Raw genomic sequence first — 262,113 nt, 5'->3', positions numbered from 1 at the left:
GGTGGTGCTAGTGGTAAAGAACCTGCCTGCCAACGCAGGAGATGTAGGAGATGTGGATTTGATCCCTCGGTTGGGAGGATCCCTTGGAGAAATAAATGGTAACCCACTCCAGTATTCTTGCCCGGAAAATTCCATGGACAGAGCACACATGTGTCACAAAGAGTCGGACACAACTGAGGCACATTATAATAAATTATAGGCATGTACAAGTTCTCTATATACTATTCTTTTCTTTCACATTCTCCTTTGAAAATCCCACTGATATAAGTTCAATTGTTATTTTTGCATTAGTTAATGTTAGTATATGATTTGCTCTACAAAGTAGGTGCTTCCATAGTTGATAGTTTAAATTATTGTAATACTATGAACAATTGGTGGTGATGGTGGTTTAGTCACTAAATCACATCCTACTCTTGCGACCTCATGGACTGTAGCCCGCCAGGCTCCTCTGTCCATGGGATTCTTCAGGCTAGAATATTGGAGTGGGTTGCCATTTCCTTCTCCAGGAAATCTTCCCAACCCAGGAATAAAACCCAGATCTCCTGCATTGCAAGCAGATTCTTTACTGACTGAGGTACGGAGGAAGCCCCATGAATTAGAAATTATTATGGTAATCACTAATGTTCATTAAATGTCCTTTCTCTTCTCATGATCCACTCTGCACTTTAGTTTGCATGTGGTCTGGAAACCTATTTGGGGCCCCAGCAACTAAAACAAGGGAGAATCTAGGAGAAAGGAACTAGGAAGGCCCACTGCAACTGATCTGGGTCCAAACAGGCTCTTGAAAGAAGCTGTCAGCCACTTAAACAACAGTGTCCTTAGAGGTATGGCAAAGCAAACTGCATCATTCACTTTAAGTTTCCAAGAACGTCCAATCCAATGGCTGGACTTTCACTCATGTTTGTATCTTTCTGGTTGTTCACGGCTCCTTGATATATGACCTGTTGCTTCCTTCGGTCTATTGTTAATATTGTTACTTTCCCTCCCCCCACATATGCTATTTCCCTGGTCCTGGCTGTTGTCATTTCTTCTTGGATTATTGCAATCTCCCAAGTGATTTCCGTGCCTTGAGCTTTGCCCCTTTGTCTACCATCCCTAATCCCTTCTCCACAATGTATCCAAAGTGAACTTAAGAAAATACCAAGTTAATCATGTCATTTTTCTGCTTAAAACTTTTCAGTTTTTTCCATTGCTCTTAAACTCCAAACTCTTTCAAGTAGTTTCAGACCCTGCATTATAGGACCTCTATTTACCTCTTGGGGCTTCCCTGATGGCTCAGCGAAAAAGAATCTGCCTTCAAATACAGGAGACATGGGTTTGATCCCAGGATCAGGAAGATCCCCTGGAGAAGGAAAAGGCAACCCACTCCAGTATTCTTGCCTGGGAAATCCCATGGACAGAGGAGCCTGGCGGGCTACAGTCCATGGGGTCACAGAGTCAGACAGGACTGAGTGTGCACACACACACATACACACACGCACTCACCTCTCGAGTCTCAGCGGTAATCCTCCTCTGACCCTTACTCTCCAAGCTTTCACCCTTCTGAACTTCATTCAGGTGAACAATCAAGTGTCAGGAAGAGGAGGGAGACACTTGAGTCTTATGAATAACCAGGGATTTCAGTCCTTCTGGGTCTCTCTCCGCTATCTTTTCTTCATGTCAATATCATTTTAGCTCATTACTGATTAATTTTCTCTGTATGATGGGAAACATACAGAGAACATACAGAAACACCAATAGCTTTAGCCTTGCATCTTGCTGTTTCCACCATTTAAAAAAAAAAAAAAAATGAACCTCATGTCCCCGGTGGTTCCAAGTCCAAAATTCAGCTTACTTCAGCTGTTTACCCCTGGACCAATTCACTGCCATGAGATACAGTGTCCCATTGTTTTAACGTGGTTACTCAAAGGTTTACCCTGTGTGGAGAGAAACAAGGAATGCTGAGCAGATTATCCCAAGTTGCCTCAATCATAACCTGTTAGAAGAGAGAAGAGTTAGACTGACTACAGTATTTCTGGCTTGGACAACTCAGTGGATGCTAATGACTCTGAAAAAGATAGGAAGAACATGGGGAAGAACAAATTTTGTGGTGAGTGGAAAGTATAGGTTTTGAGTATGGCGTGCCAGCCTGTTGAGAAACCAGCAAGAGATATGCAGAGGCGAGAGGTCGGTTGGAGGCTAGAATGACAGCCATATCTGTTTAGGTGATGGTGGAAGTGGAGATCTTTCAGGGAGAAGATCACCAAAGACATACCTCTAGAGGCTACCCCACACTGAAGATCGAGAAAGGGTAGTGTAGGAGGTAGAAGAGGCCATAAGAGTTAATATTGATCAAGTGTTCCCAATGTGCCAAGTCTGTGTATGTGTATGCTCAGTCGCTCAGTTGTGTCTCTTTGTGGTTCCTTGGACTGTCACTGCCAGGCTCCTCTGTCCATGGGATTTTCCAGCAAGAATATTGGAGTGGGTTGCCATTCCCTCTTCCAGGGAATCTTCCTGAGCCAGGGGTTAAACCTGAGTCTCTTGTGTCACTTCCACTGACAGGTAGATTCTTTACCACTAGCACCACCTGAGAAGCCCCATGCATAGCATGATCTGCTTCTATTAAAATTTGTACAACCATCCTATGGTATACCTATGCTGCTGCTGCTGCTGCTAAGTCGCTTCAGTCGTGTCCGACTCTGTGCGACCCCAGAGACGGCAGCCCACCAGGCTCCCCCATCCCTGGGATTCTCCAGGCAAGAACACTGGAGTGGGTTGCCATTTCCTTCTCCAAGGAATGAAAGTGAAAAGTGAAAGTGAAGTCGCTCAGTCATGTCCAACTCTTCACAACCCCATGGACTGTAGCCTACCAGGCTCCTCCACCCATGGGATTTTCCAGACAAGAGTACTGGAGTGGGTTGCCATTGCCCTCTCCCATACCTATGCAGTAGATATTATTATTATCTTCATTTCATAAGAAATGAAGGCTTATCAGTATTCAGTAATTGGTCTAAGGTCTCAGTAAGTATTTTAGCCACCTGATGTGAAGAGCTGACTCATTTGAAAAGACCCTGATGCTGGGAAAGATTGAGGGCAGGAGGAGAAGGGGAGGATGGAGGATGAGATGGTTGGATGGCATCACTGATTCAATGGACATGGGTTTGGGTGGACTCCGGGAGCTGGTAATGGACTGGGAGGCCTGGAATGCTGTGGTTCATGGGGTCGCAAGGAGTTGGACACGACTGAGTGACTGAACTGAACTGAACTGAGATACAGAATCATAATCTGTGACTAGTTTTAGAACCCTTAACATGACATTGCATGGTTTCTTACCTACGATAGTAGAAAAATCCAAGGAGTTAAACAGAGAAGTTGAGAGTCAGGAAAATTAAGAAAGAATTTTAAGAAAGAGGGAATGGTCGATAATATAAAAAGTCTAACAAGTTTTTTTTTTTAAATATAATGAAAATTGACCAGTGACTTGACAATCAGGAATATCAACCTGATGCTTGGAGAGTCTAGCAGACCTTCTTGATTTTATTGGATCCATCAGTAGAAAACCAAGAAGACAGATGAACTTTGGTCATGTCCTACAAGAGATTAAAAGCTCCAGGAGAATTATAGGAAAGGCTTATTAGGTTTTCATCAGAACAGAACTAGTTTTGGATACATAGCAATTAAAACAAGGTTGTTGTTGCTGTTTTGTTCAGTCGCTAAGTTGTGTCCAACTATGTGCGACCCCATAGACTGCAGCACACCAGGCTTCCCTGTCCACTATCTCCCAGAGTTTGCTCAAACTTATGTGCATTGAGTCAGTAATGCTATCCAACCCTCTCATACTCTGTCATCCCCTTCTCCTCTTGCCCTCAGTCTTTCCCAGGGTCAGGGTCTTTTCCAATGAATCTGCTTTTCACATTAGGTGGCCCAAGTATTGGAGCTTCAGATTGAGGTCAAAGTATTGGAGATTCAGTTTCAGCATCAGCCCTTCCAAGAATTTTCAGGGTTGATTTCCTTTAGGATTGAGTGGTTTGATTTCCTTGCAGTCCAAGGGACTCTCAAGAGTCTTCTCCAACACCACAGTTTTCAAAAGCGTCAATTCTTTGACATTCAGCCTTCTTTTGGTCCAACTCTCACACATGTACACGACTACAGGAAAGACTATAGCTTTGACTATACAGACCATTGTCGCCAAAGTGATGTCTCTGCTTTTTGATACTCTGTTTAAGTTTGTTGTAAATTTCCTCCCAAGCAGCAAGTGTCTTCTAATTTCATGGCTGCTGCACCATCCGCAGTGATTTTGGAGCCCAAGAAAAGAAAATCTGCCATTGTTTCTATAAATCATATCATCTATCATCTGAGTTTACAGCCCTGTCTCACACTCCTGGAGGCAGCAGCTCAAGTTTTACTAAGCTTAATACCAGAAAGGATTTGTGGTCTCAGATTACTTAGATTGTCACCTGGAGTATTAATAGCCAGTATTCAAAAGGTATTTGGCATCTTTCAAATTGTTTCCACATACTTTGTCTCCAAACCATCCAATGAGGTCCTACATCCACTTTATGGATGAGGAAATTAGGCTGGGAATGGACAGTGTTTGTTTTTGAAGAAGAAAGCACATACATAATATCAGCATACTGCTTTATTTTTTTTCTAATCAAAATTTTTGCATTTCTTTTTTTAAATTGAGGTATAGTTGATATATAATATTATATAAGTTTCATGTGTAAAACATAATAATTCACAAGTTTTAAAGATTATGTTACATTTCTAGTCATAAGATATTGGCTATATTTCCTGTGCTGTACAAAATATCCTCATAGCTTATTTATTTTATACATAGTAGTTTGTACCTCCTAATCCCCTGCCCCTATCTTGCCTTTCCTCCTTTCTCTCTCCCCACTGGTAACCACTAGTTTTTTTTTCTCTATGTCTGTGAGTATCTCTATATCTCTATATATGTGAGCTTTTGTTATATTTACTCATTTACTGTACTTTTTATATTCCACATTAGTGATATCATAGAGTATTTGTCTTTCTCTTTCTGACTTAGTATATACCTCCAAGTTCATCCATGTTGTTGCAAATGGCAAAATTGCATTGCTTTTTTAGACTGAGTTGTGTTCCATTGTGTGTTTGTGTGTGTGTGTGTGTGTGTGTGTCACATCTTATTTATCCATTCATCTGTTAATAGACCAGATCTGTTAATAGATCTGTTAAAGTGTCACTTTATATGCTGCTCTAGTGTGAGCCATCATCAGACACAGCATTGCATTTTCAGGACCTATGTAGGAAGAATTTCGGATCTGACAACATGTCTTTCCCAGCTGCTGCCCAACCCTCAAACATTACAGGAAAGTGGCATAATCAGAAACTTCTTCCAAGGACGTTACATGTTTTATGGGCAAAAACAATCATCATCAGGCAGATCTACACAAGCTATGTAGTGAAGAAAGAGCTAGGTTGTGTGCCACTGATTAGGCAGGGAGGAGAACCGAACACAATTGGTTTTTCCTCACAATAGAAGTAATCCTACTAATTACAGGTCTGTAAAATACAGAAGGTACAATGATGAAAGTGAGCACGCCACCCCAAGATAACCACTGTCGACACTTAGGTGTATACCATTCCAGTTGTTTTACTTTTGTTCACAGTCACATACATACATGTCTTTGAAAAACCATTTTAAGTATGTTGTTTAGAAACTTGTTTTCATGTACTACGTTGTGGACTTTTTAAAAGGAGCCATTTTATGATTAATTAATTTGTTTGGCTGCCTCGGTTCTTAGTTGCAGCATGTGGAATCTTCATTGTGTCATGTAGAATCTTTTGTTGCAGTGCAGGCCCTCCATTTGTGGTACGTGGGCCTCAGTAGTTGCGGCGCACAGGCGTAGTTGCTCCAAGGTAGGCCGGATCTTAGTTCCCCGACCAGGGATTGAACTCGTGTCCCCCACATTGCAAGGCAGGTTCTTAACCACTGGGCCACCAAGGAAGTCCCTGTTGTAGACTTTTTCATGTTGAAAAATGCAGCATCATTTCTAATGTGTGCATGGTATTCTATTATATGGAGGTATCAGAATTTATTTCATCAAGTCCCATGTTGTTGGACATTTGTCTCCAAATTCCCTGTATTATAAAGAGAAGAATATTCCCTTCATTAGTTCCTTAGAATAATCCTGGGTGTGGAATTTCAGGATGAAAGAGTATACATCTAAAAGTTTGATTCATATTGTCAAGCTACTATTTATATTCCCGACAGCTGTGCCTAAGAGTGGCAGCTTCCTAAATCTTTGCCAGCAGGAGGCAGATCATTTATTTCTTTAATCTTTGCTAGTCTCCCTGGAGAAAATATCTCTGCTTTCACTGTGCTTTTAATCTGCATTGCTTCTCCCCTCCTCACTTTTTGTTTTGTGTTTCTATTGATTGAATTGGTTGTTAACATTCTTTGACCATTTTTTTCCTATTGAAGTATCTATTTAAAAAAAGAAAAGATAATACTCTCTATATAATATATAACAATATGTATTATAATATTAATGATATAAATATATAATATTCCTATCATTAAAGGAAACCATCAAACATTTATCTAAGGTCTGCTCTGTGCTAGTCACTGTTTAAGGCTCTTGGCATATATTATTGAACAAAATACAAAAGTCTCTGCTCTATAAAATTTATGTTTTATTAGGGAAAGACATTTATATCTAATAACCATAATAAACAGTATAGTCAGGGATAAGTCTCTCTTAGACTTGTTGGAGCTGAGAGAGCTGGCTCTGCAGGAGTCTGGGGTCAAGAACACTCTAACAGAGGAAACTGCTGATTCAAAATTTCTAAGGTGAACCAGTGTCTGGTATGTTGAAATACCTACATGGAGACTATGGTTCTTGGATAGAAAAGTTCCTAAATTAACCCATAAAGTACATTTGAATCCTAGTAAAACATCAGAAGAATGTTTTTCAGAACTTGATAGAATTTAAAGCTCATGGAGAAAAAGTAACATGAGAGAATAGTCAAGAAATTTTTGAAAAAGAAAGCACCGAACACTCCTTCAAATACTGAAATGTATTATGAAGCTATAATAATTAAAGCAGTTTTGTACTAGCAATGGAATAGATAGTTCAGCAACAGACCCAAATAGATATGGAAATTTAATATGTGCTAGAGAAGGTATTTCAAATCTCTGAGGAAAAAGAAGTTTATTCAATAAATTTTGCTGAGCTAACTGGATAGCTGTTTAGGAAAAAAAAAAAAAGCTGGTTCATTCAGTATCTTAAAGCCAAAGCAAATTTTGTAATGATCTGAGATTTAAATGGAAAAGGAAAAAAATCCATTCAAGTCTTCTGAAAATAATATGTGATTTTTAAAAGAAATAACTTGGGATGGTAAAAGTTCTATTAAAACAGAACATAAAATCCAGAATCTTTAAAGGAAAAGAATCATAAATTAGACTCTTTAAATAAAATTCTTTTAAAAATGCTGTTTATGAAAAAAAAAACTTAAAATCAAATTTGAAGTTTTCCTATTGTGTTTCTACTCAGCTATAGGCCACCAAGCATTTGTTTCCCTCGCCTCCCAAAAGGAGGCCACAATTCATCTCTTGTTTCTCATTTCATTTTAATTTCCTTAAAATACATCCATAAAGGTATACCAGAAAAAGCAGAACATTACTAATATTTTTCAAACCGTTGGGTATCCCAATGCTGTAGGCTTTGTCCTTTCCATCCCACAGGCCTGTGTCAATTCTAGCTATTCATGGAGAAGGTTGACTAGAAGAACTGACTAGTCTCAGATTTTCTGTTTATCATCGGTTTTCTTTTAGTCTTACCATCTATTGACATGTCATTATTCAGTTGCTAAATCACATCCAACTCTTTGAGACCCCATGAACTGTAGCTCATCAGGCTTCCCTGTCCATGGGGCTTTCCAGGCAAGAATACTGGAAGTAGGTTGCCATTTCCTTTTCCAGAGCATCTTCCCAGACCAGGGATCAAACCCGTGTCTCCTCCATTGGCAGGAGCATTCTTTACCACTGCCACCAGGGAAGCCCCATCTATTGATGTATGCCTAAATAATATACTCTTTAGGTTACCCTGTTTGTCATTTTTATATAAATGGCACCATGCTGTATATTTATTTCCATGGTTTATTTATTTTTTTGTCCAAGTTTATACATGCAGCTGTAATTCATTTTCACAGCTGTATGGTGCTTTGTTGTATGAATTTATAATTATTTACCTGTTCTAATATCGAAAGATATTGTGATATTTCCAGTTTTTAACTATAATGAACAATATAAGTGAACATTCTTATTTGGTAGTCCAGTGCACATGAGTAAGAGTTTCTTTGGGGAATACTCCTGAGTTCCTAACTGCTGGGTAGTAGGGCAGGCATATGCCCCGCCTTGCTAGGTAGGTAAGGTCAAGTTTTCCAAAGTGGCTGTATCAGTTTATACTCCCATATTCTTACCAACATCTGGTTTAGTCAGACTTTCACATTTTTGCCAATCTGGTGGGTATAAAAATGTATTTTATTTTAATCTTGTTTGTTGATGCTGTGTAGTTGCTAAGTCATGTCCAACTTTTTTGTGACTCCATGGACTATAGCCTGCAAGGTTCCTCTGCCCAAGGGATTTGCCAGGCAAGAATACTGGAATGGTTGCCATTTCCTTCTCCAGGGAATCTTTCTGACTCAGGGATTGAACCCACGTCTCTTTTGTATCCTGCATTGTGGGCAGATTCTTTACCGCTGAGCCACCAGGGAAGCCCTAATTTGCGTCTTCCTAATTCCCATTGTATGGAGAACTTTTCATGTTTATTGGCCAGCCCATCTTTCAGTCCTAGGAAATACTGCCATCTCATTTTTGCTTTCAGGCTGGATTTAAAATTAGACAAGAGAAACACCTGTGATGTACTATCTCAAGATTTTCCAAATATCTTTCTTATCTGTCAGCTAATGCCATTTTTTGAGAGAAGGCAATGGCACCCCACTCCAGTACTCTTGCCTGGAAAATCCCATGGAAGGAGGAGCCTGGTGGGCTGCAGTCCATGGGGTTTCGAAGAGTTGGACATGACTGAGTGACTTCACTTTCACTTTTCACTTTCATGCACTGAAGAAGGAAATGGCAACCCACTCCAGTGTCCTTGCCTGGAGAATCCCAGGGATGGGGAAGCCTGGTGGGCTGCCATCTATGGGGTCACAGAGAGTCGGACACGACTGAAGCGACTTAGCAGCAGCAGCAACAGCAGCAATGCCATTTTTGATGTGTACTTGTAGCCTAGCTTTCCCTTTTCCACTAAATTATCCTAACATTTTTGTTGCTGAACAGGGTTCTTGGCCTTCCCCAATCAATAGAAATGGACTAGAGGCCAGACAAGAAATTCAGACAAGGCTTTACTGGGGCCCCTGCTGCAGCAGGGAGGAGTGAGAACAAAAAAAATGTTCCCTTGCTTACTTACTCCTTGAATGCAGAGGGGAGGAAGGCGGAAGGAGAGAGCTTGTTCCATACATGGGGTGAGGGTAGGAATGTGTCCACAGGTTGGACAGAGGGGTAGCTTTGGTGTTTTGCCCACCTGTTAGGTGGTACTGTGTGCAGGGGTGTGTGCACAGTACCCTTACTTTGCTCCCAGCACCCCATTTTTGCTCCAGGCTCTTTGAAAGTGGCAATTGGGTTTTCTTTTTTCTTTTTTTTGGTCTCTTTGTATCTTTTGTTCAGAATCTGTCCCACTGCGCATGCACACAGCTATTTTTAGTTCCATACAATTCCTTTGTATTTTGTTGCATGAGGAGAGGTGTGTCCCAGGACAAACATTGAAGCACAGCAACAAAAGGAGCCAGGCCTGTCTTAATTCTAGCTAGTCGTGGAGAAGGTTGTTGTTCAGTCACTCAGTCGTGTCTGACTCTTTGCAACCCTATGAACTGTAGCACGGCCAGGCTTCCCTGTCCATCACCATCTCCCTGAGTTTGCTCAAACTCATGTCCATTAAGTCGGTGATGCCATCCAACCATCTCATCCTTTGAAGCCCCCTTCTCCTCTTGACCTCAACCTTTCCCAGGAGAAGTTACAGGTTATCTATGCCTGCACAAGGACAAAAAGCAGGATGGATGAGATATGGCATGTAGAAGCTGGGAACAGAACGCCTCTGAGAATAGTCTGAAACTGAGGATAATAATAATGACAATGGCCAAATTCCAAGACTCAGGACACAAGAATTATGCTACTCGTTTATGAGTATTATTTCTAATCCTTACAATAATAGATGGGGAAAAAATGGAAACAGTGATAGACTTTATTTTCTTGGGCTCAAAATCACTGCAGATGGTGACAGCAGCCATGAAATTAAAAGACACTTGCTCCTTGCTGTGGGCTTGCACAGAGTCGGATGCAACTGAAGCGATTTAGAAGCAGCAGTAGCAGCTCCTTGGAAGAAAATCTAGACAGTGTATTAAAAATCAGAGATGTCACTTTGCCAACAAAGGTCTGTATAGTTAAAGCTAGTTTTTCTAGTTATCATGTATGGATGTGAGTTGGACCGTAAAGAAAGCTGAGCACCAAAGAATTGATGCTTTTGAACTATGGTGTGGGAGGAGACTCTTGAGAGTCCCTTGGACTGCAAGGAGATCAAACCAGTCAATTGTAAAGGAAATTAGTCTTGAATGATTATTGGAAAGACTGATGCTGAAGCTGAAGCTCCAATACTTTGGCCACCTGATGTGAAGAGCCAACTCATTGGAAAAGACCCTGATGTCAGGAAAGATTGAGGGCAGGAGGAGAAGGTGGGGGACAGAGGCTGAGATCATCGGATGACATCACCAATTCAATGGACATGAGTTTGAGTAAGCTCCAGGAGATGGTGAAGGACAGGGAAGCCTAGCGTGCTGCAGTCCATGGGGTTGAAAAGAGTCAGACATGACTGAGCAACTGAACAACAACAACTTTATAGATAAGGAAAATAAGGTTAAAGGCCACAGAATAATTTGGAATGTCCAGAGACAAGTTGTTCAGCATGCAATAATTCAGGAAGTTCTTTATTCACTGATTCATTTTTTACCGAGTATCAATTTGGGGGGCAGAGAATTTTATTTGGCTTTGGGCGAATTTTATTTGCCATTGAGGGGCCTCTGCCAATCTATCATGTCTGGCACTGAGAAAGCACTGCCTGCAGCCAAACAGGAAAGCTTATGTAAAAAATAAACAAAGAAAAAAAACCCAGACTAATTGGCAATTGTATGTGGGTGTGTGCTAAATTGTTTTGGCCGTGTCTGACTCTTTGCAACTCTATGGACTGTAGCCTGCCAGGTTCCTCTGTCCAAGATTCTCCAAGCAAGAATACTGGAGTGGGTTGCTATGCCTGCCTCCAGGGGATCTTCCCTACCCAGGGATGGAACCTGCATCTCCTGCATTGGCAGGCTCTTTACCACTAGCACCACTTGGGAAGCCCTACCTGGCAATCAGGGAGGCCTAAATCCCACATAGCCACAGTCCCTTCAGCTGAATGGTCTTGGCAGCCCTCACTCACTGTCCAGTAGAAAGGATAAGGGTAGGCTCCCTTGTGGAAGTGTCTCAGCTCTACCTTCTGAGTTGGGTGAATCAGAGTGGGCCTCAGTTTTATAATTTGCAAAATGAGGATAATGGCAGCAGCTACCTGGTGTATTATTTCCCCATGGCTGCTGTAACAAATTACCACAAATGCAGTGACTTTAAACTAATAGATGCATTTGCTTATAGATCTGAGGGAAGTGCCGAAGAATTGATGCTTTTGAACTGTGATGCTGGGGAAGACTCTTGAGAGTCCCTTGGACTTCAAGGAGATCCAACCAGTCCATCCTAAAGATCAGTCCTGGATGTTCATTGGAAGGACTGATGTTGAAGCTGGAACTCCAATACTTTGGCCACCTGACGTGAAGAGCTGACTCATTTGAAAAGACTCCAATGCTGGGAAAGATTGAAGGCAGGAGGAGAATGGGACGACAGAGGATGAGATGGTTGGATGGCATCACTGACTCAATGGACAGGAGTCTGGGTAAACTCTGGGAGTTGGTAATGGACAGGGAGGCCTGGCGTGCTGCGGTCCATGGGGTTGCAAAGAGTTGGACACAACTGAGAGATTGAACTGAACTGATAGATCTGAGGGGCAGAAGTCCAAAAGTCCAAAATTCTGAGGGGCAGAATTCCAGGTTCACTGGGCCCAAATTACAGTGTCTAGAGACATTCCAGGGCTGCTCCTGAAGGCTAGGGGAGAAGCCTTACTCTTCTCTTCCATTTCTGGTGGTTCCTGGCATTCCCTGGATTGTGGCTGTATCCCTCTGATCTTGTCCCCCATGGTTACGCTGCTTCCTCTCTTCTGTTTTTCTTAAATCTTCCTCTAACTTCTTCATGGAGCCCTGCCCCAAGGCCACAGGTGCCAGGCCTTTCACCAAGGCCATTGAAGTGGAGCCCAGAACCAAGGTCACCTCTGGAACTGACTAAGCCCCTTTGTGGGGCTTCCCAGGTGGTGCTAGTGGTAAAGAACCCCCCTGCCAACTCAGGAGACATAGCAGACTTGGGTTCACTCTCTGAGTTGGAAAGATCCCCTGGAGGAGGGCATAGCAACCCACTCCAGTATTCATCCCTGGAGAATCCCATGGATAGAGCAACCTGGCGGGCTACAGTCTATATGGTTCCACACGTTTGGACATGACTTAAGTGACTTAGCATGCAAGTCCCTTTATAACCCTTACCAAAAGCCTTCTCCCTGGCCACCAATCACCACCAACAAGCTTCCTGATCCCATTTTAGGCAAAAATGCCCACCCTAGTGCTCACCCTATAGCACTCTGACCAATCACCTAATGGTACCCTTCCAGCAGGAATTCTGTCCTGAGGCTATAAAAATTGGCTACTAACCCAGGGAAAGCTTCCGCTCTCCCTTGAGCAGGGATGCTGTAGCTGTTCTAACAGCCCCCAGTCCACTGTGCTAGCAGCGCCCTCATTATTTCCGCTCCTATTCTCAAGAAACTCCCTTCTGAAATACTGTGTCTGGAAATTTTTTTCCAACCGGCACTCAGACTGCCTAGACATTCCTCTTATAATAATACATGTGATTGTATTTAGGGCCTATTCTTATAATCCGGGATAGGCTCTCCATCTCGAAAATCTTAGCTATCTAAAAGGACTGTTTCCATTTAAGGTAACATTCACAGGTTCCAGGCATTAGGGCCTGGTACATTCGATGGCTGTTATGCTGCCGATTACACTGAATGTTGTTAGAAGGAGATCTGCCAAGGCCAGCAAAGGACTGAGCACAGCATCTGCCAATAGAAACCGAGTACATGTCAGTCTGTTTCCGCTTTTAAAAAATGGTTTCTAAGGAAGCCTCCGTAATACGGCTGCGATAAGGTCCAAAGCACAGCTAGAACACGTAGTAGGGTGTAAGAGATTAGTTTTTTAGTTTTAGTTCAGTCGCTCAGTCGTGTCCGACTCTTTGCGACCCCATGGACTGCAGCACGCCAGGCCTCCCTGTCTATCACCAACTCCCAGAATTTACTCAAACTCATGCCCATTGAGTCGGTGATGCCATCCAACCATCTCATCCTCTGTCGTCCCCTTCTCCTCCCGCCTTCAATCTTTCCCAGCATCAGGGTCTAAAGAATGAGATAAAAGCAGAAGCGCTAACAGTTTGGCTCCCGCTACTTGGGTTTGCACATCACGCAGTCCTGGCTGCCTGCTAATAAGCGTCAGTCGTGTCTGACTCTGCGACCCCACGGACTGTAGTCCGCCAGGCTCCTCTGTCCATGGGATTCTCCAAACAAGAATACTGGAGAGGGTTTCCGCGCCCTCGTCCAGAGGATCTTCCCCACCCAGGGATGAAACCCAAGTCTCTTAGCTGTCCTGCACTGGCAGGAGGGCTCTTTATCCCTAGCGCCACCTGGAGCTGCCTGAGACCTTGCCTTCTCACAGTCTCACTCCCTCCCAAGAGACGTCTCCATCTCTAGGTCCCGCCTCCTCCACGCACTCGCCCCGCCTTCGCCCCGCCCACCTAGCTGGCCGTCCTCTTTCCGTAGTGTTGAAGGCGTGAGGACCTTCGCGGGCTGTTCATCTTACTGACTATCAAACCCTCGCCCATTCTATCCAAGTATGTCACCTTTTTCGGCCTCCAGTTTATTTTCCCAACGAATTAGATTTAATGAGCTTCATGGTGGCGACACACCTGCTTTCAAATGAAAATCGAGAAGAGGAACTGTGAGAATTGGACTGGCAATATTTAAGACAGCCCACACGGAAGGATCGGGTCCTACACACAGTCCTGTCGCCGAGCCTGGGCCCGCGCTCCGCGCAGGCGCAGTGGGCAGGACTCGCCATGCCGACTGTCAGCGTGAAGCGGGATCTGCTCTTCCGAGCCCTGGGCCGGACCTACAGTGAGTGCGCGCCCCGTAGCCTGTGCTCTGCGCCTCTCCTCGGAGGCTGGGACCCTCTTGCAAAAAGGCATTGTGGCCATGTTTATGCTGCGCGCAGGTTTTGGCCTAGCGTTCGGGGTCCAGCTAGGGTAGGCCAGCCGCGGATGTAGCCTCTGGAAACAGTTTGCAGCGGGTGTCAGGGCAGCACCCGCACGTGCTGGGCTCGCAGTGTCATTCATTCACGGATGTCTTACGGAGCGCCTCCGGCGTACCTGATGCCAGGGGGTAGAACAGGAATGAAGCTCCGGATGGCAATCCAAGTGTAGCCAGTGGAGTGCAAGAAGAGCGCTCTGGGAACTCCCATTTGTTAGCAGGAGCAGGAGGCACAGCCTGCTTTCCTTTCTGGTTTTATTTTATTCACGTTTACCTAACGCCGGTTATGTGCCATGTATTGTTCTTGGCGTTTTGGGAATACAGCGGTGCACAGGGCGCCTGAAGTCCACCACGTTCACATTTCTGATGAAAGGGGCAGATAATAAAACCAGCTTAGTAACTGATGCTGGTTTGGATAATGTTAAATGCTAGCAGGGAAACAAAAAAGATACTGTGTTTGGAAAAACGTTAATTAGGTGGTAGCATGTGGTCTCGGAGAAGGCGATGGCACCCCACTCCAGTACTCTTGTCTGGAAATTCCCATGGACGGAGGAGCCTGGTAGGCTGCAGTCCATGGGGTCGCTAAGGGTCGGACACAACTGAGCGACTTCACTTTCACTTTTCACTTTCATGCATTGGAAAAGGAAATGGCAACCCACTCCAGTGTTCTTGCCTGGAGAATCCCAGGGACGGCGGAGCCTGGTGGGCTGCTGTCTATAGGGTCGCACAGAGTCGGACGCGACTGAAGTGACTTAGCAGCAGCAGCAGCATGTGGGCTGAGCCCTGAGTGATGAGGAGTCGACTCGGTGGACCTAGTCTTCAGGCTGCCCCTTCATCTCTTCAGTTTTAAAAAACACTGCCACTGAAAAAAAGGGGAAATATAAAGTGCACTTACCAATTATCCTATGCATGTAGCAGTTGAAGGGATATCTGCCGTGTCCAATGTTATCAGCTTGTGTAAGGAGTGTGATAATTGGTTTCTGAGAGCTGTTTTTAGTTTAAGGGCTCAATATAGCAAGCCCCTCAGGTACTGCTGTCTACAATAAGATACTACTGTGGAAATAAAATTAGCTTTTAAAAACTAAAAGTACACCCGAAGAGGTGTACTTTTAGATACTGTGGTGCGGCTAAGCCTTGAACAGTCCAAGTTTGAACTGAGCGGGTCCACTTACAGAAGGTTTTATTTTCAGCAGTAAATACTGAGGTTCTACATCATTTGTGGTTGTTGAATCCTCCCATGCAGACCGCAGGAGGGCCAACTGTAAGTTATACAGAGATTTCGGACCTGGTAGAGGGATCCGAACCCGGATCCCTGCCTCCTTCAAGGGTTACCTGTATTCTTAAAGTGTTATTCTCCCTAGTCTTTTGTCCTTGTTGTTTAGTCGCTAAGTCATGTCTGACTCTTTTGCTTCCCCATGGACTGTAGCCCTCCAGACTCCTGTCCATGGAATTTCCCGAGCAAGAATCCTGGGAGGTGGGTTGCCATTTCCTTCTCCAGGGGATCTTCCGCACCCAGGGATGGATCCTGAGTCTCCCGCATTGGCAGGATTCTTTACCACTGAGCCCCCTGGGAAGCCCAGTGTTTTGCCCTAAGTCCCTGAAAATAGATGTAATGCTCTTGTCCTCTAAACGGGGCTCTTATTCTCTACGCTGTTTATTTCATGCTATGCTTTTTTATATTTCTAACCCATCCTTCTAAACCATATTCTCACTAATTGTTTATGATATATCTAAGTTACACAAGGTGGTGTGTAGCAAAATTTGTTCAGGACTACTGTGGTAAATTCCCACTTGGATATCCATATCTGGGAAAGTAAGAAATAATCTAGGTTTTAAAAAATGGTTAAGATTTATAGCCTGTTTACCATCGTCTGATGTTTTATTCTCTAGCTACCCTCTCCCTTTTCTTCATATTGAGAGATATCAGGTAAACTTGATTATTCATAAATATCTGTCGACTGCTGGCTCATTAAAGTTTCACTCAGGAAGATTGATGTTGGTGTACTTCAGACAATTCAGGAATAATACTCATTATTATTTTATATTTCACGTGTTCTTAATCTTTTAAATGTTAATTAAATTAAGGTCAGATTCTGTACCACTGAGCCATCAGGGAAGCCCTCAAGCTGCTTTTATTCTATTAATTTTGCTCTTCTGGGGCAGTTTTGTCTCCTTAGTCCATCTTTTTTTATCGCCTTTCTGTTAAGATGTTTTCCTCTTGCCACTCGTTTTCTTGTTAACTGATTTGTTTTCACTGTTCTTCAATTCTGGGCCTGTCCTGCCTTGGTGTAATTGCTTGCAATGCTGCCAGAGCCACTTCTGTATATCATATAAACCCCAAAGATGTAGTTACTTAGGGGGGTCATTTTGTTAGAGGGAATCATTAAACATGATTTATTGTTGGTTCTTCCTTGCATTTAAGTGGTGAAATACAGCTGAAAGGAATAAAACAAATTGTATGATAATTAGGACTCAATAAAGGATTCAGTATATTTTAATGAGTCCAAACAATTTTGTCAGTAACCATTTATTTATCTATAGATAATCCTCAAACTTAGCACCTTAAAACAATGGTCATTTGGTATATGTTTCTGAGGCTCAAGGATTGGGGAATGACTTAGCTGAGTGGTTCTGACTTTCACCTGGTTGTAGTAAAGGTGTCAGGTCTATACTCATCTCAAGGTCTAATGGGCTGGAGAGTCTTAATTCCAAGTTCACTCAAGTGCTTGTTGGCAGACCGCAGTTCCTTGCTGAGTTTTGGTCAGAGAGTTCAGTGCTTCCCACCTTGACCTCTCCATAGGACTGCTTGCAACATGGTGACTCGTTTGTCCCAGAGTGAGAGGTCCAGGAGAGCAGATAGTCAAGAGAGAGCTCACAATAGAAGCCACAGTTTTTCCTAACGTATCAGAGGTAATATACCATCCCTGGCCATATTCTCTGGGTCACAGAGACCAATTCTGGCACCGTGCAGGTGGAGACTGCAAAGGATGTTGGTACCAGAAGACCAGAGGCAAGTGTTCTTGGAGGCCAGCTTGGGAGCTGACTAGTACCATCTGTTCTGCGGCCCCCAATGATTCATGTTCCTCCCACATGCAACATACACTCCCTCCCAAAGCCCCAAGAAGTGTCATCACATTACAGCAGCAGCTCAGAACCCAGTCTCTTCATCTAAATCAGGTCCAGTTGCGGACGAGGCTCTTCAGTGTAGTTCCCTAAGTACAGCTCCTCGGATATAATTACTCTTGACCCAAGAGACTAAAGAGACAGGTTATCTGCTCCACCTGTACCTAACACACAGTGGTAAGACAGGCCTAGGACATTGTTCTTCAAAAGAGAAAGATTGGAGACACAAAGGACTTACTGGTCCATGGTAGTTCTGAAATTGAGCTGGTAAATGTTGGAGATTCTTGATTAGAACTTCAGGCCTGGGATCTTTGTCCTTGGTTCTGCTCCACCCTCTAGTCTCTTGGTTTTACCCTCTGAGTGATGCTTGTTAGTTTATTTTTTTTGGTGAAAAGAAAGCACCCTTTACAGCTGATTGGTTTTCTCAGTCTTCTTCCCACTAACAGATTTTGGGTATTCATTTCTTCCCATCTCTGTCCCTTTTAGCTCCAGCTTGCAATGTTTGTGCATATGTATTTCTTTAAAAAGAAAAAAAAAAAAACTCTGGATCTTCAGTCAGTTTTGTTGGTTTCCACTTCCTTGGTCAAAAGCCACAGCACCTACGGATCTCTGAAATAAGCTGTTCTGTACCTTGGGCCTCTGCTGACACAGTGCTCTTATTTAAACTCAGTTGGGAGACTGAATAAATTTGTGAGGCACATCCTTCATTTCTTGATCCATAGTGCCTTTTGTCTGAGTGAACAGTGTTTTTGATTTTGCTGAGTCTCAAGAGTTTACAGTCACACCCTTGATTTCATCTTTAGACCATGTCTCCCTGGCAATGCTCTGGATTTGCTCTTTGCTCAGAAGTCATTTTTTAATCTTAGCATTTTTTACATCTGGGGAGACTGAGAATTTTTAAAACCAAGCCCTGGCTCCTTTTTGTTTCCTAGTCTTCATCTCTTCTCTCACATTATAAACCACTGTGTCAGCACTGGATGGAAAGCTTGATTAACATCACCCTGTTGAGTGGGTACATTTTCTTCAGTCCTGGTAACCGTCAGCAACAGTGTTGCTAAGCTTTGCCTCTACATGAAAAGGATGCCAAGTCTGTCAGTTTCCAGTAACACTTCCACACTTTCCTCCATGTCCTTACCTGCCTCCTTGTCGGAGACCGAGGCTTCAAATAACAGCTTTGTCAGGCACTGGAGGTTTTGTTTACGCTGTCAAAGCCCACCTCCTGACTCCAGAGCCTTTCTTGCGTTTTGTTTTGTTACGGCAGCACTCCACTTCCAGGGACCGAAGTCTGTGTTAGTTATTTACTGCTACATCACTGATTACACCAGTACTTAGGAGGCTAAAATGACAAGGCTTTATTATTTTGCAGTTTCTGAGAGTGGAATCGAGGGAGGAGCTGCTTAGCTGGGAGAGCTGGCCGTGGGTCTCCTACCAGGTTTCAGGCAAGCTGTCAGCTCGGTGTGCAGTCATCTCAGAGCTGGGCTGGGCTGGACAGTGTGCTTCCAGGTTCATCCATGTGGTCGTCTGAGACCTCAGTTAACAGGGTGGGAGCACCAGGAGGAGGGATCGTTGGGGGCCTCTGTCACCTCCTGCCCTAGTTAATGACACCCGCCACCTACACATTCACCCCCACCAAGGACCTGGGAGCCATCCTAGGCGCCTCCTGCTCACTCACTCTTCCCGCCTCCCAGTCAGCCTTTGCGCCTTACAGATTTTGCCTTCCACATTTCTCACACTCTTCCTTCTCCCTCACACTCACTGCTGCTGCTTTAATGAATTCCTCACTGTCGCACTTGTTTGCAGTAGATTCTCTGCTCCAGTTCGTCTGCCACCCTGCCACCATTCTTTTTTGTTGTTGTTGTTTTGGCTGCACCATGCAGCACGTGGGATCTTAGTTCCCTGACCAGGGATTGAACCTGGTCCCCTGCATTGGGATCGCATTCTTAACCACTGGGGACGCCAGGGAAGTCCCCTGCCACCATTCTTTAAAGCAGGGGTCCCCAACCTCTGGGATCTAATGCCTGATTTTCTGAGGTGGCGCTGATGTAATAAAAAGAGAAATAAAGTACATGATAAACGTAATGTGCTTGAATCATCCCCCAGGTCTGTGGAAAAATTGTCTTCCACTAAACCGGTCCCTGGTGCCAAAAAGGTTGGATACTGCTGCTCTAAAGTGCAGATCTGATCATGCTGTTGCCCAGCTGGAAGTCCTGCAGTGTAACTCCCCATCGCCTCAGGCAGGACGGAGGGCAAATCCCTTGGCATCAGGAGCTGACTTCTCTCTACTTCTTCCATCGTATCTCTTCCTGACATGAGCCTCATGCAGCATTCATATGGAACGTGCCAGATTTCTCATGCTGTTTTCTCACTCCCCAGGGTCCCTGCCTAATGGACTCCTTTCTGTGAAGTTTTTACTGACCCTCAGTTGATGACTTCCTTTGTGCCAGCTCTGTACCTTGCACTTAAGATATCTGCATTTACATATCTGGTTTGTTTACTGGAGTAGGGAGTAGTTATTGTAGGAATTGTGTTTTATTTATCTTTGTAGCCCTGGCACCTAGTATAGTGCCAACTCATAGAAGATGCACAATAAATGTTAACTTGAATTGAACTTCAATGTCAGGATCAGAAATCTTAAGACCAGCTTAACACTAGAATATACTGGTAATGATGGTTTGTGTTCCATTCTTCGTAACATGAAAACCCTGACAATGCTGTGTATCAGGTAGCAAAGCAAAGTAAGATATGATTTAAAAGTAAGGAAGAGAACTATTAATGATTGCAGACCTACTGTGTTTCAGGATACTAGGTGAAGCCCATTATCTGCATGAATGCATTTAAATCTTTCCAGCAGTTGCATGCATGGCTGTAAAATACTACTTTATGAGGCATAGGAATCAGAAAGTTTCCATAAGGTGCCAAGCTCTCAGGACTAGTGGAACAGTCAGAAATTGAACTCAGATTGAGCTGGCTCCAAAGCCAGCTGTCAGGCCACCTAAGAGAATTTGAAATGATAGCATTTATATGACATGATTCTATTGTGTTGGATCTGTGATTTGGACCCACTTAACATTAGATCCCTGCTTGCAAGTTGTTTTTCTTCCAAGTAAGTGTAAGAAGGATGGCATGGATGTCTTCAAAATAATTTCAGAGTAAAAGCTTCTAGCATTTTACTGTTAAATATGACGTTCTGGTCACCCTACTCCAGTACTCTTGCCTGGAAAATCCCATGGATGGAGGAGCCTGGTGGGCTGCAGTCCATGGGGTCGATAGAAGTCGGACATGACTGAGTGACTTCACTTTCACTTTTCACTTTCATGCACTGGAGAAGGAAATGGCAACCCACTCCAGTGTTCTCGCCTGGAGAATCCCAGGGACAGGGGAGCCTGGTAGGCTGCCGTCTATGGGGTCGCACAGAGTCAGACACGACTGAAGCGACTTAGCAGCAAGTGTAAGCTCCCCATGCTTACAATCAGGTAATCTGATTCTATAGCTGATATTAGTTAGATGAATCAGCCCTTTATTTAATAGTTTTGTTTTTCTTTCTTTAAAAATTGTTTTTGATCAAGCTTTTTTTGTTTTTAAATGGTGATATCTGATGCCTGATATCTAGTATGTTTGGTTTAAGACAGTTAAAAAGATGCAGTTTTTATGTGCTTTTTGCATTTGTACTGAACAGATTAAAATTTGTAATCTCTTTTTTTTCCCCTAGCTGATGAAGAATTTGATGAACTGTGTTTTGAATTTGGACTGGAACTTGATGAAATTGTATGTATTAGATATTTCTTTAATATTCTGTATCTAAGTTCATTACATTTTATCTTTGTTACCTTATGGTTAGACTAAGAGGAAACATTTGTGGACCCTGGTGGTTTCTGTGTTCTCTGTGTTATGAGACTAAGCTCTGGTTCTAAGTTGTCGCTTTATGTAAGATCTCCAAAGGGGTTCATGCCTTTATTCGGATGCAGTCCCCTCGAGGCATCAGGAAGGGGTCTGGGAGCAATGGAAACTGAGCTTCAGCCAGACTTGTTGTCTCCTTGGCCTGTGGCCCCTCCTCCTCCATTTCCTCTGAGCCCCATCCCACCTTCCTCCCATGCCTGTTTCGGTGTTAATTCATTCTTCATTTATTACTCTATACATTGATCTTGTAAAATGATCTCCTGCCTTTTGAAGAATTGCTTGTAAAAATGATTTTGAAACATTTTCCTGGTCTTTGAATTGTACACTGATTAAAATGTTTAAAAAATAGCTTTATTTACCAAATAGATAACTAATATTGATTATGTATTAGAAACACTGTGCTTGTAACTAAAAAGACAATATTTCTTGGTAATTAGTGTTATTTTTTCCCCCAAGCCTTCTTAATCTGTTCAGTGTATAATAACACTATAAGGTTAAAAAAGCCTTCAGACTGACAAAAACCTGTGTTGTCTTGTCTTAGTTTTCCTGCTGCTTCTTTACTAATGTTACAAAAAAGAATTTTTTTAATGTTACTGAGCGTCTATATGCTCTAGAAGTCAGTTGAGATTTCTATAGTGTATGTTAATTTTATTAGAATTCAAAATTATGTTTGAGGTTGTGTAATATCTAAGTATTGGACTGAAGGTCAGAAAAATGAAGTAATAGTTTGAGCTACCACATTTACTAGCTGTGGAACCATGGACATTACATTGCCTCTCTGGGCCTATTTTTCATCTGTACATAAGGAGTTTACATGTATAATCCTTTCAGGGATCCCTGTAGATCCCGCTGGGCTTCCCTGGTGGCTGTCTGCCTGCAATGCAGGAGACCCAGGTTCGATCCCTGGGTCAGGACGATCCTCTGACCTGGAGAAGAAATGGCAGCCCATTCCAGTATTCTTGCCTGGAGAATCCCATGGACAGAGGAGCCTGGCAGGCTACATTCCATGGGGTCGCAAAGAGGTAGACATGTCTGAGGGACTAACACTTTAGCTTTTGCTTATCATAGATCCCTCTGGCTCTGAAGTTTCTGTGGTTATTGATTTCCATAACATTTTTGTTAGCACTGATAAACTGCATTGATCACAGTCATCACCTGTGATCTTTGTATGAACTGAGATACTGAAAATGGGAGAAGGCTTAGGCAGCCGTGTCTTTTTTGTAAAGGATCTCTAGTTACATTTTCTCCCCTTCTTTATATGGGGTCCTGAAATCCAGCACCCCTATGAAGTGACTCATCTTTCTTCACTAAAACATTAGCAATTTTGTTGACCCCTTTGATGGAACTCAGTTTAAATTCTAATTTTTCCTGCCTCTTCTCATATCCTCCCCTGTCCCTCCCCCATTTCTTTTCTCCTCTTCCTCTCCTGCCCCCTTCTCTTCCCCTTGCTCTTTATCCTCTTCTTTTTTTTTTTTTTTTTTTGTTTCTTTAAAAAAAAACAACTTGTTTTTTCAGTTTAGTTCAGTTGCTCAGTCGTATCTGACTCTTTGCAACCCCATCAACTGCAGCATGCCAGGCCTCCCTGTCCATCACCAACTCCCGGAGTTTACCCAAACTCATGTCCATTGAATCGGTGATGCCATCCAACCATCTCATCCTCTGTCATCCCCTTCTCCTCCTGCCCTCAATCTTTCCCAGCATCAGGGTCTTTTCAGATGAGTCAGCCCTTCACATCAGGTGGCCAAAGTATTGGAGTTTCAGCTTCAACATCAGTCTTTCCAATGAACACCCAGGACTGGTCTCCCTTAGGATGGACTGATTGGATCTCCTTGCAGTCCAAGGGACTCTCAAGAGTCTTCTCCAACACCACAGTTCAAAAGCATCAATTCTTCTGTGCTCAGCTTTCTTTGTAGTCCAACTCTCACATCCATTCATGGCTACTGGAAAAACCATAGCCTTGACTAGACGGACCTTTGTTGGCAAAGTAATATCTCTGCTTTTCAATATGCTATCTAGGTTGGTCATAACTTTCCTTCCAAGGAGTAAGCGTCTTTTAATTTCATGGCTGCAGTCACCATCTGTAGTGATTTTGGAGCCCAGAAAAATAAAGTCAGCCACAGTTTCTCCATCTATTTGCCATGAAGTGATGGGACTGGATGCCATGATCTTTGTTTTCTGAATGTTGAGCTGTAAGCCAACCTTTTCACTCTCTTCTTTCACTTTCATCAAGAGGCTCTTTATTTCTTCTTCACTTTCTGCCATAAGGGTGGTGTCATCTGCATATCTGAGGTTATTGATATTTCTCATGGCAATCTTGATTCCAGCTTGTGCTTCTTCCAGCCCAGCGTTTCTCATGATGTACTCTGCATGTAAGTTAAATAAGCAAGGATAATTGTTTTATAATATTATGTTGATTTCTGCCATACATCAACATTCTTTTTTTATTTTTAAATTTTCCCTAATTTTCACAGTATGCCTCCTGAATTTGAGATGGCCAGTGAAGGTGTTCCTTGGAGCCCACAGTCAAAAAGCACTATGAGCCCTGGGCGGTTCCAGCCTCCTGTGGACTCTGTGATTCCTCAGGTGTAACTCAGGTGCATAGTGCTCATTGAGGAAAATGAATTCTTCAGCATGCTATACAAGTGTAGATTATACTTCTTTGGGAAGTAATCTGAACTGCTCATCTTGTGGCAGTAGGAGAGCCCCATGTAAAACAAAATACATCATATATTTTGATAGGAGTGCATCAGTTATTTTAGCAGATGATTTGTGATAGAAATAGCAGGAGTTCCAGTTAAGTTGGGGTAACTAGTGGGTAACATTAACAGTTGGAGTATGACTTCTAAGGAATTTGATTGGAAATAAGTATATAGGTATTTTCCTGCCATGGTAAATGTAGAGAACAGAATTTAACTTCTTGGCAATGATTGTTTTTAAGAAAATCTCTACAGTGTGGTGATTGAGATAGTCTAAGCTTTTTACTTCTGCACTGAATTTATTCTAGTGGTATTTCTTCCCCTTTCTCCCTCGTTTGTTTTTGCTCTTGCTGCTTTGTACCCTTTACTGTCCTTAGACCTCTTCCCATTGCACCTGTGAGTGAGTGAGTGAGTGAAAGTCACTCAATCGTGTCCAGCTCTTTGCAACCCCATGGACTATACACTTATAATCCCTTCTGATTTACACCACAGCTTCTGATGATCCCTTCAAATGTTTTTGTTTGCTTTTATAGTATTATTCTCATTTTCATGTTGCTTCTAGTCTTGGGTGCCCATAGGATTTAGCTTTTAGAGTCATTATCTTATAAAAGGTTGCATATCTTTTCTTTTTTTTTTTCCTTTTTCTTTCTCTCTCTCTCTTTTTTTGTTTCTTGGCTCGTGGGGTCTTAGTTCCCTGACCAGGGATTGAACCCAGGCCCTCAGCAGTGAAAGTGTGGTGACCTAACCTCTGGACCACCAGGGAATTCCCAAAATAGCTTTTATTTGGTGAATTTCCTTTACTTTGTCTCATTGACACTTTTGTTATTGCTGCTTCTTGGTTCTTATTGTGTTTTCCTTGGTATTTTCATTTTCTTTTAGATCAAGGATGAGCAAACTTTTTCTGCCAAATAGCAAGCTTTTGAAAGCTATATAGAGTCTCTGTCACAACTCAGCTGTTGCAGTATGGAAATAACAACAGATGAAATGTAAATGAATAGGCCTGACAATGTTTCAGTAGAACTTTATTTACAAAAACAAGTAGTAGGCAAAGTTTAGCCCACGCCTTGCTTTAGACAGCTTTCTGCTGCTCTGAAAAGAACATAAACAGTGTAATTACTTCTTTATAGGACTGATAATGACTTTTTCAAAAAAAATTTAGATTTATTTAGTTTTGTTTTAATTTTTGGGTTTGTTTTAGACATCTGAAAAGGAAATTATAAGTAAGGAACAAGGTAATGAAAAGGCCCATGGGGCCTCTGATGTTGTTCTCTACAAAATCGATGTCCCTGCCAATAGATATGACCTGCTGTGTCTGGAAGGATTGGTTCGAGGACTTCAAGTCTTCAAAGAAAGGTAAGGGAGTATATTCATTAAACCCGTGGCTAAGTGGGATTTCTTTTTTCTTTGTCTGTCACTGTCAACAACCCTGTTTAAGTTTCTGGAAAAAAGCTTGTTGGACAGATCCACAGCTTTGGGTCTGCATGGAGAGCTGACTGGAGCCTGTAGATGTAGCCATTTGAAAGTTGAAAAAAAGAGTCATAGTCTTTCATTTGGGGAGCATGTTTTAAAACTGGAGTGGTTAATGATTTTATGGCTTCTTTAATAACTCTTTAGTGGGTTCATGTGAGTTCCTTCAGTAATCCAGTTGGAATAGATAGTTTATGGGGTTGGTTAAAGGTTGGGAGAAAAGCAGAAGGGTGCAACTTTATATGCTGTTTTCTTAAGAATTCTGAGGAAGCTCAGAAATGGAGCTTCCTGACTGGAAAACTGAAGATCTCGTGACGGCTGTGGGCAAGGTAATTGACTTCTCTAGTTTCAGACTTGTAATTTATAATAAAGAATGTTTTCAAGTCCCCTTCCGACTCTTCATGTAATACATATAGAAAATGATGAATATGTAAAGTGAAAAAAAGGTGAAACAGTAAAGCTATCAAAAATAATTATAAAGAACAGACTGTTGGACTCTGTGGGAAAAGGTGAGGGTGGGATGATTTGAGAGAATAGCATTGAAACGTATACTATCATATGTGAAATAAATCGCCAGTTGAGATTTGATGCATGAGGCAGGGTGCTCAGGACTGGTGCAGTGGGATGACCCTGACGGATGGGATGGGGAGGGAGGGTCAGGATGGGGAACACATGTACACCCATGGCTGATTTATGTGCCGCTAAGTCACTTCAGTCGTGTCCGACTCTGTGGGACCCCATAGATGGCAGGCCACCAGGCTCCCCCGTCCCTGGGATTCTCCAGGCAAGATCACTGGAATGGGTTTCCATTTCCTTCTCCAATGCATGAAAGTGAAAAGTGAAAGTGAAGTCACTCAGTCGTGTCCGCCCCTCAGCAACCCCATGGACTACAGCCTTCCAGGCTCCTCCATCCATGGGATTTTCCAGGCAAGAGTACTGGAGTGGGGTGCCATTGCCTTCTCCGTGAATGTATGTCAAAAACCTCCACAATATTGTAAAGTAATTAGCCTCCAATTAAAATAAATAAATAATGGACATGGAAAAAAATTATTATTTTTTGATTACTTACCCATTATCTTGTCAGATGCAAAAGAATATGAGCCTCAGGCTGATAGGCTGCTGCTGCTGCTAAGTCACTTCAGTCGTGTCCGACTCTGTGTGACCCCATAGACGGCAGCCCACCAGCCTCCCCCATCCCTGGGATTCTCCAGGCAAGAACACTGGAGTGGGTTGCCATTTCCTTCTCCAATCAGGCTGATAGGCTAGACTTTGAAACTATGAGGCCGTCAGATGAGAGACAGGTGTTGGTGAAAGGGTGATAATAAGGCATTTGGTTAATAAGATGGTTAAAATTTGAGGGTTGACCCAGTTGCTTCTCTGCATGACAATCAGATGTTTATTTTATTTTTTATTCTTTGGTTGCTTTGGGTCTTCGTTGCTGTTCACAGGCTTTCCTCTAGTACTCTCTAGTTGTGGTATGTGGGCTTCTCATTGTGGTGGCTTTTCATGAGATGTGGGTTTGATCTTTGGGTTGGGAAGATATCCTGGAGAAGGAAATGGCAACCCATTCCAATATTCTTATCTGGGAAATCCCATGGACAGAGGAGCCTGGTGGGCTACAGTTCTTGGGTCGTGAGAGTCAGACAGGACTTACCAACTAAACCACCACCGCCATCTCTTGTTGTAGACCACAGGCATACGGGCTTCAGAAGTTGCAGCATGTGCGCTCAGGAGTTGTGGCCCATGGGCTGAATTGCACCAAGGCATGTGGAATCTTCCCAGATCAGGGATTGAACCCATGTCCCCCTTGCATTGGCAGGCAGATTCTTATCCACTATACCACCAGGGAAGTCCAGATGTTTATATTTTAGGGTCAGGGATAGTCTCCTTACATTGTGTTTCCCAAACCTGCCTGATAAGAATTTAGCAGGCACCTCATATGATTTTTATGATGAGAGAAAATTAGGAAAATAACTTAAAACCTTTGCTACCCGAAGTGTGGACCAGGGACCAGCATCTGTAACACCTGGGAGCCTGTAAGAACTGCAGAATCTGCTTCTACCCAAGACCTCTTGAATCAGAATATATGCTTTAACAAATTCACCAGTTGATTGTAGGCACCTTGAGGTTTGAAAAGCACTGTTAGAACAATGGTTCCCACCCTCACCTGATATAACAATCACCTGAACTATGCCTTCAGAGTGTACCATTTACCAGGCCTTTCTCTTGAATAGCCTGATTTATTAAGTCCAGGTGGAGCCAGACCATCTGTGTTTGTAAGAAGCTCTGTTTTTCTGAGAAGTTCAAACTCTCATGGTTGGAATAAAACTTAAAGGTTATTTAATCCAGCCCCTCAGCTGATGTTTAAATGCCTGCATACAGTTTGCTTAATTAAAGGTTTTCTAGTCCCCTGAGACTCCAGTGATGGTAATATGCATTACCATGAGACATCATGGCCCATTTTTAAACAACTAGAAATGTTAGAATATTTGTTAGGATTTTATTTTTAAATACTCAGCCCAAATTTGATTTGCTGTAACTTTAACCCATTGTCCTACTTCTGTGCATTTTGTATACTTTCTATACACAGAATAAATTAGTTTCAAATGTTTTGATTAGTAATGAACACATTTATTTTAATATTTTAGGATAAAGACTCCGATGTATAAACGGATAATGCCTAAAGGAGAAATCCAGAAGTTGATCATCACAGAAGAGGTAATAAGGATCAATTCTTATTTTTCGTTTAAAAACATCCCTTGTGTGTATATATCTCTAAGGTGGGACAGAGCTGACCCTTCTGCCAAATGTAGTTTTCTTTGATCATTGTATATTTAGCCTCTAGCTCTGAAAAACTGTCATTTTGTTTTTACCAAAAAGTGAAAGGGGACAGCATCTGTTTTCTGTGAATAATTTTGGAAAATAACATCCAAATGTTTGCTTAAAATACTTTTGAGATAATTATTTAAATTGTGGTGGGTTAATAACATTTAGAAAGAAAATCTCTTTGGGGAAGGCTGTTTTGGTAGAAATACTAAAAGCAAACTACTTGAAAGGTTAATTTTTTTAATCAACAATTCAGTAAATTTTCAGAGATCTTGCTGAAATGTAAATTCCATGAGGACAATGACTTCCTCTCCTACCACCACTGTATTTTATTGTTGATTGAATGAAAATTTGTGACAGCTGACTTTCTATTACAAGATGTTATTACAAAGAAAAGCCTTCATATTTACCATCTCTACTGATAAAATGAATTTCAGACAGCTAAAATACGCCCGTACGCTGTTGCAGCGGTTCTCCGAAACATAAAATTTACAAAAGATAGATATGACAGCTTCATTGAACTTCAGGAGAAATTACATCAGAACATTTGCAGGTTTGTGAATGTATCTCTTTCTTACTTGCTTCTCCCTCTTTCTCTCCTTCCCTCCCCTTCTCTCTTCCTCTTTTCCTCCCTCTTTCCTTTCTTCTCCCAACCCCCGCAGACTTTTAAAAAATTTTTTTCTAGAATAAGAATATGTGAGAATAACAAGAAAGGTTAATGAAAATTAAATTTAAGTAAGTTTAAATTTGGGGGCTTCCATGTGGCTCAGATGGTAAAGAATCTACCTGCAATGTGAGAGACCTCAGTTTGATCTCTGAGTTGGGAGGATTCCATGGAGAAGGGAATGGCAATCCACACCATCTCCCAGAGCTTGCTCAAACTCATGTTCATTGAGTTGGTGATGCCATCCAACCATCTCATCCTCTGTCCTCCCCTTTTCCTCCTGCCTTCTATCTTTCCCAGGATCTGGGTCTTTTCTAATGAGTCAGCTCTTCTCATCAGGTGGCCAAAGTTTTGGATCTTCAGCCTCCGCATCAGTCCTTCCAATGAATATTCAGGGTTGATTTCTTTTAGGAATGATTGGTTGGATCTCTTTGCAGTCCAAGGGACTCTCAAGAGTCTTCTCCAACACCACAGTTCAAAAGCATTAATTCTTCGGCATTCAGCTTCTTTATAGTCCAACTCTCATATTCATGGACTTCCCATGTGGCTCAGCTGGTATAAAATCCACCTGCAATGTAGGATATGTGTTCGATCCCTCGGTTGGGAAGAACCTCTGGAGAAGGGAAAGGCTACCCACTCCAGTATTCAGGCCTGGAGAATTCCATGGACTGTTTAGTCCATGGGGTCTCAAAGAGTTGGACCCAACTGAATGACTTTGACTTTGACTTTCACTTTTTCATATCCATACATGACTACTGGAAAAACCATAGCTTTGACTATACGGACCTTTGGTGGCAAAGCTTTTTAATATGCTGTCTAGGTTTGTCATAACTTTCCTTCCAAAGAGCAAGTACCTTTTAGATTTTTTAACTGTATTTTCTTTTTTGAGATTTTTAAATAACTGAATTTTCTTATTCTATCTTTGACATTGCTATACATCATTTCCCATAGAGCTCCCTTTAGTGTGATGATCTTCAGATCAGTTTAATTCCTCAACTCCTAAAGGTCAAGGAAGGTAACAGTGGGAGTCCTTGAACTAATGTCAGTTTTTCAAAAATCTTAATAAAAGTTACTGATAGGAAACATTAGTCTTTAGCTAACATACCAAGTTTTTTTGTGTGGTCCTAAAATATAGCAACATAAGTTACCTCATGCTAATCAAAGGTATGATTAATAGTTACATATGTCTTGAGTATAAAAGGAAAAACATAATTCTTATTTTTTAGTAATTGCAGTGATTGCAATGTGGTAAACTGTGGAAACTAAAAGAGGCTTGTGTGTAAGGGATGGGCAGGACACAGGGCTGGGAAGGAGACCTTGGGTGTTTTCTGCTGGTGTGAAAAATATTTAAAAAATAAAACACCTGTGGTTAAGTTCACACAGTTTCTTTTCTTGAAACATTTTTGAGTACATGGTAGAAGAAGCTTTTTCTAGGATTCTGAAATACATTTATTCCAAGTTGTTTTATAAAAACAATCTATTTGTCGTCTTGCAAATATGTCACTCTTACGCAAAACAATAAGAATTTAAATATAGTTTCACCATATAGGTCAAGATAGAGGATTTCTGATAGGCATTGATATAGCTAGTAAGTACTTGAGCCCTGTTATCTGTTCTGGTCATTTGAAGAATCTAATTGTTATCTAAATTGTAAGGCATTTCCTTACAACTTAATTCAGCTTTAAGTTGTATTTTATGCAGTATTTTTGGAAATCGTGAGCTTTTTCTAAGGGGAGGTATAAATTATATCCTAATACTCTGATATGCCAGAGTCAGTAAATCCTAATTTGTGTTTTTCAAGAGATATAACCATTTCACTTAAATAATAAGTGATTTATAGTAAACTTTTATTGGCATAAAAGTTGTTGATCTTCCCTTATTATCCTTTAATAGCTACAGTATCTGTATCAGTATCACCTCTTTTATGCCTGTGTCTTCTCTTTCCCCTTTGATCAGTGTAGCTAGAAGTTTTATCAGTTACTTTAGTGGATGTCTTTGTGTGTCAGTTTTCACAGAACTAGCTTTTGGTTTCATTGATTTTTCTCTGTTTTTGTGTGTGTATGTGTGTTTCTGTTTTTGTTGGTCACACAGTGTTCTGTCTAAGGCTAGTTAGTCCTTACTACTGAGGCGAGACCTTGTTCCTACTTTATCCATGGCCCCTGTGAAAGATGGGGTTTTCAGTCTGTGTGAGCACTGGTGCGTTGGATGGTTCTTTGCCTGGCCTTAGGTGGTTTCCTCACATGCTCACACTGATTGATACTCAGCAAGGTCTTGAGGGGGCCCCTCTGCACATCGCAGAGCTCTCTGCCTTTGTAGCTCTGTTCATCTCCAGTGCTCTGTGTGGTGACCTCTGGCCGCCATCTTGGTCTCCCGAGGCTCTCAGCTGTGTCTCTTCAACTTAGGGAGTTCACTGGGCTCCTGCCTGACCCCCTTTCCTGCCCTGTGACTTGAAGTCCCTCCAGGCAGCCAGCTGGGCAGTCATAGGGCTTACCTTACCTGTTTCCTGTCTCTCATCTCCCTTATCTCTTTCCTGTCCTTCATCGCCTGAGGTCCAGTGCCGGCCTTAGAAACCATTGTGGTATATGTGTCTTCCCTCTTTTGTGATTGTGTCAGGCAAGAGAGTCAGCCTAGTCTCTGATACTCCTGGAAGTATCCAGCAAACTTTTTACTTCAGATATTTTATTGTTTATCTCTATAGAATCTCTTTGGTTCCCTTTTAACGAAGTTTCTCTTTTTTTCGCTCGGTTCTTTCAGTCGCTGCTTTTTCACAGCAAGACTTTACCAAAATTCTTGCCAGTATAATAAGTAGAATCTTGATTTTTATTTTTAGTTTTCATATCTTTTTATTTGGGGGATATTACTCCTTTTTCTTTACCTGTGTCGTAGACCTTTTCTCTCTGTGTCTTTTGACTTGTGGGGTCTTTTGATTGTATAAAGTTTACAATTTGGGTATAGTCAATATTTATCAGTCTTCCTATATGACTTTTGTGCTTTGTGTCTTAAGGGATGTCCTGCTCCACAGTTTTAATTAAGCATTGTTCATCTATGTTTTCTTTGAATAATGTTTATGGTACCTTGTTTGTATATATGTATGTGTGTATGTACCTATGTTTGCTGTTTGTTTTTCAAAATGCATAGCTCTCTGATCCATCCAGAATTTTTTTGTGATTGGCTTGAAGTTGAAATTTAGCGACATTTTTGAGGTACTGTTTTTGGATTAAAAAACCAACATTAATGTCCAAGAAAACATGGATTTTCTTACTCATGGGTTTATCAGTTGTTGATTTATCTAAACTGACTGGACCATTGTAGTAGCTTTTTTTGTAGTGGTAGTAGTATTTTAAAAATCTGCATAGTGATTTGAAAATCCAGGTATCTTAGCACTGATTTTTATGGGTTGGTTTGTTGGGAGTATGTTGTGTTTCCCTGTTTTCATATGCACTGCTTTCTGATTGTGTACAGAATATCTTGTTATGGCAGAGGCTTTTGATTTTGTTCTTTTTCTCTGAGGAGTGGTTTCTGTTGCAGGCCATGGGTATATTTCTACCTGTGCTGGTATATGACTTCTCAGGTGGTGCAGTGGTAAAAAATCCACCTGCCGATGCAGGAGACGCAGGTTCAATCCTTGGGTTGGAAAGATCCCCTGGAGAAGGGAATGGCTACCCATTCCAGTAATCTTGACTGGGATATCCCACGGACAGAGGAGCCTGGCAGGCTACAGTCCATGGGGTTGCAAAGAGTTGGACTCAACTGAGCATGCATACATCTGATGCTAGTATATAAACATGCAACTCATTGAGTACAGTTACACTCCCTCTAGGGTTGTCAACAGCTCTGTTCAAGTCACCCATTAAAATTCTAGTCGCCTGTCTTAGAGATTGAACAAAAAAATTTATTCAGTTAGTTGCTGTATAATGCTGTGTTAATTTGAGGTTGACCAAAGTTTGTTTCAACAAATTCTCAAAGCTATTTCATAGTTCATGTAATGTGGACTCAACACATTTCTTGATAACTAATGATTTTATCCATTTGATATTTAGTTTAGACCTACATAGTCTAAAACACATTTGAAGCCTTAAGAATATCATAAATTCTGATTTGAGTTTCTCTTTTTGGATTGTCTATTGGAAAGCTTAGAGTCAAATTTGTAATCTTCTGTGATAAGACTGTAGGCCTTGAGATTCTAATTTAGTATTGGCATTGTTCCTGGCTTCATTTTATATCCCTGCTTCTGTTTCTTTCTTGCCTACTTTATATCTTTAAGTTCCTAAAATTACCTTAAATTCTTTGCAGATAAGCTGTAGAACAAATGAAATTAATAGCTCTTGAAATTTCCTTATTCAGTTTTAAATGTAATCTCAGTTCTTAAAATTAATTTCCATTAATAAAGCAATATAGCTATGTTACAGGAAATTTAGGAAAATATAGAAAAGCCAAAAAACAGAGGAGTTTTGGGGTGGTTTATTCTAACTTAATAAAACATTTATGTTTACTTGACATTAGAGGAAATAGGATAAAGGGAAATATGATAAAAAAAGAAGATAAAGGGTATGTTAATGTCCTATTAATAATAACGTGGTACTTGGGAAAACTAGTAGAAGGAATTTCAGCTACTAAAATAATGTGTTTTCAGTAGCTTTATAATTTCTTATATTTTTAATGTTTGTAAAGATGTCACATAATAACAGACTATTTTAAGGAATTGTCTACAAATAATTTTTAAAAACCTGTAGTCTTACGTTTTGAGATCTTCAAATCTCTTTTGTTTTTCTCTCTCTCCTTCCCCGTCTCCACGTTTAGGAAAAGAGCCTTGGTTGCTATTGGTACCCATGATTTGGACACTTTGTCAGGTCCATTTACTTACACTGCAAAGAAACCTTCTGATATCAAATTCAAGCCTCTAAATAAGAGTAAAGAGTATACAGCCTGTGAACTGATGAACATATACAAGGTAAAGGTCATTTTATATTGATGTAGTAGCTCTGCATAAATCATAAAATTCCTCCAAAATCAAGTTATAATTAGGGTGATGTCATGAGTGCTTTTGAAAAAATAACAGTGTCTGGGCTCCAACCCAGAGATACTGGTTCATTTGATCTAGAGTGAGTTCTGGCTCTAGTTTTATTATTACTTTTTTTTATCCTCTCAGATGTTTGTAATGTATACCTAGGATCGAGAACCACTTACATAGGCCTTACTGCACTGTAATATTCATATTTAGGAATAATTAAAACTCATGCAAATGTAAGGCACAATAAGATTTAGCTAGACTGTGTGTGTGTGTGTGTGTGTGGCATGCACTATTGCAAAGTGCCTGCCTCCCATGATTAGCACTTTATAGAGTCCAGCAGTGAAAATCAATTCAGTTGTCTCTTTAAACTGCATTTAACAAATAGTAGAAGAGGTAGGTATCATTTGGGAAAAGCAGCTGTTATTGTTGGCCTGATTTGCAAGTGATTTTTTTCCTGTTTATCTAAATAGTTTTGTATGGTTTCTGTTTTGCTTAAGGTGATTCAGGCTTACTCTGCAAATCTGTTTTGAGTCTTGAAAAATAATTGTGGTCTCATCTTTCCTCAGTGGTAAAGAATCTGCCTGCTAGTACAGGAGACATAGGTTTGATCCCTGGGTTGGAAAGATCTCCTGGAAAAGGGAATGGCAACCCATTCCAGTATGCTTGCCTGGAAAATCCCATGGACAGAGGAGCCTGGTGGGCCCAGAGTCCATGAGGTCAACAAAAGAGTCGGATATGACTTAACGACTAAACAACAACTCATCTTTCTTCAATAGGAGATGAGGCTGTATGAAGATTCTGAGACATTACTTTATATTAGAAAATATCATACATTCATACATTTAAAATTTCGGGGGCTGTTTTGTTATTTTTCTGATTCTCCCCCCCACCCCTTTTTATGCTAGGCACGTATGTAAACTAATTACACTGATAGAAATAAGAAGCTAATTTTGTTTGTCTAATTTTTTTTCAGACTGACAACCAGCTTAAACATTATTTACATATAATTGAAAATAAACCTCTGTACCCAGTTATCTATGATAGCAATGGTGTCGTCCTTTCCATGCCTCCAATCATCAATGGTGAGTTATTTCTTAAGTACCATAGATGTTTTGCTATTTCCTTCTTAATGTTTAGCATTTCTGTGGAATTCTCAATTGTCTTGGCTGAATCAGTCAGAAGACTCGGTCTGAGAATCTCAGGTCTTTTGTGGCTTTTATTGCAATAGTTCATTTCATTTTTTCAGTATTTTACTGGTGATTTTTATATAATTCATAAATGTATACCTACTTTTAGGGCTTCCCTGATAGCTCAGTTGGTAAAGAATCCTCCTGCAATGCAGGAGACCCAAGTTCGATCCCTGGGTCGGGAATATCCGCTGGAGAAGAGATAGGCTACCCACTCTAGTATTCTTGGACTTCCTTGGTGACTCAGCTGGTAAAGAATCCTCCTGCAATGCAGGAGACCTCAGTTTGATCCCAAGGTTGGGCAGATCACCTGGAGAAGGGAAAAGCTAAGTTTATAAATATGTTCTGGTGCTAGTTCTCTGGATTCTGTTCTTCCAAAAGGTGTCGATATTTTGGTTTTAGCCCGTAATTCATTTCGTTAAACTTAAAGTGGAATTCTGCTTGACCTGCTGTTTTATAAATTAAAATTTCAGAACTGAAATTTACCCTCTTAATTTCTTTCTGAAGCTTTTGTTGAGAAGCAACTTGAATGTATTTACAAAATTTAGTGATGTCAAAGCCATAGATGTTTGCCTTTCTGGAGGTGAGAAGGGGGTTCAGTTGCTTCACAATGGGAAGGAGAAACTTCCTTCTCCATATCTTGAACTCTAGTACTCATCGTGGACTTTGGAGTGAGCCAGATCCAGGCCCAAATCTTAGCCTTGTTGTTTAATAGCTTGTGATCCTGGGCAGTGAGCTTAATCTTTGAATCTTACTTGTCCTGCCTGCAGCCCTGTCTTAGCATGATGATGAAAATGAGATGAGATGGCTTCTGTTAAGCAGCATACTGTGTAATGCACTCTGTAAAGTCTTTTTTTTTTAACCTTGTTTTTTATTTTATCTTTATTCTCCAGCTTATAATGGGAGATTAGAATAAAAGTTGTGTGTCTCCTTACCTCTGAGGTGCCAGCTTGTATTTGTAGAGTTCTTTAGTGCACCTTTATTTCTGAACCTGATTGCTTTGTTGTTGTTTTGTGTTTGTTGCAGGAAACCATTCCAAAATAACAGTAAATACGAAAAATGTATTTATTGAGTGCACAGGAACTGACTTTACTAAGGTAAATAAAACTTTTATTTTATTTTTGTTCTCTCAAGATAGATTTTTACCTCTGAGCTGAGACCATGTGACTAAATTTTAAAATTTGTTTATTTTTATAAATGGGGCTGTATTTTAGAAATTTAGAAAATGAGAAAGGTGTTTGTATTCTGTACTTTGGTTGTAGTGTGTGCTAAGTCACTTCAGTCATGTCCTACTCTTTGCAACCCTCTGGACTGTAGCCCACCAGGCTCCTCTGTCCATGGGATTCTCCAGGCAACAACACTGGAGTGGGATGCTGTGCCCTCGTCCAGGGGATCTTCCCAACCCAGAAATCAAACCAGCGTCTTTTACATCTCCTGCATTGGCAGGCGAGTTCTTCACCCACTAGCACCACCTGGGAAGCCCCTTGGTTATGGTGCTTTCATTCAATTGACAAATGTTTAGTGAGCACCTACTCTCTTTCTTCAATGCCATGAATTTAACAAAGAGTTACTTGTTCTTGATTTCAAGGAACTCATCATCTTTGTGAGAGAATTAGCCACATACATTAAAACAGTAAAATTGAGAATGGGATCCACATTGTAATGCCATATTTATAAGGAGTTCATCTTAGTTGGCTTAATTTGAATCCTAATTTTGTACTTTTGTGTACTTGTTAAAAAAAAAAATTAGGACCAGCTGGCTATAAAGTCTTATTTAGCAAACTGATAAAGAGTTTACACACACACAAATATATCTAGAAAATACAGAATACTAGTCGTTCAGTCACTTTTCATCACCATGTATTAGATTGGAACGTCATGACAGCTATTTTCTATAGCATAAGATTTCTTTCCATGTGTTAAGTAAGGTGTAGAGTTAGGTGACAGTAAAGCAGATTAAGAAAGATAGACTTGAATGGTTATAACTTTTATATATCAAATATCGCTGGAGGAATACATGGCAACCCACTCCAGTATTCTTGCCCAGAGAGTCCCATGGACAGAGGAGCCTGGAAGACTACAGTCCATAGGGTCACACAGAGACAGACATGACTTAAATGACTTAGCATGGTATGGCATACCAAATGTACATTCAGAAATAGTGTCAGGTAATATATAATACCTGTTCCTGTTAAAAACTTTTTAAAATTTGTACATTAGCAGACCTTGGTTATCTTTCCTGAAGTTTGTATATTAGTGTGAAATATATAAAAAAGCAAAGCATGTACCCCTATAAGATTACTGTGTTTTTTCCTAAGCATTTCTTTTAATTTAAAAATGAACAAATCAATAGGGCCATCACTATGTGCCAAGCATTGTTCTATGTATTTTACACACACACACACACACACACACACACACCCCCTCTCTCTCTCTCTCTTACTCTTACACTCTTAATCTTCATGTTAACCAAATGAGGTAGGAACTTTTATTATGTCTACTTAACAGACAGACTAAGGTACAATGACAGTAAGTAACTTGCCCCAGATCAGCCTGATGGTAAGTGATTGGCCAGGAATCTGGTGTCTGGCTGCAGAGGCTTATGGGACTGATAAGGTTTACTGCCGTCGTTAGCCATCTGTCTTTCTTGAAATTTGGTGAACCTAGGGGAGGGGGAGTGGGGGAAATAAATGATTTGTCTCGGTCATGGATTGTAACTCTCAGAGAACTTCATAAATGCAGAACACCTGACAATAAGGTCAGGCGCATTCAAGCTCAGTTTTTATTCCATTTCTTTCTTTAAAATTTGTGTATGCAGGTCCATTTTTATATATTTGGAGACTAAATTATATTAAATATTAATTCATTTCCATTTGAGGGAAGAGAGGATTTTCATGTGTTACCATAATATTTGATTTTTTTCCTTTGCAGGCAAAAATCGTTCTTGATGTCATTGTTACCACGTTCAGTGAATATTGTGAGAATCAGTTTACGTAAGTTCATTTGGTATTTTTATCAATGATGGTCTGTTGTTCTGAAGTCAAAGCACTAGGGTCTTGTGCTAAATATAAAGATAAAAAATTCAGTTCCTGTAATTGGAATACATAATCTCTTTGGGGAGCTAAGACATGAATTAATAATGTAAAAGGTGATAAGTACTTTAGAAAGTTTCAGTGATGTTCTGGCTGTTTGTAAGGGCACATTACTGCTAGCTGAGTAGACCTTTTAGAGGCAGTGACAGGCTTTTTGTAAGGATCACTGGATTTGAGAATATAAACATGGAGGAACAGGAAAAGGAACAGCTGAACAAAGAGAAATCATTTATAAAAGCAAAGCATTATATCTTATATATACCAATAAGACTACTGTATTTGTTTCAAGGCTAAGTTTTTATATAAAAAATTACTTCCCAAACCTATATGGCCCTTACTGTATGCTCACATCTTTTTTTTTTTTAAGTTGATTTGCATTTTAGTGGTGGTGTCAGTCAGCTTTCCTTCTATAACAACATGACTCTGGTAAAGCCTGGAACGTGTGTATCCGTATCAGCAAGGAGTTCATCGAGGATGTGTGCTTGGCAGGACTGGGAGATAAACTGATCAAGGAGAGACGCAAGAGCCACAGGAAATAGAATAGTAATGTTGTGTATTGGGAGGCTTAACCTAGACAGCAGTGTGGGGACACGAATAGACTGTTGATTCTGCAGCTGTAGACCAATGAACCGTTATGTTAACCTCACACATTTCTAGAATGTATGGCTCTTTTTTCCCCTTAGGTTTTTGTTTTTATTTTTTAATTCTATTTCTGTCTTTATTTTTGTTTTCAGGGTTGAAGCAGCTGAGGTAGTTTTTCCTAATGGAAAATTGCATACCTTTCCAGTAAGTATAGAAGTGACTTGATGATGATGACTTTGACAACAGTAACAGCAATAATAAGCTGTAGAGTGCTTGTGGTCTTTCTTTTTTTTTTTGCTTGTGGTCTTTCTATGCGTCCATCTACCCACCTACATGCCAGGCGTGATGCTATGTGCATCACATGGACTTAATCTTTACATTAACCCTATAAGGTTGGGTGCCACTATTAGGCCCTTGACCTTGAGATGTTAAATAGCTTGCCTGTTACTACTGGTGGAGCTAGTGGCTTGCCTGCCTTATTACTAGTGGTAGAGCTAAGATTTAAGCTTGACAGTCCCAACACCATTTTATAGCACACTTCACTCCTGACACACTCCATTATACCACAGGAGTTATATACTGTGATTCCTGTGGTTTATACCCTTATCAACTAGGTAACTGGGTAATTTATAGTTTCACCCCTTTTAAGGTTATACTGACTTGATAGACATGAGTTTGAACAAGCTCCGGGAGTTGGTGATGGACAGGGAAGCCTAGTGTGTTACAGTCCATGGGTTGCAAAGAGTCGGACACAGCTGAGCGACTGAACTGAACTGAAGGTTACTCGGCCTTCCAAACTAAGTCTTTTCACATTTGATTTACCAATTGTGAAAGGCCATCACTGTAACTAATAAATTACATCTGGATGTGTTAATAAAACTAATTTACTAGTAAGCACAGTTACTTTGAAGATATGGGATCTTGATAAAAATTCAAACTAGCATTCTTAAACAACTGAGCTTTTTACCCCAAGATGGCTTCGCATACACAGGGTGGCCATTCTAACACATTTTTCAGTGTCACTATCAGCCGGGTTCTGATTCAGTGAGGCCATTCTTTGATGAGCTCTTTATCTCTGGATTTTTCACAATTCCTCTGTTACTTATGAAGTGAGTCAGAGCCTAGAATAATTTCTGCTATTCAAATGGTTTTTAGAGTAGATAAAACCTGCCAGGATCAAAACCTTCCCCTTCCTGAAAATATTAGTATTTGGCATCATATATTATTCGAGAGTATTTATTATAATTCAAAACAAATGTATAACTGTAGAAAGAAAATATTAGTCGCTCAGTCATGTCCGACTCTTTGCAACCGTATGGACTGTAGCCCCCAGGCTCCTCTGTCCATTGGCTTCTGCAGGCAATACCAGAGTGGGTTGCCATTCTCCAGGGGATCTTCCTGACCGGGGGATTGAACCTGGGTCTCCTGCATTGGCACGCAGATTCTTTACTGTCTGAGCCGCTAGGGGAGCATAACTGAAATTTTGGGCTGTAGCAGTTTTTTGTTTTTTTTTAATTGATTTTAGTTACTGTTATCAGTTAGCCTTTTTTATGTAACTACCCCAAGATTTACTGACTTCAGACAACAATCATTTGTTTGTGTCACGGTTCCGTGGTCAGCCGGGTAGTTTCCTAGGCTCGTCCCTGCCAAGCTCCTTCAGCTGGTCGGTAGGCTTGGCAGCTGATGACCGGGGTCGGCCTCTCTTTCATGTTGCTTCTTGGCAGTGGGGCGAACAGGTCAAGTGTCTCGTCACCCAGCAGCCTAGCTTGGATTTCTTTACCTAGTGGTGGTTGCACTGGGGTGGTAATGATGCTTCTGCTCTGAGAACTGCATTTTTTAGAAAATTTTGTATTGGGGTATAGCCAATTAGCAAGCAATGTTGTGGTAGTTTCAGGTGAACAGCAGAGGGACTCAGCCATACATATACATGTATCCTTTCTCCCCCAAGCTCCCCTCCCATCCAGGCTGCCCCATAACACTGAGCAGAGTTCTGTGTGCTATACCGTAGGTCCTTGTTGCCTATCCATTTTAAATACAGCAGTGTGTACACATCCATCCCAAACTCCCTAACTGTCCCTTCCCTTCAGCCTTCCCCCTGGCAACCATAATCTGAGAACCGCATTTTGATTAGCAGGACTCTGGCCCATTGTCCTGCTACTGCTAAGTCACTTCAGTCGTGTCCGCACAGAGTCGGCAGCCCACCAGGCTCCCCGGTCCCTGGGATTCTCCAGGCAAGAACACTGAAGTGGGTTGCCATTTCCTTCTCCAATGCATGAAAGGGAAAAGTGAAAGTGAAGTCTCTCAGTCGTGTCCAGCTCTTAGCGACCCCATGTACTGCAGCCTACCGGGCTCCTCCACCCATGGGATTTTCCAGGCAAGAGTACTGGAGTGGGGTGCCATTGCCTTCTCCTCCCATTGTCCTTACCTGAGTCCAAACAGGTGTTTAAATTTATGGCCCTTTTGCTAGTGGCAGTTACACTTCTGAGAATAATTCAGTGATAAGAAATACTCATAGGTAAAGCCTGGATTTTATGTGTGTGTGTTCTTATCTCACAAGGTAGAGTTGTGTACTGTTTGAAGGAGAGTGAGGACTAGTTCATCAGATGCTCCCAGCCCGGCTGGCTCCTGGAGCACGTTGATAGCTCGGGCTCGAGCCTGGTTCCATTTCCCCCCCTTAAAAAAGAAGAGGAATGACTTCATAACACTCTTGGATTTAGTATGCTGGATAGTACAGTGCAGTACATGAATTATTCTTTTTTGGTCATAGACACCTACTTGCATGAGATGAAATTGAAAGTCTTCAGCAGGATTTGTAAGCAGTGTAGAAATGATGTAATGCACCAGTGTTTTGCTGAGGAAAATGGTGATTGACCGTGTAAAAGCAAAACATGTTTGGCATTTTGTAACATTTCCAAGCTTCCGGTTGTCTATTGAGTATCAATAGAATGTTCATTTACAAATACAATGTAGCAAATCATGTTCTGAAATACCTAGTTTACTTTTGATGTCTGGCTCTAATGACAGTTGCTTGGGAGGGTAATAAAACTGCAACAACAACAACAAATTGAATTAGAAAGAAGCTAAGGCTGTATCTGGCAGGAGTGATTTAAGCTTCTCCAACTCTTTCTCTCTCTCAGGAACTGGCTTATCGAAAGGAGATGGTGAGAGCTGACCTAATTAACAAAAAAGTTGGGATCAGGTACACTCCGCATGCTTCATTTATTTATTTACTGTTGAATTCAAGAATGAAGTGCACACATGACTGCTTAATTTTTCCTGAATGAATGCTTAGAGAGGTTTTTCTGTCCCTTCAGAGAAAGTTAAGTGATGACAGAACCTCAGTTAGGATGTCGGGGGTCTTTTGGAATTCACAAAGACAGGTTACTGTTTCAGGTAGTAGCATATTTTAAAACCAAATATAAACACGTTTTAAATAATCCAATGACATTTATGGTTTGTATGTTCCTCTTTCAGAGAAACTCCAGAAAATCTTGCCAAGCTTCTGACCAGGATGTGTTTAAAGTCAGAAGTCATAGGCGATGGGAATCAGATCGAGGTTGAAATCCCCCCGACCAGAGCTGACATTATCCACGCCTGTGATATCATAGAAGACGCAGCTATTGCTTATGGATATAACAACATTCAGATGACTCTCCCGAAAACGTACACCATAGCTAATCAAGTAAGATTGCACCCTTAAATAAACACTCCTTATTGTTAGAAACTGATTATTGAATGCCAGGAAGGCTTGGAGAGAAACAGAGCCTAGGAATTAAGCAGTCTTGGACATGCTTTGCTCTGAGAGGCATTTGCTGTGGAGAGGATACAAAACAGATGCCCCATTGATTAGAGTACGTTAAAAACCTGTGATGACTGGCTCTTTGAAGAAAGACAGGTTTTGAGTTTGGAGGCCTCCTTGCATCTCTAAGTAGGAGGTTCATTTTCTGATCCTGGGCCTGAAGGCAGAATGGTGTGTGGGGGAGAGAGAGCGAGGGTTTTTACCTCAAAGGAGGGGTGTTGGAGTGGTGGGGAGGGGATGGTGAGGTAGTACAGTAACGATGGGACTAGAACACGTTAGGGTGAAAGGGCAGTTTCCTTTAAATGACAAGTTTTCTGTATATTTTTTTTAAGTGGGAAATTTTACTGAAGTGAAATGATTTCTTTCCCCCAGTTTCCCCTAAATAAACTCACAGAACTCCTGAGACAGGACATGGCAGCTGCCGGATTCACTGAAGCACTTACCTTTGCTCTGGTATGTTGTACACGTGTTTTCTGTCCTGCTGATGGTTTTCTTTAAATCTCCAGATTCCTTGTTCTGTGATGCTTTACATGACTTTATTAAGACTTAACAAAATTTCCAAGCTCTAGAAGAATAACTTTTGTTACTTAGAGATTGTATAATTTCTGTTACAGAAATGAAGATTTCTTTATTTAGTCACAGAAAAGCGTGAAGGACTAAAAAAGTATCTGAAATGACAGACGACAGTGTATTTTAGAGTTTCATGTCATTGTTGAGGGCTCACGGTGAATTTCATAACCAGAGTTATTACATTAGAATTTTTAGGCTTGATTCAGTTGTGGTGTGCCTGCTGGATGCCGCCCTGGTTGAGGGCTTGTGGACTGTTCCACATTAAACTTGTTTCTTTGTCTTTGAACATGTTCACAAACATTTGCTTTGAGTTGAAAAGCTGACATAAAAGGCCTGAATCAGGAAATGAATTTTATTACAAAATCAGACGGAAATCTCCTTGCCCCAGCAGATTGACCATTTGAAGGGAGGGAAATGTGTGTGCAATTTGTAGTTTCTTTTTCTCTTTTGCTGAGCTGTTTTGTGGTGCCCACAGTGTAGTTCTTGAGAATTCAAGTCCGTTTCAGCTTAGCGACGTAGGGTAAAAACCAAAACAACCAGGAAAGCTCCCCCCAACTCAATTCCAGCCCTAAATTCTCAGATGATTTGCAGAAGAAAAGTAGTGGGAGTCATGACCAGTACATGGAGGGTTGGTGCAGCAATGCGGCCTGTCCACGTCATTTCATTGATTATTTGTAGTTCGTAGGATGTTCATGTTGGGAGGGACCTTCCAGACCTAGTCAGCTTAGTTGTTTTTCTGCCTTAGCAGGTCGTTCATTGAACAATATTTATGGAACATCTGTTATATGCCAGACACTGTACTGGTGAGGGAGCCTGGAGCTGAGAGAATAAGCACCCAGCAAAGCATACACAGAGAGCAGGAGAACTGTGACCAGAATCTGGCCTTTTCACTTCTAAAGGGGTGCTTTTTCCTTAGGTCAGACCATGAAGGAACGTTAGGTTTGAATACAGTGTTCATGTATGGACCATATATACATATGCCGTCAGGAACAGCAATGATTTCATGTAAAATATACACACAAAAAATCGCATAAGGAAATTTTTTTTTTTTTTGGAAGTGTGTTCTGTTTTTTTTAATTACCGTAAGTGGCACGGGAAGTGACTTTGTAAGTGCGTAGCCTCACGCATCTCAGGGGAGCCCATGCTCTGCTGCTGACCAGTACCTGCACTGCCAAGAGGATGGGTCTGCCGTGAAGGGCTTTCTGTCCGAGATTCTGTCTCTCAGGGCAGCCCTGTGAAGTAGGTGTTTCTGTCTCTCTCAGCAGTTAACTGAGGTAACTTGTTCCACTCCATGCAGCCAGTCGGCTGTGCACCAGGGATTCCAGACCAGGTCTGTCTGCACCCCAGGCCTGTGACTGATGGACTCCCACTAGGAGTCCATTCAGCAGTCCAAGGTCATGTCAACACATTGTCACAGTTCAGGGTGGGAGAAGTTAGGTGCTAGAGAGTTTCAGTTTTGTAGTAACAGTTTTTCTATAGAAATGTCAACATTACAGATATTTATGGTTACAAACTTTATGAGCAGACCTAAACATCACTGAGCCTTATATATCTATTTTTGCATAAGAGTAACAGCCCTTCTTTTCATAAAACTCAGCCCTTGATTTCCCAAGCATAAGTACCTCACAGAGCATCATGGTTTTTGCTATATTTCCATACCAGTAGTAATATTTTCTTTTATGTTAGCTCACTTTTAAAACTAAAAAGCTACTTTAACCTTATTATAAGAATAGTTTTCATAAAAATTATGGGCTTCATTTACTCGATACATTTTTTCCTAGCACTTTAAAACATATAAATATTAACATTGATAAACATTTCATCCTGTATACCCACTACTACCCCTTCAGGATACCTGATTTAAATTTCTTCTTATCTCTGTCCTTTGTCATCCATCATCACAATAAAGTGGAAGTCACTCAGATACCTAGCTGGGTAGCTGTGTGTCTGTGGGCCCTTTTTCATTTATGCAGACAGTACTGGTTCTGTTTGAGAATAGATTGCATCGTGTAAATTGCGTTTCCTAGTTGATTGGTCACATTATATCTAAGTCTTGTTTTAAGAATTCCTCCATGTTATGGAGGAAAAAATGTTTATTCCCAGTGTGCCTGCCACTGTTGCCCACCACTGCAGCCATGGTGGTTCAGGAGCTCTTTTCTGCTGTGCCTGAATGTGTCTTCAGAATCTTTTCCAAAAGAGCGAGGCAGAAGTCTTTAGAACTGACAGTGGCATAAAATCCATCTAAACCCATTCATTTTTTCTAAGTGAAATATAGACCACTAGTCCTTGAGGACAATTTTGTAGAACAGTGCAATGAATATCACCCAATGTTGGAAAGCAGAAAAGAGTAATCTGATGATACATCAGTTTTCATGTTAATTTTTAAACTCAGTTAGCATTAAAATATGTGATAATTGTTTATTCTTAATAGTGAATTATTACCATCATTAGTGGGCTTCCCTGGTAGTTCCAATGGTAAAGAACCTGCCTACGGTGCAAGAGACCTGAGTTTGATTACTGGGTCGGGAAGATCCCCTGGAGAAGGAAATGGCAACCCACTTCAGTATTCTTGCCTAGAGAATCCCCATGGACAGAGGAGTCTGGTGGGCTACAGTCCATGGGGTCGCAAGAGTCAGACACGACTTAGTGACAAAACCACCCCCACCAGTCATCATTAATATTTTTTGTTCACTTACTTTGTGCCAAGCATTCTATTTCTTTATCTCATTACATTTATTTGACTTGCTGTATCTCCTAGTCACTGAATTTTATTTTCATAATTCTGCCTACCATCCTGATTTTTAAGAGTGGGTGGTGGGTGAGTGGGTTTTGGTAGGTGAGTGCTTAGGAGTTTGTTTATGACCCAGAGCTTCATCAAGCACGTATGCACAGAAGTTAAATTACATAACTCAGGCCACTTGAATTCTCTCAGTTCCACCCACTGTTCTGCCACAAGTCAGTGTGGATTTTGCAGAGGTTACAACAGGAGTCAAAACAGAAAGCTGTATAAACACCAAGGAGGAGGAGAGAACTTCTTCCTGGAGTCATTAGGGATATTTTTATGGAAGAGATGTCTTTTAAGTAGAATCTTGGCGGGAGGTGGTAGCCACAAGTTGGGTGGGAAGGCATTTCAGGTAAAGGTATGGAAGAGTATAAACAGTTCAGGGGATGAGAAGGGAATTGTTGGAGATTGGACTGCTAAGGTCAATGTAGGAGGGCCCAAGTACAGGCTGTACCAACAACTCCATGTGAAAAATGTGCTTTAGCTCTGTACCATGGTTAGAACTCTGGTAAGAGAACTATTAATGTTGAATTGCATCTGTTGTGCACCTGAATGTAATTGATGTATGCTTTTTCTTAGTTTACTGATTTATATAATCTGCATCGCCACGAGACCATTACAAGTTGTTACAGCATTAAATACTTTAAGATTTAGTCATTGTGTTTCCATATTGATCTATTTTCATGTATTCCTTAGTGCTCCCAAGAAGATATTGCTGACAAACTGGGTATGGATATCTCTGCAACCAAGGCCGTCCACATAAGTAATCCTAAAACGGCTGAATTCCAGGTGAGGGTTTTAAGTAGATAAGAAAATGGGTAAAAACTGAGAGGCAGTACATGAGTTATGAAGTCTCGTCAGTTGTTTTATCTCAGGGGGCAGAATTTTAGAGCTTCTTTAGAATCTCTTCTTGGATAAGTTTATGTTGGGTTCTTATGTACTTTGCTGACAAAACTTCTTAGGACATATTATAATCTTTTCTTGATTAGCTGTATAGGTGGTTCTTACTTGCTTAGTGCTACCTAGCCTAGCCTTTCTTACCTCAACTTTCTATTTCACAATTGATTTAAAAAAAAAAAAATATTTTCAGGTTTCACCTCACCCATTTATGAGTGAATCAACGCCTGTTCCCAGAGCCTCCATTAAGTCTTTCGCTTTGAAATGAGTCGTTATGCCAGTTCTAGACTCTGCTGACTGTGCCTTTCATTGTGATTGTCTAGTGTTTTGTCAGTTTCATGTCAAGGTTATGATACATATTTAAATGAGAGTGATACTCCCTTAGAAGTAAATGTTAAGTGATATACATTATATACTAGTGCACAAACTATAAAAAGAGAGCATTTCAAAGTTATAATGTCTTATTAATAAGTTTGAGTAGTCTTATCTTTCATACTTTAATAAGCTCACTCTTTTTTCTTATGTATGCATATCTGTGATTTGTTTGGGCTTCCCCCATGGCTCAGCAGTAAAAAATCCACCTGCCAATGCAGGAGACATGAGTTCAACCCCTGGGTTGGGAAGATCCCCTGGAGGAGAGCACAGCAACTCACTTGTTTTCTTGCCTGGAGAATCCCGTGGACAGAGGAGCCTGGCAGACTACAGTCCATGCAGTTGCAAAAAGTCAGATGCAACTGAAGCACCTGAGCACGCATGCATGGTTTGTTTAACTGAGGCTTTAGAGAAGATCGTGTCTATTAGATTCATTCTAGCATCAAAGGGAATCTTAGAATTGGAAGGAAATGTTTTTAAGAAAGTTAATTTCATCTGAATTCTGTGATTTGTTTCTTTGGATCTTGATTTTCACTTTTAAAAGTAGTAGCTGAATTAGTTCTTGACGTTCTAAAAGTTCTAAAAATGTTAAAATTAGGGTTTTTTTTAAGTTAGATTTAATCAATAGAAATACTTACAAGTAGAACAGGGAAGCCTGGTGCGATACAGTCCATGGGGTCACAGAGAGTCTGACATGACTGAGTGACTGAAGAACAACCAAATGTGGCAGATTAGAGCTAAACTTAGTAACTAATTGGTAATAATATGCATCAAGGACTTGAATTCTGTCTCTGTACTCAGTGGCAGAACTTTGAAGAATCCTTATGCTAGTTTAGAAGGATTGTAATAATGAGTTTTTATATTTTGTTTTCTGAGGCCCACTGGCTTTTCTAAGATGTCGTAGGTGTTCTTTTTAATAAGAGGTACTCAAATTCATTTGGATAGAATGGAACAGGTGTTGATTCACTCATTATAAATGGGTGGAAAATTTTCAGTAAATCTTAATGGATTTTTGTGTTTTTTTCCAAGTGTTTCTTTTTTTTTTCCTTCTAGGTTCACTTATCAAGCTTGATAGATATCTTACAGTGTGATAATGTTAGGTTCTTTAGGGTTTACATCCTGCCCATTTTATATAAGTGGAAAGAAAATAAATCAGAAGCACATTAAATGTCACTGTAAATAGCTGTACTTTAGCATGCATAAGAATCAATATTTCTGCATTAAATACATGAGAGATGAGAGTCTGTGTTTTAGATTGGGCAGATTCTGTATTTTACCCTCGCCTTACGAATAGCTATGTCCTATCATTACTAATGTGGCTAACTAGTTTATATTTATTTATGGTTAAAATAAATGTACATTGTTCATGGTCTTCTATCAGTTTATTGTCTACACTTATTCTTTCTTTTGCTCAATTCTTAACTTTGGGCTGTTTTTTGGTAGTAGATATATTAGAAAATGGATGAAATAAGAGAAGTGTTATTTACTGAAGTATGTGAAATTTAACTATAATTGTAGAGACAATTACAGAATATTACCATATCCCCTTAAATTAACAATAGTGTTCCTAATATCCTTAAGTATCTAATTATTGTTCAAATTTTCTCAAGGTTCTTTTACTTTTTAAAATTTTTTATTTTTTAATTAAAAGATAATTGCTTTGCAGAATTTTGTTGTTTTCTGTCAAACCTCCACATGAGTCAGCCATAGGCATACATATGTCCCCTCCCTCTCATTTTAATTGTTTGATTTGGGATTCAAATGAAGTTCATACTTCAATGTGATGTAGATTGATGTGCTTCTTAGTCTCTCCTAATCCACAGGTTGTCCCTCCATCCATTCATCTCTTCCTCTGTCCCCCTTTCACTTTGTGCAAGAAACTGGATCACTTACCCTATGGAGTTCTCACAGTTAGGGTTTTGCTGACTATATTCTGGTGGTCCCCTATAGTGTCAGTAAATTAGAATTAGATATAGGAGCTTGATCTGATTCCAGTTTAATTTTTTGTATTGCTGTGAGTTTTGAAGTAAATAAATCTTATCTATAGAATAAAGTGAATAAAAAAATTCTAAGAGACGTTATCTGCAAAAGTAGCTTGTTTCGATTCCAATAAGTTAAACTTGTTTTTAACATTGTGGTTTTGTTCTCTGAACAGTTTGGGCACTTTTCTCTCTGGTTGGGAAAGTGCCCCATATTTTAGGAAGCACGAAGTTGAAGGTTGTTAGCAGCTTGCTGGTGGAAGGACTGGTAGGAAGGGTGTCCTCTTCTTTGCTCAGCACAGTCTAGCAGGTCCTTTTAAGGGCTTACTGTTACTTGTGCGGGATCTAGGAGGGGCTGCTGTTTTAGCTGGAATGGGCAGGGCAAGCCCATGTAGAACCATGTAGACCTTTGAGCAGAGATCTGAAGGAAATAAGATAGCTACATACAATCTATAGGAAGAACGTGTGAGTCAGAAGAAAGAGCCAGTGTGGAGGTTGGGATGGGGTGTGGAGCAAATGTGCCTGGAACACGTGCAGTAAGCCAGGGGCAGCTGCGGGTATTGGGGCTGGAGAGGGAGCTGGGGCCAGATTAACATAAAGCCCCACATAGGGCATGGGTTTTATTCAAAATCTGATAGAAGCCTGTTGGAGGTTTTTGAGCAGAAGAATTCCATGGTTTGATTCAGGTCTTAAAGGATCACTCTGTGGGGAGAATAATAGATCATAATAAAGTGGTAAGTAGAAGCAGAGAAATCAGCTTCAGAAGCTCAGGCAGAGCTTAGACAGAAGATAATGGTGTTGGAGGCTGACTGCAGATGTAACACCACCACTCATAAAACCCTTCTGGTAACATTATGTGTTGGAAACTAACATCTCATACAGCTTAGAAGGAGAAATTTATTTCACAGACAAAAGCAGGGAAGTTTTTCCTTTAAAAAAAAAAAAAGAATTAGGATGAGTGTTTGTATTTCTTCATTAAGAATGAAATAACTATGCACATTTTCCTGTTTGTTTTGGCTACTAAGCTGAAAACTGTGGTCATATAGCAGCCCATGGCAGCTTCATAGTTTTTTGTAGTGCCTACATATTTGTTTTCCTCATTGTCCAGGTATTTTTTATTGCATTTACATTTTCCCTGGTCCTAGTTTTTAAAAATTTGGTTTAATTCATATTTAATCTATATAAAATATTTGTATTTCTTGTAATCTACTTCAATTACTTTGTGAAATAAAGCAGAACATGAAGTCCTGAAATTAAAACTTAAAAATGACTGGGATATTTAGGCAGTGCATTTTCCAAAAGTCTTCTGTGAGACCACAAAGTCTTGAAATAAGCATTTAATTCCTATTTGGTCAGTGCAATTTCATGTCTTCTCCTGCAGGTGGCACGCACGACTCTTCTTCCTGGCCTCCTCAAGACCCTAGCTGCCAATCGGAAGATGCCACTTCCTCTGAAGCTGTTTGAAATTTCTGACATTGTAATAAAAGATTCTAGCAGAGGTAAGAATGAGTCACCTTTGATTTGTATGTTTAAAGCATTTTTTTATTATGAAAATTTCAACTGTATATAAAAATAGCGAAAATAATGTAATTACTCCTGTGATTCCAGCACCCAGCTTCAACAGTTATCAACACACACGTGGCCAGGCTTCCTTCATGTCTACTCCAACCCATTGCCCCTTATTTGAGTAGTGTAAATCCTGGCCATCATATCATGTCAGCAACAAACACTTCAGCTTCTGTTTCTGAAAGATAAGGAATATCGCTGGTTTGCCTTTTTTTTTTTTTTTAATAACCCAACACCATTGTTATATTATATCATTAATTATCTAGCTAGTGTTTGAATTTTTCCAGTTGTTTCATAAATTTAATTTTCATTACTGATTTGTGTGAATCAATCCAAGCAAGGGCCAGTTACTTGACTGTAGTATCTCTTATTTTTAATAGAAAACAAATTTTAACTGAGGTTAATAATATTTATGAAGAGCCCTATTAAAACCTCAACCTGAAAAGCACTGTGGAGCACTTCTTTTTTCCTTATGTCGTGATTTATATGTGTATCATTTTGACAAACTTTATATCTTACCATTCTGGTTCAGCAGTGATTGTTCCTATCACTGTTGTCCAGTGATTATAAATCTGTTTTACCAGTTTTTGCTTCTTTTGAGTATGGTCTGAACTTGTTAGTACAGCAGGTTGCTTCATCTAGTATTTGGAATATAGTGGTTATTTAATAAATATATTAAGTATGTAGTAAGTACTTAAACCTGATTGCCCAGAAAGCCAGTCTCATTCAGCCTTCTCCATATCTTCAACTTTATATAAGTTTGACTTGACTCTTTGGAGCTGCGTATATGGTATCTCTTGGTGAGCAGTGCCCTCAAAGGACTAAATTACTGGCAGTGTTTCTTTTGAATCCCTGGATTTAACCATTGAAGTCCCAGCAGTATTTATTCAGTCTACTGCAAACTCTGCAAAATTCAGTGTGTTCTTCTGAATCAGTTCACAAAAGAAGAGGCCTTTTCCTCAGTTTCTCCTGAAGAGGACAATATGGCGTCCTTGTGATACCAGAATGTAGTCAAGAACCACTGACTGTAAGCCGGCCTGTGTTAGAGGTACAGCCACCGTGACTGTCTGTGGTGGACTGTCCACCGCAAACCTTCCAGCCAAAGCCTGGATTCTGTCTGCTCCCCAGTATGTAGCCTGTCTTCAGTTAACAGTGTCACCGTGCATTTGTAGGGTGCTTTTTGCTTTTCAAAAAAAAAGTTTTTTTAAAGTACTTTTTATTTTTTGATTGTTAAAACATCTCTGAGGCAAATGGGACAAAATATTGTCCCCATTTAATATGCTGGAAAATTAAGAAAAAAAAACTGGTAATTTGTTCAGAGTCGCTTAAAATGAGGAACTTAGGGCTCGGGCCAGGATTTTGATCTTAGTGCTCATATCCTTAGAGAATAAAAGTTCATTGTCATATCAGTCCCTGTAGAATGTTCCTTGGGTGATAAATCTGCTGTAACAGAAAAGACATCTTCAGTGCCAGCTGCAAATAGTTTTGAGGGTTCTTACTGCCTCTAACCATCCCTTGGTATAGATAACTGAGAATTTGTTATTATCCCAATGTCAGTTTTTTCTGGTAACTTTGACTTGTTATCTCTCATACTAGTTCTCAGAGTTGTATGTTGTTTTCATCCTTGACGATCCATTCATATTTCTAAATATAAGGTAGGTTAATTACTTGAGATTTCCTCAGAAGTTCTGTAATACTATTTCAGCACCAGGCCTCTTCCCTAGTAGCAGAGGCTCCTTGCAGGGCTCCCTGCTCTCAGGCAGGCAACTTGGAGCCTGGACGGTGTGAGTGAGAGGCGAGCTGCGGTCCCTACAGTTGCCATGGGAAGGCTTTGCCATAGGCGTGGAGCATTGCACTCTACTGCAGTGCTGGCTAGGGGTGCCTTTGCTGGGTTTCTTTCTCTCTGTGTTTCTTGGGAAGGCCCCAAGGCCCATGTGTGGAGGTTGAAAGAGAGCTGTTCTTAAATATGAGTGCCAAAGGCCATCATTGAACCATTTGCCCTGGTGATGATTCAAAAACCCCATCCATATATGTACTTTTTAACTTGAAGATTTGTATTTCTGCTGCACTTCTGTTTGCTCAGAAAGAGTAGTTCTTCTCTCTGCCCCAGACCTCTTTTATAACTGTGTTTAGCTGTGATCATTCTGCTCTGTTTTCCACATCAGTCCATTTTTTAACTGCTACTGCTTTGGTCTGCTGTCTTGCACCGTTATGGTTTATTCTTTTTCCTTAAAATTTTCTGTCATCCCAGTGGCATTCGAGGAATAAAGAAGAGGTAAATGTGCTCAGTAAGTCTACCATCTTGAAAACATAGGTTTGCTTTCATTTATGTGGAGTGTGTTTCCTGTTTAGGTAGGCCTGGATTCTGTTTCATAGCAGAAGAAGCGTTTCTGGTGGATTATTCTCACTGTGGACCTGTGGCCTCCCTGCCTGTCGTCTGCTGCGCAGAGAGGACTCTGCAGGAGAGGCAGCCGGGCTCCGCAGGTCCGCCGGGGGCTCCGCAGCCAGAGCGCCCGCATTCGAGCCCTGGTTCTGCCGTTTGTTGTTGTTCTGTCGCTAAGTCGTGTCCGACTCCCTGTAACCCCACGGGCTGCAGCACGCCAGGCTTCCCTGTCCTTCGCTATTTCCCGGAGCTTGCTCAAACTCATGTCCATTGAGTCAGTGATGCCATCCAACCAGTCTCATTCTCTGTCGCCTCTTACCAGCTGCTTAACTTTAGACAATTTAATTCTTCAGTGCCTCAGTTTCCTTATCTGTACAGTGAGAACAACAATAGAACTTTTTTCATGAGATTTGTTGTAAAAGTTAAGCCACATAGAAAGTTGCAGCCACATAATAAGCACTGTTTAGTGTGTGCTCTGTCAGGGTATTAGCAGTCCCTAACTCCAGTACTCTTGCCTGGAAAATCCCATGGATGGAGGAGCCTGGTAGGCTGCAGTCCATGGGGTCGCTAAGAGTCGGACATAACTGAGCGATTTCACTTTCACTTTTCACTTTCATGCATCGGAGGAGGAAACGGCAACCCACTCCAGTGTTCTTGCCTGGAGAATCCCAGGGACGGGGGAGCCTGGTGGGCTGCTGTCTATGGGGTCGCACAGGGTTAGACATGACTGAAGTGACTTAGCAGCAGCAGCAGCAGCAAGGCCAGATACCTAGCATCTTGAGGTCTCTGGAAATTTTGAGAATGAATTAAAAATTGGCCAGTTATTAAAGGGTTAATATCACCTTGCTAAGATAAGTGGGACTCATTTTTATCCTAACTTTTGACTTAATTGGTTTTTCTTCTGTTATGCACAATTTTTTTTTTTTTTTTTTTAAGGAAAAGAAAACCCAAACATACTATGGAAATTTACTTAAGAAGGTTGTTTTTTGAGCAATTTATCACCCACTTCTTTTCAATGAATTAGGGGTGTTTTTACCATCTCTCAAACCAGGAATATTCTCTTTTGGATTTACATTAGCCATTTCCTCCTAAATAATGAAACAATTTTGAAGGAAAAAATCTAGATCATCAAAGGTAAAATGATACAGCAGTCTTCCAGTTAACTGTAAAAACATTCCAGATTTTCACTGGTGAGGGCAGTACTCAAACTATTGGTTGAAAAAGGGTGAAGGTGTGTGGGAAGAGTGGTCAAGACATTCTCGTTCGTTGTACTGCTGCTGCTGCTTCCGCTGCTGCTGCTAAGTCACATCAGTCGTGTCCGACCCTGTGCAACCCCATAGAAAGCAGCCCACCAGGCTTCCCCGTCCCTGGGATTCTCCAGGCAAGAACACTGGAGTGGGTTGCCATTTCCTTCTCCAATGCATGAAAGGGAAAAGTGATAGTGAAGTTGCTCAGTCGTGTCTGACCCTTTGCGACCCCATGGACTGCAGCCCACCAGGCTCCTCCGTCCATGGGAGTCTCCAGGCAAGAGTCCTGGAGTGGGGTGCCACTGCCTTCTCTGCTAGAATGTATTTTTAAAGTTCCTTTTCTTCGCCAGGGACCTGCTTGGAATGAGAGAAAGGTTGCCAGCCTTGAGACAGACCAGTGAACAGTTTTTACAGGTGTAACAACAAGGGAGTGTGTAAGACACCCTGATCACACAGAGAAGGGAGTGACAACTGCCACTAATTGTTTTTTTGACGTTAGGGAAAACCCAACACTCTCAGCGTCCCTTCAGTTTTGTGTAGCCAAGGATATCTTCCAAGATGGAAATGGAAAGGGAATCTGTACTGGATTCAGTATGACTCCCACAAATTCTGTCTGACCTGCATTCCTGTAAGAGTGGATGCAAGTCCCTCAGCCCCATTTGACCTCATCAGACAGTTTCATATGCTATTGTGGACTTTTTCACTGGTCATGACATGGGGCTGGCAGCCTGCCCAGTGAGAGACTTGGGTACCCTCCTCTAGTGTGAGGGTTTCCACTCTGAGTCAGACACACTCCTGTTCTTTGAGGCTGAACTGGTCACTGCGTTTGTTGAATCATAAGATCTGAAATTGCTGCAACATTTAAAAAAAAAATTAATCCTGACTCGAGGGACTAAGCTGATATATCCTTTTTATTGGGCAGAGTGATGTGTGTCTCTGAAACGAGAAGTTAAATGCAGACTCTGCTGTGGGGTAAATTTTCAACTTTATTATAACAACAAAGTCCAGTAGAGGCTGAACTGAAGCCATCAGATCAGACTGCCGTGTGACTAACTGGGCTTTTTCAGTTAAATTTGTCTTTTCAGTGTGGAAGAGAAACTGCAAACAAAATAGTAAAAGATTACTTCAGAGGAGCAGTTGTGGAGCGGGATTGCTAACCTTTGCGGCCACAAATGCAAATATATTTTGCCAAGTCCCACACTCTGGCTTTTTACTTAGCGCAGATTGAATTCTGCCTGTCACGGTTTATTCCACAGTGGTCCTTGAAGCTGCCAGGATGCCTCGAAGCTCACAATAATGGCAGGAGAACAAGCATCATAGGGTTGAGTCTAGGTTTAAAAGGAACGATAGAAGGAAGACTTAGTTTGGCTTTGTATAGCAACTATATAGGGTGATTTACATTTGGCATGGTATGGACTTCCCTGGTGGTCCAGTGGCTAAGACTCCATGCCCCCAGTGCAGGGGGCCTGGGTTTGATCCCTAGTCAGGGAACTAGATCCCATGTGCTGCACCTAAAGCGTTCACATTGCTGCACCTAAGACTTGGCACAGCCAAATCAATAAATACATTAAAATATTTTTTAAAGGAAACATTTATATTTAAATAAATACATTTAGTGTAATGCAATCATCCAGCTGTCCGTTGACATATATTGGTGATAATCATATTGTGTCTTAAAGAATTTTTGCTATGTGCTTAGTCACTCAGTCTTGCCCAAATCTTTGTGACCCCATGGACTGTAGCCCGCCAGGCTACTCTGTCCATGGGGATTTTCCAGGCAGGAATACTGGAGTGGATAGCCTTGCCCTCCTCCAGGGGATCTTCCCAACCCAGGTATCGAAGCCAGGTCTCCCGTACTGTAGACATATTCTTTACTGTCTGAGCCACTAGGGAAGAATTTGGGTTTCTAATATTTATTCTAGTAGGAGAAATGGGTTAAAGGCCCTTGACCTGAGGAAGGGTCCAGTTACCTCACTGGGCTCAGCAAGGACACTTGCTCCAAACCTTCACTTCTTGCTCAGACCATTCCTGCAGAACGTTGCTTCAGTTGTGGTAGGGCTGCATTTCTTCTGCCCTGCCAGATTGCTGCTTCAATAGTTCCTAAACCTTCTCATTCTCCCTGCAGCTTTTCTAAATCAGAAAATGCTCTACTTCTTACCCTGCTTAGTTTGAATGTAGAAATCCAGAAATTTTTTTTTAAACTTTGGAAGGTAATTTTTTTTTATCTTTAACGTATTTAAGATTCTTGTCTGTTCTGCTCCCTGCACCAGCATGGCTCCTGGAACATAGCTGATTCACTGTTCTTCTATGATTTGGTTTGTTCCTTCTGTTTGCTGTTGGTTTGCACCTTTTATGTATCTGTTCTATATTGTAACCTACTAAAATAAAGGGACCCAATCTTTGTAGTTTTTTGTATAATTCTTTGCTTGATAAAAAGCTCAATGAAAGCATTTTCATTATAAGCTTGTAAAATACTTCAGCTCTGAGAAATTTCCATTAATTCTGCTGCCATTGAATATTAGGAGATTATCTAGCGTCCACATGTGGAATGTGGCTCTCTGAAGAGAGCTTATGTCATCAGTCTGGATTAATTTAATTTACTACTTTATATTTTTGGCATGTAGAATTTCCAATTAATAATTCAAAAAGTATGGGTGTAGGGAACATTGACCTTAACAATATTTGAAGTAGCATCATTCACATGTGTGATGGCATCTTAACTGCGTAAATAACATCATTTTTAATATAGAAAGTTATTTTAGTACATTTGGCTCAACATAGTTAAGATCTCCTAACGTGACTATAATGTGCTCTGTCATGCGTTGAATATTGTATTTTTTTAATAGATAAAAATCCATTCCAGGTTCATGTTAACAAAATAAAAGCCAGCCCACAAGGATGTAGCTTTTTCCTTCATGCATTGAGAAGGTCATAGTTTTTTTCCTCACATTTGTTTCTTGGCCTTCAGCATTATTTGAAAAAGATAAGTCTCTACTTCAGTGCTGTAATATAGAAGTGCTTTAAGGAAAATTGTTCTTAAGTTTTATTATGTTTGTTTTTAAAATTGAAAATGTATTTGTAATATCTTTAAGAACTTTCCCAAATACATATTTTTAAGAGTAAGTCTATTTTCACATTAAAAAATAAAACCACATATCCACCTTTTCCCAAATCCTACTCCTTTAATTAGTTGCCAGACATTCTATACATATTTAACTGTGTGTTTTACATTTCTGTATGTAGCCACAGATCCAGGTACTTTTTAGTGTTCATACAAATAGAATTATGCTTTTTCTGTCTTGTTCTGTACTTTTGCCCTTTGAATGCATTCTGTCTACCTCATTGCTTGTTGTGTGTGTGTGTTTTTTCTTTATTTTTTGGCTTTGGCATGTGGGATCTTAATTCTCCGACCAGAGATTGAACTCGTGCCCCCCCTGCATTAGAAGGTGGAGTCTTAACCACTGGACCAACAGGGAAGTCCCCCTCCCCCCTCCCCCCCGCTGCCCCCCCCCCCCCGCCACCTCATTCTTTTTAATGGCTGCATAGCATTCCATTGTGTGGATATACTGTAATTATTTACTCAGACTATTATGATGACTTTAGATTGTTACCAGGGTTTTGCTAAAATACATCTATCGTAATGAGCATCCTAATACCCTTATACAAATGCATGTTTTTTGAAGTTGGTCAGTCCATAGGTTTGCTCATTAAATGTTTGCTACCTTTTCAGATTCTCTACTAAAAAGGATTTTTTTTTAACACAAATTTGCAGTCCTATCAAAAGTGCTTAAAAGTTCCTGTTCTTCCACATTAGATCTAATTTTTAACGGTGTATGTCTTAACGGGATTCTTGTAGCTTTTGTGAATCATTAGGCCTACTCAATTTCTTCTGAAGGTAAGTAAAATTTGCAATATAAGCTATCATCTCATGGGTACCACCAATATTAAAGAAATTTGCTGGATGGAATAAACTAAAGATCAGGATGATTTGTTTTATGTTCTGAACTTGGCCTGACAGTTATTCTCAAGCTCAGTATCAGCCACCAGTTGTCCTGGGAGCTTTGTTGGTTTCCCAGTAGGCTTTCTCCTAGTATCTTCACTTGGGCTTCTCTGTGAATGTGAGAAGAGAGATGGAAAGATTGACCTGGAGACTCTGTCCTTTTCCATTCTGTGCCATTTATGATAACCTAACACCCCTAATTTGTTTTTAATCATTCGTCCTTTGGTGAAAGAGAGTCTACACTAAGCAGAAGCCTGTTCTAAAAATTTGAATTGTATGCAATAGTCATTTACTAAGGGACTTTGTGTATCACTTTTTCCCTTTTTTTCTTCCTTTATAAAATCATTTGGCATGTTCTTGCAACTTCCAGAGTTGTAGCAGCTACCCCTCCTCTTGGTGGTTTAGATCAGCCTCTCCAGGCAGTACTTTGAAGTCTGTGAAAGACACTGGTAATTTAGGCTGACATACTTGGCAGGCCCATTTAAAAAGCAGAATTGTTTGATGGCATGACACAAGAGGTCTGTTAACTGAGTTATAAAGAACTGAGCATTTCCAACAAACCCTAGTTTTGGCATGAAATTTAAATAGTTCTTATTTTGTGGCATGCAATCAGTGAACTTCCTGTGATGTAATATTGTCCCTCAGTGCAAAATCCTAGGAAGTGGAAATTTTACTAAACCTAGCAGTTTCTCCAAGACATTTCTGGGTGGAAGTGAGTATGTGGTTATTTTCCCTTTCAATTCAATCCAACTAATTCAGAGGAAGTATTTTAGCAGGATGTGATGAAGCAGGTCCAGAGGGACTGGTAGCATTTGGAAGAGATGTGAAAAAATAGCCCATCAGTGGTGGGGGCTGTGAGAGGGCACCTTTTCAATGCATTTAATTTAGTTCGTATGGTGGGTTTAGTATAAAGCCCTGAAATCAATGGCCTTTCTTAAAAATACTGTGACCTTGAATTAAAAAATAAACAGCTTATTACTGTATATGTGTATGCTGCAAACATCCTGAAACCTTTCTTGACTGGAGTATAATTTTTTTTTAAGTCCTGTATTTTTATCCTAATTTCATTACTCTCATCATCAAAATCAATGTTTTTTAAAAAATTCTACGTCTTTAAACCAGATGTTGTTCCTCTTTTCAGAAAGGCAAGTTTTGCATAATGTGGAGACCAGGACAGAAGTATTCCAAGGCAAATGTTACCAAAATAGAGCTTCCAGTTTGTGTTACTAAGCTCTCTGAATGGTGGCATTACTGTGGGGCTCTTCTCTCACAGCAAGAATGGGGCTGCAACGTAGTTTCAATACGTATCTGTGTGTTAAAGTGGAAGCATGTGACACCAACAAATGGGTACCACATGGTGGAGATACCCAGGAGCAAGTCCATAATATGAAAGGGATAAATTAGTTCTGTTTCATTGCATTTTTTTCTCTTCAAAGGTAAGTGGGAAGGGAGGGAGTGTGAGGAGAGAAGGAGGGAGAAGAAGAGAGGTGGAGAGGAGAGAGTGTGTGTCTGTGTTCCTACAGAGCAATCAGTTCCCTCATTGTAATTAATGCATGTGGTTGATCAGTGAGGTTTGATGCCTGCCTGGGTGTAATATTAATTTTTATTCTGAAGCCTTCGATTACAGCTTTTAGATAGCAAATATCTTTATCCATGCACGTGGAAGGGATAGAGAAGGATGCTGGCACAGTACTGACTCTCCAACATCAGCTGGCTCTATAGAATGTGGCTACTATCTGGTCCTGGCCTTGTTTAATTCTATATACGCTTTGCTTTCTTTCCAGGCTTTATTCATTTATTCGGAAAATAATCCTTGAGCATTTAGTCTGTGCAGGCCCTATGCTGGCTCTGACCACTACCCTCTAGGGATACCTAGAGTAGAGTGCTTTGAACATAGTGGGTGCTAAGAAATGTTGCATGGCAGGGACAGTTATTTCTCTATGTATGTTCAGTCCAAAGTTTAACTTAGAATATAATTTCCATGAGTTACAACGCTGATGATGGCTAGAAACTTTAGTTAACTCACTTTCAAAAACAATCTGTTTCAGTTGCTTAACTAAAAGTCTTAAACGTGAAAACTTTTGAAAATAAAAGCATCTGTTTAACATATCAAAAACATTTCAAGAATGCACATCTTTGACTATACTAAGTATATTCATGCATAAGTTTGTGCTTATACTTTATCTTCATCTGAATCCTTTAGAGATTTCTTCTAAATCCTTTAGAGATTAAGAGATTTCTGCTGAATAGTGGAGAGGGTATGGGTTTTAAAGTTAGGCAGTCCTGGTCCAGTCCTGGTTTTGTAACTTATTAGCTGTGTAATTAATTACAGTTAGTTCCAGGCAGTTAGCTTGACTTTGGGCAAAACCTTTCTGAGCTTTCGTTTCTCCATCTTAGTTTCCCTGTCCATTTTATGGTACAATAAAAACCTAGCTAACACGATTGTCTTGAGAATTAAGATGACAAATAGGCTGATAGCTGCTAAGTCCTGGTACATAGTAGATAATTCATTCATGTTAGTTTTCCTTTCCTTTTACCAGTTATGGACTCATTTTTACATTACTTTAATAGTAAAACACAATGTATTAAAATACTCATTTGTTTACTTTGATGTCTGGAAGGCAAAAGACATTGTATATTTTGTGCGAATTGTGGCTGTGAGAATAAGTCTGTGGAAGAACTTTTGCTCAATACATGCCAGTATGAAGCAGCTTTTTATTTTCAGTTGGTTCCCCCAGATAAACATTAATTTGTTCTTTTTCTAATTTGAAAGGTAAAATGAAGCCAACGTTCGTTGTTTGTATAGAGCAGCAGTCTTCTCCAGAATTTATTAAAGGGCCACGAGTATGGTTATCTGTTAGAAAGTTAAATGACCTCCCGTGAATTTGAGTCTGTCTTTGTATGCTATGCATTTCTTTATTAATAAATTAGTTTTAAATTTTTCTCATCATCACTACAGATACGAAACACTTCTATCACGGCCCAGACCCACAAGCTGTCCCACTGTAGTCCCATTCCACCCCCGCCCCTGTACCATCTAACCCTGGTGACTGTCTTGTTCTCTGTAGCCTTGAGTGAGTGCATGCTAAGTCACTTCACTCATGTCCAACTCTTTGTGACCCTATGGATTGTAGCCCTCCAGGTTCCTCTGTCCATGGGATTCTCCAGGCGTGAATACTGGAGTGGGTTGCCATGTCCTCCTCTAGGGAATCTTCCTGACCCAGGGATCGAACCCACATCTCTTAAATCTTCTGCATTGGCAGGCAGGTTCTTTACCGCTTGTGCCACCTGGGAAGCCCTCTCTGTTGCCTTGGTTTTCCCTTTTCTAGCAGGTCACATAAATGGACTTACATTGTCCACTTACATTGCCCTATAAAACTGGCTTCTTTTCATTCATCTTAGTACCCTTGAGATACAGCTAAGTTATCAAGACTACCTTATTGCTGAGTAGTATTCCATTGTATGGGTGAACCAGTTTGTTATCTAGTCATTTGCATTTTTGCGCTTCTTTTCAAAAATATTACATTTGTGGGACTTTCCTTGTGATCTAGTGGCTAAGGCTCCACACCCCAGTGCGGGGGCCCAGGTTCAATCCATCCCTGGTTAGTGGACTAGATCTCACATGCCGTAAATAAGACCTGGCAAAACCAAATGAAAACTTTTAAAAATACCACATTTCATAAGTTTGTTCTGACTTTCAAAGTAGAAAAAATATACTAATCAAGGAAGGTTGGAAAATAGATAAACTTAAAAAAAATTAATCCTACCCAAACACTATATCTGTTAACATTCAGGTACATTTCTTTACATACTTTTTCCTGTGAATGGAATTTTTTGGCTTGTGGTTACATTCACGTAGTTGTATCCTTCATAAATTGCTGTTTTTTTCATACTTTAATTGTGATGTGTAAATATGACATAGATAGTTTAAAAAGATTATAAAGCAGACACTGGTTTAACCATCCAAGTTAAGAAATGGAATGTTGCCAGTGTCCTAAGCTGCTCGTAAGACCCATCTCTATCGTATCACCTTCCTTTACCTGGAACAGTCACTGTCCTGACTTTGATGACAGTCACTTCCCTGGTAGCTCAGTCAGTAAAGAATCTGCCTGCAGCACAAGAGACTCGGTTCCATCCCTGGGTCGCGAAGATCCCCTGGAGAAGGAAATGGCAATCCACTCCAGTATCCTTGCCTGGAAAATCCCATGAACAGAGGAGCCTGGTGGGCTGCAGTCCATGGGGTCACAAATAGTCGGGCAGGACTGAACAACTAACACTTTCACTCCCTTTTTTGTTTCATAGTTTTCCAACCTGCGCATACTCTTTAGACAGTATGATTTGGGTTTGTTTCTTTTTGAACTTCGTGGCCTCCTTTTTTGTTTCATTTACCATTATAAGTATTTGCTCTAGCTCTACTATAATGAATCTTCATGAAGATGCTTTTTGGAGAAGGAAATGGCAACCCACTCCAGTATTCTTGTCTGGAAAATCCCATGACAGAGGAGCTTCGTGGGCTGCAGTCTATGGGGTCACAAAGAGTTGGACACAACTGAGTGACTGACACTTTCACTTTCAAAGATGCCTTTTAGCTGCATAGTATTCTAATGAGTGATTGTGTTGTAGCTCTATGTAGCCATTTCCTAGTTTGGGTTGTTTCTAATTTTCACTGTTGGAACTAATGCTTTATGTAGAAGTAATAGCTTTCTGTATGAATCCTTTTTTTGTATTTAAGATTATTTCTTTCGGATACTTTTCTGCCTTAAAGAGTTTGAAGTTTTAAGGCTCTGAAAAATGTTGCTAAATCCTTTACCGGTTCATACCACAGTGAAGCCTATTGTTCCTGGGCCAGCCTTGAGGGTTTTCCATACCTCCCCCGAGTAAAAACACTTCAGGGCACTTGATGGTTGAAAATTCATCTTGTCTTTCTGAGGTTGATTGTTTCTCCGTATGTTTACTAATCTGTGTCCTTTTTTGTTGATTTTGCCCGAGTTTGTGTTGGGGAAAATCAGCTTCTTAGGTAACGATCAGCGTATCCTTGTGACCATGTCTTTTATTTTTTTATTTTTTCAGATGTGGGCGCAAGAAACTACAGGCATCTCTGTGCTGTTTATTACAACAAGAATCCTGGGTTTGAGATAATCCATGGGCTTCTGGATAGAATCATGCAGCTGCTTGACGTGCCTCCTGGTGAAAAGAAGGGAGGATATGCGATCAAAGCATCAGAAGGTGAGACAGATCCATTGAGTCTGGAGTCGGCGATGGCGTAACAAGGAGCCCAAGCCCTGTTTGTGATAAAACTTTTTGGCTTGATGGCGGAGAGGGGGGACTACAGGGAAGTAGGAGATAGAGCTTTGTGTCAATTCGGTCCAGTTCAGTCGCTCAATTGTGTCCGACTCTTTGCAACCCCATGGTTGCAACATGCCAGGCTTCCCTGCCCATCACCAAGCCCGTGTCCATTGAGTCGGTAATGCCATCCAACCATCTCATCCTCTGTTGTCTGCTTCTCCCCTTGCCTTCAGTCTTTCCCAGCATCAGGGTCTTTGCTAATGAGTCAGCTCTTCTCATCAGGTGGCCAAAGTATTGGAGCTTCAGCATCAGTCCTTCCAATGAATATTCAGGACTGATTTCCTTTAGGATTCAATGGTTGCATTTCCTTGCAGTCCAAGGGACTCTCAAGAGTCTTCTCCAGCTCCACAGTTCAAAAGCATCAGTGCTTTGGTGCTCAGCTTTCTTTATGGTCCAACTCTCACATCCATACATGACTACTGGAAAAACTGTAGCTTTGACTGGACAGACTCTTGTTGGCAAAGTAATGTCTCTGCTTTTTAATATGCATCTAGGTTGATCATAGCTTTTCTTCCAAGAAGCAAGCATCTTTTATTTCCATGGCTGCAACTGCCATCTGCAGTGATTTTGGAGCCCAAGAAAATAAGTCTGTTACTGCTTCCATTGTTTCTCCATCTACTTGCCATGAAGTGATAGGATTGGATGCCATGATCTTCGTGTTTTGAATGTTGAGTTTTAAGCCTACTTTTTCACTCTCCTCTTTCAGTTTCATCAAGAGGCTCTTTAGTTCCTTAAATCAATTAATTGTCCATATTTTCTAGAAAAACCTTTTTTCCCTCCAGCATTTTGAGAAAATGCTTTTCAGAGCTCTTCCAGCACCACACAGTCTACTCGTGTTCCAGCCGAGTGCCGGTGACCTCTCGTTACTGGCACCGTCCAGCCATGGCCAACTGGAAGCTGAGAGAACCTCAACTCATGACTTACGCTTACAGTCGCCTATGTGAAGCCTTTAAGAAAAGGGAGGAAGAGTTGAGGTTAGCTAGTTAAATGGTATATAGACTCCTAACATGCTAGTTTCTTGTCTGAGGAATTCTGAAATTTTTGCTTTTCATATCCCTATATCTTGAATCAGTATATTTTGTTAGACAAGAGATCCAGAAAAGCTTGCAAGAAACGTTTTACCACTTCATTTCCACTGTTTACCTGACAATTTTATAACTCTGTTTTTCATTTTGAGTTTCTGTTGGAAAATTCACTTTTTCTTGAAGTGTTATTTAGCAGTACTTGTAGTGGTCTGAGATTTGGGGGGACATATTTTTGTTTTCCCCTTAAATTTATTTTTCTTAGTCCTCAAAGATAGTTTTTTTTTACTGTTTATTTATTTATGTTTAATTTGGAAGCTTATTTGAAAATGCAGTAGCCCTAAATATATGAGCCTTTTTAAAGTTGAAGATTTCTGGAGTTACATAAATTTTTTTAATAAAATTGAAAGATTACATATTTCAGGGAGTTACAGCTTTCTGCCATACCTCTCATTAACAGTCATCCAGTAAAGATACATATTACGCTTATAGAATTTTAAAGTGTTGGAACTGGGTCTTGGAGTTCATCAGGTCCAGTTCCTTAGTTGCACAAGTGCGGGAGCCAAGGACAGGCAGGTTAAGTGAGTTGTGCTGGGTCACACATGTAGAATCCAGGGCTTCTGCCTCCCAGTGTTCTGTCCACAGGGCCAGGTTGCCTACCTTTATAGTGGCTTTCTGTACTCCGTCACCAATTGACACTTCTAGAATTCTGCTTTAAGGTCTGGTCATCCATGTTAACAGCAACCTGAGAGCTGATGTGACACGCTTTTTCTTTTTTTTAAACCTTTTATATAGTCTCTTCTCAGAAATTTTATATTTCACATAGAGATTAGCTAGATAAAAATCTGTTCACTGAAACATTGTGCCATTACATGAGATTAATTTTTTTTCTTGCTTGAAAGGTTGCAAAGATCTGACATGAAACATAGGCGCTTAATTTGTTGTGGCTATGACACTTTTATATGGAACATTTATACTAATGACGCTTCTATAAGCCATAAACCAGTGTCTTAATAATGAATCTCCTGCCTCAGTCAGTTCCTTAGAGGTATTTCTCAGAAGAATCTGCGCTCCCAGGTGTGAGATAGGCTACATGAAGACCGAGTAAGTAGGGTACAGGTCATTGTCAAGGGACCTACAGGGGGAATGACCATTGCACTCCAACTCTCACACCTTGCTGCTAAGGCCAGTGCCTTGACATTTCCAGAGAGGGATATGGTGTAGCTTCTTCAGGGTATCTGGGAAAACACGAGTGACTTTCTGGGAGGCCACATGAGCCTTTGAGCGAATAGGTGAGAGACTGGAAGCAATGCAGACCACTAGAGCAAAGCCAGAAATGATGGGAGACGAGGCCTAGTGCAGTTCTATTTGACTATAAGGTAAGGAAGAAGCTTGGGACCACAGTGTCCTGAGTGCTAGGATAAGGAATTTCAGTTAATTAACTGGAAAATATTGAAGCTGCTGCTACTTCCCCTCCCCGCCGTTAAGTGAGTGATATGATTAGATCTGTACTTTGAAGGGATTAATCTGACAGCAATATGTAAGTTGGATGGCATAGAGAGTAGAGGGGAAGAGAATGGTGGAAAGGTATTATAGTGTGTTTTAAAGCAGTGAAAGGAAGACTTGAATGTTGGCCAAGGGTATACCAAGGAGAAGACTGATTTAAGAAGCTGTATGAAGGTAGAAGCTAAAGTTACATTTTTAATATTCTAAACCTGTGAAATTATAATTTTAATCCTTATATCTTTTAGCATCAAAACAATACTTAATGTTTTTAATATACAGATGTCTGTTTTGGTTTGGAGAGAGTATGTGTGTGTCAGAAGTTGCATTCATAAACTGTAACCACTTATGATGTGGTTGTAGATCTTCATGTTCAGTTTTTTAGCCGAGTTGTTATTGCTGTTTGATTTTGTATGAGGACAGAGGCCATATGTGTTTTCTTTTGAATTTACTTTGGCTCTCAGAATATTATAATGTTTTATTACATTTTGATTAATGACAAGCGTGACTACCTTTTTCTGTTTTTTTAATCTTTTTTTCTGATTGCCATTTTTTTTTTAATGGTTAAAGAAATCAACCTAAAGAAGTGCCATTGTCAGAGTAAGTCAGCAGTAAAGTTGGTATAAGTTCTTCATCTAAAATTTCATATATATTTATCTCCTGAGTAAATTTCTACACAGGAGTTTGGTTGCTGAGGCATGTTTAGCTATATCGTTTCCTCAGGTTTATTGTTAATTGCATGTAGTTTTTTCTGCTTCAAGAAAAGGTCTTCCGAGTATCAAAATGTCAAGTAGAAACAGATGAAGGGCTACCGTTTCCTGCCATTCTTGATCACTGCGCTGTCTTCTGTTACTCTGGCATATGGTTTACCTTTTAATAATTAAAAGTCCCTGGTGGCCCTGCCATTATAATTGAGCAAAGTCTGGTCACTAGAGAGCCATGCTAATGTCAGTTCGTTGGCAGGTGTACCCAGTCTCTCTCTGTCCATTCTAGCAAACACCACTGCCTGCCTTTTGTGCCGCTTTGTTTGGTGGCAGAGAGGGGGAACAGACTTGATTCCCGTTTAAGAAACTTGGCCCTGTCCATTGTGAGAGAAATCTGGAGACTCGTTTCATTGATCATCACATTGATCCCAGGGAGTTCCGGTGACATTTGCATGTAACCTTGCTTGATGCAGGCAGCAGACCTCTGCCTCCCCAGAGTCTCTGAGAAGCACTCTTGAGGCCTGTGACTGCAGCCACAGTTAGAAGCCATAGGCGCTTAGTCTCACATAGTTTTTATTTGCTGAGCATCATGGCAATTAAGAACACAAAAGGAACTAGGATGTCAAACTGCCAGTAAAATAAAGGCAACCATTGGGTGGAAAAAAAGAAAGCAAACCTTCAACCTTTTGAGTCTGCCTGCCAATGCAGGAGACGTGGGTTCGATCCCTGGGTCGGGAAGGTCCCCTGTAGAAGGAAATGGCAACCCACTCCTGTAATCTTGGCTGGAAAAGTCCCATGGACAGGAGCCTGGTGGGCTACAGTCCATTGGGTCACAAAGAGTCAGACACGACTGAGTGAACAATAAAGCATTGTGAGTGCTTCAGACATCTCATAGTGTTTCACTGGCATCAGATCAGGTCATTACAGCATATGTATATGCTTTTTTCTCAGACTTCTTCCCCTCTGTTTTTGTGGTTTGTTGCAAACTAAATTATGTATGTTAAAATGCATTTGTCCTTTTCAAAAACCACTTCTGGGCAAGGAAAATTCCCAGCATTTTTGTGTTTATAACAGTTATGTGGTTCCTGGGCAAATTATGGTGAAAATCACTTCTTATAGAAGATAGTGGGCTTTGTGTGTGATTGGCTGCATTGACTCGAGTGTGTGTGTGTGTTTTCCCCTTTATTACTATTTCAGTCTTGTTTATTCACATATCTATGGAAAACATCAGTTTAACCTGAGACACGATGGAAAAACAGAAGTTTTAGTACGTTTAGTTTTGACAATTCTAATTTTCATGCTGCTCAGAATCCATTTTGTGAAATGAAAAATAACCTTGCAAGTAATAGGCACATTTAATCCTGCACCATATGTACTTATAGAGGGTATTTAAATACCTTCTGTTAGTGTCACCTAACGATCCTTGACTTGACCTGTAGGTCATGACCTTTTCCCTCTTTCAGGACACCTGGGAAAGATTGCAGATGCTAAAAAATATGGGTGAAATTGTGACATCTCCCCGGTCTTCACACTGGTTTTTAGTATAACATGAGCTTGGAAATACATGAGAATCGTATATATTGAACAGTTTGTTGGAGTAAAAGTGTTCCATTTATAGTCCCATTTATACAAGATGTCTAGACTGGAAGAAGGAGTGATCTTTATGGCATCTCCAAATTTTTAGTTACTGTCAACAAAGACTGTTAAGGCACCAAGTTTAAAAGAAAAAATGTTTGGAAGTTTGTACGCTTCTGACCTTGTTACTCCGTGTAAAAAAATGTCCTTCATCCTCTGATTCTCTGCTTTTTTGCATCCTCTGATTCTCTACTTTTTTGGTGTTGGAGGCAGGCTTTCAGATATTGCCATTTTTGTTATCTTCTTTGTGGGCTTTCTTAAGAGCAGTATTAAATGCATCAGCAGGGATCACCCCACATCCAAGCAGCAGGATGACATGGGGCCAAGGTGCTCATAAAAGCCTCAGCTGTGATCATGGTTCACGTAGTCCTGTGTTTCCTTTGTTTTTACTTTTTATTTATTTATAGAAAGTGTTTTTTGGCTGCTCTGGGTTTTCATTGCTGTGAGAGCTTTTCTCTAGTTGTGGCAAGCAGGGGCTACTCTCTAGTTGCAGTGCATAGGTTTCTCGTTGCAATGGCTTCTCTTATTTTGGTCGGAGGTTCTAGAATGCAGGCTCAGGAGTTGCTGTACTTGGGCTTGGTTGCTCCGAGGCACGTGGGATCCTTCTGGACCAGGGATTGAACTGCATGTCCCTTGCATTGGCAGGCAGATTCTTAACCACTGGACCATGAGGGAGGTTGTGTTCTTGTGCTTGTTTGTTTCCTTGCCTCACTCCCTCTTATACGTATGAGGCAAAGTTCTCTCCACGCGTGCTCAACACCCCGTGCTGTTGGTGAGCCGAGGAAACCACTTGACAACTCAGTGCTCAGGTGGGTGCTGCACACCATGTCCCACTTGAATGTCTTGGTAGGCTCACTTTCCTACCTGATAGATCTTACTTAAACATAGTGTGTCTCAAGTTCTTTTTATTATCACTGCCTTAAGAAACTTTTTAGACTTTTTTCCTAATTGCCCCTCCATAAAATGTTAATTTATAACAGTTTATACAAGAGTATAACAGTAAAAGCTGTGCAGCAGATACAAAGTTAAATGTTCGTAGTTTTTTCATGCAAGCTGCTAGACTTGAAGGATCTCAGTTCCCCAACCAGGGATTGAACCTGGGTTGCAGCAGTGAAAGCCCAGAGTCCTAACTACTAGGTCACCAGAATTTTCTAATTTAACTGTTGACTTAAAAGTACTTACTTATTCTTAACCCTGAGCTGAATTTTAAAAATAAGGTTTATACTTTTTTATGTATGAAGCCCAGATATGCGGACTGGTGTGCTGCAGTCCATGGGGTCGCAAAGAGTTGGACGTGACTCAGCGACTGAACTGAACTGAAAACTTTAATACTACAGGTATACTGCATATTTATTATGTACTCCATGAATATCTGGACTTTAGGTGCTAAGGTTGCTCATTGCTACTGAGTGAGTCTTTGTTTCTAGGACTTTTTAAAATGCAGAGCCGAGGAAAACCTTTTTGTAAAAAAAAGTTCTGTTTTTTAAAGAAAAGCATTGATTTCATGTGGACAGTTCCAATTTATATTTAGGATTAGAGGATTTTTACTTAATATGTTGGGCTTTATAAGGGTTTTTTTTTTTACATTGAAAATCTTGGTTCCTGATGAATTTATATTATTACTCTGTCCATCTTTATTCAGAATAATATCAGTTATTATTACTAATAATTGTTAGAAACAGTTTAAAGCTTTATCTTCAGTTCTTTTTGTACTTAGAACATAGCCTACAATAAAGTACCTTTTGACCATTATTTTCCCAGTATTTTTAACAGGCAAGACTGTAGAATGCCTTAAACAATGCTTGCACTGGTATTTTGTAAATCTCATATTCATTCAGAGTCTGCTTTGTTTAAAAATGAGAAATGCATATTTTACTGTGGACTTTGGGGCAGTATGGAAGCAGAACCTTAATCAGATATCTATCAATATCTGTCTTCTCTGAGTTTCTTTCATCTGTCAGCACATTTCTTCTGTCCCCTGGTTAGGCTGTCTTTAGAGAGATAGCCTTCTATATATTACATCATTGCAGGAATCCCACAGATTGACACTCATTTAAAGCATTCCTGATAATTTTCTATAAATGACAGGCAGACAATCTAACTTCATTCAGGCAGGTCCCTGTTGTGGTTTTGATCTTAGTGTTCATTAGCTGTGGTCTAGTCTCCCCTTCTTGAGAAATAAAGTGTAATAGTCACTTGGGTGACTTGGACAACCTGTCCCCCTCCTAGAAACATCTCCAAGCACCCACCAGCCCTGGTTGGTCGTGGGTCAGGGTCAGGAATGTCATTGTCCTGCTGGGAGTTCTTTGAGGCCAAATAGGCCGCATGTAAGGTGGGCAGTTTGTCTTCAGACCCCAGCCCTCCAGCACTTACAGCCTGGGTGGCCCTTCCTATGTCTTAGTTTTTCCTTCTTCCATTCCTTCCTACCCCTCCAGGACTCTCATTGTAAACATTCTGCCTTTTTTTTAAAAAAAGAAAATTTCATTTCAAGAAAGGATGTGACTTGAGGTTCAGTTGATACATACCAGTGTGAACTTGCTTTAACTTTTAGTCCTTTCGCATTGTGAAAGGAGAAAATTTGGTCCCTTTATGGAAATGTTAGGTTATTAGCTTTAAAAAGGGTGGGGCAAATTTAGGGGAGTGGAAAAACTCTCTCCACCTTCTGAAACTACACCTGTTTGACAGCCGTGCATACACTTGCTTATGTTTAGGAACAGGGGAAAGGAGAAACGTGGGAAACAGCAACACAGCCCATTATATTAGCAAATGTTGTTGTTGTTTAGTTGCTAAGTCCTATCTGACTTTCTGCAACCTATGGACTGTAGCCCGTCAGGCTTCTCTGTCCATGGGATTTTCCAGGCAAGAATAGTGGAGTGGGTTGCCATTTCCTTCTCCAGGGGATCTTCCCGATCCAGGGATCGAACCCAGGTTTCTTGCATTGCAGCCAGACGCTTTACCATCTGAGCCACTAGGGAAGCATCAGCAAATAGATAGACGTTAATTAATTATTTGCCTTTCTTTAAACAGTAAACTGTGGGGAGAATCCCAGGGACCGGGGAGCCTGGTGGGCTGCCGTCTCTGGGGTCGCACAGAGTCGGACACGACTGAAGCGACTTAGCAGCAGCAGTGACGGTAGTTACAGTATTTTTATTTTGAGCGATGTTGAAGCCGGCCATAAAGAGTAAACAGTTGAGCAAAATTAACAGATAAAGTGCTTCGCTCTGAATGTCTCTGGAACTTCCTGTTTCCTGTTTTGATTTGCCCAGTATTCATCAGTAGCTGCTAAATGTTTTATCAGTGTTGTTATGGCAGCCACTGCGGCTGCTGCTGCTGTCGCTTCATTCGTGTCAGACTCTGTGTGACCCCATAGACGGCAGCCCACCAGGCTCCCCCGTCCCTGGGATTCTCCAGGCAAGAACACTGGAGTGGGTTGCCATTTCCTTCTCCAATGCATGAAAGTGAAAAGTGAAAGTGAAGTCGCTCAGTCATGTCCGACTCCTAGCGACCCCATGGACTGCAGCCTACCAGGCTCCTCTGTCCCTGGGATTCTCCAGGCAAGAATACTGGAGTGGGCTGCCATTTCCTTCTCCAGTGCATGAAAGTGAAAAGTCAAAGTGAAGTCGCTCAGTCATGCCTGACTCTTAGCGACCCCATGGACTGCAGCCTACCAGGCTCCTCTGTCCATGGGATTTTCCAGGCAAGAGTACTGGAGTGGGGTGCCATTGCCTTCTCCAATCGCAGCCACTAACTATGCCTTGGTATTCTTTCAGAAGATAAGGGTTTCTGCTCATTCTTTTAATTCCCAAAGGCTCCTAGCTTGTTTATGAATTGTATTCTCTGAACAAAGGTTTTCTCTTGGAATTATCTTCCTGGACTTCTTTGATGGCTTTTTTTTTTTTTTTTTTTTTTTCCGGTTCCACCAGTGGAACTGAAAAAAGGAAGTAGTTGGTACTATATAAGGGACAATTTTTTTTTAAATCAGTGTTGTACAGAACAAGGTCAATTCAGTTCAGTAGCTCAGTTGTATCTGACTCTTTGTGACTGCGTGGACTGCAGCACCCCAGGCCTCCCTGTCCATCACCAACTCCTGGGGCTTCCTCAAACTCATGTCCATTGAGTCAGTGATGCCATCCAGCCATCAGTGTGATCTTATATTTAGTTTGTGGTTTGTTGGTCCCACTATTGCTAAAAGTCCATTGTTTTAACATTTTGATATGTTATGAACTATACAATAATTAGCATTGTTTTACTTGTGTGGTACTACCTTTGGCAAAGCCAAGAAGCGAAGAAAGAGCAAAAGGTATTAATAACATATATGTTACAGGACCCTACTTGTAATAGTGAATAACTGGAAACACCGCCAAGATTAAATACTTGAAAAACAATTTGGCAAATGACATATAAATATAATGGAATGTGATAAACATGTAAATATAAACTAAGCTGAAAAAGCAGATGTTAAGATGATACAGACTCTTACAAAATGCAAGGGAAGAATACACTTTATTGGGCCCTGGGGGGCATGATCGCCAGTGAGGTATCAACCGTGATGAGTTATACTAACAGTAACTCCTGTGTGTTGGGTCAGGTTCTTCTGTAGTGTTAGCCCAGGTGATTTAGGACTTAATCCCTTTGTGCCAGTTTCTTCATCTGTAAAATGGGAATGATAATATCTGTCCTGTCTGTACAGGGCAGACTAAGAATTTGGGAAAGCATTTTAGAATGGCTCATCACTCCCCAGAGTTCCCTGAGGGTAGATGTTAGATCTGCCCTTCAGAAAGTCATCTTTGGCTAAAAGTCACAGACTCTAGAAGGAACTGGGTTCTCAGCTTGACTGTTACCTGGCTGGCTGGTTTTCTTAACCTCTTTGGTATCCATTTTCTTATATCTGAGATAAAGCATGGACAGAATCACCGCCAGGGTCATTTCCAGTTTTAAGATCCTGCAGGAGTTTAAATGTGTCAGAAGTAGCCTCTGCCACAGGGTCTAACGTAACAGTGCGCTTTCTTCCACTTTTTAGATGGTGTTTCAGTGGTGCTTCTTTATCCACTCAGATTATTCCAGCCTTGTTTCAGGAATCTGAAACTTCTTCTTTAAGGAAGCCTGTCTTAGATGGGATTTTTTTTTAACGTAGTGCCGTTTTCCTTGGAAAAGCTCTAGGTTTGTCCATGTTATATTATGTTAATAATATTGCAGAGCATGTTGTTATGTCCTAAGGCTAGCAGTTGTCGGTCTTTTATTTAAGTGTTGTTTTTTTATTTAATTTTAAGCCAGAAGAAGTTTGCACACATGAAATGGACAGCTTGACCAAAAGTTTGAAAACACTATTCATAGGCCTTCTGTGCCTCAGGCCACACACAGAGGCGCTCACTCTTGGGCCTATACTATTGCCTGCCTCGGGCAGGTCCACTAATCTTTTTGTGCTTTGCTTTTTCCATCTGTAACTTGCTTGTCCTTGGGGGCTTGGCCAGGGCTGCACTGGGACCAAGTCACTCCCTTTACTGGGGATGGAAGATGAGTCGAAAGTAGGGTACTTTGTTTTCACAATCTCATTATTCTCTTCTTTCTCTTCTAACATGCCCTACTTGTCAGCTGAAATTTAATTCTGAAACTACAGCACATCTGTCCTAATGGCATGCTTGAAGTTATGTTTATTCCATGTTGGCCAAAAGTCTGAATTGAAAAGTTAACTAATTGTGAAGTTATAGATACAGTCTCAAATACACAACATTTCCAGTCTTTCTTTAATTAGCATAGAATAGTCTCTTTATTGTTGTTTTTATTCTTTCACTATAACTGTGGAGAAAGTAATAAATTCTGCATATTTTGCTGTCCTTTAAAGGTTTTCATCAGATGAAAGAGTTGGAAAGACCCATTTTATTGACCCTGGAAAGCAGGATGATCTATACCTTTTATTTTTGAAGTTGTGATTCTGTATCTGTCCTATGAACATTTAAGAAATGTGAAAATTTGGGGGGAAATGATTTAAGTGCAAGACAGATATAGGATGAGGGCGTTATTTTAGAATTGTTGTTCAGTCGCTCAGGTCATAAGTAAAAGACATGTGGGATTTGCTGCCAAGGATTCAGGGGCAGTTCGGGCTTCCAGGTCAGCTGCCTGCATTACCTAGCTTCTCTGTGCTCTGCTTTCCTCCTCCCTCGTGAGCACTCAGCAGTAAGCCTGTAACAGGGAAGAGTGAAACCTGACTCCATGCTGGATCTGTTTCTTTGACTTTGTTGTTGTTGTTCAGTCGCTCAGTCGTTGTCTGACTCTTTGCGACCCCGTGGACTGCAGTGTGCCAGGCTTCCCTGTCCATCACAGTCTGCTGGAGTTTGCTCAAACTCATGTCCATTGAGTGGGTGATGCCATCCAACCATCTCATCCTCTGTCACCCCCTTCTCCTCCAGCCCCCAGTCTTTCCTTGGTGTGTATGAGAGAAACATAGCTAAGATTAGACTTTAAAATAGATTCTAAGAGTGGTGATCATTTTGTGATGTATAGAAATATTGAGTCACCATTCTGTGCACCTGGAACTAACATGGTGTTGTAGGTCAGTTACACTGTAATAAAAAAAAAAAAGTAAATAAAATGACAAATATCAAAAGGTGATAGCCATGGAAATATATTATAAATTTCCTTATACTAAGTAAAACTGGAAAATTTTGCAGTCATGATTCTAAATGTTTAGTCATAAGGTGATTGTGGTGATCTATTAAAAAAAATGGTTCCTTGTTGAAGACATTTCTCCATTAGTTAGAAGCTAGGTAGTCTGGACTTTGCTGATTTCCTTTTTAAGCACAAGTGTGATTTAGGACTTAATCCCTTTGTGCCAGTTTCTTCATCTGTAAAATGGGAATGATAATATCTGTCCTGTCTGTACAGGGAGAGGCAGACTAAGAACTTGGGAAAGCATTTTAGAATGGCTGATCACTCCCCAGAGTTCCCTGAGGGTAGATGTTAGATCTGCCCTTCAGAAAGTCATCTTTGGCTAAAAGTCACAGACTCAAGAAGGAACTGGGTTCTCAGCTTGACTGTTACCTGGCTGGCTGGTTTTCTTAACCTCTTTGGTATCCATTTTCTTATATCTGAGATATAAGAACCCTGACAGAACCCAGTCCTTATTAGCAGGGCAGGTTTTGCCCTGTCCTGTTGATAGAATTACACTCATCTCACACATTAGCAAAGTAATGCTCAAAATTCTCCAAGACAGGCTTCAGCAACATGTGAACCATGAACTTCCAGATGTTCAAGCTGGTTTTAGAAAAGGCAGAGGACCCAGAGATCAAATTGCCAACATCCGTTGGATCACCAAAAAAGCAAGAGTTCCAGAAAAACATCTACTTCTGTTTTATTGGCTGCGCCAAAGCCTTTGACTGTGTCAAGGCTGTATATTGTCACCCTGCTTACTTAACTTATATGCAGAATACATCATATGAAATGCCGGGCTGGATGAAGTAAAAGCTGGAATCAAGATTGTTAATTCTGGGAATCAACAATCTTGGGAATCAACTGGGAAAAACATCAATCAACTGGGAAAAACATCAATAACCTCAGATATGCAGATGACACCACCGTTTATGGCAGAAAGTGAAGAAGAACTAAAAAGCCTCTTGATGAAAGTGAAAGAGGAGAGTGAAAAATTTGGCTTAAAAGTCAACATTCAGAAAACTAAGATCATGGCATCCAGTCCCTTCACTTCATGGTAAATAGATGGGGCAACAATGGAAACAGTGACAGACTTTATTTTTAAAAGACACTTGCTCCTTAGAAGAAAAGCTATGACCAACCTAGACAGCATATTAAAAAGCAGACACATTACTTTGCCAACAAAGGTCCATCTAGTCAAAGCTATGGTTTTTCCAGTGGTCGTGTATGGATGTGAGAGTTGGACTATGAAGAAAGCTGAGCACTGAAGAATTGATGCTTTTGAACTGTGGTGTTGGAGAAGACTCTTGAGAGTCCCTTGGACTGCAAGGAGACCCAACCAGTCAATCCTAAGGGAAAATCAGTCTTGAATATTCATTGGAAGGACTGATGCTGAAACTCCAATACTTTGGCCACTTGATGCTAAGAACTGACTAATTGGAAAAGACCCTGATGCTGGGAAAGATTGAAGGTGGGAGGAGAAAGGGACGACAGAGGATGAGATGGTTGGATGGCATCACCAACTCAATGGACATGAGTTTGAGTAAGCTCCGGGAGTTGGTGATGGACAGGGAAGCGTGGCGTGCTGCAGTCCTTTGGGGTGCAAAGAGTCAGACTCGACTGATGACTGAACTGAACTGATTGATAGAATGTCACTGTGAGCACAGGCTCCCTCTCTGAGCCCGTGCGGTGGGGGTAAGTGGGCCTGGCACTGCTCTCCTGTCCAGTTGCCTCAGACTTAAGGGTTAATGATGTCTGCAGGTGTGTTGGGATTAGCACTGTAAAGTTGTGTAAGGGGCTTTTCTTTCTTTTGATCTTCAGAAAGGGATGAAAGATAGCCATTACACTCAAGGGATTAGGCCCCCTCTCTTTAAAGACTTTAGGTGCCATAAATATTTCACATCAGATGTAAGGTGAAGACTTCTGTGTGTCTGGGGAAAATGGGTGTTTTATATTACCAGTTGGAAATTATTTAGTCTCCACTTACAAATTAAATGGTCTTTGCAGAGAACTTTTCTTCCAATCTGGAGTATACTAAGATCTGAAAAAAAAGTGTGTGTTTATATCATGGTAGTTACAGCAGTTTTTCCTCCTGATGTTCCTAAACCTTTTTCTTTTTATGAGTTAATGTCTTACCTATATTGTGCCTTTCCCCCTTGGGTGCTCCCTCATTGCATTGAGGCACTCCAGAAAACAATAAAAAAAAAAAAACTACTGCTTCTAAAACTTTGAGAACCACCACCCTTAAGAATGATACCTTGCTCACATAAGTATGTGGTCAGTTTTCTTAAGCCCTATATTTTGTCTTCTTTTTTCCTTTAAATTATTTAGAAAAGGAAGGTGAGGTTGATGTGCTGGCAACATGGTAAGTCGTAGTAACGACCTTATCAAAAAGTGGGGGGAAACCAGGAAAAAGTCCTTGGTGGAAAATTATGATCAGAGCCCCATTCTGCTCTTGGCCTGTCGCCCCATCTGTCAGTTTCCCTCCAGAAATGGAACACTGGATTTTCTTTTTTTTTTTCCTTTCGTGTGATTTCCTAGGCTGGGTTATTGGACCTCGGACTGGATAATTTTATATATATCTAGTTGTATTAGAATTAGGGACTTGGTAGATGGAAAGGATTGGGTTTGGGTGGGTGCTGGCCCGAGAGTCAGCCTGTTAGGTGATTTTTCCTTCCTCCCACCCCATATTATTTACATAGTCAGATTTAAAACACTTTAGAACAGATTTAAAACACTTTCTCTTGGCCCAGTAGCCTTACTCTATCTACATAACTTTGCATTTTGTGTTTGTCCCTGAATTCAGGGGCTTATGGATGGTTATTTTTATTAAAGCTCATGATAATACCTTCTGTTACTTGCTGTGATGTGTATGATATACCAACATTCCTTCTCCAGTGTTCTTCACCCTCCTTTTAATTTTGTTCTTTTTATTATGGAAAATTTGAATGATAAAGTACCAGATTGCTGGCAGTTACAATATGTGGGTGTGAACCTCAAAGCATATACTAGTAATGTGAAGAAAGGGAAAAGTAAAACTGTGCAAGTTGGGGATTTTTAGAGCTGGATTAAATAAAGTATCAAATGAATTAGTTGAAAACAGTCGATGGCGGGCAGGGGGGTGGTGGGTGGGCAGTGGACGGGGGGTGTTAAAGATTAAGGAAGTAAGAGCTTCATGCTTGATAACACCAAGGAGCTTTCAGATTAGGGGTCTGCTCAGTTACCGCCTTAAGCTTCTGCTTCCGATGCTTCACACAATTACAGGAATAAACTCTATGCGTCAAGCTTATCCAAACTTCGGGCCTATAATATTACTCCAAAAGAAAGACGAGGGCAAAAAGAAACTGTGAAAGGTGTTTGGCAACGAGTAAGAGAGGGAGCTCACAAACTCTTTGAAGGTCAATTAGCCAGAAAATGTGCTAAAGACTGGGTGCTGTGCCGGATTACTGGCCCAAGAATTCCCCCAAGGTCCTCACAGTGGTCCTGCCGTTTCAGCACAGGGAGACAATTACAGACCTGGAGGAGATGCTACAAAAGCTTTAATTAAGGGACTTACTTACACCCCACTAAGTTCTGGAAATTAAATTCTTGTTTGTGCTTAACTGACGTTTCTTTTGTCTGGGTTTCCACATGTATTTCAACAGAGAACACTTATTTTCCCCAAATCTGTTTTTCCGTTGGAAGCCATTTTGCTGTGATGGATACCATCAAAGCTGAGGTTTAATCAGCATAAGGAACTGGGTAGAAAACTGGGCTGAGAGGCTTTTTGGCTGGAGAGGTTTTGGGCACAGGTTGAAAATTGTAGTATTTATGTACCTTGGTACAACAGTAAACCAGGAACTCTGGGCTTAAATGAATGATTAAAAGAAGGCAGTTTGTAGAATTCACGTTTCAGAATTCCCATTCACAAGGCAGCATGGTTTCCCTTGAATTTAACAACTTTATGATTCTAGACACAGTAGGCTTCTCTTTCTCCAGAAATAATTTTGTTTGCCGGTGAGATTAAAGGGGCCTCCGGCTATCATCCAGGTCTGATGTTTCATAAGCTTAGACCCATATTTAGGTTCCACTCAGATGTGATTTCTTTTACTTCTGGAAAGACCGATTCAGGTTGCCTGGGTCCTGGCTGGAGTTCACTGATGTGCTGAGCGCCCCTCCTGCTGATGAAGGGGGCGCGCGCATCTTTGAACTCGGCCCTAATTGCCTTAGCGGGGGCGTGTTCACTTTTTTGTTGTTGTTAGTGAAGCACTTCTCTCTCTCATCCGGTCTTCTTTGAAGCCATTCAATTCTGCCTGCAAAGTTTGGTTTGAACCATGAAGACTTTTTTTAAAAGCACTAAGAAATGCTTATGTTCTAGTAACTTGAAATTTTCTTTCAATATGTCTGGTTCACATACAACATCAGTCAGGTGGTACAGTGTCTCTCTGTACCCCTTACAAACTTGAAGGCACTTTTGTGTGCCTCTCAACTTATGTCTGAAGAAGAGAGACCTTCAGCCTTCCACTAACTTAACAGAGGCATCAATCAAAACATCGTAAGACTTTGTGAAACATGAAAAAGGGCAAGAAAAGTGAAAATTGTCATCACGGTTTAAAACGGTTTTCGGCACAGTGAAGTTATACAGAACCCCCCCCCCCCCCATTGGGTTTAGTTTTTACGTGTGGATGGGCAGGGGAGGATCGGCGTTGGATGAGAGGGCGGAGGATCCCCTTGGGAGCCCCCGCACTGAGCCCCGGCTCCTCTGCAGGGAGGCCCCCTGACCCCAGGCAGTTGTGGAGGCTGAGACTTTTGACATTGGTGTCATTGACAATGTTCCTACACTTGGATATATTTGAAATAATGCATGATATGATTTTCCGTTCTTTTTGCCTTTCTTTGGAAAGGAGGAACATTCTGTCTGGTGATGAATGTTTTTGTTTGATCAAGTTTTTAACCAGTTAGTGAGTTCCAGTAGAGCTCGGTGCCAGCTTCTGGAGAGAGGGCCAGCTGGCGATGTCATGCTTGCTAGCTAAAGAAGAACGTCACTGAATTTTGCTTAAAAAAGTGCTGATTTGAAAAGTTGTTTTATGAACTAAAAATTCAAAGTTCTTATCTCTCAGGCTTTATTTTGCTAACATTGTAGAACCAGCACATCTGGCTTAGATTCTAAAATAGTTTGGTTTTATGCTTCAGTTAAAATGAATCCAATCAAATTGGAATTGGAAGACAGATAAAAAGGAAGGATTTTGGTACAGTGAGGATTCTTAAACATAGCAAGGTTATCAGAAAAGTTCTTCAAAACTTCCTCTCTGAACAGCCTTTAAAAATAGGCTTTTTTAGATAAGGCTTTTTTAGATACTGTAGTTTATTCAGATAGAATTCTATGTAAGGGTTGTAACTCTACAATTCTTGGTTATACTGCTCACCACCAACACTTTTAAATACTTGTCATTTGAAGATTTATTTGGTGTGAGAGAGGGTGGTCTTGTCTTTTTGTTTGTTTGGTTGCAGTATATGGCATGTGGAATCTTAGTTCCCCAACCAGGAACTGAACCCATATCCTCTCTATTGGGAGCACTGATTCTTAACCACTGGACTGCCAGCAAAGTCAAACTTAAGTTTGTTTGGCCTGGTTTTGTCTTTTAAGTTAGGTTTTTATTTTGACAGAATTAAAACATGCGATCTTTGTCAGATTTAACAGTGTTTGTATGTCATTAAGACCATACATTATCAATGAGTATGCTTTCTGTATTATTTCGTGTGACCCCTCTCTCCAAGTGTGGATTAATGCACACAGCCAAACCATTATGAACTTCAAATGCAGTTCATTGAAATTCTTGCTTTTAATAGTAAAGCAAAATTACTTAGTTTGGAAAGATTTGAGAAGCAGACCACCTTATATTTCAGCTGGGTTGCTTTGGGGTTCTTTAAGAATGATAGTTAAAAATGTTTTTCAGGAATGGAAACAAACATCCTTCCTTCCTAAGTCTCTAGCAGACTCTGACTTGATGGTAACTCCCCCCCCCCCCCCCACACGCCAGTTCTGTGTTTCTTCATTGTCCTGACCTTGGAGCCATTAGCAGAGACTCTGTTTCTACTCTTTCATCAATAATGCACTCGCTCAGAAACGGCAGGCTGGGGGCTTGTGGCCCGGGGTTTTTATAGTTCATACGAGTAGACGTTTTGGTTGAGTCCGTGGGGATCTGCGGACCTGATCCATTTTCAAGCTGGTGGTGAGAGAAACGAGTCAGCCTTTGCTTTCCCTCAGCAGAGCGTGGAGCGTTGCGGCATGACTGTGCCTGGGTGTCTGTCTGCTCGTCTTTTAGCTGTTTAAACCTTAAGAACTGTTTCTGGGTTAGTCAGCCATATCCATGTCATTGGCACCAGAATGAAGAGGGAACTTTCTACCTGTCTTGAGTAAATCAGGGGTCAGACTAGCCCTGTGTTGGGGCTGGCCTTTGCCGTGGTTTACAGTAGATGTGCCAGAACTGCTCAGAAGGTTCTCTTGCCCACAGGAATGCGGGTCACATTCAGGTCCAAGGCCCGCGCCTGCCAAAGACAGCGCAGCTTGTGTTTCTCTGTGGAATGAGGTAGAAAAGAGTGCTGTTCTGAACAGGACGTGAATTCAGTGTAGACTCTGCATCCAGAAAGTGTTACTATGAAGAACCTGTTTCAGAACAGGTTCTTCGCAGGCACAGTGGCAGTTGGTCTTACATTTCATTTTCCCTTTGTCATCTTTCAGAGCAGTTCCACGTCTGCACACACCCCCCTCCCCAAGTCTCCTCCCAGCTCCACTCCTTCAGTCTCCTCCTCTTCATCCTGTCTGGACCACTGCAATAAAAAACACAGGGTCCCCATTTTCATGTTTGCCCCTAACCTTTTCCTTATAAGGGTGTCTTGAAGAAAATGCTTCTTTTTAAGAAGAAACCAGAGAGTGCAAGATTGCACTCTGGTTTCACGGCCAGGAGTTTAAAGAACAGTTATTTTTTAAAGGCGACTAGCAAGCTTTCAGTGTTAAATGTCTATTGACATTTTTGCCTGGAGAAGCACTGATTCTCCTCTCCCTGTCTTGCAGGCCCTGTGTTCTTCCCTGGGCGATGTGCGGAGATCTTTGCCCGGGGTCAGAGCATCGGGAAGCTGGGGGTCCTTCATCCCGACGTTATCACCAAGTTCGAGCTGACTATGCCCTGCTCCTGCGTGGAAATCAACATTGAGCCGTTTTTGTGAAGATGAGTCTCTGCTGTGGGGTTGTCTCCCCCAGGGTCTTTCTCTTCTCCTGGATGCCCTTTAGTCGTCCCCACAGGAAGTCCACTTGTGCATTGACGTTGAATAAAGGAGAAAGCAGTGTCTGGCTCCCTGGGTGATACTACCATTCCCACGTCCAGCCAGCTTGTACCACACACATGGGGTGTCTGTGTGAAGCTGCCTTGTCCGTGAAGGCCAGCGGGAGAGCCAGTCCAGAGAATCAGAAATGCTCCTCACATGTCAGAACTTCCACCATTGCCCTCACTTCTGCAATCCTGGATCCCACTCTTTGCCCTGAGGAAACGAGAGAGCTGATTAGAGCACACGTTTGAGGTTAACTCAGGATTTTTATTTTTTGACATTTGATGTGTGCTCATCATTGGGAAACAATAATAGCATTTCTAGAAAACCTTTAAGAATCGGTGATGGTCTAGTAGTTACAGCCTTTGAAGTCATTTAAAAGAAAAATGCACACATATTCAAAATATTTGAGAGTGAATACTTGGAGACAGCTAGAAGAGTTTAAAGGGAGACACTGGCACCAGGGCCCTGTGAATGCTAAACAGTATAAAACTTACTTTTGCCCTAGCCCCCACATTTTATTGTGGTCAGCGTTATAAAGTCATGGTTTTAAATACTCAATAGAGCTACTAGTTTCTGTCATATTTTATAGGGAGGTATTAGATCTCTTCTTCTGAAGCTAAGCTTCTGCCAGTCTGCCTTGTCTTACCCCCTAACTTACTTTAATATTTTGATCTAGAATCCTCCAGTAAGTACCATGTATTTCAAAAGCTAGATGAAATGTTTGAGAAAAGTTCTTAATTACCACCAAGACGAGATATGAAACAAAATAAAATGTAAAACTCTTAAAGTCCCCGTAGAAATAGCTAACAAGGATAGACAGAAATTATGCTTATGGAGTTTTTGTGGCACCTAATACTGAGACCATATTTCCTACCTTGAATCAGGGCAGCAGTGTCCAACTTAGCAAGATTTATGAACACACAGACTGTCAGTGGTTCCTTCCCAATCCTGTTGTAAGCAGATCCTCACATTTCAGTAATGAAGTGAGGTACAACCATAAAAAACAATGCTCTTCAAAGGGTTTGTATCTAGCAAGAAATCTATAAAATTTCTTATAACTTGACAACCCAATTTTTAAAAATAGACGAGATTTGAACATACGTTTTCCTAAAGAAGATAAATAAGCACATGAGAAGATGCTTAACATCATTAGTCATCAGGGAAATGCAAATAAAAAAGAAACTAGTAATTAAAATGGCTAAAATTTTAAAAAACTGACTGTAGCAAGTGTTGGTATGACTGGAGCAACTGGAACTGTCACGTGTGGCTGGTGGGAATGTATAGCGATACAGCCACTCTGGAAAATAGTTTGGCAATGTGTTAAATCATGAAACACATCTGCCATCTAGCCGTTCTACTCCTAGGCTTACTCATGGCCATACAGAGAGTTTTATGCGGCTGTTCACAGCAGTGTTAATCAGATGACTGGGTACAAACAGATGAATGGATAAATATAGTATATTTATACTCTGGAATACATCACAGCCCCGAAATACATCACATTCCTTTTTTAAAGGAATGAACTACTGATACTCAAAACATGAATGACTCTCTGAGCACTACATTAAGTGAAAGAAGCCAGACACAAGACTACATGTGATTGCATTTATATGAAGAGCTGGAAAAGTCAAAGGCAGATTGATTGGCTGGAGCTTGTGGAAGGGAAATTGACTGCAAAGAATTAAGAGTTAACTCTTTGGGGTGATCGGAATATCTGTACCTTAAATAAGGTGGTATTAGTAGTTAAGAAGTAGATTATACCTCATTAAAGCTAGGAGACAAAAATTAGTGCAACTTTTGTATTTTGATGTGAACACCAACAGATGTACGCTTAGGGTAGAAGAGCATGAATTTCAGAATCCGCATGTCTGCTTGTGATGGCTTACTGCTCCACCACCATTAGTGAGACGTTCTTCCCCAGTTTCAAGTTCACTGACTGAAGTCAGGGTTTGTGAGTCAGGATAGCCATTGTTGAAGTGGGTGGAACCATTAATTCTGTTGGCAGCCACTGATACCTAACTGTGTATCCCGGCAGGAAAGGGAAACAATCAACTCCAGCCATCATGTGGCATTCCTGCCCTCTGAAGCAGGAGGCAGTAGGAAGAAAAACAGTATTGGGTACGTTAGATGAAGAGCCTTCACTTACGAGTCGAGGCTGCACAGCAAGATGGTCTTATACTTGTGCCTGTGAGTGTTTTGAACTGGAGCCAGAGCAGTCTGTGGGCACTGCCTGCCAGAAAGCTTTCACTGGAGAAGACACACCTGCCTAGTAAAAACTGGGAGCCCTCATATTAAAAGGGAAGTTAGATATAATTGATTCTTGTTTTGGCTTACAGATAATTTCTTCAGCCTGATTTTCCTGCATTACTCTAGTTTATTGAGTATTTTCACATGTGATTTTTATCTCAACGTGTTAATTCTTTGGTTTAACAGTTGTAGGTGGGAGTTAGAATAGGGATTCTCCCTGACTTATAGGAAGACAACAACATTCAGAGAGGTTAATAATGTGCCCAGAATTCACATGGCCGTAAGTGGATTTGTGACACCTGGTAAGAGGGACGTAGCACCCACATCTGAGCGTTGTGTCTGTCATTTACCTCTTTACCCAAATGTTTTTTCTTTAAACAAGTTGTTTTTTATATATAAAATACTAAAAAAGACAAAAAATTAATTAAAAAACGGTACCAAGTAAGGGTAAGCTAATTTACCCTTCCTCCTGCAATCCTCTAACTAATCACTGTTAACAATTTAGTTTATGTTGTTGCTGACATTTTCCTTAGTTTGGACAGTCAGACCCACATACTTGTTCACAGTTCTGGGGTCATGCTCTGCTTATTGGTTTGCAACAAATTTTGGCTTCTACTTTCCATAGTGTAATCTCATGACATCTCACTTAATATGCCCCATTTTTCCAGGCCAGTACCTTCCTTTAGACATACCTCATTCTTTTATATGATGCAAAAGTCTCTTGTGTGGATGTCCACAATCTGATCAGCTATGCTTGTTGATGAATCTTCTGTTGTTTCCAACTCTGCAATAGTAAGCAGTGCTCCAGTTGACTTCCATATGTCCGCCCCCCACCCCCACCCCGCTGCTCCTAAAACAACAGTCTTAGGGACCACGAGAAGCCAGCCCTAAAGCACACCAGACGATAAACATCCACATTTGGTATTATCTTAGGTTCCTGAATACCACATTGGCAAGGCACAGAGCTAGCAAACTTCGGAAACCATAATGGGGAGTGTACCCAGAAGGGCCTTGCCTCAAGGGTTCGGAGAACAACTCGAGACTAAATGTCACTCTGGTTCCACCTAAAAAATCTTAAAAACAAGACCCAGAAGAATCAAAACTATTTTCAAGGAATGAACTGTATCCTGGAAAAAAGTTTAAGAATATGTATAGTCAGACAAGATACCCAGCACCCAAGAACCTCAACTTCACAGTATCTGGCATCCAATAAAAAATTATGAGGCAGGTGAAGTCACCAACACAACCAATAAGGAGGAAAGTGAATTTTAAGAGTTAAAAATGACATAGCTGATTAAATTAATAGACAAAGATAACTCTCTTCCATATGTTTAAGAAGCCAGAGGAAAGACTGAACAGGTAGAGACATGGAAGATGGGTATTTTAAATTAATATCAGTGAAAAAACTATGAGATAGAATAGAAATACCCTGATGAAAATACTAATACTGATTGAATGGCAGTAGAATTGATTGACTGGCTTTGTAATAAATTTATGTTAAGCTGTGGTTTTATTCCCCCCACAACAAAAAGTCTTCTAGCCAAATATTTTTATTGGTACCTAGTTTAGATGATAAAATGATCTGGGTTTAGTGTGCTCTGTGCAGTTTCCCTTCTCACGGCATCATCCATCTAGTTCCCAGGAGACACACTGGACTGGAAGCCCAGGAGGCTCTGCTCCTATTTAGGCTCACAGATGCAGGTTGATGGCATGACAGCAGTACTGTCACTGACCCCACCCCCAACTCATTAAGGCTGGCTTTGTGTGTGTTAAGGAGGCACTGACATTCTTTGAAACTCTTCAATGGGAAAGAATCTGGCTTGTGCTCCATCCAAGGGGACCCTGATGTCATAGCAAGAGAGCAAGACCAGCACGTGTGTTGAGCGGGTACAGGGAAGAAACGTCCCACCTGAAACTCCAGCTACATCCTCGCTTGTCTTGCTGGCTTCTGCAAGCCATGTACAGGTGTGGAAAAGGAAAAAGGGGTTTGGCTTTATATGGCTTTCCCTTGTCTTGCAAGGCTCCAGTTTTAAGAACTTAACCTTCTATTCATGGTCCACATTGAGCTCTCCTTCTTCTTAACATGCATCCTGTAAATAGTCAAATCTGCACTGCAGGGGTGCCCCACTTGCAGAAAACAATGCATGTGTGCTGTATCCTAAAGAATACATTAAGGAGCCTGATGTTCAAGCTAGCTTTAGAAAAGGCAGAGGAACCAGAGATCAAATTGCCAACATCCGCTGGATCATGGAAAAAGCAAGAGAGTTCCAGAAAAACATCTATTTCTGCTTTATTGACTATGCCAAAGCCTTTGACTGTGTGGATCACAATAAACTGTGGAAAATTCTGAAAGAGATGGGAATACCAGATCACCTGATCTGCCTCTTGAGAAATTTGTATGCAGGTCAGGAAGCAACAGTTAGAACAGGACATGGAACAACAGACTGGTTCCAAATAGGAAAAGGAGTACGTCAAGGCCGTATGTTGTCACCCTGTTTATTTAACTTATATGCGGAGTACGTCATGAGAAACGCTGGACTGGAAGAAACACAAGCTGGAATCAAGATTGCCGGGAGAAATATCAATAACCTCAGATATGCAGATGACACCACCCTTATGGCAGAAAGTGAAGAGGAACTAAAAAGCCTCTTGATGAAGGTGAAAATGGAGAGTGAAAAAGTTGGCTTAAAGCTCAACATTCAGAAAACGAAGATCATGGCATCTGGTCCCATCATATCATGGGAAATAGATGGGGAAACAGTGTCAGACTTTATTTTTCTGGGCTCCAAACTCACTGCAGATGGTGACTGCAGCCATGAAATTAAAAGACGCTTACTCCTTGGAAGGAAAGTTATGACCAACCTAGATAAGCAGAGACATTACTTTGCCACCAAAGGTTCATCTAGTCAAGGCTATGGTTTTTCCTGTGGTCATGTATGGATGTGAGAGTTGGACTGTGAAGAAGGCTGAACGCCGAAGAATTGATGCTTTTGAAGTGTGGTGTTGGAGAAGACTCTTGAGAGTCCCTTGGACTGCAAGGAGATCCAACCAGTCCATTCTGAAGGAGATCAGCCCTGGGATTTCTTAGGAAGGAATGATGCTAAAGCTGAAACTCCAGTACTTTGGCCACCTCATGTGAAGAGTTGACTGATTGGAAAAGACTCTGATGCTGGGAGGGATTGGGGACAGGAGGAGAAGGGGATTACAGAGGATGAGATGGCTGGATGGCATCACTGACTCGATGGACATGAGTCTGAGTGAACTCCAGGAGTTGGTGATGGACAGGGAGGCCTGGTGTGCTGCGATTCACGGGGTCGCAAAGAGTCGGACACGACTGAGCGACTGATCTGATCTGATCTGCTGTTTACAAAAATGAGCTGCCATATGATTTTTAAGCAGCAAACTTCTTAGTGCACTTAAAATTCAAGTTTAAACAACCCAAACAGAGGCAGCTTTTACTAAAAGATCTATTTCCTAAAATAAGATATGTCCACCCTCATTCCACTTAATTCTGGTTAACCTCTTACTAGAGAACCAGGGCTTTATTTGTAATCATTTATTTCCACTTGGTATGTGCTAAGTTGCTTCAGTCGTGTCCAACTCTTTGTGACCCTATGGACTGTAGCCCACCAGGCTCCTCTGTCCATGGGATTCTCCAGGCAAGAATACTGAAGTGGGCTGCTACACCCTCCTCCAGGGCATCTTCCTAACCCTGGGATTGAACTCGTGTCTCTTACATCCTCTGCATTTGTCAGACGGGTTCTTAAGCACTAGTGCCACGTGGGAAGCCACTGGGTATGATTTGTAATCATTAAAGAACAACGTGGGTTATTTACAGGTCCCTCAAAGAGACAGGATCATGACAAAATATTTAAAAAATAAAGTTTCATGGGACTTAGCTCAAGGAACTGAGCAAAGACAGGCGGGAGGGAGGCGTGGACACCAAGGACACAGATTCAGGCCCTTGCTGCTGTCATATCTGCCAAGAGATGAACAAAGGATATGGGAGCTAGAGGTTCATTGACAGCAGAGGGAAAGGCACCCTCTGCTGGGGTGAATATTTGACTGAAGAGACTGAAATCACCCGTAGATGTCACCTCTGGATTACCCCACGTGGAGGCAAGGAAAAGGAGTAAGGAGCTTCTTAGGCTCCCTTCCTATTCTCGTGATCAGGTTCTGCCCCATTAAAGCCTCTTGCTCACTGTTTATCTCAGCCCTACCATCACTGTTAACTCCCACACACATGCACACCACCACGGGTGTGGTCTGGCTCTTCCTTGTAAGAGCTGGAGGTGTTGGGGAAGTGTCTCTCGCAAGCTGTGCCCTCACCATAGAGCATCATCTTGTACCTACTTTGCATCACGTCTCCATGCAAACTCCATCTGTTCTTTAAGCCTGGCTCACACATTACATCTCCTATGAGCTTCTGTTGAGTCGCAGAACTCAATTCCCACTGGGAGCTTATCTTTACCCTACAGCCTTAACAACTTTGGATCTTGGTTTGTAATTTTCTGAGCCTGAGTCTTCTCTCTGCAGAGACCTCCATTTGGCAGACGAGGTCTCATCTAGCCTCACATGCCCACGGGAAGCAGCAAATTAGATATTATGAAATAACATGGTGTTCAAGGTACAAACAGGATCCTAACTTAGCCTTGCAAATAAGAGTGTCAGCTTTCAATACCATTTCAAAAAGCAAGGGATGCTTAAGGGGAGAGCATATCATTGCAATGACGTGACTGTAAAGTGGGGTCATGTCCATTTCGTTCAGCAGACAGTGCAGTCACCTGTGAAAACCTTTTGCTTGGGCTTCCCTAGTGGTCCAGTGGTTAAGAGTCTGCCTGCCAATGCAGGGGACATGGGTTTGATCCCTGGTCTGGGAGGATCCCACATTCCGAGAGGCGACCAAGCACAGGCCTCACAGCTACTAAGCCTGTGCTATGCAACAAGAGAAGCCACAGTGAGAAGTCCGCACACAACTGGAGAGTAGCCCCCACTCTCTGCAACTGGAGAAAGCCCAAATGCAGCAACAAAGACCAGTGCAGCCGTAAACAAATTTCAAAAAAGAGAGCATTTTGCTTATCTTCAATATATAGTGACATTTATCTCCGAATATGGTAAGAGGATGCTCTTGGGTATCAAGGAGCTGAAGGAGGGTAAGTAGACATGCAATCATACTACTTCCTTTCTTTTCATCATACCTATGGCTACCGTGGTGCTCACCAACATCTGCATGTGGCTGCATCACGACAGCGCTAGAGAATTGTATCGTCACTGTTTAGTCGCTTTGCAACTCCAAGGACTAGCCCACCAGGCTCCTCTGTCCTTGGGATTCTCCAGGGATCGAACCCCACATCTCCTGTGTTGGCAGGCAGATGCTGTACCACTGAACCACCTGGGAAGCCCCAGAGAACTGTATAGCTGCTGTTTATTTTTGTCACTACTTTTCAACTCAGGTCCCATGAACCCTGAGGATCTAGGGGGGGAAAAATTGCAAGGAAGCACAACACTGGCTTTTAAAGCATTTAATAAATCATAATCAAACAAAAATGATTTTAAAAAGAATAAATTTACATACAGTACATAAGTAAGACAGCTGAAGGTTTCCAAAATAGAAAACCAGAGCATATGGCCCTGAAACACCACATGCTTTGGTTACACTTGGGAAGCATGAGTCGCCTATTTGGGCAAGAAAATTCTGTTATAGTGTGATCTGCAGGCACGTTGAGGGGTGATTTCAGTCCTTGAGGGTTTTTTGTTCATGGTCTCCTCTGCGGTTTTTTCTACTGCATCATCTGTTTTGGTGGGAGTCCAGGCAAAACTGGCCTGGAATGATGGCTGTTTAGAATGACACTCACAGGAGGAAATGCCCTGGTCCATTGTGCTTGTGGGTGGGGGGCAGGAGGGCAGTCAGGAAAAGCACATGCTGTTCTGCCTGGAGGGGCTGATAACGCCGAGCGCTTTGGTGTCACCACGTTCAAATGCAGGGCTGGCCAGACTACATCTTCTAAGCTTAGACTGGACACATCAAGATGAGCTGGATTTTAAAACTTAATCTCTAAGACTTCTGCTCAACAGAGGCTCTGGATCAAGACGGGGCTATGCCAGCAGGGGGCAGTCTATCCCCAGAGAGAAAATCCAAAGGTCAGCGATGGAAGGTGTAGTCTTGGGGGGTGGGGTGGGGGGTGTTGTGTATGTGTTTGTGTGAAGGGCTGGGTAAAGTGAATGAGGAGGGCTCTGTGTGTGTGTGTGTGTGTGTATAACAGGGTGAAGGGCTGGGTAAAGTGAATGAGGGCTGACCAAGCTGCAGTTTGAAGCAGTTAAAATGGTTTTTTCTAAACAGTTTCTGCCTGATTCTAGGCCACAGAGCCATCGTGCTCAAAAACTAAGCTTGGCCTCACCAATATGTACTTTTTATTCTTCGGTTGATGTAACAAGAGACTTTAAAAAGTGACCAATCTGTGAGTCTTTCTTTACTGAGCAATGGCTACCATATTCATCCTCAATCCAAATTGTATAAATACAGGCTTGAATACATCAATACAGCTGACTGCAGTTCTGTTGTTGGGGCTTAAAACTAAAGAGATGGCGGTAAAATTTATATACACACACAAATGAATCGCTCACACCCACCGCTATGACAATAATTACCACCCTTCTCAAAGGATACAAGTGGAAAAAGCTGATCCTTTTGCCTGTTGGCTTCAGAGAAGTCAACTAAAATCATTTTGTGTAAATATTACCCACGGCTATGATCTCAGGTCTGGCAGCCCACAGGGATGGGGGTACAGAGACGGCTGCATGCACTGCAATGTGGGGTGGTCTTGGGTGGGGGTGCCCGTGACTTGGGGCATCCCCCTACCAGAGTGCCACAGATGCTGGTCAGAGGATGTAAAAACAGGCAAATGGCAAATTCATTTTGACTCCTGCCTTCTAACTATGAAAAATGTCAGAAGCATGAAGGCAAACATCAGAGATGATCGCAACCAAAAGGCCAGGGTGCATCTTTGAAATCAGGATAAACGGGTGTTCAGTTTTCACACCGGATGCGGAGGTAAGAACCTAACTGTCCAGACAGGCAGATTTCCCCTCAAAGTATGTGAGTGGTGAGGACGCAGAAGGTTATAAAGCATTGGCTTCAGCAACTCAGGAGCTCCACCACAAGACACTTTGTTAACTGCCCATTGACACTCGCTTTTAAGAACACTGTTGACAGCTGTTCAGCTGTTCCTCTTCATTCTTGTTCCTCCTCCTAGAGGAGCCCCTGCAGGAGGGTGTTTGCATAATGATCATCTTCCTAAGTCTTATAAGGACTTGCCTGGGGTCTAAAGGATGCTGGGTTGGGTTGGCTTGTTCCAAAGAGAGGCTGATATTGTTCTGACATTAATTACCCTTAAAATTGCGAAGAGATAAGAGGTGGGGGTGGGAGATGGAAAGGGAGCCCCTGATTCTATTTAGCAGATGAGAAAATGGATTTAGAAAAAGTAATGAAGAAACAGTGGCCAGGACGGAGGTCTAGGGCCCCAAGAAGGATTACATTCACCTGTTCTTCTACTGATCCACTTTAACAGGCCCACAACAGTGCCTTCCCAGTTTGTAAAAAGCAAAAAAAGCTGAAGAAGGGCAGAGGGCTTGTCCCAAGTCACTCTGATGCAGGAGAGAGCCGCACACCCAGAGGAACCCGGATGAAGTGAGTTGGGAGCAGCCAGTTGGGTTCATGGTTCAGAAGAGGATAGAAATAAATGGTACCCAAATCCTGCAAAGTGTACATACAAGGAGGAGCAGATCCCCTCCTGTCCAATGCGCACCTGACAGAGACCAGGACACACAGGAAAAGCAGGTTCTTGCCTAGGACCTCAGGGCTTTGCCCTGCCTTTCACGCTTCCTGGGGAGGTTTACAGCACTCTTTCCCTGTGAGCTGGCATGGTCTCATGTGATCGTAACGACAGAAAGTCACCCTGTCCAAGGAACATCATCCTTTCTCTCGGACCAGCACTGAGACTCAGCGATGGGCAGGGTCATAATTGAAAAGAAAACCTGATGTCCACCTTTCTGGGTCATGCTCTCCAGAACCCAGGGTGTTTGTGGCCACTCCTAAGCCAGGCTGCAATTCCTGCCAGCCCAGGGCTGGCCCAAAGTCCATGTAACAGGGTGGGGGACACTGAAAGAGGTCAACTGTGGGTTTAGCCCAGCTTCATCCGTGACATGACCCTTACAGGCAAGTGGTTCCTGCGAGACAACTTCCCCACCATACAGCAGCAACATTTATCTCAGATATTAGCAAAATAGACATGTGACTTAAGGAAACTTTTTTTTAAAGAAAAATGTGTCATCAAGACTTCCCCACTGAAATTTTGATGTCTTTTCCAGTGACTGTTTGAGGCTCAGAGTAATCCCAGAAACCTGTGGAGCATTGGCACAAAGGTGATAGCACAGATGCCAACAGACGTGTAGGTGACAAACTTGTAAGGCACTTCGATCTCCAGTCTCCGCCTGGCCTCCTTGTTTCTGGTGACCACCTTGAACCAGGAGTACAACACTTGCAGTGAGAGCTTCTGTACAAGCTGACGGACCAGGAGGATCAGCACAATTCCCACAGTGAATTTGGCCAGACCCAAAACTAACAGGTCGGTGGTGAGCGGTGGGATGTTCTGAATAACAGGGAGGGATTCCATGGGCTCAGACACGAGCTGGAAAAAATGGTTGATCCAGAACCCTATGGTCACCCCAGCCCCAGCAGCCATGATGGTGGTGGTGTCCGCTCTGGTCGGGCTGTAGTAATCAGACACGGGGTAGTTGTAGCACAGGAAGAACGGCACCACTAGAACACACACGGGTAAGAGGGGGCTGGCCGAGTCCAGGCGATCGATCAGGGTCCAGGCAGGGTAAGTGAGGACAATGAGGATGGCGGTGATCAGGACGCCGCCCAGCACATCCTGCGGGAAGGAGAGCAAAGAATGGTGAGAGCTCTTCCTGTATTAATTTCAAGTCAAGTAAAACTGATTAGATGTTTAAAACACAATTTTTACATTGCTTTATTTTATAATACTATTTAAGATTTTTTTTGTTTTGTTTTGATGTGGACCATTTTTTTAAGTCTTTCCTAAATGTGCTACAATATTGTTTCTATTTTATGTTTTGGTTTTTTGGCCTCGAGGCATATGGGATCTTACCTCTCTGACCAAGGGATCGAACCCACGCCCCTGGCACTGGAAGGTGAAGTCTTAACCACTGAGCCACCAGGGAAGTCCCTTATAATACATATATTTTTTAAAATATATATTTTAAAAGTAGGAAAAACACAGTCATGCTATTCATCATTGTATTGCTATTCATGATATGTCTTTCAGTTTTTCCATCTTTTGGAATAAATTTTATGTTTATTTTCTCAATGCATGGCTATAACCACACTTTCTTCAATCTTTTTTTTTTTTTTTTCCATCCTATACTTTTAAAAAATTTGCTTTTTGGCCATATACTATGTGGTTTGCAGGATCTCAGTTCCCCAACCAGGGACTGAACCCAGGCAACTGCATTGAAAGTGCTGAGTCCTAACCACTGGACCACCAGGGAATTCCCTTCAAACTATTATTTTTTATTTAATATTATGTCACAGGGCTTCCCTGGTGGTTCAGATGGTAGAGAATCTGCCTGCAGTGCAGGAGACGTGGCTTCGATCCCTGGGTTGGGAAGATCCCCTGGAGAAGTGAACGGCAACTCACTCCAGTGTTCTTGCCTGGAGAATTCTATGGACAGAGGGGCCTGATGGGCTATAGTCCACAGGGGTCGCAAAGAGTTGGACACCGCTGAGCAACTAGCACACCCACACCTTAAGTCACAAGGATTGTCATGATCTTCACAAAGATGGTGTCATCCTTTCTTGGCAGGCAGAGGGTGGAAGAGGAAGTCACCTTCTGCAGAAGCCATGTTAAAAGCAAGAGCATCATCATTACTTACAGAGTGTGTTTATTTGGGGTGGTCTGGGAAGATATTTTGGGAGAAGGAAATGGCACCCCACTCCAGTACTCCTGCCTGGAAAATCCCATGGATGGAGGAGCCTGGTAGGCGGCAGTCCATGGGGTCGCTGAGGGTCAGACATGACTGAGCGACTTCACTTTCACTTTTTGCTTTCATGCATTGGAGAAGGAAATGGCAACCCACTCCAGTGTTCTTGCCTGGAGAATCCCAGGGACGGGGGAGCCTGGTGGGCTGCCGTCTATGGGTCACACAGAGTCGGACACGACTGAAGTGACTTAGCAGCAGCAGGGAAGATATTTTAGATGTGGCGGTATGGAAGCTCCATTGTGCCCATCTGGGCACTACCACTGTCTTCAGAGACAGAACTTCAGATAGTGTACATGTCTCACTGGGTGCATGCGCGATGCTTAATCAATCCTTCTTCAGGACACTTCAGACTGTGGTTTTCCTTCTTTGTTCCCATGTCCCTCTCTCCTCCTTTCCCTATTTTTTCTCTTTCTCCCCTTCCCTCCTTTGCCTCCTTCCTTAAAGGCATGTTTAAAATATTTTTAACTCCTTAATGTCCTCCATTTTCTTCTTCCTTTAGTGTTTTCACAGCAAAATTCATTAGGTGAAGTCTCAACATAACCAATTGATTAATACATTTAAGTCAGAGAATGAGGAGCTTGCTATGGTTTTGTTACAGTTTCCTGTGGGTTATTTTGAAATTTTATAATTGAAAAATTGAAACACTTTCTTCAATGCATTGGAAAATCTGGAAAACAACAAAAAGTAAAACATATGCATTGTAGAAAATCTGGGAAGCACCAAAAAGTATAAGAAAAAAGAGATCCTTATTTCCACTACCTATTGTCAACTGTGTCTATATTTTGGCATGTTGCCCTCCCACTCTTTTTTCCCCCATAAATATAAAATAGAATTCTAAAGAGTTGGTCTTTTTTCCCCTCCCCTAATTCTTCATTCATTATTGCTCTTGTTTAGTTTCTAATAAAATGACATCTGATTCGGGTAAACAATGAGTGAGAATCAGACCTTAGAAGTAAACACTGAGGCTAGAGCAGTTTTCAGATTAGAGGGTACCCATTCATCCTTCCAATGTCCACATGTGCGAGCCCCTGCTGTATGCCACATTGCTAGAGGATCCAGTCTGAGCTAAACCATCACAATCCATGACTATGGGGAGCTTACAGTCTAGAGAAGAGACAGAGGATTGCCATTGTTGAAGAGGAAAAGTGGTCAGCTTGTGGATTGTGATGGTTTTAGGGCGCTGAAGAGTAAAGGGTAAACACAGGCAGGAAGTCCACAGGGTTCTAAAATCCAATGCACTCCATAAAACTTACATCAAGGGAACAACATGAAGCCGGTGACATAGCTCTCTCTGGGTACCAACATGACAAGATTTTATGACTGCAGTGGGGAGAATGAATACAAGAAGGGCAAGAGTATGGGGATTGGGAGGCCACTGGCCTTCTCAGAGGAAGCCTTGTACTCTGCATGTCCTCCATGTGACCCCTGGGCTTCACCTGCTGTTACTTCTGCCATCCTTCTCCTCAATGACCCCTCAGGCTGCGTGATCTCCATGATCACGGTCCCCATGACCGTCCCCTGTGCTGTGGTTATGCATGCGTGTTGTCTTGTTTGGGCAGGCGGCGGGGAGAAGTAGTCCTTCATTTAAACTTCTTGGTTACCAAAACTTGAGGCAAACTCGAATTGAGTTTTTCTCCACCTGTTGCCTCGACTTCTTCGCCTTGTAACACAACTGCTGACTAAACTAAACTTTGTTGATACACAATTCTCAAAGCCCACTTACTAGACACTTGCTGGCTGTTTCCTCAGCATCTGTCTTTGACCCAGCAGCCTCATACCTCTCACTGGGGATCCATGAAGTTCTGGAAAACATGGGAGTTGGAGCACCGTGACCCAGGTAGAACAATCCTGGTTATCCTGATTGGTCCAGGGATGGTCATGTGACCTGCGCCAGTCCAATCAGACAAAACTGGGGGGTTCTGCTTCGGATTCTTGGAAAGAGATGTTCTTTCTTTTTCTGAACACTGGGCCCTGTAGGTTTACACCCTTTACTTAATAGACCTTCAATATTCAGCTTTTGTTAATGTTACCCTGCACCATCATGGCTTTTCTCTGACCTCCAAGAGGTCTCTTGCTTAGTTTCCTCCTTCAGATCCTAACCAGGGCGTTTCCACAGATTCTGTCTTCAGGCTGTCTTTTTTCCCCTCCATTTAGAGCTTGTGTAGATCCATGACCCCATCTCTCCATTCTCTACCAGAGTAACTCTAAAATCTTTTGTTTTCAGACATTTTTCTCTCAAACTTTGGCCCTACCTTTTTAAACTAACAGCGATTTTCATTCAGATGTCTGTCAACTCCCCTAACCAACTTGTCTAAAGGTCATCAACACCCAAAAAGAAAAATAAGTAAAGGAAATGAACACTTTATAGAAAAGGAACTATGAATGCCTTATAAACATGAAAATATACCTAAACTTACTCATAATAAGTGGAAATCAAACAAAGCTGAGGAGAAATTAAAATTTACATTCATACAAAAGCCAGTATGCAAATGTTTACAGCCATTCTATTAATAATGTCCCCAAACTGGGAACAACCTCCATGTCACTCAAGGGGTAAACAAACTGTGCTATGTTCATACAATGGACTATTTCTTGGCAATAAAAAGCAACAAAATACGAATGCAGGCAACAGCTTGGATGAAATCTCCAGGAAATCACGCTGAATGGAAAAAGCAGTCTCCAAGGGTAACATACTGTATGGTTCTATTTTTATGACATTCTCTGAAAGACAGAACTACAGGACTGGGGAACAGATCCGTGGTTGCCAGGGTCTGGGGGAGGGAGGGTGCAGCTGCAAAGGGAGAGCACGGGGGACTCTGGGGTGACAGAGCTGTCCCGTGTTACGGTGGCAGTTACTCAAATCAATCCTGGTATTCAAATCCAGAGAACTGGGACTTCCTGGTCATCCCGTGGCTGAGACTCCGTGCTCCCAGTGCGGGGGGAGCCTGCTCAGGGAGCTAGATCCTACATGCCACAACAAAGACCAGGCATAGCCAAACAAATAAATATTTTTTAAAACATCCAGAGAACTATACACCCAAGGCAAAATCAATTTTACTGTTCATTTAATACATGAAATTAAAAATGACATTTAGACAAGAAAGCTGGTGGACTCTTTTGTTTTTACTCATTAACAGCGTTGCGTGTGCCATGTGTGAAGCAGTGCTCTGGCCATCCAGACGTTCCCAACCCAGCTCTCTCCCCTCCCCCCCAAACTCAGCAGTTTGTGGTACCCCTCACCTGTCAGCATTAACAAAAATCCAGAAGTCTGACAGCATTCTGTTGATGAAACAGCAGGTGGGGGCAAAGGGACTCCTGTCTCTTAACTGTATGAATGCAAAGTGGCACAACACTTATGAGGAGGAACCTAGTGATATGTGACTTGACCATGGAGAGACACACCTGCCTGTGTCTGTAATGAGCTCTTTACAAATTGTCCATTGTAGCATCATCCATAACAGCAAAAGCCTGGGGAAATGCCAAGTTCTACCTGTAGGGAGCAGTTAAATATAACCCTACAAACAAATACTCTGCAGCTGTAGAAAGAATGAGGACGCTCTCATATGGAATTGTAAAAAGCATGGTATATAACAGTGTGTACAGCACGCTACCATTTTCCATTTTTAAAAAGCTGGTAGACTATACATTTTTACTTTAAACACAAATAGGTTCACTTGAAGGGCAGGGGATGGAGGTGGGAAGACTTTTCACAGGATACTCCTGTGTACCTTTTGAATTATATAAATGTACCGCCTCTGGGTTTCCCAGATGGTGCTAGCAGTAAAGAACCCGCCTGCCAATACAGGAGACATGAGAGATGCGGGTTTGATCTCTGGGTGGGGAAGACCCCTGGAGGAGGGCATGGCAACCCACTCCAGTATTCTTGCCTGGAAAATCCCATGGACAGAGGAGCCTGGCGGACTGCAGACCATAGGGTCACAAAGAGTCAGACACAACTCAAGCGACTTAGCACAGACTGCCTCTGTTAAAAAATTAAGTGAAATAATTTTTGTCTCTTTTCTTCCAAACACAATTTGCCTTTCAATCCCCATGTGAAGTGGGGATCTCAGGTGATCTCATGGTATCCTCCACAGGGGACTGGTCAGATACGGTGATGGGGGGGAGGGTGCAGCTGGCCTGCCAAAGCATCACCTGCTGGGAACAGAGGGTGCCTCGTGTTTTAGAGGAACATACATTTTGAGGGGAGGAGGAGGGCCAGGCACAATGAATTCAATACCCCAACACAAGCCTCTACTCTCTCAGTGGTACTCTACTCTCTCTACTCTCTGCCTCTCAGGGTGTGTCCTGGCAGCCCCACTGAACTGATGTCTGAGCCCTGAAGAAGTTAGAGAGGATGAAAGAGCATTTTGCCTCCATCTACAAAACACAGAGCTAAAGAAGGCTGCTTAGAGATCCTTCTTGCAGAGGGCTATCCAAAGAGAAGAATCCAGTCTTCCTCGTACCTCCAGGCCACAGTGCCCCATGTGGGTACTTTATGATACCACCTGGCAGGACAAAAGTGGAGCATCCAGATCATCCACTGTATCTGCTTGGCCTGGTGAGGCAGCCAAAGAGATGCTGGTGACATGCACATCAGCAGGGAAGGATGCTGACGGGGCAGGGACCACAGAACTCACAGCGACAACGGCATCTCCCAGACTGGCTGATGGGACGGTATCAGAAAGCTACTGGGCCTGGAGGGCAGTAAGCAAGTTCAAGGTGCTCATGGGTCACAGCCTGGGCAGAGAGCAAGGGACCCAGCAGAGCAGTCTTCACATCATGACATCCATCCAGCAGGACAACGTGGCGCTCGGGACTCAGATGGGTTCATGAGCACATGTGAGACGCCCTCGGGAAAGTCCAGGCATTTTTTTTTCGTGAGCATTTCTGTTAGCGGTGGGGGTTAAACACAACTTTGCAGAGGGGGAGAGGTTCAGACTGACCCTGGAGGTGTTCAGGGAAATTCACTTATTATACATATTTCTGTTGGTGCCACCCCCATGAGTCCTAATGACTGTTCCTCTCTATCGCTATCTCTGGCCACCAGTCACTTCCACAGACTTCCCTCCTCCTTGATTCACAAGCTCCTGCACCTGCTGTCACTGCTGAATTTCCCTGCCTGCTGGCCATTCACCTGCCCACAGCATTCACTGACTGCCTTCCTGGTTGCCATTTCAATGCAAATGTTCACCAGTTTTAGTGTTAGTGTGCACTGGAAAAGTGAAAGTGAAAGTCGCTCAGTTGTGTCCAACTTTTTGTGACCCCATGGACTATACAGTCCATGAAATTCTCCAGGCCAGGGTACTGGAGTGAGTAGCCATTCCCTTCTCCAGGGGATCTTCCCAACCCAGGGATCGAACCCAGGTCTCCCACACTGCAGACGGATTCTTTACCAGCTGAGCCACAAGGGAAGTCCTGGAATTTAGTGTGCACTGGAATCACTAAATCAAAATTTCAGATAATTTTTAAGATGCAGATTTCAGAGGCCTGCCTTCTGATTCTGACTTGCAGCATGGCCCAGGAGTCTGCATTTTTACATCCCAACATAATGCTCATGTAATGAGTCAAAACAGAAACAACTCTGAGAAATACCAGCCTCTCAATTGAGAGTCCGAGTCCTGCATGATATGGGTTTAATTAACCTATCATATCAGGGTTTTCTCTCATTCCTTTTCCGTTTGAACTTTCCACACCAGTCAGATAGGTCTACTTGCTTTTCCCAAAATGCCTGGCACAATTTTATCAGAATTTTGCATCCCTTTCATGTACATTTTTAGCCATCTTTATCTCTCAAGATATTATCAGCTAATCTAAGGCTCAGCTCAAAAGCTACTTCCTTTGCAGAATATCTTCCTCTGCCTCCACAGTTGGAAATAGCCTGTCCCTGAACTGAATGTAAAGGCATTTGCTTAACAGCACTCAAAAAGCCCCTCTCTTAAATTGCCTTTGCTGTAGTTCTCCGTTCACATGCCTTTCTCCTGAGTTGATTGTAACACTGATTGGCAAGGAGAAAGTTCTCCTGCAACTTGACCTTATTCCTCAAAGCTCCCAGCACAGTGCCTAACATGTCACAAATATTCAGCTACAGAGATCTGGAGAATGTAATGCCTTTCTCTCAATGGACTATCCATAACACTTAAAACCCACTGTTAGGGTTAGGACTTCCCTTGGTGGTTCAGTGGTTGAGAATCCACCTGCCACTGCAGGGGACGTGGGTTTGATCCCTGGTCTGGGAAGATTCCACATGCTGCAGGGCAACTAAGCTCATATGCCACAAGGACTGAAGCCCAAGCCCTAGGGCTCTGCAACAAGAGAAGTGACCATGATGAAAAGCCCAGGCATCCCAACTAGAGAGTAGCCCCACTCGTCACAACTAGAGAATGCCTGCATGCGTCGATGAAGACCCATCGCCAAAGAGAAATAACACATAATTTTTTAAAAAACACACTGTTATATAATGGGCTTCTCTGGTGGCTCAGATGGTAAAGAATCTGCCCCCAGTGTGGGGGACCTGGGTTTGATCCCTAGGTTGGGCAGATCTCCTGGAGAAGGAAATGGCTACCCACTCCAGTACTCTTGCCTGGAGAATCCCATGGACAGAGGATCTGGCAGGCTATAGTCCATGGGGTCACAAAGAGTCGGGCATGACTAACACTTTCACTGTTTTAATACATAGAAGACAATTTGCCTTCCTTCCCTCCTTTCCTTTGTACCTGCAGTTACCAAATTCCTGGACATCTGGTTGGAATATTTTTCACCAACCAATTCTGTTCTTCAGTATATCAGGAAATGAGACTATTTTTGGTCCACAGCCCTAGCATTTGAGGTGAAAGTAATTTTGGCCAACATGCCTGCTGCTGTGGAGCTTCTTTCCTTCTATCCACATATTTGGGTTTTGGGCCATAAAAGGTGGTGCTGTATGAAGGCAATTTAGATATTTTTGTAAGAAAAATACTTGAACCAGTTCTAATGAACTTTCTACGTTCATTTGGGGTCTCTACACTTCTGATAATAAACTTCTTCTAAACAGCTTCTGCTGGATCATCAAAAAAGCAAGAGAGTTCCAGAAAAACATCTATTTCTGCTTTATTGACTATGCCAAAGACTTTGACTGTGTGGATCACAACAAACTGTGGAAAATTCTTAAAGAGATGGGAATACCAGACCACCTGACCTGTCTCTTGAGAAACCTATATGCAGGTCAGGAAGCAACAGTTAGAACTGGACATGGAACAACAGACTGGTTCCAAATAGGAAAAGGAGTACGTCAAGGCTGTATATTGTCACCCTGCTTATTTAACTTATATGCAGAGTACATCATGAGAAATGCTGGGCTGGAAGAAGCACAAGCTGGAATCAAGATTGCCAGGAGAAATATCAATAACCTCAGATATGCAGATGACACCACCCTTATGACAGAAAGTGAAAAGGAACTAAAAAACCTCTTGAGGAAAGTGAAAGAGGAGAGTGAAAAAGTTGGCTTAAAGCTCAACATTCAGAAAACGAAGATCATGGCGTCTGGTCCCATCACTTCATGGGAAATGGATGGGGAAATAATGGAAACAGTGTCAAATTTTATTTTTCTGGGCTCCAAAATCACTGCAGATAGTGACTGCAGCCATGAAATTAAAAGACGCTTACTCCTTGGAAGGAAAGTTATGACCAACCTAGATAGCATATTCAAAAGCAGAGACATCACTTTGCCAACAAAGGTCCATCTAGTCAAGGCTATGGTATTTCCAGTAGTCACGTATGGTTGTGAGAGTTGGCCTATAAAGAAAGCTGAGCGCTGAAGAATTGATGCTTTTGAACTGTGGTATTGGAGAAGACTCTTGAGAGTCCCTTGGACTGCAAGGAGATCCAACCAGTCCATCCTGAAGGAGATCAGTCCTGGGTGTTCATTGGAAGGACTGATACTGAAGCTGAAACTCCAATACTTTGGCCACCTCATGCAAAGCATTGACTCATTGGGAAAGACCCTGATGCTGGGAGGGATTGGGGGCAGCAGGAGAAGGGGACGACAGAGGATGAGATGGCTAGATGGCATCACCGACTCGATGGACATGAGTTTGAGTGGACTCCGGGAGTTGGTGATGGACAGGGAGGCCTGGCGTGCTGCAGTTCATGGGGTCGCAAAGAGTTGGACACGACTGAGCGACTGAACTGAACTGAAACAGTTTTAAAAAATAATGCTTGAAAATTCAAGGACAATTTTGTATACAATTTTTTCAAGCTACTAAATTTATAGAAACAAAAAACTCACAAAATCTTCATCTGAGGATAGTATCTGATGTTTTGATTTTGGCAGATTCTCAATGAGGAGATGATCTTTATTGTGTTTGGCACAGTATGTGGGGCCAGAGGGACAAGCAGTCACTGTTCTCTGGGACGGCAAAGGTGAGCGGTGAGGCTTAGGACAGGGTGTTCCTGTTCAGTTGCTAAGTCATGTCCTACTCTTTGTGAGCCCATGAAGCACAGCACACCAAGCTCCTTTGTCCTTCACTATCTCCCGGAGTTGCCCAAGCTCATGCCCGTTGAGTCAGCAGTGCTATCTAACCATATAGCATCCTCTGCAGCCCTCTTTTCCTTTTGCCTTCAGTCTTTCCCAGCATCACGGTCTTTTCCAATTTGTCAGTGAACACAGAAGTGGGAACCACTGGACAGCACTGGAATAATGCTGTCCAGAAAAATGTGGATTTGGGGGTGGGGGAAGAGAAAAAAGTGTGTGTGGTTTATAAGGAGACAGGAACTCTATGGAAGATGGGAAAAGATAATGATGCAACAAAGCCTGATAAAGCAAAGACATGAGGGCAAAAATGGCTGAATAAATGTGTTTTACTTTGTAGAAAACACATTTAAAACTCACTTTCAAGAAGAATGCAATTAGACTATAAAGAGTACAAAATACACAAAATATTCACCACTTAGACACAATGATGGCACTCCTAGGAATTTATCCTAAGAAAATGATCCAAGAAAAAGCTGCTCACAAAGGCTCTTAGATAGGAATGCTTCTTGTTATTTCAATCTATACTGATGAAGTCCAAAAAGTTAACAGTGCTCCACCATAGAACAATCAGAAAACACAAATAAGCAAAAAGATGATAAAGAATGGAGCATACGTCGTAATAAGAAAGAATCTGGAAAGACATAAATCAAGCATGGTATAATGTTGTTTACACCAAAAAGGAGATAAAATTGCAGACTGCTTTCTTATTTAATAACATAGCAGGAATATTTCCATTTGAAAAGATACATTTCTGCACCCTCTGCCTTTTTTTAAAAATAGTTTCAAAGTATCTGTAAGTGAGAATATCAAGCAGAATACAAAGTCTACATAAAGGATGATCCTAATTTTAGATAAATCTACATTTTCATGGAAGGATTAAATATCAGGAAACAGATGGATATCACAGATGATCATTACCTTCTCCAGGCTTTGCAAATATTTTCTAAGTCTTCTAGTCAACACCTTTATTATGATAAAAATATAATCAATGCAAAAAGTCAGGATGTTAAAATCAGACTTTCAAAATAGACAAAAATGAAAATAATTAACTGATGCTTATAAATTTTTACATCATCCAAAATAATGAAATGCCCCCAGGAATCTATATGATAATCAAGATACCATCCTTCCATGATGTAGGTAACATTTAAAGGCATAAAAAAATAAAGGCATATAAATTGTGTGGCCAGTGTTATCCTAAAGATCACATTGAAATTTAATAAATCTGTAATTCAATTTACCATCAAGGCTCAAATGAAGCCTTTTAAATTATTTGGGGAAAAAATAAATGATTACATGAACCTAGCATTTTTAAAGTTAAAGTGCAGGAAGATCTACCTTAATGCCTTTGATTTTTGTACCTATTCTCATTTTTAGTTGTAAAAGTTAATATACAGATAAAAGCTTGGGCTTTATTATACCTCATTACAGAAAACAATAATAAAGACAGGCAATCTAAAATGTTTAGAAAAGAATCCTAACGGAGCTGTCCCATGCATCAGGACACATTTTAGTGAATGCTCACACAAACACATAAAACAGTGTTTTTATTCTGAGCCAAACAGAAACACTCTTCCTTATGGTAAACATCTCTAGGTATTTCAACGAGCAGGCCTTGTGAACTCCCCGCAGTTGTGAATTCTAACCCTACATCACATTCCCATATGCGGTTTACTGGGGCACATTTATATTCTACCCCAAATATCTTCACTGAAGAATGCTCTTGAACAGACCAACACAACACAAGGTTAGCTCACCAGAAAGAAGGGGAGAACAAACCCATTCATTCAATTGTTAGGAAAGAATGCATTCAGATCTTGGAACTATTTATGCCGAGAACTCTATGATTCTGGCATCTTCCCCTCTGCCAGGTCCCCTGCTGAGAATGTGAAGGGCCCTCTCTGCCCTTGGCTGCCTTTGGAGAGCAAGCTGAAGTCAGGAGCAGCGTAAAAAGCCAAGACCCTCTTCTTTGTAGATGTAGTGAATGCTCTGAATGCAAGCAGACCCTGACATTAAAACAAACTTTAAAAAAAATAACAAAACCTGCACACCCTACAATTATTTTAGAAAATAATTTTTAGTTATAGATCAATGTTTCCTAGTTAATATACTCAGAATATTTATCTTCTTCCATGCTAGCTCACAATTAATTCAATTTCTGAGAATAATGCAGATGAGATTCAATGGAAGCCAAACGGCAAGAGGGAGGAAGCACTGTTCATGAATATGAATATAAATGATTACAGAGAGAAACCTACATGTTATGTAATTAGCATATGTATAGGGGAGAAGGAGTGAGTGCTTAATTTCAAAAATATTAATTTCCTACTGAAACACACCAGCGTCCACAGAGAACCAAAAGCAGGGAGCAGATTTACCTTGCCATGTGGTGTGAGTGTGAACAGTAGAACCTCCTGATATTCACACCTCTTTGAGTGGGCACTCTGTCATGACTGTTCTCTGAGCCACCTCAGATATCCAAGCACAAGTTGAGTACTCAGGATCACTAGGTATGGAAATCTACAGTTATTCTGAAAACCTACTGGTGTTCAGGAGTAACTATAGGATGTAGAAAAGAATATGCCAACTTTCACCTTCTGCTGTTTTAGAATAAATGCCCACTTGGAAAGTGAGCATATGCAATCCTTCATTAGAAATGATGTTGACATTTTTAACAGAAAATGGTTTTCTTATAAGTGTAAGAGAAATTATATAAAATTTGGATGTAAGGTAAGGCAGAAAACCTCATTTCAATGTCTTCTAGGGGCACAGACCTCTCAAAGATAATAGAAGGAATAATACTTTGTTCACTCCATTCTTTAATATTGATTAAAATTCTCAGAGTTTGTGAAAGAACAGGCTAAGTCATAGATTTGGGGGGTTGGTTAGAGATACAAATAATTGCTGTTAACCTCAAAGGTAACAGTTTGTTGCCCTGTAGAACAGTAACCAGTTTTGTATATAACCCAGCAATCATAAGGTAATATTTATCAAGCTGTCTGTAAATATTTAGTCCCTCTTTATATTTGACTGGTTCCTTCATTAATTAATCAGTTGAATAAAATCTTTGACACATTCATTTTATATTTGGACAAGCATTATGATTTTACCACTTAAAAATTATATTCTAACAAGTAGATAATTTTTCAATTGTTTATTCATGACTAATTGTCTTGAATGATTGAATATGCATAATCCATGTAACAATGTAGCATTTTTTATCTTGTTTTCCTGTGTATACTCTCTTTAAAGGGCACTGGTGTGCTCAAAAAGTAAACAAGGCAGGTGTTAACATTTCTTGACGTGGTAATATAATAAGACATTATTGCATGCTTTTTATAATATCAACTAGAAAGGATTCAGGTAGACTGTATATTTCTAAACTTCATATACAGTATGATTTAGGAAATAATCACTTCCTTGTCTCGGTTTCACAGAATCTAACAAGTCCAAACAGTAGATCTTCATGAAACAAAGCTTCCCCACCCGCACTTCACATTAATATGAACAGCTCTAACTATAACGAATCACAGGGCTTGGCAGGTCAACAGGATTATGACATCAGATCAAACAAGCTTCCCAGGCAGGTTATAACACTGTCTTTGACAACTGCTAAGCAGCTTGCAAGAATGACAAGTATAGGGAAGGGCAATCTGCTAGAAGACACAAAAGACACTGTCAAACATTTAAGCGACTTTCCTCAGATCTGGGTGTGCAGAGGGGCCTCTGAGCAACAAGCGAACAGACGAAACTCATGTTCAGATGTGATATGATTGTTGAACAGGCCCACGCAAGTTGAAATGTAATTGCCATTGCCACCATACAGGCTAGAACGCTGTGTAAGAACTGCTTCAGGGTTTTCCTAACTCCATCTTGCATTGGAGCCCACTGGGAACGTGTTAAAATGCAGAATCTCATCCAGCAGGTCCAGGTGGGGCCACAGGGTCTGCATTTCTAAGAAGGTCCCAGAAGACGCTGGGGCTCGCGCCTAGGGGACCACACTGGGAATGGCGAAGGCTATCTCACCTTGCTAAATTCCAGAGGCCAACACGGACTCCTCAAGCTGAACATGGTATAGTCGGAGCTCCCTGAGTGCTTTCTTGAAGTACACATTAAAAAAAATAAAAAACCTTCTGAATTATATGAGTACCCTATAATATATTCATACAGTACTTCAGTGAGTACCATAAAAAAGCGATAGTACAGGACCTTCCTGGTGGTCCAGTGGTTAAGAAGCCGCTTTCCAATGCAAGGGACATGGGTTCAATTCTTAGTTGCAGAAATACGATCCCACGTGTCGCACGACTAGAGAGCCCACGTGCTGCAACTACAGGGCCAGTGGTGTAGGGCTCACACACCGCAACCAAAGATCCTGCATGCCACAACAAAGACCCTAGGAAACCAAACAAACATATAAATAAAGTATTTTTAAAAGGTGGTAGTAAATTTTGAAGGCCTTCGAGTGATGTGCCAATGAAGAAACATTTGAGTATAAAGTGGTCCCAGAGAAAGATCTTAAAAGTCTTTGTAGACTTGGTGACATGAGTGCTCACATTAGAGGAAAATTAACTGCCCCAGTCCTTTGCCACTCACCCCGGGGAATGTTGGCTCAAATCGTTGAGTCCTGGCTCCTTGTGTAGAAACAGAACTTCCTGGGGGAATCCTTTGCAGCTTGTGTATCACTAGAGGAACTGGAGATTACTGGAGAATTTAAAAATGGCAGTCCTGCTCTGCAGACTGTTCTCGGTGTGCCCGATATGGCCACACAATGTTTATGATGAGGCCGAGGGTGTGCGTGCTAAGTCATTCTAGTCGTGTCCGACTCTTTGAGGCCCTCCGGACTGTAGCCCACCAGTCTCCTCTGTCTGTGGGGATTCTCCAGGCAAGAATACTGGAGTGGGTTGCCATGCCCTCCTCCAGGGGATCTTCCTGACCCAAGGATCGAACCCACAGCTCCTATGCCTTCTGCACTGGCAGGCGGGTGTTTACCACTAGCATCACCTGGGAAGCTCTTACGAGCAAGCTGGACAATCTCAGTTACAGGGATGGTCAGTTCCAAGTCATTGTGAGTGAAGTGAAGATGGTAACACCATGTAATTATTAAAGTGGAGAAATGAGACCCAAGACACAGCGAGGCACAGGATTGTGGTACACGCATGACCCTTTGTTTTCACATGTGGTGAGAGCTCAGGGATGTGGTGTGGAATCCAAACTGTGCCATAAACTTGTATGCATGGAATAATTATATGGAGGTTTCAGGGTCAGAAAAAAATCAAATAAACTACAGCACTTACAAGAAGCCCTGTGTGCATTTAAAAATATGATACATGAAGTGTTTATTTCCTTTCTCCAGTGATTATGTTTTAAGGAACATTCCTACAGATATACACAAACACGGTCCTCAGTTGTGTTTTGCGATTAAAATTAAGTACTCGACTTTCAGCTGATTTTCAGAGTATAGGATGCAAGGCAGCTAATTCACTCCTCTACATCTGTCTGCTGTGTCCCAATTAGTGTTCATTCGATCACCAACCAGGCATACTTTGGTAACGAGATGAATTCTTAGGCAGTTTCATGGTTGTGATGGATGAACTATTCATCTGCCCTGTATGGCAAGCTAGATACTACTCTTTCTTTCCACAGGTAACTTGGCCCACGTTATTTCTCTAAACCCTTCAAGATGAATTTCTTATTTTGAAACAGCATCACAGAGAAGATGCGTGGATATTAATTCTGTGGAGAACTTGGTTCCCTTTCTCAATCAGATCTGGGATACAGGGTTATAGCAACAAAGAGGAATTTTGAAAATCAATGGTTTGTGAACTTTTAAACTGATTCCCAAACAATAAAAGGACCACAAACAAAAGCACTTTGACATCCATGTATTTGTTTTATTGCCAAAATCCACATTAAGTGTTGCTCTGTTTTAAAAAAAAGGAAAAAAAGACAGTACCAGGGAAGATATAAGAAATACAAGTATACAACCAATGAAGAGTTATTATTCATCACAGCAAAGTCTAGAATCTTCCTTCTCTTATAGGAAATTCTTATGTAAATAATAATGGAGCTCAAATATTTATCAATTCATTCAATAGTTATCACATGGTTTTATTTTCAATTGGTTATTACGCCCCAAGAAATATATTCAGATAGAAGAAGAAGATATAACCTCTGTCCCTTAAATAAAAATAGCTTTATTGTTTTTGTCAAAAACTATTCAGGTTTACTATTAAAGACACACTTCCAAGCCTTCTGTCCATAACCAGCTTCCCTTCCCACACACATAATTTTACAATTAATGGACCCATACTGTACAAGCTGTTCTGTAACCTGTTTTTCATTGACTGGACGTCATACACATTATTTCATTACTATAGAACTACATTATAATGGCTACATCACATTCTACTCTATGGAAATACCTTACTTAACTACCTCTGATTGATGGACATTTACTGTATTCTCATGTTTGCTACTAAATGCATTAATGAGCACCCTGGAGGGGCAGTATAGAATGGTAATTAAAAGCATGGATTCTCAACTCAGATTGCTTAGTTTGAAGTCTCAGTTAATCTCTTACCAACTGTATAATCTTGGTCAGGTTTCTTAACCTCATCTATAAGTCTGGAATAATAACTGTACCCTCATAGGGTCACTGTTAATTACCCTGATGAGGTCATTAATACATGTAAAGCACTTAGAATGGTGCCTAGCACGTAAGTACTTTATAAATGGTTGCTATTATTTTTACTTTTACGCCTGTGTAATTATATGCATTGGGAAATGGGCTAACTAGTTTAGAAGGCTATGTATGTACACTTTACATCTTTATACAGTCTACAAAGTGCCCTCCCAAAAGCTTCTACTAATTATCCATAATTTTGAAAATAATCATTCTTGCTTGGCAGGTATGAGACCCGGAAACTCACTGCCATATGACCAAGATGGCTACACTCATTTAAGTGTACACTGTAAGCAAGTGGAAATGGTAAGGTTCCAGTTCAGGGACACTAGAGGAAATGAGTCAGAGAACTCTAAACCTAGCAAAATGGAAGTGAAATGAAGACATTTCCAGAATAAACAAAAACTGAGAGAACTCACTACCAGCAGAACTATGCTAAAAGATATATGCTGAAAAGAGTTATTTTAGGCAGAAGGAATGAGATGCCAGATGGAAGAATAAAACTGTAGGAAGGAATGAGGAACAACAGAAAGGATAAATATGTAGATAAACTTAAAATTATATTAAATATATAACAATAAAAAATAAATCCTTGAGGGCGAATATTGTAGAACTAAATGTCATTTAATAACCCATTCTTCTCAGGAAGTAGTAAAGGCACTAATTGCATTTGATGCTTATAAATCAAGGATATATATTATAATCTCTTGGGGAACCTCTAAAAGAATTATGCAGACTTCAAAACAAGCTAATAGAGGAAGGGTAAAGGGAGAATTAAAATACTTGATTAATACACATGAAAGCAAAAGAAGAGATGAAGAAGAATGGGGGAGAAAGTTAACAAAGAACAGTGTGGTAGATTTAAATCCAAATATATCAAATTACATTAAGTGACAATAGACTAAATATACCAATTAAAAAGGAAGGTTGTCAAGCTAAATTAAAATATAAAACCCAACTACATACTGCTCATAAGAATCACAATGCAAATATTAGGATACAGAAAAGGCAAAAAGTGAAAGGATGAAAAATGCTTTGCAAATGCTCATGAAAACAAAGCTGATGTTGCTATATTAATATTATACAAAGTAGGTTTTGGGACAGGAAACTTTACTAGAGACAAAAAGGACATTTCATAATGGTGAAAGGGCCAACTATCAGAGAGACAACAGTTTAAAAACTGTATGTACCAAATAATATAGCTTCACAATATTTCAAAATATGTGAAGAAGGACAGACTAAAAGGAGAAAGAGACAAATTCACAACCATAGTGAGTAATACACCTATGTAATCAACATAGTGAGTAATACAAAAATAATCAATGAGGATGCAGGACTTTGAAAATAATTTTAAACATGACCTAACATATAAAACACCCAATGCAACAACTACACAAAATACAACAAATTGTGGGGAAATAAATCTCAACAAATTTTAAGAAATGGAAGTCTATATATACAGTACCTTCTCTGACTAGAGGGAAATCAGGTTAGGAATAAAATTTAAAATAATAATTAGAAAATTCCCAAATACTTGGAATTTTAAGTAATATACTTCTAAGTAGCCAATAGGGGAAATTAGAAAATATTTCCAAATAAATGACAATGAAAAAAATAATTTATATTTATAGGCTGCAACTAACCATATTTTTAGAGGCAAATGTAGAGTCTTAAATGATATACTGCAAAAAGAGGACTAAAGATCAACTTCAAATATTCTAGAAATAACAGCAAAGTAATGCTGAGAGAAGGATGAAAATAATAAACAACAAAAATTAATACATATACAATGGAGAAAATTGAGAAAACAAAAAGTTGGTTCTTTAAAAAGACTACTAAAATTGATAGGTCCCTAAAAAAAATTGATCAAAAGAGAATACAGATTCAGAAATGAAAAGAGAGAATCATCTTGGAATATGATCATGTTAAGAGATGCAAAAAATCACTTAAAGAAATCCAATACTATTTAGGATTTAAAAAAAAAAACAACAAACTCAAACTCATAGCAAATCAGGAATAAAAGAATACTTGCTAGTGCTGATAAATGGTACCAACAAAAAAATCCATAGCTAACATCATCCTTAAAGATGAAGTATAAAATACGTTCTCCCTGAGTTTAGAAACAAGAATAACCACATCATCATTTCTATTCAGCATCATACTGGAAACCTAAGCCCACATGATAAAGCGAACAAAAGAAATAAATATTAAAGAAAAAGTAAATTTGGTATTGTTCACCAATTACATAATTGTGTTAAGCAGAAAATCCAAAGGAATATTCAAGCAATTAATGGAATTAATTGAATTTACCAACATCACTAGATATGTCAGTGTACAAAGATCGACTGTATTTATACAAAAGGGCTATAATTAGAAAATGAAACAAATACAATTTTCATCAACAAACATTAATACATAATAATAAATCTAATATTTATATACAAGACTGTTACAGAGTAAACAAGCGCATGATTGAGCTTATGATCATCTTTGGGTCAGGAAGATCCCCCAGAGGAGGAAATGGCAACCCACTCCGGTATTCTTGCCTAGAAAATTCCATGGAGAAAGGAGCCTGGCAGGCTTCAGTCCATGGGGTCACAAGAGTCAGACACGACTTAGCGACTGAATCACCACCACCACCACTACAAGGCCCATGAATTTAAAAGCTCACTACTACAAAAGAAGTCAGTTCTCCCAAGTTGATCTATTAAGAGTCAATATCATCCCAATTAAAAGTTTAGCACTGGAGAAAATGACAAACTGATTCCAAAAGCCACATGGAAATCCAAAGGGTCAAGAATAATCAAAAAATAGTTTTCAAAAAGAACAAAGTTGAGGACTTTTACTAGCTGACATCAAGACTTATTACAAAGCTACAATAAATAAGAGAGTAGGGGACTTCCCTGGTGGCCCAGTGGTTAAGAATCTGCCTGCCAATGCGGGGGACAGGGGTTTGATCCCTGGTCCAGGGAAATCCCACGTGCCGAGGGGCAAGAAGGCCTGTGCGCCACATCTACTGACCCTGGGCTTTAGAGCCTGGGAGCCGCGACTACTGAAGCCCTCATGACCAGACCCCACGCTCAGAAACAAGAGAAGCCGCTGCAGTGAGAAGCCCATACCCCGCAACTAGAGTGGCCCCCACTCAACAAACAAAGCCCGTGTGCAGCAATGAAGACCCAGCGCAGCCATAAATGAGGAAGTAAATAAAATGTAAAAAGAAAAACTAAGAGTGGTATTGGCATGAAGATAGACCACTAAACTAATGGAAAAGAGTAGTGAGTATATATACATATATAGAGAGTGAATAAAGTCATTCAATTTATGACAAAGTTGATACTTCAGTTAGTGGAAAAAAGACAATCTGAATTTTCAATAAATAATGCTGAGTATGTACGATAAATCTACAGAATAAAAGTGGATCACAAAATTAATTCTAAGAAGATTGTACATCTAAATAAGAAAAGCTAACTAATAACACTTTTCAAACTAAGAGAATATTTTCATGACCTAGGGGCAGGTAAAAATATCTTAAAACAGGACACAAAAAGTTGTAAACACAGGTAAAGACTGATAACTGGAGTAGATTAAAATTAATAACTTCTGTTCATTTAAGGATACCACCAAGGGACTTCCCTGGGGGCCCAGTGGTTAAGACTCCATGCTCCCAATGCAGGGGGCCCGGGGTTTGATTCCTGGTCAGGGAACTAGATCCTGAATGCTGCAACTAAGACCCAGCACATCCCCCACCAAAAACAAACAAACAAACAAACAAACAAAACACCAAGAGTAAAATGGCAAGCCAGAGAATGGAAAAAAAAATTTGCAGTACATTTATCTGACCAGTGACTTACCAATTAATCAGTAAAGAGAAGACAAACAATCCAATTAAAAAATGGTCAAAGATAAATAGGCATCCCACCAAAGAGGACACAAAAATGACCGATAAAACATCAAAAGGGGCTGAATTCATCAGAAAAAAATAAACAAAAACACAACAAAATAAAAGCACACAGCAATACTGTTAACACACCCATTAGAATGGCTAAAATGAAAATGACCATTAAGGAATTAGTCTCCAAAATTTACAAACAGCTTATGACACTTAACATCATCAAAACAAACAACCCACTCAAAAAATAGGCAGAAGCCCTGAACAGACATTTCTCCAAGAAGGACATACAGATGGCCAGTAGGCACATGAAAAGATATTCAACATAGTTATTAGAGAAATGCAGCTCAAAACTACTATGAGGTTATCATCTCATACCGGTCAGAATGGCTATCATCAAAAAATCCACAAATGCTGAAGACGGTGTGGAGAAAACAGAACCCTCCTACACTGTTGGTGGGAATGTAAATTGGTACAGCCACAGTGGAGAACAGTATGGAGGTTCCTTTAAAAAAAAAAAAAAAATAGAGCTACTATATGACCCTGCAGTTCCACTCCTGGGCAAATTCAGAGAAAAACATGATCTAAAAGGATACATGCACTCCAGTGTTCATTGCAGCACTGTTTACAATAACCAAGACATGGAAGCAACCTAAACATCCATGGATAAAGAATGGACAAGAGTGTATGGTACATATATACAATGGAATACCACCCAGCCATTATAAAGACTGAAATAATGCCATTTGCAGCAACATGGATGGACCTAGCGAGTGTCATACTGAGCGAAGTAAGTCAGCCAGAGAAGGAGAAATATCATATGACACCCCTTATATGTGGAATCTAAAAAGCAGTGAAACAAATGAACTTACTTACAAAACAGAAAGAGACTCACAGACTTAGAAAAAGAACTTACAGTTGCCAGGGGAAGGGACAGTTACGGAGTTTGAGAAGGTCATGTACACGCTGCTACATTTAAAACAGATAACCAACAAGGACCTATTGTATAGCACGTGGAACTCTGCTCAATGTTATGTGCCAGCTTGGGTGGGAGAATGGATACATGTATGTGTACGGCGGAATCCCTTTGCTGTTTGCCTGAAAGTATCACATCGGCGATACTCCAATACAAAATAAAAGTTTAAAGTTTGGGGGGAAAACAGAAAATGACTGACATTAACAAGGACTGGCAAGAATGTGGAGAACTGGAAACCGTATACACTTAACTGGTAGGGCCGTAAGCTGGTACAATTCTTCAGAAAACACAACTGGACATCTGGAAGCTGAACTTACCTTAATGATCCATTTCTATTTCATATTCAACACTAAAACATACATCTGTGCTCTAAAAGGCACATCAAAGAAAGCTTTGCATCATTCACAATACCGTGAATGATAGAGAACAACCCAAGCTGGAAACAACCCAAACATCCATCAGTAGTAAAAGAGATAAGCAAACCGTAATATAGTTCTGATTTAATACAGTATAAGAATAAAAATCAATGAACTAAAGTGACATACAATATGGGTGGTGGTGATGGTTTAGTTGTTAAGTTGTGTTCAGCTCTTGGGATTCTATGGATTGTAACCCTCCAGGCTTCTCTTTTGGGATTTCCCAGGCAGGAATACTGGAGTGGGCAGCCATTCCCTTCTCAGGGGATCTTTCCAATCCAGGGATAGAACGCAGGTGTCTTGCATTGCAGGCAGATTCTTTACTGACTGAGTCATCAGGGATCACAAACAAAACAGCGAAAGCAGCCCAGTGCTGAGGAAAGCATACTGTACAATTCCATTTACATGAAGTTCACAGGTTCATGGGGAGTGGGTACCTTGGAGGAGATGCAGAGCAAAGGACATGGACTTCTGAGATACTGGTCATGCTATATCTACAGCAACCTGGGTGGTGATTCCTCAGGTGTGCTTACTCACCTTTCCTTATCCTCTACATAGTACTTACACACTTATACACAAGGTGACAGGTTTTCTTTTTATAAAATTCTCAAGTCCACTAAGAATTGCAAAATTTTCTCTCCACCTCTGGCTACATCATCATTGCATTTATTAGATGAAAGGTGTGGAGCGCTGAAGGACCATGTCTTCAGATACTCTTCTCCTGAGAACTGATCTCTCAAAAAGCCTTAAAGCTTCATGCTGTTGACCACTGTTCCAGGGTTCCCTTTCTACATGTCCAGACTCCTGACACATTCAACTCTGGGAGTTCCAGAATCTTTGAAATGGAGCATCCATGCCTGCACAGTAGTTACTATTGCGTGCCACTCTCTATAGAACTTTTCACAAGTTTATTCTTACAGGCAAAACAAAACGATGTTGAAAAAGAATATTAAATATGGGAGACTTCCCTGGTGGTTCAGGGCTTAAGAATCCACCTGTCAATGCAGGGCACACAGGTCTGATCCCTGGTCCGGGAAGATCTCACAGGCTGTAGAGCACCTAAGCCCATCGGCCACAACTACTGGGCCTGAGCTCTAGAGCCTTCGAGTCACAACTACTGAAGCCCACGTGCCCTAGAGCCTGTGCTCTGCAATAAGAGACGCCCCTGCGCTATGAAACCTGGGCCATGCAATGAAGAGTAGCCCTTGTTTGCCACTAGAGAAAGCCTGTGCACAGCAGTGAACACCCAGTGCAGCCAAAAATAAATTTTTAAAAAGGAATATTAGATGTGATCTCATCTGGTCTTCTACAGTGAATGCAATATTCAGACTCATGGCTGAATCTTGTCAAATCTGAGTCAGTAAAGTACAAAGAAATAAGAGAGACTGATTTATGAACAGATCTCAGTTGATATCTTTTACAATTCATTCAACATTTACTGTGCATTTATGGTCAGGCACTCTGTTGGGAATTGTGGGGCATACCAAGGGGAGGAAAATAAGATTCTTAGCTTCAAGGGACTCAAAATCTACTGGGACAGACAGACATGAATATAACCAATCATATGCTTATATTATGGCTTGCTGTTACTGCTATGAAAGTGATATTTATGCTTTAAAATGCTAGACAACCTTAAGGGACTTTGAATGAAAATCTTTCACGTGTCCTTTTATCTACTGGAATAGAAATATTTGAATATAATGTTAAAAGAAACAAATGTCAGAATATTCACATTCTTGCCTTTTCATTTGGTAAAATGTCACAATTTTCCCTAGGATGCCTGCTCCTAGGAAATGGTCCTAAGTAGAATTTCCCACAGGGATTCTCAGAGGAATGCACCAGATGACCAGAGCACAATGGAAATTGTCAACTAGCACCCCCGTCCATTCCCGCCTCCCCTTGAACTTGGGCTGTGGGAAAGATCAAAACGACATTTCCTTGGCTCCTTTGGAAATCAGGTTCCACTGTTTAAATGCACTCATACGGAATCTGGAAAGTGGCAAAGAGATGGAGCATCTCAGGACAGAAAGTGGAAAAGAGATGGAACATCACAGGAAGGTGAGTTGCAGTAACAGGTCTGAGGACTCCAGCTCCGGGCTTCTCAGAGCCAAAAGCCATCACAGAGGCCTAGCATCAGCTCATTTGATTGGTGAGTGCCCAGAAATAAAGATTATGGACGGGGCTGGTGTTAACAAGTCATCAGCAGCACTTTGACTTCTGGGTGACAGAGAGAACAGTGAGTTCTCCCTGCTCATCAAGCCCTTCTGACACTTTGTAAGCACTCCATTCCCTGTATTAAATTCCACTTTTCTAGGACTTCCCTGGTGATCCAGTGGTTAAGAATTCTGCTTCCATGGCAGGGTGTGTGGGTTCCACCCTTAGTCAGAGAAGTTCTGCCTGCCACACAGCGCAGCCAAAACAAATTTCCCTTTATTAAAATTTGGCAAAACTAATACAATTTTGTAAAGTTTAAAAATAAAATAAAATAAAAAATAAAAAATCATAATAACTAAAAAAAAAAAAAAAAAACCGAGAACACCTAGAATTGCTTCTATTTTGTGCCCTAATATAGCATCTTGGGCTTTTGTTATTACTAAATAAGATTCTGTTGTTTAGTTGGCATATATCAAGCATGCGTCTATAGTTGTTAGGGAGGAGTCCAGAAAAAGAAAACAATTTGAGATTCAGAAATCTTCAAGGGAATAATAAAGAGTTGGCCAGAGACCTACAATGCATTTTAAAGTAAGAATTTAGAATTTCTTTGACTGGATTGAATGAGATACAGCCTTGGGTAAGCAACGTTACGCTAGTTTCTTTGATTGCAAATGTTTAAGAATCTCTATATACGACTGTGTATTGGGTTGAGGAGAGGCAGCACACTTGTCACAAACTGCTGGAAAGTGAAACTGACAGTCACTCAGTGCGTCTAGCTCTTTGTGACCCCATGGACTATAGTCTGCCAGGCTCGTCTGTCCCTGAGATTCTCCAGGCTAAAATACTGGAGTGGGTTGCCATTCCCTTCTTCAGGGGATCTTCCCAAACCAGGGATTCAACCTGGCTCTCCTGCAATGCAGGCAGATTCTTTACCATCTGAGCAATGAGGGAAGCCCATCTTTATCTGTATCTCTATTGCCATTAAAAAATAATGCAAATCCTGCATTTTGCAACAGATTGGATAAACTTTACAGGCATTTATGCTAAGTAAAATACATCAGACAAATAGTATATGATATCTCACTTATATATAAAATCTAAAAAAACTGAAATCACAGAAACAGTAGAATCGTGGTTGCCTAAAGTACAATTGCACTCATCTCACATGCTAGTAAAGTAATGCTCAAAATTCTCCAAGCCAGGCTCCAGCAATATGTGAACCGTGAACTTCCTGATGTTCAAGCTGGTTTTAGAAAAGGCAGAGGAACCAGAGATCAAATTGCCAACATCCGCTGGATCATGGAAAAAGCAAGAGAGTTCCAGAAAAACATCTATTTCTGCTTTATTGACTATGCCAAAGCCTTTGACTGTGTGGATCACAATAAACTGTGGAAAATTCTGAAAGAGATGGGAATACCAGACCACCTGATCTGCCTCTTGAGAAATTTGTGTGCAGGTCAGGAAGCAACAGTTAGAACTGGACACGGAACAACAGACTGGTTACAAATAGGAAAAGGAGTACGTCAAGGCTGTATATTGTCACCATGTTTATTTAACTTATATGCAGAGTACATCATGAGAAACGCTGGACTGGAAGAAACACAAGCTGGAATCAAGATTGCCGGGAGAAATATCAATAACCTCAGATATGCAGATGACACCACCCTTATGGCAGAAGTGAAGAGGAACTCAAAAGCCTCTTGATGAAGGTGAAAGTGGAGAGTGAAAAAGCTGGCTTAAAGCTCAACATTCAGAAAACGAAGATCATGGCATCCGGTCCCACCACTTCATGGGAAATAGATGGGGAAACAGTGGAAACAGTGTCAGACTTTTTTTCTGGGCTCCAAAATCACTACAAATGGTGATTGCAGCCATGAAGTTAAAAGACGCTTACTCCTTGGAAGAAAAGTTATGACCAACCTAGATAGCATATTCAAAAGCAGAGACACTACTTTGCCAACAAAGGTCCGTCTAGTCAAGGCTATGGTTTTTCCTGTGGTCATGTGTGGATGTGAGAGTTGGACTGTGAAGAAGGCTGAGCGCAGAAGAATTGATGCTTTTGAACTGTGGTGTTGGAGAAGACTCTTGAGAGTCCCTTGGACTGCAAGGAGATCCAAGCAGTCCATTCTGAAGGAGATCAGCCCTGGGATTTCTTTGGAAGGAATGATGCTAAAGCTGAAACTCCAGTACTTTGGCCACCTCATGCGAAGTGTTGACTCATTGGAAAAGACTCTGATGCTGGGAGGGATTGGGGGCAGCAGGAGAAGGGGAAGACAGAGGATGAGATGGCTGGATGGCATCACTGACTTGATGGACATGAGTCTGTGTGAACTCTGGGAGTTGGTGATGGACAGGGAGGCCTGGCGTGCTGCGATTCATGGGGTTGCAAAGAGTCGGACACGACTGAGCGACTGATCTGATCTGATCTGATCTGAAAGCTGGACGGTGAAGAAACGCAGAGATGTTAGTCAAAGAGTACAAACTTCCAACTATAAGAGGAACAAGGTCTGGGGATCTAATGAAAAGCCTGGTGTTTATAATTAACAAATGGTATTATACTGTACTATATGCTTGGAAGTTGTAAAAGAGTAGATGGTAAATCTTATCACTACCAAAAAACAAAAACAGGTAATTATGTGAGGGGACAGGGATGTTAACTAACTTCTTTTGTGGTTGGTGGTTTAGTTGCTAAGTTGTGTCCGACTCTTGCGACCCCATGGACTGTAGCCTGCCATGCTCCTCTGTCCATGGGATTTCCATTTTGCAATATATATCTATATCTAATTACATTATACACCTTAAATTTACATATGTTCAATATGAGCAATAATACCTCAATAAACCTATAAAAAAAAAAAAAAGAGGACCATGCAATATATTGCATAAAACAGCAGTTAGCTATTCATTATTGTGGAGTATGGGGCTTCCCTGATAGCTCAGTTGGTAAAGAATCTGCCTGCAATGCAGGAGACCCCAGTTCGATCCCTGAGTCGGGAAGATCTGCTGGAGAAGGGATAGGCTACCCACTCCAGTATTCTTGGGCTTCCCTTGTGGCTCAGCTGGTAAAGAATCCACCTGCAATGCGGGAGACGAGAGTCTAAAAGATCCCCTAGAGAAGGGAAAGGCTACCCACTCCAGTAGTCTAGCCTGGAGAATTCCATGGACTGTTTAGTCCATGGGGTTGCAAAGAGTTGGACACGACTGAGTGACTTTCACTATCCCTATCACGATTGTGGAGTACAATCCATTGTATTGTACATTGTATTGTACCAAGGTCTGTTAATCAAGTTACTAGTTGAAGGGCATTTGCATTGTTTCGTTTTCAGAGATTATGAATAAAATTGCTATATATCAATAAATATTTAATTACATAGCGTTAAATTGTTCCATATCTTGATTTATAGTTAATTTAACCTGGCAGTTCCTTATTGTTACACATTCAATTGTTTTCCCTGTTTCCCTATTTTAACCTTATTCAAATATATATATTTGTTCAATTGTCCTTTAGGGTAAATTCTCAATTTTGTTAAGCACTAGAAGCTAACAGAACATTGTGAAGCAACTAAATGGCAATAAATAATAGAAAAAAAATTCTCAAAGAATTCCTAAGTCAAAAGGTATGCATCATATATTTTACTGCTTTTGATACCTATCGCATGAAATGGTCCCTCATGAGAACATCTCATTACTCAACCCCTTGTCAACATGAATTGCCATCTTTTAATTTTTTTTACCAATCTCACAGGCAAAAATTTTTAACTGACATCTCACTTTTATTAATATCTGTGTTTCTTTTATGACTTTTAAAAATATCTCTATAAATACAGGTGGAATTTATTCTTTCAATTTTGGGGACATTTTCCTTTTGGGAATTGCCTGTTTTTATGTTGGGCTTTTACTCACTGATTCCTTATATTATATTAATTCTTTGTCTATCACTTAATACATTTATGTTTTTACCAATGACTTTCATTTTGTTACATATAGAAGCTTCTAAAAAATGTATGTAATCAGCTTGTCTAATCTTTCATGAATTATTCCATTTAATATATGATAAGAAAGGTCTTTTTCTATTTTGTTTATATAAATATTCACTTATATTTTCTAATTTTTCCAAATGCTTTTTGAGACAACATGAAGACTATAGGAGCCTTCGGAGGTGAGGCAGACAAAGTTACTTTGCCCCTAGCACATTAGATTTGCTTCTGCCTTCGTGGATTTTAACTACTGATATTAAATGTGTAGGATTCTTTTTTCTTTTTCAAATTCATTATTTTTTGTCTTCAGCATGTAGGATCTTAGTTCCCTAACCAGAGATTGAACCTGTGCCCCATGCATTGGAAGCACGGAATCTTAACTGCTAGACTGTCATGGAAGTCCCGGATTCTTCTTTTCCAAGGGGTGCATCTGCTTTCTGAAGGACTTGAACAGTTTAGGAAACTATGTTGATTTTTTTTCCCCTATGATTGGATTTGGTTCCTAAATAAAGCTTTGTTCTCTAGCTTCAATGGGTAGTTGAGGAATCACAGGAAACCATTTCATCTCCCTTTTCTTTTGTTGCAGGACAAAATAGTAATAACTGAGAGAGATGCAATGAAAATAAAGTGCCAATAGTTCCAGGAATGTCATAGCAATAGTGAACATAATGGCAGAAATTTGTGTACATATTTCCCCAGAGGGTCAGAGAATCTTTTTTTAAAAATCATGTAAAAAAATGGGAAGGTCTGACACATTTTACAAAAGTTGACTTCACAAACAAATATTGAAGACAGTGCTTTTTCCATTGAGAGGCATCTGATTACAAGATGGGAAGAAGCCAGATCCTCAGGTGACCCACCAGTCTGGACCACTCTGGCTCTGGTGTGAGAAATAAATTTAATTTTCTTAAAAAAAAAAAAAAAAAAGTTGGGGGGGGGGCGCATACAATTAGAAGATTACAGAAAACCTTCACTTTCAAGGAGACTGTAATACACTGATTCTATGAAGCCAGTCTCCAGCTTATTTTACTGGTATCCTGGACTTGGGTGGAAGATAAATACAAGCCACAGTAGTGCCACGTCTGGAATCCATGCTCTGTCTCTGAATGTGCTTGGTTTTCATGTGTTGGAGAAAAATGAATGCATTCTCAACACAAAAGAGGCCTTAAGCACTGATCCGAGCTCCCTCTTCAGCAGTCTGGGATATGTAGACACTCTGGGGTCTTTCTTACTGAGATAAACTACTGGCTTCCTCATCACCACCTCTCCTGTCCACCTAGCCTCAGGGGACCACCTCTGTAGCTGCAGGCCCAGTCCATTTGGCTTGGCTGCCTCGCCTTAGCCTCAGAGAGTTCCCTGACCTCCTACCCCTTGTCGGGCTAATGGGCAATTGTCATACTCCAGCACGTCTGGGCTTCCTTTGTGGCTCAGCTGGTAAAGAATCCGCCTGCAATACAGGAGACCTGGGTTCGATCCCTGTGCTGGGAAGATCCCCTGGAGAAGGGAAAGATAACCCACTCCAGTATTCCAGCCTGGAGAATTCCAGGACTATATAGGCCATGGGGTCGCAAAGAGTCGGACTGAGTGACTGACTTTCACTTTCTCTTCAGCATGTCTGACAACACAATCTATTGAAGCAGCTTCTGAGGCTCCAGCTCACAGAAGGTAGAGGTCAACCAGTTTTCATTGCAGCAGGAAGAATAGAGTGGCTTCCGGTCTGAGGCAAACTGGCCCAGGACCAGTCTGTGCCTGCGCCTGACCTTCAGGGTTTGGCTCACTGCCCTGAGGAACTCCATGCGATTCTGGTGCTTGGACCAGCTTCTGTCTCTGTATATCTGCTGTGGGCTTCACTCAAGGCTCAGTCCAGTTCTCCCTCCTAGATTTAGGGCCTCTTCAGTCATCTATGACCCTCACACCTATGGAACACCTGGGAAAAGCTGACCCAACAGTGGCCTTTTAGATAGCACTGAGAAAGCAGGTAAAAAATTAATTTCCCTATGTTTCTTGTTAGGAATATGTATCAAGAGCAGTTCTTGCTGGAAATTGTGCAAAGTCCTAATTTTGGTTCATTTAATACAGAAACATAAAATACTTTCATTTCCTTTCGCATTATTCTAACAAATGGCTGTCTAAACTCTTCCTGGGGTGGATTGAATAATAACTATTTTGTCTTAAACATACACATATATACAACTTTAAAAACAGGAGATGAGGGTTTTACCATACTTATTACTTCTGAAACCAGAAATAATCCTCTATTTTAATGAAAGCATACAAATATTTCTCTCCAAGGTAAAGAGAAAACAATGCACATAATAACGTAGTAACTGATGCATAGAAACGTAACCAAACTCCCTTTTTATCTCAGTAACTAACTCATCCAACAAAATAGAGCTTTGTAGGGTATAATTTATATTACAATTAGCTTTTTTCTCTATATTAAGTAAGGCAGTTTGAAGTCTTTTTTTTTTTTTTTTTAATTTCAAAGACCTTGAAAAAACACACCCAAAATGCTCTAGTCTAAAGCCAGAACATAGTTTTGTATGGTCTGCAGATAATTTAATATTTGAGAAACTGTTTCAACATCCTCCAACTCCAACCAAAACTAAAGCAATATTTAGGGGAAAAATAAATGAGTAAGAAAACAAAACCTAATATCTATATAATTATTCACAGATCAAGCAGTTTAGAGACAATAAAATAGAGCAGACTTTCAGCTAATCCAAGCTCAAAATAATGGAATAATTATTCACTAACCTAACTACAACAAAACTCGAATTTTACTGTTAATGTATTGGGGTGGATTGTGTTATCAGTTAAAAGACCTAAAATCCATTCTGTGTAAGTCGATTAATTTCAGGCATTACAAACAGTACAATCAGCCTTCCTGAATTTCTCTCGTCCTTTCCCCACAAATACAACATCCCAGTTTTTGAGTCTGAAACAATAGGAAAATGCAGTGATGTCAATGTACAAAGTACACCACTGGTGCTTTGCCTGTTTTCATCTTCTGGCAACAGACTCCAGAGAAAGGTTCCTCCGACATGCTAACTCTACGCATCACTATCAGTCACAGTCCTTGCTCACACAGGCGGACTCCTGACCCACTCGTCCAATCACACCCCCTTGCATCCCCTTGGACAGTGTTTGGTGCAGCAAAAGGCTAATAATCCAGGCTAGGCCAATTAGACACTTTTTCTGAAAGTCTTCCCACTGCAATCCTTTCAGGAGTAAAACAGAAAGAGTTTAAGCCCTGAATCTAGACTTAGAGGGAAGGCAACCCAAAGGGATGGATCCACCATGTAGAAAGATGCAGAGATGACTTTGGGAAAAAGGGAGGTAAAGTAAAGATCCAGTAAAGATCTAGACCCTGGGCCCCACTCTCCTAGTGGCCACCTGCGCCTCTGACTTTCCTGTGTTATACGCTGTGGTTATTAAAACCATTTCCTTTCAAGCTTATACAAGTTTGAGTTGGTTTCTATTTGTATTCAAGGCATCCTGCCTCATGCACATGGTGACCACTTGAGTTTGGGCGTTCTCAATTACGGTCAACTTACTGGTTGTTTTTCCAGTTCTTGCTCTTTGGGCACTGTCTTTGCAGCCCACAGGGGTGGCTTTTGGGGCCCTCTTTCTGCTCTGTGACCCTGTTCCCCTGGCCAGGTTCCCATGTCCCAGGGTAATGCCCAGTTCAATCAGTTTCATCTCTTCAAGTGAAGGCCTGGATCTGAGAGAGAAGCTGTTGGGAGCTGAGTGCTGTGCACAGAGGCACTCTACAGGGAGAGGAAGACACATATGAGGCTTGGTTGTTCAGTCCCATCTGTGTTGGATTCCATGGGCTACTCCATCTTTCCAAAATATTCTACCCTCTCCCCTGCCCCTTCAGCTGGCTGTAACTGATTTACTTTCTAAACCAAGAGAACATGAAATTATACACTAAAAAATTATTTCTGTAAACCATTGCTGAGGATACGTCTTACTATGGGAAATGTAAGATTTTAATAAAAATCAGCTTGGGCGAAAAAGAACAGCCAGCTTAGAGGTCCCCAGGTGTGGGACAAGAATGTCACCAGGGCCCCTGTGTTTTATTTCCATGTTTTGCCATAAATAGTTCTAGTAAGTAAGTGTTAGTTGCTTAGTTGTGTCCAACTCTTTGCATATATCCTCTGTCTAGGGGATTCTCCAGGCAAGAATGCTGGAGTGGGTTGCCATTCCCTTCTCCGGGGACCTTTCCAATCCAAGGATTGAATCTGGGTCTCCTGCATTGAAGAGGGATTCTCTACCATCTGAGCCATGAGGGAAGCCCATAGATAGTGCTGCCTTCTCTCAAAGGTCAGTTGCCCAAAGCCCCCTTTTGGAACTGGAGCTTTAGAAATGTCTCCATGCATGGAAGGACATCATCACATTTGGAAATAGTATCCAGGCAGTGGTGTAACAGCTCTATGACATCTTTAAGAGTCAGAACTAATTTGACTTGGTGACTACCTGACTGATGGGTGTGAGGAGCGAGGGTGGTGCTCTAGTTTCTTACTCAGGCGTCCTGGCAGAAGGAAGCGATGCCATGGCTGGTCTGGCTAGATGGCAACACGTGTGGGTTCAGTGCCTCCCCATGCTTTACTTGGGCTTGCCCAGGAGTCAGCTGAGCCCGTCCAGAAGCCTTGACGTAACAGCAGACCACTCATCTCTGACGGGAAGGATGTCTTAATGGGCAAGAGAAGCAAATGACTGCGCTCCATGAACTATTCCTCCCCTTGATGTATGGAGAACCTTTTTTTTTTTTAGGTATGTTAAATTATTTTTATCATCAACAGTTTCAATTATTGCACTTGACATGTAGTTCAGTTCAGTCGCTCAGTCGTGTCCGACTCTTTACGATCCCATGGACTGCAGCACGCCAGGCTTCCCTGTCCATCACCAACTCCTGGAGCTTGCTCAAACTCATGTCCATTGAGTCAGTGATGCTATCCAACAATCTCATCCTCTGTGATCCCCTTCTCCTTCTGCCTTCAATCTTTCCCAGCATCAGGGTCTTTTCCAGTGAGTCTAACTCAATGAAACTATGAGCCATGCCATGTAGGTCCACCCAAGACGGATGCGTCATGGTGGAGGGTTCTGACAAAATGTGGTCTACTGGAGAAGGGAATGGCAAACCACTTCAGTAGTCTTACCTTGAGAATCCCATGAACAGTATGAAAAGGCGAAAAGATATGACACCAAAAGAGGACATATAGACACTTGACAAAGCATCAAGAAACAAAGCTTAAATAGTAGTTTTAGCAGGAAAAAATCAGTCTTTGGTCACCAAAAAATAGTTTTATGGATTCTTTGCCATCACTCAAAATACACTGTTCCCAGTCTACTCAGAAGCTACTATCTATAAAACACTATTACAAGGGGAAGGACAGAAAGTTTCCCATGTAATGTCACCAAATTTTCTGAAATTAATTTTTATTGGAGTAGAGTTGCTTTACAATGCTGTGTTAGTTTCTGCTCTACAGCAAAGTGATTCAGCTGTATGAATACATATTATCACCTTGTTTTTGGACTTCCTGCCCACTTAAGTCACTACAGAGTGGAGGAGAGCCATTTATAGGAGGCTGGCAGCCTCCTGGATGACCTGTGTGCTGTGAACCTCCAAGCCGGGTGTGATTAGAGCCATTCAGGCGGGGGACACAGTCGGTGCCTATGCAGCACTGTCCCCACCTTCCTCTTTTGTTCAGGCTTGTGCCCGTGCCCAGTTCTAAAGGACAGTCTCGTCAATGGCTCTCAACCCTGGCTGCACATTAAGACCAACCAAGGAGCTCTGAAAAAACACCAATGCATAGGACTGTATCTTTCACTATGGTTAAACACACATACACACACAACATAAAATTTGTCGTCTTAACCATTTCAAAGCATACAGTTCAATGGTATTAACATTTACACCCAACCATCACTGCTATCCACCTGCAGAACTTTTTCATCACCCTAAACTAAAGCTCTGTACCCCATTAACAATAACTCCCTGTTCTTCCTCTCATCCCTCACGCTCTGGCGACCACCTTCTACCTTTATGTTCTGTGGGAATCCCAGGTGGCACTAGTGATAAAGAACCTGCCTGCCAATGCAGGAGATATAAGACAGCCAGGTTCGATCCCTGGGTCAGGAAGGGCATGGCAACCCACTTCAGTATTCTTACCTGGAAAGTTCCATGGACAGAGGAGCCTGGCAGGCTATAGTTCATGGATTTGCAAAGAGTTGGACATGACTTTACTTTCTGCTTTCTGAATTCGACTCTAAGGACATCATATATGCACAATCATAATGTATTTCTCTTTGGTGACTGGTTTGTTTCACTTAGCATGATGTCTTCAAGTTTCTTCCATGCTGTAGCATGTGTCTGAATTTCCTTCCTTTTCAAGGCTGAATAATATTCCATTGTACATAGGAACCACAGATTATTTATCCATTCATCCATCAGTGGACACGTGGGTGGCTTTTACCTTTTGGCTACTGTAAATAATGCTGCTGCTGTAAACCTGGGTGTCCAAATATTTTTGAAAAGTTTTCCATGGGATTTGAATGTGTAGCCAAGGTTGAGAAACACTAGTTTGTGGCTGTTCCTGGAGAACGTGAGGGGTCCAGGGGGGAGACATGCCACCTAGGTGGCCTGGCCTGATTTAGCTGTTCCGAGCTAATTATAACACTCATTAGAGCCAGTAATGGAGAAGGCAATGGAACCCCACTCCAGTGTTCTTGCCTGGAAAATCCCATGGAGGGATCCACCAGAGGATCCTGGTGGGCTGCCGTCTCTGGGGTGGCACAGAGTTGGACACGACTGAAGTGACTTAGCAGCAGCAGCAGCAGCAGAGCCAGTAATCAGAAGCTCATATGTTTGACTCCATCAACAGACTTAGACAGTTGGAGGGTGGCATAGGTTTTATTTACCCCACTATTTTCCAGATCTAGCTCCAAGCCTGTAGCCTGCAGAAGCTTACTAGTGTTAGTCATTAAGTCATGTTGGACTCTTTGCAACCCCATGGACTATCGTCTGCCAGACTCCTCTGTCCATGGGATTTTCCAGGCAAGAATACTAGAGTGGGTTGCCATTTCCTTCCCCAGGGGATCTTCTCAATTCAAGGATTGAACCTGGGTCTCCCGCATCGCAGGCAGACCCTTTACCATCGGAGCCAAGAAGCTTACTAAGTTGCTGCTAAATAGAGAAGACAGCAAACCCATAATTCAACTCCATCTTTCTATTAAAAACACCTGCTTTTGCTAAGAGAAATTATGTATCATCCTACCCTGGGCCATGGGCTTCCTAGGTGGCTCAGTGGTAAAGAATCCACCTGTAAGGTAGTAGTAGACTTGGGTTCCATGGCTGGGTCAGGAAGATCCCCTGGAGAAGGGAATGGCAACCCACTCTAGTATTCTTGCCTGGAGGATCTCATGGACAGAGGAGCCTGGTGGGCTAAAGTCTATGTGGTGGCAAAAGAGTTAGACACAACTGAGTGTGTGTGTTCATGCCTGGATCATGCCTCTAGCCCTGGAGCCTGACTTGGATCTGGGCCTGAGTCAGGGTCTCAAATCTCTTATTTTTTGGCCCATTGTGTAGCACATGGGATCTTAGTTTTCCAGACAGAGATGGATCCCACGTCCCCTGCATTGGAAGCATGGAGTCTTAACCACTGGACTGCCAGAGAAGCCCAGGGTCTCTGAACTTTAGGAGACAAAACTATTCAAGTGAAGGATGTCCCTGGACGCCAATGGTGGTGCAGGATGGGGGTGGGAGGAATAGTTGTGACTACGCAAAGTGTTAGACGTGACTACGCAAAGTGTTAGACGTGACTGAGCGACTGAGCACACACACACACACACACACACACATACCCTTTGTTCTAGTTTCTCCTGGGACAGATTTTCTGAAATGGGTGGGGGGACCCATTCCTTGCATCTCAAAGAGAGGCCTTAACAATCTTCCCCGCAGATTTGTGCTTCTCCATCCCCTAACCTACTTTCAGACCTAAAGATAGACATGTAGCTGGATTCTTACTGAATCCAGGGTTTTCTGTACCCTCTATTCATGTCTGCAGCCCCACAGTCTCATGTTTACTTTGGGTTTAATTTTAACCTGAGTTCCTAAGATCGCTTTTTAATAAAACCTATGGAAATTAGAAAGTTGCCCTGGATAAAAGAAATACTCAAACACCCAAGAGAGTTCTGCTTTGTTCCATATTCAAGCCTGTGGACGCATTTGGAGAGAACCCCTTTATGATGAGGTGCGGTGGTGTAGCAAATTGAGAATGCACTCCTCCCCTTTTCCCCTGAAGTCTTAGAAGCCACGCGACACACTGTGCGGAGGGACGGGAACAGCAGGGGCCTGTCTTGGTAGGTAGATAATAAGCCTGACCCCTAACTGTTGTGTCATATTTTCACACCCCTTGCATCCTAGGCTGCACTCCAGGACCAGCATGGTGCAAAGTCAGCAAGGTCATACACAGGCAGGAGTTTATCTCAAACTGGTATGTTTTGTTCATCATGGAAAATTTCAGCATTGATTTTGATTTTTTTTTTTAAATGCATTGCCTGAACATCGTTTCTCTTGATTCCAGAGTTGTTTGGCACCTCTTCGATTTCCTGCCTTCCTGGCCTCACCCTGGGTTCGGCCCCAATTCCACTCAGGTCCCCACTTTCCTTGGAGTTAGAATTTGTTTTGTTTTGAGAGGAAAGCATGGGGCTTCCCTGGTGGTCCAGTGGTTGTGAATCCACCCGCCAATGCAGGAGACACGGGTTCAATCCCTGGTCCAGGAAGATCCCACCTGCCGCGGAGCAACTAAGCCTGTGTGCCACAACTATTGAACACTTGTGCCCTAGAGTCTGTGCTCCGCAACAAGACAGTAGCCCCCTGCCTGCTCGTTGCCACTAGAGAAATCCCATGTGCAGCAACAAAGACCGAGCACAGGCAAAAATTAATCAAACTTTTTTTTTTTTTAAAGAAGAAAGCATGATGGTACCGCTCTCTGAATCCCATGCAGCCATAAACTCCTGGACTCTGGGTTTATTTTCCTTCCCATTCTCTGCTTCTGCCCATTTTGACAAACCCTCTCCCTAAATCTGTTCCCCTCTGTGGCTTCTGTCCTTCCACCCCCCACCTCTGGATGGCCAAGGTCAGGCACAAGAGGAGAAACAAGAAGGCCAGTGAAGGCTGGCCTTTCCCTCTGAGGCCTTATGCTAACCCAGTTGTTGAGCTTCATGTGGAGAGTAACACAATTAGCAAGGGCCTAGTCCTTTTTAAAGAAATCTATCACCAATTACCATGATAAATAGTGCCCATGGTAAGCCATGGCCCGCGTTATGCTCTGGAACTCCTAGGCAGATGGCTGGCACACTAGGAAAGAGAAGTGAGTCATTTCAACTGCGCTAACTGTGGCAGCTCTGAAAACAATTCCTAATATGGTTTAAAAAAAAAAAAAAGTAGACAGCGGTTTAAATGCAAACCCCTATGGAAGGAAGCAAGCCCATGATGCTGGGCTCTTTTGACCTGGTGGGACTCCTACCCTGCAAGGGCAGCGAAGACCCCTGAATTTCAGAACCATTTCTGTGAGGACCTAAGTGAAGAACTTCATCCATCACTCAACATCCCTGACCCTGGATATGTTTCTGCACTGCCTGCTTCATCATCAGTAAATCAGCATGTAAACAAATTACCTGGATCGTCATTGCTGTTTAGCCAGTCTAACCCAGACCAGCCTACTTGATAGTATCTTAATGATTCATTACTATTATTATACATGTGCCTTAAGATAATCATTTCCTAATTCATTTGCCTGATGGGAAATAAAATTATAGCCTTCACATGAAATGCAAATAGCTTTATAAACAAATAGTGTGAAGAACACACTGGCCACACTCCTATTCAGATATCACCCCAAGACTCGCCCACAAAGCCTTACCAGGACCGTGTGCATCCCAGTGTAAAGTCGGCTGAGACCCACCAACGTGGAGAACACCACAGCCACCATCAGTCCCAAAACAAAGGGATACTGCAGGGGAGGAAGAGAAAAAGGCATCAGTTCAGGTTCAGATACACACAGCTTGATGTTGTAGAAGGGAAGGGGTTTCTGATCCATTAACTCCTAGTCTCAATCTCATATTTCTTAGGCCAGCAGTTTGATGATCTAAAATCACTCAAAAAAATGGGAAAACTAAGGAAAGAGAAGGAGAAAATGCCTAGGAATGTAATTCTGGAAGGAAGCCTCACAACATACGGACCTGCAAATAAGACACACTGGAACTTGACCATAGCTATTGTGCCGAAAGTTTCAGTGGAGTAAATAATTTTTTATTTCTGCTGCTGCTGCGTTGCTTCAGTCGTGTCCGACTCTGTGCGACCCCATAGACGGCAGTCCACCAGGCTCCCCCGTCCCTGGGATTCTCCAGGCAAGAACACTGGAGTGGGTTGCCATTTCCTTCTCCAATACATGAAAGGAAAAATGAAAGTGAGGTCTCTCAGTCGTGTCCAACTCTTAGCGACCCCATGGACTGCAGCCTACAGGCTCCTCCGTCCATGGGATTCTCCAGGCAAGAGTACTGGAGTGGGGTGCCATCGCTATTTCTACCTATACTTAAAACTTGTGAAATATACAGTATTTCCAAGAGGCAAGGTATATGGACGGTACTATAATTTTACAAAGTCCATCCAGGTACCTTCCCAAGATGTGCTATGAAGATAAAGCTTGGCAACAACTGGCTTCATAGGGAAGTCTGGGAACAGCAATGCCAAGCTAAGACTGGCATATCTGTACATATGTCAAGGCAAAAGTCTAGACTTCACTGAATCTTGACATTTGTGGATGAATAATGAAAACAGTTGGAGGAATCTGGCTAATGATAAGTCATATAAGGCACACACAGATATGCTTATGAACTAGATATAGAGATATAATTCAGTTGCTTCAAGTACTAATGTCTGTGGTCTTCCATGGTGCTAAGAATAAAGATGATACAGAACTGTCTATATTACGTGAAGTACTTTACACTCTTCACTCTTATGTCACTCTTCACATACCTTATGAAGTACAGTCGATCGTTAGCCCCAGTCTACAAATGAGGAAACCCTTAACCTTGATAATAAGTTGCATTAGTCCTGAACTTTTGCACAAAGATGGTTGCCCATCGATCCCATTTGATCCTCCCAACAGAAGCCAGGGCTCAGAGAGGTGCAGTGACTTGACCTCGGTAACACAGTCAGCAGTGACACAGTCTGAACGAGGAACCACATCTTCTGAGTCCAAGCCAACATGTGCTTTCCAATGTAACATCTGAGTACAGTGATATAGGGTTGTACCGCTTTTCTGAAGATTTATCATTAACTGGGTCTCTGATTTTAATTGAAAAAGTGTTAAAAACGGAATGAGCTAATGCAGTCACAATTTAGAGGTTGGGTATTAGCCTAAATACATATTTAAAGAAATAAACCCATTTTTAGGGCTATTCACAAGTAAACAACCAAACTAGCTAAATATATTTATCATTAAAAATCAAATAGGAAAAGAAGTCCATAACAACTCAGGCCTTAAGAAGACTGTTTCATCATATGAGCTGTAAAGAAGTTTTTAAGAAGATCCAGGTGGCCTTGAAATAAGCATATAAATGACTGTTGTTGCTTTCCTGCAGTCAGCCCCACTTGTTGCTTTTTTCCTGAGAGAAGCAAGTTCACAGGCTTCTCTGGATGCTGACAGCTCCCAGTGTTGGGGCCAGTGACGGGAGCACTATGTTCTTCTGGGACAGATGGCAGGGGGCAGTACAACATAGCTCAGAAGTCTGCATCCAATAAACTCCAACAGCATTGGGGAGCTAAGACTTATTTTTTTTTTTTTTAATTCTAGCATGACGTTTAAGTTGGCTAAGATCAAGAGTGGTATGGGGGCTTCCCAGGTGGAACAGTGGTAAAGAATTCGCCTGCCAATGTAAGAGACGCAAGAGACACAGCTTCAATCCCTGGGTCAGGAAGATCCCCTGGAGTAGGAAATGGCAACCCACTCCAGTATTCTTGCCTGCAGAAGCCCATGGACAGAGAAGCCTGGTGGGCCACAGTCCATGGGGTCACAAGAGTCAGACATGACTGAACACACAGTCAGATATAATCCTATACTTGTCCCTTTCCCATTTAGGAGACTGAGGTCTAATCCCAGGTGACCAAATAGAAAACCAGGTGGGGTCAGGACCTGACACTAATCTTGTTCTCTCTCAAACCCAAAACAAGCCTCCCGTGTTATCTACAACCTGAAACGTGGAATGCCTCTGGGTTTTTGGTGTAAAGAGGGCAGGAGAAGCAATGCTGCCATTTACACAGGAGACTGCTAGTGTTAGCAAAATCTAAATTTTCCAACAGGTAAAAGATACAATTTCTGAAATGAAGCACCAAAATAGAGCAAAAGTTCTCAGATAGGAAAAATAAATCTCCATTAAAGTAGTAATATAACTTTTATGTGTTTTCCAGCCGTGCTGGGTGGCTTCTGGGATCTTAGTTCCCCGATCAGGGATTGCACCTAGGCACCAAGGTTTTAACCACTGGACCACCATGAAATTCCCAATAGTATATAACTTTGAAAAGGTCTTGCTACAATTGGCATTGAAGCAGATAATAAGTGAAATTCTATTTTCAACACTTATTAATCTCCTGTCATTTAGACAAGCTTTCTAGAAAATGTGGACTGATTATTTCTAATAGTTGAGCCCTGAGAAAGGGCAGATGCATCTTTGGGAGCTAATTTGAGCCCAGATTCTATTTCACCCTGGGCCCTGGGATATCGAGCTTGAGGATTTGGTGAAATCATCTCCACTGTGGAGAGTTATCTACCAGGATCATCAGCCCCTTGCATCTCTTGCAAACAGAGGATGCAGGCAGCGACTTAAGAGCCATCTGGTCAAGTAGCTCAGGGTGAAAATGCTTCCAGAAGGGGTAGACCACACAGCCTGGTGATGCTTGTTTTACTCTTATTATCAATGGTGTCCACTTTCACTCTTGGGCATATCCTGCTTTGGACACTAAATCATATGGTCACTTCATTTATAAAGAAATCATCACTGTTCAATAAGTGTTCCCCCATCTTTACTTCATAAGTTTCATTGTCCTTCAAAAAAAAAAAAAAAAAAGCAAGACCCCTGAAGCAAAACCCCTCTTTGCCCTGAAGTCCTGAAGCAAAACCCCTCCTTGCTCCCTCTGGTGTTAAATGGTGAAGAAGAGTCACTGTCTCACCTGGTACCTGTCCATGGTAGAGATAAGGAGGGTGAAGGAGATGGCCGTGGCTGCCATGGCGTGGGTGGACGGCATCCCATATTCAGCCATCACTCTCTTCTCGAGTTTCACGACAGGAGGGGAGAAGGGGCGGGGCCACTTCAAGATCTCTTTGGTTACCTGGCCAATATACATCACCAGCTGCAAAACCAAAGGATGGAAGTTAAGTCTAACCAAACAAGCAAAATAACAAACTCCTGGATTCTGTGAATTTATTTCGAGGTTTCCTGTTGTTTGGCTGAAATCACCTTTCTCTCTGATACAGTTGCTCGTTGGGGAAGTCTTGTAGGATGATGTTTTCATTGTTTGAAAAGAGAAACAGGCCTTCTGGATTCCAGAGGGTCACTGGGCAACCAAGAAGTGACACTAACACATCTTACTTTGGTCATATAGTTAACAAACATTTAGATAGCCTAGCACTGGTCTAAGAGCTTTACAGATACTAACTCAATCCAAAAACAACTGTAGAATGCAGACCCATTTTACAGAGGGTAAGGTATAAATCATCGCATATAGTTAGTAAGTGGTAAAGACTTATTGGATTGAAATCCAGGGAGTTTGGCCTCAAAATATGTGCCTTAAAACTACCACAGTAATACTTCAGGGATGGTCCTGGACTAAGATAACCTAACATTCAAATCAGACAGTCTTTATTTTCAAGTTTTAACCAGAAAAGTGACTGTTCTTATGGAACTTTTGGCTTAAAATTTTTTGAGTTCCACTTTTATTTCTGATGTATGTAGGCAAGATACTGGATACAATTTAATGTTATCCAGTAATCGAGAGCATCATACAATAAATGGTGGGACTACTTTCAACCCTAAAACAAACACAATTCAGTCTGGAATTTTTTTCAATTGATTTTTTTTTCCCCACAATGCCCTTAATGTAAAAAATCCATTTCTCTTTCTCCCTTAAAGCACAACGTAAAAATCAGAATCGATTTCCATACCCTCCCAAGACACATAGGACTGTTAAGAACAGATTCAGTTACTACGCCAGAGAGCTTCACATCACAAGTTTCAAAATCTGTTTCAAAAGAGAAGAGCAACCAGCTTACTTAAGTTTCTGCATATGCAACTCCAAGTGCAGCCTGAGGACAGAGAGTATCCACACCCCCTGAGGGCTGTTGTACAGGCTCCCACCTGTACCTGGGGGATTAGAACCCTCATTTTCACAAGGCTCCTGGGTGGTTGCTGTGCACATGAGAATTTGAGCATGGCTTTTCACTGTAGTCTTGCACTTTCTCATGGGCTTTAATTATAAACCTCCTCATCTTACCATGACTGTATTGATCCTACTAGAGCTTTATTTAGCTCATGGTGGCTGGAATTACTTTACTTTGGAACAAAACCCATGAAAGAGTATTTCAAAATACTTTGGGTTACTCAGCCAGATTGCTTTAGAGTTTCCCATATTCTGGTGCTTTCTTTTAACTCATCTTGCTGTTGAATTCTGAGCATTGCTCCAGTGCACTCAGTATAGCTGCATATGTTTTCTTTTTTTTGCTTGGCTGCCACTTTGCTCTGGGTTAAAAATCAAGAACCACTGCCCGTGCACAGCAGGCCAAATCCACAGGCTTTAAAGCCTCAGTGACAATCACTCCAAATTCCGTAGCTGCGATTTCTAATCAGACTTTGAAACTTAACCCCTTTACCATCCCCTTCTTACCAGAAACTACTGTCTTGGAAACCTGCTAACTCTTCTATGTTTCTGCCTTCCTCCTGTGAGCCCGATACCTGCATTAGACTATTTTCTGGGGAGTTGAAAAACTTGCAGATACTATTGACTACTAAGAATTTCTCCAAAGATGCTTGAATATATTTCTCAATCCTGTCCCTTCGTCGCTAATCAATATCCATAAAATATTACAGGCATAATGACTAACTCTAGTTCACTCAAAAATACTTAGAATCCTCAGAGAGGAAACATTAAAATTCTAAGAGTGAAGACAGACAAGATGACCGTCATTCAGACAAAATTTAATTTCCTTGAAGTTCATGAGCTTCTTTGATTTCATTTATCTTTTGCCTTCTCTGTCCGAAGGTTGTTTTTAAGAATGCGGGCAATTGTTCGTTTTATTTAAAAGTATTCTCTTAGCAACACGATTGTTTCTGATCAATAAATTACAAATAGCAATTATTGTAATGGCAACGCTCTTCGAATAAGAGCAAATGAGGTGATGTTTTTCAAGTTGTAGGGAAAGAGCATCACTCTCAGGATGACCAATCCTGTCTCTGCCTTTTCATTCGTTACAGAAAATTAATGAGGTACCCAGGCCTGTACTGGGGCCCCATCCTTGAGGGGGGAAAACCATCACACAGAGGATCTCACCATAATGCAAATATGCTTTGAAAAAAAAATCATCCACAGAATTCTATGGGTATATATATATGTAGAGATAGACTTTGGTGCAACCTGGGGGAAACAGGAGTCCTGGGGCTGAATGTTAAAAGGAAGACTGTTTAACTAAGGTGAGGGATAGACAGAGAAGCGTCCAGGTTGCAAGAATAGCATGAGCAAAGACTTAAAAAAGTGATGTTGGGTGGAGCTCCTAGGTGGTTAGGACCAGTAGCATTTTTTGTAATATTTATTTTTATTTATTTGGCTGCACCAGGGTCCTCAGATGCAGCCTGTGGGATCCAGTTCCCTGACCGAGGCTGAACCCAGGCACCCTGCATTGGGAGCATGAAGTCTTAGCCACTGGAGCATCAGGGAAGTTCCCAGTGGAGTTTAAACTGTGAGACACACCGTGTATTACAAGGGCTGAGACTAAAGGAACTGACCATACGAGGTGTTGCGAGGAGGGGGAGCCTGGAACTTCCATACAGCACGGAAGAAGGTGCAAAATGATACAACCACTGTGGAAAAACAGTTTGGCAGTTTTTTAAAAAAGCTAAAACAAATGATTGCCATAGGACCCAGCCACGCCATTCCTAGGTATTTACCCACAAGGAGTGAAAGCATAAGTCATACAAAGATTTGTCCATGGATGTTGATGGCAGCTTCTTTAACAGCTCTAAATTGCAAACAACCCAATTTCCATTGTGGAATAATCATGCAATTGAATTGTTGTTATTTAGTCACTAAGTTGTGTCTGACTCTTTTGAGATTCCCATGGACTGTAGCCCACCAGGCTCCTCTGTCCATAGGATTCTCCAAGCAAGAATACTGGAGTGGGTTGCCATTTCTTCCTCCAGGGGATCTTTCCAAACCAGGGATCAAACCCACATCTCCTGCATTGGATTCTTTACCACTGAGCCATCATAGAAGCCCATACAATTGAATACTTCTCAGCAAAAAAAATGAACTATAGAAGTCAAGCTACAGCACAGATGAATCTTAAAGTAATTCTGCTGAATGAAGAAGTCAGATCAAAAACAAAACAACAGTGCACACTATATGATTTTGTTCATATAAAATTCTTCCCGCCTCCCCTTTTATTTTTTAGCACGGGGGATTCTCAGTTTCCAGACCAGGGAATTGAACCCATGACCTCTGCAGTGGAAGCACAGCATTTTAACCACTGGACCTCCAGGAAGTCCCTATATATAGAATTCTTAAAAATGGAAATGACTTTACAGGATAGAAAGGAGATCAACAGTTGCCAGGAGGGAAATAAATAACAAATGGGCTTGAAATTTCTGTGACAAGTATCTAAATTATGATGATTTTAGGGGTAGGTACACATATCAAAATGTGCCACATGGTACATTTCAAATATGTGCAAACTTCATGAATAGGGGCTTCCCTGGTGGCTCAGAGGGTAAAGCGTCTGCTTACAATGCAGGAGACCCGGGTTCAATCCCTGGGTCGGGAAGATCCCCTGGAGAAGGGAATGGCAACCCACTCCAGTACTCTTGCCTGGAAAATCCCATGGACTGAGAAGCCTGGTAGGCTACCGTCCACGGGGTCACAAAGCCCATGGGGTCAGACACGACTGAGCAACTTCACTTTCACTTTCTTTCACTTTGGTGGCTCAGACGGTAAAGAATCTACCTGCAGTGCAAAAGACCCACATTCAATCCCTGGGATGGGAAGATCCCCTGGAGAAGGAAATGGCAGCCCACTCTGGTATTCTTGCCTCGAGAATCCTATAGACAAAGGAGTCTGGTGGGCTACAGTCCATGGGGTCGCAGAGACACAACTGAGAGACTAATACACACACAAACTTCGTGAATACACTAAAAATTACTGAATCATACACTTAAATGAATTGAATAGTATGTGAATTACACCCAATAAAACCAAGTATGTACAGTTTATTGCATGTCAATCACATCATAAAAAGTTGTTGTTGTCTTAGCCAGCTTGGGCTGCTGCAACGACCAACCACTGACGGGGTGGCTTACAAACAGGAATTCATTTCTCTCAGTTCTGGAGGATGAAGTCCAAGATCAAGGCACTGGCAGAAGTAGTAACTGGTAAGGACCTGCTTCCTGGGTCACAGACAGTATCTTTACAGCACTTGAAAGAAGCAGCTTTCAAGCCATGAAAAGACATGGAAGGCTTTTAAACACATTACCAAGTGAAAGGAAGCCAGTGTGGAAAGGCTCCATATTGTATGAGTTCATCTATGTGATGTTTTGATAAAAGCAAACTACAGAGACAGTAAAAAGACCAGTGATTGTCGAGGGTTGGGGACATGGGTAAGTGGAGCACAGGGAATTTTTAGGAAATTGAAACTATTCTGTATGATACTCTAAGGGTGAACACACATCATTATACATTCGTCCAAACTCATAAAATGCATACCACCAAGAGTGAACCCTAATGTAAACTAAGGACTTGGGATACCAGTGTGGGATCCCTGGTTGTAACAAATGTCCCATTCTGGCAGATGATATGCATGTGTGGGTAAAGGGGCTATTTACGAATACTCTATACTTCCTGCTCAATTTTGCTGTGAACCTAAAAACCACTCTAAAAGTAAAGTCTATTAAAAAGAATACTGTGGCAGAAGAGAGCTGTTTCTCCGTTTAGTTCTCAGGGAAGGAATACAATGATTAACTCATTATGGCGTGCCTTCTGTGAAGGACTTTGCTCTGCATTGTTGAAAGGCCCTTCTACCTAAAGGAACTAAATTAAGTTCCGTCATCCATCACGCTCCTTTGGGCTGAGGCCTCCAAGGCCTAAGTGTAAAAGCAAAAATCCATGGGGAGGCGAGACAGGAAGCAATTACAGCTTGTTAGCCTCTGCCACCTGGCTGGTCCCCTGCCTGGCGTTGACGGGTCTAGGGCCCCGTGGTGTTTCATGATGCCTACTTGCTTATTTCTCCCCTAATTACTGTAGACTATGGAAAGAAAATCCATTTCTCTTGATCACCTACTGCTGTCCCCAAGCAAACAGAAGGCACGAATTCTGCCCAAATGCAGTGTATCTTCAGAAGGTGGAAGAACTTCCAACCTAGGATCATCATTGACGTCTGGGGCTCTTTGGGGCGAGCGGAATAAAACAGCTTTTTCTCTTAGTGTGGTGGCCCTTCCTGCTTATTACTGGGTTGGCCAGTAAGTTTGTTTGGGTTTTTTCACAAGATGTAATAGAAAACCCGAACAAATTTTTGGCCAAGCCAATACAATCCAAAATGACAATATTTCCGTGTCTAACACAGCTCTGATGAACAGAACTTTGGTCTTCAAGCCAGGATAAATAAAAACCTAGATAGTTTAGGAAACAGAAGAGTCTCTAAATAACAAGACCAGTAAAGCCCCACAGGATTTTAAAGAACAGCCACACATTGATTTTTTTATGCTCTGGGATTGCTCGCTGCCCACCCCTCTATGTCTTCCTCCTCCCAAAGAATCTCCCTCCCCAAGAATCCATCTCCCACTCCCTGTGGTGTGAGGGCTTCACTGTTATAATACAGCTGATTCCTCTGCAGGGTGGAAGGAACACAGAGAAGCTCTTTTCAAATTATACCTCCAACGCCCCTCAAAACCACACATTTTTTAAACTCTAACATCTCTCTTCCCTCTGGCTTCACCCATAGTCCACATCACTACGGGGAATCATAGTGCAAGCAATTAGCTACGAGGCATGTAAGCTGTTCCAGGTGGTGCAGTGGTTAAAAAAAAAAAAAAAAAAAATTTGCCTACCAAAGCAGAGATGCAAGAGTCGCGGGTTTTTGATCTCTGGGTTGGGAAGATCCCCTGGAGGAGGGCATGGCAACCCACTCCAGTATTCTTACCTGGAGAATATCATGGACAGAGGAGCCTGGTGGGCTACAGTGCATAGGGTCTGAAAGAGTCGGACATCACTGAGCGCACACATACACACACACACCTAAGATGCTACTCAGGTCTCACGGGGCAGAAACACTGTGAGTCACTAGAGTTTATGGTCCACCCATAGATTTATTTTTAAAAAGTCAGGAATTCATTTCCTCATTCTAGAGAACAATGAGATGTAGCCCAAAGACCTCTATTCATCCCATTTCTTAATCTGTCCAAATTAAGCTCAGTCCTCTTCTCCTCAGGTTGCTGCTGCTGCTGCTGCTAAATTGCTTCAGTCGTGTCCGACTCTGTGCGACCCCAGAGACGGCAGCCCACCAGGCTCCCCGTCCCTGGGATTCTCCAGGCAAGAACACTGGAGTGGGTTGCCATCTCCTTCTCCAATGCATGAAAGTGAAAAGTGAAAGTGAAGACGCTCAGTCGTGTCCGACCCTTAGTGACCCCATGGACTGCAGCCTACAGGCTCCTCCGTCCATGGGATTTTCCAGGCAAGAGTACTGGAGTCGGGTGCCATTGCCTTCTCCGTCTCCTCAGGTTACTAACACGATAATTTGGATAAAGAAAGACGAGACACCCAACCATCCCACTCCTAGGTATGAAGAGGAAAAGTTAAAATTTTACATCAACCTCCTTCTCCTTCTGCCTCTGTAACTCAGCCTGCCCCTTGCAAAGTCTAGATCACCCAGGTCATGTAGTCTCAGAAAGTGGGGACTTGCACTACTAGGAACTGGAGTTTATCTCACTCATCCTCGTCCTGCTCTTTGCAATTGCCCAGCCCCTGCAAACCTGCTTAATCATGCGGGTCCAGGTCAGGCATCCCCTCCCCATCTTGACTGCTGTTCCCGCTGACACGAAACTCCTTAGTTTAAACCAGCCTGTTAACAGCTAGTGTTGCCCACTACAGTCTGTCTATAAAAATTCTGTAATCCCTTTGTTCGGGGTTCAGTGCTTGGAGTATTAACTCCTCTGGGCCTGCCGGCGTAATAAGCCTGAGTTCTCCAGCTCTCCGAGTGTGGTGCTTGAGTACTGGTTTCTGCAACAGGTACATATTCAAGAACCCTGAAAATGCGTGTCCTCACCGAAATTTGTACATGAATATTAGAAGGCAATGGCACCCCAGTCCAGTACTCTTGCCTGGAAAATCCCATGGACGGAGGAGCCTGGTAGGCTGCAGTCCATGGGGTCGCTAAGAGTTGGACACAACTGAGCGACTTCGCTTTCACTTTTCACTTTCATGCATTGGAGAAGGAGATGGCAACCCACTCCAGTGTTCTTGCCTGGAGAATCCCAGGGACGGGGGAGCCTGGTGGGCTGCTATCTATGGGGTTGCAGAGTCGGACACGACTGAAGAGACTTAGCAGCAGCAGCATTCTTAGCATTATCCTTCACAATAGCCCCAAAATTAAAAGTTTAAACCGAATGTCCATCAGCTGATGAATGGATTAAAAAAACAGGGTACATCTGTACAATGAAGTATTATTTGACCTTGAAAAACAAAGAGGTACTAATACATACTACAGCAAGGATGACCTTTGAAAACCGTGTGCTAAATGAAAGAAGTCAGATGAAAATGACAAATATGGTATGATTCTATTTACATGAAATGTTCAGAATAGGCAAATCCATAGAGATTAGTGGTTATCTGATTAGTGGTTATCTGGGGGGTAGGGGCTATTTGGCGGGTGGAAAGGGGAGTGAGTGCTAGTGAATATATGGGGCTTGTTTTTAAGGAGATGAAAATATCATGGAGGTTGACGGTGGGGATGGTTGCACAACTCTGTGAATATAATAAAGCCATCGAATTATTTCCTTCAGAAAGGTTAATATTATGGTATGTGAACTGTATCACAATGGAAAAAAGAGAAACTAGATATCAAGACGGATTCTGAAATACCTCTCCTATGTGGCCCTGAAGACTTTTGTTTCAAAATGTTATTGACAATGCCGTCAAATACTGATTCAATGGAAGCAGCTACGGCTGCTACTGCTATTTTCTTCAAAAGTCCTGCCCAGCTCTGCCCCTAAACCCCAGTTCTACGGGGCACTGAGGCCGTGACCGCCCATGACACAGGAAGCTGAAAGTCCTCCCTACTCAAACCATGAGGATGGGATTCATTTTAAGAGCAATTTTAAGCTCTGGAGCCTTTTTAGATCAATAGTTTTTCCAAAAAAAAAAAAAAAAAAAGAGAGAGAGAGAGCGAGAGAGAGTGACTGCAGTAGCCTGTGCAGCTTTTCTTTACTCAGTGTTCTTTTTCCCCCAGGAATACACATTGCTCTGTGGTCTTCTATTTGGCTTCAGGGAGTGGATTAAAAGCAGTTCTTTGTTATGGTGATGGAGGAACATTTGAGAGACTACTGCTTACCATTCAGTGTAAAAAGTTGTTTTCCACTGGTGAATATCCTTTCATGCTTGTGGCCTTATTTTTATTTACTTTTTAAAATTCAAAGCCCTTCTATAGTGTGTGTCACGTGGGTTTCTGTGTCCGTGGGGGGTTGGGTGGGGTGGATGGGGTGATGGGGAATCACTGGGACACGCAATTACAACTTCAAACTAATAAAATTTCGTTCCATGCCTGAAGCACCGAAACAAAGAAATTACAGAGCAAACACCATAAATCACAGAAGGCTATCAGCAAACTGGTCTTGACATAGTCCACGTCCTATAAAAATTAAGATATAATAAAGAAAGCACAAATGGCAGGTAAGAAAAATAAAACAATTAAGTGACAACAGTTTCCTGTTTTTTTTCTGACACTCCAATTTTTCAAGCTCAGATCTGCTTCTGAAATTTGTGAAGACAAACACTAAAGGTACAAAGATAAGTAAATAAGTCATGTATGTATGCATGTCTTTAAGTAAGTTACTTTAAAACAATTGAGGCTTCTTTTCCTTATTAAGGATGACTTGGGTTAAATAATAATTAGTATTCAGTTCAGTTCAATTCAGTCGCTCAGTCATGTCCGACTCTTTGCAACCCCATGAATTGCAGCACTCCAGGCCTCCCTGTCCATCACCAACTCCTGGAGTTCACTCAGACTCACATCCATTGAGTCGGTGATGCCATCCAGCCATCTCATCCTCTGTAGTCCCCTTCTCCTCCTGCCCCCAATCCCTCCCAGCATCAGAGTCTTTTCCAATGAGTCAACTCTTCGCATGAGGTGGCCAAAGTACTGAAGTTTCAGCTTTAGCATCATTCCTTCCAAAGAAATCCCAGGGCTGATCTCCTTCAGAATGGACCGGTTGAATCTCCTTGCAGTCCAAGGGACTCTCAAGAGTCTTCTCCAACACCACAGTTCAAAAACATCAATTCTTGGGTGCTCAGCCTTCTTCACAGTCCAAGTCTCACTTCCATACATGACCACAGGAAAAACCATAGCCTTGACTAGATGGACTTTTGTTGGAAAAGTAATGTCTCTGTTTTTGAATATGCTGTCTAGGTTGGTCATAGCTTTCCTTCCAAGGAGTAAGCGTCTTTTGATTTCATGGCTGCAGTCACCATCTGCAGTGATTTTGGAGGCCAAAAAAATAAAGTCTGACAATGTTTCCAGTGTTTCCCCATCTATTTGCCATGAAGTGATGGGACTGGATGCCATGATCTTCGTTTTCTGAATGTTGAGCTTTAAGCCAACTTTTTCACTCTCCACTTTCACTTTCATCAAGAGGCTTTTGAGTTCCTCTTCACTTTCTACCATAAGGGTGGTATCTTCTGCATATCTCGGAGAAGGCAATGGCACCCCACTCCAGGACTCTTGCCTGGAAAATCCCATGGACGGAGGAGCCTGGTGGGCTGCAGTCCATGGGGTTGCTAAGAGTCGGACACGACTGAGTGACTTCACTTTGACTTTTCACTTTCATGCATTGGAGAAGGAAATGGCAACCCACTCCAATGTTCTTGCCTGGAGAATCCCAGGGACGGGGGAGCCTGGTGGGCTGCCGTCTTTGAGGTCGCACAGAGTCGGACACGACTGAAGCGACTTAACAGCAGCAGCAGCATCTGCATATCTGAGGTTATTCATATTTCTCCTGGCAATCTTGATTCCAGCTTGTGCTTCTTCCAGCCCTGCGTTTCTCATGATGTATTCTGCATAGAAGTTAAATAAGCAGGGTGACAATATACAGCCTTGACGTACTCCTTTTCCTATTTGGAACCAGTCTGTTGTTCCATGTCCAGTTCTAACTGTTGCTTCCTGATCTGCATATAGGTTTCTCAAGAGGCAGGTCAGGTTGTCTGGTATTCGCATCTCTTCAAAAATTTTCCACAGTTTATTGTGATCCACACAGTCAAAGGCTTTGGCATAGTCAATAAAGCAGAAATAGATTAGTACAGTGATTTTAAAGTGTATTTTCACTGACATAATTTGTTTTAATATTCATATCATTCCTATTTTACAGATGAGAAAATTGTAAAACAGGAAATGCTTAAAGAAGATGACTGACCCCCTAAAGATGATACAATGAGTAGAGAAGCTGAGTTTGAATTTTGCTGATTCAAAATCCTAAGGTCTTTTCATCCCACCCTCTTAAATCTGGCATGACAGTTATTACTGAAACCAGATACCTATTTTTTTTAAAGAACCCAAATTCTATGATCCTAACCCATTAGATCCATGGAACACTCAGTAGAGGCTGCCTGACTGCCCTGGGGGCTAAGAGTCTTAGACATCACATCTGATGAGACAGTTGCCAAACACTTATCCACAGCACTCCAACAATGACCAGCAGAAGTCTGGGACCAGTGTCCGATACTCACCACTGGACAGGTGTCACATCCCAAATGGCGCCCATTGAGGGAATGGGTGTCTTCAGTCTTAGGAAATGTGGAGTGCACAAAAGCTAAAACACGCATAAGCCCATCTTCCTTCAGAGAGCCAACTAACCACAAAACCTGGAAACAATTCAATGTTCATGACAGGACACTGGTTAAATTACGTAAACATTAAAAAAGCATTGTGAGATATACTGTTAAATGAAAACAGTGAAAGGCAGCAAGAGTATATTTTGATCCTATTTATAATTTAAAACATGTATTTATAAGCAAATGCATGTAGCTTACAGGGCAAACTGTGGATGGTGGATCCACTGGGGGTTAGAATTGCAGTCGGTGCCTTGTGTGTCATTTGAGTTTTCATGCAAAAACCAATAAGGCTTGCTTCCAATAAAAATGTACATGCTGCAGAGAAAACTCCTCATTATTAGACTCTTCCTTCACATTTCTAAGTATATCAATTGTCAGTCCTGCTGACCAGAGGGGAAAAAAAGCAAACTGCAAAATAATACAAAAAGATCAAAACCTTTACTTTATAGACCACTGAAAGCAAAAATGCAACAGACGTTAGCTGCCTGCCATGCTCAACTTTCTCATCTGATTAAAACCACAAACTAAAAAAAAAAGAAAGGAAAAAACCCCACAAACTATTCTCATCTCCAAGCACGCTGCCACACATCTCTGTGGGTAACCCAGCCAACCAGTCTAGGCAACAGCCACATACATACAGAAAAAAGGCATTTAAGTACAAATTTCAATTAAACATAGTCTCAGATTTTTCAAGCTGAAGAGAAGTCTGTCTTCAGCCTTGACTGATGACTACTCATCTGAGACTCTTTCTGCTCTTGAGTGAGTGAGTCAAAGTCACTCAGTCGTGTCCAACTCTTTGCGACCCCATGGAGTATAGAGTCCATGGAATTCTCTGGGCCAGAAAACTGGAGTGGGTAGACTTTTCCTTCTCCAGGGGATCTTCCCAACCCAGGGATCAAACCCAGGTCTCCCGCATTGCAGGCAGATTCTTTACCAGCTAAGCCACAAGGCAAGCCCAAGAATACTGCTCTTACCTGCATCAAAAACAGTAAAACCTGCTAATAGGATTTCTTCACAAATTAGAACCCCTCCCCCAAATTCAGGAAAATTGCCCCAAAGAAATTCCCCCAAGCAATTTGAGCCAATAGCCCTACATCTAAACCCTCTGCCAATCTACTCCACCAACTAGCATCATCCTTGGTCTTTATGAAGTAAGAACAGCCTAAAATACCAGCTTTGTAATACTTTCAAGATCAAGTCAACATAGTTTTTTGGGGTTGTTTTTTGGGTGGTGGGGCCTACACTGCACCAGGCATGTGGGATCTTAGTTCCCCAGCCAAGGGTGTAACTGGGGCTGCTGCACAGGAAGTGCAGAGTCTTACCCACTGGACTGCTAGGGAAGTCCCCAAGTCAGCACGGTATTAACTGGAACATACCTCGACTGCCAATGGAACACTTTTTCTGTCCCTCCTACCAAGCTGGGTTTGGAGGTCTCCTCCATGCTCCCATTCACTCTGCCTGGCTCTATGAGGGTTTTTTAAATGACAGTCACTCATAAACCATTTTCTAGATTCTGCTATATCCAGGGACCACTAATTTTATTATCACTTTAATGTTGGTCTTCAAACTGGCTCACTCCTTTTCAGTGAAACACTCAAGAAAACATGATCTGATTGTTATATTTTACAGATACACACTAAAACCAAGATGTATAAATTTAAAGGAAAAATGAAAAAAAAAACCTCATTTCATGAACTAGGCTCTTGAGGTGACAGGCTTCTGGAAGATTTGATTTGTTCTGGATCTGGAAGATTCGATTTGTTCTGGATTTGACTTGCTGTCTGGAGATGTGTGAGCTTCCCTGGTGGCTCAGTAGGTAAAGAATCTGCCTGCAATGCGGGAGACCTGGGTTTGATCCCTGGGTTGGGAAGATCCCCTGGAGTAGAAAATGGCAACCCAATCCCATATTCTTGCCTGGAGAATTCCATGGACAGAGGAGCCTGGTTGGCTACAACCCATGGGGTTGTAGGGGTTGTAAAGAGTCAGACACAAGTGACTGACACTTTCACTTTTTCACTGGAGATGTGTTGCCAAGTACAATAACATCAAGAAGTCAGTGAAGGACTTCCTTGCGGTCCAGTGGCTAAGAATTCTTCTGCCCATGCAGGAGACACAGGTTTCTTCCCTGGTCCAGAAAGATCCCACATGCGACTAAGCCCATGCTCTACTACTGAGCCTGCATGCTGCAACTGCTGCAGTCCGAGCACCCTAGAGCCCGTGGTCCCCAACGAGAGAAGCCACTGCAGTGAGAAGTCCACATGCTGAAACTAGAGAAGCCACTCACAGCAACAAAGACCCAATACACCCAAATAAATAAATAATAAATTAAAAAACAACAAAGAAGGGAAGTCAATGAAGCAAGAGTCCAGGGCCCCAGAAAAGCATCCTGGGCCACATGCAGGGTCAACTGGTTGCCTCGGGGACAACTACTATCGCACTTTGGATGCTTGGGGTGGGTATCGTCCTCAACAACCACATCATCAAGCATTTTTTGTTATGACCATGAATCAGACCAAAGCAACTGTGTGTGGGGTTTTATGGTTCATGTGGACTCGAAGGAATCTGAATCCTGGTCTATTCTCCCTGGCAAAGACATGAGACAGAGAGAGCCTCTCAGTCACTGCAGAATCCTTGCCCCAATTCTAACCCCAATATCCTGAGAATCTTCCATCCTTTCTATACAGGTATCATCCAGGACTGGTGAAAAGTAGGGGACTTAAGAGTCTTCCTTTGTTGTACATCATGGGTACCAACAATAAAATCTACACTGTGCACAGCTGGGGCACAGATGAGGACATAAAACCCATGGGGACATAAAATGGACATCATAATCACTGACATTATAAGACAATATAGTCACCAAAATCCCCCCAAAATTAAACAAGAAAAAACATTGGTGGTCTGTAATTTACACACAGATTTGCAACAGCTAGGGAGTAAGCCCTCTGCCATCTTCCAGAAGAAAAGCGCCTCAAAAGCTGGCCTCACATCTCTCTTGAAGGTGGACATACTTGAGTATTGAAGGCAAGTGAACCAATATAAATCTGCACGCCTAACACTTACAATGAAACAACAATTCATAACCAGCCTTCTCCTGTTTATATCATTTCAGTCCTATTATTTATATTATTTCAGTATGCTTATAGTACATTTGAAATATTTCATATATATTTAATAAAATGTATGATTCAGTATCATTTTACTACATAGCTTTTGCTATAATAGAAGGACCTACTGACCGTCCCTCATGAATCAACTATGCTCTTGATTCTCATCCTTTCTCTTGTCTATTTTTTCAATTTTTTTTTAAATGGGATATGTAGTCTGAACAGATATCTTTTTACCAGAGTCGTAAAATTTCAAAATTTCCATAGGTCTCCCCAAGGCAGAATGTCCCAGAGCAGGTGATTAGGGCAAAAGGATGCCATGAGTGCTATCCCTTGAATGGGCATATTTTCTTCAACTAGAAATAAGTCAGTTATATATAATTTCATATCAAGCTTCAAAATAAGACAGGGCACTTCAACTCTTTACTCCCTTCTATCCATGTTTGTACAGGCAACTCAACTCTGTAATCGAAGACGTCTCAAAAGACAGAACTTACACAGAGTAAATCCTTTGTCAGTAGTGGTACCATTTTTAACACTAACCATTTCTAATATTAGCTTCCATAATGAGCTATCATTCTCCCCAGCACTCCCATCTTTAACAACAGCAAGCTAGAGCTTTTCCACATATGCATTAATAATGAGCTGCTGGTCCCTTTAAATCCTCGCTTGCTTATACATACATCAGCTTGGGACCCATTTAGATGTTAAAAACCAATATTGCTAACAGCAGCCTATGTATGATGCATGTTGTAAAGCAAATATGAGCTATGCTTTGGCAGTAATTCAGGAAAGTACTATTCTCCACCTTCAAAGGACCCTTCCTGGGAAGTCGCTCTCTTATTTTTCTGCATAGATGTAAAAGATGATGAAAAGTTGGCTTAAAGCTCAACATTCAGAAAACGAAGATCATGGCATCCGGTCCCACCACTTCATGGGAAATAGATGGGGAAACAGTGGAAACAGAGTCAGACTTTATGTTTTTTGGGCTCCAAAATCACTGCAGATGGTGACTGCAGCCATGAAATTAAAAGACGCTTACTCCTTGGAAGGAAAGTTATGACCAACCTAGATAGCATATTCAAAAGCAGAGACATTACTTTGCCAACAAAGGTTCGTCTAGTCAAGGCTATGGTTTTTCCTGTGGTCACGTATGGAAGTGAGACTTGGACTGTGAAGAAGGCTGAGCGCCGAAGAATTGATGCTTTTGAACTGTGGTGTTGGAAAAGACTCTTGAGAGTCCCTTGGACTGCAAGGAGATCCAACCAGTCCATTCTGAAGGAGATCAGCCCTGGGATTTCTTTGGAAGGAATGGTGCTAAAGCTGAAACTCCAGTACTTTGGCCACCTCATGCAAAGAGTTGACTCATTGGAAAAGACTCTGATGCTGGGAGGGATTGGGGGCAGGAGGAGAAGGGGACTACAGAGGATGAGATGGCTGGATGGCATCACTGACTTGATGGACATGAGTCTGAGTAAACTCCGGGAGTTGGTGATGGACAGGAGGCCTGGCGTGCTGCGATTCATGGGGTCACAAAGAGTCGGACACGACTGAGCGACTGAACTGAACTGAACTGAACTGGTAGGTGAAATTTAAATAATAAATTTATAACCTTGGAATTAAATTTATAACCTGAAAATTTTTCCAAGACATTTTCATGTGCATATCCTGATTCCTGGTGATTTACAAAAAACAAAACAAAACAAAAACCTAATCGAGCAATTCTAGACCAATAACCCTGTTTCATCCATATTTTACAAATGTGCCCCCATTTTATCACCCATGTTCTGTGAATGAACCTATTTGTGCCTCACCAAAGGGAAATTATGAGTGTGGCATAAAGAACAGCTGCCCAGACCTTTTCTAAAGCTTGGGTCATTCTAATGTTACCCAAGTAAATTTGTGTTTCCCCATAAAGACTGAGACAGCATTTGTCTTAAAAATGCTGGTCATAAAAACAAAACATTTTTTCTAAACCTGCCCTTTCCACCTCCACCATCATTAAAAACCTAAACCCATGACAAAATAAAAATAGCTCTGAAGACTATACTATCTGGGTTTTTGTAATGTGTCTCATAATTTTCTGGAAAAAAAATATTCTGTTGGAAAAAGCATGTCGTCGTTCAGTCATAAAGTTGTGTCCGACTCTTTACGATCCCATGGACTGCAGTATGCCGGGCTCCCCTGCCCTTTACTATCTCCCAGTGATGCTACCTAACCATCTCATACTCTGCTGGCCCCTTCTTCATTTGCCTTCAATCTTCCCCAGCATAGGTAACATTAAAATGAGATTCTAGCTTATTATACCCTGAAACACATCTTGCCCTAGAGAATGTCTAGGCTTGAATTACCCTGAGACAACAGAAAATGTGACCGCGCTGCACTTGCTTGTCTTTCTATGGAAGCATCTGTGTATAAGAGTCTCTGGACCTGGTGTGAGGTTGGAGCACCCATCATGATGACCTGATGAACCATGAACCCAACATTAGGCTAATGGCCACTGACGTTCTGGATTTCCCTGGTGGTTCAGCGATAAAGAACCCGCTTGCCAATGTAGGAGACATGGGTTTAATTCCTGGGTTGGGAAGATCCCCAGGAAATGGAAATGACAACCCATTCCAATATTCCTGCCTGGGAAATCCCATGGACAGAGGGGCCTGGCTGGCTACAGTCCATGGTATCTCAAAAGAGTCAGACACAACTTAGCAACTAAACGAGGACAACATTGACATTCCACACCTAGTTTTTTGGGCTATCACAGGCTTTCCTTACATGTTCTGTCAGAGTTCACTTCACCTTTGTCTCCAGTTTACAATCTTGTAGAATTTAGGAAAGATTGGGTGGGGTCACTCAGAAGAAATTTAAAAGATTTATATCTGAAGGGATTTAAAGACTCCACAGAGTCAAGTCACAACTGTATCCACTCAAGTTCTGAATGACCATCAACCACATCTCTGCAGCCTGCCTTCTTTGTGACCAGTCAGCTGCACTGCACAGAAAGGAATCTGAATTTGTGGTGCTGATACACAACGCTTGCTGTAGCCCTAAGGAAGTAAAACCATTTTTCATTGTGAAAGCAATGTCAGACCTACTGTTTGCCTGGATTTGGTCCCCTTCACACCCCAAATTCTCCAGTCTAGCTGTTCTTTGTCTCTAAAGGCTGGTATTGCTGGCTGCATTTCCTTGTGCTAGAAACATCTGCACACATGTTGGGGCGAGGAGAAGCACCATTTCATGATGAGATGCTCTGTCATACAGCAGTCCATGAGCAAACGAAATTACCAGTTAAGAGGCTGGGGAGGAAATGGAGAGCTAAGGAAACGCATAAGAATAAAAACTCAATATGCAGGCTAACAAAATTACGGGAGCCATAATCACAGGATGTAGGAAAGAAAATTCACTTATGACCACGCAGATGATGTCCGCTTTCGGTGAAGGCGCCCTGGATATGCATCTACTCAACCCACCAGGGGAACAGCCAAGCAGACTCTCATATTTCTTTACACAACACCTATTTCCATTCTCAGGCTGACGTCACAAGCTGGGCTATCAACACTGGGCAAAGCCAATTTCCTACTATTTTGAATGACTGTCAACATGATGACTGTGAAGAGGGAGTGGCTATCAACTCTGTGTGCCAAAGTCAGCTGAGCCAAAGTCAAGAGACCTGGGACTACCCTGGTGGTCCAGTGACTACCCAATGCAGAGGTCCTGGGTTTGATCCCTGGTCAAAGAACTACATCCCATATGCCGCAACTAAGAGTTTGCATCGTGCAGCTAGAAGACCTAGGTGCATGTAAATGAATATTTTTAAACAGAATTCATTAAAAAAAAAAATGAAGTGTTGGGCTTCCCTGGTGGTCCAGTGGTTAAGAATCTGCCTTGCAATGCAGGGGACAAAGGTTCAACCCCTGGTCTGGGAAGATCCCACACGCCACAAAGCAACTGAGCCTGTGCGCCGCAGCTACTGAAGCTGGTGTGCCCTAGGCCTGTGCACCACAAGAGAAGCCACCGCAATGAGAAGCCCATGCACCACAAGTAGAGAGCAGCCCCTCCTTGCTGAAACTAGAGAAAACCCGAGCATAGCAACGAAGACCCAGTGCAGTCAAAAAAATAATAATAAATACACAAATTAAAAATAATAGAGTGTAGAGACCTGAATATACTTTCTCTACAACACTCTCAATCCACTAGATGTTCATCAGTGTCCCTGACATTCCTCATCGAACTGCCCCCAGCTTCTCCTGGTTATCACTTCGCTTCCATCCAAATGGAAATCAGGGACATTCTGGTAAAGGTAGGGATCCACGCCGCGACGGCAGCACTGCTCCCCTCCACACCCATCACCGCCATCAGAAGCCCCGGCTTCACGTCTCACTGGGGAAGCTAACAGGCCCTGGTCTGAGATTTAACCTTCCTCCTGGGAAATGTACAAACCCTGTGAATAGTCTTTTTATGGCCCTAAAGTTCAGGTGAAGGCTGTCACATCTCACAGCTGAAACTGCTCAGTCAGAGTGCCTGAATGAACAGTTCTCTTGACCTTGAGATTTAATTCCACTAGCTGGTCACACCTTTCCGACAAGCAAGGTTCGGACGTGCACCTAGTCAGGCCCAAGGTTACCACGCTCAGCTCTGGTCCAGGTCACCAGCAGCCTGGTTGCTCGGCCTCTCTGCCAAGAGGCCGCTGGTCTAGTAAGTCCTACGACAGGGCCTGCTTGGAATAAACTTACTGACATTAACTTGTAGAACTCAAAAATGTAACTCACCACCTCCTGAAATGAAAATTGTCTAAGAACTAAGATTACAGTGCCTTTGACATGTAGACATTTTCTAGCCCATCATCTGCAAAAATCAAGTTTTTCATTTGGCTCCAATGATGTCTTTCCTCCAAAAGACTGTCTTCCCCTCCCCTGTCTCTTTAAACACACCCCATCCATCCTCCATTCTCCCATCCCCCCAACGCCTCCCCCTCCTTTTGCTGCTTCCTCTTCATCCTTGGCAGGATGCCTTCATTACAAGGTTTCTCCCAGGCAGAGAAGAATGGGTTCTCCACCCCTGGAGTTAGATGACTGTCCTCCTGTAGAGCCAGTCTTTGAGCAGGACTAGACAAGCATCCCAGAGAACTCCCTTCCTGACGCCTGTTCACTGCAGGGAGCGAAGGAAGGAGGCTGGATGGACACAGGAGAGGCGGAGGGGGAGAGAGCAGGGCACCATTGATTTACCAGCCGGTCAGTGAGTGATTAACTCTAGCTAGTAAAAGGGGCTGTTGATCACACAGTCAGTACCTCCCCAACAGGACTGTAACTGGGGCTATAACCTCCCTATGACCCTTTGTAATGAGAGAAGCTCGACTTGAGAAGGCCAGCCTCAGCCCTCCAGGCTGACAGGCACATCCATGCTCTCCCCTCGGAGTCCCTTCCTCTGCAATTTCTACATTCCACCGTCAGGCTGGGGTCCTTAGGATGATGCCAGAATTTTTACAGAACTCTTTGATGAGGTGTCAATGGTCAATTTTCATTCCAATCCCAAAGAAAGACAATGCCAAAGAATATTCAAACTACCGTACAATCGCGGTCATTTCACATGTTAGCAAGGTAATACTCAAAAATCCTTCAAGCTAGGATAGTTCAATAGTACATGAACAAAGAATTTCCAGATATACATGCTGAATTTTAAAAATGAAGAGGAACCAGAGATCAAGTTGCCAAAATTTGTGGGATCATAGAGAAAGCAAGGGAATTCCAAAAGAAAAAAAAAATCTACTTCTGCTTCACTGACTATACCAAAGCCTTTCATTGTGTGGATCACAACAAACTGTGGGAAATTCTTAAAGAAATGACAATACCAGACCACTTTACCTGTCTCCTGAGAAACCTGTATGCAGGTCAAGAAGGAACAGAACTGAACATGGAACAACAGACTAGTTCAAAATTGGGAAAGGAGTATGTCAAGGCTGTACATTGTCACCCTGATTTTTTAACTTATAGGCAGAGTATATCATGTGAAATCCTGGGCTGGATGAAGCTCAAGCTGGAATCAAGATTGATGGGAGAAATAAACAACCTCAGATATTCAGATGATACCACTCTAATGGTAGAGAGTGAAGAGAATCTAAAGAGCCTCTTAATGAGAGTGAAAGAAGAAAGTGAAAAGCAAGCTTAAAACTCAACACTCAAAAAACAGAGATCACGGCATCCAGTCCCATCACTTCATGTCAAACAGATGGGGAGAAAGTGGAAACAGTGACAGATTTTATTTTCTTGAGCTCCAAAATCACTGCGGACAGTGACTGCAGCCATGACATTTAAAGGCACTTGCGCCTTGGAAGAAAAGCTATAACAAACCTGGATAGAGTATTAAAAAGCAGAGATATCACTTTGCTGACAGATCTGTAGAGTCAAAGCTATGGTTTTTCCAGTAGTCATGTATGGATGTGACAGTTGGACCATAAAGAAGGCTGAGCACTGAAGAATTGATGCTTTCAAACTGGGGTGCTGGAGAATACTCTTGAGAGTCCCTTGGAAGCAAGGAGATCAAATTAGTCAATCCTAAAGGAAATCAACCCTGAATATTCATTGGAAAGACGGATGTAAAGCTGAAGTTCTAATACTTTGGCCACCTGATGCAAAGAGCTGACTCACTGGAAAAGACTCTGATACTGGGAAAGATTGAGGGCAAGAGAAGGGGGCGGCAGAGGATGAGATGGTTAGATATCATCATTGACTCAATGGACATGAGTGTGAGCAAACTCTGGGATATACTGAAAGACAGGGAAGCCTGGCATGCTGCAGTTCATGAGGTCACAAAGAGTAGGAAGCAACTTAGGGACTGAAGAACAGGATTTGAATCACAGGAAAAGTTTGGTTTTAAAGTTAGAAAAGACCACATCAAAGGTGTCTTTCCACTTAAAATCCAGCTGTCTTTTTAGAAGGCTTGTTTACCATTTAGACTTGTTGGGAATATTGGTTTCCAAATGAATACAGAAATTAGTTACAAAGACTGTTGATATATTTTGAACATTCTAGATTTGCCATTAACTATTCAATGTGAGTAAATTGTAAGTAAAATCAGCCCTGTGTCCAGAAGCCACCTCCGTGGGAAGGTTTTTCCTGACCACTTGAGCTAAGACAGCTGCCTGACACCAGTCTGCATACCCTGCTTTTATTTTTCTTCACAAAACTCTACTCTACCTGCACTTAGATTATACATTTTGATTTATCAGCTCCATCCCCACCCCCAAGGGGATGCTTGGCCCAGAGTCTGGGACAGTGCCTGGTTCTGACTCAGTTTTGGATCTTTGCCCTCTCCACCTATCCCAGCCTGGAGCTCTCTCCCCTGGGCCCTCACCTGGCTGGCTCTTTCTCATACTTTAAGACTTAAGTGAAACTACCACCAAATGCTTCTTCTTGAACAGCATTTCTAAAGTAGGTCTCTGTTCTCACCCTCATCATGCTGTAAACAATAATTGTACAACCTTTAATTTCTATTTTGACTTATTATTCTGTTTTGCCTACAAGTAAACTCCAGGAGAGTAGGATGGAGTTTGTCTTGTTCACTGCTTAATCCTTAGGACTTAGCAGAGTATTTTATAATCGATCTTGCTGGATGTTTTTCAAGTGAATAAATGAACAACTAAATAAATTTAAAAGTTGTTGCTCATCAATCACAAGGTGAGAAAGAAATCTGAGGCTCTTTTAAAAAGGCAAATAAAATCTGGCTTCTGATTCAAAGACCCCTTCGCATTTGAGAAACATAAAACATAGAATTACTACTTGCATATAGAAAAGGCCTTGATTATCTTGACTAAATTTGGGTCCTGATTGTCCATCAGGGCCCTGCAGAATGACTCAGGATGGGGAACAACTACTTTTTAAAAATTAATTTTGTTTCTATTTTTGGCTGTGCTGGGTCTTCATTGCTGTGCACAGGCTTCCTCTAGTTGCAGTGATCACGGATCACCCACTGTGGTAGCTTCGCTTGTTGCAGAGCACGGGCTCTAAAGCAAGGGCTTAGTAGTTGTGGCACACAACCTTAGTTGCCTCGAAACATACGGGATCTTCCCAGACCAGGGATCGAACCCATGTCCCATGCATTGGCAGGTGGATTACCACCAGGGAAGTCCAACAATTTCATTTTAAAAACATCTCTAGGATGCTCCCTTAGCACGCTATAGATTTTTCTAATGTATCCTTAGTAGCCTGAACTGTAATTACTTCTTTACATCTGTCCCCTCAAGGGGGACAGCTATGAAATCCTCATCATAGAATTATGAATCTTTACTTATTTTATTCAATAATTATGTATTGAGCTGCTACTACATGCCAAGTTCAAGGAATAATAAAGAACCATCTAGCAGAGAATGACGCAGTGGCAAAGAATCCGCCTGCTAATGCAGGAGACGCAGGTTCGATCCCTCAGTAGAGAAGATTCCCTGGAGGAGGAAATGGCAACCCACTGAAGTATCCTTGCCTGGAGAATCCCAAGGACAGAGGAGTCTGGCGGGCTAGTCCATGGGGTCGCAGGATCAGACACAACTGAGCACGCAAGTGGACAATACAGGTTCAAGGTTTTCTAGAGACAATGTGTGTGGTGAGACTTGAAGCTGGTGGCAGGGGCAACAGTAGGAGGAGGGATAGAGTCAAGTGTGGGTGTGTCTGCAGGGCAGGAACTGGGGTGGACATGGGGGTCATCAGCAGATAGTTCTGCGATTCCAGAGAAGAGAACAGATCGGGGAGAGTTAAAGCTAGAGATTTAGGCAGAAGTCCAATTATTTTAAGGTGCTTGGACATTAATATGTTCTAAACAGTGGACCATGGTCATACTTGCACCGGAGATAGGTCACTCTATATAAGACCAGAGAGCTAAATGATACACCACTGGGCTCCTGAGATAGGTCATTCTACATGCTAGCATTTGGTCCCATCACTTCATGCAAATTAGATGGGGAAACAAAGAGAAACAGTAACAGACTTCACTGCAGATAGGGACTGCAGCCATGAAATTAAAAGACGCTTGCTCCTTGGAAGAGAAGCAATGACAAACCTAGACTGTGTGTTAAAAAGCAGGTGTTACTTTTCTGACAAAGGTCCATATAGTCGAAGATATGGTTTTGCCAGTAGTCATGTATGGATGTGAGAGTTGGACCATAAAAAAGGCTGAGTGCCAAAGAATTGATGCTTTTGAACTGTGGTGTTGGAGAAGGCTCTTGAGAGTCCCTTGGACATCAAACCAGTCAGTCCTAAAGGAAATCAATCCTGAATATTCATTGGAAGGACTGATGCTAAAGCTCCAATACTTTGCCCACCTGAAGTGAAGAACTGACTCATTGAAAAAGACCCTGATGCTGGGAAAGATTGAAGACAGGAGGAGAAGGGGATGACAGAGGATAAGATGATTAGATGGCATCACCAATTTGATGGACATGAGTTTCAGCAAGCTCTAGGAGGTGTAGAAGGACAGGGAAGCCTGGCAAGCTGCAGTTCGTGGGGTCACAAAGAGTCAGACACAACTGAGTGACTGAACAACAACGTGCTGTGGGGTGGATGGATTTGAAGGTCATAAGAATTGCTGTAAGGAGATTCATTAGATGGTTAACACGAGCAGGCAAAATAAAGATGATATAGGCTTGAAGTGAGGGAATATTTCCAGAATTGTTGGAAATGTAAAATTACAAGTGCCCAGTAGAGTCCCAAAATCTTTATTAAATGAATAAAAAGACACACTGGGGCTCCGTGGAGAATGAGACTCTGCTCTCTACCCCATCAGAGAAGTGAAGACCTCATGAACAGGAACTGTTTTAAGTTGACTGTCTTTACTTTGTAGCTTTTCTGTTTCATATCTTCCCCTGTGAAGGAAGATCATTTAGATGTTTCAGCTTAAAAGTCCTGTTTTTGGTATCTACCAAGCTCAAGAAAAAAATAAGAGAAAAAATGCCACTTCTACTGATAAACAATTTAGGACTTTACAGCTTGTAGCCAGCACTCTAGGAGAAAATTAAGAATCTTAGATAAAATTCTATAGGATGGGACTTCTCTGGTAGTCCAGTGGTTAAGACTCCAGGTTTCCACTGCAGGGAGCTAGAGTTTAATCCTCAGTTAGGGAACTAAGATCCTTCATGCCATGTGGTGTAGCCAAAAAATAAACAAGCACAAAATTATGTGACAGCTTCTTTAATATTATGTAAATCCTAGTGTATAATTTCTAAGTTATATACTAGAATATCTAGGGCTGAAAAAATATTGTACACCTCCTTACTGCAGACCTCATCATACAACTGGCTAAATTAAGGCCCTTGAATTAACTGGTACATAAAGTAGAACACATATTTGATAGAGTTAATCAATAGCCTAGATGTCCTAATAGAATTAAAACTGACTTTCCATACATTACTTTAAAATGATATAGCATTCCTTAAAACCTGTATTTTTTGTAGAGTATTTATTCCTTTGAAATAGTAACAGAACAAGGTGATTGACTACCTGGACACAGCTGAGGAGATGCTGCTGCTGCTGCTGCTGCTGCTAAGTCGCTTCAGTCGTGTCCGACTCTTCACGACCCCATGGACTGCAGCCTACCAGGCTCCTCCATCCATGGGATCTTCCAGGCAAGAGAAGGAGATACCATACAGCAAATTCTCAATGTCTCTAGTTAATGCTGGGAAAGTCAATCCTGAAGTTTACATAAAGCGAATCCTCTGTCCATGGGATTCTCCAGGCAAGAATACTGGAGTTGGTAGCCATGCCCTTCTCCAGGGGATCTTCCTGGCCCAAGGATCAAACCTGGGTCTCCCAAATTGTAGGCAGATTCTCTACCATTTGAGTCACCAAGGAAGCCCCCATATAAAGCAAGAGACAATAGAAATGCTTTAATACTGAGGGGTGGAAGGTGCTTTTGTAGTTATATTTGAATGTAGTTATCTCTAGCATTTGTGATTTGGAGCCATAATAATAAAGTTAGGAAATCACTTTGTGTTTGAACAGCAATCTAGTCTCAAGTGTATGTGAAATACTAGCCTAAGCAAAATAACTGCTTCTTCTCATTTCCTTTAATGTTTATATGCTGCGTTGGTTAGAGGAAGAATTCAAATGCTTTCCTGAAAGCTATTCAGCAATACAAAAGATTGTATGTTGCACAAGAGGGAGTAGACACTAAGTACATTTTGCCAAAATGATCTTGGAAAGTAAGAACTATAGGACAGCACGTAGAGGGACTTCAGGGTTGAATTCTCTATTGTCTTTATCAAATGAAAAACAAATCTGGATTTAGGCAAGGACAGCGTTTATTTGAGAGGACTGGAAGATCTCTCTGATCGTAAGATCTCTGAGTGTTCAAAGACCAGGCAGAAAAGGGCTTTTCTTTCATTCAGAGGGATGATCAGTACTGGAAAGGTGTTCTCTGGGTGTGGGGAGGTGGACAGGGCAGTAAATCAGAGCCTTGTTTATCCTGTGGTCAGTTTATCCTCAAGATGAGGGGCTGTGTGCTGGCTGGTATGAGATAAATCAAAATTCAGGGTCCAGCCATGGAGAAAAGCTCAACTCAAGTTTGATCAAGTCAAGGGAGCAGGTATTTTGACCAGATGGGCCAGTGGGGATGGAGTTAAAACCATTTATAAATCAAAGAATGGGAACTGGAGGGGTCATGACCAGCCTTGTTACAGGTAAATAAGGCGGGGGTGGGGCTGTGAGCCTTGTCTAAGTCACCTGGAGAAGGATGGTTCCTTGTAGTAAATCATTCCTAGAACACAAAAGGGTGAGTGGATTATCTTCACGGTTTCTGTTTCCAGGAGCATAGGGCTCAGGTAAAATTCAATAGGATCACCTTCTTTCTTTTATTTTTCAGCCAGCAGTGTATTTACGGATTTATCTAATCAGGGTTTTATTTGCAGAAGAAAATGTAGATTAGTACTTTTTTTTTTTTTTTGATTTACAGGTGTTTTATTACTAATACAATGGTAGATTTGTATATAATTCATCACCATTAGCATTTGCTTTCTTTTTTCTGTGGACTGCATTTTGTACATAATCTTTTGTGTATCATCTGCCCATGTCATTTGCCTTCTTTTTGTTGGGTTGTTTGTTTTTGTTTTGGCTCCTTAAAAAATAGCAACTCTTTGGTTTTTTTTTTTTGAACAAATAGATTTTCTTTAATAGGTAATTCATCCCACAATTGAATAGCATTTTTTTTTCTTTGCCACTACAAAACATTTTAATGGTCAACTTTGATAGTAGTACTTTAAGATAAACTCTGGCAAACCCCTTTGTGCTCTCAGACCATCTGCATCTCTTAGGTTGAAGGTGTCACCTGCAAATTGGCACTTGCCATCGACTTCTTCACTGCAGCTGCTGACCTTCAACATCCCTGAAAGGAGTCCAGGGTGGAGATCAGGAAGGAGGCACTCTGTGCTCTGGGAAAACTGACAGGTCTTCAGATAGGTATTTTTAGGAGAAGATTTTATGAGCCCAATTCTTGCATCTCCTTGTATCTAGAAAGGCGTCAAATCCTTCACAGTGATATCAGTTCCTTGTGCCTAGAGATTAGCTAAAACCTGCAAAAACGATGAGTTTGATTGCACATATTCCCTCTTTACCAAAATCACATATAGACTGACTCCCCTCCCCCACCCCACGCCTTTTTGGAGCAGTTTCTCAGAGTTATCTGAAGTGCCATCTCCTGGACTACAGTCCTTATTCTGCCCCAGATATAACTTAATTCACAACTCTCATATTGTAGGTTTTGTTTTGCTTTTTTTCCAGTCAACAAGGGCCAGCTGAGTAGGGGCTTCAGGAGCTTTCTGAGAAGCTGACAGTAACTGAAGCCAAGACTGCTAGACTGAGTGGAAAGGAGTAAACTTTCCTTTAAAATTAAAAGAACACCACCCCCGCCACACACACACACACACACACACACACACACACACACACACACACACACACACACACACACACACACGTTGTCCAGTCCTTACTGAACATTTAAATGTCTTTAAATCCTTTCATTTCTAGCCTGTTGGGCTCTTTTCAAAGATTCTTCATTTTCTTCTTAAAGAACCTTTATATTAAGCTTGACACAGTACAATGAAGTAAGAAGAGGGCTGGAGTGAAAATGAGATCTGGGTGATATTAATATCTCATCCTCAGTTTCATCTTATGTAAATGTAGGCATTAATACCACAAAAATGCTGTTGGGTTGAGACAAAAATATGCTTGGAAGGGCTCAGCCATCTGTGGAGTTGTATGCTTTTTTAAAACATTATTTTTGGAAACAATGACTGACTCTGGAACTTTTTTTTAACACGCTCCTGACATCACATTTTAGATACAGATATGCTACAGAACTTACTTCTATAGAGTTTATGTCCAGCTATTCTTAGAGTGGAAAGGAGAGCTGGCATGAGACCACATACACTCTCATAGCACTTCATCATTTTAAGAGGCAAGCACATGTTCACATCATTTAACTTTTTTCACTCTTGGGCTGTGGTGCACTTATGAAAACAAGCAGGACCCTGTGGGGCTTCTGGGTGCAGGAACCTTTCTGTTTACCCTCCAAGACCTTCCTTGAGTTCCAAAGAGCAGATTCAAACCATTGCTAACCAGGGAAGGGAGGGGATACAGAGACAAGAGAGGAGCGGCCAAGGAACAATAGTGCAGTCTTGGGGCACGGTCCTTCAGTTCAGTTCAGTCGCTCAGTCATGTCCAACTCTCTGCGACCCCACGGACTGCAGCACACCAGGCCTCCCTGTCCATCACCAACTCCCGGAGTTTACCCAAACTCATGTCCATTGAGTTGGTGATGCCATCCAACCATCTCATCCTCTGTCATCCCCTTCTCCTCCTGCCCTCAATCTTTTCCAGTATCACAGTCTTTGCTAATGAGTCAGCTCTTTGCATCAGGTGGCCAAAGTACTGGAGTTTCAGCTTCAGCATCAGTCCTTCCAATGCACACCCAGGACTGATCTTCTTTAGAATGGACTGGTTGGATCTCCTTGCAGTCCAAGGGACTCGAAAGAGTCTTCTCCAACACCACAGTTCAAAAGCATCACTTCTTTGGCGCTCAGCTTTCTTTACAGTCCAACTCTCACATCCATACATGACTAATGGAAAAACCACAGCTTTGACTAGACAGACCTTTGCTGACAAAGTAATGTCTTTGCTTTTTAATATGCTGTCTAGTCTGGTCATAACTTTCCTTCCAAGGAGTAAGCGTCTTTTAATTTCATGGCTGCAATCACCATCTACAGTGATTTTGGACCCTCCAAAAATAAAGTCAGCCACTGTTTCCCCATCTATTTGCCATGAAGTGATGGGACCGGATGCCATGATCTTAGCTTTCTGAATGTTGAGCTTTAAGCCAACTTTTTCACTCTCCTCTTTCATCAAGAGGCTCTTTAGTTCTTCTTCACTTTCTGCCATAAGGGTGGTATCATCTGCCTATCTGAGGTTATTGATATTTCTCCTGGCAATCTTGATTCTAGCTTGTGCTTCTTCCGGCCCAGCGTTTCTCATGATGTACTCTGCATGTAAGTTAAATAAGCAGGGTGACAATATACAGCCTTGACGTACTCCTTTTCCTATTTGGAACAAGTCTGTTGGTTCCATGTCCAGTTCTAACTGTTGCTTCCTGACCTGCATACAGGTTTCTCAAGAGGCAGGTCAAGTGGTCTGGTATTCCCATCTCTTTCAAAATTTTCCACAGTTTATTGTGATCTACACAGTCAAAGGCTCTGGCATAGTCAATAAAGCAAAAATAGATGTTTTTCTGGAATCCCATTGCTTTTTCAATGATCCAGCAGATGTTGGCAATTTGATCTCTGGTTCCTCTGCCTTTTCTAAAACCAGCTTGAACATCTGGAAGTTCATGGTTCATGTATTGCTGAAGCCTGGCTTGGAGAATTTTGAACATTACTTTGCTACTGTGTGAGATGAGTGCAATTGTGCAGTAGTTTGAGCATTCTTTGGCATTGCCTTTCTTTGGAATTGGAATGAAAACTGACTTTTTCCAGTCCGTGGCCACTGCTGAGTTTTCCAAATTTGCTTGGCATATTGAGTGCAGCACTTTTACAGCATCATCTTTTAGGATTTGAAATAGCTCAACTGGAATTCCATCATATCCACTAGCTTTGTTCGTAGTGATGCTTTCTAAGGCCCACTTGACTTCACATTCCAGGCTGTCTGGCTCTAGGTGAGTGATCACACCATCGTGATTATCTGGGTCATGAAGATCTTTTTTGTACAGTTCTTCTGTGTATTCTTGCCACCTCTTCTTAATATCTTCTGCTTCTGTTAGGTCCATACCATTTCTGTCCTTTATCGAGCCCATCTTTGCATGAAATGTTCCCTTGGTATCTCTAATTTTCTTGAAGAGATCTCTAGTCTTTCCCATTCTATTATTTTCCTCTATTTCTTTGCACTGATCACTGAGGAAGGCTTTCTTATCTCTCCTTGCTTTTCTTTGGAACTCTGCATTCAAATGGGTCTCTCTTTCCTATTCTCCTTTGCTTTCACTTTTCTTCTTTTCACAGCTATTTGTAACACCTCCTCAGACAGCCATTTTGCTTTTTTGCATTTCTTTTTCTTGGGGATGGTCTTGTTCCCTGTCTCCTGTACAATGTCACAAACCTCTGTCCATAGTTTATCAGGCACTCTGTCTATCAGATCTTGTCCCTTAAATCTATTTCTCACTTCCACTGTATAATCATACAGTGAAACCAGGGGCAGGGTCCTGGTTCCTCCTAAAGGGATACACGTAACAATATATTTGAGCCTACAAAACTAAAAATGCCAACAAATGAAGATATTAGCATTCTTCATTCTATGTTAAGGAAACCAGAAAAGCTCTTCAAGAGACCACTTGAGGCCAGATTAAAGCAACCTCAGAAACTCATTAGACTACCTAAAACCAGATTAAAGACCCTGCACACACCCTAATTCTTATCAGCAATCCCACCCTCAAACCATTGGTATAAGATGCCTCACCAAATCCTCCCGGGGTTAGGACACAGTTTTGGGGGGCAGGAGCTCTGGCTGGCAAGACAGTTCTTCTACTTCACCCAAAAAGCTGTCCCCAAGAGTGCATTCAGCACCACTGCAGAGTCAGAGCTTTCAGCCTCACCTACACAGTTTAGGGATGAGATAATACATTACTGGTGGGAATTAATGAAGTAGGCTCATGGCTACAAGACCATCAAAGAGAAAACTACAAAATTTGAGTTTAAATCTATAAAAATACAGGATTCATAAGATGATATAAGAGACACCTTCAAGAGGTTACTATGCTTGTCTTCTTGCTTGGATCAGCGTTCAGTGTTTAAATACAGGTATCAGAATTCCAGCCCGCAAAGGATGAAAGTTGTCCAGGTGACCACAAAAGAGTATTTAACCTTGTCTGGGTTTGGTTTTGGGGTTTCCAGGTGGTGCTAAAGAACCTGTCTGCTAATGCTGCTGCTAAGTCGCTTCAGTCATGTCCGACTCTTAGCGACCCCATGGACTGCAGCCTACCAGGCTCCTCTGTCCATGGGATTCTTCAGGCAAGAGTACTAGAATGGGGTGCCATTGCCTTCTCCGGCCTGCTAATGCAGGAGATGTAAAGAGACATGGGTTTGATCTCTGGGTTGGGAAGATCCCCTGGAGAAGGAAATGGCAACCCACTCCAGTATTCTTGCCTGGAGAATCCCATGGACAGAGGAGCCTGTTGACCTGTAGTCCATGGGGTCGAAAAGAGTCGGACACAACTGAAGTGACTAAGCACGCATGCCCAGGTTTGATTTGGGTGTCCCTTCACTTTGGGTTTTCTAGGAGAATTTCCTTCAGAAAAACTGTTCTACTTACCAAACAATTTCTAAACCAGGGCTGATCCTATACATAGCTTTTTATATCTTTATCTTAATGGTAACACACCGAAAAGGCTCTAGGTGGTTTTATGCCTCTTTTATAAATTTTCCTTAAAACATATACCTCATGAATACATATAAAGTTACACAAAATTAGCATCCATAAGAGAGCTAGATAACAGCTTAACACAGCCTTAAAACATCACTTTAGGCAGCTGAGATGTTTTAAATAAAGACAAGCACCTGGTTTTCTGAAACTCAGGCTCTTGACAGAGTTATAGTGATTTTAATCCTTTTTGTGTTAAAGACACACCCTTTTGATTGCCCTGTAGGGGAAAAAAGTCTAGCATTCTTTGTAGATTAGTAGACTTTTTTTTTAAAGCATAAAACCCAGACTTATACACTTGAGAAGCTTTCCTACAGTACAAATTCAGGTTTAAATTTCTGAATCCGGTCCCCAAAGGGCAAAAGCCTCAAAGAACACTCAGCTTGTGTGGAATGCTTACCCCAGTGAATGAGCCCCCTTCCTTTTTTTTTTTTTTTTTTAATGAATTCTCAAGAAACGACACCGTTGTGGTCTGCGTTGGCTAAAGAAAAGTGGGGCTGTTCAATCCATCCCGCTGTATCCATTCTTTCTAAATATTTTCCCCAGTTATGTAGACAAATGAAGAAACTTGCTCAACCTTTATCTCAAATAGCCCAGGTTTAAGAAGTCCTGGTTGGGGGTGTGGCTGGGCTGTGAGGGGCTCCAGTGGGGGCAGGGCAGCCCGCACACAGGTGTGCCATGCATCCTAGCCTTAGTGTTCAATCCAGTTTCATTTTCTCCTTTGACTGAACCTTCTGTTATGGCCTAATAAAGAAATCAGTTCTTTTATTTCGCTCATTTGGCCTTTGTTGATCAGTGGTAGGTTAAAAGGAAGTCAGCTTACTGCTTCTCAGTTGCTAATTTCCAAGTTCATGTTTTTGGAAAAACCTTCAGAATATTGTTTCCCATTCCCTAGAGTCGATATGCTACGTATTTCAAAAACACTTTCAAATTTAACGAAACTTTTTTTCCCTTCTGATTTCAGTGCCTGTGAATGCCAGAAGAAATTTAATTTTCAGAGGAACAAAAACATAACATCTTTTTCTAGTTAAATCAGAGCGTATGCAATGCAAACAATGGATTGTTATGTGTTCACACACACACACACACACACACACACACGCTCAGAGCGAGACTGTGTGCTTCATGTTTGCCACTGTTTGTGCCTGGACTAAGATCACTAAACCTTCAGCAAAGCCCACTATCACTTGGTTTGCACTTTCAGGGCCAAGTGATTCCTGGGGACTCAGATCCAGTGGGTCCAACAAAGGGGCTCAGAACTTTTTTCAGAGAATCGTTAACTATTGTTCCTTAGAGGGACCCTAGGAGCAAACCCAGTCAAGGCACGTGTGGCAGTCACCTGGGGGAAACTGTATAGGGCCAGATGCATTGTTGAAGCCAGAACATATGATTTAAAAAAACAGAATTCATAACTAAAACACACATCACCAGTATTATTTTTATAACTGTGACGCTTTCAAAATGAGAAGGACCTCTGTGGTCATTTTGTTCAACTCCAAATTTCAGAGGTGGTCAAACTGAACCCAGAAATAAAACATCACTAGGCTAATTATTAACAAACTCTGGACTAATTACTTGCCCATCTGGAACAGTCAGTAGTTATGAGCCCATTCTAGCTTGGCCTTGACTACAACCAAAATATCTCCCTCTATTTTACTAAAATGTACGCTGGGATGGAATCAAGATTGCCGGAAGAAATATCAATAACCTCAGATATGCAGATGACACCACCCTTATGGCAGAAAGTGAAGAGGAACTCAAAAGCCTCTCGATGAAAATGAAAGTGGAGAGTGAAAAAGTTGGCTTAAAGCTCAACATTCAGAAAATGAAGATCATGGCATCTGGTCCCATCACTTCATGGGAAATAGATGGGGAAACAGTGGAAACAGTGTCAGACTTTATTTTTCTGGGCTCCAAAATCACTGCAGATGGTAATTGCAGCCATGAAATTAAAAGACGCTTACTTCTTGGAAGAAAAGTTATGACCAACCTAGACAGCATATTCAAAAGCAGAGGCATTACTCTGCCAACAAAGGTCTGTCTAGTCAAGGCTATGGTTTTTCCAGTGGTCATGTATGGATGTGAGAGTTGGACTGTGAAGAAAGCTGAGCGCCAAAGAAGTGATGCTTTTGAACTGTGGTGTTGGAGAAGACTCTTTCGAGTCCCTTGGACTGCAAGGAGATCCAACCAGTCCATTCTGAAGGAGATCAGCCTTGGGATTTCTTTGGAAGGAATGATGCTAAGGCTGAAACTCCAGTACTTTGGCCACCTCATGAGAAGAGTTGATTCATTGGAAAAGACTCTGATGCTGGGAGGGACTGGGGGCAGGAGGAGGAGGGGACGGCAGAGGATGAGATGGCTGGATGGCATCACTGACTCAATGGACGTTGAGTTTGAGTGAACTCCAGGAGTTGGTGATGGACAGGGAGGCCTGGCGTGCTGTGATTCATGGGGTCGCAAAGAGTCGGACACGACTGAGCGACTGAACTGAACTGATGGTTAGTAAAATAGAGGTGGAGCAATTCTCATTTGGATTAGAATCCAAATTTTCTAATTCTTAAAGGAATTAAGATTGAATGATTTCTTTTAGGTTAAAAGCTTAGTGAGTTATCCCATCTAATTTTTTTTTTTTTTTTTAGGTATGCACCATGAACCCCAAGACATAGTTAGTGTAAAATCAAACTATTTACCACAAAATAGCAGATCAACTGTATCCTGTGATCAAACAGTGCATAAAGACAGACAAGCAGGCAGACAAAATAGAAGGAAAGGGGGATTCACCCTTAAATCAATAAATGAGGATCTAGGAAACTTTTTCTTCTTTACTCAATTTTTTATTAGTATGGTTCATACTTTTAAAATGAAAAAATCAAATTAATTGAGCATGTTTAATAAACAGAAAAGCTGGACTATATTTAACACAATTAAGGGAGAAGGTTAGTGAGAGCAGTGGTTTATAGCCAGGATTCTGGAATAAGATATTCATGAGTTCAAATCCTGAGTCTGCTCCCTACTGGCTATGTCAGCTTGTCAGGCCTTCCATGTTAAGTGTTCCCACTTTTGGACTAGAAAAGAGACTGAGCACCAAAGGAATGATGCTTTCCAACTGTGGGGCTGGAGAAGACTCTTGAGTGTCCCTTGGATAACAAGGAGATCAGACCAGTCAATCCTAGAAGAAATCAATCCTGAATATTCATTGCAAGGACTGATGCTAAAGCTCCAATACTTTGCTACCTGATGCAAAGAGCTGCTGCTGCTGCTAAGTCGTGTCAAGCATGTCCGACTCTGTGCGACCCCATAGATGGCAGCCCACCAGGCTCCTCCATCCCTGGGATTCTCCAGGCAAGAACACTGGAGTGGGTTGCCATTTCCTTCTCCAATGCGTGAAAGTGAAGTCGCTCAGTCGTTTCTGACTCTTTGAGACCCCATGCACTGCAGCCCACCAGGCTCCTCTGTCCATGGCTGCCATTTCCTAGTCCAGGAGATCTTCCCAACCCAGGGATTTAACCCGAATGTCCAGTGAGATTGTCAAGCAGATTCTTTACCACTGAGCCACCTATGATACCTCACTCTCCAACATTTATGGGGTCAACGGCCCTGTGTTCAGCACCCAGACAGGACACAGTTAGCTGGCTTCAGCTCAGAGAGAGCTGTCATCGTCTCGAAGGCTGGCACAGAGGCTCTGCACATAGCCACGGGCAGTTTACGTTCATGAATTCTACACTGCTATTTATTCATAAACAGTTAGGCTGTGGCACCTTGAAAATGACACATTCACTCCGCCTCACAGAGGACACAATAAGGACACAGGAATTGGACTCAACCCAACAGGGAGAGCACTGGGGCTAGGCCTCGGGTGGCGGCCAGGACCCACCGCAGGCTACAAGGGACCAGAGAGGGCGCCCTGGGTCAGAGTCTTGCCAGGAAGCCTCAGTTTCCCAGATTAACCCTCATTTAGCTGAGGCCCAACTCCCCCACAAGCAGACACAATGCCTCCTGGCCAACGAGCCCCACTGAGGCCACTGGCACAGAGCCTGACTGGCGTCTGGTGGCATCTGGGCCTGGGAGGAAAGGAACAGAGGTCAAGGCTGTTGGCTGCACTGAGGAGAAGCGGCTATGAAGGGTACACCTGGGGAAGCCCCAGGGCCACACTGGAGAAAGGAGAGGGAAGATGAGAGGTGACTGCCATTATGTTTAGCAAGACTGGGTTGGTATAGTACCCCAAGCTTCCAGAACATTCCGGAGGCCAAAATACAGTATGGCCTCTCCAGTTGTAAACTGGAAGAGCACTCAGCTGATTAAAAAAAACCCTTTTCTTCCCCTTCTTGGCCTACAAGACACTTCTAATCTTGTGGGAGAGTTGCTGAGGGGTGGAGGGCTCCTCCCTCCTCCACCAGAGGCTCCTGAGGCAAAGAGGAGTCAAATCCCCACCTCCTTGTGGGACAAAGGCCAGTCTTAGCCTCATTCCTCCTTTTCCACTTGGCTGCATGCAAAATACAATCAGGAAGTAGAGTGTTGGCTCCACAAGCCTGAGGGGACAACAGGCTGCTTCCTCAGACCTTCTCTATTCCCTGCCCCCAACCAAGGTCCCAAAGCCCTTCTCCCCTCCCAGGCCCCTGGAATGCCCCGGCCTCTTATGGAGAGTACAGAGTCTGGGACACAAAGTCTGAAAAAAAGGGGGGGCACTCAAGGGATCACTGTACAGAGAACTGGGAGGCCAACGTCTGAGGAACCTGGGCCGTGTATCTGCTGCATGTGGAAGGCACTTGCTAACAGGATGATATATGGAGCCTTCCAACCAAATAGGCCAAGCAACTTCTGAATATCTGGATGGAGTGGGGAGGGGGAAGTAGAATTTAGCCATTTGAGGCAAGATGCTGCAGTGGAAAGGAATGAATGGGATGGGGAGACAGACATATGTATTCCACTTACTGGATGTGTTCTCTTGGGTGAATCCCTTAACTACTCTTTGGGTTTCAGTTTTCTCACCTGTGAACTGGGTAAAGTAACTGGTGAATAGAGGAAGCTCTCGAGCAGTGGCTGTGAGAATCCTACCCATTCAAGAAGGCAGCTTTGCAAATAGGATTGATTAGTTAAAAAAAATAGAGAGAGCATTGTTAAGATTTTACTTGAAAATTTCCTGTGAAAGAAAGGCCCCTGTGGCCTACTGATTAGCTCATTTTTCTTCCATTTTGTTTTACAAATAAATGGGAGAGGCTCTGGGACAGGTCCAGACTAAAGGGTGCTTTGTAAAGGCCCTTAGGGACTGATCCCCTGCAGGAAATAGGGAAGGGCAGCTTTGGGCCTGGTCCCAGAAGCCAGCTGAATTCAGAAGGTGACCTCCTGAGATCTGACCTACTGGAGGCTCCATGGTTCAAGGTCTGGATATAACATGGCAAAGGCTATTTTTCTTGATAAGACACTTAAAGCTATGATAAAACCAAAAGGAGGGGAGAAGAACTAACTGCATATCCAAACTCTGAAATGAAATGTTTAATTTTTTCTGTGTTGTCTTAGCAGATCTAAATAAACTAAGTTCATCCTTAAAGATATCCTGCCCTCCAGGCTCCTGATTTTTCAAACAATTTCATACCTAGCTAAACTGGAAAGTAATCACACATCCAGGAGATAAAGTGAAGCATTTAGAAGTGGTGCTTAGGGGTGAAGAGTAGGGGTGCTAGTCTCTTTATGGGAGGATTACAATTCTGCTCAATCAAACCCAATCCAAAAGCCAGCATTTCAAGTCTTAGGAGGTTGAAAAGAGAGACAGCAGTGGAGGTGAAAACTGAAATTCAGATAAGACTTGAACCCACAGTCCTTTAATTGAGATCATACTTCTGGTCTCAGGACTTAATGACGCTCAGGTTTTTTATGTCTGGTCACAGAAAGGCAACCGTGAGAGAGAAAGTGATAGGAAAGAAGAGGATTTATTTAGAGAGAGCACACTCCACAGACAGTGTGGGCCAACTTAGAGGAAGAGAGGCCCTGAAATACAGGGCAGTTAGTTTTTGTGGGCTAGGTAATTTCATAGAATAATGAGTAGGAGCTAATGGTTGAAATATTCCAACCGTTTCAGGGAAGGGGCTGGGATTTCCAGGAACTGGACCACTGCCCATTTTCTGGTCTTCTATGGTTAGCCTCAGAAATGTCTTGGTGCTGGTGGATGTGTTGTTTAGATGCTAATATATTTCGCTGGTCAGTCACTTACTCCTGTCCGACCCTTTGTGACCCCACGGACAGCAGCACGACACTCTAATGTATTACAATGATAGTATAATCAGGCTCAAGGTCCACTAGAGGTCTAAGTTCCTGCCATCTTGTACCTAGTTGGCTCTAACCAGTTTTTGTCATGTCCTATGGCCATGTCAACACAAGAGAAGACTTTATACATGGACATCACCAGATGGTCAACAACGAAATCAGACTGATTATATTCTTTGCAGCCAAAGATGGAGAAGCTCTATACAGTCAGCAAAAACAAGACCAGGAGCTGACTGTGGCTCAGACCATGAACTCCTTATTGCCAAATTCAGACTGAAATTGAAGAAAGTAGGGAAAACCACTAGACCATTCAGGTATGACCTAAATCAAATCTCTTATGATTATACAGTGGAAGTGAGAAATAGATTTAAGGGCCTAGATCTGATAGATAGAGTACCTGATGAACTATGGAATGAGGTTCATGACATTGTACAGGAGACAGGGATCAAGACCATTCCCATGGAAAAGAAATGCAAAAAAGCAAAATGGCTGTCTGGGGAGGCCTTACAAATAGCTGTGAAAAGAAGAGAAGCGAAAAGCAAAGGAGAAAAGGAAAGATATAAGCATCTGAATGCAGAGTTCCAAAGAATAGCAAGAAGAGATAAGAAAGCCTTCTTCAGCGATCAGCGCAAAGAAATAGAGGAAAACAACAGAATGGGAAAGACTAGAGATCTCTTCAAGAAAATCAGAGATACCAAGGGAACATTTCATGCAAAGATAAGCTCGATAAAGGACAGAAATGGTATGGACCTAACAGAAGTAGAAGATATTAAGAAGAGATGGCAAGAATACACAGAAGAACTGTACAAAAAAGATCTTCACGACCCAGATAATCACAATGGTGTGATTACTGACCTAGAGCCAGACATCCTGGAATGTGAAGTCAAGTGGGCCTTAGAAAGCATCACTATGAACAAAGCTAGTGGAGGTGATGGAATTCCAGTTGAGCTCTTTCAAATCCTGAAAGATGATGCTGTGAAAGTGCTGCACTCAATATGCCAGCAAATTTGGAAAACTCAGCAGTGGCCACAGGACTGGAAAAGGTCAGTTTTTGTTCCAATCCCAAAAAAAGGCAATGCCAAAGAATGCTCAAACTACCGCGCAATTGCACTCATCTCACATGCTAGTAAAGTAATGCTCAAAATTCTCCAAGCCAGGCTTCAGCAATACGTGAACCGTGAACTTCCTGATGTTCAAGCTGGTTTTAGAAAAGGCAGAGGAACCAGAGATCAAATTTCCAACATCCGCTGGATCATGGAAAAAGCAAGAGAGTTCCAGAAAAACATCTATTTCTGCTTTATTGACTATGCCAAAGCCTTTGACTGTGTGCATCACAATAAACTGTGGAAAATTCTAAAAGAGATGGGAATAGCAGAACACCTGATCTGCCTCTTGAGAAATTTGTATGCAGGTCAGGAAGCAACAGTTAGAACTGGACATGGAACAACAGACTGGTTCCAAATAGGAAAAGGAGTACGTCAAGGCTGTATAATTTTCACCCTGTTTATTTAACTTATATGCAGAGTACCTCATGAGAAACACTGGACTGGAAGAAACACAAGCTGGAATCAAGATTGCCAGGAGAAATATCAATAACCTCAGATATGCAGATGACACCACCCTTACGGCAGAAAGTGAAGAAGAACTAAAGAGCCTCTTGATGAAAGTGAAAGAGGAGAGTGAAAAAGCTGGCTTAAAGCTCAACATTCAGAAAATGAAGATCATGGCATCCGGTCCCACCACTTCATGGGAAATAGATGGGGAAACAGCATCAGACTTTATTTTTCTGGGCTCCAAAATCACTACAGATGGTGACTGCAGCCATGAAATCAAAAGACGCTTACTCCTTGGAAGGAAAGTTATGACTAACCTAGATAGCATATTCAAAAGCAGAGACATTACTTTGCCAACAAAGGTTCGTCTAGTCAAGGCTGTGGTTTTACCTGTGGTCATGTATGGATATGAGAGTTGGACTGTGAAGAAGGCTGAGCACCGAAGAATTGATGCTGTTGAACTGTGGTGTTGGAGAAGACTCTTGAGAGTCCCTTGGACTTCAAGGAGATCCAACCAGTCCATTCTGAAGCAGATCAGCCCTGGGATTTCTTTGGAAGGAATGATGCTAAAGCTGAAACTCCAGTACTTTGGCCACCTCATGTGAAGAGCTGACTCATTGGAAAAGACTCTGATGCTGGGAGGGACTGGGGGCAGGAGGAGAAGGGGATGACAGAGGATGAGATGGCTGGATGGCATCACTGACTTGATGGATGTGAGTCTCAGTGAACTCTGGGAGTTGGTGATGGACAGGGAGGCCTGGCATGCTGCAATTCATGGGGTTGCAAAGAGTCGGACACGACTGAGCGACTGATCTGATCTGATGGCCATGTCAGGGCTTCCCAGGTGGCTCAGTGGTAAAGAATCTGCCTGCCTCACAGGAGACACAGGTTCTATTCCTATCTTGGCAAGATCCCCTACAGAAGGAAATGGCATCCCACTCCAGTGTCCTGCTGAAGAATTGATGCTTTTGAACTGCAGAGTTGGAGAAGATTATTTTGTGAGTCCCTTGGACTGCAAGATCAAACCAGTCAAACCTAAAGGAAATCAACCCTCAATATTCATTGGAAAGACTGATGCTGAATCTCCAATACTTTGGCCACCTGATGCGAAGAGCCAACTCATTGAAAAAGACCCTGATGCTAGGAAAGATTGAAAGCAGGAGAAAAAGAGGATGACAGAGGATGAGATGGTTGGATGGCATCATCGACACAATGGGTGTGAGTTTGAGCAAACTCTGGGACATGGTAAAGGACAGGGAAGCCGGGCATGCTGCAGTCCATGGGGTCACAAAAAATCAAACACAACCTAGCGAGTGAACAACAACCAGTATTCTTACCGGGGAAATCTCATTGCCAGAGGAGCCTGGAGGGCTACACTCCAGGGAAGCAAGAGAGTCAAGAAAAGCTACTAAATCCACAACAAAATGGCTATGTCATTCTTTTAAAGGTTGTGCCCTCCCCCCTTCCCTCCTGTTTCAGGGGTTGGGTGGCAGATGAGTTCTGGAAGAATGTGGTCACATTCTCCAGTCATCATCAAAAGGGGAGGGGGACAGATCATTTTTCAGGTAATGACAGTGATAATTAGATCCGAATCTGTTGAGTCCGGGTTTTCAAGTTTTTCTTTTTTTAAACCTACACTAAAACCAAAACATTTCCTCATTGCGAAAACTGAACCAACACAGTTTGCATAACAAACCCTCTAGAGACATTTACTTAATATTTAACCAAGGCTAAATTACAAGATTCTACTTCAGAGGGACTGGTCAGAACCTCTGATGCCTAATTCCGTTTCATTCACTGCAAGTTACAATCTGGCCTTTGTTGAATACTTTTCAAGACTCATTAATCTCAAGCAAGAACCAACTTAACAGGCAGGGCAACCTTTTGAAGTGAACGGTGGTAGTGGTTTAAACAGAGGATTAGAAGATAATCACATTAAAAGTCATCTTTTGGCACTAAAATTGACCCCAGGCTGGGGGCTGTGAATCAGGGCTGGGAGAGGCTGTTTTGCCGTCCTTTCTTACCATGTCTCAGACTCCCCTGTGACACAGCCAGATGGCAGTCTGCCCACATCCAAAGAGACACCACTGCATTTTGACATTTTATCACACAACTGCCTCTTAACCAATTTATGGAACCCTTTATAATACCCAAGACTCTACTGCAGTTGGACACTAGGTTACCAGCACAATTTAAACGTAAAATGTTAGGTCTGCTTTGTAATATAGATATCAGCCAGCTAGCTTTCAATAAGGGCTTCCCTTGTGGTTCAGCTGGTAAAGAATCCTCGTGCAATGTGGGAGACGTGGGTTTGATCCCTGGGTTGGGACCATCCCCTGGAGAAGGGAAAGGCTACCCACTCCAGTATTCTGGCCTGGAGAAGTCCATGGACTGTATAGTCCCTGGAGTCTCAAAAGAGTTGGACACAACTGAGCGCCTTTCATTTCACTTTAGCTTTCAGTAATCAAAATGTGAGAGATGTGAAACCCATCATTTTAAACTCAAGCTCTTCAGCATAAGTTAACTTGACTTGGAAGAGGAGGAAAAGAAGGACCTGCCAAAATGAAACCTTCTGCTGTTATGACTTCCTTATTGCCAGGATTTTGAGAGTACCAAAAAAGAAAAAAAAAGGAATCTCTAGTCACCGAGCAACTCAGCATTTCCTTTTAAAGCATTTCTTTAATTGTGTTGAACACAAAACAGCAAACTATCTAACAAATAGTTAGTAGTGGATTTGATATGCATTTCTAATGTATCATCATTGAGCAGAAGACAAACCATGTAAAACTATATTAGCATTCAGTCTGCAAAAGAGATGACAGGTTTTTTTTTTAATTCTGTCCAGCATTTAGTCTTTGCTTTCTTACTCCAAGCCATGGATGGCTCTCTTAAGTGTCACATAGTGAACATATAAAGAAGAGTCACGAGCATGTTATGTACCTCCCAAGGTCCTCTAGCTGAGTCCTTTCATTCTGAAGCTAGGGATGCTGCAGGCCAGAATCAAGCAGTGAGTGCCCTGAGCAAAGTCTCACTGCTAGGATTATAGTCCAAGTCTCCTGATACTTTAGCCTGGTCCATGGCTCTGTGCCTCAGTTAATTGTCTATCCTCACCCCCAACACAGCTGCTTGGACCAAATACAGTCAGTATGTGCATTAGCCAATGGGTGCAGTTGTGCTACACAGTGAGCTAGGTTATATTGTCTTGAAACTCTGAACCAAAAGACAGGAAGTTACCAGCTGGCATCAGGAGGTAAAGAGGCAGATCCGTGGAGTCATTGCTTAATTGTAGCAGAAACCAAGCTGTTCACTGACATCAGGCCCTGTGTGGTTCTGGTTCTTATGGAACTCCTTATAACCTGGCAACATCTCCCCTTTCTGGAGCCAGTTTTGAGTGGAAACCAAAACCACCACCCTATAAACACCATCCTCGTGTTCCTTTCATGGTATTGATATTTCAGGATCAGGAACCTCTGTGTGTATGTGTGTGCACAGTCATGTCTGACTCTTTGCAACCCCATGAACTGTACCCTGCCTGGCTCCTCTGTCCATGGAATTTCCCAGGAAAGAATACTGGTTGTCATTTCCTCCTCCAGGGGATTTTCTCGACCCAGGAATTGAACCTGTGTCTCTTGCATCTCCTACATTGGCAGGCGGATTCTTTACCACTGCACCCCCTGGGAAGCCCAGGAACCCCCGAGTGTGCATGTATACTAGGTTGCTTCAGTCACGTCCAACTCCTTGTGATCCTGTGGACTGTAGACCCCCAGGCTCCTCTGTCCATGGGATTCTCCAGGCAAGAATACTGGAATGGGTTGCCATGCCCTCCTCCAAGGGATCTTCCCAACACTGGGATCAAACCCTGTCTCCTGCACTGGCAGGTGGAGTCTTTAACACTAGTGCCACCTGGGAAGCCAGGAATCTCTGACCAAACCTCAGAGCTGCTGATAGAGGTGGAAGCAGCCCCCGTCCCCCAACATCAACACTCCTTGATTTCATTCAAAGAGTTCATCAAAAGCCATAAATTCAGAAGGATTGAGGAGGGCTTCCCTGGCCATCCAGTAGTTAAGATTTCTCACCTCCACTGCAGGGGGTGTGGGTTTGATCCCTGGTCAGGAGCTAAGATACTGCATGCTGTGTAGTATGGCCAAAAATTAAAAAAAAAAAAAAAAAAAAAAAGTGGATTGAGGGAATCAAAAAAAGGAAAAAAAAAAACCAAACATGAATTATTAGAAGAGAGATTACCCCTACCTGGAAACTCAGAAGCAACCAGGGCCTTCAACTAGACCTTCAACAATCAGAAAAACTCTAAGAACAGTTTGGATAGGATGACAATTACTTAAAAATAACCACATATGGGTCAGAATGGTGAGGACTATATCCTTTGATGTTATGTAAAAGAAATGTTTACAAATGGGAAACAAAGGGAAAAGAAAACTCCCAAGACAAATTTAAAACTTTCTGGAGTTTGGGCAGCGAGAATCAGGTTTTCTAAAGGCTGGTTGCCCCCGAGTAAACTATTTCATGGCCAGGGAAACTCCAGGTCAGAAAGATTTGGTGCCTGAAGATGGGAGTCCCAAATTCAAATGTTTTATAGGGGTCAAGGACTTCCCTGGTGGCTCAGTTGGTAAAGAACCTGCCAATGCAAGAGATGTGGGTTCGATCCCTGGGTCAGAAAGATCCTCTGGAGAAGGAAATAGCAACCCACTCCAGTGTTCTTGCCTGGGAAATCCCCTGGACAGAGGCGCCTGGCTGGCTACAGTCCATGGGGTCGGAAAGAGTAGAACACAACTGAGCATGCGTGCACACACATACAGGCCATGGAGGTCACAAAAGGTAAGGCAACAGAGTGGTGAGGTCTCTGCCTAAACTAATGTGAACACCCTGCATAAAAGCATTGAAATTCAATTTTAAGGGATTTTCTTCTACTGATCTATAAGGCTCCTCAGTCCATGGGATTTTCCAGGCAAGAGTGCTGCATTGCCATTTTTATGAAGATCAAAAAAGATAATGAACATGGAAGTGAAGTGAAGTCGCTCAGTCATGTCCGACTCTTTGCGACCCCATGGACAGTAGCCTATCAGGCTCCTCAGTCCATGGGATTTTCCAGGCAAGAGTGCTGGATTGCCATTTCTTCTCCAGGGGATCTTCCCGACCCAGGAATCGAAGCCGGGTCTCCCACATTGCAGGCAGATGCTTTTACCGTCTGAGCCACCAGAGAACATGGGGACGCCAACAAATGCAATTAACAGAGGTGGAATAGACAGGAGGAACAATTACAACTGTGATAAGAAAGCTGTTCATGTAACCATAAATTCTGTTAAGTTGCTGCAGACAATATGAGTCACTCCTAATATAACAAATTATTTTTAAAAGCGATAAAACCTGCTGAGACTTCATCCAATGACAACTGTCAAATTAATATGCAATTTGTCAAGAGATCTGGCACTCTTGAACATAGCTACCTTCCAAAGGATTTTGAGTTTGAGATAAGATATTTAATGTTAGGGGACTTCAAATTCTGTCCCTTATATAATAAACATGTCTTCATCCTCACCCCTTAAAGAGGCAACCACTAATTTAGTGATATCCCTTATAGGAGACAGGCTGCCACAGGAGGAAACTGATTGCCCAGAAGAATCGCACCCATCTCCATCCCAGGTGGCCCTAGTGGTAAAGAATCCACCTGCCAGTGCAGGAGATGTAAGAGACGTGGGTTGGATCCCGGGGTTGGAAAGGTCCCTTGGAGAAGGGAACAGTAACCCACTTCAGTATTCCTGCTTGGAGAATCCCATGGACAGAGGAGCCTGGTGGGCTACCATCCATGGGGTCACATGGACTCAGACATGACTGAAGGGACTAAGCACTTAGCATGCATGTCCACCCCACCTCCCCTCCTGGGTCCCTGTAACACCATCAAGAATTTTCCTTCCCTCCACCCAGTCACAACAGTGGAGCCAAACCAAGCCTCCCCCTTTATTATCTCCACAACTGAGGACAGAGCAACCACCTTCCCACCTCTCAGCATCTGTCCCCTCCAAACCTCTACTTCCCTTTGCCCTTCCTTCCTTCCTTCCCTCCAACCCTCCTTGGACCCACCACTGTCTCTCCACCATTAACTGCCAAGAATGCCTCACTGATACAAATTACATAACCCTCTACGTGGGTGCCTTGTGGATTGGACCATTCACTCATCTCTAAAAGCCAACAACAGGTTGCCAAAGCTCACAACAAATAGCACACTCAAAGGCTGCTCTTTCCTCTCTCAGGTGAAGACTTTACTTGCCCATTCTCTGACAAGACTCTTAATTCTACCTCAAGTCGGAAATCCTTTGAGTGCTCTGAAATCAGGACTCCAAAATGAAAAACCACCACCCACGATGACAATCAGAGTCCCATAACCACTGCCTCCTACAGGGTCTAAAGATCTTCCTGATCCCTCAAGAAAAGTTTTCTACCCTCAGTGGTCAAGATAACTGACCTCAAACTGACTGTACACAGTATAAGATATTGCTGGGTTATTAAAAATATTTTGCATCATTTACCACACTCAACTACCAAAAAAGTTGGATTAAAAAAAAAAATCTCAGAAAAAGGGGCTTCCCTGGTGGCTCAATGGTAAAGAATCCACCTGCCAATGCAGGAGACATGGGTTGGGAAGATTTCCTGGAGAAGGAAATGGCAACCCTTCTCCAGTATTCTTGCCTGGGAAATCCCATGGACAGAGGAGCCTGGCGGGCTACAGTCCATGGGGTTGTAGAGTCAGACACATCTTAGCGACTACACAAAAATCTCAGAAAATAAATGACAAGAAAAGGAATGCAAGTACCATGGATCTTGGGTGCACATTCACATCCTGAGGAGTACTCCCAGCTCCCTCTCCTCCCCCAGCTGCTCTAGTGGACATCACCAGCTCTGCAGGAACAGAAGGCACTTCAGAAAGGAGGGGAACAACTGCACTAACGTTCATCTCTTCCAAGATTCTTATGCTTTTGCACGTTCTCATTGGATCATACTTCTAAACCTAAGCTAGATTTCAGAAGAGGGCTGGCTGGGAGACAGAGACGGAGAAAGGAAACAGTGACTTGTAGAATGAGAGAGAAAAAGAGCAAATAATCAGGAAGAATTAGGGGCCAAATAATCCTGACCACAAGCCTGAGGGACCTTAGTTGTCCTTTAGGCCCAAGACTTCAAACCAGGCCTTGGAAGTCTGCATGTCAAGGATGCTTTTGTTCAGTTGGCATATAAAGCTTTTAAAATGAAAGCCTAGGACTTTCCTGGTGGCCCAGTGGATAAGAATCTGTGGGCTAAGGCAGGGGACACAGGTTTGATTCCTGATCAGGGAAGATCCCACATGCCGTGGAGTAACTGATAAGCCCATGCACCACAACTACTGAGCCTGAGAGCCGCAACAACTGAAGCCCTAGCACCCTAGGGCCCACACTCAGCAACAAGAGAAGCCACCGCAACAAGAAGCCCAAGCACTGAAATGAAGAGTAGCTCCCACTCGCCACTAGAGAAAGCCTGCACAAAGCAACGAAGACCCAGTGCAGCCAAAAATAAATAAATAAAAACCATATTTTAAACAACTGTAAGCCTTCATTTAAAGACTTCACAGAAAAAAGAGATCTGACAATCCCACCCTGTTTTTCCTCTCTTGGGCACAGGTGGTGGAGAGGGGCAGCCACTCCCAGTGTCCCGAGATGCCTCCTCACCCACCAGCCCTCTCCACCCATCACTTCACTGTTTTATTTCTACCCCCTACCTGTTGTAACATTTGCATTTATGGCTCCAAACAAGACCTCTCTCTCACTTCTTCTACAAATAAGGAAAATAAAGCCCCAGACGTGCAGCCACAGCTTCTCAGAACAGAGCCGCCTGAGAACCCTAGTGCCTTTACACATGGCCTAGCGCTTCTGAAGCTCAGTTTTCAGGGTGGAATCTTGAGTTAAGGAAACAGCTGTGCTGGCAGCCTTGTCCCTGAAGCCACCCTCTCCTGGCTAAACAATCTTTGACCTAAGAATTGATCTTTAAGACTTTCGCCTTCATGGACTCATCACTATGCATTACATGCTTATAGCAACCTGTAGATCCCTCCCACATGTTGGCCATGCTGTGAATGTCTTCAGGATTATTCTGGGAGATGCACTTTATTAACACTGTTTTACAGGCTCAGGACAAGGGCACACAGACAGGTGCACTGGCTGAGCTGCACCTGAACCCAGGCCAATCTGATCCCAGGGCCTGGATGCTCACAGCACACCTTGCTACTATGTCCCTCAATTAAAAAACAAAAACAAAAACAGAATTTAGTCCTGAACAAAGTTCAATGATAGGGTCTGAAACAAAACATCAGAAGGGGCTCCACCTCTCTACCTGGAATTGTCAACGAGTTTCTGTATATAGGCCAGCTGCCCCCCTAATACTAGAAACTCCCTCAAATTAAAGCTGCCCTGCCTTATATGCCTTTGTGTCTAATAGGTATGGAGTAGTCACACTTAAAACCACTTGGAATTAAGTCACGCTTAACACCACATCATGTCTCTCCTCGCCTAGGAATTCCAAGTGCTATTAGCCAACAGCTCCTATTTTCAGTTTTTGATCAAATTTTACTAAAAGGGGCTTCGTGAGAGGAGGCATGTTATGCCCCGCCTTGGGTTCTGGGCTGCAGTCCCTGCGGTCACAAAGTGTTGGTCATGACTGAGCATGCACACGTGCCCCACCACCGCAAGGATTCTCAGAAAGGTCATTTCTCTGAACATCATCTCTCCTCTCCTAGTCTTACTCACCCATAGCTTTAACAATGTTTTTCCTTTCATTTTCCCAAAGTAAACCAGGTAAAAATTCAGCTCTCAGTGATGTTTTAAAAAAGAGCAAATATGCAGAGAACTCGAATACCAAAGCAGATGGCTGTTGCGGAAACAATACTGGTCCATAAGTAATAATAATACTTACAACCCATATGATGGTCAGTCTTCTGGACAAATAAGGATCTATATTCCAGTGAGTGAATGGAAGGAATGTGATGTAGAACACTTCTTGTCCCAAAGCGGCTGAAAATCGGAACAGGTAATAGTAGAAATAATTCTTCACAACATATTTCTGTACATAAGCCTAAAAGACAAAAGTTAGAAGGCTCTGTGAGTTCACTGAACAGGTCACCATAAAGACGAGTTTTAAAAACCTCCGCCTGGGGACCTCTCTGGTAATCTAGTAGTTAAGAGTCTGAGCTTCCACTACAGAAGGTGTAGGTTCCATCCCTGATAGGGGAGCGAGGATCCCTCACACTTCAAGCTGCAGCCCAAACAAAAACTAACAAGAGAACAACAACAAAACACCTCTATCTACAACTCATGGAGTTTCAATTGCCAAGTTGCTGCCTCCTTTTCCATTATTAATCACTGGTTGGCCAAAAAGCTTGTTCAGGTTTCCATATGGTGTAATAGGAAAAACTGAGCAAATTTTACATTATCATTGTATCAACCCAATACATTATCACTATTGTCCGAATATCATGTTATTATTGAACAGCTATCTATCCACCCTGATGTGTGCACACAAACACAGATAATGTTTTGTTGATATTGTTGCTGTTTAGTCACTAAGTCACATCTGACTCTTTTGTGACTTTATGAACTATATAGCCCGTCAGGCTCCTCTGTCCATGGGATTTTCCAGGCAAGAATACTGGAGTGGGTTGCCATTTCCTTCTCCAGGGCATCGTCCTGACCCAGGGATTGAACCCATGACTCCTACACTGGCAGGAGGATTCTTTACCACTTCATAAAATTAAAGTAGTAACACCCAAGACAGAAATATCAGGGGAAGACACACACAAACTCAAAGCCTTTCTCCTGAGTACACAGAAAGCTAGAAACTCGAGGGAGTGGAGCTCTGTGAGAACACTGTGTGGGTCTATGGCTGCGGTGGATTCCCAGGTGGCGCTAGTGGTAAAGAACCCGCGTGCCATTGCGGGAGACATGAGAGACCTGGGTTTGATCCCTGTGTCAGGAAGATCCCCTGGAGGAGGGCACAGCAACCCACTCCAGTGTTCTTGCTTGGACAGAGGAGCCTGGCAGGCTACAGTCCTTAGGATCACCAAAGTCGGACACAGCTGAAGCGACTTAGCATGCATGCATGCTTATGGTAGACAGGGGAATGGCCCCAAAGATGTCCACGTCCTAATCCTTAGAACCTGCAAATATGTTACCTCATTTGACAAAAAGAGGTTTGCAGATGTAATTAATGATCTCGAGGTCAAGGGGTCGCCCTGGATTATGTGGATGGATTCAAGGTAATCACAAAATCTTTAAAAAAAAAAAACAAAAAACAGGAGGCAGAAGAGTCAAGTCAGAAACCCAATTAGAATCTGAAGATGCTACATTGTTGACTTTGAAGATGGAGGAAGGAGCCACGATTCAAGGAATACAGGCAGCCTCTAGAAACTGGAAAAAGTGAGGGAAAGGACCGACCCTCTGCTTGAGGCTCCTGAAGGAAGGCACCTTTGCTGATGCCTTAATTTCAGCCAAGTAAGAACCATTTGGACTTCTGCCTTCCATGCATTCTGTAGCCACAGAATAAACGGGTGTTGTTTTTAAGCCACAGCTTTTGTGCTAATTGGTTGCGGCAACAAGAGATAGCTAATATGAAGACTTTAGAAAAATCACTTGCTGATGAATGTTTGTAATTTACCTTTTAAATGGGATTTGTTAAAGTCAACCCACTACAGTGACAACCTAAGAAACAGCAAGAACACCTGGGCCTGCTAAAATGCACTCCCATTTTCTATCATCCTGGTAGTAGGCAGGGAGAAGAGGGAAGGAAAAAAAAACTTAAGGATATTAAAACAGGAGTAAACAAACAATCTATTTTAAAATATGGTATATGTCCTCAAATTATGGTATAATTGTAATGAACTTAAAAAAACAAAAACAGTCACCCCAATAAATGAATCTAAACAATAGAATTTTAATGTTAATGAAGGTAGCTGTGAACTTCATAAAAATAAAATCAAAGTAAAAAACCAGTACTGAAAATGAGGAGGAAAAAAGGCAGCCCTACCACAGGACTGACTCTGTCAAGGGTCTTGTAGGTCTGGAGTTTTGGTTTGTTTTTACACAATGTCTGAGGTCCTTGAATCCTGGGGGAATTCAGAGAATAAGTTATATGCATTTATTTTGCAAATAGTCATTGTCTATGATGACTCAGAACTTGGGCTGCCAAGAATATTCAGATGAGCCAGGCATGAGGCCTGGCTTCAAGGAGCTCTTATCTGGTGGGGGTGGGTGGGCATCAAAATCTATAATTTGAGGAAATTAATTTTTAAAGGACCAATATTTTATCTGAAGCCTTGAAAAAGGCCAAGAATGCTTTTATACTTAAAAAAAAATGACCTTGGAAATTGCCAGAATATTAACTGTGCTAGACACTGTTGGCTACCTACCAAGTATGCATCACTTTCTCCTCTTTCTGAGGTTCCTGATTTTATTCCAGCACGTCTACCTCCCCTACAGAGCCCAGTGTCTCAGGCAGGAGTTGACACCGTCCTTGGCTCCAGAGGTATATCTAGATTCGTGTAAACCAGTCACGGTTAAGTTCAAATCTTCAGACTCAAAGCCCAGCGGTACATGGCACTATCTGTGAGAAAGCTATTAGTCAGGAGCAAAGTTACTAGTCAGGAGCATACAACGCAAGCCTGAAGTTCATCTCTCTTTGGGGAGCAACTTCACTTCTAAGTGAATTCAAAGGAGAGAAAATGGATCCATCCTCAAGAGCAAAGACAATAAAGCACAAAATGAATTAAATACGGAAGTGTATAGTTTTACCTCTCTGGCAAGATAACTATGGCTAGACGTGCAGAATGAGGTCAAGGGACTAAGTGACAAACTCCTCCCTCCTCCTTCCGTCACTCATTATCTAAAGTGAGGACTAATCTCTACAGACTCTGTTTTATAAACATATATCCAACAGGCTTGACCTTTGGCCAAATCCTGTGAAGAGACCTTTTGTATGTGAAGATTAGTTATTTTAATGCACCAGCTGCCAGGTACACTTGGGACTCTCTCCTGCTTTGAAGCTTTAGGAGGAAAAACTTTTGCCAAACTTTGACAAGGGTCAAGCCCCTCCCTCATGTCATTTCACGGTACCCAAGGGCTTCCCTGGTGGCTCAGATGGTAAAGAATTCACCCGCAATGCAGGAGACCTGGGTTCGATCCCTGGGTCGGAAGATCCCCTGGAGATGGGCACGCAACCCACTCCAGTATTTTTGTCTGTGGAATTCCATAGACAGAGGAGACTAGAGGACTGCAGTCCATAGGGTCACAGAGTCAGAAATGGCTGAGTGACTAACACTTAAATAATAAACACTTAAGAGTTACATGACATCATAAACAATCAGCAACAACCATACCCTATCCTAGAGACCTATCTGAGACTAAGTTCAATACCTTAATCTTAGTAAATAATGAAAAAATTTGCCAAAGAAGACAGAAAACTGCTTTAGTGTTCAGTTCAGTTGCTCAGTCGTGTCCGACTCTTTGCAACCCCATGAATCGCAGCACGCCAGGCCTCCCTGTCCATCATCAACTCCCGGAGTTCACTCAAACTCATGTCCATCAAGTCAGTGATGCCATCCAGCCATCTCATCCTCCGTCGTCCCCTTTTCCTCCTGCCCCCAATCCCTCCCAGCATCAATCAGTCTTTTCCAATGAGTCAACTCTTCGCATGAGGTGGCCAAAGTACTGGAGCTTCAGCCTTAGCATCATTCCCTCCAAAGAACACCCAGGGCTGATCTCCTTGCAGTCCAAAGGACTCTCAAGAGTCTTCTCCAACACCACAGTTCAAAAGCATCTATTCTTCAGCGCTCAGCTTTCTTCACAGTCCAACTCTCACATCCATACATGACCACTAGAAAAACCACAGCCTTGACTAGACACACATTTGTTGGCAAAGTAATGTTACATGTAACTAATTAATATCTTTAGGCATGCTTTGTACAATCTCTTAGGAACTATTTTTTTGGTGGAGAACTGAATCCTCTCTAAATCTTAGAAACAAAAAGCAAAAGTGAAATTAAAAATATCAACATGTATATGAAGTGAAGTAACAGTCGCTCAGTCGTGTCCAACTCTTTGTGACCCCATGGACTATACAGTCCATGGAATTCTCTAGGCCAGAATACCGGAGTGGGTTGCCTATCCCTTCTCCAGCAGATCGTCCTGACCCAGGAATCAAATCGGGATCTCCTTTGGTGCAGGATTCTTCACCAACTAAGCTATCAGGGAAGCCTCCAACATGTATATAGGGCAGCCAAAGGAGTTTTTAGGTAACATCTCTATATGTAACTAAATATCTTGAGAGCCAATATTTGCCTCCAAATTCTTAGGAATTATACATACTATAAATAATTAAGTACTTGTCTTTTCAGAACAAGAATCTAAGTTTCCCTTGTAGGAGATCACAGTGTGTATCACTTTAGTATATCTCTGTAAAGAAGAATTTTAGTTCCAGAGTATGTGTTGGTTCCACTGGGAACAATTAGAGGGAGCAGAAACTGGGGTTAGAGAAAGAAACAGTAGGTAAAGTGAATGGCAGAGAGAAGAGAGAAAAACTGACAGAAAATCAAGTCCCGGAATGAAACATCTACATTCCACATAACTGGCCACACACAAAGGGCTTACATCCCAGGCAGTGGGGCTGCATTTCTGGGGCCCAGACTCAGGAGGGAGGCAGTGATTAGCACCCAATTTTCTAAACAAAAGATCAGGACAAGCACTGAACATACAGGTGGGTGAAGAGCTATTTTTAGAAATAAAACATCTCTTAGTATGCCAATCATCTGCCTTAAAGAAGTTTCTAGTAAACAACAGATGATATGATGGAAATTACCCATATATCTATCATTACTAACTGTAAACTGTCACTGAAATTCTCATTTGTCTGTTTCACCTATTGATTTATTTTCCTGAAAATGAAAGAAAAAAAAGTTTTTGCACGAGCAGGGAAAAATACATGATCTCAGTCTTTCAATGCCATCTTTCCCTTTTGGTCACACATTCCTCAAATGCACATTCTCCTAAAATGGGGGGTTTGGTAAACTAATGTTTGGAGGGGAGAACAGCTGCTCTGTTTTGCAGGTACCAGAATATTCTGTGTTCTAACTAAGTCAGGACAGTGAGACAGCCATACAGCTTCACCCCAAGATGAAGACAAAGAATGCTGCCAATATATGACTTCTTGACTTAGCTTTGCCCCTAAAACACCTGAATGGTGTTTGGTTTTCCAAACACACACAGAGGAGTCCTAAATGCAAAGGAAAAATGGCCAGGTCAGCACCACTGACTGTAAGAAGGGCTGACCCAGAGAGCAAAGAAGTGAATGCCCAGCAGACTTGGCAGCTGGCCCAGCGTCTGAGCTTTCAAAGGAGGAATACAAGAAATAGCTTTTGGCCAAAACAGTGCATGACCTTGGGGAAGTCAATTTGCTTTTTTGAACCTCAACAGCCTCAACTGCAAAGGATGGAGTAGTTTAATTGGCTTTTAAAATATAAAAAGAGAATTCTGTCCATGGAATTCTCCAGGCAAGAATACTGGAATAGGTGGCCACTCCCTTTTCCAGGGGATCTTCCTGACCCAGGGATCTTACCGTGTGAGCCGCCAGGAAAACCCTAAATAGGGAAGGGCCCATTAAACAGAATGTTACCCCAGGACGTATTATACAAAATGATGTAAAATTGAAACTAATTGGTTGAAAGTGAGGTGGGGCCCAGAGAACCTCTCTTTCAGCTCAGACACTACCTCACACCACAGCCTCCAAGTTTTCTCTGGAATATTCCCTCAAAGCAGTTCAATAATCAGTTTGAAAACCACTGACCTTAATCTCTTCCTGACCTCATATAGCTAACCTCCTGTAACGAAACTCTGGCCTTGAGTATACAGGCTATAAACATTCTGACCTTAAGGTCTTCAAAGGACTTGATAAACTCTGCAATGTCATTGAAGGTCATATGAATTATCTCCATTTTTTTTTTCTGATTTAGAGTTGTAAATGTAAGGATTCTTCCAAAGGTCAAGTTTGAGATACTACTCTATCTCAACACAGCCAGAAGTTCACATACAGGGAGGGTAATATCTGAGGCTCCACGTGGCCTGTATTAAATTGGAAGCAGTAGAAAGAGCTCCTTCTTCTTGGCTGAGAGATCAAATCTCTACAGAGTACAGCACAATCTTCCTTAAAAATAACTTTAGGACTCAAAGCTTTTCTAGAAGACACCAGACAGCAGCATTTCCTTCAACATGGCTTTGCTTTAGAGAAGTTTTACAGACCAATGAGAAAGAGGCAAGAGAGTCCAGAGCTAATAGACTTGGAGGGAAGAGTCCAGAAAAGGGGAGGGTGCAGAGCCGATAGTTAGGCACATGAACTCTGGAGGCAGAGTGTCTTGGATTAAATCCAGGCTGCTCCAGCACTCACTACCTGAATGAGCATCTCCCAAAGGCCTCAGTTTCCCCTTTTGCAAGTGGGAATAACAACAGTACATACCACATGGAGACACTGGGAAGATTAAATTGGAGTGTGCTGCTCTGCTATATGCCAAGCATCAGGTCAGAGCCAGGCGGAGAAATGTTGCTCTAAGACCTACTTGATGGCCACGAATGATGATGGTAGCAGGGAGGATTTCGCAGAAAGCATTTCTCCATTCTCACACACACGTGACTCACCTGGATCTTGTTAAAAGTGCTGACTTTGATGCAGTTCACCTGCGGCAAGGTTGAGGGTTCTACTGGGCTCTCAGGTGATGCAGATACTGCCAGGTTGCCCACCCATGGACCACACTTTGAGTAGCAAGGGGCAAGGACAGTCCCAGTGAAGGGTTTTAAACCCAGAAGGAAGGTTCTTAGGTTTAATTCTCAGTGTTAGAGGAAGCCTCAACTGGAGTTTGAGAGTAAGAGAGCATGATCAAAGTGACAGGTAGAAACGCTGGTGACAAGCCAGAGGCAGCAGTTAGCGAATCCGTGGAGGACCCACAGCAACCTGAGTGCAGGGACTGGGCCCGCTGTGCCCCTCAACCACAGGAGGCACTGACGGGAAGCGCACGAGGGAGAGGCATCCCACCGAGACAGCAGCGGATCACCCGACCCACTGATGATGCAGAAAGAAAAGAAGCCGTCCCAGGCTCCCTGCCTTCATCTGAGAAGGGTTTGCATAAATTCCTGGATGACAAATTCAAAATTAGTCAAAGAGCCCTAAAGCGTGAAAAACATTCCTAACCTCTCAGACCATCACAGAAAAAGAAATCTCATTTCCCTAAAAAGGGCTCTTGTACCACCGTCCGAATCCTGGCTTGGAGACAAGGTTCTCTGGCTCTGCAGGCCGGAGTATCTGTCCTTATGTTCTCTGCTAAGACAGAGGCAACAGTTTTTTACTTTTTGAGGAAAAGATAAAAACTAAGAAGAGAGGGGTTGAGAAGGAGAGGGTAAGATGAGAGAGTACCATGGAAACACATACAATACTATATGTAAAATTAGATAGTCAGTGGGAATTTGCTGTATGATGCAGGGAGCTCAAACTGGTGCTCTGTGACCACCTAGAGGGGTGGGATGGGGTGGGAGGTGGGAGGGAGGTTCAAGAGGACGGGCACATACGTATACCTATGGCTGATTCGTGTTGATATAAGGCAAAAAACAATATTGTAAGTCAATTATTTTCCAATTAAAAATAAATAAAATTTTTTTAAAAAGAGAGGACTTCGCTGGTGGCTTAGTGGTAAAGAATCTGCCTGCCAATTCAGGGGACACCAGTTCAATCCCTGATCCAGGAAGATCTCATATGGTACAGAGCAACTAACCCCATGTGCCACAACTACTGAAGCCTGAGTGTCCTCCAGCCCATGCTCCACAACAAGAGAAGCCATCGCAATGAGAAGGCCACACACAGCACCTAGAGAGTGGCCCCCACAACTAGAGAAAAGCCCACGCAGCAACAAAGAACCAGCACAGCCAAAAATAAACAAAAATTATTAAAAAAAAAAAAAAAAAACCTATGAGGAGAGTATTCCATTAAAATCAATGGTTTTTGGAATTCTAAACTGCTTTTTTAACCCAACTTGGGAAAGCCTTTGTCATTTCTAGTTACATCTGCTATACATTCAACCTACACACGGATTCTTCTCATCAGCTCCCGGGGGCTGTCACCTTGGCATCATTTTCCAAGGTGGGAACCACTTCATGTGCTTGCAGTTTTGGGAGGCAAGGGACATCATCCTAGTCTCCAATCTAACAGTCATTTATGGAGACTGGGGCCTCCGGAGAAACACCTTCCATGGTGGGAGAAGTGTCCTGGAAGGTAGGCAATTCGGGACTAAAACTCTAGCCTTGCCCATGTTCTGCACGTGCGTCCTCAATCGTGTCTGATTCTTTGCGACCCCATGGACTGTAGCCCACCAGGCTCCTCTGTCCATGGGATTCTCCAGGCAAGAATACTGGAGTGGGTTGCCATTTCCTTCTCCAGGGGATCTTCCCAACCCAGGAATTGAACCCTCATCTCCTGTGGCTCCTAGCATTGGCAGGCGGATTCTTCACTACTGAGCCACGTGGTAAGAATTTCTAATCTAGAGCCTAGAGATGAGGAAGGGCAAATCTAAGGAATTTGATGCCTCTTCATTACAGCCTACACTGTCAGGTTTGGGTCCTGCTCCCTCTGAAAGCCTAGCTTTGGTGGACATGTCAGGACACATTGCAGAGATGGAGCATTTGTAAAATAAACACTCCAAGTTATTATAAAACAGCAACTAGCATGTTAACACGCCAAGTACAAACCAAGCAATGCCCCCCTTTTTGTTTTAATTGAAAGTGGCAAATCCTTTGTAGAGAGAGGCCACATCTACACAGATCATGTATTCACTGCTTAGACTTTGTGCTCAGTCACTTCAGTCGTGTCCGACTCTTTGCGACCCCACGGACTGAACCTTCGCCTCCTGCATCTCTCGCACTACAGGCAGATTCTTTACCACTCAGCCATTTTACACTTTAGGGATGGAAAATTGACAACAAGCCTTAGCAATAAGCACTATGACGAAATGAAAGCAGGATCAAGTGATACCAAATGATTTGTGTGTTGGGGGATGCTCTCCAAGGAGGAGACATTTGAGCTGAGCCCTGCATCGGGAAATGAGCTGGTTCCTTTGGGGTCCAGGGTTAGAAAGACCACTTAGCAAAAGGCCCCAAAGGAGGAACCAAGCCTGTGAGCCAGGACGTGGCAGATGAAAAAGAGAGGAGATGAAATTAAGAGCAGAAGGGAGATCAAGCCAAGGTTTGGCATCTCGGCTGAGAATAACAGCAAGTCCCTGAAAGGTTCCAAATAAGAATTTCATTATTTGAACTCTGGGAAAACTAAAACAAGCTTTGGCTCTGAAGCCAAGGGAAAAAACCACGCTTTAATTCTTTTGTTTTTAATTTCTTAAACCTAGTGGAGAAATATTAACTAGCAGTGCTAAACTTAAAAGCCACTGGGGGTGGAGTTGCATTGTTTGCCCAATGAGGTAGACATCCATTTGCTTGAATTTCCATCTCTTTCCTAATATGCTTCCATCACTTTTAATTACTCTTTGTTTTTTTTTGTTTTTTTTTCAGTTTAGGAAATCAAGACTTTGCAACCTCCAAAGAAAATTAAATGATGATCACTCAAGAAGCCTAAGGAAGATTGACAGTGTCCCTTGAAGGGGAAAACAGAAGGGACAAGAATGCATGAGGGTGTCCTCTTTCATCTTGCAGTTGAGATAGAATTACGAGTTGGGTGATCTGAGATGTCGTCTCCGTGCTCGGGTGATTAAAATTTCACGATGGCGAGACTGAAAGTCAATTAAAATGGAAGGACAACTTCTTCGAATAAAAGAGCTTGAAAGGGAACGGCACGCTAATCACTTTCATCTGCTTCGTTGGCATTTGCTGGGATCACTCAGTCTGTGTTCCAGAACAAGAGGGAGGCTCAAGAGAACTGAACTGAACGTGGCTTTTATTTACAGTGGCGTTTTCGTTGTAGCCTCTTCCACAATTTGAGCTTTGCTTTCCTCTGGACCATCCATCAGATTTCAGCTCCTCCTCTGAATGTTTGATAGTTTCTTTCTCTTTTCCCCAGAGACCAGCTCTCATATCGGGCACCATCAGCAAGGGTGAAAGGGACAAGGATTATTAAATTCTGTGAACCAGGGCGACAACGATGCTCGACCTGAACCTAGAACTGGATCTCACGACTCGACAAAATGCAGCCTCGTCATCGCTGTTAGAACTGTGCCTGAAGCACAGAGTATCTGCTGAGGACCCAAATGTAGGATTGAGAGAAAGAGGAAAGAGAGAATGAGAGGGGAGGACAGCACTTGGCAGAGACCAGAGACAGGGCCTCTGCAAGGAGAAGTCCCTCCACAGTCAGTAAGAGCAACCAGAGCCGACACAAAGAACAGAAATCACCACTCTCATTTTTAGAGCGGGTGGGAGAACCAGCTGCCTTTTAAATTCTCAGAATGTCTTCAGAACAACTGTTTTGCAAAACAGTTTGGATCTGCTAAAACCTGAACCACACTGTGCCAAACATTCTTCCATTTAATTGTTAAGCCCTGGTGTGTTCAGCGAGATTTCTGATGCAGATGTTTCTGATTCATTTATATTAACTTATCAAAAGGACATTTGGACGAGCTATAGGATGTTCAAGAAGGAGTCTTATAAGCTTGGGTTTGTTAGTTTTAATGCAGGAATTCTACCCCCTACCCAGATGCACATACTCAGAACTCAGAACTTGGAAGGACTGACTCAGTTCTGCTCTAACCTGGCAGCATGAACTCACCCACTCCTAATTCCCTTCAAAAAACATTTGCTAAACATTTATAAAGGCACCACCAAAATATGGGTAAAGGGGGTCAAAGATATAAACTTTTATTTATAAAATAAATAAGTCATGGGGAATTACTGTTCAGCCATGGTGACTACAGTCAATAAGACCATAATTGCATATTTGAAAGTCTGCTGAGAGTAAATCATAAAGGTTTACACCACAAGGGAAAAAATTCTGTATCTATGGGTGGTGATGGACACTAGTCTTACTGCGATGATCATTTTGCAATATATACAAGTATTAAATCACTGTTGTACACCTGAAATTAATGTTATCTGTCAATTATACATCAATTAAAAATAATTTTTTTTCCTTTTAAAAAGGCATCACCAAAATGTAAGAAACTATTCAGATACATCTTAAGTTTTCTCCTTGGTGACCTTTTATGTACGGAGATTTAAAAACAAGGCTTCCCCGGTGGCCCAGTGGTTAAGACCTTGCCTGCCAGTGCAGGGGACACAGGCTTGATCCCTGATTCGGGATTTTCCACATGCCGTGGAGCAACTAGGCCTGTGCGCCGCAACTGCTGAGTTCCTGCTCTAGAGCCCAGCAGATGTAACCAGCGAGCCCTCGTGCTGCAACTGCTGAAGCCCGCGCACCCTAAAGCCAGTGCTCCACGATGAGAGAAGACACCGCAGTGAGCTTTTCTTTCTTGATCCCTCCCTGCCCTTCTCTGGGGCTCTGTTCTTACATGGTGATGGGTATCGCAGGTAAAGCAGGGATGGGGCATTCTGCTGAGAGGGTCTCACTCCCTGCACGCTTCTAAGGCCTTGTCTACACCAAAAGTTCTTGGGAGGTTCCATCAATTTCCGTCACATTTTCAAACCACAGTTCCCTCTGGAAGCCTATCCTCTTAGCAAGTTTAAAGCCACTGGTCACAAAAATAAACTTAGGAAAAGCTTTGAAATTGTACATACACGCATAAAAGAACATTAAGAAGAAAGCCATGCTGGGTGAGAACAATGGTCCTCCCCACCCAGCCTGTTTCTGGGCACACTGATTTCCTTATGCCCTGTGAGGGCTGTTTTTTGTTTTGTTTTCACTTTTAATTTTTTGAGTTAAAATCTGGGCTTTTTATATCATTTGTTTTTTTCCTGATTATCTGATGATCACTTGTTATTCTTCTGATGAACACATTTCACTCTAGAACATGCAGGATTTCAAAAGCTGTGCAAAGTAAAAATTACCCAGTATCCTAACCCTCAGATTCAACCCCTATGAATATTCCCATTGGTCTTTCTCCTCTCTGGTGCCCAAGCGTGTGGCCTGTGTTTACAAAAATTGAGATTCTACTGAATCTTAAAATTTTAAGTATTATTTATTGTATTGTAAGCATTTCTCTATATTATTTTACATCATGATTTTGGTAAGGTTTAACCATTTTTTTTTGTTCCACCTTTATTGTGACCCCCCTCCCCCTTCTTACACACCCATTCTTATAGCAACTCCCAGGATGGACCAAGACTGCAAACACATCACAGGTTGGATGACCAAGAATCTTATCACCCAAGAACCTCTTTAGTGGAGTTTCCCACCCACTTCTGTTAGAGCCCCCAGAGGTACTGTTCCATGGATGCTGTCTCACCTTGCTCATTCCTCAATGTTGCCAGTGATAACCGTGCAACAGCGACAACATTCCCTGAGACCACCTGTCTGCATTTTTTGGTCTTACTGGGGCTTGCTTGTTTTGTTTTCTGGTGACTTCAAGTCCTTTTGCCAGATTTTGCAGAAGCATCAGGGATACAGTTTAAGGTGGCCTAATGGCCACAGTTATGAGGGCTTCCCTCATAGTTCAGTTGGTAAGAATCACCAGCCTTGGGCAACTCTGGGGAAGTCTGAATTTTTCAACTGTGCAGTAGATATAATACCAGCTCCCTTGCAGAGGCCCTTAGAAGATAAAAAGAAGTTACTTATGTAAACCATACTACACCACACCAGACACAGTGTGAGCTCAAGAGATGGTAGCTGTATTTGCACGGTTTTAGTAAGGAGTTTCCCAGGTGGCTCAGTGGGTAAAAAAATCTGCCCGCAATCCGGGAGACCCAAGTTCAATCCCCGAGTCAGGAAGATCCCCTGGAGAAGGGAATAGCAACCCACTCCCATATTCTTGCCTGGAGAATCCCATGGACAGAGGAGCCTGGCGGGCTACAGTCCATGGGGTCACAAAGAGTCCATCACGACTGAGTGACTAACACACACACATATAAATACTAAGGATAGTGTCAGAAGTGTCTGGTTATAGGAGAAAGCACAGAGGAGGGAAAGTAGATGAGAAGATTTAAAAAACAAAGATATTATAGAGGAGGAGGAAAGGGAGCTGTCCTGGCAGGAGGCTGGAACTGCAACAGAAAGAGAAAGGGAACAGGGACATTCTAGCTGAAGGAACGGCCTGAGGAGAGGTATGGATGCAGCAAGACACAGTGCTCCTGGAAGAGAACCTGGTCCACATGCCTGGAGCATAAGGCATTTATAGCAGGGATCGTAGGCAGCAAGGCTGGAAGGGGTGACTAGAACCAGAGAGCGGAGTCCTAAAGGCGGTAACAAGGAGGATGGGTTTATCATGTGGGTAATGGGGGACCACTGAGAGCGTTTGAGCAGGGAAGTGTCATGATCAGAGGTGTGCTCTGCATGGCCCACTCTCTGCTCACATTCTCATCCTTTCTCTATGATTCCCCCATCTTTGCAGGCTGACATGTGTCTCAGGAGAGGTCAGACACCCTTGTACCACAGCCGGGAAACCACTTCTCAAGCTGTGCTCTTAGAGGGTCTCATACACAACCTGCCTCTGCCACCCGCAGCCCGGGGTGAGCCTCTTGGGCTCCGGGTTCCCCGTCGGTGCTCCCAGGGCCTCCGTGGACCATCATGGAAGATGAAGAAAGCTCGGTTTCTGTTTCTGGCCTTGGCTCTGCCGTGTGGGATCTGAGGATACAGTTATTTAGCAAGAAACCACAGGAACAAAAACAAGTTGATGAAACCCAGAGAAAGTGAGTTCCTCCATGGAAGGCGGCCGAATGCCACAGGCTGTGTCGAGACCCACCCCAAACGAACCCTCGGGCTGCAGCTCAGTTCTGTCACCGAGGGACACATGCTTCAGAGGCCTCCCCCGCAAGCGGAGACCGCGGCTCCTACACCAGAGGACACAGAGCTCGCTGAAAGTACCACAGTGTGGAAAATGTGCTTCTCATTTCTTTTCCTAGAATACTATTTCCAGAAAGCGGTGTGTGACCAGAACCGATGACCCTGAGGCAGAGATGGTCAGAGAAACGTGGGTGTGCAGCCCCGATGAGGAAGGGTACCAGACCAAAGTAAACCATGGAGTGTCTCTGCCCGCTTCCACGAGGATGCTGACAAAGCAGGGTGAACACAGGTTGAAAGAAAAGACAGAAAGGAGGCCTGGGGTCCTCACAGGCCTCATTTCAGAATGGTAGACAGAGGTCCATGTATGCAAAGCTCTGCCCACTGCATCACACCACACACACACACACACACACACTTCCTCCCCCCACCCGCCCCACACCACTTTCTAAGATGGGATGTAAACCTGCCATCCTAAGCCAGTTGAAATCACAAGTCGTTGCCACACTGTCTGAAATGGAGGCTGTTTTTGTGTGTTAGTTGCTCAGTCCTGTTCAACTCTTTGCGACCCCATGGGCTTTAGCCCACCAGGCTTCTCCGTCCATAGGATTTTCCCATGGCAAAAATACTGGAGTGGGTTGCCATTTCTTTCTCCAGGGATCAAACCTGGGTCTCCCACATTGCAGGCAGTCTCCTTATCCTCTGAGCCACCAGGGAAGCCCAGGAAATGGAAGTTACTCCAGTTAAAATAATGACTTCAGCATCATCCATTATCCTTTGAAATGTGATCCCCAGACCCAGAGCATGGGCATCACTTGATAGCAGTTGAGAATGTCAAGTCCACCCCAGACTTGGGGAATCCCTGGGAATTTTAACCCGATTCCCCAGGGAATTCACACACACATTGAAGTTGGAGAAGCACAAATCCACATCTGATGAGAAAAGTAAGATTGGATGGATGTACTAAGGTTTTACAGTGCTCTCTAGGCCTATGGACACATGAAAGGGGAAAAGTACTTTAAGACAGAAAGTAGATCGGTGGTTGCCCATGGCTGGAGCTGAGGTGCGGAGGAAAGGGGGAGGGGTGCTAATGCAGATGAGTTTCTTTTTAGGAGGATGAAAATGCTCTAAAAATGGCTTCTGGTGAAAGTTGTACAACTCTGAATATACTGAAAACCATTTAGATAGGCGCATTGCATGGTATGAGACTTGTATCGTAAGAAAACTTAAAAATAGAAATAAAAGCCCTCAGGAGTCTTGGAAACACCAAACTGAAAATTCATGATTCCCACTGCAAAAGAGACCAGTTGTAGAACCAGATGTTGAAGGGCACCTCCAGTAAGAGACTGCTCTATTGTCCTAGGATGGTGAGATTTAAGGGGCATGTTAGGAAACAGAGTTTCTTCCAACAGGGCAGTACTGAAATGGTCACTGGCTCTTAAAATATGAAAGCTTCCATGCTGCCCTTAGACCCAGGCTGCAGGGTCCGTGTCCTGGACTCTGTGATGTAGACACCCCACTCTAATCCTCCTCCAGCTGTGTCCTTCTTCCCTGAGCAAAAGAAGATGCTCAGGCTGCTAGATCCTTCTCCAGACACCTGATGGCCCAGCATTCCCTGCCCAAATGCCAGAGCTTGCAGGCAGGGCCTCTGCAGGTCTCTCCCCCAGGGTCGTCCTTCCTAGGGTAAATGAGACCACTGGTGTGCGTGCATGCTCAGTCACTTCAGTTGGTTCCGACTCTGTGACCCCATGGACTGTAGCCCGCCAGGCTCCTCTGTCCAAGGGATTCTCCAGGTGAGAATACAGGAGTGGGTTGCCATGCCCTCTTCCAGGGGATCTTTCTGACCCAGGGATGGAACTCGAGTCTCCCGTGTCTTCTGCACTGCAGGCGCATCCTGTTACCTATTGAGCCAGCTGGGCAGCGTGAGCACCGTGTGCACTCCCCTAGACCTGAGGGCTGGCTAGTGTGAGGAAGCAGACTGGGCACACAGGAATCCATTGTGCAGCCCCAGGCAATGACAGGCTGGCTCCCTGATGCCACCGCATGCCAGCGAGGAACTCTGGGGTCTGAGAATTTTAACTATGAACCTAGCTTTCCAAGTCACATGAAGATTGATATGTCAAGGTAGGAGGACAAAATCTATCCAATGTAATGCTTTGTGGGCTTCCCTGATGGTTCAGTGGTAAAGAATCTGCCGGCCAATGCAGGAGACACGTGTTCAATCCCTGATCTGGGAAGATTCTACATGCCACGGAGCAACTAAGACTGTGCCACAACTACTGAGATGTTATCCAGAGCCCAGGAGTTGCGACCACTGAGCCCAAGTGCTATAACTACTGAAGCCCACTCACCCTAGAGCCCATGCTCTGCAACAAGAGAAGCCACCACCACGAGAAGCCCACGCACTGCAACTGGAGAGTAGCCCCTGCTTGACACAGCTAGAGAAAAGCCCAAACACAGCAACAAAGACCCAGTGCAGCCTAAAATTAATGCATAGAAAGTGAAAGTACAAGAAAAGGTAATGCTTTTTTAGCTCAATAAATATCTTGAAAAACTACTTTGACCTATGGAATCTTTTTCTCCATTTGTGCACGTGTCCTAAAACTGAACCATTTTAGAGGTCAATTATTTTTTTCTTCTAAGTTTGTCATGCAGTCAGTGAATATTTGTGGTTTTCTCCTGAGCATGTCATATTTTATAGGTAAATATTAATTATTCATTAAAGGCCAGCCCATCATTTCATAGCTTCATACATAATTAATGCTAAGGATCTTTTTTTGCTGTAAAAGTATAAGAAGTTTTAGGATAAGAAGCATCTTCACTGTGCTTGCCTTCATGTATGCCTCGTATTTACAAAACATGATAATTGAAAAAAAGAGAAAAACAGGAAATAAAGAACAATGAAAAAAACAACACTGAATATTTTACAACATTCATAAAGCTTAAAGGTCCTCTCGGGCTACTTTTCTTCTCCTGTTGTTGCTGTTCAGTTGCTCAGTCGTGTCCGACTCTGTAACCCCATGGACTGCAGCATGCCAGGCTTCTCTCTCCTTCACCATCTCCCGGAGCTTGCTCAAACCCATGTCCATTGAGTCGATGATGCCTTCCAACCATCTCATTCTCTGTTCTCCTCATGTCCTCAGTCTTTCCTCATGGAAAAGCAAATTCTCAAGAAAAAAAACCACAAGCTGCTGAAGACTTTTTTTTTTTAAATAACAGAAACAGCTTAAATGGACCTTTAGGGAGAGGAGGAATTTAATGAGTTGAACAGTAAGAGTTTAAAGAATCTTTCATGGCTCTTTGATTCTTCTCAACTGATAGTTTGGTGACAGATTATTAGAAGGGGTGATTTTGCTCTTGTGTCACATGGGACCCCAGTGTGAGCAGGAGAAGCAACCATACTCATCAGGCCCTCTCAAAATATTGGAATTATTTTTATTCTGTGTGAGCCGTGAAGCTGAGGCCAAGCTCATGAGTTTACTTTGCCCTCCTCTGAGTGCACAGATGTCACCCACGTCTGGTGCCAACCAAGTAGACTGCCGCTCAGATGTGTTTCCAGAACGGCTCCCCATCCTATATGTGGAACCTCTGTCATCTGGATTCCCTATGGGAACATAGCAATTTTTCCTTTGTAGTGAGGATTAAGTTTAAATACAACAATTTGTATAGCAGATGCTTCAAATTTTCCAACATTTTGGAAGCTGGGGTGGTAGGGGAGATAGGAGAATGATCTCAGATAAGACTGTGAATTTGTAAGTTGCTCTGCAGTTGTACTGGCCAGTATTGTAGCCAGATGTGGCTATTTAAGTGTAAATGTAATTAGATAAAAATTCCAGTTACTCAGTTGTACTAGTCGCATTTCAAGGGCTCAGCAGCCACATGTGAGTGATGGCTACGCATGTGGACAAGCACAGATACAGAACCTTCCCAACTTCATAGGAAGTTCTATTGGAAGTGCCGAATTAAGAGAGTTTCTGTGTTTTCCTTGAGATCCCACCAAGCCTTCCTATACTCACTCTGTTCTTGGGACTATGATTTCTTATATAGCCATGTGTTTGCAACTTGAATCAACTTATCCTTAAATTCAAAAAGCAGATAGTAACTGATGTACAATCTACACAGCTTCACGGCTTTGTGAATAAACAAAAACCACATTTTAAAAAGGTGAAAAGTAGCCAAACTGATCAAATATCAAGCAATAATTTCATAAATCCACCTGTCAAGTATGACAGAACAGCCAAAATGACTTTATTCAAATATCAATCAAAGAGAATCGATTCACATCTCAAAACAAGCAGACTGAACCACCTCCATCCCCAGTGGCTTCTCAGTGCACTCAGAATAAAGTCCAAATGTCTGAGCATGGTCAAGGGCCTGAGATCTGACCACTGCTCTTTTTTCCTGCGTCTCTGCCCACCTCGATTCATAGACCAGCCACCCTGGCCTTCATTCACTACTTGTCCTTCAGCATGATGAGCAGTTCCCATCTTCTTTATTGAGCAGGTCTCTGTGTGGCTGGCTCCTTCTCATCTTTGAGATGCCAGCCCCTCAGGGTTTCCCCTGCGAGATGCCTTCTCTGGCGACTTTCTCCTCAGCTGCATTGTGTGACCCTATGATATCGTCTTTCTAATTTGTACTCCACTTGAGTGCTTTTTACCCTTGGACTTGTTTCCTTGCCTACACTGAACTGCAAGCACCTGGAAAGCAGGAAGCCTGACCTCTGACTTCCTGTGGAAACCCTAACATCCAGCATAGCGGCCATGTTCTGCCCACCACATAGCAAGCACACAAGAAACACTTGTTGAGCGAACAGACACGGAAACGAAGAGTGAGCCACAGGCTCTGGGTGGAAGGGGCCTTAGAACCATGCAGAAGTTCATAATGACCACCCAGGCAGGTGTGCAAAATATACACGTTTGGACTCCACTCTTACAATCTGACTTACTAGGTCTGGGGGGAGGTTCACTTGGTCTGTTTTTTACAAGTTCCACTGCTTAGTCTGATCACTTCACTTTCAGAGGAGGTAACTCAGGCTCAGACTTGGCTGACTTTCTAGCTAGTCAAACAAAAACTCTCATTGTGAAAAGCAAATATCATATATCAAGGCATATATGTGGAAAATAGGAAAATGTTGTAGATGAACCTATTTGCAAAGCAGAAATAGAGACACAGACATTGAGAACAAATGTGGCATGGGGGTGGGATGGATTGGGACTGGGATTGACATTATATACACTGCCATGTATAAAATAGGTAACTAATGAGAACATACTATATAGCACAGGGAACTCTGCTCAGTGCTCTGTGATGACCTGATTGGGAAGGAAATCTAAAAAAAGAGGGGATATATGTACGTGTATAGCTAATTCACTTTCTGTACAGCAGAAACGAACACAACATGGTAAAGTAACTATATTCCAATAAAAAATTAAAAAATAAATGCATGCTACCACAGGGATCAAAGATTCCATGTACCGCAACTAAGACCTGGTGCAGCTAGCTAAACAGCAAATAAACAGAGAGAATCGCTGTACCCCATCAGGCACTAAACAACCATGCCTAGGCAGTAAGTTCCAAGAGAAAAGCAAGAGAGTTCCATAAAAACATCTACTTCCGCTTTATTGACTACCCCAAAGCCTTTGAGTGGGTGGATCACAACAAACTGTAGAAAATTCTTAAAAAGATGGGAATACCAGACCACCTGACCTGCCTCCTGAGAAATCCGTATGCAGGTCAAGAAACAACAGTTAGAACTGGATATGGAACAACAGACTGGTTCCAAATTGGGAAAGGATTATGTCAAGGCTGTATATTGTCACCCTGCTTATTTAACTTATTTGCAGAAAACATTATGCAAAATTCCAGGCTGGATGAAGCACAAGCTGGAATCAAGATTGCTGGAAAGATCAACCTCAGATATGCAGATGACATCACCCTTATGGCAGAAAGCAAAGAAGAACTAAAGAGCCTCTTGATGAAAGTGAAAGAGGAGAGTGAAAAAGTTGGCTTAAAGCTCAACATTCAAAAAACTAAGAACGTGGCATCCGGTCCCATCACTTCATGGGAAATAGATGGGGAAACAGTGGAAACAGTGAGAGACTTTATTTTGGGGGGCTCCAAAATCACTGCAGATGGTGACTGCAGCCATGAAATTAAAAGACGCTTGCTCTTTGGAAGAAAAGCTATGGCCAACTTAAACAGCATATTAAAAAGCAAAGACATTACTTTGCCCACAAAGGTCCATATAGTCAAAGCTCTGGTTTTTCCAGTGGTCATGTATGGATGTGAGAGTTGGACTATAAGGAAAGCTGAACGCCAAAGAATTGATGCTTTTGAACTGGTTTTGGAGAAGACTCTTGAGAGTCCCTTGGACAGCAAGGAGATCCAACCAGTTCAAGAGAAATCAGTCCTAAAGGAGATCACTCCTGAATATTCATTGGAAGGACTGATGCTGAAGCTGAAACCCCAATACTTTGGCCACCTGATGTGAAAAACTGACTCATTGGAAAAGATCCTGATGCTGGGAAAGATTGAAGATGGGAGGAAAAGGGGACGACAGAGGATGAAATGGTTGGATGGCATCACCGACTCGAAGGACATGAGTTTGAGCAAGCTCTGAGAGTTGGTAATGGACAGGGAAGCCTGGCGTGCTGCAGTCCATGGGGTTGCAAAGAGTCGGACACGACTGAGCAACTGAACTGAATTGAGGCAGTAAGATTCCATGCATCTCTGTTCAGTGAACATGAGAACATATTTTTAAATCAGTGTATATTATCCTTTTACTTTTAGTGCCATTGCAATGTTGTTGTTCAATCACTAATTTGTGTCCAACTATTTTCAATCTCATGAACTGCAGCATACCAGGCTCCTCTGTCCTCCACTATCTCCCAGAATTTGCACAGACTCATGTCCTTTGAGTTGGTGATGCTGTCTAACCGTCTCATCTTCTGCTGCCCCCTTCTCCTTTTGGCTTCAATCTTTACCAGCATCAGGGTCTTTTCCGATGAGTTGGCTCTTTGCATCAGGTGGCCAAAGTATTGGAGCTTCAGTTTCAGCCTAAGTCCTTCCAGTGAGACCTTTGCAATACCATCAGTCTAAAATCTGAGGCACAAAGCTGCTGAAGCAGCAGTCTATGAAAAGCAAAGAAGCACTGGATTCTTTCTCTTCTGATAAGAGAAGGAAGCACCCAGGGGTGGCTGTGCCCTGGGCTCAGCCCTCAGGCGATTCTGCAGTTTTTGAGCCAGCTACAGTCAGTGAAGAGGGTTTAGATTCCTTGGACACATCCAAATAAGTTTTTACATACTTATTAGACTAGATAAAGAGGCAGCTGGATAGTGCCGTGTGTGGTCACAGCTGTTTTTGAAATAGAATTATGACTTTCAAAATATTCACCATCAACATAATGAGGAATAGATTATACTTTTTTTAAAGCCCCATGAAGAAAATACACAAGTCACTTTATAGGGCATTTCTCTTCCTTCAAAACACCCCTCAGATGATTGATATAGTAGGTATTCTGAAAGTTGTTTCTGGAATATTGCTTCAGTGAGTTTTATTAAGTCTCTGCTTTCAGCACTCCCCCCTTAAGTATGGTTTTTACTCATTTGCTACTTTTACTAAAAGTGAAGAAATTGGGTCAAGGATGAAATTCCAATTAATTATGAGTTCCAATCAATTAATTCCAATTAATTATGAACTGCAATTAACCTTTTTGATGTTATAAAGAAAATATGCCAAAAAAAGCTGCTAATTATAAATCAGTAGAGAGTAAACTTTCCCTGGTGGCTCAGCTGGCAAAGAATCCACCTGCAATGCAAGAGACCCTGGTTCAATTCCTGAGTCGGGAAGATCCCCTGGAAAAGGGTTAAGCTACCTACTCGCTCCAGTATTCTCCCTGGTGGCTCAGACGGTAAAGAATCAGCCCGCAATATGGGAGACCTGGGTTCGATCCCTGGGTTGGGATGATTCCCCTAGAGGGGGGCATGGCAACCTATTCCAGTATTCTTGCCTGGAGGATCCCCATGGACAGCGGAGCCTGTGGGGCTACAGTCCATGGGGTTGCAAAGAATTGAACCGACTATGCACACAGAGAGTAAACTAAATGGTTAAAAAATTGTGTCACCTGGTTTATCCAGAGAGCTCTCAGAACTGACTGGAGAAATCCTTCCATCAGAGTTGGAGTTCTAGGACACACTGGGAGGCCAGAGAGGTATCAAGGTTGTTCTTCTAATATCCGTCTTTCTCCTCTAACATGACCAACACTTGGCATCCCATACCCTTGCTTCCCAGGGGTCAGGCTGAGGGGGGGCAGGGAACATGGCATCCGAGGTGGAAGCTCCCTCTCTGGTTCCTATGAGGCAGTCTGCCACTCATGTCTCCCCCAACATGCCTTGTGTTCAAGAGACTGAATCCATCGGTAAGCAATCTAATTTCTCCCAGAAGTATTATGGATCCTGGCTGAGACAGAACTCTTCCTGCTTTGAGAATATGGCCATCTGTCTACTAGTAACAATTTTCTTATCCTCAGTTATGCCTAGATGATTTCAAACTAATGATATTTGTAGAAAGATGTTCAGTAGCTAAATTGTGTCAGACTCTTTGCAACCCCATGGACTGCAGCATGCCAGGCTTCCCTGTCCTTCACCATCTCCCGGAGTTTGGTCAAACTGATGACCACTGAGTGACAAAGGTGGCAGCCTATAATGACAAGGAAGATGGGAAGAGAAGAGAAGGATGACCAAGAGGATGCAGCAGTTTTTGATGCTGCAGGAAAAAACATGGTTTCCATTTAGTATTATTTTTCTTGAATAGTAAATGATTACTTTAGATTGAAGTAAATTAAATTAACAATATTTGATCATTCTTGATGTACAAAATAGCAAGTTCTTATGGTTCAACCCGTGAATATAGAGTTCCTGATTTTATCTTAATTTTTAAATTTTTTAAGAAAATTTTCCTATTCACTCTTACAGGCTCACAAACTAATTTTTTTTTAAATATTTATTTATTTACTTGGCTGCACCAGGTCTTATTTACAGAACTTGGGATCTTCTCTCTTCACTGAAGCATGCGGGATCTTTAGTTATAGCATGCGAACTCTTATTTGCGGCCTGTGGGGTCTAGTTCCCTGACTAGGGATTGAACCCAGGCTCCCTGCATTGGGAGTGAGGCGTCTAAGCCACTGGACTGCCAGGGAAGTCCCGAGAGGTTCTCATTTTAAAAGAGGAATTCTGTGGCTTCAAGTGCTTGTTTGAACTTGGAGAAAGGCTTAACCTCCTCCTTGCTGACCAGACCAACAGAGCCAAGGTCACAGAAGAGACTCCTGCACTTTGAATTCTGACCTCCTTACTTTGGCTTGGCCCATATGTAACTGGCTTTTTAAAAGTTAGTTGTCAGAATCTTTTCCCAGGTGGTGTTAGTGGTAAAGAACCCGCCTGCCAATGCAGGATGTCAGAGATGCCAATTCGATCCCTGGGTCAGGAAGATCCCCTGGAGAAGGAAATGGCAACCCAGTATTCTTGCTGGGAGGATCCCATGGGTAGAGGAGCCTGGTAGGCTCTAGTCCATAGGGTCACACAGAGTCAGACATAACCGATGCAACTTAGCATGCATGCATGCCAGAACTGTCGAACTCCTTAGAATTCATACTCCTTTGGGGAATCAAAGTCTGGCAACAGTGTGAGTTCCCACCGACCCTCCAATGAAAATCAGCTGATTCTCCTATGGGTCTACCTTCTTCAGGGCCAGCCTGTGTCCTCCACGTCCATCCAAGTCTTAAACCTGACCACCTTTGCATCTCATCTGGCCCAGGTGGGCTTTCTAGCCCAAGGTTGTTGATGCTCATGTGTCCTCACCAGAATGCCAAAGACCAGTTAACCAGGCAGCCTCTTCCCTTTTCTTCAGCCCAGCCTCCTCCTCCCTCATCCTTCAGATAAAGTTCATTTGGTTCCAAGCACCAGAGAGAGAGACAAGGCAGAGAGTGCTGGTAGAAGGCAGTGTGTGTAGTAATCACACAAACAAACATATGCTTGCAAAATCTCCACAGACGGGAATTCTCCAACCTCTTTCTCTAATCCAGTCCTAATGTTCAGCAATCTTCACTGTCAGGAAATTCTGGCATGAACAACCCAAATCCTTCACGCAGCTTAAACCCATTTCCTCTGACTCTCTGCTCACTGGAGATGGGGAACAGCTGGTTACCGTTCTCTGTACCAAGTTCTTTGTCAACGAGATGACTGGATTCTGGCTCTGGACCACTGTCACAATTAGGATTCTGACCAGTTTCACTTTGTGCAGTCTGCAAAAGCACGTCAAATGGGAAGATACACTTCTGAGGAGGCTGTGCTTTAGAAATGCGCCACTGGGGGAACATGATCCCTAGCCACACCACCAGGCTGCTCACAGTTTACAAACGTGTGAATGTGAGGTTTCGGCATGGAAAAAAAATAATACATTTTTCTGAGACTAGCTCTGCAAATGTGAACACATCAAAGGAGACAAAGACTCCATAAAAGACACTAAGAGAACCAATACACAGAGTGAGCATTTATTATGGGCTTTCTGTGCTCCTATTACCTGTATTACCTCAGAGACTGCACATCTAGGCACTAAGGCAGAAATTAGGATTAGTCCTGCTTTCCAGGGGAGGACACTTGGCCACACAGAGGCTAACTTGTCAAGTTTATACACCAGTGAGTGAGAGAATAAGCACTGAAACCCAAGCCATTGGAGTCTAGAGCCTACAACCCCTCAACCGTCTCTCCATCCTGCCTGCAAACCCGTGCTGGCCCAGACAGCTCATAGAATGGAACACAGCCCCTGTGTTTCAATGACTATTGGGCAGTGAAGACCAGGAAGTCATGGCAAAAACCCGGTGGCTGGTCCCTGATATAGCAGACTGGCAAAATTCAAAGGAGCTTGATGCCATCGAGGTTGCCTTCTTCTTATATGCGGAGTCCGACATGAGATGCTTGGTCTCCACTTAAAGGCAGCCGTTAAGTGGTTCCCCAGGTCCCAGCTGGAAGACTTCCCAACTATATGCTCTGGGGCTTGACCTGAATCAGAGGCCAGGTTCTGCCAATTACCGCCTGGCTGCTCTGGATCCCAGCCTGCCTGCCTCAGTGTCCCTGGCAGAAAAGTGGTGATGATGAAGCTGCTTCCTGGTGACACATCTCTCATCACTCTCCATCCCCTGGTTGAGCTGTATGTCTCCTCACTGCACTTATTTCCACCTGACATTATTTGTTCCTCTGGTTATTATTTTGCCTCCTTCACTAGCCTGTAAGCTCAATAGTGAAGCAGCTTGTGTGCTTTATTCGCCGTTGTATCCCAGTGCCTAGTTCAGCACACGGAGAAAGTGAAAGTGATAGGCAATTAGTCATGCGTGACTCTCTGCAACCGCATGGGCTGTAGCCTGCCAGGCTCCCCTGTCTCTGGGATTCTTCAGGCAAGAACACTGGAGTGGGCTGCCATTTCCTTCTCCAGGTGATCTTCCTGACCCAGAGATTGAACCCGGCTCTCATACATTGCTAGCAGATTCTTTACCATCTGAGCCATCAGAGAAAATCAGCACATGGTAAACTGCTGGTTAATATTTGGAGAATCAAGAAATCATTAGGAGGAATAAGTGAAAACACCCATGGAAAATTTAATAAATATTAGTTTTTCTTACTTCTCAGTTTTCTCCTTCAAACTGAATAATCTGTTGTCTTATGTATCTGATTTATCATCTTTGGTTCCCTCTATGGCTATGCAATGACTACTCCAATCTTTTCTTGTACAGCTTTGACCTCGATACCACAGTTCTTTGATGCCCAGAGAATACCTCCTGAATGACCCAGTAACTCAATTTTTCAGCATAGCATCCAAGACATCATGAATTGCTTACTGGGAACTACTCATCCCCCTTTGGCTTATTAGCAAAATCAAACTCAGACTGGACTTTGGGCAATGGGGCAAGTCAACCTGGACGATTCTTTTTCCCTTACCAGTCTCATTTGCCAAAGACTTGGATGTAACTAAGAGACTGAGCAACAAGAAATTTTCAGCCTAGCATTGAGTGGTTGAGAATCTGTCTGCCAATGCAGAGGACACAGGTTATATCCCTGATCAGGGAAGGTTCCACATGCTACAGGGCAACTAAGCTTGTGTACCACAACTACTGAACTCATGTGCCACAATTATCACCGAAGCCTACACTTTAGAGTCTGTCCTCTGCAGCAAGAGAAGCCACTTGCAAGAAGAAGCCCACACATGGCAACCAGAGAGTAGCCTCTGCTTGCTGCAACTATTGGAAGCCCTTGCATAGCAATGAAGATCCAGTGCGGCCTAAATAAATATTAATAAATAACATTTTTAAAAAAAGAACAGATTGAAGAGCCAACTAGCCAACTTCCACTCTTCCCCTCTGCTTTTGTCAGTCTGGTTTCCTAAGTGTCCCTTTCTCATGGCACACTCATCCCACCACCTGTATTTCACTCTGTGGTGCCCTCTTTCTGGAATGTTCTCTCCATCTCCTCCAACATTACAAATTCTCCTCATTCTTCAAAACCCATCCTATCCTTTCTCTCAAGCCTCGTCCAGGGACAAAGCTCCCGGGCTTGTGTATGAATGAGCCAGGTGGTGGGTCCACCTAAGCCTAGTATTGGGAGGACTTAAAGAGGGCAATGTCTAAGGCTTCTTTTAATCAGCAGTCATCAGCCTTTTCCATGTACTCCCACCCACAGCAGGGTCTTTTTTAAATTTTTTTTTAAATTTACTTATTTAAATTGGAGGCTAATTACTTTACAATATCGTAGTGGTTTTTGCCATAAAGTGACATAAATCAGCCATGTACATGTGTTCCCCATCCTGAACACCCCTCTCACCTCCCTCCCCATCCCATCCCTCAGGGTCATCCCAATGCACCAGCCCTGAGCACCCAGTCTCATGCATCATACCTGGACTGGAGATCTATTTCACATATGATAATATACATGTTTCAATGTTATTCTCTCAAATCATCCCACCCTCGCCTTCCCCCACTGAGTCCAAAAGTCTGTTCTTTACATCTGTGTCTCTTTTGCTGTCTCGCATATAGGGTCATCATTACCATCTTTCTAAACTCCATATATTTGCATTAATATAATGTATTGGTGTTTTTCTTTCTGACTTCACTCTGTATAGTAGGCTCCAGTTTCATCCACCTCATTAGAACTGATTCAAATGCATTCTTTTTAACAGCTGAGTAATATTCCATTGTGTATATGTACCACAGTTTTCTTATCCATTCATCTGCCGATGGATATCTAGGTTGCTTCCATGTCCTGGCTATTGTAAACAGTGCTGTGATGAACACTGGGGTACACGTGTCTCTTTCAATTCTGGTTTCCTCAGTGTGTGCCCAGCAGTGGGACTGCTGGGTCTGTTTTAATTTTTTTTTAATATTTATATATTTGACTGCATAGGGTCTTAGTTGTGGCATGCAGGATCTTTGTTGCATCACACAGGATCACCAGACTCTCTAGCTGTGGCATACCGGCTTAGCTGCTCCTCAACATGTGGGATCACAGCTCCCTGACCAGGGATCGAACCCACATCCTCTGCACTGCAAGGTAGATACTTAATCACCGGTCACGAGGTTAAGTCCCCTAAAAGCAGTGTCTCTGATGGCCTAACCAGTCCAAAGTGATTCTGTGTCTCTCCCCTGGGGACCACTGCCTACATCCAAGAGTATCAGGCAAAACATCCTGGTCGCCAGGGCAGCACACACCATTTCTGAGGGTGTCCTGAAGGCTTCTACCCTGGGAACCCCAGCCATTCTCCCTTACTTTAGAATTTTCTAGACCAGGAGCTGCAAATTCAAATGCCTACATGGTTTAAGCAAGTGATGTAAATCAGCAAAGCCAAGCAACAGCAGGTGTGGGATAAGATGCGGTGGAAGCCTGTTCTGGTTGAGAGAGGCTTCTGCAACTGGAAACTAGCCTCTTCCAGTCATGTAGGAATGCAAGCAGGTACTGCTCCAGATCTTATTTTCTTAGAAAAACAGAAGCCAGAAAAATGTTGCTAGTAAAACCATGTGTGAACAAAGCATATGCATAGCCAACACTCGGTTTGCCTCATTTGCGACCTCTACTTTGCAGTTAAAGAGCCACCCCAGGCAAGGCCAGGGCCCTGCAGTGGAGGTTACCATCTTCATCACACATGGTTCCCCATAAGGGTGGGTGGCCTTATTTTCTAAACTCCACACATCGTCAACGGAAAAAAGGATCAGGGGAGACCCTCCTTTCCCCTGGTCACTGGATAGTTAACATTCTCCTAGGTTGGGGTTTGGCCAAGGATTGACAGAAACCTTGACACCCATATGTTCGAAGCTTTATCTTATTACTCATGGACACAATTTCTTTTCCCATTTCTAAGTTTTAAACTTACAAAGTTCTAGTCTTAAGCATGAAATCTCTTTGACACAAGCTGCAACAAAAAAAATCTCCACGCATTTTTTTCCCAGATGATATCCACATTTATTGTTTTCTAAAATCTGACAATATCAGCTGTCCTATATTTGGCATGTTTCAAATCCTCTTAATGATTCCATCAGGAATCTTAGAAGCATCTTCTTTTGAAATGTTCTCTTCGAGTTTTCTAATGGGGAATGAGGGAAGCCGAGAAAGGAAGACCTTGCTCAATTCCACATCGATGATCTTGGAGAATTTGTCCTTTCCCCTCAGGTCATGTTCATCTGTCTCCTTGTCTCCCCAACAGACTGACAGTTCTTCGAGAGCAGGTGTGGCAGGCCCATGCCTCTTGCTGAGAGCTCAGAGTGTGACCCCAGATCTGACACATCATTAGATGCTTCATACAGATTGGCTGAACATGGATAGTGTTTTTTCAGAGCAAGAAACACACTAAAATGCACTTCCCACATGCATGAGGGGAAGTGGGACCTGGGAAAGCATTTTCATGGCAGATGATCAGGTGCTGTGAACTATCAGAAGGAAGGAATGCCAAATTTAATACATTTTAGTGCAACAACTGAAAGTGTAAGATCGGCCCAAAGTTTAAGGTAGAAGCCACTAGGAAGTGGCATGGAAAGATTTGCACTACTTATATCAACTTTCCTCCTCCCCACCACTCATGCCCTGCCATCGGAGATTCATTCCAGACAAGGTTCATTGGATTAAAAAATAGCAGTAGGGATATTAGCAGTAATAGGAGCCAGAGTAAGTAGCATTGGTGGTGATGGGCTGGCAGAAATGATGATGAAGGGGCTTCCCTGGCAGCCTAGTGGTTCAGTTCAGTTCAGTTACTCAGTCGTGTCCAACTCTTTGCGACCCCATGAATTGCAGCAGCCTCCCTGTCCATCACCAACTCCTGGAGTTCACTCAGACTCACGTCCATCGAGTCAGTGATGCCATCCAGCCATCTCATCCTCTGTCGTCCCCTTCTCCTCCTTCCCCCAATCCCTCCCAGCATCAGAGTCTTTTCCAATGAGTCAGCTCTTCACATGAGGTGGCCAAAGTACTGGAGTTTCAGCTTTAGCATCATTCCCTCCAAAGAAATCCCAGGGCTGATCTCCTCCAGAATGGACTGGTTGGATCTCCTTGCAGTCCAAGGGACTCAAGAGTCTTCTCCAACACCACAGTTCAAAAGCATCAATTCTTCGGCGCTCAGCCTTCTTCACAGTCCAACTCTCACATCCATACATGACCACTGGAAAAACCATAAGGCTCTGCATTTCCAACGCAAGGGACACAGGTTCCAACCCTGGTCAGGAATTGAGATCCCACATGCCACACAGCAAGGCCAAAAAATAAAATCATAATTTTTTTAAAACAATGATGGTGAAAATAGCATTTGAGGGCTAGCTTGCAGCTACAACAATGTGTCTGGCATTCCCACTGATGATCTTACTTGCATCTCAGGACTCTTGGAGGTGTTGTTGGTGTTCAGTCCCTAAGTTGTGTCCAACTCTCTGTGACCCCATGGACTGCAGCATGCCAGGGCTTCCCTGTGCTTCACCATCTCCCAGAGTTTGCCCAAATTCATGTCCATTGAGTTGGTGATGCTAACCATCTCACCTGTTATTATTCTCCTGCTCCTCATTGTTTCAGAGATAAGGTAACCACGGTGGTATGGCTTACTCGATCTGTTCAAGGTCACAGTGTTTGCAAGTGTAAGAAGCCAAGCACTGTTTTGGCCCATTCCTTATACTGCCTCCCTGCAAAGTACAGCACAGACATGGAACACATGGCCTGCGGGGGCACGGGCAGCCACGAAAGGTTGCCAAAAGCCCTGTAGTACATGACCCAAGCTAACACCAACAAAACCTATGGTTGAAAAGACAAAAACAGGAGAACAAACTATGGCAATGCCTGCTCCTGGCAGAACACAGATCACCTGAGGAACTACCAGCAAGAAGACATGATTGGAGGCACATCAGAAAGGAACATTACTGCTTTTCCTTCTCTCCAGGCTGGCCCCTCCTAAATCCTTTCCTTCAGTAAGAAAAAAGGGCAAAATTAAAAAATAAAATTCACAGGGTAACATGATATACTACTTCCTAAGACAATTTCTGATCTTATCTGGTGATATACTTTCAATTTTAATATGTGATCATTTTTAGGGGATTAACTACTAAAAATGTCATTTTCCTTTTAAGTGTGGGTGTCTGATAAAGGTCAATACATGCAAATATGCTGATTCCTTCCAAGGCATTCCTTGTCATTCAATCCTTGGCCACTCTGATTTCCAGTTTGTTCACACAGCCCCTTGCTCACTGATCCACAGATTCTTGCTGTGCTTTTGGTCAGAATCTTCAGAATACTGAGCTAAAACAGTGTCTGCTCTGAAGAAGGAGGAAGTTAGAGAGTCCCTGAGTCAAATCTTTCCAATGTGACTCCATTATATTATAGTGGATTCATAAATGTTAGACACATCAGAGTTCATACATGAGTACAGAATCGCACTGCAAAAAGAAACCTATGTATTAAAAAATATTTGGGGTTTTTAGCCAAGAGATACTCATGCAGTTAACCCCTTAGGAATTGGGTATTTTATATGCTCAGGAATATTTACATAACTAAGCAAATTTTATGATACGTATATAATATTCACAGAGACATGAAGATAAATTCTACAATTAAGTTGTTCAGTGTTTTTTCTGTGCTTATGAAAAATATCACCCGACAAAGCCAGAAGGGCTGGGGGAAAGGGCTGAAGGAAAATATTTTTAAAATATACAAGTACAGAGACTTCCCTGGCAGTCATGTGGTTGAGACTCTGCAACTGCAGTGCATGGGGTACAGGTTCAGTCCCTGATGGGGCAGTAGACCCCACATGCTGAGTGGCATGGCCAAAAAATAAAATAAAATCACTTTCAAACTCATCTTAAAAAATGGTATAAAAAAAAATTTTTTTTAAAAGAAAACAAATGTTAAAAATAAAAATACACTAGTACAAAACATTTTAGATATTTTCATAATATCCTCTATAAGCAGTGAATATTGCTATTGATTACATCATGCCACATATAGTATATCCCATAAATGGAAAGTTGAGTCAACAAAGAAAATCTCTTTTAACTCACCCTTTCATAAGATTAAAGGAGATTAAGGAAAAAAAAAAAAAAAAACCCACACATGATCCTTTCATTATAGATACAGAAAAAGAATTCAACGCAGTTTAGCCAAAATTCATGAGAACATCTCTTGTCAAGCAAGCTCTAAAAGGCAGGGGAAAACTAAAGAAAAATTTAATACTCTATGGTGAAATGTTAAAACTATTCCCTTAAAATCAAGAACAAGACAAGAATGTGTGGTATTACCACTCTGCTCAACATAATACTTGAAGGTCCTTATCTGTGCAGTAAGGCAGAAAAAAATAGATAAATGAAAGGTATAGGAATCAAAAAGGAGAAATAAAATCCATTTTTTATTATTTTCATAACATAAAGAAATATGAGACAATTTATTGGACTTAATAAAAGTCTGGCACAGTTGCCAAATCAATAGACAAAATTCAATTGCATTCTAACACATCAGCAGAAAATCAATTTCAAAACATTGCTTTGATACTAACAAAAATATAAGACATCTAGGAATAAATCAAGCAAAAGGGTGCAATATTTTATGGGGAAAGTTGTACAACTCTACTGAAAGACATTAAAAAGAATTAAATAAATGGCAGGGCTTCCCAGGGGGTGCTAGTGGTAAAGAATCCACCCTCTGACTCAAGAGTCACAGGTTTGATCCCTGGGTGGGGAAGATCCCCTGGAGTAGGAAGTGGCAATACACTCTAATATTCTTGCCTGAAAAATTCCATGGACAGAGGAGCCTGGCAGGCAACAGTCCATGGAGTCACAAAGAGTTGGACACGACGGAAAGACTAAGCACGTCTGACTAAGCACACACACACAAATAAAGAGCTAGACATAATTTGTTTAGGGATGACTGTGTTATAAAGATATCAATTATCCTAAAATCAACTCATAGATTTAATACAACTCCAAATAAAATTATGTTAAAAATGACTTCATCTACAAATTATTTTGGGCTTCACAGGTGGCAAAGAATCCGCCTACCAATGCAGAAGATGTGGGTTCGATCCCTGGACTGGGAAGATACCCCAGACGAGGAAATGGCAACCCATTCCAGTATTCTTGTCTGGGAAATCCCATGGACAGAGGAGCATGGCAGGTTACAATCTACAGCGTCCCAAAGAGTCAGACATGACTGAGTAAGCATGCACACAAATTATTTTTTAGGAAAGTGAAGAATATTACTTTTGAAAAGAAAACTATCTTTCATTTAATTTTTGAAATTAGTAATTAGACCCTTCCCTCATGGCTCAGATGGTAAAGAATCTGCCTGCAATGCAGGAGACCCGAGTTCTATCCCTGGGTTGGGAAAATCCCCTGGAAAGGAGATGGCAACCCACTCCAGTATCCTTGCCTGGAAAATCCCATGGACGGAGGAGCCTGGCAGGCTACAGTCCATGGGGTCGCAAAGAGTCGGACACGACTGAGCACCTAACACTAAGTCTTATTTTAAAATAAAAATGGATGGATTCTTAAGTTATTCAATTAAGAACCACAGCAAACATGTAGCAATGGTAGTTGAGATGCCCTAAGTCCAATCCTAGTTTAAGATCCCTTTACTTTAATCACTGTCATCAGATTAAGAGGAGCCAAGATCCAACACAAAACATGCCTAAGATATTGCCATCAGGTAACTAACGAGCTAAACCAGCTAAAAAGTAAAAGTGAAAATGAAAGTCCTATTCTTTGTAACCCCATGGACTGTAGCCCACCAGGCTCCTCTGTCCATGGGATTTCCCAAGCAAAAATATTAGAGTGGGTTGCCATTTCCTTCTCCAGGGGATTTTCCTGACCCATGGATCAAACCTGCATCTCCTGCATTATAGGCGGATTCTTTACCCTCTTGAGACACCAGGGAAGCCCAAACAAGCAAAAAACCACTTACAATCATTTGGATCTACAACAGTAAGAAGAGATCGTCCAAAGATCTTATTAAGAAACAAAAAAATCCTTGCCAAAAGTTGCCTGAAGGGTGGCGGGTGATAACACACAACATCTGCTTTTCTTAAAACTTTCCTGAGCTGTCTAATAATACATTTTGGGCCAAGAAAAGAAGAGATCTTTTGCGGGCCAAAATCTTTAATTGCATTATGATTCCCAATAGTACAGAAGAACATTATGTATTTAAAGCTCTTGGAATTTCACATGGTTGTTCAGACAGACAAGGAAAAGGTGTTCTGTAATTTCACTCAGGGTTCTTATGCATACATGGAGGGAGCCATATTGTTTTTAAGAAGGCTTTCATGTATGCCACATGATTTAATAAATATTTCCTCTGGTATAGATCATGACCAATACAGCTGATATTTGGGACTCTTTTACAAAAAGGTCAATGGTAATTTTTTTTAAAAGAATTCTTACATGGAGTAATGTTAGTAATCTTAATAACTAACATTCCTCAAAAGTACAAAATGGCCTAAGACTTTTTCCTATAAAACAACAATGCTTTAATCTTATCTAAACATAAAACCACTACCTTCTAGAGCAAACAAAACTGTGCAGAAAATACAGAAAAGCATGAATAAGGGAAAAGTTCCAAATTCCCAGAGAGAACCACTGGTAAGATTTGCTTCATCCCTACAGATCCTTTAAAAAGTTGTTCAAACATGAACTTATACAGTTTTTAAAATTGGGTCATAAATATTTTTTATATTTGCTTTTTTTTGGTGGGGGGAATGGGTTGAACCATATGTCATGAATATTTCCTATGTCTAGAAATATATGGAATTTTAATAAATTTGAGATACCCTTTCAATATTGTGATTAAGTTTTTCCTTTTGTAGAAGATAGCTGAAAAAACCTTTTACAATTAGATATTTGATAAACACTTTCTGATAAAAACTACTTGTGGGAGGGACTTCCCTGGTGGTCCAGTGGGTAAGACTCCATGCTCCCGATGCAGGGGCCCTGGGTTTGATCCTTAGTAAGGGAACTATATCTCACATGGTACAACTAAGATCTAAAGCAGACAAATAAACAAACAAACATTTAAAAAAAAAAAAAAAAAACCTACCTGTGGGAGAAAAACATAAATCTAACAAACAGGGGTGAAGGGAGCCTACCACTTGTGGAGTATACTGTTAACCTTGAAAGCAGGAAAAGCAGCCATTAAAATATGAACTTGTGAGTTTCTATTCAGCTAATCCATTGCCACAGCTTCAATGGTGCGCCCAGTCATGTCCGACTCTTTGCAACCCTATGGACTGTAGCCCACCAGGCTCTCTGTCCATAAGATTTCCCAGGCAAGAATATTGGAACAGGTTGCTATTTGCTATTCCAGGGGATCTTCTCAACCCAGGGATCAAAACTGTGTCTCCTGTACCTCCTGCACCGGAAGGCCGGTTCTTGAACCAGCTGAGCCATGGGAAGCCATAGCCTAGGCTCTTGACATTTGGAGTGTAGTTGAAATAAAGAGAAATCCCCATTGTATTTTATGTATGTCAGAGAAAATGCTCTCTTTTATAATTTTTTAAAGATATATTTAGTTATTTGGCTGCACTGGGTCTTAGTTGTGGCATGTGGGATTGAGTTCCCTAACTGGGGGTGGAACTGGGCCCCCATTGAGAGCTTGCAGTCTTAGCCACTGGACCACCAGAGAAGTCGCTCTCTTTTACAATTTTCAATTTAAAATTGGTCAACTATCTTCAATGAAATTACACACAGGCAAAGTAAACCTCTGGCAACCCACTCCAGTACTCTTGCCTGGAGACTCCCATGGGTGGAGGAGCCTGGTAGGCTGCAGTCCATGGGGTCGCGAAGAGTCCGATATGACTGAGCGACTTCACTTTGACTTTTCACTTTCATGCATTGGAGAAGGAAATGGCAACCCACTCCAGTGTTCTTGCTTGGAGAATCCCAGGGACTGGGGAACTGGTGGGCGGCCATCTATGGGGTCGCACAGAGTTGGACACGACTGAAGTGACTTAGCAGCAGCAGCAGCAGCAAAGTAAACCTTAAACATCATCTTACGGTAAATAACCTCTTCATTTTAGTGTATACTATGTCAGCTAGAGCTATGCCACAGGGGGGAGAATATAGGTGAAATAGTAGAAATGGAGCATAGATCTCAGATGACTCTTTCAAGGTATCACGTGGTTCAAGAAAGACAAGCGTGTCAGACTCTAGGCAGGCTGAATGCAGATGTTCTGTCCTGGGTAAGGAGTGGGTTGAAGATTTTCAGCCTGTTTGTAGACAGAAAAAATGACAACTGAGGGGAGACGAATGATGTGTGTATTTGACCTGCTTGTAACATCAGTTTGAACTGATGTAAAAAACAGAAACCAACAACAATATTTTTTAATGTAAAAATCCTGCAGTTATAAAACGAATCAGTCGAACAAAAATAAAGGGCAAACAGGCTTTTTGTGACCCTCAAACATTTCCCTGTGTTTGTCCTGGGTAGATAGGTGAGGCCAGTGAGGAGGTTTCCAACCACCCCAGTTCTGGAAACAGAGGCCCCTCAGAGGAAGGTCTCCCCAAGGTTGCAGTCTGCACACTGGGTTTTCAGTTTCTAAGTCATGTCTGCCTCTTTGAGACACCCCATGCACTGTAGCCCACCAGGCTACTCTATCCATGAGATTTCCCAGGCAAGAATACTGGAATGGGTTGCCATTTCCTTCTCCAAGGGATCTTCCCCACCCAGGGATCGAATTCAGGTCTCCTGCATCTCCTGTCTGGCAGACGGATTCTTTACCACTGAGCCACCTGGGAAATGTGTGTGTGTGCTGCTGCTGCTAAGTCTCTTCAGTCGTGTCCAACTCTGTGCGACCCCATAGACGGCAGCCCACCAGGCTCCCCCGTCCCTGGGATTCTCCAGGCAAGAACACTGGAGTGGGTTGCCATTTCCTTCTCCAATGCATGAAAGTGAAAAGTCAAAGTGAAGTCGCTCGGTTGTGCCCGACTCTTCGCGACCCCATGGACTGCAGCCTACCAGGCTCCTCCATCCATGGGATTTTCCAGGCAAGAGTACTGGAGTGGGGTGCCATTGCCTTCTCCGGTGTGTGTGTGGAGTACCTGCAATTAGAGTTGTGATGAGTATTCGGGACCCATTTTTATAAGGCAGTATCGATTTTTAAACTGTAGATTCACAAGCAATAGCAAAGATACTAAGCAAGTTCCTGTATAGCCTTTACCCATTTCCTCCCAGAAGTTACATTTCACATAATTACATCTCACATGATTACATAATCAAAATCAGGAATCTTTCTATTTGTAGAGGCTAGTTAATTATTAATATTTCTGTCTGGAGTCAAGAAAGTATGTGGATCTCATGAGTAAAACGTACTCTAGAAAATGATCCTTTTAAAAAAACAAAACCAGGAATCCAACATTGGTGCAGTGTGTAGAGTTATGACAATTTGCCACGCATGTAGGCTTACTAACCACTACTGTCAGCCAGTCATAAAGTTTTTCCATCCCCACAAAGATATCCCTCGTTACAACCCTTTTATAGTCATGCCCCTCCATTCTTAATCCCTGGCAATCATTAATCTGTTTTCCATCTTTATATTTGTGTCATTTCAGAAATAGATAAATGGAATCATGTAATATGTGACCTTCTGAGATTGGTATTTTTACTCAGCATAATGCCCTTGGGATCCATCCAAGTTGTTGGGTATATCAATCGCTCATTCCCTTTAACAGCTGAGTACTGTTCCATGGTATGGATGTACCACAGTTTGCTGAGCCATTGTCTGCTGAGGGACATTTTGGTTGTTCCCAGTTTGGGGGTTATTATAAATAAAGCTGCTATGAACAATCGTGTGCAGATTTTTGTATGCATAGGTTCTCCTACCTTTGGGAAAAATGTCCAGGAGTGCAATTGCGGGTTGCATGGTAACGTATGTTTGTTGGTGTTTAGTCGTTAAATCATGTCCGACTCTTTGCAACTCCGTAGACTGTAGGCCAAGAGAACGCACTGGTCATACATAGCAAACACCTTCTTCCCTACTTATTTAACTTATATACAGAGTACATCATGAGAAACGCTGGGCTGGAAGAAGCACAAGCTGGAATCAAGATTGCCGGGAGAAATATCAATAACCTCAGATATGCAGATGACACCACCCTTACGGCAGAAAGGGAAGAAGAACTAAAGAGCCTCTTGATGAAAGTGAAAGAGGAGAGTGAAAAAGCTGGCTTAAAGCTCAACATTCAGAAAACTAAGATCATGGCATCCGGTCCCATCACTTCATGGCAAATAGATGGGGAAACAGTGGAAACAGTGGCTGACTATTTTTCTGGGCTCCAAAATCACTGCAGATGGTGACTACAGCCATGAAATTAAAAGAGGCTTACTCCTTGGAAGGAAAGTTATGACCAATCTAGATAGCATATGAAAAAGCAGAGACATTACTTTGCCAACAAAGGTCCATCTAGTTAAGGCTATAATTTTTCTAGTGGTCATGTATGGATGTGACAGTTGGACTATAAAGAAAGCTGAGTACTGAAGAATTGATGCTTTTGAACTATGGTGTTGGAGAAGACTCTTGGGAATCCCTTGGACTGCAAGGAGATCCAACCAGTCCATCCTAAAGGAGATCATCCTGAGTGTTCATTGGAAGGACTGATGTTGAAGCTGAAACTCCAATACTTTGGCCACTTGATGCGAAGAGCTGATTCATTTGAAAAGACCCTGATACTGGGAAAGATTGAGGGCAGGAGGAGAAGGGGACGACAGAGGATGAAATGGTTGGATGGCATCATTGACTCAATGGACATGGGTTTGGGTGAACTCTGGGAGTTGGTGATGGACAGGGAGGGCTGGCGTGCTGTGGTTCATGGGGTTGCGAGGAGTTGGACACGACTGAGAGACTGAACTGAACTGAACTGAAGACTGTAGGCTCCTCTATCCATGGGATTTCCCAGGCATGAATACTGGAGTAGGTTGCCATTTCTTCCTCCAGGGGATCTTCCCAATCCAGGGAAGGAACCTGCATCTCCTGTATTGGCAGGCAGATTCTTTATCACTGAGCCACCAGGAAAGCCCATAAATGTATGTTTAGCACTAACTTTTAAACATTAAATGTTTCTCTTCAAAAGTAACATTTTCCCATCACGGATTATTTATCTGGTGAGTCACTTAGGCTGAGGGTCGAGGGTCAGGTGAGGCAGAGGGAGAGGAGGGGAGGTAAGAGAGGGTATCACGTTTATGGGCTTCAGTATGACATGTGGGCTCCATGATCTATGCAGGCATACCTTTCTATTGGAAAGTACTCAGAATGAGCGTGGGAAGTCCCTTTTCTATTGTCACAATGGTATCGGGGTGGTAAGCATGAAGAGATCAGGGTTAGACCATTTATAACCCAATATATTGGGAAATTTCTGGTAAGTCCTTCAGGGTCCAGATTTTTAGACAATGAAATATGAAAGACCCTGTTGCTGGGAAAGATTGAAGGCAGGAGGAGAAGGGGATGACAGAGGATGAGATGGTTGGATGGCATCACCAACTTAATGGATATGAGTTTGAGCAAGCTCCAGGAGTTGGACAGGGAAGCCTGGAGTGCTGCAGTCCATGGGGTTGCAAAGAGTCAGACATGACTGAGAGACTGAACTGAACTGGTCAAAGGGTTGAGATGGAGGCAAAATTAAGTGATCAACAGATGATAGTCCTGCTTCTCCAAAAGTAATCATTATGCCAGAATATACTACTAAATAAATACTGGGAATATTCATTCCATTCTTTCTGTTTGAGGATATGTGTGTTGTAAATGACCGTGGCAAGGCGGCCGTCCTGAAGCCTCCTCAAGGAACCATGCCGAAGAGGGAGACCCAAGGCAGGGAGGACTCTGGAATTGTCTGCCACCCTCTGCACAACAGAACAGATTCATTTCCCTGCTTGGCAGCCATAATATCATAAAGTGAGGGGAACATCTTCTATGTATACATTGCCTTCTTGGCTCAGAGTTGCCAGAGGATATAATCTTTAACTCTTACAGAATCTTCAGCCCCTGCCCAAGGCTACTGAAATATCACAAACATGTCACAGGCTGTGAATGATGGACCTGACCTGGAAGGAGCAGGCAGAAGGACCAGGAGGCCAGGCATGACTTATCTAAACCCTCAGGTGTCTGGAAGGGAGCTATCACCCCCCACCCGCCCATCATCCTTCACTCTCTCAGCCTCCAAATATTTTCTTTTTACAAGGAAAAATTAGAAATCCATTAGTTGTGAGGTTATGGTAGCTGATGTACAGTAGAAGATCTTAATGCACAATGGATAAACTGAGGAGACCATCAAAACTCAGTAAGAAAATCATTAAAATCACAGTGGAAAAGTAGATACAATATATAACCAGACCATTCAAGAAAATAATACAAGTATCTGCTAAACAAAAGAAAATTACTCAACCTCACTAGAGATAAAAAGAAATACAAAACCAAAATAATGAGATGCTTTCATCTGCTATCAGTTTGGCAGATTACTTTTTTAAATGAATGACAAAATTAGAGGATGAAAATATACAGAAAAACAAGATATTTATAATGCCTCAGAATAGTGCCCTATAAGATACTTATTAATTACAAAGAGAATAACATTTATGGAAGACATCACTGAAGCAGCTTAAAAGATGTGTGAAGTTAAAATTACTAGGAATGGAACAAATCCACATTATGCGCATCCTATAATATCTTGCTTGTGGCATTCCACCTAAAATTATAGAACCTGAATGGAATCATGAGAAAACATTAGACAAACCCAGGTTGAGGAATACTGTACAAATAACTGGCTTGGACCCTTCAACAGTCAAGGTCAGAAAACGCAGACTGAAGAACTTCCAGGTTGAACTAAACAGGCATACCAATTACACGCAATTTTTGGCTTTGTGTAAGATCCTAGAATAGCAAAAAGATATTAGTAGAGCAATTCATGAAAACTGAATAAGGCCCATAGATTACATACTATTTCCTCATTTTGATAATTGTATTGTGGTTATATATGATGTTAACATTAAGAGAATATTGGTGAAGAGTACATAGGAATGTTTTGTACTATTTTTACAAACTTTTAAAAGTTTTATTTCAAAATAAAACTTAAAAATGCTTTAAAGATAATACTTGATGCTGTCCTTTATTCATAGAAACCTAACTGTCCATAGACAGTAGAACATATAAACACACTGTTGTATGTTCCTGCAATGCATGCCAATGGGCATGAAAAATGTACAGCTTATATGATTCATTTATATGAAGTTCAGGAGGAGGTGAGACTATGCTCTGGTGATGGGGGGAAATCAGCGGTTATCTGGGGGTGAGAGTGGTATTTTTTAAAAAATATCTAACTACTTGGCTGTGCTGGATTTTAGTTGTGGCATGTGGGATCTAGTTCCCTGATCAGGGATCAAATCCAGGCCCCTGGCTTTGGGAGCTCAGAGTCTTAGGACCACCTAAGTCTTAGGTCCTAAGTCTTAGGACCACCTAAGCCTTAGGTCCTAAGTCTTAGGACCACCTTGGACCACCAGGGAAGTCCAAGGGAGCTTTTTGAGGTTCTGGAATTGCTCTATATTCTCATCTGGGCAATAGTTACTGGAATCCAGACATACAGTCGTATTTACATTTATTATACTGAAGTTATACTGCACTTACACTGAAGTTATATTTAATAAGGGCTTCCCAGGTGGTGCAGAGGTAAAGAATTTGCCTGCCAGTGAAGGAGATGCAGGAGATGGGAGTTCAGTCCCTGGGTCTGTGAGTTCTTTTGGAGGAAGACATGGCAATCCACTCCACTATTCTTGCCTGGGAAATCCCGTGGACAGAGGAGCTTGGCAGGCTACAGTCCATGGGGTCCCAAAGAGTCACACAACTGAGCATGCACACAGTATATTATAATAAAGAAAAAGAAAATGCAAAAGAAGATAATAAATGCTGACAATAGACTAGCAGTCTTGGATTGCTGTTCAGAACAATAACTGAGATACATTTTCCAAAAAGCAATTTGACAGTTCATGTGAAGAGCTCTGAAATAAGCTTTTCTTCCAGTTCTCCAGAAACAATTAAATATTTAAACTCCAGTTGAAGTACAAAGATAAACAATGAAACAATCAAAATGCATAGTTAAGAAAATGCTTAAAAAATCTAAGTTACAATCATCTGATAAACTATAATACAACTATTAAATCATATAAAGACTATCCAGTGATCTGGGGAAATACTCATGATATGAGTGACAAAAACTGATCTCAGTGTTATACTTTCACAGAATGTTGATAACGTAAATATCCTATGTTTTCCAGAGATAAAGGGAAGTACTGCTTTAAAATGCTAATATTTTTCTCTGGGTTGAAGAATAATGACAGGATTTTGTTTTCTTCATTATACTTTTTGGTGTCTTCCACTATTTCTAACATGAACACTCATTGTTTTAATAGTGGAAAAGCATAAACATTAATTTCATAGTATCTAATAGCTTCCTGGTTGAAAAAAATCAGATCAAGATTCAGAAAGGAGAAAACCAGCTTCTAATAGAGTCTTCTTTCACCTATCATGCTTTTAACAAAATCTCTGAAGTTCTACTTCACGGCCACCTTCTAAGTCACCTATCAAGACAGGATTTTTTTAACTGTAAAAACAAAAAAAGTTCACCTATGCCCTTTACCCGCCAATTAAGCCCTGGCCTCTCAGCTGCCCTGGTGACTCAGAGGGTAGTGAATCTGCCTGCGATGCAGGAGACCCAGGTTTCATCCCTGGATCAGGAAGATCCCCTGGAGAAGGGAATGGCCACCCACTCCAGTATTCTTTCCTGGAGAGTTCCATGGACAGAGGAGCCTGGCAGGCTACAGTCCATGGGGTCCCAAGGAGTGGGACATAACTGAGAGATTAACACACCCTTTTTCAGCTGCCATCATTTTATCCTCAGAAGCCCTCTTTGCATGATCATCAACTCCTCATCTTCCTCAGTCCATGCTTTGATGAGCTGTTTCCCATAAAATGCTGTGAGAACAAAGTTTTTGCCACGTGGAAAAATCAAAACATACCCAGAGATCAAGTTTCTCCTGCAGGCATGATTGCTAAATACACAGCATTAACAAAAAAGAAAGAATGAATCCGGTGTTTTGTTTTGTTTCAGTTTGTTCTATTAAACAAAGAGGTATAACACTGCCAGTTAGCATTTGAAGGACTAGAGGCAGTATTTCTAAACGGTTCAAAGAAACCAATACTCCCCATTCCCAAAATTCCTAACTCTGCTCTCAAGATCTTAGGTGGTTCACCTCTTTCCCTACTGCCATCCACCCTGGTGCACGCCCAAGGATTCTTTGTTTTCAAAACACTTTGCTAATTAGCCTGCACTGCTTCAAGCCAGAGTCAAGAGGCAAAAAAATGTGAATCAGGGTCTTGCTGGATTTTTCAGTATCTCATTTTCTTAATAGTGGCTCAGAGGGTAAAGAATCTGCCTGCAGTACAGGAGACCCAGGTTTGATTCCTGGGTCAGGAAGATGTCCTGGAGAAGGGAATGGCTATACACTCCAGTATTGTTACCTGGAGAATTCCATGGACAGAGGAGGAGTCTGGCGGGCTACAGTCCATGGGGTCGAAAAGAGTCGGATACAACTGAGCGACTAACACTTTCACTTTTAAATTTTCTTAATATGTAGAAAATATGTCACCAGGCAAGCCAGATTATAACAACCAGTGTATGCCCCAATTTTAGTATTTCCATAGCTTTCTAACAGAGATAGGAGCCTTCCAAATGTGTTGCCAGGAAACGGTGACAGTATTATTTTCTTCCAGGAAAACTGTGTACCATATAAAATGCAAGAAAAATGCCGTTGCTAGAGACATAATTCTTATCAGGACAACAGAAGATTTAATCATTAACTGTACCCACCGAAGCAAAAGCGCTTTTAAAATTGGGAAGTTTCAACCTCTTAATTATAAGTCAAAAGTTAAAATTAGATTAGACTTGCTATCAAAAGCTTTCCTAAAACAGTTACCTAATCACATTTTTAAAGCTGACAGGTGTTTCACCATCATCAACTTCTAGCGATACCCGAACTCCCTTCACAGTGTCCAACACAAGAAAGCAAACCAATTAAAAAAAAAAAGTTATTCATTAATCAAAATCCGTCATCAGTTTCCTGGATAAAAAGGAAGGTGCTAACACTTGAAAACACCATTAAGCTTAAAGGAGGACACAGTCAGGTAGAGTGGTCAGGGACCAAATGACCCCAGTTCTGACAGGAGACATCACATTTCTGCCAAGAAAGAAAAGGTTGTGCTCAGCACAGATACATGCTTCGTTCAACAGGGAGTGCCAGGTACCTGTTAACAGATTAACAGGTTCCAGGCGCATGTTAGCTTGAGGATGAATAGATGAGGAAGAGAAACTTGGCCCCTTCTCCCCTCTCCCCCCTACCCCAGTTCCAACTTCACAAAAAATGCTAGAACTAATGATTTAATTGTGATTATGTGCAAGTCTTCAGAGCACTAGAGACCAGCATGTTCTGGCTGCAAGTGGAGACCCACTCAGGTCCCCTCCAGTGAGTTACATAAATCCTCAGAAGTTCTTGGGCTCCAAAATCACTGCAGATGGTGACTGCAGCCATGAGATTAAAAGATGCTTGTTCCTTGGAAGAAAAGCTCTGACAAGCCTAGACAGCGTATTAAAAAGCAGAGACATTACTTTGCCAACAAAGGTCCATCTAGTCAAAGCTATGGTTTTTTTTCCATCATGTATGGATGTAAGAGTTGGACAATAAAGATGGTTGAGTGCCAAAGAATTGATGCTTTTGAACTGTGGTGTTGGAGAAGACTCTTGAGAGTCCTGTGGACAGCAAGGAGATCAAACCTGTCAATCCTAAAGGATATCAATCCTGAATATCCATTGGAGGGACTGATGCTAAGGCTGAAGCTCCAATATTTTGGCCACCTAATGTGAAAAGCCAAACCACTGGAAAAGACCCTGATGCTGGGAAAGATTGAAGGCAGGAGGAGAAGGGGATGACAGAGGATGAGATGGTTGGATGGCATCACCGACTCAGTGGACATGGGTTTGAGCAAACTCCAGGAAATTGTGAAGGACAGGGAAGCCTGGAGTGTTACAGTCCATGGGATCGCAAGGAGCTGGACATGACTGAGCAACTGAACATCAACAAGGACACAGACCGTGTCGGCCTCACCCTAAGCCACTCTATGCTGAAAGCCAGCAGTCCTCGAGCACCTCCCTCCTCAGAAGTGGAGTCTACCCTTCAAGACTCCTGCGGCTTCTCCACCTGAGAGTTTTTCCTGCTGCTTTTACCACCCATTGCTGCGGACTGTCTGCCTTCCTACTGCTTTCTCTGTCATGAGACTTCTGCTTACGACCTCCTCTTTCTCTCTGAAGTCCATCACCACTCTACCATTTCTGTCCCTACCCCTGGGTCTTCCATTCAGACTCCCTAAGGGAGCCACTAAATTGGCTCCCTTAGTCACCCTCCATGATGCAGTATCCCAATTAGGTGAAGTTCCCATGTGGGGTTACATCATAAAATACTGACCAGCCTACACAGGCTGCCTTTGACTTAAGGGCTGATCGTTGATCCAACCAGCTTTCAGCCATAATGATGGGGTCCCATGATTCAAAACATGGCAACTTGCGTCTTAAACCACTTGTGGTCTCCTTCCTCCTAAGGCATTTTTAGGTGCAGAAGACGCTCAAAGTATCACCAAGGACCCAAAACAGATACTAAGGCTTGATTTCATGTTAGTCCTATGTTTGATGCTGTTTGACTATAACACCACCATTTCTTTTTTTAAAAAATATGTATACAAAGCTAACAATGTTGTGATAATTTCAAGTATACAGCAAAGGGATTCAGTCATACATATCCTTGTATCCATTCTCCTCCCTGCTTAGGATTTCCCAGGTGGGGCAGTGGTAAAGAATCTGCCTGCCAATGCAGGAGATGTAAGAGACGAGTGTTGGATCCCTGGGTCGGGAAGATCCTATAGAGAAGGAAATGGCAACTCGCTCCGGTATTCCTGCCTGAAAAATCCCATGGAAAGAGCAGCCTGGTGAGCTACAGACATGGGGTTGCAAAGTGTAGGACACGACTGAGCAAATGAGCAATCTCCCCTAGAATCCCCTCCCTTCCCCCTGCATACTGAGCAGAGTGCCCTGGGCTATACAGTGGGACCTTCTTGGTGATTCATTTTAAATATAGCACTGTGTAAAAGTCAATCCCAAACTCCCTTAACTATCTCTTCCCCCATTCTTACCCCCTGGCAACCATAAGTTCATTCTCTAAGTTTGTGAGTCTGTTTCTGTTTGGTAAATAAGTTCATTTGTATCCTTTCTTTCTAGATTCTGCATACAAGCGATGACATCATCATTGCTTAAATGCTTCAGCACTAGATCCCTCAGTTCCCCACACAGGCGTCACCATTCAACCTCACACTCTTTCTCATGAAGCACAGTGACACCCCAAGAACCTTTCTCAACACCAAGTCCGAGTTGAAAATTCTGATTTGGCACATGGGATGAAAGTGATTTGCTATTCCCTGTCTGTAGGATGAGGTCCAAATTCTGTAAAAAGCCACACTTCAACTCTGGCTCTAGCCCAACACTACAGCCAATATAACACCAACTTCTTTACACAACTGGATATTCTTCATTTGTCCTTCCAGATCCACTCTCCATGTTTCTCCAGGGTGGGGCTGACCTTCTTGAATTGCATCAGCCCAGGATCCCTCACTTCTGACTGAATTTGGAGGGGGAGAGGCAACTGTTGGGATAGGAGAAGGCATACAGAGAAGTTAGAAATAAGTTTCCTTTTCAGCTCCTGCCCAGTTGTGGCTGTTTCTCCACTAAAGGGCTCATTCCGGTCAGGGGCCTCTCTGATGCTAAGCTCTCCTTGGGTCTGGGGATACCAGAATGCCATCCTCACCCGTCACCTTTTTAGGCTAAAGTTGTCTGTTTCAGGATACTTCATCATCCCATGCTGATTTCCCCCAACTCTTCCTACAGCTTTGTAAAGGATCCCATCTTTGAACTTCTTCAACTGCTCATTCATTCCCCCTTTAAAAGCTCCCACATATTCTACATTCTTCCCATATACTCTGCAGCCTGTTTTTTCTTTTTCATATGTATTCATTTTGCTGTGCCAGGTCTTAGTTGCAGCATGCACGATCTTTAGTTGTTGCGGGTGAACTTCTTACCTGTGATATGTGGCCCCTAGTTCCCTGACCAGGGATGGAACCCGGGCACTGCGAATGTGGAGTCCTAGCCACTGGACCTTCAGGGAAGTCCCTGCAGCCTGTTTCCCCATCTTTAAACATCTTACCAATATGATACACTGGTTAAAATACTAATGTGCTATTTTCAACCAAGATCCATATTTTACTCAGATGTCCTTAGCTTTTACCAAATGCTTTTTCTTTTTTTTGTTCTGTTCCAAGGTCCCATCCACGACTCCACAATTACACTTCTTTGTCTATCGCCTTAGGTTCCTCTTGACTATGACTGTTTCTCAGACATCCCTTATGATTGATGACCTTGACAGTGTTGAAGAGGACAGGTGTTTTGTAGAATGTCCCTCAAGTAGGATTTGCCTGGTGTCTTTCTCATGATTAGAATGCGAGTTTGGGGGAAGAAGGTCACAGAGGTGAAGTGCCATTTTCAACATGGATCAAGAGATTATCATTTCAATGCACACCAAGAGCACACACATCACCAAGACTCACTCATCACTGTTGACATCAGCCTGGATCATCTGGCTGAGGTGGCACTGTCAGGTTTTACACTGTAAAATCAATTTTTCTCCCCGCCTCTCTTTCCATATTGTACTCTTCAGAAGGAAGTCACTATGTGCAGCCCACACTTAAGGAGAGGGAAGTTATGATTTCTCCCCCTGGAGTAGAGCCTATGTTTCCTTTCTTTCTCCATTCCTTCATTTCTTTCTTTCTTTTTTTGTAAATTGCAATAAAATATGGTGGCTCAGTTGGTAAAAAATCCACTTGCAGTACAGGATACCCAGGTTTGATCCAAGAGACAGAAGTTCCCCTACAGAAGGAAATGGCAACCCATTCCAGTACTCTTGCCTGGAAATTCCATGGACAGAGGAGTCTGGCAGGCTACAGTCCATGGGGGGGCAAAGAGTTGGACCTACTGAGCGACTAAGCCACCACTACCATACAGAACATAAAAGTTGCCACGTAATCATTTATAAGAGTTTCAGTGACCCCTTATCAGTAAACCACCTGTGTCCTGCTGGGACTCTTACTATGCCAAGATGAACTTATCACTACTCACGAAAAATAATAGTAATGTGTCTTTATGTTTCATTACATGAGATTTCCATGTAAGAAAAACAGAGTCTCATATTTTCAACTATTTGCTACCTACTGCTCTTTAAGCCTTGATTCAAGACATCATGGGTTCCCCGCCTCCTGCTCTCATCTCCCTAACCACCTATTTCTCCTTGTATTCTAGTATTTGCTGCATTGCATTATTTTCTTGGTGGCTTTCCCAGGGCAGGAACTAATCTCCTTTATCTTGTACCTTTAAGGCTGAGAACTGTCTTAGAAACACAGTAGCTGATCAATAAATGTTAGCTGGAAATCAAGGAAGCAAAGATGAGACAGAAACAGAGATGGCCTATTTTCTCCAAAGAGTAAAGAGACTGTTAATATCTAAGACTGGTGAGGGTGTAGGAAAAGCTGCACTCATAGCTATGTATCCCTCCATGCTTTCTGCACAAGTTGGTAATACTTATCGAAAGCCATAATATATACATATTTCTACCCAGCAATTACAAGACTGGAAATTTAAATTAAGAAAGCAATCAATGACTGACATCAGTCTTGGCAATGATTTTTTGGATTTGACACCCAAAGTGGAAGCAACAAAAGCAAAAAGAAACAAGTTGGACTACATTAAATTAAAAGGCTTCTGCATGGCAAAGGAAACCTGAGAAGCCTTGAGGGCATTATGCTAAGTGAAATAAGTCAGATAAAGATAAATAATGTATGATCTGACTTATATGTGGAATCTAAACAACAAACAACTCACAAGTACAGACAACAAGTTGATGGTTGCCAGAATGGGGGTGGGGCTTCCCACATGGCTCCATGGTAAAGAATCTGCCTGCCAATGCAAGGACATACAGGAGATGTCGGTTTGATCCCAGGGTTGGAAAGATCCCCTGGAGAAGGAAATGGCTACCCACTCCAGTATTCTTGCCTGGAGAATCCCATGGACAGGAGTGCCTGGGAGGCTATAGTCCATAGGGTCACAGAGTCAGACACGACTGAGCATGCACATACATGCATGCAGAGGTGGGGCGTGGAGGACAGCAGTGAACGAAATAGATGAAGATGGTCAAAAGATGCAAACATCCAGTTAAAAAATAAGTCATGAAGATGTAATGAACAGCATGATAACTATGGTTAATACTGTATTGTATATTTGAAAACTGCTGAAAGAGCAGATCTTAAAAGTCCTGATCACAAGAAAAAGAACTGTAACTCCATATGGTGATGGATGTTACCTAGACTTACTGTGGTGATCATATCACAATATACACAAATATTGAATCATGTTGCATACTTGAAACTAATAAGTTGTGTCAGTTATATCTCAATTTAAAAACAAGACTATTGGGACTTCCCTGGTGGCCCAGTGGTAAAGAATCTGCCTTGCAATGCAGGGAACTTGGGTGGGTTCAATTACTGGTTGGGAAACTAAGAGCCCACATGCTTTGGAGCAACTGAACCCATGTGCCACAATGAAAGAGCCTGTGTGTAGCAACTAGGACTCGATTCAGCCAAATGAATAATAAATACTTTTTAAAATAAATAAATAAAAACAAGACTACCAAGATAAGTGGGGCTTCCCCAGTGGATCAGCAGTAAAGAATCTGCCTGTAATGCAGAAGCTGCAGGAGACATGGGTTGGATCCCTGGGTGGGGAAGATCCCCTGGAGAAGGAAATGGCAAAAACTCCAGTATTCTTGCCTGGAAAATCCCAGGGACAGAGGAACCTGCAGGCTACACACACAAAAATAATATTTTAAAAGCAAAAACTAGAAAGAAACTAAAGGCTTACCAAGAGGTCGACTAAATTATAGTACACCCATGCTATGGAGCAATATATAGCCTTTAAAAATTCAGGTTGAACATTTACCAGGTGATTATCTTTGCGCAGTGGTATAATGACATGGGTTTAACTTTTTCTTTGTATTTTTTCCCATATTTTCACGTCTGAACCATATCTGCAACTAGGGAAAAAAATGATCAAACGTACCTTTTCACAGAGGCTTATTTTGCCATTTCCAACCTGAGCATCCAGCTAAAGATAATCAAAGCTTGAAGGCTGATCGTTGGACAGTTTAGATATAATCGAGTCAAAATGTCAATAGACACCATGACTGCTGCTTCCAGCCATCACTACCCTTGTCCTAAACACACTAAGGGGGGTGGGTCCCAGGGAAAGAGAATTCAGAGCTTCCTACTTCTGTTTGCCAGCTTCTCTGGGCCCCGGGCTTCACAGGTGGCTCAGTGGTAAAGAATCCACCTGCCGATGCACAAGACGCAGGAGACACAGGTTCGATCCTTGGTCCGGGAAGATCCCCTGAAGTAGGAAATGATAACCCACTCCAGTATTCTTGTCTAGCAAACCCCATGCACAGAGGAGCCTGGCGGGCTACAGTCTATGGAGTCACAAAGAGTCGGACAGGACTTAGCAATGGAGCATACGTGCACTGGGGCCCTACTTCTGACCTGGATCCTGGACATTGGTTTTTTGCTTGTTTCTTTTTTTAATTTTTTATTTAACTGCATCAGGTATTAATTGCAGCATGTGGGATCTAGTTCCCTGACCAGAGATCAAACCAGGGAAATCCCTGTTTGTTTCGTTTTTAAAGCTTCTCTAACTGACTGTAATGTATAGCCATAGTTGGAAACCCAAGGTTCTATTCCACTCTGCTCATTTTGAGGATGGGACAACAGAGGCATCTGCACAGAGCTAGACCCTGGTCCTTTGCACTTTAGCAAGCCAATAAAATTAAGGGTGGGGTTTTATAGATTGACAGTCTTGGAGGACCCCAAAAGTTTTAAGAGGAAAATGTGGAGTGCAAAGACTTCTAAAAATTACCTACTTATCAAATAGTATTTATTGAGCACAGTGCAATTTGGAAACATTAACCACAGTCTGACATAACAATGGGAAAGGTACTACAAAATCTAACTTGATGGAACTGTATTGAGCAAGCAAAGAGGACAGAAATCAAAATACCATTGTATTCAACGGTGGCTTTACTCCAGAACAAATAAACATAATTCTGTCCAGGCCTTTGTCCCCAACTTAGTTGGGTCCAAAGACCCCTGCCTAGTGCTCCTGGTGACTTCCAAGAATGTCCTCCTCTGGTTACCCTTGCAAACCAGTTACCTTTACAAACCAAGAGCAATAGCTCCTCTTTCCATTAAATCTCTACCCTGACCTAGAACAGACCCAACACCTCACACATCCTCCATGACGCAGACAGAATAAAGCCTTGAGCTGTTTTCCCAGGAAAGTGCACATGTAGAAAGAAGTTTAAACATAAGTCACGGATCTGACTGTGCAATATCAAGAAAGTCCTCAACAAAGCATTTAACTCTTTAGGACTCAAACTTTTTCTGTGACATGTAGGCCTACTGGGAAATCTATGAGGTCGAGTCTAATTTATACCATGACAGCTTTGTGCAAGTTCCGCCCAGCCTGATTTGTAAATGATGTAGCTATTCTTTAAGCTAGAAGTGTGTGGTGTTACAAGAATGTGTAAAGGAAGCCCTTCTTCAGTCATTTTCCTACTTGTCCCTGCTTTATAAGCACTACAAGAAATATAGAAAATATGAAAGGTAAGAAAAAATAAGACTTGTTACTATCTGAAGTCACGCAGGGGCTTCCCAGATGGCTCAGGGGTAGAGAATCAGCCAGCTGCAGGTTTGTTCCCTAGATTGGGAAGATTCCCTGGAGGTGAAAATGGCAAGCCACTCCAGTATTCTTGCCTAGGAAATCCCATGGACAGAGGAGACTAGAAGGCTCCATATAGTCCATGGGGTCACAAAGGTCACACAACACAGCAACTAAACAACACAGCACAGCAACTAAACAACAACAAAGCCATTCAGGGAAGAAAACAACTTCTCTGTTGTCTGATATATCTTAAATCAATACCCTGGTGCTGCCTGACTTCTAGATTATGTGGAAAATTTTGATTTTCAATATTTACACTTCAGTTTTTAAAAATCTTCAGTTTCTTATCTTGAATGTCGAACACTCTATTTGTCATGATATAGCGAGTGAAGAGTGTTGGATGGGAGGGGGAAAGCCTACCATTTGGTTCACTGAATGCCCAAGCAGTAAGATACTTCTCTGCAAAAAAACCCTCCTTGTTTAGCTTTTAAAGGGCAATTTTATATTGCAATCTGCACTCACTTATTTTTAAAATTCACTGAGCTCCCAGGCACCAGGCCATGAGGAGCAAATAATGAGCACCGTAGACAAGTTTCCTGCATTCTTAGAGCTTATCATCCCCTGGAAGAGGCTAGCAATAATCAGATAGCCACAAAGTGGCTCACTTACACAACATGATGAAAACTGATAAGAAACAAAAAGGATCTATAAAGAGAGGAGGGAGATTGGAGAGTGAGTGAAAGTGTCTCCTGAGGAACTGACCTTTGAAACTGAAGGATGAGTGGGAGTTTACTCAGAGGATGGACAGGCAATTCAGACAAGCCACAAGTCAGGCAGAGGCCAAGGGGAAGAGTAGCTAATTGGAGAGAAGTTTTGTCCGCTGTCCCTTTGAGGTCCTATCAATTATCTGGGGGCAAGTATGCAATCATCTTGCTTTGGGAACTCCACCTGTACTTGCAAAATATGAATCTTCCCAAGTCACTTGATACCAACCGACCTTTAAAAACATTATCCCATTATTTATCAAGTGCTCTCATTTTTTTGCCCATTGCATGTGGGGATTTCTTATCATGAATTTTTAACCCTCTTATAGTGAGTGAGGTCCTGTGTAGGATGGAAAGGGGATTGGAGATCTAAGTATACATTAGCTGATTCACTTTGTGGTACAGCAGAAACTAACACAACATTGTAAAGCAATTTTACTCCAATAAAAAAACTGTTTTAAAAAAGGAAAGAAAGGGGATGATCCTTTCATTTCCTTCACTGAAAGGAGCAAGATAACTCCTTTCTACAAGGAAACCTGCTCCTCTTGCTTTTAAAGGGCAGGAGGTTCCTTTTCCAGATCTGGAAGTTAATGACTAAGGGTAATGCTTGAAACAGTTTGAGAAATACTAGTGGAAAACTGTGCTCTTCTTCTGCTCCCTGGACTAAAGAAACAGAGCATAAAGAAATGCTAGAGGAGAGAGCAACAGGGAGCAGCCCATGCATCTACCTGTGGATATAAACTGTGTGCCCAGAAAATGCCAGACAGCATTTCAGGAAAGAGACAGGTTCTTAATCTCTCCTCTCTGCACCATTTTAAAGAGAAAGCAAGAGGAAAGGGGCAGGGGCTCTCAAAGGTCTCTAAAAGTTTTTGGGTGTCCTGTGGGATGGACAAGAAAACACAAAAGGAGAAAAGAAAATATCATGGAGGAAGATTTCTCTGGAGTGGAACCCACCGCCCACCCTCTAATTAAATCCTACCATTTAATGCCCACAGTATTCCATTCCCCGTGAAAGCCAGATTCTTCATAATTCCTCAGTTACTAGATCTAGAAATCTACACATAAATACATGCCACCTTCCTGTCATCAAACTTCTAGGAAGAAAAAATACCTGGTTTCCTCCTCCACCACCAAGACCACCACCCCCATCAAAGAGTTGTAATACATTGTTTCCCTTTTCCTTTGTCACACTTTCCACCTCTCCTGGGGGAAGGGCACAGACGCTGTCCTGGCCCGAGGTGTCTCACTGCTCCCAGAGGGCAGCCCTGCACCCTGGCACGTTGGCATCTGCAGCCTGTCTCGTCTCTCCCGCCTGGAGTCCTTGTGCACTGCGACGATGCGCCGGCTTCCCAAAGCCGCAGTGGATTGTATAACCACACTGTGCACGCCTGAAGGACAACGTGGTGAGCCTCCCTCCTGACAGCATCTGTTCAGAGTCACTTGGTGTCAGCCAAAAAGAGACCCACCAGGCCGGCGGGACCCGAAGACTCTAGGGGAGGGTGGGAGCGAAGCGCGCTGTCTGGACAACAGCACTGTTGGTAGGCGGTGGGGTTGGTAAATCTCTCCAGCAGCAGTATTTAAACCCGCAATTCTGTCTGGAGAGCCGGCGGTGCAGGACGGTGAGGAGCAAGCGGAGTCCTACTGCACCAGCTTAGTGTGGCTCAAACAAAGGGGATGGCGCGGAAACTCACAATGAGGGAGGGGGGAGTTGTCGGAATTTCTCCCCAGCGAAGCCTCTCCCGAAAATGACAATGACATCTCCGCTCCTCTTTTCAATTATGTAACTCTCATATATTTGGAAGAATATACATGCACATATACTTAGGACGGCAGAAAATCTCTAAATAGACTCTAAAAAAAAAAAAAAAATCTCTAAATAGCTTTAGCTCAGGGTCCATCTGAAGTCTTAACAGACTTGGTTGTCACCTGGCAGCGTTAGAGGGTGTCATCCTAGGGGTGGGACCCACCGCGCAGACAGCCGGGTCACCGCCGGGGACGCGGCCCTCTCGGCTCGGCAAGGATCGCCGGAAGCCCCTCGCCGCGTCGCGGGGTCGGCTGGACCTACCAGTCCGCAGGCTGCAGAGCGATCTGCCCCCTTCACCTCCCCCCTCTGCGAACACCTGGCCCGCGGTTACCTGCGGGGCCGCCAGTCTCCGCAGCCCATTGGCTGGCTCTCCGGCGCCCTTGCCTTTGGCGGCGGGGAGATGCCCGAGCTCGGGCCTCAGCGCCTCGCCGTCCGCTGGGCCCGCGCCGTTCTCGCCGGGGCCTTCATCCAGCGCGGGGAAGAGCCCGCAGCGGCGCTGGAAGCGGGCGACAAGCTGGGAATCCTGCAGGCTCCAGAGCAGCTCGGCCATGGTGCTCCCGGAGCCGCCGCCGCCCGGTGCCCTCTGCTCGCGCCCTTCCCTCCCGCCCTCGCCCGCGCCGGGCTGGGCGCTCGGGGTGGCTGGCGGGCGGGCGGAGCCCCGGGCGCCAGCCAACAGGTGCGCCGCTCGGGTCCTAGCGCCCGCCCCCCGCGCGCGGACGCCCAGGTGTTCGCCTCCACCTTGCGCAGGGCACGTCAGGGCTCCTTTCCTTCCTGCGGGCCCGCGCGGACTCGGGTGATCTCTGGCGTCCGGCAGGCTCGGAACTGGGCGAAAAGGTACAGGTGTCCCCACCCCTGTCGGCTGGTGCATAAGTGCCACCTAATGGGGAGCGGCCGCGCACGTGTGGATCTGCGTGAGTCCACTTGGCGCGCACTGGCCGATCGCTTAGGGACCTTCCTGTTCACTGTTGATCTCAAAGGGAGGTCAGATTTTCCACCCCCCAACTCCCCGCATCTAGCCTCTAGTCTCTGCCTTTGCCCACTTCTGGCAGGGAGCGCGAGCCCCGCTAGAGAACATTTCTTGAGTTCTTGCCAAATTCTGCGTGATGTCGCGTCTTCCCACAGCCCCAAACTTCTGCGACATTGCTCAAGAACCAACCGAGTGGGTTTCAAGTGGATTCCGAGTCATCCTCCGCGTCCATGCCCTTGCTCTTGTGATTTGGCAACTGAGGAACACCTAGATACCTGGAGAGGAACACTGATTCTTTCTTTCTTGGTGTTCCGCATTAAGAAAGATGGTGCTTGCCCCTCCCCCCGACTTCCCCCCCAACCCCCCACTCTGCCTTTAGACACTTGAGACCCAAAGAGAACAAGGTGTTGAAGGATCTGGAGGAGGAGTTGACTTCTCCCCGCACCAGCGCGGGCTTTAGATATCTCAGCAGAAGAGCAAAGAAAACATCCTGCCTGTCGACATTGATTTTGCCTCCTCACTCCTGAATCCTCTAGAGACACTGCACTTCCTCACAGAGAAAACCAACAGTCAAATTAGGCCCAGCTGACCAGCCTGCAAGGAAAGTGCAATTCAATCCTTCTGTCTTCAGGCTGCAGCTGAAGCCTGGGGTTTCCTGGTAGCCCCCGTGTGAAGCTGCTAAGTATTTGGTCGCACACATGACTAGGGAGGTACACCTGCACACCACCGACCTTGTTTATCCAGTTATCAGTTCAGGCCAGGAAGTCTTTCGATATGGCCTTCAAGGATGACGTGGTCTCCCTTGTGTCTGGGTTTCTGCTCTTCTTCCCAGTCCTGTCTGGCAAGCAAGATCAAGGTGGCTGAGAGGGCAATAAAATTCTTGGCAAATAACCGTTTTCTACTTAATTTACAGAAGAGGCACAGAGCTGCTGGCCCAATCAGGCTGTGTCACACAGAGATGTTCAGTCCTAGAAGCAGAAGGCGCCTCTTCCCTCTGCTGTGGTCATTTACAGCCACTAGGACCAAATTCTGTGGGGTTTTCTCTTTATTTTTGGCTGTGCTGGGTCTTTGTTGCTGAGCATGGGCTTTCTCGAGTTGCGGTGAACAAATGGAGCTACTCTCCAGTTGTGGTGCCAGGCTTCTCATTGCAGTGGATTCTCTTATTTGCAGAGCATGGGCTGTAGACGTGAGGGTTCAGTAGTTGTGGCACATGTGTTTTAGTTGCTCCCCAGCATGTAGGATCTTCTGGGACCAGGGATCGAACCTGTGTCCCCGGCATTGGCAGGTGGATTCTTAACCACTGGACCATCAAGGAAATTCTGTGGTTCTGTTTTTAAAGTAGGAATTGTGCCTTAGGACCTTTTCTTTTTATATGATAAAGAAATATGCTTTCCCATGAAGACACTTAAGTGATGTAGTTCCCAAATTTGATGTTGTGATTTCCCTTTCTCCCAAAGAGTAGAGTCAAAGACAAACACGGCATATGGAGCACAAGGCCAAAAAAATGCATATTCAGACAAGGCATTTTTATCCCCTTGGGGACCAGGTACTAACCCTAGTTTCCGGTGGCTTGTGACGTCACTTTGGGCCTCAGTTGCCTTCCCTGATGAAATGACATTCCTCGCTTCTTGTGTGTGGCAGTCCTTGTCTTGAGGAAATATCACACCATCTCCTTCTTTGTTGTCATGGAGCATTCTCCAAGTGTGACTCTCTCTGCCCAGATCTCCCTCTTTTTATAGGGACACCAGTTCCAGTCTTTGGATTAGGGTCTGTTCTAAACCAGTCTGGCGCATCCTAACATAATTACATCTGCAAAAATTACATTTGCTCCACATTCACAGGTTCTGGGTGCACGTGAATTTGGAGCAAATTGTTTGAGCCACCAGGGAAGCCCCAGTAGGACCATTTAGACTATAACAAATAATAAAGAGTTAGGGACTTCCCTTATAGTTGAGTCAGTAAAGAATCTGCCGGCAATGCAGGAGACCTGGGTTTGATTACTGGGTCAGGAAGATCCCCTGGAGAAGGAAATGGGAACCCACTCCAGTATTCTTGCCTGGAAAATCCCATGGACAGAGGAGCCTGGCAGGCTACAGTCCATGGGGTCACAAGAATTAGACATGACTTAGCTTGCCTGGAAAATCCCATGGACGGAGGAGCCTGGAAGGCTGCAGTCCATGGGGTCACTGAGGGTCGGACATGACTGAGTGACTTCACTTTCACTTTTCACTTTCATGCATTGGAGAAGGAAATGGCAACCCACTCCAGTGTTTTTGCCTGGAGAATCCCAGGGACCCAGAAGCCTGGTGGGCTGCCATCTATGGGGTCGCACAGAGTTGGACACGACTGAAGCGACTTGGCAGCAGCAGCAGCAATAAACCACCACCAAAGAGTAAAGTGAAAGTGTTAGTCACTCAGTTGTGTCCAGCTCTTTGCAACCCAATGGATTGTAACCCACTGGGCTTCTCTTTCCATGGAATTCTCTATGCAAGAATACTGGAGTGGGTTGCCATATATTCCCACTTTACAGATAAGAAAACTGAGGCTCAGAGATGGGAAACCTAACCAAAGCCACACAACTAAGTGCCAGAAAGTGAAAGTGAAGTCGCTCAGTCATGTCTGACTCTTTGCAACCCCATGGACTGTAGCCTACCAGACTTCTCTGTCCATGGAATTTTCCAGGCAAGAATACTGGAGTGGGTTGCCATTTCCTTCTCCAGGGGATCTTCTCGACTCAGAGATCGAACCCCGGTCTCCAAGTGCCAGAAGGAGGATTCAACTTAGGTGTTAGTGACTAAAGCGTAATCTTTCTATTACTAAACCACATTCATTCTATTCCTGGAATTTATCTTCACTCTTTACTTTTGTATTGAAAAGTTTTCCCAGTGTGTAATGAGTGCTCAATAAACACTTTGGGAATGTTGTTCTAGACTAAGGAGTACACCTCACAGTTTTTAGAGCTTTTGGACTCATTTGTAAATTTTTGCATGTGAATTCTACAACCCTCAGAGACCATTGATTTTGAACCAACCGGGAAAGAAGGGTTGGGGGGAGGGAGGTGGGCAGGGTAGGGCAAAACTTTCTAAAGAATGACATAGCCTGAGCACACAACATAAACTGATTAGAATTAAATGGGTCCAAGATGGCAGACAAGTCAACTTTGATCAGACCTTTATCCTCAATCAGCAAGCTAAATGACACACCCAGAGGTTCCAGGACAGTCCCATGTCACCATCAAAAGACCAAAAAGTGGGAGGTAGCTGGATTCCTGGAAATCTCCACCCCTTGCCCCAAATCGTTGGAATAGTCCTCCTACCAGAGTAGGCAATGGCAAGCCACTCCAGTACTCTTGTTAGGGGAAGCACACTGATTGAAACCGCCCACCTTGGCCAGGCACCATAGTAACCATTTGCATGAGTTGTTTTATGATAGGAGATCCTGATAAGCCACTACCAACCGGAAGAGTTCGGGAAAGGTCAAAAGGAGACACCACATGTCCGTCCACTTCCCAGAATCCCTCTCGCTAGCATCCATCTTGGCTGAGCGATGCTGCGCCACCAGGAAAGACCCTGAATTAGAGTGATTGGCCAAAGACCACCCAGAAACTAATCCCATCACCATAAAACCCGAGACTGTGAGCCATGTGGCAGAGCAGTTCTCCTGGGTTCCCTTACTCTACTGCTCTCCACCCGGGTGCCCTTTCCCAATAAAATCTCTTGCTTTGTCAGCACATGTGTCTCCTCAGACAATTCATTTCCGAGTGTTAGGCAAGAGCCGAGTTTCGGGCCCTGGTAGGGGTCCCCCTTCCTGCAACACTCTTGCCTAGAAAATCCCATGGACGGAGGAGCCTGGTCGGCTGCAGTCCATAGGGTCGCTACAAGTTGGACACGACTGAGCGAATTCACTTTCACGCATTGGAGAAGGAAGAGGCAACCCACTCCAGTGTTCTTGCCTGCAGAATCCTAGGGACCAGGGAGCCTTGTAGGCTGCTGTCTATGGGGTCACACAGAGTCAGACACAACTGAAGCGACTTAGCAGCAGCAGCAGCAACAGTCCTCCCACTCATTACCTATAAAATTACCCAGCCCATAAAAAATAACAATGCCACATTTCAAGACCATTGCACTTGTCCTCTGCGATGGCCTGCACTCTGTCTGTGGAGTGTGTTCCTCTCCGAATAAATCTACTTCTTACCTATCACTTTGTCTCTCATTGAATTCTTTCTGTGATGAGACATCAAGAACTTGAAGTTTATTAGGTCCTGAAACCAGGTCTGTGACCTCGGTGGGAAAACTGTGGGGTTTGGGTGGGTTTGAGTCCCAAACTGAGGTAAAGTTTCAGTTTTACCTCTTTTTTTGTTTTTTTTTTTTAAGAAAAGAAAACTGAGACTGAGATGTAAAATGATTTTTCCCAAAGTTAGAGAATTTATTAGATACTCTGCAGCGTCTGCCATTTCACAGTGCTCTTATGGGGAGAATTTCCTTCCTTCTTCATCTGTACTTAGGGGATGAGAAAAGAATGAGAGAGGAGATGGCAGCCATTTTTGAGCCACATGACCTGGCCCCCTGACCAGAGCCAAGTTGACCCTGGACTGTACACCACTTGATGACATTTAGGATCATCAAATGCTTTCTCCTTGGGAATTTGGATACACGGACCTCTGTCAGTATCTGTTGAACTAGGGAGAAGAAAATTTAAAAAGTGGAGACCATGCCATGGGGCAGACAAGTGGTCTTGTTGCCAAATCCAAGCTCAGTCTGCTCACCACACAACTAGGCTAATAATTGGGAGAAAAGATGTTGAGGCAAGAAACAGGGATTTGATTCATAAAACTGGGCATCCTAGAAGGCAGGCTAGTGTCTTGAGAGTACCATCTTATGGTGAAGGGAGGGAGGGTGTGTGCATGCCAGTTTTGTTTTTTTTTATAGAATAGAGGAAGTGAGAAAGTAAAGTAAAAAGGCCATTCGTTTTGCAAAGTACCTCTTGATTGGGCCAGCACTGGGAAGGAGATGTGTTAATTTCTTCTTTTCTGCAACCATTCACAGGTGGGCAGGGTCAGAATGTCTCCCTTCCTACAGAATAAAGGGTCTTTAGTTTAACATTGGGCAGAGGGACAGGTTCCCTGAGGCAGGTCATTATGTATGCTGATAGTTAAAGACAGCATCCTTTTAGCGATTATAATAACAAAAGCAACAGTTAAAGTCAAAGATGCTGATGCTGGGAAAGACTGAAGGCAGGAGAAGAAGGGGACCGAAGAGCAGAGGACTAGATGGTTTGATGGCATCACCGACTCAATGGACAGGAGTTTGAGCAAGCTCCAGGAGATAATGAAGGACAGGGAAGCCTGTTGCGCTGCAGTCCATGGGGTTGCAAAGAGTCGGACACGGCTGAGCAGCTGAACCACAACAAAATCAAAGAAACAGATCCAACATGGAGTCAGGTTTCACTCAGCAGACTTAGACTGCTGAGTGCTCACAAGGGAGGAATAAAGCAGACAGACACACAGAGAAGTTAAGCAATGCAAGCAATTAATCTGGAAAGACAACTCTGTTTTGGTACCTTGCTCCAGTCCTTGTGAAGGTCCTCCTAGCCAGGGTTCCTGAACTGCCCCTGAATCCTTGGTAGCAAATCCCCCATGTCTTTTACTTATGACCTGAAGAGTCCTAATTCAGCCAGCCAGGAATTGGCAGAATAGGGAAACTGAAGCAACTCCTCACCTTCAAGTTACCATCAAGTGATTACCAAGCCCTACCCATGTCTTGCTGCTGGAGGTTTCATCTTGCTGCAATGGAAACTGCAGATTCTGACTCCACCTCAGCCCCTCAATGTGTTGGAAAAGGCTTCCTGAGAGATTAGGGAACACAGTGAGTCTATTGCTATTATCTCACCTCATGGTGACTCAAACTGCTTCCTGGGCTTGGGGAAATCTAGTCACTGTCCATGGGGAGGGCATTCTGAAATCCAACGAACTTCTGGCATGGAATCCTTTCAAGATTTGCAAACTACCGTATATGTGAATTTGTTTTCTGGCAGTCTTTTTAGGAATGATAATTTAGATCTTTGCAGATACATAAAGTACTCAAGGATTAATAACTTTAGGAGATTAAAGACATATCATTTGTTGACAAATTGATCAAAGCCCTAGGCTCCATGGACTGTTTAGATCACTGAGAGTTTGAAATGCAAAGCATAGAACTCATCTTCAATTTTTCAGGGTACTTTTCTTTAACTAATGAAAAACACTTTTTTCTATTAAGACAGTTTCAGTAAATCATCAAACATAAATTATTTTCTTGAGGTGGGGGCACCTTTTAGGCTGGGAGAAATTTCAGCTTAAAACCTTGCTTTGAAAGAAAACATTTACAGGTGATGTTCCTGTAGAGTGGGGGGCAGGGGAGGGGGCAGAAAGAGGGAAAGCAGTAAGAAGAAAGACTAGGAGTCTTTAGTTTCCCCTGCAGCAAACAGTCAAGGAATGGTCCAGTTTGCACGCTCTCACAACCATGAATATTGATTAAGAGTGTGATTTCAGCCAGCACTTCTTGGTTTGAATCCAGTTGGATCAAACCATATGAGACCAAATAGTTTTCTCCAATGAGTTTTGATGGATTTTGACCACTTTATGAGGAATATTGTAGAGTTTAGCTGGCTCTACCCAACTAAAGAACTTGGGAGAAGGGTTTATCTCATGCCAACCAGTTTTAAAGGTCAGTCCTCTTTGTCTGACTTACACTTTGATGAAACATCAAACATCTAATGGAAAAAAGCAAGCCATTTCTTCCACTTCCATCAGGCTTGCGTTGGGGTTGGTCAAGCTCATATGCAGAGAACTCCAATTTAAGACAAAGAAAAGATATTTTACTGTTCACAAGTGGTCTATTAGGGTGGTCATTTTTATTTCTAAAGAATATTCCCTGTAAGTATCACTCATTGTTGAGTCCTTTCCAATAATCAGTTTCCAGGACACTTTTATAATATGATTCAATTTATAAATTCAGTTAACACTTTCCAAGACTAGGTTTATTAAGTAGATCTAAGTAGAACCATCGGAGAAGGCAATGGTAACCCACTGCAGTACTCTTGCCTGGAAAATCCCATGGATGGAGGAGCCTGGTAGGCTGCAGTCCATGGGGTCGCAAAGAGTTGGACACGACTAAGCAACTTCATTTTCACTTTTCACTTTCATGCATTGGAGAAGGAAATGGCAACCCACTCCAGTGTTCTTGCCTGGAGAATCCCAGGGACAGGGAAGCCCAGTGGTCTGCCGTCTATGGGGTTGCACAGAGTTGGACACAACTGAAGCGACTTAGCAGTAGCAGCAGCAGAAATAGAACCATACCACTTAGTTGTCAAAAATTTAAAACCTCATCTACTCTGAAATAAGCTTCCAAATCTAAATGAAGCATTTTGGGTTATACTTCACTCATATATTCAAATTCATGAATCATCTGTAAGCTACAGGTGGATTGAAAAACTTCTCATTCATCTCCAATACACATTGTCTAATAAACAAAGCAAATCCCAGAATAATATGAAACACTAGGTATAACATGTTGATATTATGTTTAAAACGTTAAAATACACATTTGTGTGTGTGTATGCACGTGTGTATGCACATATGCATATGTGTGCACACATGCAAAAGAACTGAAAAGGGTCTGAGGGACTTGCTTGTCTGTCCAGTGGTTAAGACGCCAACCTCCTAAAGCAGGTGGAAAGGGTTCGATCCCTGATTGGGGAACTGAGATCTAGCGGCCTAAAAAAAAACAAAAGGAAAAGAATAGAAAAGAAAAAGGAGGCCTGGGGTAAAGACACCCTTTAACTAAGAGGAACTATTTCCTGGCATGGGATAGGAGCCAAAGGGAACTTTCAGTTTTTACTCTATGTACTGGAATTTATTTGAATTTTTATGTGTATTACTTTTGTAATTTAAAAAGATTTGTTGTTCTTTTGGACTTTCCTGGTGGTGCAGTGGACAAGAACTTGTCTTCCAATGCAGCTGACAGGGATTCCATCCGTGGTCCAGGAAGATCACACATGCCGAGGGGCAATAAGCCCGTTTGCCAAAATTAGTGAGTCACAGCTCTGGAGCCCGTGAGTTAGAACTACTGAGCTTGTGTTGCACCTAAAGCCTGTGCTCTGCAAAAAAAGACACCACCACAATGAGAAGCCCATGCACCCCAAAAAAGAGTAGTCCCTGCTTACCACAGCTAGAGAAAAGCCCACGCAAAGTAATGAAGGCCCAGCACAGCCAAAAATCAATCAATCAATCTCAGATTTGCTGTTCTTTTAAAGCTCTTCTGACTGGTCAGGCTTGGTGAGTGAGAGAAGATGTTTTAAGATGCTTATACAAATGAGATTATTGCGAGTAATTACACCAAGAGATTACAGTCATTGAAAGTGGGCTAGGAGCCGCCAGATACTACTAGCATGCCTTTCTCACAAAGCTAGCAACACCCCTGTCAAACTCATCTGATAGACAATAAAAAATCATTTTAAGCGTGTGGTCCAGGGACTTCTGTGTTTCCGCTTTGGTGACTTAATAAATCATTTTGTTGTGGTGAGAGATTGGTGGGCAGTGGCAGGTACAGTGTGGAGGATGGTGATCAAGTACCCAGGGACTCTATGGGATCTCCGTGTTCTTCATTATCAAGGGCAGGTTAATAAAGTTCCTTTCAGCTGAAGCATCTGTAGCTCTGACTGGTGTCTACAGTGGGCAGATGACCAATCTGTAACTGCCCCAAGTGCACAGGACTCCCAGACCCACTGTGTATGAAAGTCCTGTCCATCAGGTCTGCCAATATCGTTTCAGAATCAGTGCTACCTCATGGCTTCGGCTGAGCCATCAGCAGTAGAGAGACCCCTTAAGGAAAGTTTCCAGACTTAAGTCAGAGCTACAAATATATAGGAAGTGATACCTAGAGCAGAGGCTTCAGAATTGAGCCCACATCATAATTTAAAAAATGGAATTAACTGCATCTGATAAAGCTAGGTGGCACATTGGTAAAGAATCTGCCTGCCAATGCAGGAGATGAAGGATATGTGGGTTCAATCCCTGGGCTGGGAAGATCCTCTGGAGAAGGGAATGGCAACCCACTCCCGTATTCTTGCCTGGGAAAATTCCATGGACAGAAGAGCCTGGCAGGCTACAGTCCCTCCATGGGGTAGCAAAGAGCCAAACATAATTGAGCAAACACACAAACATCAGATAATTTTGTGTGAAATATAGATTTATCAGTTCAGTTCAGCCGCTCAGCCATGTCTAGGTTGGTTGCTATCTAGGTTGCTCATAGCCTTTCTTCCAAGGAGCAAGCATCTGTTAATTTCATGGCTGCAGTCACCATTTGCAGTGATTTTGGAGCCCAAAAAAACAAAGTCTCTCACTGTTTCCATTGTTTCCCCATCTATTTGCCATGAAGTGATGGGACCGGATGCCATGATCTTAGTTTTCTGAATGTTGAGCTTTAAGCCAACTTTTTCACTCTCCTCTTTCACTTTCATCAACAAGCTCTTTAGTTCTTCACTTTCTGCCATAAGGGTGGTGTCATCTGCATATCTGAGGTTATTGATATTTCTCCCCACAATCTTGATTCCAGCTTGTGCTTCCTCCAGCCCAGCGTTTCTCATGATGTACTCTGCATTTAAGTTAAATAAGCAGGGTGACAATATACAGCCTTGACGTACTCCTTTTCCTATTTGGAACCAGTCTGTTGTTCCATGTCCAGTTCTAACTGTTGCTTCTTGACCTGTATACATATTTCTCAGGAGGCAGGTCAGGTGGTCTGGTATTCCCATCTCTTGAAGAATTTTCCAGTTTGTTGTGATTGATGCAGTCAAAGGCTTTGGCATAGTCAATAAAGCAGAAGTAGATTTATGACTTCTCTTAAAAAATGAAAACTCTGATACCACTAGGTCAAGATTCACTGTAGCCACACTTGCCTAAGCTCAATGTCTTCTACTTTCTCCAGACAGGACATTATTCTAGGGTTTTCCACAGTTCTCCCACTCTACTATTTTACCTTCTTCCTCCCTTGCTCGTGTCATTGCCAACTTGGTACTTGAAGCATGTAGGATTACCCTCACTGCATTTAAAACAAGGAAGGCCAGTGCAGTTCATCAGCAAAGCTGTCCACTGGGATCCCATCCCCCAATCTCGGGGACTTCCCTGGTGGTCTCCATGCTCCCAATATGGGGGAGGCCAGGTTCGATCCCTGATTAGGGAACTAGATCCCACATGCTGCAACTAAGACCTGGCACAACCAAATAAATAAATAAAAACAAATACTTGAGAAAGAAAGAAAACACAAGAAAGCACAGCCTCACCTTAAGAAATCTGGAAGGCAATGGAGTAGACAGGATACAAATCTGTATTATTAAGTCTAGATGTCAATTTAGTCCCTGGATCTTCTTGCCTTCCTTAGCACAGTTAGTGACTATCCATAAATGATCCTGTATTTCAAATTTTTTGGAATATGTTTAAATTTCAACCATCCTCACATTTGTAGCACCTCTCTAAGGGTACGTGTACCTATTGGTATTTTTAATAGGGGTATGTTGTCTTGCTTAGAAAACAAATACTTACCTCCCCAGAAGAATAATGAACAAAATGTTAATTCATCATTCTGCTCCTGGTGCTTTCTCATGCTTGTTGTCTCCTTTGTGCGCATAATACCTTTTTCTATCCTCAATAAGGTTGGAGGGCAGAAGGATCTGGCAGTGTGGATTTCAGAGTCAGGAACACCCAAGTTCAAATCCAAGTCTCTTAGTCCTTAGGCAATTCTCTTTTCTTCTCTGAGCCCCAGTTCACCATCTGTAAAATTAGGATATCATTCCATATCATCCCTGTTTTTCTTGAAGGCTCATTTCATGAAGTTAATGCAATTGTTTCTTCCTTAGTTTCACTGTAACAGAATTTTCTCCAAACTCCTTAAATTTTTTGTATCTGCATCATCATTGAAATAGCTTGACTTACATCATTTGGCTAATCCATTCTATAAAGTGAGATAACAGGCTTTGTTGAAATACCATAACACCCTGCTTAATGATAACATCTGTGGTCAAAGTGCAGTAGAAAACAACTTTCTTGATGATCAGCTGAAGCGATAAAAAGAGAAAAATAGGATAATCAAACACAATTTGATTTCTGAACTACCTACATTAATTCTAAATCATAGAGTCTTAAATGTTACAGCCTTTACAATGTTATTTTATCATTGATTTTATGTCCCATTGAAATACCAGTGTATTACTTAGCTAGTAAGTATTTGTGAAGGCTTATAAATCCACATTCTAGTCATGAACTGAGTTTATTAACCATGCTAAATACCATTTGTATAAATGAGGTGACTGGTATCTGTGGATTTGGTGAACGCTAGAAACAAGGCTGAAAGTAGAAGTGTTAGTCACTCAGTCGTGTCCAGCTGTTTGGGATCCCATGGACTATAACCCGCCAGGCTGCTCTGTCCATGGAATTCTCCAGGCAAGAATACTAGAGTGGGTTGCCATCCCCTTCTCCAGTGGATCTTCCTGACCCAGGGATCCAACCAGGGTCTCCCACATTGCAGGCAGATTCTTTATGGCCTGAGCCACCAGGGAAGTTTAAGAAAGGAGGCCAGAGAGTTCTTTCAGTTGTTTTGCAGATTGCTTCCACACAAGAGAGGTTTTCATTCATAAGAGCCAGGAAATTGTTCCTTTTTTCAATGAATAAAAAATCTAGCCTGCCTTAAAATTTCAGCTTCTTTCTCTATTCTTGGCTAACCTTTGGCCTTGGTGGTTAGTATCAGGGAACAGCATAGCTGAATCTGTTCCAACGTCCCTGACCTAAGAACAATTAACTTCACCTGCATCTCATGGACTTCTGGAACAGAGTGGCTTAGCCATTGAGTCAGAGTGCAGGGTTCCTGGAGTCAAGGCCACTTCTGAGAGTCAGCAGGCAGGAGTCCCCCTCACCACCTGCTATCGGTGGTACAGCTAAGATTGCGGACCTTTGCTGTGTGAATGAAGGAGGACAATTTGGGAGATTGTTATTCAAGTCAACAAAATTTTACCTTATAAATTCTTTTCTCTGTTTTCATTTTGTTTTTCATATGTCTAAGTTCTCCCTTTATCACCTGCTGGAGGCCTAAAACCTACATTTGCCAAACTCACTCCTGTTAGTCAAGTTCCAATTTATATTCCTTCCGAGAGAGAGGTTGGTGTGATATTTGAAACTGAGAGTCAAGCAGAAGCCTTTTTGCTCTGAAGCCTGATAAGTCTACCGTGGAGGCTTCTAGACCATAGACATGGGGCTTGGCAGCAGCTTCTGGGGTGTGTTACTTTGAATCACCCACTTCCTGTGATTCACTGCAGTATCCTAATTACCTATATGCCACTGGTGAATGGCAGCAAGAAGGCTGGAGAGGGTTGCCAATTTCCTTCTCCAGGGTGATTTTCCCCACTCAGGGATTGAAGCTTCATCTATTGTGTCTCATGCACTGGCATGTGGATTCTTTACCACTGTGCCACCTGGGAAGCTCATTTTCATCTATATCTATTTATAAATATATCTATATATGTATATTATGTATGTTATATGTAAAATACAAATATGTAGATATATAAATGTATCTATATGATTTCTATATCTACATATATCACAAGATTTATCACAAGGAATTGGGTCATGTGATTACGGAGGCTGGAAGTTTCCAGATCTGTAGTGTGAGCTGGCAAGTGGAGACCCAGGACAGCCAGTGGCATTGTTCCAGTCTGTGTCCAAAGGTCTAAGAGCCAGAGGAGGAGAAGTATGTGGCTACTTTATAAACATTACCTTTAATCATCAGAGCAGCCAAAAAAATTGGGAAAGGTTACTATTACCCTATGGGACAGATGAGAAAACTAAGATTTAGAAAGGTTAAATCATTTGCTATAAAATATAGCTATAAGCCATTATTAACTAGCATCATCAATTCACTAGTGGCCTGACCATTGAAGAGCAATCATGTATGTAGCTTAGGACATAAAACAGCTTTTCTTCCATTCAGCTGCTGCTGGGGAGAAGTTCCACTTGACCTCCTTACCCAGCAGTCCATTATGAAATTACCGGGAAGGCCAACATTATGTCCTGGATAGTAAATAACTTCTAGTACAGAGTGAGGATGGGACCAGTTCATTCTGAAGGGGTGTCTAGTTGGATGGTCTGCTCTCCTCCCAGCTTGTTTCCAACTCCCTGCAGGATGTGGGGCTCTCTGCACATTTAGTGATTCTGCTCTGGGTCTGTTAACACATTCTTCCAGCATTCTTCAAAAGCCTTCTAACACCAAGACCTACAAAAACTGTATGAAGAAATTCTGAATCCTCGTGGGTGAGAGCAGATAAAGAAAACAACAACAACAAAACAGGATGAGATTCAGTGCAGAGTTGTCCAGCACCAGCTAAATGAAGAGCTATTTTAATGTTTTAAGGATAGGAAATTGGAAAGAGAAATCAACATAGGCTTGGTCCTCCATGAAGAAATAGTGTGTGGGAGGATATTGGCAGATGTAGTAATGACTGTAATAGCCAAGCTGGGGGCTAAGATGAGGCAATGAGGAAATAATGGAGACAGATATTAATGACAACCAGAGGATCAAAGAAAGCATGAGGGAGGAGGCAGGATTTGAGAAGACCAGTCTGTAGTTGGCAAGACTGTGACAAATAGAGATCATGAGAGGATATATCAGACAGAAGACGGAAAACACAGCACAAAGAAAAGTAGAAACACAGAACAGTGTGGGTTGAAGTCCATGAGTAAAGCGAAGGGGAAGGGTTCTGTCAGAGACTGAGGGTGGAAATGATAACAATATGGCCAGACCAGGACCTGCAAAGGGAGCCATCGACAGGCTATTTGTGGATAAAACTGAAATAACGAATTATTTTAGTCTAGCCAATTGTCCAAATATTTTTCTGATTAGTAAATTTAATCAAAAAGTTAGACTGATAAAATTTGGCCAAGTATTAATTTACACAGGGCTTCCCTGGTGGCTCAGTGGGTAAAGCATCTGCCTACAATGTGGGAGACCCGGGTTCGATCCCTGGATCGGGAAGATCCCCTGGAGATGGAAATGGCAACCCACTCCAGTCCTCTTGCATGGAAAATCCCATAGACTGAGAAGTCTGGTAAGCTACAGTCCGTGGAGTCGCAAAGAGCTGGACACGACTGAGCGACTTCACTTCACTTCACTAATTTACACAAGCATATATAAGTTATTATATATAACTATATAACCATAGTTATATAACTATATTATATATAACTATATAACCATAGTTATATAACTATATTATATATAACTATATAACCATAGTTATATAACTATATTATATATAACTATATAAGTTATTCAGCCCTAGCACAGTTACTAAACTCTATGTATTGGGTGAAAAATCATGAAAGTAAGACCAGTTATCATCTTAAGAGCAACGGTAGGTTTCCATGTACTGATTAAATATTTTAAAGAAGAAAAACTCCATTATGTTCAGAAGCTAGTACCATTGGATGTGGGTCACATAAATGGAGTATTTGTATTTTAATACAAATAATTATGTGCTTGGTTCAAATGACACCACTAAAATGGATTAGGATCCATTTTTTTCCTCAGATGATTTCGATCTATGTTCATTTTATTTATTTATTTGGCTGTGCCAGGTCTTAGCTGCAGCATGTGGGATCTTCTGTCTTCACTATGCTGTGATGGATTTTTAATTGCAACTCTCAAACTATTAGTTTCGGGATGTGGGATCTATCTCCCTGACCAAGGATAGAACCCCGGCCCCTGCATTGGAAAGATGGAATCTTAGCTATTGGACAACCAGGGAAGTTCCTGACCATGTTCATTTTAAAATACAAACAAAGGAAAAAGCTTCATTTTACCAACTTTTAATAAGGCTCATAAAGATTATGTAACTAAATTATCTACCTCAAGTATATTGTTTGGTAAAACTTGTCTTGTTTCAAGAGAGAATGGCATCTCTAAAAATCATCATAAGGAAGAAAAGCATGTTTGATGACAGCAAGCAGAGCTCTTATGGCAGCTGATCAACTAATGGATCCTATAACTGGCAAAGAGATTAGCTTCTGTAGCTTAAGGAAGAAGCATAATCACATTGCTAAAAATACATTATCGGTGTTCAGTTCTTAGCTAACAAATGGGCTGACACAGGACCAAACACATGAAGCTAAGAATGCTTTGCAAAATATCTGTAACAAGGTACCCTGGGCATAATAATAGACCACTTTATCTTGGCTGTCAGACCATACGTTTCCCCATTTGAAGAATATACACAAAATTATCAATGTGGCAGTGGAAGAAAAAGTGAAAAGGGGACTACACTAAAGACTTTGACTGTGTGGATCACAACAAACTGTTGAAAATTCTTAAAGAGGTGGGAATACCAGATCACCTTATATGCCTTCTGAGAAAACTGTATGCAGGTCAAGAAGCAACAGTTAGAACCAAATATAGAGCAATGGACTGGTTCAAAATTGTGAAAGAAGTATGTCAAGGCTGTATATTATCACCCTGCTTATTTAACTTATATGCAGAGTACATTATGAAAAATGCTGGGCTGGATGAAGCTCAAGCTGGAATCAAGATTGCCAAGAGAAATATCATTAACCTCAAATATGCAGAAGACATTACCCTAATGGCAGAAAGTGAAGAAGAACTAAAGAGTCTCTTGATGAAGGTGAAAGAAGAGACTGAAAAAGTTGGCTTAAAACTCAACATTCAAAAAACTAAGATCATAGCATCTGATCCCATCACTTCATGGCTAACAGATGTGGAAAATCCTTAAAGAGATGGGAATACCAGACCACCTGACCTGCCTCTTGAGAAATTTGTATGCAGGTCAAGAAGCAACAGTTAGAACTGGACATGGAACAACAGACTGGTTCCAAATTGGGAAAGGGGTATGTCAAGGATGTATATTGTCACTCTGCTTATTTAACTTATATGCAGAGTACATCATGAGAAATGCTGGGCTGGAGGAAGCACAAGCTAGAATCAAGATTGCTGGGAAAAATATTAACCTCAGATATGCAGATGACACCACCCTTATGGCAGAAATTGAAGAACTAATAAGCCTCTTGATGAAAGTGAAAGAGGAGGGTAAAAAAGTTGGCTTAAAGCTCAACATTCAGAAAACTAGGAACATCGCATCCAGTCCCATCACTTCATGGGAAATAGATGGGGAAACAGTGGAAACAGTGTCAGACTTTATTTTTTTGGCCTCCAAAATGACTGCAGATGGTGACTGCAGCCATGAAATTAAAAGACGCTTACTCCTTGGAAGGAAAGTTATGACCAACCTAGATAGCATATTCAAAAGCAGAGACATTACTTTGCCAACAAAGGTCCATCTAGTCAAGGCTATGTTTTTTCCAGCAGTCATGTATGGATATGAGAGTTGGGCTATAAAGAAAGCTGAGCACCAAAGAATTGATGCTTTTGAACTGTGGTGTTGGAGAAGACTCTTGGGAGTCCCTTGGACTGCAAGGGAATCCAACCAGTCCATCCTAAAGGAAATAAGTTCTGAATATTCATTGGAAGGACTGATGCTGAGGCTGAAGCTCCAATACTTTGGCCACCTGGTGAGAAGAACTGACTCATTGGAAAAGATCCTGATGCTGGGGAAGACTGAAGGTGGGAGGGGAAGCGGACGACAGAGGATGAGATGGTTGGATGGCTTCACTGACTCAATGGACATGAGCTTGGGTAAACTCCGGGAGTTGGTGATGGACAGGGAAGCCTGGCGAGCTGCAGTCCATGGCGTCTCAAAGAGTCAGACATGACTGAGCAACTGAACTGAACACTAAGGCATGCCTTTGGCTGCAAATAGTGGAATACTATCCCTGGTGGCTCAGATGGTAAAGCGTCTGCCTACAATGCGGGAGACCCGGGTTCAGTCCCTGGGTTGGGAAGATCCCCTGAAGAAGAAAATGGCAACCCACTCCAGTATTCTTGCCTGGACAATCCCATGGACGGAGGAGCTTGGTTAGCTACTGTCCATGGGGTTGCAAAGAGTCGGACACGACTGAGCAACTTCACTATATCACTATCACTAAACTACTAGTATTGCATATTCAGTAGCACAAGCAATTCATCTTACAGAGCTATTGCGATTCCTCAGTGATGCTGGCATAAGCCCTTTCTATCTTTCTGAATCCCTGAGATTTTTATTTGTTGGCTTTTAGTCCTCATGTGTCATGATCGTAAGATGCTGCTGCACCTCCAACCATTGCATAATTTCTAGTTAGGAAGAAAGGGATAGGCAAAGGGTTTTGCCAGCTGAGTCTGATATTTTACCATGAGAAAGCAAAATATTTTCTGAAAGCTCTACTCAGAAGTTTCACTTACATTTCAATGACCAGCTTAGAGCAATATTGGCCAAGGGGAATGAGATTAGTATCACTGATTTATTTTTTTCATTTATTTTAAATGTATTTCTTTCTTTATTGTCTGTGCTGAGTCTTCGTTGTTGCATGGGGGCATTCTCTAGTTGTAGAGAGTGGGGACCACTCTGTAGTTGTGGTGCATGGGCTTCTCATTGCGGTGGCTTCTCTTGTTGTGGAGCACAGACTCTAAGTGGCACAGGCTTCAGTAGTTGCAGATTGCCGCAGGCTCAGTAGTTGTGGTGCTCGGGCTTAGTTGCCCCACAGCATGTGGGATCTTCCCAAACCAGGGATCTAATCAGTGTTCCCTGCATTGCAAGGTGGAGTCTTAACTATTGGGCTACAGGGAATCCCTAGTATCACTGGTATAGACCAATCACAACCCATCTTGTTTCACGGGGGTGGAGATCACCGTCATCACCTGAACACATCAAGGTTTTCTTCATGGGAGGGGCAGAGGCAAGAGTGGATATTAGGAGGTGACAGATGGTGTCTCCCACAGTTGGAGAGGGCATTTCATCATTAACTCAAGAAACATTTATTGAGCATCTATTAGGGCATGGCCTCGGAGAAGGCAATGGCACACCACTCCAGTACTTTTGCCTGGAAAATCCCATGGACGGAGGAGCCTGGTAGGCTGCAGTCCATGGGGTCGCTAAGAGTCAGACATGACTGAGCGACTTCACTTTCACTTTTTACTTTCATGCATTGGAGAAGGAGATGGCAGCCCACTCCAGTGTTCTTGCCTGGAGAATCACAGGGATGGGGGAGCCTGGTGGGCTGCCGTCTATGGGGTCGCAGAGTCGGACACGACTGAAGCAACTTAGCAGCAGCAGCATTAGGGCATGGCCTAGGGTTTACAAAGACAGTGTGTGTGTGTGTGTGTGTGCACGCGCATATGCACACATGCACATATTATTTGTGGGTGTGTGTTTGGTGGGGAGGAGGACACAGGCATGCAAACAGTAATGACAGTGAGAAGTGCTTTATTTACACAATGAGAATCTCTTTTTTTTTTTTTAACATAATGTACTCTTTATCATAGATGCATTAGCTGAATCACTAAAACAGCAATAACAGGCTCCAAGAAAGCATATATTGATTTGTGCTTTCAAAAAAGAAAATGTTTGAATTAGTAGAAAATATGTTTAAACTTCTAAGAATGTTGAACTTAAGTATAGATCAATACTTTGAACTAAATCTGGTTGAGAGCCATAGCTCTTGTTTAAAATGCAGAAGTGTGATGACCCCATAGATGGGAAACGTAATGCTGAGGTTTAATAGAGTTCAGATGACAGTCTCATTTTCATCCATTTAAATAAACCCCTCTTATTTTAAAAGATTTGGGTTACATATGTATCTTTTTCAGATTATTTAGCTTTTGGTTCACCAGCTTCATTCTTGTGAAATAGCTTTACAGAAATAATTTTATTTTCCAAACTATAATTTTATGATATAGAATATGATACAAGTTTATTCACATTAGAGAAATTAATTTAGTAATTATTCTGACGCACACTTGACTTTAAGCATGGTAACCAGTTTGGCATCTCATAATTAACCGGATGGACTTTGCTCTGACTTTCCAAGTTCTTGTACTTTCTAAAGATGTAATATAAGAGTACTGCTGAAGAGGAAAAAATAAAATTTTACATAACCTGCTGCTCCTTCTGCCTCTGTAACTCAGCTTGCTCTTTTAAGGTCTAGATCATGTAGGTCTCAGAAAGTGGAGACTCACAGTACTAAGAACTGGAGCTTATCTCATTCACCCTTGTCCTGCTCTTTGCAATGCCCTAGCCCCTGCAAACCCACAAACCTGCTTAATGTCTGTCTATGTATAAAAACTCTGTAACCCCTTTGTTCGGGGCTCAGAGCTTAGAGTGTTAACTCCTTTGAGCCCACCGGCATAATAAACCTGAGTTCTCCAACTCTCCGAGTGTGGTGCTTGGTTTCTCAAGTACTGGTTTCTGCAACACTGCTACCGGACTCCCCTACTCTATGGTGTTTTTTAAGAGTTTCAGAAAAATACTCTTTTCAGAAAAAACTCTTTTTTCTTTTTGGCCTCACTGCATGGTATGCACGATCTTAGTTCTGCCACCAGGGATCAAACCTGTGCCCCCTGCAGCGGCATCAGTGGGTCTTAACCACTGGACCACCAGAGAAGTTTATTAAAATAAATGACTCTTTATTAACATAGCTGAGCATAAGCATTGGGTGGTGCTGTGAATGTCTTACTGATTTTCCACCCCAACTCTTGCTCACTGCATCATTCTGCTTTCTCTCCAGGAAAACTTTGGACAAAATTCAACACCCGTTTATGATAAAAACTCTTCAGAAAGTGGGCACAAAGAGAACATATCTCAACACAATAAAGGCCATATATAACAAACCCATAGCTAGCATCAGACTCAATGGCAAAAATCTGAAAGCACTTCCTCCAAGATCAGGAACAAAACCAGGACGCCCACTCTTCACATATTTATTCAACATAGCATTGGAAGTTCTAGCCCCAGCAATCAGACAGAAGAAAGAAATAAAAGAAATCCAAACTGGAAAGGAAGAAATAGAATTGTCACTGTTTTCAGGTAACATTATACTTTACATAGGAAACCCTAAAGTGGCCACTAAAAAAACTACTAGAGTTTATCAATAAATTTGGTAAAGCTGTAGAACACAAAATTGATATACAGAAGTCAGGTGCATTTCTATACACTAAAACAAAACTTATCAAAAAAAGAAATAAGGAAATAATCCCACTTACCATTACATCAAAAATTACCATTACATTACATAAAATACCTTGGAATAAACATACATAAGGAGGTTAAAGCCCCGTACTCAGAAAACAATTAAGATACTGATGAAATAAATTGAAGATGACACAAAGAGATGGAAAGGTAGACTGTGTTTTAGTTGTGGCGTGTGGACTTATTGCAGTGGGTTCTCTTGTTGAAGAGCACAGTCTCTATAGGCTCACAGCCTGCAGCACGCAGGCTCAGTAGTAGAGGCTTGTAGGCTCTAGAGCTCGGGCTCAGTAATTGCAGTACCTGGGCTTAGTTGTTCCATGGCATGTGGAATTTTCCCAGACCATGGATCGAACCCATGTCCCCTGCATTGGCAGGTGGATTCTCATTCACTGTCCCACCAGGGAAGTCTCTATTTTATTTGTATTTAATAAAATATTTAGCCACACATTTAATTAAAAGAACACATACTTTTCAGGTTTCAACGCAGTACTGGTCTCTTGTTATCTTCAGTTTAACTGGGCAGACTATAAGCCTTGTCTTGTAGGAACGAATACTTCCTGAAACTATGAAGCTGACCCCAAGAGAACTAAGAAGTCTTGTCCACTTTTGGTTATAATTTTAGGCTGAATGATTTTAAAGTAGCTTTAAAGCAACTCCTGAGAAAAGTTCTGCAGAATAAGACGTTTCAAGGTCTGCCAGAGAGAAGCAGGTAAGGAATCTCTAATTTTAAATATAATTTTTGGCAGCTGGATCTTATATTAGTTGCTTTTCTTTTACTTATTATTGCAGACCTCAAAAGCCAACCTAAATAAAAGATGCTAAATTATTTTGCAGTGATTCATGTTTGTAATACAAGTAGATATAAAGGAACCTGATTGTCCAAGACTGGTATAAACTATGAGGCTGCTTCTCAGCCTAGGAAAAATAAGACCAACATTCTCACAAAGAAACTTTTGGAATATGCCACTTCACTCCACTATAATAGGAAAAAATCCCAATCACTGATAACCTTTGAAAAATCTAAAACAGTGTGTTATTACAAGTCACAATATTACCAGACGAAGGGAAGATGCTTCGGCCTTACAGTATACAAAATATGTTAACAAGGAGAGAAGTACAATGAAAATAAAGAAATCCAAGTATACTTTCCAAGGACTAAAATAGAACCTCTGCAAAAGATGGAAAGGATTTCTCCATCTCATGGAAAGGCAGCGGTCCATGGCATTGCCTACTTTGTGGGGCTGAGGAAATAACTCTAGTTTATTTTAATGTACCGTGTAATCTGGCTCATTTCCCATATTGTTCTGTGATCTTAACTGTGCAAGTCAAAGTTGGGCCAGTGTTTAAAATGTCATCTTGATACAACCTTTCCCAGTTCCAAGCTCACTTCAGTAATTTGCTTTTCTAATTTCCCCCTTTCTTATTGCATTTATAAAGTTGAGCCAATGATAATAAAATCAGTAGAAAGGAATGACAATGTAAGAGAGAAGTTACCACAGTACACAAAGAGTTCCTTAGAGTTGGAAGGCAGATTCCTGATCTTTAAAAGCATGCTTTCCACTATGCTTACATGAGTGATGTTTTACTTGGATTATTTTTTGTTGGTAAATGCTTCATTTTTGATTCCTTCTGCTTTTATTCTGTTTCTTTCCAAATTGTCCAGACATTTTGCACCCCTCCAGTATTTGGTTGGGGTTTGTTCTGTCTCCCTTCCTCTCCCAGCCCCCATAGTGGCTTCTATTGTAAAGTCTCTGGTATCAAGGTTACAATTGGCACAGTTCCGGCTTTAACAGAAGGTCATTTTCAACAAAGGAATTCTAGCTTGTTTGTGTGTAATAGAGCTCTGCTTAGCTACATGCCAGGTTGTAGAGAGTCACATGGTGATTCCTAACTGCATTATCCTCTGATTGGGTAATGTAAGCTTCAGTGGAAGGACAACCCACAACCAAATCTCCAGCAAGGTGTGACTTTAGCCAGGAGGAGCTAAAGTGATTTCTAAAATCCTCTACCAGGGTTTCTATCTGGCCTAGACATAAAGAGATACCAGACAAATCACTGATGCCCTCCTAGGTAAATGCCCTTCCTCAGACATAAAGTATGGTATGAAGATAATGTCTGTACCCAGGTCCCCTGAATCTTTTTCATGAATATTTGCTACAAATTAAAGCAAAGACTATTCAGCATCAATGATTTGTCTGTCCTTGATATCAGGTGATTTGACAGAATGTCCTACTTCACTTCTAGTAGTCTAGAAAATAATTCGCTTGGAAGGTCTAAACCAGAGAAGCACAGGAGATAGTCTTTCAGACAATTATACAAAAATAGACCTTCCTGTAAGTTCTAACTGGAAAAATGTATTGTTAGAAGACCTTTTTTTTTTTTTTTTAATCATTGCATGGCCTTAAGCGTTGCTATACTAAGACTGAAACATTTTGTTATGTATTTGAATCAAATGCCAAAGAACTCGCATTTTAAAGGAAGAAACTGTATCACATATTGTTTCTTCATCAACATAAACTGCAGCCCCAAATCATTTTCCATATTCAGTTATGAGAGTCAGGACTTGGTCCAGCTCTAATTGACTCCAGGAATATATTTTTTCATTTAAAAGATAATTTAATTCGCTGCCATATGTTTGCTAGAGTGCTCCTCTCTGATCTTGGCCCTGAAAATTCATCTGTCGTCACTACCGGGTGTGGTTTCCAAGAACCTCCAAGACTTCCTCTGCTCTCTTCTCCATCATTTGCACTGGCTTCATCTTCTTTTCTGGATGGCATTTATTCTTCTGTGTTTTTTTTTTTTTTTTCCCGCCTATAGTGTCTTTCTCTTTTTTTAATCACAGAAGTATTCACGCTTGAATTGAAATGGTGAAGTCAGCTTCAAATGCTAGATCAAAACTATCAGAGAGGAGCTACCAATTTCACGGTTCACAAGCTAATGGTATCAATCTGTACCATTTAAGAGATACCAGAATCTTCTGACCCAAATGCAAACTCCATTGGCCTTGAAATAATTTTAGTCATATCTGATGACTGAGGAGTCATATTAAGGTTTTGCTTAAAATTTTCCAGATCAATGACTGTCATCTCTGACTTTCATCCTTAAAGGGGTAGAACTTGGGGTTTTAAAACTCACTGAATGTCAGAAGATTCAGAATTGTATTTTCTGGAAAAAGAAAATGCCCTCATCCAATTTATAAGTTCATGAAGCTCACTTTTGTGCAGAAATATGATGCCTATCTATTAAATTAGGTGTGAGGTTTATCTTCCCAACTGCATAAGTCAACTATTGCTTGTGTAAATAGGCAATCACAAAACTTAATGGCTTAAAACAACAACTATTTACTGCTTTTGAATCCATCAGTCAGCTGGGTGGTTCTTCTGATCTTGGCTAGGCCTGCTTGTGCATCTGTGGTCAACTGGCTGGTTGTATTGTTAAATCTGTGTTCACGTTCATGAACCCGACATATGGTGAGGCCAAACAAACCAGAATGTTGGAGTTTGGAGCAGAGAAAGGTTTATTGCAAGGGCCAAGCAAGGGAAACATATGGCTCATGCTCAAAGACCCAAACTCCCCAAAGGTTTTCAGGGGAGAGTTTTAAAGGCAAAATTTGAGGTGAGGGCTGCAGGGTATGTGACTTCCTTCTGACTGGGTGGTGGGTGATGTAACAGGGTGGTATTCTATGAATCTTTGGCTCAGGTTGAAGTTACCATCCTCCACCTGGGTGGGAGCATTAGTTCCTGTAGAACAATTCAAAGATATATTGTTCTGTATGGCCCTTGAGGAGGAACTAGGACTCTGTTTTACTGCTGCACTATGCCAAAGAATGCTCAAACTACCACACAGTTGCACTCATCTCACACGCTAATGGAGAAGGCAATGGCACCCCACTCCAGTACTCTTGCCTGGAAAATCCCATGGACGGAGGAGCCTGGTGGGCTGCAGTCCATGGGGTCGCTAAGAGTCGGACATGACTGAGTGACTTCACTTTCACTTTTCACTTTCATGCATTGGAGAAGGAAATGGCAACCCGATGAAGTGTTCTTGCCTGGAGAATCCCAGGGACGGTGGAGCCTGATGGGCTGGAGTCTA

General features: G+C 42.3%; 2 protein-coding genes and 3 long non-coding RNA genes across 11 annotated transcripts; 3 read left to right on the top strand and 2 right to left on the bottom strand.

Annotated features, from left to right (window-relative positions):
* Nucleotides 1-14,106: 14,106 nt before the first annotated feature.
* On the top strand, nt 14,107-82,831 carry FARSB (phenylalanyl-tRNA synthetase subunit beta). Of its 3 annotated transcripts, XM_006079641.3 has the most exons (17): nt 14,123-14,372; nt 21,337-21,392; nt 25,419-25,573; nt 28,336-28,405; nt 28,951-29,066; nt 33,978-34,128; nt 35,162-35,270; nt 36,402-36,472; nt 38,307-38,368; nt 39,202-39,253; nt 42,187-42,248; nt 42,524-42,731; nt 43,221-43,301; nt 46,897-46,989; nt 50,830-50,947; nt 63,715-63,870; nt 82,554-82,831. In XM_006079641.3, exons 1-17 carry the CDS (start codon nt 14,315-14,317, stop codon nt 82,703-82,705), a joined length of 1,770 nt encoding a protein of 589 aa, XP_006079703.2. In that variant the 5' UTR covers nt 14,123-14,314; the 3' UTR covers nt 82,706-82,831. The 3 variants fall into 3 exon arrangements, with proteins under 3 accessions (XP_044793821.1, XP_006079703.2, XP_044793822.1); XM_044937886.1 differs by lacking the exons at nt 63,715-63,870; nt 82,554-82,831 and adding an exon at nt 51,057-51,239 and having other exon boundaries at nt 14,107-14,372; XM_044937887.1 differs by lacking the exons at nt 14,123-14,372; nt 21,337-21,392; nt 25,419-25,573 and adding an exon at nt 28,092-28,114.
* Nucleotides 82,832-93,239: 10,408 nt separating this feature from the next.
* On the bottom strand, nt 93,240-237,547 carry SGPP2 (sphingosine-1-phosphate phosphatase 2). 5 transcript variants are annotated; one of them, XM_025278342.3, is made up of 6 exons: nt 237,232-237,547; nt 182,891-183,049; nt 145,979-146,113; nt 134,960-135,139; nt 131,652-131,741; nt 93,240-93,987 (listed from the first exon to the last, which is right to left on the bottom strand). In XM_025278342.3, exons 1-6 carry the CDS (start codon nt 237,448-237,450, stop codon nt 93,436-93,438), a joined length of 1,335 nt encoding a protein of 444 aa, XP_025134127.2. In that variant the 5' UTR covers nt 237,451-237,547; the 3' UTR covers nt 93,240-93,435. The 5 variants fall into 5 exon arrangements, with proteins under 5 accessions (XP_025134127.2, XP_044793819.1, XP_044793818.1 ...); XM_044937884.2 differs by lacking the exon at nt 237,232-237,547 and adding an exon at nt 189,652-190,481; XM_044937883.2 differs by lacking the exon at nt 237,232-237,547 and adding an exon at nt 189,473-189,643.
* On the bottom strand, nt 158,879-159,718 carry LOC123332193. The gene is made up of 2 exons (XR_006548968.1): nt 159,669-159,718; nt 158,879-159,034 (listed from the first exon to the last, which is right to left on the bottom strand). It is a non-coding gene; the product is annotated as an uncharacterized LOC123332193 (long non-coding RNA).
* LOC123332191 lies at nt 190,916-197,494 on the top strand. The gene is made up of 3 exons (XR_006548966.2): nt 190,916-192,282; nt 192,562-195,375; nt 196,503-197,494. It is a non-coding gene; the product is annotated as an uncharacterized LOC123332191 (long non-coding RNA).
* LOC123332192 lies at nt 206,425-209,560 on the top strand. The gene is made up of 2 exons (XR_006548967.2): nt 206,425-208,093; nt 208,674-209,560. It is a non-coding gene; the product is annotated as an uncharacterized LOC123332192 (long non-coding RNA).
* Nucleotides 237,548-262,113: the final 24,566 nt, after the last annotated feature.

Source organism: Bubalus bubalis, chromosome 2, assembly GCF_019923935.1.
Source record: "Bubalus bubalis isolate 160015118507 breed Murrah chromosome 2, NDDB_SH_1, whole genome shotgun sequence".
NCBI lineage: Eukaryota > Metazoa > Chordata > Mammalia > Artiodactyla > Bovidae > Bubalus > Bubalus bubalis.
The sequence above is the reverse complement of the archived record's forward strand: the minus strand, read 5'-3'. Positions and strand labels throughout refer to the sequence as shown.

Excerpts from the sequence above, each read along its gene's own strand:
- FARSB (XM_006079641.3), top strand. The coding sequence starts at position 14,315 with ATGCCGACTGTCAGCGTGAAGCGGGATCTGCTCTTCCGAGCCCTGGGC. Across the intron at positions 28,406-28,950 it reads AGTTGATCATCACAGAAGAG|ACAGCTAAAATACGCCCGTA; the intron begins GTAATAAGGATC and ends AATGAATTTCAG. Across the intron at positions 42,249-42,523 it reads AACAAAAAAGTTGGGATCAG|AGAAACTCCAGAAAATCTTG; the intron begins GTACACTCCGCA and ends TTCCTCTTTCAG.
- SGPP2 (XM_025278342.3), bottom strand. The coding sequence starts at position 237,450 with ATGGCCGAGCTGCTCTGGAGCCTGCAGGATTCCCAGCTTGTCGCCCGC. Across the intron at positions 135,140-145,978 it reads GATGTGACACCTGTCCAGTG|CTGGTGATGTATATTGGCCA; the intron begins GTGAGTATCGGA and ends TTGGTTTTGCAG. Across the intron at positions 131,742-134,959 it reads CTACCATGGACAGGTACCAG|TATCCCTTTGTTTTGGGACT; the intron begins GTGAGACAGTGA and ends CCTCCCCTGCAG.